The sequence below is a fragment of the Micrasema longulum genome, unplaced genomic scaffold (genome assembly GCF_059751315.1).
Source record: "Micrasema longulum isolate JH-2025_06_02 unplaced genomic scaffold, ASM5975131v1 h1tg000678l, whole genome shotgun sequence".
Lineage (NCBI taxonomy): Eukaryota > Metazoa > Arthropoda > Insecta > Trichoptera > Brachycentridae > Micrasema > Micrasema longulum.
Genome location: NW_028277874.1, coordinates 1,653,768 through 1,938,100, shown reverse-complemented (window position 1 = coordinate 1,938,100; position 284,333 = coordinate 1,653,768). Strand labels below are relative to the sequence as shown.

Below are 284,333 nucleotides of genomic sequence, written 5' to 3'. Positions count from 1 at the left end.
CTTTTATGAAAATTGAACCCTTAAAACTGCGGAAACTTTTCTGCTCTTGAATTCCGCGGAACAATAAACAATATGAAACTCGACGATACAGAAGTCTTGGTCCGTTGTAAACTGTTTTTGACTAATTACATTGAGTTCAACGCCCGTTTCAGCATTTTGATATGATTCTTTTAAATGTCGTAGCGAGGAGAAAAGCCTTTTTTATTGTGTGCTCTCCCTTCATTCGTTTTATGACTATCACGTTATCAAACATTTACGTGAAGACGGAAGAAAAAAAAATATACGCAAATGAATATTAAAATTAAATAAAATAATGCGCTTCACACACACACACCATAAGGCCATGGGATCGATTCCCGGTTGTTGAGTCCGCGCCCGGTGGGCTTAAAAAAACAGATTTCTGTGTATAATGGAATCAGAATTCTGAGCCCGTTTTACAATGGGAAGTTAAAATTTGTCTTAATCATCATCATCATCATTATCAGCCGTCTCTTGTCCAATGTTGAACATAGGCCTCCCCTTTAGTCTCCATATTTCCCTATCCTGAGCCAACCGCATCCAACCACTTCCTGCAACTCGTTTTATGTCATCAGACCACCTTGTCTGAGGCCTGCCGACACTTCTTCTACCCGTTCTGGGTCACCATTCCAGGACTTTTTTGGTGCATCTAAAGTCTGTGATTCTGCTCAGCCCAGCTCCATTTCTGATTGGCAGCCCTATGGACCACATCGGTGATCTTTGTTCTCGCTCTAATCCATGTATTGGTTTTTCTGTCTCTCAACGAAATACCCAGCATTCTCCTTTCCATGGCTCTCTGTGTCACTGATAATTTGTGTAAATTTTTTTTCGTGAACACAAAAGTTTCACAGCCATATATCAGTACAGGGAGAAGACAAGCATCAAAAGGTAATATTGTCTTCAATATTATCCATAAAATATTTTTTTTCTGCGTGAAAATATGAATATGTATACACCAGGGTCGAATCGTCTAAATAAGCAATTATGCACAGCTTACCATTATATTTGACTTTCGATAATAATGTTTTATAGTAACCATGTTTACGGGAAAATAAATTAATAATTATAAATTAGCGGACCCGACAGACGTTGTCCTACCCGAAAGTTAGCTTGCCTTCTATAGGCTTGGAAAATGACTTTTTATTGATAAGTAGGTACCTAGAAACTTGCTTATGAGTGAATTAAAAAACTATTGATATTCAAATATTGAATTTTAGTAGGTACCTAGATACTTGTTTATGGTTTCATTCTAAAACCTAAAATAATTAATTTACAAATATATGATTATTTTTGCAAATGTCACACTCGGCTCTTCTTACCAACAGGGGTGAATTTTATTCATGACTGTGATTTTCAAAAAAGTATTGAATATCTGTTAATATTATTTGAGTATTACTAAAAATCCAGTAAAAATGAAAAAATGGGAAGAAATTATAAGGAAGGTAAGGAAAAAAATCTGATTGAGATCCATAAAAAGGTCAATGTTGTTTGTAAATATTCAAAAACAAACTTTTTGAAACACAAAAAAACAACATACTTTCATTTTTTTACATGCATTCTCGTCGAATGCAACCCTGGTAGGTCGATCGAAAAAAGATTTATGCTCCTAATTTTTTTTTATCTATATAATGTGCGCCTAGCCTATTCTCAGTGAACTACGAAACTAGCCGATTTCCTCAGCTTATTACTCCATACAAAAAAGTACACAAATTTTTTTTCTATATTTTTTTTTAACCTAGCCGCGTTTCTTTAGTATTAAAACGAGCTTGCAGATTACAAATATTATTTGAAGATTCTCAATTTGGAAACTAGCATTTCGAACCTTATTTCCGGAGGACTATTTTTCTTGATGGGATACCGTTGACATATTATGTATCACATAGGACATGTGGCGTTTGCAGTCGCCGTTTGTGGCATTATTCATTTTAAAAGGAATCGGCCAGTGCTCAGTGTTGACATTTAAATAAATCATAATGGAAATATCTGCTTAATGTCGCTGTGGTATTTTAAAATAATCTTTTGTGCAAGTATTCGGTGAAAAAGGTGTAGAATAAAACTACGTTCATCGCCCTGTAAATGCCTAGACTTCCATATTCCCTTTTCAAAAACGTTTCCCTGTATGTTACATCAAATTTAATTAATTTTTTGTTTTTTTAAAATAACTATTTGCGTTCTCATGATTTACCCAAATATTTCATTTTGAGGGCCATTTTCAACGAGTTGTAAATAAATCACTATTGGGAAATGGGAATCACGTTGGGATAGAGTGGGATTCGAACCATGGAACCATGGAAATGATCTGTGGAACTTTGATATAATAACACGAATTTGGGAACTCTGCGGAAAGCTTTGACCGTCTGCCTCTCTTTGTAGAAAATAATAGTTGGTCTTTCGCTGATAATGGCCTGACATCAGCCGTTATTATACGAGTTATTACGGCTTAAAGAGCTCGCGTTATATTTAATAGTTAAGAGTTGGAGGATGAGAATCTCTTACTAAATGGACTTAATAGGAAATAGGATACTTAGAAAACGGATATGTCACACCAAACTTCATTATTTGAAAAAATCCAATGATGTATTATTAGACGGGAAACGAAAAAATTTGATGGCAAAAACATATCATTCTCTTTTCCACATTCAGCCGTGAATGGTAAACCAAATGCAACGTATTTTGATCATCTGTTACATAAAGGTACGGTGATTAGTCTTACGCTTCAGGTGCCAGTCCACGACAAATGAAATATTGCACTACAAACAACCTTTGAATTCAATATTTCCCCCACAGAATTAAGAATAGTTCAGAAGGCACATAGAATCATATTTGAATACATCGGACTGTGTCCAAAAAATCACCCCCTTTGCTCCATTTTCACCGCGCGCATGTGTGAAGTCACCGCAAAATGTTGCCAGATTGCGAAAAATGTAATCATAACACAAATGTAAGATAATTATACATTAAAAAAAGCAATTTGTTGATTTCTCTAGGATTTTATTGTACACGTAGAAACATCGATTGTCAGAGTAGATAAGTTATATATTTTAAATAAAAGTAATTTAATAAATGACATTTTATTTTACATAAAGCGGATATTTTTATGTCATGTTTTAAGATACAACGTCAGAAAATGACTAAATAATCACTGTTCTGTAATATTAAGAATAACGACATACCCCCTTGTAAATGCAGGCCAAGTATATTTTGTTAAGTAAAGCTTAAACGTTTATTAATATTAAAAATAATTTGTATAAAATGAGTTAAAAAACGCAATTAAATTAAGTATAAAATAAGGCTTGGTGTAATTATACATTGCAAAAGGTGCTCTTTCAGCCGGTACCCCCCAAGCTTGCAGAGCTGTAGAAAATGGCCTCCTTAAAAGCTTTTATGAAAATTGAACCCTTAAAACTGCGGAAACTTTTCTGCTCTTGGATTCCGCGGAACAATAAACAATATGAAACTCGACGATACAGAAGTCTTGGTCCGTTGTAAACTGTTTTTGACTAATTACATTGAGTTCAACGCCCGTTTCAGCATTTTGATATGATTCTTTTAAATGTCGTAGCGAGGAGAAAAGCCTTTTTTATTGTCTGCTCTCCTTTCATTCGTTTTATGACTATCACGTTATCAAACATTTACGTGAAGACGGAAGAAAACAAAATGTACGCAAATGAATATTAAAATTAAATAAAATAATGCGCTTCGGCTGGAGATTTTAAAATCAAAATATCTGGAAAAAAAAAATTTTTCGTTTTACTATACTTTGAATTGCCACTGCTACCATGGTTGCATCATCTGCGTAGCATGTGATACTAACGACCTTATCTCCCCTAGTCCTTGATTTACTACTTCCTCTCTCTTAAAAGCATTTTTATATACTTATTTTGTTAGTGACTGAAAAGTGTTTTAAGCCAACAAATTGATGTGATGTATTTAGTTATAAAGATGTAAAACTTGTAAATTTGTTGCAACAGAGAGGGAAAACATTTTTGAGAAGGGAATATGGAAGTCTAGGCGATTACAAGGCTTATGATCTGCTATTGGTGTTGCAAAAAATCTATCTAAATAACTCACTTAGGAGGAAATCCAGCCTGTCTGTAAACATTTGAACATACGCAAAACATTGTTGAATGCTTAAACTTGTTTCATTTCTTTGTTTTTTTGAATATGTGCTTTTAAATGAAGTTTAATATGATTTAAATCACGAATTGAGTTGTTTATGTCATTCATATAGGATGTACATGTAAACCAAATTAAATCGGTTTTTAAAAATAAGATAGAATAATTTAAAGAAATAATTGATGAACAAAGATTAAATTAATGCTAAAAGAATAAAAAAATAAGACGGTGAATCAATTGTTACTGCTTTAAACATTTTTTAATGTATTTACAAAATAATGAATAGATACTCCTAAAATGATTAAGCTTAAAAATATATTAAATGTGAACTCGAATACCTACCAAGAAATAAAAATAAACCATTGCTGCCATTTGGTAAAAAAGGAATATCACAGAATTGTTCATGTTTAATCTGATCTTTCCGGCTGTTAATTTTTATCTGTTATTCATTGTTTTTATAAATGTAAATAATATTATTAAGTCAGTATAAATATAATCTTCACCAACAAGCTACAAAAAGTGGCTTGGTGGGATTTTAGTTTTAGTAAAAATATAACAAGTGAATTTTTTTTTAATTGTAAAAATGTATAATTATGCTATTAAATAAAAAATAAAATTTTTTAAAAATCAAGAGAATGTCATGCGGGCGTCTTTTGAGAACTTTTTGGTGACAAATCCAACCAGACAACCCATGACTTCAAAAAGAACACTCAAGATCATTGAAGAATCTGGCCAAGATGTCATTTTTTTAAGATTCCGTTTTCTACGTTTCCCCACATTTTTAGGCGTCGATTCCGTCAAATTCGCAACTTTGAATACTTTTACCAATTTCGAATCTATAAAATAAATAATTAAGAATATCTGTAACCAATAATTTTAATGTTTTTTTTACATATATATTTTTATCCCTTTTCTTTCCTTCGTTCCTGTTTCTGTCTCCTTTCATACTCATTATCTGATTCCACATGTCTTATCCTTTAATATGTATAACATAATGTATTATTTTAAGTAAATATGTGCAATTTTATCTCCCAATTGAAAAACAGTCGTTATTTTTAATAAATAAGGTTTTTTTATGTATATATTTTCATTTTTTAGTACAAATTTGTGACCAACTCTTCTTTTGACCAGTCTGTTATTTCGCTGGCTGAAAGATATTACTTTTAAGAATAATACCCGTATGGAGAGACAAAACTTAAGGTGAGGAAAGTACATTCTAATTTCAAATGCAGAGAATAACCCAAAGGTAAAGATAATAGAATATACTTTCCTCACCTTAAAGTTTGTCTCTGCATACGGGTATAAGTCTGCCAAAGACCTTATTCTTTGTACTTGAAGTTGTAAATAGATAAATAATAGTTTATTTACCATTTTAAATTGATTACATGAATAATTAAGAATGTTTGTAACAAATGATAGTTCACTAAGCATATTTAAATAAATTCTGGAACCAGGTAGAGACTTAAATCTATATACTTTGAGGAAAGAGTTTTAATTTCAAATATTTTGTTTCTGATGTATTTCTGTATTTGATGTAGTAAACTTTAAGCCTGGTGATTCCTGTCATGCTCTAGCGTTGACTCTCGCGTTGGGTCGCGGGTTTGATAATGCATTTTCAGATAAACGCGTTCAATCTTTAAAAAAAAAAAGTATTTATCGACCCTCCACGAATAAACTGTTGCAACACAAACCTGAACATTTACTTTTAGACAAATACACACAAACACACCCTCTTACATGTATTTATATATATACGCACGCACACATTTAAAAATGTACCATAATTTAATATGTACATTTGATTACTATTTAGACATTTCGCTGGTTAAATAGGTGTGAAGGTTATCAATATGTTTCTTTTTTGGGTAATACAGTGTGTGTTGGATTTGCTCCGACTTTTCAGCTACCATTGCAGGAGCCATCTTCAGGGTAAACTGAGTGTTTTGTAGAAAAAAAGATGTAATGCCGGAATAAATCCAACCCACACGGTATCACCCAAAAAAGATACATATTGATTTCGCTGGTCTTTATTTATTTATATGCAGATGCATATTACAAAAAAATTATAAGATATCCCTAACTCTTTTTTTATTACATATGATAATTGAATCATTGTTGATTTTCTTTTTTGTTTCTATAAAATAAATAAATAATAAAAGTCTGCAGATAGATAATTTGAAGAAATGTGAATGTTAAAACATAGACAGACTGGTGAATATAACACAATGTTTTATGTGGATACATAAACCAGCCAATGACAAGTCAAAAGCCGTAAAAATGCCAAGATTGTCATATTCTCTTCTTGAAAATGTTTTCTCCCTCTGTTGCAATAAATTTTCATCATAATAACTCGCTAGGGAGTGAAATTTAAAGTGTCTATAAACATTTGAATGAACTCAAAACACAGTTGAAAATTGCAGAGCTTTAATGTACTTTTCTCTACTATTAGAGGTGGAAAACACGGACTCGTTAAAAAATTGATGGAAAAACTCATTTTTTATTTTCTGGTCCAATTGCTTTACAAAATGTTTTAATGCCGTAGTAAAGAAATCTTGATTGCGGAGCTTCGGAAATAATAATCTTGAATGTTCTCTTCTGGGCCGAATTAACCGGATTCACTGAATTAGAAATATGGGGAAATTAATGGTGGGGATTTTCTCGAATGAGAAAATATGTTCAAACTTATTGCAACACATCGGAAAAAGATTTTTGAGAAAGAAATTCATAAATCTAGGCATTTACAGGGCTTATGAACTGTCGTCGGCTGGTTTAAGTGGCCACTTTACACACTGTGTAACATTCACCATTTGCCTATGTTTGAACATCCGTATTTCTTCAATTCTTCAATTTGTTGATTTTAGTGAAGTTAAAGAGCTGATTCCCTTTTTTGAGGTATTCTCCATCCCTTTTGTAATTTGTTAATCTTAATGACTCCGTAGGGGGTGAAATCCAGTCTTTTGTCTACAAACATTTGGACAAACTCAAATATTGTAATGAAACCAACTGGTCCAAGAAGAAGTTTAAAAATTAGAAAATTGCTTTCAGGCCTTGCCTAGTGTGTGAAATAATTCAGTCAGATGAATCTCTTCACAACAATGAAGGTTTCAGCTCTTTAACTTCACTAAAATCAATAAATGGAAGAACTGAAGAAATATGGATGTTCAAACATAGGCAAAATGGTGAATGTTACACAGTGTGTAAAGTGGCCACTTAAACCAGCCAATGACATGTCATTAGCCCTGTAAATGCCTAGACTTCCATATTCCCTTATTTGAGGTATTCTCCATCCCTGTTGTAATTTGTTAATCTTAATGACTCCCGAGGGGGTGAAATCCAGTCTTTTGTCTACAAGATATTTTTTTTGCTTTTTCGTTACACACATTATTTTATTTTATTTGATTACAAGCCTTAAAAATGGAATGTCAAGTGTACGAAAGTGAGCATTTTTGACACCTTCAGTTTGCGTTCAATCGAGGGAATAAATTTGACAATGCTGCTCGCGATATTTGCTCAGTGTGTGGAGATTATATTAATTATTTACTAATTTGCTGTAAAATGATGAAGAAGAATACATTATTGACTAATTTGTTGCATTTTTTTGTCGTGACGTATTGTTTTCTTTATTTGAAAAAAAAATTGAAAAACATAAATTAACATCCAATACCATAGAATTAAGAATCGTTCAGATGGAACGTTGAATCATATTTAAATACATCGGACTGTGTCAAAAAATCCCCCCACTTTGCTCACTTTTGCCACGCGCATGCGTGAAGTCGCCTTGTAATGTTGCCAGATTGCGAAAAATAAAATCATAACACAAATGTAAGATAATTATATATTTTTTAAAAGTTCTCTAAAATTGTATTGTACGCGCGTAAACATTGATTGGCACAACATAAGAGATAAGTAAAGGGTTATTTGATAAGAGTAATTGAATTCATGAACTTTGAACTTTTAAAATGTAAAAAGTTTTATTTTACTTAAAGCGGATATTTTTATGTGATATTAAATAATATTTGATGAGTAAAGTAGCGTTAAAAAATTGACTACCCTGGCAACACTAAAAAAATGTCCATTTTGTTTTCTTTGACAATCTGACAGATGGAAAAATAATTAAATTTTTATGTAATGCATTTTCTATTTTTACATGAATTTGCTACTTCCACATGAAATGTGATCCCATCCTTTTTCTTTAAAATCCCAGTAATATTTCTACACTTTAAAACGACACAAAACGGCATAGTTGAATTAAAATCGGGAGTTGCGTATTGAGCGACGTCCATAAAGGGTCAAAACGTAAAACTGCTCCTTTAAGAGTCAATTAATCGCCTTCTGTTTGATACGCGTATGCGGTTTCTGGACTATTCTGAATTCTATGCCTAATACATTATAAATGTGCCTTAAATATAAAATAACAATATGATTAATAATGTGCAATCACATATTAATTATATTGTTTCGTATAATTGTAAGAAAATTCATAAGACTGAGAATGTTTTATATTACTTTTCGGCTTTTCAGTTCTTACAAAAGTTTTTCATATTGTCTCAAACAAAAAGTGTGAGCGAAGTTTTTTGGCAGCTCATAAATATGAGACTGAAAATGTCTACCCTGTTTCCTACTTCCCTTTTAAGTCGCGTCGTCCTTTTGAAGTTAAAGTACCAAGTTATCCTCGTTTTATGTTTGCAAACATAATTTACATACATAAAATAGTAAAAAATTATGTTTCTAAATGGAAAATGAATAACTCTTCCTTTCCGGTGATGTGTAGCTAGTACATTTTGCATATAATAACTTTTATAAATCTGTAAATATAATTAATGCTGTGTTAAGATTTTCATTATTCATTCGTTATACAATGACGTATCGATTGATATAATTTATTATTAATAATAAACGCTTATTGGGCACAGTAAAAACATTTTATCAGAAATTAAAATTAAAATGTGTCACATTGTTGAGGCACTTAAGTAAAAGAGTACCATAATATATAAAATTGTCGCAAAGACTCTGGACGCTAAAGATACATTTGAACGCTTAAAAAACAATTTCACGCGTGGTGCAAGCCAGCTCGTACCACTGCCACAAAACACCAGTTGCTCTCGGTTGCTCTCGGAGCTCCCTAAGGGTGGTCCATGTGCTTGCGCTGTGAGCACAAGCAAATTGTTTTTTTAAGTGAATATATTAAAAATTTTATAACTCCTAACTTCAAATAAAGTTAAACTGATAAAAGCAATAAACTATGAACGCTCTATTTTATATACTTTTAATCCATCATTTTTGTATATATATTGACTACACAGCACCGAGACGAGATAAATTTAAAATATTTTCACCTCATATCGGTTTTTTTAAATATTCATATGTTAATAAAAAAATGCTCAGTCGCAATGATTTTTTACTTACAAAAACAGAATCATTGTCTTTCAATTAAGATGTTTTTTAAAATTATATACTTATTTCTCATTTGTTAAAAGACTTTTAAAAAAACTTCGATGTAATTTACTAACAACTCTTGAAGGAATTCCATTTTTCATACATATGGTCAATAAAAGCCTATCCGGATTAATAAAAAAAAAATTATGAATCGTTTTCTCGAATCTGTGATTTTTTAAAGTTTTGTAATTTTAAAATTACTCTGCCCGTGACGCCACTAGTTATCATCGGTAAATTGTAGTGACATTTAAAAGTGGAGCCCCGTAGCTATCAAAATATATTAAACATAAAAAAAACTAGCTTCCCGGAAACTGAAAATTGATTTATTTAAATGTAAAATACAGCACTACCGCCAATTACAATGTACATAAATTATATTACTAGGTTATTACAAAAATGGGTTTTAAATAAAAGTAAAATAGATTATTAAGATCCAAAATATAATTCATAAAAACAATAGTAAACAAAGACGAATAAGTCACTAATGGAATCCATTTTCAAGCCGCTCATAATTTCACAGAAATAATTATTGAGAATAATGTTCCTGCGCCCTCCAACATACCCGTCAGAACGGTTGTTCCAATACATGAAGGTGCTGGATATGAGACAACTGTACCTAAAAGAAGCACTTACCCACTTCTGATCGAACAATAAGGAGAAGTCTCAGCAAAATGTCCGTACGAGGTTTTCTCAGAGCATGAATTATGTCATACCCGAAACCCGTACGACTTTTTCTCAGAGACATCTCTCATTTATCGCACCGAGAGTGTTCAATATTTTGGAAGAGCGTGTTAAGCTCTCAAGGACAAAAAATGTTTTCAAGAAAGGAGTTAAGTACTGGATTTTCCTTAGTGGGAGGGATTTGAATAGGAAACTCCCTGATGATTTTCCAAATGCTTGAGTCTACTGTTTACGAGTACCATATTGATGTGCCATATACATGTTTTAAAAATATTTTTTATAATTATTTTTTATGTTTCTAATCCTATATTTGTGGTGATATACTCATGTGTCTGTATCATATAATTGCTCATCCTATCTCAACACAGGACTTTTAGTCCCACAGAGTTGGGACTTATTGTCTCAAATAATGTACAATACATTTATGTATGTAAATAAATAAATAAATAAACTTCATCTTACAATTAAACGCTCTTATTTTTACCGCGTGTAAGAAAACATTTTTTGAATCAGATTTCCCGTAGAACTGAACTTTTTCATCCAGTAAGGCCTCGGTGAGGACGTTATTTGAGGGGCGGGAAGAGGAAACGTAATGGATTATATGGGAAAAGAGAGGCGGTAAACATGGTAAACAAAATTGTATTCAGTGGAAATCACCCCTTTGTTGACGAAAGGTTTAATATTTGCCGTGTTTTCAGGAACTGAAAAACATTTCATATTGGTTTCAGGATACCTTTTGTATAAAGGTTAAGAATTTTAAAAGGGAAAAAGTTAGTTACATGGTGGAAAGTTGTTTTTAAGTAAAATAATAACTTTCGCTCATAATGGCTTAGCTCGAAGTCTTAAATATTATGTAGATCCCGTTTTTTTTAAAGCTATATAATAACAGTGCTGTATCACAACACCCTCGAATCTTGTCGTCAATTTTTTCCTGGGAAACATTTCTATAAGCTGATTTCTGTAAGAATATATAATCAAATATACTAAAAGAGATCAGTTTGTATGTTACTAATAATAAAACTAGAGCGAGATCTCATGCACTGTTTTACATAACCAGAAGCCAAATAAAGGCAAGTCAGAATTCACCCATTAATAGGGCAATTCAATTGCGGAATACTGCTTCTGCGGATTATATGGATCGTTTTTTCTGTACATATTGGCAGTTTAACAGCTATCTGATTTCTATTTTTTTTTTTTTTTTTTAATTTATTGCAAAAAATAGTATAAATATTTAATAACGGGGAATCTATATAAAACTTATTAATGTAAAATTAAAAAGGAGTACTCTCTGTTTGTGATAGTCTCCATCTAACATGGCTCAGCCTGTTTTAAGATAGAGATTTTTTTATCTTTAGAGCAAAAGTAGTCCTATGCTATAATAACATAAAAAAGAAAAACTAAAACTACTTAATTATAAATGCCTAGCTAATCAAATGTAAGAAATTAAAAATCGTTATTATACAAATATAAAGTATATATATGTGCCAAGAATACATATTACTTAAACATAAATAATATAGTTGTTTCGGATTCATTATCTTTTATTCAAGTGTCAAGCCATTCCTTCCTTTGATTCCGGCGGTCCTTGTTTTGAATCCCAATGTACCTACTCCTCCCTGACGGCGAGTCAAGAAAGCAACGCGTGACAACACAACAACAAAACTCAACAATGAAAACCGTACCGCGAGCGTGACAGTGATTTCGAATCACCAACATACAAGGAAACGTTCAAAGTGACCAGTGCAAACGATAACGGTGTATATCTGGACATTGTAAGTCCTTTACTCCTTTCATTAATTCCAGGATTGACACTCAAAACCATAACGTCAATTAGTTTACCTAAAATCAAACGTTCCCTGTTTTCTTCGAACACGCGTATCGCGTGAGAGCAGGCCTTGTTTACAGTCCCGAGGTCGAAGGTATCGAGCATCCAATAATAGTATAATATACAATAAAAAACAATATAAAGCAATGAAATACATAAAAATATAAATAATATTTGTACAAATTTTATATAAGTACTACGCGTTTCGATTTACATCTATTTTTCAAAAAAAAATCTCGCTACCCTATTTATTTATGTGTAGTTATTTTTATTTTAAAATTTGTTTTACATTTTAAGTCTTTTATATTTGGCTATAAATTATTGAATATTTTTTGGGCAATTACATTATATTGCTTTTTACCAAAGGTGGTTGATACAAATGGGACAATACAGTTAATTTGTGTTGCTGAACGAGTGTTTAAATTTTGTTGGGTTCTTTTGACCTCACTTAATGTATCATAAAATTTAAGTAGTAGGCACCTCACAAACAATTGTCTTACATCCGATATCTTTAAAACTTGTTTACAGTCTGCATTAAGTGATGAGTTAAACAGCCTATAAAGGACTGCAGACTTTAATTGTCAAATAAATAAATAAATAAAATAAATAACTAGCGGACCTGACTGACGTTGTCCTGCCCGAACGTTAGCTTGCCTACTACTAGTTGGTTCAGCAAACGTTTTTTAAATAGACAAATTATATACTGAGTGACATTTGACATGTAGTTTGATATTGCAATTTTTTCGTTTCGTCATTGTGTGATTTTCTGTTGCATATAGTAAAATAAAAAAAAGGGTGCAATATTTCCCTATTCTGCGCCCTTCAACTCTTGTTTTTACGGAGTTTATTACAGATCGCAGCGCCACCTGCCGAGTCAAAATGCATTTTTTTAAATTCAGAGACCCCCTCAAACATACTAAAAAAAACACATCAAAATTGGTTCAGCCGTTTAGGAAGATTTCAGTGACATCCACACGAACAGAAGAATAATATATATAAACATGCCCTTTTTAAATGTCTTTGTTTCTTTATACAAGTGTTATAATTGGCTACGGTAGTAAATAATTTTATTTTTATTTAAAAAAACAATGCAAGTTGTATAAAAAATATAAAAAATAGTACATACATCCAGTTAATTTTTTTTCAGATATATATAGATGGAAAATGTTTCACAATAAAGAAAAAAACGTAAAATATTAAAGAGCCCTGTAAGAAGGTTGAGTCGGCCTCGTGGTATAATGGCCAGCGCGTTTGCTTACCATACAAGAGGTCCCGGTGCGATTATACATACTTCCATGTATAACAGGGATGGATCAACAAATTGAAGAATTGAAGGAATATGAATGTTCAAACATAGGCAAAATGGTGAATGTTACACAGTGTGTAAAGTGGCCACTTAAACGAGCCAATGACAGGTCATGAGCCCTGTAAATGCCTAGACTTCCATATTCCCTTCTTGAAGGTATTCTCCATCCATCAGTGGCGAATGGTGTATTTATTAACAGGTAAGCTATTTAAAAATATCATGATTTTTGGCCCACATAGTACATAACATAATATAAGTAATATCCGAGTATACTATAAATTGCTTTTTTTCTGTGTGATTCGACATCTCTCATTTATGAAATCAACTCAAATGATGATTATTACCAACTTCGTGGTGTATTATATTATGTGGCGATATTATCCATTACTTTAATACATAACTTACTTATATAAAAGTTTTAAAAAAAACAGCACAATAAATTCAGTGGGTATAAGGTATTAGGTATTCCCACAACGATTAGAATGTCAACTGGCCGATTTGTTCTAGAAACGAATAATGACAGAAACAGCTGTGTCGAGCACCACATGTCATGCGATATGTCAACAAACTGTATCATCTCAAAGAAAAATAGCCCTTAAAAAATAATGTTCGAAGTGTTGTTTTCCAAATCGAGAATCTTTTAATTTAATTTGTGTAAACTGCAAGCTTACTCTAGAAGAAAACAACTGCGACTAGGTTTAAGATGTCAAAAATATAGAATTCTTATTTGTATGAAGGAATAAGCTGGTATAATCGGCTAGTTTCTTGGCTCAGTGCTAGCACTGGGCGCGTTTAATTAATATTTTATTCATATTTGGAGAAAAATACCAACGATGGCAGTGATTTATAAGAAATGAAAATGATTTGTTATTTTTTCTGTAAATAAAGTTACCGTCAAACATTATTATGGATCGTCAAATATAATGGTAATCTGCGCATAATCGCTTATATAGACGATTCGCCCCTGCCATCCATCCCTGTTATAATTTGTTAATTATCAAGTTTTAAAAAAAAAAATTATTTACTTTGTTTTCTTTTTGGCGTCTATGTGTAAATAAATAAATAAAAACAAATTTAAAATATGACAACAAAGCCGTTAAGTACCTTGTACAAATGTTTTGAATAATCAATAATTTATTTATCTATTACTATTTAACGGTAAAAGAACTCATTTGATCTTTAGTTTTTAGTTAGAGTAAGACAAAAGTTACTTACATATATTAAATTTTCATACATACATATATTAAATTTACATACATATATTAAATTTTCAGTAGTCGTAATATTGTAACAAACTTACCCACATTTATGGAAGGTTGTCTGTTGGAACTATTTGTTTAGGTTGTAACGCGTGCTTTAAGTTGGACGTAGATTGGTCGTAAGTCCATTTCGACTGGGTTTGGTTTCGATTTAATGTACTAAAATTGGTATCATAGGACTGAAACATAAAACACTGAACCAGGGGCCGCTACAGTTAATTTTGTATACATTGTGAAATTTACTACTTATTTATTTATTTATACTTTAACGTTGTTTGTATTATTTTTTTTTACAGAATAATGTTCCCTCACTGGGGTGTCCCGTGCCGAGGGAAACATTTTACATAATGTGAAACATGCCTAAGATTAGCGATTTAACAAAGTTAACATAATAATAACAGTAAAAAAACGTAATTAATCCAATAAACCTAATTATCATAAACATAATAAACAATAAAAAACTAAAATAATCATAAAAAACAAAACCAATTCATATAGACTAATAGAACAAATTTCATAAACAGTACACGGATTTGACCTATTTGGCTTGAACCACTCATCGATCTATGTGCAACCCACCTCCACTATCCATTTCTTAATAGCAATTTTATATTATGAGAACTTACGAATTGTCCTTATGGATAATGGAGGTAGATTGTACACTTTTTTAGTTTATGCGCTGACCATTACTCCACGAGGCCGATAATCCAAAGAAACATGAAATATTATCAAAACTATAACTTATTACCAAGTTATATACATATATTTTAAATTATACAAATACAATTTTTTTATAAATTTGATACTTGAAGCACTAATTTTGCGGTTATTTATTATAATAAAATAAAAAAAACAACTTTATTTTTAACCAAAATTTTGTTTTTTTTTTTTCCACCGACCGGTTTCAAAGCAAAAAAGCTTCTTCGTCAAGGTTTACGTAACTAATGAATTCTCTCTTTTTTTTATTCCTATCATGTTTACTAAATACTACACGTGGAGCCAATAAATCAAGTCTTTTTAACTTAAATAAGACTTAAATAGACACTGGATCAAAAGTACTTCATGTTGAAAATAAAATATTAAAATTAGACAACTTAGAAATCTTAGAAATTAAAAAACCGATTCCTTATGGGGAAAAAAAATAATAACCAAAAAAACATATTTTTTTAGTCCACTTCTGTCTAGACTAAGCTAGCTTTGAAAATAATAATGTCAAATTACCACCCTTTTAGGAGAAAAAAAGACTTGATTTATTGGCTAAACGTGCAGTATTTAGTAAACATGATAAAAATAAAATAGGAAAGAATTCATTAGTTACGTCAACCTTGAAGAAGAAGCTTGTTTGCTTTGAAACTGGTCGGTGGAAAAAAAAATAGTGGTTAAAAACAAAGTGGTTTTATTTATTTGACTTATTTTTGAACTTTTGGATTCATATTTTATTTGACTTTCTTGAGATTTTTACAGCTATTACATAAAAATACGTAGAAATATATATATAAACAATACTAGAGCCAATTGGTAACTATTGCCGTTTTTGAAAGAAGAATCATTAAAGTTATCTGTGGGCCTATGAGAGAAAACAACCATTGGCGTCGTCGCTACAATAGATAGCCATACGATATGTACCGAGCGCCCGATGTAATCAACTCCATCAAGGTGGACGCTCGAGGTGAGCTGGCCATATAATTAGAATGGACGACGAAAACCCCATAAAACGCCTAACTCTCTCTGCGCCACAAGAATGACGAAGACCAGGAAGGCCCAAAATACGATGGATGAACTGCATCAGCGCAGATATGACAATGTTGGTAGTGAGGAACTGGAGAGGAAGGGCAGCAGACCAAAGTGAAGGAGACTCCTGCATTCAGACAATGCCCGCCCAGGGCTGTCGAGCTTATGATGATGATGACTAGAGCCAATTGAAAAAATCAGTTGGTCATCTCATAATATATAATATTTAAGAAAAGAGTTTAAAAAATTGTACGTGTGCGACGTTTGTATTCATGTGTGTGTATTTTAATGTGTGTATATGTGCGTTTGTGAATGAATGTGTGAGAATGCGTGGGTGCGTAAATAAAAAAATCTAATCTAAACGTGTATTTTAATTCTTATATTTAATATTACTTTATTTTATAATATTTAATATAAATAATAAAATGTGTACAAAATATTTTATCAATTGATTTTATATTAATTGTGTATATATTTTTCGGCATCGTAGTGTACTGGTCAGTGCATTAGGCTACCATGCTAGAGATCTCGGGTTCGATTCCTGACTTATTTTTTATTAAAATAAATATTTGCGTTCTTATAATTTACCCAATTATTTAATTTTGAGGGCCATTTTCAACGAGTTGTAAATAACTCAATATTAGAAAATGAGAATCGAGTTGGGATACAGCGGGATTCGAACCACGGACCTTTGGTCTGTGAGTCCGAGATACTAGCAAGAGAACCACAATCCGATTTGACATGAAACATTTATTTAAAAGGGCGTTTTAAACTAGAATATTTCATAGTCCCTGGACAGGCACTTGAAGCTTTAAACTAATCTAATCTAATCTTAGCTACATACGATTGGTTTATCAATGCAGTGCTCTATGCACCATAACGCGTGGAAAAGAAATAATGATGATGATTTGTTTTATATATGCATCATCAAGCACTAGAGCCTGTCTTACTCTACCGCATATATTATTACGTAATTTTATCTAATAAAATAAATTAATAAATGAAAACGAGCATCCTGTATCGCTTAATTGTTCCCGAATTAAATAAATTTGTCCGAAGTTATTCAAGCCATAAATGTGGACAATCGACTTAGCCGCATTCCCACCAAAGCTTACCCTTGCGAAAACATTAAGCTTTCAAACGGGTTGTTGCGCATTATGTTTACATTTATACCCTGCTTATGTATATTGATTCGGGTAATATCATTCATTCCCGCGTAGCCTTGAATTCCAAAACACATCCTTTTTCAATGCCCATTAAAGCTACCTTTCAGAATTTCAATTTTTAGCCGTAAACGATGTTACCAATATTCCGAGTGAGTTTGAAACTTCGTGGACGGTATCTGAATATAAACATTTAGAGATCTTATCAAAACAGAAATCAGGCAATGGAGACAGAAAAAACAGACCTGAAATTCAATAAGTAGGTTTAGACATTAATAGGTTTAAGCAAATGAAATGTTTTTTACATTTGTATGTCTACTAAGAAAAGTAATGAATAAATTTACTGCGTATTTATTTTGTATTAAATCACCAATATTTTATTGATATGTCGATCGAAAAATAAAATTTATATGAAAATTACGCTCTTTTAAAGGTCAATTGTCTCGTGCAAAACTAAAAAGTGAATGCTTCAAATTTTCAAAGGAGTTTTCTTTCTTTTATTATTAATTATATACAGGGTGTTCATTAAACCCTGTCACATCCGAAACCACTATGATCAGTATGAGCAAGAAGACATATTGGCACATTAAAATTATTTTTTAGAACGAAGGGGGGAGTCTGATACTGCGCCGCGCTCCCCTCACTTCTCTCCTGAAGAAGTAAGTAACCATTTGTTTTTTTGTAAAATTTATTTTTAAAAAAATATTTGTTCTAAATATTTTTTTAAATATGCTAATATGTCTTCTTGCCCATACTGATAATCGTGGTTTTGGATGTGACAGGGTTTAATGAACACCCTGTATATTAATGCGTATGTTTGTATGCATATATGTTTATGTGTGTATATGTATAGATATGCATGTATATTGTATGTGTATATTTCTATGAATTTTTATTTCTTTTTGTATTATTTTATATTTATTTACTATTTTTTCTTCCTTTTTCTCTTTTTATTATTATTATTTTTTAATTCATTTTTTTTTGTTTTTTACAATATACATAAGAGGTAAAACAGAGTATTTAAAAAATGAAGCATAATTACAAAGCAATTAAATACACTTCCCTATTTTCTAGACTAGACCACAGGGTGTGTTCAGAAGATTGATTAGGATATCCGCAGCAGCACGAAGGGGCATCAACAATATTAAAAACAAACAATTTTTGATTAAATTTACCATGACCTGATAAAAACTGTGTAGTCCAGTGATCGGAGACAACCCAAGAAGATTTTAAGCGCCGACGGATTGAAGGAAAAAAAATAAAGGTAACCCTCTCTGAAGGGGAAGATTCCCATCGCGATTGCTAAGCATCAAGAACAGATGCTTATTTATAACAGCGAACTTAGATTCTTTAACAAACTGATGTTATTCACATGTGAAATTTACACTAAACGAAATGTAGATCGCACCAAACTAATAATCAACAATTATAAAAAAATTAATACTGTATTTTAAATAGTGAACGACGGAAGTTAAGGCTTTGTTTTTTTTTTCTTCAGCGCAGCCGAAACCTGCGGTCGGGATGTGTTGGATAACGTTCGGCTGTATAAGTTATATGTATAACATAACAAAGTACCGAAGCCGCTAAAAATAAACAAATTTACTCATTAAATTTATGCCTTTTATTTCACCGTGAATTTTATTTAAAAATTTATTTCAATGAGCTCGTAAATTTTTATTTTAAAAACGCCTAGATTTGAAGTAAATTTTAACTTATTTAAACAAATTCCTAAATTCCTAAATTCCACACAAGTCATGGTCAAAAAAGCTTTGTCTTCAAAGGTGTAAAAAAAATTAATAATCTTCCTAATGAACTAAAAACTTTTAAAAATAATATATCAATAAATAAATTTAAAATTAATCGAAAGAAATTTTTTGAACTCGTGTAAAAACAACATTAAATTTTAATTAGTATGAATGTAATATTGTCCTATGTTTTTTCTTTAAGTATCCTATGTTTCTATTTTTCTTTTCATGTACTCGTATTAAAAATTATATAAACCTTTATAAATAAACAACTAAAACAGTGTAAGTCACTCTCCAAGCACAAGAGTTAGTTTCTTTTTTGGAGAGTTACAGTGATAACATTTACTAGATGGGTTAAAGTAGATATGTTTAGAATTTTACAAAAACATGTTCTTTTATGAATTTTATGAATAAAAAAGTATAAAAAAATTATTCTAGGTATTGTAGATTGTTTAAAATAGTTTGTTGATGCGTTTTCTGTGTAAAACAGAAGATTTTGTCTTGTCGGTATAGATGGCACACGGAATGGAAGTCTTTTAAGTAGGTTAGAAGAATCAATTTTATTTTTTATTAATTTGAATAAAAATAGCAGGTGTAAAATTATTCTTCGATTTTTACGAGAGTTTATTCCATGGTACTGCATACTTTCAGCATGGTTAGACAACACATTCCATTTTTTTTGTTTTTTTATACTGCTATTCCTTCATACTATATTTTAAAAATAAAATAATATGTTATTTACGTAGCCATGTTAAAAATAAAAATATCAATAGATATATCTCTTTTCGGAGCCTTATCTTAATACGGCTACCTAGCAGGATTTCAATTTCCCGGTGTAAATATTTTATAAAGGTATTTCCCCGAATTAACCGGATGTGGGAAAAGGCGCGATTCGGAGGAACGAGCTTCCGGTATCATTGTCGCAGTGCAGTATAATAATTGTGGGTAGGTTCACACACGTTAGCGTTGACCGGAAGTAATAAGATAAGGCTTTCTTCTTTTGTCTGCGTTCGACTTTTCAATAACCACCAGATAATCGTTTGAATCAATAAAAAATATTAATAACACGAAACAATTTAAAGTCACTTGCCTACCCATCTACCTACCCATCTACCTACCCATAAACCTACCCATCTGAACCTTTATTTCAATCGTTAAAAGTTATTGATATTCGTCAAATCTATATCAAGAATGTATTGACAATTTTCTGGTCAGGCGACTACGGAAGGAGGTCCGAACTCCCAACAGAATGCCCGCACGAGGTTTTCGAGTAACCTAAACTTCTTAATACCGAGAACACGTACGATGTTTGCTCGGAGACACTTTTAATATATAGCTGGAAGAGTGTTCAACGTCTTGGATGAACACATTAAGTTCTCCAAAGCAACGTCTATATTTAAGATGAAGATCCATAATTGGATTGTATCGAGGGTAGAGACCACAGTATGAGATTGCTTCGGGAATAAATGCATAACATCGCTGCTGTTTTCATTATTATCCATATACGTATATCGTATATGTGTATATCATCACTGTCAAACGTATTATTATAAACTTTTCTACATTCCAGTTTTCGACATGTATAATTTTTTTTTATTTATATTTTTCTATTATTATTTTCTATGTTGTTTTGATTATTTTGCATATTGTTTTGATTACTTGTGTATTGTTTTAATATGTAAATAAATATTTTTGATTTATACATCGAAGAGTCCCGACTTAACACGGAATTTTCTAACAAGTCGGGACATAAAAAATAAATTACTTTGTCAGGAACAATCAGGTTTTAGAAACAACAACTCGTGTGAATCTGCAATTAATATTGTCATTGATACTTGGAAAAGGGAAATGGATAAAAATATGTATATTTTAGCTGTGTTTTTGGACTTTAAAAGGGCATTTGAAACAATAGATCGAAAAAAATTACTACAAAAACTTGAAATAATAGGACTTTCAAATGAGGCCCTCAATTTATTCAAAGAATATCTTCAAGGAAGAAAACAAGTAACTAAAATAGAAAACAAAATATCTGAACCATTGGAGAATAATTTAGGAGTTCCCCAAGGATCAGTTCTAGGACCAATTTTATTTATAATATATATAAACGACATCACAAATATAATAAAAAACTGCAAACTACAATTATTTGCCGATGATACATTAATCTATATAGCGGGAGAAAATTATACAGAGACTTTACAAAAATTAAACGAGGACTTAAACAGAATATCTGAGTGGCTCAAAATTAATAAACTTCAGCTTAATGTTGGAAAAACAAAATACATGGAGTTAGGAAGGAAAAAGCCAAACCCAAGGATGAATTTACTTATTGATAATGAAACCATAGAAAAGGGTTAAGGAAATGAAATATTTGGGGATAATACTTGATTCAAAATTGACATTAAATGCAAATTTTGAACACGTTAATAAAAAAATATTTAAAAAAATTTTTTTCCTTAGTAGATTGAGAAATAAATTAAATAAAGATACTGCAGAACTAATTTACAAAACAATCATTCTTCCACATATAGATTACTGCTCAACAATATTATTTTTAGCAAACGAAGGAAATTTAAATAAACTAGAAATTTTACAAAATAAAGCGATGAGAATAGTTCTTAAGAAAAATAAATAAAACAATGTAAAAAAAATGAGAGATGAACTAAAATGGTTATCTGTAAGAAGGAGACTTAAATTTAATATGTTGATATTTATACATAATTTTTTTCACGATAAATTACCAAAATATTTTAAGGATAAAGTTGTCTTAAACAAAAATTGTCATGAATATGCTACTAGACAAAAGGATAAAATAAGACTACCATTATTGAAAAGAGCTGAGTCGCAAAATTGTTTGATGTATAAGGGTTTAAAAATGTATGATGAGATGCCTGAATGTATGAAGAATGAAAAGTGTCTGAAAGAATTTAAAAATAAATGTATAAGTTACTGTAAGGAAATGTAAATATACATAGATAGTTTATATTAGTTTTAATATAAGCTAACTTAAGAAAAAAAAAAACAAAAAAAACATAATTGTGTCTGTGTAAAATTGTGTATTAAATAAAAAAAATATTTAAAAACACTTAAAAGAGAGGTACGAATTCAATTGACATGAATAAAATTTATCAATAATAATCTAATATAGCGGTCCACAAAGAGTCTCCAGGCATCTTTGTCGGGTGCTAGCTTCCGTGAGTCCTCGCAAGTCAGGTTCGCGTCCTGTATTTCTGATATAAACTGCCGACGAACAGTCAGCAGCGGACGTCCAGGACGCCACGATCCTGATGCCTTTTAAAGTATGCAAGGGTGGTTAAGGCTCTCGGGAGGCATTCGCAGTATACGGCCCAGCCAACCGTATCACTTCCGTTTGGTTCTTGTTGTCTCCAAAGCTTTCTGCGCCCGTTCTTTAAATACTTAATTGAAAAAATATATTTAACACTTTATAAAGATATAAGGGCGGTTACATGCCTAAATTCAATTTTTTCCAACCTACCCGAACGGTCCAGTTTGAGGAAATAAGTACTTGGACATAATGTATACTGGGTATTAATTCAGAATCTTATAATTTTATACAAAATTTGAAACGAAAATAAACTAAAAATCTAAACTATACTATAAAGTAAGGATAAGGATTTATGTTTATTATTTTACTATTTTTTGATGATTGAGATTTTTTACTAACATTTCTTGGTGGAACTGCATTGCAAAATAAAAAAAATATGTATTTATTTCATTATAATTAAAAAAAAAAAAAATTTTACGTTCTTCAGAAAACATACAGTCATACATAATACGTATTAAAAACAACAAGTTTTGAACATTAAAAGACCAATTAAGTTTTCACAAATTATGCAAAAGATATAAACATTAAATGTGACAAAATAAATAAATAAATAAGAATTTCAAGTGAGAAAAGAATAATTGTTAACATTTGCGTTTTCCATGGAGGTAATAAATGAAAATAAATACGAATACAAAATGTACACTCTGAGCGATCCACGCACACACATGAACGCACATATAAAACATACACAAACATATACATTACATGTGGCACATATACATAGCATAAACCACTCAAGGTGCACATTCAGCAATTATCCCAAATAATCGACCCCATAAAGAAATTTCCCGTACAAATGCAACGTGCAGTTAAAAATGTCTACATCAATACCTGAGTCCATTATAATTTCTACAGGTTCGTCTAATGAATGAATTCGAGGTATAATTGTTTTTACAAGTTGGTTCATAAAAAAGGGAATTTAATCTGGTATAGCGAAGAGGACAACGGAAACCAATATTTTGTAAAAGATACGGCGAATCAACTTTATTATTTAGAATTTCGAAAATAAAAATTAAATCACATGTAAGGCGCCTTTTTTGTAGTGATTCTATATTAAAATTGATCGAAAATGCGCCGTAATCATTTTCAATATTGCCAAAACGATATTCCAGGCTCCTTATAAATTTGTTTTGAATGTTTTCAATTTGATTAATATATACATTATACTGAGGGGACTGTACCAATGAAGGAGTTTGAGTGTATTTAGTGATTCGTAAGATAAACCCTAGAAGTCCATACGCCTTATCTACTATTGTATTTATGTGGTCTCGAAATAAAAGCTTATCATCCATCAGTACACCCAAATCTCTCGCTTTCATTCGACGATTGACAATTTTCATTTTAATTTTTAATTTTCACTAGTTTGATTTCTCAGCAGTGAACGTGAATTATTAATTTTAACTGCAATATTTCATTTTCCTTGGACTAGCACCCGAAGCGTGAGAATGATTACCTTGCCTTCATGTAACATATGACTGAAACACACTGCATTTGGTTTACAAATGCAGTGCCCTGTGCATCATTAGGAGCGGAAAAGGGGAATGATAAATTATCATCAAATTATTTTAAAGATTTATATACATATAATAAATAAATCTTTCATCCATCTTGTCTCACAAAGGTTTAATATATTATCTATTTCAGCTTCTAAAACAAAAAGTTTAGCAGGAAAATCAAAAAGATGTAAACTGATTATTGACAATGAATCAAAAGAAAAAATCACAAGCTTCAGATAATTAGGAATCGATTTGTACAACGAAGTCCGAGATCAACTTAACTAAGCATCTCTAGTGTCAGGATGTCAAGTGCCACTTGGAATATGTCAAGATAGTAAGACCTATCTTGACGTATTCCATAGGAACACGAGCGGACACTACGAGAACGAAGAACCTGCCAAGAACATCAGAGATGAGTGTCCTCAGATCAATTACCTGAGACACTCTGCGCGACCGGGTCAGAAATGAATTTATACGGGAAACGGGTGAAATGAAAGATATAGTGCACTGGAGCTGATTTCGTAGAATATTCTGAAGATACCACATTTAAAGAATGAGTAACAATAGACTGGTGTGCATAGCAGCCAAAGAATTGCCCTCCGGACGACGCGGGCGCCCACCTGGGCTGGTATTCCAAACGCTCTCGTGGCCGTATTTTGTATGTAAATACACGAGAAAAACTGTTTTCACATGCAGCGAGATTGGTTCAGAATAGCATCCCTGGAAGACCCCCTAACCGATGGAAGGATAGTTGGGATTTATCACGGTGGACTGAATAGTCTAAATAGAACAGATCGTCAGATCTACAAGAAGACAAATAAAAAGAACTTGAAGTTGTAGTTAGAACTTAGGAAGGAGCATTAATAGAGAGTTTGCATAGTAGTTCAGGACAGTCAATGAGGAAGATCAGTGGTTTTTTAGTTTTTGAGAATAGACTTAGTCAAAAAAATAATTCAATTTTTATGCATCGTATTATCAGCGCGACGATTTTTTAAATTTAGTATTTCTGAAATAACTCCGCGTGTGACGTAAGAGGTTTATTTACGCTTTTTCTCATTCAGTTCTTCTTATTGGTCCAGAAACAACAAGCAGACCGGAAATTTTCCATAGCTCTCAAATCATAGGTGATTAATACGAACCAGTGACTATATTCAAAGAACGGCGTTTTTATTATTTTTTTCTGGACATTTTCAAGAAACTTTGTCGTACAATTTAATGCTTTTATTTTTACCCCGCGAAAGAAAACATTATTTGTGTCCGATTTCCCGTAGGGCTGAAGTTCCTCATTGAATCAGAGGCAATTTTTAATACATAAATTTGTATGACTATTTTTCCTACTTGAAGTTGTAGTGTACTTTTTTTTTATTTCTTAGCTACTTACAAAGCAAGCCGCCACAAAGCTAGGCAAACCCAAATTATTCTGAGACATTTAATATCAACAGCCTACTGAGGTTTTTACTGTTTTAGGCTTCAAAATTGTTAGGCTTTTACCAATTTCAACCAAATTCTAAAATACTAAGTTTCTTCGATGTTGTGGTTTGACTTAAGCGGTTTGATTTATGAAAACTATTGAACTCGAAGACGAAAGTTTTTGGGGATTAATTTCAAACTTTGAAACCAATACATTTTGTTTTGCTTAAGTCAAAATGATCAAATTACAACATAGATGAAGAAAATTTCAGAGAAAGAAATTTTTTATTCACATATTTCTATTTAATACGGCAAAACAAGTATACACTGTCTGTAAATAATTGTTGCTAGAAAACGACTCAGTCACTTTTCCAGGCACCGTGAAGTTAATAAAAGAAAACAGATCTGAGCAATCCCATATGGAATATACAATTTTGAATAAATTTCATAAGTTCTTCATCTCTGTTGTGATAAATTAATATAAACAGTTCTCCAGGGAGTTGAATCCAGTTCTTGTCTACAAAATTTTGGACAAACTCAAAATATTGTTGATAAATCCACCCGGTCCATAAAGAAGTATAGAAATTGAAAAATTTTCAGGCATTGCCTTGTATGTAGGTGAAATAATTCAATTAAAGAAATCTCACCCGCATAAAAAAGGGTTTCAGCTCTTTAACTTCACAAACATCAACAGATGAAAGAATTAAAGGAATATAGATGTTCGAATATGGGCAGAATGGCGAATGTTACACAGTGCATAAAGTGGCCACTTACACCAGCCAATGACAGGTCATAAGCCCTGTGGATGTCTAGACTTCTATATTACTATATTTGAGTTTGTCCAAATGTTCATAGACTAAAGACTGGATTTCATACCCTTGGGAGTCATTAAGATTAACAAATTACAACAATCAACAAATAGAAGAATTGAAGAAATATGGATGTTCAAACAAAGGCGAAAATATGAATGTTGCACAGTGTGTAAAGTGGCCACTTAAAGCAGCCAATGACAGGTCATAAGCCCTGTAAGTGCCTAGACTTCAATATTCCCTTATTCAAGATATTCTCCATCACTGTTGTAATTTGTTAATCTTAATGACTCCCGAGGGGGTGAAATCCAGTTTTTTGCCTACGAACATTTGGACAAACTCAAATATTGAAATGAAACCAACTGGTCCAAGAAGAAGTTTAAAAGTTGAAAAATTGTTTTCAGGTGTTGCCTAGTATGTGAAAGAATTCAGTCAGATGAATCTCTTCACTACAATAAAGGTTTCAGCTCTTTAACTTCACTTAAATCAACAAATGGAAGAATTTAAGAAATATGGATGTTGAAACATGGGCAAAATGGTGAATGTTGCACAGTGTGTAAAGTGGCCACTTAAACCAGCCAATGACAGGTCATAAACTCTGTAAATGCCTAGTCTTTCATGTTCCCTTATTTAAGGTATTCTCGATCCCTGATGTAATTAGTTATTCTGTATTACTTTCTCTAAAATTTTCTTCGTCTCTGTTGATATCTGTTCATTTTCTTCTACAGTTAAGTTTTTACAAATTTAACGTTTTTAATAATAAATCGTTGTTTGGTCAGTTCCATTCCTCTCAGGCATTGAGTAACTGATAACAGCGGGATTTTAGAGTTTTAGTGGACTGTATGGAATTGTTACTCACTTTTAATGTTCTTCCGATTGTTTCTTAAATGAAGCACTTCTCTATTACTGCAGCACGTATACCGGTATCGTGTAGATGTTGTAGATGATAATGAACTGTACAATTTAGTCTATTTATAACACACTAAACTTCACTTTTTACGAATATGCTGACGCAGTATATGATAAAGATTTATCAGAGAGGTGAATTTTCACATGTGACTTTCTCACAGAACGGTAGAAGCAACAAGAGTTTTGAAATAGGAAGGATTTGGGAAGGAAATGAATATTTACAGTCTTATATGAGTTGCCAGTATAGAAAATGTAAAATCAGTACTTAACAATCGTTATTTAAAAGTTCATGACTAATTCCTGGTTTAAAATTTATGTAGGTACCTTTTGATTTTTTTTGGTCTCTTTCCAGAGAACTTTGGTGACAGTTGTAGTAATGAATCCGTATTGTAGATTTGTACTCTAACCGGATTCTTAATGAACTGTACATCAACTTTATTATTGTTATTTGGTTTTTCTATTTAGTTTTTCTACTTGGTTTTTTGAATTTTTTACTTTCTCTCTATCTATCCTTGCCTCTGTTGTATACACCATGATTTGGTCTGACACACGTCTTGTATATCTGAATTATGTTTCCAATACTCATGTGTTCATTGTACTTTACGACATTTCTTAGGCATCCAGATGTTGACTAACTGAGATGGATATGTTCTCATCATCACTATGGCAGCATCATCTGCATGGCATGTGATGTTAATGACCTTATCTCCTTTTGTATATTCACTACTTTTTTTTATTCTTAAAATCGTTTTTTTAAATATATTTATTTTGCTTGTGTAAGAAAAGGTTTAAGGCGTATATATTGTTTATTTATTTATTTATTTATTAACGGACATTGTCCATGTATACAATTTATAAGGTTTAAGTATTACAATAAAAGAATAGTTTAAAACATTTAAAAAATAGAAAGAAGCATTGACAAACATAAGGGACATCGAGACAAGATCTGGACTATTTATTTAGTGCTCGTTTAAATCGTTGTAAACTTAAACCAAAAAAGTCCAGATCTTGTCTTGAGTTAACAATACGACAAAGGCGGGTCATTGGAGAATTTAGGTCATAGTTTGTTTTATACTAATCGATGAACAGTACTTCATTGTTTTTCAATCTACGAGTCGGAATATTGAATTTTACTTGTCCCAGTAATGATGGAACATCGATTATACCATTTAGTATGCCGAATATATTTATGGAGTCAATATTAGTCAATATTATTGTTGTTGTATATTTAGTTTAAAAGGTGCTAAAATTGCTTTGTTTCTTTGTTGTTCTCAATGCGAGTTATTTTCTAATGCTAATATTATTTATGTCCCGAATTGAGTTGTTGTAACTCCTAGGAATGTAATTCAACGTATTATACTTGGAAAATACTTTGTGTTATATGATTTAAAAAATAAATAAAAAAAAATCAAATTTAATTTCTTAATACGGAAGTCTAGGCATTTATAGAGCTTACGACCTGTCTTTGGCTAGTTTAAGTGGTCATTTTACTTACTGTGAAACATTTATAATTTTTTGTATGTTTAATTATCCATATTTATTCTATTTCTGCACCTTTAATTTTATTCCTTGGTTTGGTTAGGTTTGGATAGTCTTTGGGGGCAAGAACTAATTTATACAGTTCTCAGTGACGTCAGAAACTTATTGAGCACTGACCTCTATTTGTAAGAATAGAATAGAAAAGGGTAGGATTTTTCTCCCATACATTTTGAAATTTAAATTATAAAAATAAGTTTAATTTTATTAGTTGGTTTACAAAAATTACCATTTGGCAATAAGCCCGTCAATGTTCAAATATGTATCAACAAAGTATATTAACATTAGGGATGTGGAAAAGTTCTTGGTGTTTCCGGACAAATCGAGTTATCTTAGTCTTTTTACATCGGGCAATACTACAGCCAACTTTATCATTAGGCTTGAAATACCAGTATACATTATTCCGCAAGTGAAACAATAAACTACCCGTTTTTTCGAAGCGTAAAACTTCATGAATAAAAGGGTATTTTAGGGGAATTGAAAAGGGTGTTTTTACACTATTATGTTGTATTGTCCCTAGACTGGTACCTAAAGCGTAAAACTGGTAAGACTGATAGAACTGACCATCTTACTTTAATCTAAAAAATAAAAGTTTCGCTGCGATTGGTGTACCAATTCTTTGCCCAATGCACCATTAGGTGCGGAAAGGGAATGATGATTAAGTAATAAATATTTAATCAACTTCCAAATTTTTTAATTAAATGTCAATTTAAATAAATGCATTTAATATGAATAATGTAAGCGCTAGACATCACTACTTTTCACTTATTTTTATAAATTTAATTTGAATTATTATCTAGTTTTTTTGATGTTTTTGGTCAGACTGAGAGAAATGGTTAGAGGCAAAGTCCACCATAATATATGCATTCGTTTTGTTATGTTGTATTTATCACATCATGTATAATTAAAATTAATAAATATATATTATTATCATTATTAAGAATAGTATTCATATAAGGTCATTTATACACAAATTGTCGGCCTCGTGGTGTAATGGACACCGCATTTTCCTACCATGCAAGAGGTCTCGGGTTCGATTCCTGACATGGTTGATATGAAATGTTATTTAAAAATGTGTTTTTACACTAGAATATTTTATAGTCCCTAGACTGGTACCTGAAGCGTAAGACTGATCACCTTACCTTCATTTAACAAAAATAATTAAGATATGCTGTTTGGTGTACCAATGCAGTTCTCTATGCACCATTATGTGCGGAATGGGAATGATGATGATGATACACAAATACAGATATTTTAATTCTTGTATATCTTTAGCTTTTAATTTTTTTTTCTATTGAATATGTTTTGTAGCACGAATGATATAAAAAAAAATATTTCTTGGATGGTTGGAAGAAATTTCCATTTTGCAATAAGCCCGCCAATGTTTAATTTATTTGAATGTTCAAAAAGTTAAATAAATAAAAACTAATATTTTCTCCAAACTCTTCGTAATATTATTCTTCGTATATATCATATGTTTACGAAAACCTTTATAATAATGTAAGTTAATATTTGTATATTACCACTTACCGACTTTTTATGTCTACCGGTTTTGGGACGTACATGTTCTTTCTTCAGGACACTCACGATTTTTTTTTTCAGTAATAATATCTAGTGCTGTCGCGATCTGTTCTATCTTACTACCCCTACGGGGAAACGGCGTGATGGTTTGATTGTGTGAATTACAAAAATAAGTGAGTAAAAGATAAATTTTTAAAAATCTCGTGACAAATGAAAAATACTTCTTACTCGTTCATTCAAATATTACAATACACATTATTTTAATTTCTGGAAAAATTTTAATGGGCAGAGTAAATTTTCTTTTAGATAAAGCATGACCTTTTATCTTCCAAGAAAGAACCTTTATCACATTGAGTCAAGACGGAGGTAAACGAAGAAATGCTTTAGGCAAAAGTAATATAAAATTTCCTTTTTTTAATCAAAATTGTATGTTAAGAGTTATCTTATTAAAAAAAAAACATATAACAACAAATATGAAGTACATTTTAGAGAAGGGAATATGTAAGTCTAGGCATCTACAGGGTTTCTGACCTGTCATTGGCTGGTTTATGTGGAAAATGAACAGTAAAAAAATATTTCACTTCTAACCAAGTTGTTTTACATTTTATTATTAGAAAACATGCATTACGTGTTAATATCAAAATACAATTATTAATTAAATAAAATATTTATTGCAACGAGTAACAAAAATAGTGTTTAAGCACATTTTTTAGGGGTTGTTTTACTGTTGTAGTGATTGTGTGTGTAATTTTAGTGATAAGTTAACTGATCATCAGATTAATGTTATTTAGATTCAGAAGTAAATGATCAATTTAATTGTTCTGTTTTTTGTTTTACAAAATAATAATTATGGTAAATTGATAAAATGTAAGAGCTATCATATCTTTTTCCGTTGCGTTGATAATGTTTTTTCTTGGTGGGACCGCGGTTTTTTTTTTCAAATACATATAATCAATAATCAATAATAAATAAATATTTTACACTTTATACGTAATATTTTATGCATAATATTTTGTCAGACAAATCGGAATCTCTTTTTGTTTTTTATGTATGTGTCGATTTGTTTGAAATGTCTGAAAAGTGTCCGATTTGTCTGAAAAATGACCGATTTGTCTAAAAAGGAAAACATTTGAACCAATTGTTTGTGAGGTGCCCACTACTTAAATTTTATGATAAATTAAGTGAGGTCAAAATAACCCAACAAAATATAAACACTCGTTCAGCAACACAAATTAACTGTACTGTCCAATTTGTATCAACCGCCTTCGGTAAAAAGCAATACGATGTAATTGCTCCAAAAATATTTAAAGATTTATAGCCAAATATAAAAGACACAAAATGCAAAACAAAATTTAATATAAAAATAACTGCACACATAAATAGTGTAGCGAGAGATTTTTTTGAAAAATATATGTAAATCAATAAACGTAGTACTTTATATAATTGGTACACATATTATTTATATCTTTAAGTATTTCAATGTTTTAAATTTGTTTTATTATATATTATACTTATATTATTTATGTTTAAGTAACATGTATTCTTGGCACATATATATACTTTATATTTGTATAAGAATGATTTTTAAATTCTTATACTTGATTAGCTAGGCATTTAAAATTAAGTAGTTTTAGTTTTTCTTTTTTATGTTATTTTTTTATTAGTATAGGACTACTTACGCTCTAAAGATAGAAAATCTCCATCTTAGAATAGGCTGTGCCATGTTAGATGGAGACTATCATAAACAGAGAACACTCCGTTTTCATTTTACATCAATTGGTTTTATATAAACTCCCTGTTATAAATAAATGTATACTGCCAGTGACTACATATGCATTATACATCCTTTAGATGCATTAGCGATATGTGGTTGGTAAAACGTCATTGATCAGCAAGATGTATCGTCACTTAAGTGGCAACATGACCTATTTCATATTTTTGCATTTTACAAAGAGATGGGTCATGTTGCCGCTTAAGCGACGGTATATTTTCTGAATAAAATAAATAATTTTTAATACAAATATTGCATGTGGAGTTTAACTTTGTACCTTTCAATTATATCCTACCGCAATGATCGTTGAATCGAACCTAAAACCTTGCGTCCCCTGAGATTCCTTTGTTCAGCTCCTGATTGATGACGTAACACGGTTCATTTGTTTAGCAAACTGGCTCTATGACGTCATGAATCAACGTGATGGCTTGTTGTGGCTTTCTTCGCAAATTATAATATGAATTATGGGGTACAGAAATAATAAAATTTTCCCCTAAGGTTTGTACAAATTTAGACATAATATACCAATACAATATTGTGGAAACGTTCGTCATTTTCACTTATCACATTATAATTTTCACTTAACGAACTGTTATTTTAGAATCGAAGTTTACATTTACGATTGTTATATTTCTGTACTATCTAAACAGCATATTGCGAGGTTTACAGAAGAGCTAAAAGCTTAATTAAAAAGTTTAAATACCGTGGAATTGCCAAACATGTGTCTATTGTGTTTTAATACATAATATATATTTGTCAATTTCACAGTATCTGGCAACTTCTTAAAAAAAATATCAAGCTCTGTTTTTGCTTTCTTGTAAACCTCGCAAAATGCAGTTTCGGTAAAATACGTAGGGACCGTCGATTTAATAATTCATTGTTTTTCCATTCAGATCAGATAAATATTGAGATGTTATCAATAAAAATCTCTTCCGACAAGCAACAAAAATTAGGTTGGTGGGATTCAAGCTGTTAAAAATTATATGTTGTGAGTCTTAGTTTGTAATAAATAAATACATTTAAAATAAATAAATAACAAAACACATCAACCGTAAATTCAACTCCCCAAACGGTTCAACTTTCATTTACTTAGCTGTAATTTTAGTGTCAACTATCGCTTATTTTTTTTTTTGTATTTTTAAGTATTTAAGTTTTTTTTTGGTTTAGTTTTCACCTAGATTTAATTACAGTAATTCTACCTTATCATATATTCCATTTGTACGTATGTAACTGTGATCAAACCTTTTTATGTAAAACATATTATTTTAACCTTATTTAATTAAGGCTCTATTTCCACTCATTTTAGTTTCTGTTTATATCTACTTATTTACCCGTAATTTTATTATATTTTAAGACCTTCTTTGAAGTTCAATTTTAAGATATCAACTATAATTTCAGCTTAATTACGGCTTAATTTCCATCTAGTATAAGATTATTTTTTTATAATTGAAATTAATTTTAGATTATTGAAGAAATGCTACACACATTAAATAATTTTAAACATATATGTAAAATAAGCATTTTATAAATTGTCGTATTTTATAACGACGCATTGAACCATAAGACGCGCCCTAATTTTTTGTTGAATTTTCAGAGTGTAAAAGTGAGTTTTATAGTCCGAAACACACGGTATATTAAACAAATAAAGTTTATATTAAATCATATAATGTAATAAAATAAATAAATAAAATTTTCGGTACAACGAGGTTGCACCTGCTAACTGCATACAAATATATTAAGCTCTAGAGACATGGTACAATCCAATGCCAAGATTAACTCGAGTTATTTATTATTCAGCTATATTAAATTTAGGACAGTAAATAGACAAAATATTTTGATCACACTTTGTCTAAATCAATTAAGTTATTCAATCACCAAAAATGTAATTAATATCATTGACATAAACAGACTATTGGCACTCTTTCTTATTGTCTACATAAATTCGGAGTACCCTCTTTTACTTTATATAAATGGTTCATAGGGCAATACATAGAACCATTATTGGTTTATATTTGTAAATCTTTTTAATACCGTACTTCTTTCTTACAATTTGTACTGGATTTAATTGACTAGTATCCAGTTTATTGTGTTTTTTTTATGGATGATTGCGTAACACGGGAGGTAAAACAACTAATTAGAATCTTACCAATATCAATAAAGATTAGTATATACTAGTATGTCGCAGGCAGATTGTCATTTTAGGCGAATTACATATTGCCTAGTTTAATTACGAAACGAAATTACGTTTGTTTGAATTAATTTTGTTATATGGTTAGGTTAAGATTAATAATTAAAAAAATATGTTACTAAACTTAATCCAAACTATCCTAAACTAACCCAACTTCACACCTAACCTAATCCAAAATATCGTAGCATCACATAACAAAATAAACGTCATTTTGTCTCGTAATTCGCCAAGGCAATATGTAATTGGCCTAAAATGACAATCTGCCCGCGACATATAGATGCTTATTATTTTATCATTTTCATTAACTCAAATTAACACCAATATTTTAAGTTTGTCCAAATTTTTGTAGACAAGGACTGGATTCAACTCCCTTGGGAGCTGTTCATATTAACATATTACAACAGAGATAAAAAACATTTTAGATAAGACAATATAGAAGTCTAGGCATCAGGGCTTATGACCTGTCAATGGCTGGTTTAAGTGGCCACTTTACACACTGTGTAACATTTACTTATTCATTGTTGATAAATACACCTGGTCCATGAAGAAGTATAGAAATAGAAAAAATAATATTTTTAGGCGTTGCCTAGTATGTAGGTGAAATAATTCAATTAGATGAATCTCACCCGCATAAATTAAGGCTTCAGCTCTTTACTTTCACAAACATCAACAGATGAAAGAATTGAAGGAATATAGATGTTCAAATATGGGCAGAATTGTGAATGTTACACAGTGTGTAAAGTGGCCACTTAAACCAGCCATTGATAGGTTATAACCCCTGTAGATGCCTAGACTTCTATATTATCTTATTTTAAATGTTCTTTATCTCTGTTGTAATATGTTAATCAAATAAACACTTTTTTTTCAATTATAACACTAGAGCAATGTTATTTTTTTACACAATATAGGTAATTACCATTGGCGTATCTCCATGGTTTGGATTTTTTGATACATGATAAGGCCATTCAAAAATCCAAAAAATCTGCTATCTCCGGACATACGGTCTACAAATATGATTAATAATTTTGAAAAACGCAAAACTTACGAACCTAGAATTGTTTTTTCTTATAGCCTTTCACAACAAAATCGGTTAAGTTTTATTTATTTATTTTTAAAAATTCCCTGTCACCGCGAACGTTATTATATTTTGTCATGTCTTAAGAATAGTAAATGATTAGACTTCTGTTTCCTAACTGAAGGTTATAACGTCGTAATAACCTACGCAAAAATGTCCTCTGCCTCTGATGTTAAAAAAATTTCAAGTATTTTTTTCGTGAAGTCGTATTTTATCAGTAAAAATAAATAATGACACGAGAGAGAATATCCTTGTCGGAGATAATATTTTATCACGTGTTTAACGACGCTAGTCCTTCCATAAACATAAGCGAGGAGTTAAAAAGGATCCTGCAGGATATATACTTACAACACTTACTTTGAGGGTGAAGACACTATTTAAATGTAAAATACAAGAAGTTGTACCTGAATCAAGGATTGACGGATTACATTTTTGAGAGAAGAAAATTGCGTGTTTTCATTATCATTTCTTAGCCCATAGCCGTGATGCATAGGACACTGTAATTGAAGACTATGTTTTCAAAACCTAAAATGTCACTAACCAACAAATTTTCAGGAGAGTATTGAAACTGAACACCACGGCTTTACCATGGTTTTAAATTTTTCAAGGAATAAAATCAAAGGTACACATATTTTTAGTGCACTGAATAGACATTGAAATTCCATAAATATTTTACGTTTATTTAAATATTATAAAAAATGTCATTGTGACATTTGTGACGTTTTAAGACAATTTTCGGATCTTTGTGGTTTTTAGTGCAAACTATGAAGAAAGTAGTATGAATGGTTTGAATAAAAATAACGGTTTTGAAAATACAGCTATACGAGTATGTCATTTTTGGATCAATCCCTTAAATCCTCCAAGGTTAAGTTTTAAAGTTATCATATGTAAACAGTTTTTAAATAATTTTTTTTAAAGATATTTTTTTTAAAACCTCATCCATTAAAACAATTTGAAGGAACTATGATAGTTTCATAAGTCATAATGTCCAAAATATGTTGAAAAATCTTTTTTTCGGTCAAATATTCAAAAGGATTTTTCCGAGTATAGTCGAAAATGCATTTAGAGTGTTTTACCCGTGTACCGTCGATATTATGTATTATGAAATACAAAATGTTTTATTATATTTTTCAGGTTTAAAAAGGTTTGCATTTCACGACTTTACCTCACGCAAAATAACAGTTTACCGTTCAGTCAGTAATAGCGCTGAGTTATTTTATTTATTATTTCACCCTTATTGGGGGTCGTAAATTTATTCAGAAGTTGACGAGTGCAGAGATTTATAACTGATTCAAAATATGTTTGCTAACATATTATGCATCGAGAATTTATCGAATATCCTCAGCATAGTAAAATCAATGTCGAAGATATACCAGATTTTTTTTAGGTACCTACATGTATGCTATTGTTATTATTATATTATTATTTACAAAGGATTTATTAAACCCCATTAAAACTATATAACATATTCAACAATGTGTAAATTAAACCTAACAAACGAATAAATTTAAATCAACAACACAGTTCAAATCAACTAATTAAAATCAATAAATTGAAATCAATAAATATGAATCTAATGCCAAGCAGTCTTGCCCTGCAAATATTCTTCGACTCTATAGTAGATCTTTCCAAACAGGCTGCGCTTGACAAAATCTTTTGAAAAAATTGTTTGCAAAGCCTAAATTTCAAGAGGTACCTTGTTGTAGAATCGTATGTAGTTTGAAGCAGTTTTTTTTGCAGTCTAGTAGTGAGCACAACTAGCATATCTTTATTTCTAATGTATGTCAATATATTGATTTTTTAAAACTTATCTCTAAGCTATTCTTTGGTAGTCATATTGTAAATTGCTCGAACAGCTCTTTTCTGCAGCACAAAAACAGAATCAACATCTGCAGCACTTCCCCATAGCAGTAAACCGTAAGAAATAACGCCGTGGAAATAACTGAAATATACTAATCTAGCTGTTTTTACATTAGTAAGATGTCGAATCTTTTTAACAGCGTAGTTTGCAGAACTAAGTATGTTCGATATAATATTTATGTGGACCCCATTGAAGTTAAAAATCTAATTTTATACCCAAAATACGGTGGTCTCCACATAATCCAGTTCTTTGTCTTTAAGTTTTACATCAAACATAGTTTTTTTGACATCACGTGTCACAAATCTAATACATTTAGTCTTTTTTTCGTTTAACTCAACATATTACAACAGAGATAAAAAACATTGAAGAGAAGGTAATATAGAAGTCGAGGCATCTACACGGCTGATGACCTGTCAATGGCAGGTTTAAGTGGCCACTTTACACACTGTGTAACATTCACCATTCTGTCCATATTCGAACATCTATATTCCTTCAATTCTTTCATCTGTTAATGTTTGTGAAGTTAAAGATCTGAAACCTTTATTTACGCTAGTGAGATTCATTTAATTGAATTATTTCACCTACATACTAGGCAACGCCTGAAAATGTTATTTTTTCAATTTCTATACTTCTTAATGGACCAGGTCATCAACAATATTTTGAGTTTGTCCTAATTTTTATAGACAAGGACTGGATTCAACTCCCAGGGAGTTGAATCAATGTATCATCTGCAAATAATACGATCTGCAAACAATACGATCTCCTAATTTTTATTTACAAGATGAGGGAAGTCATTAATACAGACGAGGAATGGGAGAGGTCCTAAAATGGAGCCTTGTGGTACACTTTTTATAACAGTTGATCCTTGAGATCGTGTACCAGCTACATCCACCCTCTGGACCCTATCACTTTAAGTATGACGAAAGAAGATTTAATGCATAACCTCTAATTCCATAGTGGTAAAGTTTCCTCACCTGCCTTGGACAAATCACAAAATATGCCAATGGCTTCGTGTGGGTCTTCCCAGGCATTGAATATATATTTAATTAGCGCAACACCAGCATCGGTTGACGATCGACCCCATGTAAAGCTACTAATCACTAGAATGGCTACTGTTGAATTTTGTTATAAGACCAGATAATTTATAATTCATTTTATTAAATACTCAAAGCGAAGTTTATGCAGATTGAGGGGCTTATGATGGCTGTTAGATGGCCATCACATGTATTTATTTGAATTGTTTTTTTTGTTTGTAAAATTTTGGAGATTCTCATTACTTTTTAACATGCCTTTTACAATGTTTTTTATAATGCAAACCGTCACGCCGTTTCTCCGTAAGGGTAGCCAGAGACGATAAAACGCTATGTCACTCTGTATTTACTTATTTAATTCACATAAACGCCTGGAGGGTTTTTACAAGTATGGTACATAGATAAAATATATTATGTAAAAAATAAAATTTAGCATTTGGCACGTTCAAATACATATTTGCATTCAGATCTCGCTTTCTCTACATTAATAGAGCTTCTCATGCACGCGCGCCGTTTATTCCAACTTTTAACATGTTCATCTTCAAACATTAGTTAGATTTGGTCATGCCATGTCTTTCTCGGTTTTCCTCTTTTTCTGAATTCATCAAACTTAACATCGTCAATCTTTTTAATCGTTCTTCGCTGTCCTTCATGTTCAAATCAATGCAGATGTCAACATCATGTCCAGTGTGTACTAAATATTTAATTTATTTTTTTCTATGTTTATTACATTTTTCTAAAAACATTGTTTTTTATTTGTTTTTTCTTTTTATAACTTATTGTTCATATTTTGACCGTCGTAAAACTGTGGTAAATAACCCCAGATGGACAGTCAAAGCAACTTTGTGTAATTGTATGTATGCATATGAATTGGATATATATTACATATAAATTTAATCGGGTTGTGGTCCCGTGGCTAGTGTCTCGGACTCACGGCTCAAAGGTCCGTGGTTCGAATCCCACTCTACCCTAACTTGATTCCCATTTTCTAATAGTGAATTATTTACAACTTGTTCAAAATGGCCCTCGAATATTTGGGTAAATCATAAAAACGCAAATATTTATCTTTACCAAATATTTGAAAAAATATGATAATAACTAAATGATTTCCTGATTTGAACCGACGGCATTCAATAAAATGCATTAAAAGTTTAACAAAGAATTAATCTTTGAGGGTGAAAATGTTCTCAAAATTTTGAAACTTACAAATACTGTTTTTCAAAAATACTTTTGATCAATCGTATTTTTCCTAACTTTATGGAAAAAAAATAAAATATTTAGAAGAAATACCAATTATGCTTTAAATTATTTTAAGGCCCAATAAAAAACTCACAAACTTTTATGCTTTTAAGCTTGAAAATGTCATTGAGCGAAACTGCCGATAAAAAAGTTTACATAATGTGAACTTAAATATCTGTCATTAATGTTTTTGCAAATTCCATATTTTGACATACCTGACTATATTTGTTGTTCCTTGTCATATTTTCGAAAATGTGTTCGCGCCATAACGGTGATGACAGAAAAAAGAGCGGGAAAAAACTCACCCTCATGCGCTAACGTCATCATCGCCAGGACCTCCGTACCAACTTCTTCAGAGCGAGGACACGGGACGTAACCATACTGCGGGCCTTTCCCGCCTCTGCCAGGAGAAACTCTGTAGTGCCGCTTGTCGGAAGACATGGCGGATTTTAAATTAACAACGGAATAAATTGCACCTTTCATTTATTACCAGCTGGTTGATTATTAATATTATTGTCTTTGGTTATCTTCGCGCGCTCGGAGCGCCGCGGCGGCCGGCCATACAAACTGCCGCGACTCACTGAACCGATTTCCTCTCAATATTGTCATATAACAGGATCAAAATGAACCCAGTACCCAACAAGCAATATAAAAACAATGAATAAAAATGTAATATTTTAACCCCTGTAGTGCAATTGGGGTGTTTGCGTGGATTTGGTACTTTTTAGTCGGGTTTTCGTGCTGGGGTTTGACAATTCGGGACGTGTTTAGCGTTGCGCTACACCATCTAGCGGCAGTTTAGCGAAGCAGGAAAAGATTTTGTATTTCCTTGTTACATATAAAATTTAGGATACCAAAGGCCTCGCTGTATTAAGGTTGTATTGTTTTACTACCCCTAAATGCTAGCGTACTTACAATGCACAATGTATCCTACATTATATGTATACCAGCATGCAAACATACGCAATGGCTTTCATTCTTATTTTCAATTTTAAAAAAATAAGAAAAGAAATTTTGAGTTATAGTGGTTTTTGAAATGGAATAATTTTCAATTAAATTGTTTAAAATATTTTTAATTTCAGAGCTGCAGAATAGCTTTATAAAATATTTTATTTTTTAATCTGGTAAATATGTAATTAAATAACGTCGTGATAATTAGTATTCCCTTATCTGCACTTAATGAGGAAGTTCGGTGTAAGGGAAGTTAAGTTGAGTTAGAATACGGGCTCAAGTTTTCTAACATGTTAGATCATGAAATAAAAACGTATTTAATTTGCAATGCACATAAAATGGTAAGCAGCCAAATAAAATGTAAATTCAGAAAGTTTTGCTTTAACTTTAAATTTTAAAATACGTATAGTATATCAAGCTTTTCTAACAGCGTTTTCTTAAAAAAGTGGCATAGTTGCTCGGATTACAAAGGGGTTGTTATTTTTGTTTAGAAATAGAGCTACATCTCAATCTGTCTTCATTGGAGAAGCGTAGAATAGAGATAGACCTTATATGCATTTTAAAATACTTAATGCTTTAAGTGATGTCCCATCTCTGTTGCAATCAATTTATTTTCATGTTTCCAACCGTGTCACCAGAAGTCAAAATCTGCTATTTACAATGTTTTTTAAATAATGCCCCAGAATGCGTAGATTAGTCGATTCGTCGCTCAACGTGAAATTCTTTCGGATAGATTTTCCGGCTTTTCGTAGATCTCTTCGCCATTAACGCAGTGTGCGATTTAGATGGATCGGCATGGGTTGGCTCGAAATTTTATGTGTTGATCGTGTTCTTGAACATATTGTGTACTATTATGTTATTGCCCTTGTTTGTCTTTACTACATAGTTTTATGTTATTTTTGTTCAGTTTCTTGTACATATTATGTTTCTTTATATATAACTGTTTAGGCCGTATATATAATTATATATATTTATTTTATTTAAATTTTATTTTATTTAGGATTTTTACAGTTATTACAAAAACTAAATAAGTAGAAATATATTGACAATACTAGAGCCAGTGAAAAAAATCCACTGTAAATCTAATGACACTTAATATATAAGAAAGGATTTAAATTTATTGCAACAGACAGAAAAAACATTATTGAGAAGGGAATATGGAAGTCTAGGCATTTACAGGGCTTATGGCCTGTCATAGGCTGGTTTAAGTGGTCACTTTACACACTGTAACATTCACCATTCTACCCATGTTTAAACATCCACATTTCCTCAACTCTTCCATCTGTTGACTTTTGTGAAGTAAAGGAGCTGAAACCTTTTGAATGTGGGTGAGATTCATCCGGCTGAACCAAATCACCTTCTAGGCAACGCCTGAAAACAATTTTCTAATTTTTATACTTCTCCTTTTACCAGGTAGTTAATCCAAATGCTTTGTGAAAAATGGGTTGTTCATATTTAAATTTATTGCAACAGAGAGGAAAAACATTATTGAGAAGGGAAATATGGAAGTCTAGGCATTTACAGGGCTTATGACCTGTTGTTGGCTGGAAATTTTTTACGTTATTGTATGTGTGTGACGTTTGTATTCATGTGTATGTGAATGTGTAACTTTATCCTTCTTCTTTTCTTCCCATCCCCTCTTCTCTCTTCAACGTATAGTGTTAATTTTTTTTTATATGTTTTTATTTTGTTAATCTTTGTTTTTAATTTTTGTATGAAATTGTAAGATTCAATGTGTCTATGAATTTATAATTTTCTCAAACTGAACGGTTTGGGCAGGTAGGAAGAAATTGCCTTAAGGCGATATGCCCGCCATTATGTGTATATATATTTTGTATATGTATATAAAGTGTCAAATATATGTATGTATTCGTGAATGAATGAGGTTATTGTTGGTTGATATAGTTGTTATTTTAAAATTAAGAGTAATTTTGTACCTAATTGTTAAAAGTAAGGGTGGTAATTCTTACGTCTATAAATTAATTTAATTCTAAACTTATCTCTTAATTAGTTTTCCCAAACTCTTTTGACATATTTTATAAAATACGATTTTATTTACTGACTTTGCACAACACTAGAGTTTTTTTTGTTTATTTATGGTCATTAACCTAATAACTAATCATTAATTCAATACAAATCGTTTTTCATCACATAAATATGAACGTTTGATTTCTCTGACCTTTTATGAATAAAATATTCTACTTGTGTGCTTCTGTTGATATTTTATCAATACAAATAACTTTCATTGAGCGTTCTTTGGCGACCTTTAAAAACCGGATGGCAAAAATAGAAAACTACAGGACCCTTTTAAAAAGTGAGAGGGTAATATAATGCTATTTTAATTAATTATTACAAAAAAAAATATCATCAGTGTTACACGATTTATAATGAAGTGCTACGAAGTAAATGCCGATTCAATTATTAACATTATTTTAATGGGTTTAAATACATAATTTTAAGTTCGTAACTTAAACCAACCGGAGATGGGTCTGATTAGACCCTGTAGTAATAAAAATTCTCGATTATTCGAAAAAATATTTAATATTTTTAATACAAACTATGTAAATGCATTAAAATGTGAATGAAAATGAATGAATTTATTTAAAAATGAATTATAAAATTTAACTTTGTTTTTTTTGTATCCGTATTTTTGTTTATTTCCTTTTGTATAAATTATACATTTGTGGATTTATTGCCAAATTCCAACTTCTTCCAACCAACTGATAAAATAAAGGTCTTTTAAGATTATCTTGATCCAAAAAACGAATTATTTATAAAATCTTATTGTAGCACTATTTTTCTTTTTCATTATAACCTAGCTAAATACTAGTCACTTTATGTTTCTGTTAAATTATTCTCAATTTTAATTTGCTATATTAATATTAAGAACATAAGGTTTTCTCACTTCAATTTGTTATCTTTTATTTGTCATCTTATATTTGCATGTTTCTTTTTTACTTTTTTGCAGTTTTAAAATAAATAAATTAGTAATTTGTTTAGTTTTAATTATTTAGTTGAATTATTTAGTCATATTTCATATTATGTATTACATAATGAATTGTCATAATGAATATTTCTGTAAAACTTTTTATTGTAAAAGGTTTTTTGAACCGTTGATATATAAATAAATAAATAAAAAGTAATTTGGACACTTTCTGTGGTTTGTTGGTGGAGATTTAACTAAGTATTATGTATTAACAAACTCATATAATAAGCTATACAATGTGAATGGGATGCTTTACATCATAAAAAGAGCCTCGTCCTCGGGGAACCACTTGCTAAACCCGAGGATGTTAAAGAGCTCGCTCCCTACCCAATAGCCCAATACTTTACGGATCTGAATTAGAGGGGGAGATTTAGCAAAATGTGAACTCTCGCCTTCCACACTGTAGCCAGGCTCTTTATAGACCTGGGCTTGAAAGGCGAGAACTATTTACGGGGACTCGTCACAATAGATCTTCACAGGTCGCAGTGACGTCATGGCTTCTCACACTTAATGACAATAAATCTACAGTTCTTCTCATCGGCTCGAAAAACCCCAAACATAAAAATAGTCTAAATGGTGTAGATTTGAAAACTGTGAAGCAACAAAAAGACCCCAAAATAACAATTCCAGATGATTTAAAATGAAAATGACATATATTAAACATAACGAAAAAAAAGCCTTCTCATATATATCACCGAATATGCTACTAAAAATATACAAAACCTATATCTGACCTACTCTTGAATACAGGTTTCAGATATGGAATCCCTATTTAAATTTATTTCAACAGAGAGGGAAAACATTTTTGAGAAAGGAATATGGAAGTCTAGGCATTTACAGGGCTTATGACCTGTCACTGTAAATGCCTAGACTTTCATATTCCATTCTCAATAATGTTTTTCCTCTCTGTTAAAATAAATTTTAATATGAATAACTCCCTGTAATAATAATTAAAAATAATTATGGATAACTTATATAGCGCCATTTTCGAAGTGATTATATAAAGATATTTATTTAATTTAAACTTTTTAATTTTAAGAAATATAATGTACTTTGTCACCACTAGGGAGGAAATCCAGCCAGTCTGCAAGCATTTGGACAAACTTAAATATTAATGGAATTCCTATTTTGAAAAGAATATAACCTTGTTGGAAAGAGTCCAAAGACGAACTACAAAGTTGTCACCGACCTAAAACGGCTTCCATATGTGGAGAGACTGGAAACTCTCGGTCTCACAACACTGCAGGAACGGCGAGAAAGGGGTGGCCTGATAGACATACAAGATACTCAGCAGTCACTATAGCTGCCCAAATTTGGATCCCATGTTCAAGCTTAAGCAAGATGCTCGTCTTCGAGGCCATACTCTTAGGCTAGAGAAAACGATATTTAGTCTAAATTCACGGAAGCATTTTCTGAGCAATAGGGTTGTCGATCGTTGGAATAAGCTGCCACAAGAGCTGATCTCAATGTGTAGTCTCGATGGGTTAAAAAATGGACTAGATTTATTTTGGAAAAGTTAATGTGCGCCATCAACTAACTTTCGTTCAAATAGATTTAAACGTATCAGCTATAAGCTGCTAGCTTAAAATTAATATATTAATAATATGGAATCCCCAGTATGCCATATATATAAGTAGAATAGAAAATATTCAAAACAAATTTATAAAGTATCTTAAATACAAAACCGGTATTTCTTATGTATCTACTCTCACTGCCTCCACCTTCCATGGAATCATTTCTCTACAATACCGCAGAGTGTGTGCGGACCAACTACTGCTTTACAAAATTGTGACAGGAATGGTTGACTGTACAGAGCTGCTTGGTTTAATAACAATACATGTGCCAGCCAGGATTTGTAGACGGTACCACCTGTTTCATGTACCAATAAGTAAAACATCGTTTGTTAAAAATGCTTTTTTTCGTAGGACTTTTTCAATGTACAATACAAAATTTAAAAATATAGATTATACAAACATCACTCTGTCAGATTTAAAATTTACACTAAAAATGTATTATGTAACTTAGTAGACATTATAATAATAAATTTGTACATCTCCCCTCCCCTCTTTATCCTCTCTTCAAGCATTTTTGTCCTTTTCCCGCCCAATTTACAGTAACTTAATGTTCTTAAAATTAATATTTAAAAAATCTTTGCTTATTGAGTACTTGAAAATAACATTTTTATATGTATAAATTGTATGTATTTATTTGATATGTAATATATATTTTCTTTACTAACTTTGTATACTATGTGGAAATCTGTTGTTAGTTCTGAGTTTATACACTATATCTGTTTGTTTACTAAAAATATGTATGTAGAACTGTTGATTTCTCTAATAAAATAAAATAAAACTTACATAATAATATTACTTAAATTTATAAAAACAATAAACTGACAGATATAGTTAACAACCGGAAAGATCAGTAATAAATAAACAAAAAAACTGTTTTTTTTTTTCAAATACAGGAAATAAAATGTATGAAAAATATCACAACGGAGATGGAGAAAAATTGAGAGAAGGTAAGATTATTAATCAAAGGCTTATGCCCTGTTACGGATTCCATAATGCCTGTCTAATAGTAGTTTTTCTAGGTCTCAAAATATAAGTGCGCGACCTAGAACAGGTGGTAATTTCTTAATTCCCAAATTAAAAACAACTACTGCACAACATCATTATACTTACAGAGGAATATTATTATTTAATGCAATGAACAAATATAATAAAAAGTACAGTCAGAAATACAATATATTTAAGAAAGAAGTAAAAAAATACATCTATAACTCTTTTTTATGCAACACTGATTGAAAACATGGTTAATATCTTTTTTGTAATTCATGTATGTTATTTAAAAAATATTATTGATTAAAATAAAATAATCAATTGTAAGACGTTACTCCCCATTATGTACACAAGAATTGTTTATTTCTTTTACGTAATGGGAAACGTTAATGTAAATATATGTATTTAATCATTGTAAAAAATTGTATTAAGTTGAAATATTGTATTTTAATTTGTTATTAATAAATAAAAAATATAAAAAAATTTTAAAAATGTTTTAACTTGTCTTTGCTTTTCTTAATTGTACTCTTTCTATTATTTGTTACTGTATTATTATTGTTTTTCGTTATATAATTTGTTTAAATTGGACTTTAAAATGTTCTACATCTCTGTTGTAATATTATGTTCCTAACTCATTCGTTTTTCTAGTCACGGAGGGGATAAAATCAAAATATATGACTTTTTTACAATCCGAATTTAATATCCAAGAGTGGCACTGCAAATTGTGTTTTGATGAATTTTTCACAGAAGAACACAGCGTTTTGATTACACGAAATGACAGCCAGCTTCCCCGACCTCAGCATTCCCCCACATCGCTCTGCATTATCGAGAGAAGATGGTTCTCCATCTGCCCACTCCTCATATTTGCTACCTTTGAGCGCCTTACCTACAAAATAAGATTACAATTACAATAAAATAGATTAATTCTAGAATACGCTGATGTTTTAATGACTGATTTAAGCTGTGAGCAACTCGATAAACTTGAACGACTTTAGAATACATACATTTGGTATATTTTTGGTCTTATGAAATATGACCACATTTCTGACTAATTTAGGCAATTGAAATGGCTCAAAAATAGTTTTGAACTCTCACTGCTGTTCGCTGTATAATTTTTAGCTTATTTTTTTAATGTAAGTCTTGTATAATTTTTAGGTTTAATTATTTTTATAAATCTTAGGTATAAGGAAATTTGTTTTAAAAAAAAAATAGTATTATAAATTTTAGTTAAAGGCAGATTTGCCGTTAATGTTAATAAAATAAATAAAAATAAAATAAACATAGAAGTAGTTGCAATTCAAATAATAATTTTAAAAAAAAATATATTTATTGCAAAATATTTTAAATCTTGACAAAAAACAGCAATGTTCTGAAACTGACCGGTAGTCTAAATATGTGTAGTGATTTTACACTAAGAAAATATTATGTTATATTATAAAAACTAAGTGCCTCAAAAATTAATTTTAAGAAGAAATTTATTTACCGTCAATATTCTTGAAAACTCCGTCAAACTCCTTAAATCCAAGATGCATTATGTTTTTATCTGGTCTCGCTTGTATGGACGCAGCAGGGTGTAATTGAAACATTTGAACCAAAATGTCTGCCTCAAATTTGCTATCGACGTGCGAAAGTAGAGAATTTTCAGTCACACACATTTTTCTTGCGTTCTTCCAGCTTTTAGCTTGCCCGTGAAACTTGTAACATCGGTCGCCATTTTGTGAATAGACATACTCTAAAAAACAAAAGTAACAATTTTGGATATTTGTATTTTATTTTGAAATTAAATGGCAGCGGTGTGGGTAAGAACATGATTTTGAATAAACAATCACCGTTTTGGCATAACAACTTCTGATGACTGTAAGCAAATAGACAAACATATTTTAACCACTAATGTAATTGTAGACGAAGAACTAAAACTAGTAAAAAATTGTAGTCAACATGGACATAATACGAGAATATCAGACAAACACCATATACAACTATCTAAAACAAGACAAGGACAATCAAGACTAATGAACCAGGGACTGAAATTATACAATAAACTACCAGAGAAAACTAAACAAAAGACTCAGACAAACTTTTCAAAAGATGTAAAAAATATTATTTTGAACAACAGAGTATAAATGAAAAATGTATATATTATTTTATGTTATATGAAATTAATAATCCGTAAGGGTTTATAAATAAATTTTCAAAACATTTAAGTTTGTAAGTGAAAATTCTTGATGGAAGTTCATTGTAATTTATTATATAAATAAAACACGAGTGATACTTTAATCCACAAATTTGGAATATCCAGTGACCGGTTTCATCGCTTTCGCGACATCTTCGAGACTGGTTTCTTTATTAAAAAGTTAAATGTATTTATACAGAACAGAGATAAGGATACATAATTCAAAGTTATATGTAAGTAAATTAAATAAAGTTATTTTTATCTTAAGGATCATTATCGACAAATTTTCTATGGGTTAACTAATGAATGGATATAATGTTATTTTAATAAGTTTAAGTATTTTATTTTATTGTTGGTGTCCCATCCTTCGTGAGTGTGCTTTTGTAAATAATGATTTCTGAATTATATTTTCAAATAAAAAAATAAAAAAACTTTTTTAAACCTTACAGTAGTGATAAGTAGTTAGTAGCATGACGCTTTCGGCTTTAACATCGTCGTTCAAACATAAAATGGAAAACCTGCCATTATGACTGAAATCAGGAGATTAAATCATCTTCATCTATCTATCTATCTATCTATATATATTAAAGGCAATATTCAAATGGTTGTCCTCGATGGACTCAATAACTAGCCGACCGATTTACGTGCGGTTATAAGATAAATGTACATCTTTGCCACGAGAAGGTTTAAAGCTCATAAAATCTTCAATTTATTGAGTACAAAAAAAAATAGGGGCGAAAATATTTTTTTATCCATCACCAGGGTTGCGTTCGCCGAGAATGCGGATACGAAAAGAATGGATAAAGGTTATTTTTTGTGTATAAAAAAGCTGGCTTTTAAATGTTTACAAACAACATTCGTTTTTTTATGGATCCTAATCAGATTATTTCATTAAACTAATTCTCTCGGTATATTTGAAAATCTTAATGTAAAATCTATAAAACAACTTTATGTAAAAGCTTTGTTACTATATGCACGTTAACATTATTCAATACCTTCCGTTACAAATACAAGAGTTACTAGATACTCCACTCTGATGCCGCAAAAAAAAAAAAAAAACAACCTACGGTCAAAGAGGATTGGCCTACTACTCGGTTAAAGTGTACAATCTACTTCCATTATCCATAAGGACAATTAGTAAGTTCTCACAATATAAAATTGCTATTAAGAAATGGATAGTGGAGGTGGGTTGCACACGGATCGATGAGTGGATCAAGCCAAATAGTTAAAATGTGTGTACTGTTTATGAAATTTGTTCTATTGGTCTTTACAAATTGGTCAGGTTTTTTATGATTATTTTAGTTTTTTATTGTTTATTATGTTAATGATAATTAGGTTAATTGGATTAATTACGTTTTTTTGTTTTGTTATTATTATGTTAACTTTGTTAAATAGCTAATCTAAGCATGTTTCTCATTTTGTAAAATATTTCCCTCGGCACGGGACACCCACTGAGGGAACATTATTCTGAACTTATAATTAGAAATCAAACACTGATTTGAGTCTACTGAATACTTTATTTTATTTTTACAAATATAAACATATAAAAATAAAACTTCGTGACAATTGTTTCCAGGTCAAGGTCCAATTTCAATAAAGATTTCCAATATTTTAAAACAATATGGAATAAACGTAGCTTTCAAAACAAATAATAATAATGGAGCTATTTTAAAAAACTCAAAAGATAAGATAAATATTTTAAAAAACAACGGTATTTACAAACTTGAATGTAATGACTGTAATGTAGTTTACGTGGGACAAACTGGGCGCTCTTTCTTAACTAGATATTCAGAACACATAAGATCCTTTAAAAATAAAAAACAAGATTCTCAATTTGCCAATCACTTAATTGAAAATAATCATAAAATTCATATCTCAAATAAACCAATCCCATTACACGTTGAAAGCAAAGGGCGTAAACTTAATATACTTGAACAATTAGAAATCAATAAATATCTAAATAATCCTAATTTTAAAATAATAAATGAACAAACCAACCTAATATCTTCACCACCATTAAACATATTTAAATAGACTGTTATTCTTCACTTTGTTCCTTTTTGTACACGCTTATATGACGCGTAATTAATTAATAGATGAATCATGTTACGATTGCATTGATATATTTTGATAAGAAATTCTTAAAAATAGAAATATTGTATGATAATACATTTATGTTTATATAAATTTTCTCATAATATTTCAATCATGTTTTAAAATTAAAATGAACAGCAACCTGTTATAATATTATTGATATTTTTTTCGACAACAATTATCTAAATTTACAAAACTATAAGGCTTCATTAATTATCCCACAATACATACTTGTATGTCAATAAATACTTACTTTGTTATATTTTCCCCGAAATTCAAATATAAATACCTAAATTCCCCATTACCTATTAAACACTTATCCTTACCCTTAACCATCGGTTTTTCCCTCAATTATGATTAATGTACATGCTATAGTTCATAAGATTATTTTTATTTTTCTACTTAAGTACCTTGAATTATATAACTATATAAGGACATTCAATCCAAATAATCTTCACATTCGTTTGAAAATGCCCTAATAAGGCGAAACAATTGTCACGAAGTTTTATTTTTATATGTTTATATTTGTAAAAATAAAATAAAGTATTCAGTAGACTCAAATCAGTGTTTGATTTCTAATTATAAGTTTAAATATGGAGTTCTACAAAATAAACACCAAATCAATCAAAACATTAGTCTGTATAAAAAAAAGAATGCAAACAATGTAAAAGTATTAATAAATAAGAAAGAGAAAATAAAATATTCTGGAATACCATCCTTGGTTGAATAAGAATAGTATTCCCATCCTAATTCTACCACTATGCCTAGGCGTAACTTTATACTAGATTTATAAGAAAGGCCCTATATGTACGACTTATATTTTATTCGTTTTATAAACATATAACGCAATTTATTTTATTTGGATTGTTATTTGTATACTGCACTATTTTTTATATTTTATATTCTTCTACAACAACTGTTGTTTTATCCTAAATAAAAAAAATGAAAATAAAATTTAAATAAATAAAATAATGTTAATTGTACATTGGAGTGTTTGTTGTCAAATGGAAATTCCTTCCAACCAACTAATAAAAAAAAAAGTTACTTTTACAATTTAAGGTACAATATTAAAATAGTTAAGTAAGATGGAGATAACCTTACCAGAAGAGACTCCACGTTAATATTCAAATGCTCTATTATTATATAGGTTCCCTGGTTATAAATATACATATAAACGATACATTTATAAATATATTATATAAGTTCTGCTGCATAGCAAAAAATACAACAGGCGGTTCGAATACCGACATTTGTTTTTAATTCAGACAGGATGAAATAATTTTTACGTGAGCGTAACCAATGTAAAGATTGACACATGTGTAATACGATACAAGATTTGATATATATTTTTTAAATAATAAAGTTATATTTTTTGTAATTATTTTGTAAAGAAATTGATTTGACCATACTGTATTTTAATACAAATTTTTTTATCCTTGCTACGCGGAGAATGCATGTCCGCTAACACAGCAATATTGTGTAAGCGAGAGCACGAAGATAGAACTCATAGCAAGGAAGACAGAGACGCAGTTTTGTGGCCAGTGTTTGTGTCAAACATATTTAGTCAGTTAATAACAGTAATAGAAGACGCGTGCATATAAAATGAGAGGCGTATTTATGATTTTTAATTTAATTTAAAACGGGGCTAAGTTATATATTTATGTTTGGAAATGGTACGTCTTCTTGTTTTTTTCTTGAAATGTCTGAACTTTAGAATATCCCGTCTTTTACTTGTGGTAACACGATGTTACATCACCGCGCGCAAAGGAATTTTTTTCCACAGTATTTTAAGAGTAAATTAAAGATGATTGATTTATTAGTATATTACTAGTAGGATTGACAAAAGATAATGAGTAATATGTATGGCAAAAACAAATACAAAAAAATAGAACAGCGAAAAAATCTTCAATGATTTTATTTAAGAATAGCTTAGTGGAAATAGGATTTGAATTCACAAATAGTTCTTAGATGCAAATAAGGTAAAAATAAAAATTTGTTTTTGTGCTGATTTTAATAAGAGTATTTTCAATACCTTGGTCGTAAGTTTCACAAATCGTGTTGTAGTTTATCGAACTTTGGTATTGCTTGCAAATAAAGTTCCGCACTGAATTGCAATTGTCGGCAAAATACGGTCCTCTTCTGGACATGTAAACACAATCTTCATTCCCAGCAACATCTTTTGGCTCTCCAATGTCCCAGTTCATTTTGATGTTAAATGAAGAAGTTCCTAGAAACATTCACATTGATAATTTTAGTATGTAAGTAATTTTTCAAAACTGGAAAAAAATCGATCATTTGATCGACGTAGGACCTTATGCTGGACTCATTCGTCTTTAGAATCGTATGCGACTTCCGTAATTTGACGAGTGACAGCATTTTTAAACCACCCATACGAATGCAGTCGATTGAAAACCAATCGACTTTATCTCGAGTGCCCCAAAGACATTGACAAGCGAATGCGACATTGTAACTTAAGCTGTCAAACTTCCTTCTAGTAGGAAGCTCGGCAGTTATGTTTGAATGACGAGTAGGTATTTTTGTTGTATTTAACTTAAAATTTACAAAACTGATCAATATTATAATGATGACGTATCAACAAATGTGCAACAAATACAACTGTACTTATTTTTAATCCATTATAAAATGAATTTTCACTAGAAGCATGATTTTAAAATTATTTTATCACTCGTCGTATTTGAGCTATACTCGTATATTATAAAATGTCTTTAAAATCCATTAAATGCATTAAAAAATATTTCTTACAACATGTAGATGTGTGTTATGTCAAAGGCAAATAATAATTATAAATGTTGCAGTGTCTCAGTAAAACATTTTCTTATATTTTTTCATAATATTCCATTTACAAAATATTCAACGGAAGAAGTCTGACAAGAAAAAATAAAAGTTTACGTGTAGCAGGAGAGCCATAGACCATAGATAAATACGGATTCGTTGGTGTTGCCACTTTCTCATTCATCTTTGTTATTAAATTGTCAGAGGGTTTTCAAGAATAGCATTATGATAAAGCAATCGAGATGCTCAATCGACCATTGTCGAGTAGGTGACAAAATGTCATATCTTTCTAGCATAAGGCTCCAGGGGTGATATTCCAAACGCTCGCGGTCGTAATTTTGATAAAAGTTTTTTCTCCAGCCGCGAGAGTGATTGGGAGTATTGGGTCCTGTTAACTTTTATTAATAGGAAATAGCTAGTTTTTATTACGTTATTACATCGCCTGACACTTTTGAAGTTGTACAACCAAAACGAACTGGTTTTTATAGAATATTCAAGTCCACTTTAAAATATTTTAATATATTCTATGCGGTACTTGGGGAGAAATCATGTCAGAGGTGTATGGATATATCAAAATATGATACGAATAAGAGAGGGTCAAAAGAGAAAGTTAATTTGAATAAGAACCAAGTACACATGAGTTCTAATTATATATTACGATGTGAAATATTATAAATAGTGAGATTTATTCATTCGAAATAAATTTTCTTCATCTCTGTTGTAATATGTTAATATGAACAGCTCCCCAGGCAGTTGAATCCAGTCCTTGTCTTAAAAAAATTTGGACAAACTCAAAATATTGTTGACATATAAAATTATTTAGAAATGAGATACACGTATCTTCAGTATTATTACTAGAGCACACATAAGAATATATATATGTGTGCCCTATTTCTAAATTAAATATATATATATATATCACAAACATCTAATTCCTATGTCCTGTAAAACAATATATCCCTCTATTTACATACATTACAGCAGGTAGGCTAAACAACGTTGGGTATTATAATTCCAGTTACCATTTTTTACATTAAATCCCATACGACATTTGCTGCATTTGACACAAATCCCATACTTTAATTGCTACATCGTGTATTTCTTATAGTACTTGATATAGTACTATAAGAAGTACCCATATAACATTTGCTAGATTCGACGGAAACACCATTCACAAATTTTCACATTATAAATCCCATATGACATTTGCTATATTTGACTAAAACCCCACATATTAATTGTCATATTATTTATATTTGTAAATCCCATCTGACATTTGCTATATTAAACTGAAACCCTATATATTACTGTACACACAATTTTGATAATTGACATTTGCTGCATTTGAAACAATCTGATATAAAACATATTATTTGATATAAATACCACAAAATATTTTTGTCACATCAAGTTGTTTTCCTAATACTTAACACCAATCCTATGCGATGTCTTGTTTAGTTTATACTTTAAACAAATATCTCTTAAATGTTCTTCATCTCTGTTGTAATATGTTAATATAAACAGCTCCCCAGGGAGTTGAACCCAGTTCTTGTCTACAAAAATTTGGACAAACTCAAAATATTGTTTATAAATTACCTGGTCCATGAAGAAGTATAGAAATTGAAAAAAAAATATTTTCAGGCGTTGCCTAGTATGTAGGTGAAATAATTCAATTAGATGAATCTCACCAGCATAAATAAAGGTTTCAGCTCTTTAACTTCACAAACATCAACAGATGGAAGAATTGAAGGAATATAGATGTTCAAATATAGGCAGAATGGTGAATGTTACACAGTGTGTAAAGTGGCCACTTAAACCAGCCATTGACCGATCATAATCCCTGTAGATGCCTAGACTTCTATATTACCTTCTCTTAAATGTTCTTCATCTCTGTTGTAATATGTTAATTTAAACAAATATTTATTTATAAGTTCATACGCCTGGAGGGTTTATGTATGAAAGGTATAAAATTACAATTCAACCGTTTCATTACGAAAGTTAATATGCAGGTCCAATAAATAAGTATCCACATAAAAATATATTTTTTAAAGTATAGAATAACATTGTGCTCATATTTATTTCAACAGAGAGGGAAAATATTTTTGAGAAGGGAATATGGAAGTGAAATAAATATAAATATGAATAGCTACCTTTGGAGGAAATCCAGCCAGTCTACAAGCATTTGGACATACTCAAACATTGTGCTTTATAGATATACATAAATAAAGATAAATTATAACAAAAAAGTAGGCAGGTTTATTATTAAATATTTTCAAACAGTTTTAAGCAAAAAAATAAGTAAACAATAGGAATTATTTAAGTGTAGGTAAGCAAAAGTGATTTTAACAGTATTCGAATAATGTAAGTTATTAAGATTTTATCGCCGTAAGAATAAATTTCTCCATACTCGTTTTCGAGCCGGTGTGGTCTGACGATTGGAGAATTTCAACAGAATTGAGAAAGGAGTAATTTAGAAAATAGCTAATTACCATTTAAAGTGCGGAAGTCTCCTTCCATGACAATATCATTGATGCCAATCCATATATCCTGGGTGCTAGGGCCCATGTGTCCTCGTAAGTTGATCAGGTCGGCCTTGGTGTATGGCACAGCCAATTGCGACCCCTCAGCAATGCATGTGACCATGGCGTCTCTCCACCGCCTTTTTTCCGTGTGTTCCTTGTAGAATGCCTCTTCCTTAGGGTCATAGGTGTAGTCATCCCTGAACTTTGGCACTTCCTGACTCTGAACTGGAAAAAATCAACAGACATTTTTTTTGAAAATCTAGGCGACCTGTCGTTCAAAAACGTGGCTTGGAAGAATCATCGCAACGTATTATTTATGATCTAGTGACTTAATGTATACCTGCGTAATATTACATATATGCATTGAGATATGATATATAGAGATGACACTCTATACAAATCCGAGCTAAAAAATCGTCCCCAAAAAAAAAGGAATGACCAGCGGAGGGAGCAAGTGTCATCCGCCGGCACTCAAAATTTATTTATTTATTTGTGTATTTCACAGTTTTAAATGTGCCGAGTTTCTTTGTTTCAGGTCCCGACTAACTAGGAAATTCCTGTGTTTAGGAAGGACCTTCTTTTTTACATGTGTTTTTTTTTATTTCATTAAACGATGCTTAATAAATTCAAAGAATAATAAAAACATCAAAAAAATTCAATATAAATATACTCGTAAATTAGAAAACATGCAGGAAATAATAATAAAAATTGAATCATAAATATAAATTAGAAAATATACCATTAATTGTAAGAAAAGAGACGTAATTATTATAAATTAGAAAACAAACCGACAATAATAAAAATTGAAGCATAAATACAAATTATAAAATATAGCATGAGTAATTAAGAAATTTAGAAATTCAATTAAATGAATTAAATGGTATTCTTAAGTGTTTAATGACTTTTTCGGTTAAAGGGGGAGGATAAAATATTTAAAAATTGACTGATGAATGAAAATATTATCATTAACAGTAGGATAAGAATTTAAAAAAGAAAAAAAATTTGGTTAAATATATGTAATCAGTAAGGGTTTCTAAATAAACATTGAAATATATATGTATAATTTTTTTTTTAATGACCCGAATCTAATTTAATACATTTACAAAAAAATATTTACTGGACTTACGTAGAGAGAAGTCAGAACGTTTGTGAAAACATATTTTATAAAAACAAGAACAAGAAAAGGGATATTTATTATTATAAATTGTAAACTTAATTCACTAGTAGATTTATTTAGTGTTTATTTAGCTCCACACAAAAAAATGTCTGCCTTAAAACAAGTTGTACCTAGTAAGGCAGACTACGCATAATCCAGAGATATCTATTGCCATGAAAAATCTAGTAGATACTGTAATTTTGTAAATAAACTATTATTTTTGTTATAAATTACTTACCATGAATTATAAAAACTAAAATTAAAACCGAAAACAAGCAAAAATCGGAATTCACACGCATTTTAAAAATCAAAGTGAAGCGGTTAAGTTAATAAAAACATCCGTCTAATTAACGACGGTTGATAATATGAATATATTTGTACAAGGTTTGCCTGATAATAATTATCAGTTTCAGAGGAGCACAACAAATGGGTGCTGAGTGAGACGAGCTTATAAGTTGTCCCTGAGTCTGAAACGGCTTCCGTATGTGTACTGGAGGCTTATTCTGTAACAATTTCGTTTTTTAAGTTCGTTCGTTCGTCGTGTATCCATCTCATTCTAACCCAATCAAAATCGTATTTCGCTCTCGTTCCCCCTCATATGATACGAATGAATTTACAAAACGAATTGGGTACAGAATAAGGCCACTGAAAACTCTGCGTCTCACAAAGTACACCGATTTGCTTCATACAAGCTAGACGCCAGAATTTTTGAACAATGCCGTTATGGAAGCATTTCAGGATAATTAGCTTGACAAATGCATGCTGAATTGTTCTGACTAATACATGAGTTTAATTTATAGGTTTCAAGTATAAAGTACAACAACAACAACAACAAACCATTACGCAGTTTCTCCGTAGGGGTAGGCAGAGAGGATAGAACGCCATATCACTATATCTTGGCTTACAGACCTCGCTTCCTCTACATTCATACATCTTCTCATGCACGCACACCGATTATTCCTACTTTTGACATGTCCATCTTCAAGTATTTGATGGACTTGATCGTGCCATGTCTTTCTCGGTCTTCCTCGTTTTCTGCATCCATCAACATTTGCATCGTAGATCCTTTTAGCCGTTCTTACGCTGTCCATTCGCTCTACATGTCCAAACCAACGCAGCACCCCTTTCTTGATTCTGTCAATAATGCAAGTCTCAGCCTTACACACTTCACGGATCTCGACATTTGTGCACCTATCATGAATCGTTTTACCACATATTCGCCTGAGGGATCGCATTTAGACAGCATTCAACCTACTTTCATCATCATTTTTCCAATTCCATACTTCGCTCCTATACATTAGAGTTGGCACTAGAACTCCGTTATGAACTGCTAGTTTAGCCTCCTGCGATAAACATTTGTAAAATAGTAAAAAGTAGATTTTCAATTTATTTTTATTCATAAATTTCATAAAAAGTACATGTTTTTGTAAAATTCTAAACATATCTACTTTTACACATCTAGTAAATGTTATCACTGTAACTCTCCAAAAAAAGAGACTAACTCTTGTGCTTGGAGAGTGACTTACACTGTTTTAGTTGTTTATTTATAAGAGTTTATATAATTTTAAATAAGAGTACATGAGAAAGAAAAATAAAAACAAAGGATATATAAAGAGAAAACATCAAACAATAATACATTCATACTAATTAAAATTTAATTTTGTTTTTACTCGAGTTCAAAAAATTTCTTTAGATGAACTTTAAATTTATTTATTTATAAATTATTTTTAATAGTTTTTAGTTCACTAGGAAGATTATTGTAATTTTTTAAACCTTTGATGACAAAGCTATTTTGACCATGACTTGTATGGAATTTAGGAATTTTAATATTATGTTGGTATCTGGATGACTTATTCATTTTAAATTCTTCTATTTTGCTTTTTCATATATTTGAATACTCGTAATATATTTTATTTTATATAGAGTGTCTACTGTATGAACCTTAAATTTTTTGTATAGCCTTTCCGTATTGAATTTTGAGGGTTTCTTTAAAATTACTTTGACAATTAATATTTGTACTTTTTTAAGAGGGTTTAATATATTGGCATATGCATCACCCCATCCTACAATACCATATTGAAACAAATATTGTACAATTGAGTTATAAGCTATTTTTAAATTATTGATTTTTAAAATATTCCTTAATCTAATAAATATGTAAATATTTCAGTGCACCGTTCACCCTGTTCCCGGCACTCACCCTCCTCTTAATATCTTTCTCGATCTTTCAGTATAAAGTAATAATAATTATACTAATATAAGTACTGCTTGAATTTTTATAATAAAAACATGTCTAAAATTCATAATTTTATGAAGCTTTATAATAAAACGGTATTCAAATGTTACGTATTTAAAAAAACCTTATTCCATAAAAATATATGCCGGTAAGATTTATCGTTTCCTATACATCAGCCCTATAATTTAAAAACAATAGAAATTTCGAACCTAATTATGGTATCTAAAACTAATTAGAATTCAACGATGATTTTAAAAAAACCTTATATTTTTGGAAAAGCTAACCCTTGTTTCCTTTGATGTAGTTAATTTATTCACTAATGTCCCTACATAAGAATTAAAAATAGCTCTCACAGTTTTTATGTATAAAAAAAGAATCAGCCTTATTATGAAAAACCTTATTAAAAACATGTTTGGACCTAAACTTTTTCGATTTTAATAATACATTTTATCTCCAAAAAACGGGTCTAGTGATAGGAAGCCCAATCTCTTCGGATTTTTTATTGATTACTAAAGAATCCATAACAAAATTAAAATCATTGAACTATGCAAAATTTTATCGCCGCTATGTCGACGATATTTTTACTATGCGGTCGGGCAGCCAAAAAAAATAGATAAGACGACAGAAAAAGTCACTGGTAAAAATTATTAATGAGAGAAGAGTAAAACTATGTTAGTATTTTTATTATTATAGCTTTGTTTAAAATATTATTTTATACAATAATATGCAACAGTTAAATACTAATTAGGTGAAATTTATCTCGTATAGATTTCTAAAATAAATCAACGCACAAGTTTCTAAACTGACAAGAGGCAATGAAAGCGATAAAGTTAAATTCTACCAAAATTAAGGTTATTCAAACTAAAAGTTTTAAAAGTTATTATATTTTGGTAAAAAAAATATTTGTGTAAAACCGGTAGAAAAACCCTTGGCCTTTAAAACGGTTTTCAATCGGGAACGGAACATTGGGGGGATTTTAGGGGTGAGAATGATGCTTTGGTTTCAATCCATACATCTTCATAGATCTTCACATCTGCATATAATTTGCATCCCCTAGGATTAATTAAGTTAATTTTTTTTATATGCGCATCTGGCAGAGACCTGGGACTGCGTGTAAATGGTGGACTTTTGGATCCTCCGAATGCAATGTTTCGTAGTCCCTGGGCTAGAACCTAGAGTGAAAAACTAATCACTTAACTTTCGTGAAAGAAATGAGCAAGTGTGCCCTACGTGCCATAAACATATAGCCTACAAGGATATGATAATAATGGAGAGAAAATAAAAGAAATAATATGCATCAGTAATTTATTTTACAAAGAGCATATGATAATATTCCTACAGCGGAAGGTTCCTCTCTAGATGCTTCTCGCATATGAACAAACGTCTCTGGCTACATAAAACCTTACTGAGTTCGCCTGTCCTAAGCATGCTTCCGCAAATTTCTTCATTCTGCATTTCTGGTTGACCTGGAGCCCAGTTTTCATAGCCAGCGTTATCTAGCGTGTAACCTGAATAGAAAACAATCAATTTCATACATTGTTTCAAACCAGAAAGTGAAGAGATGAAGGTATTTCTTCAAAAAAATGCTAAGTAAAAAAACGTATCTAAAATTTAACAGTGTTGCAATTTCTGAAATTTTACAGAGATCCGTTTTTAATTTGCGTGAAAATAAACATACAAAAATTCTAGATAGGTAGACCTCAACTATAAAAAATCGCGAAAGCTCTCCTAGTTGAGATTAAATAAATTGAGGGCAACAATCATACAGCTCTTGATATAGCTAAATACAGCAAGTGATCGGGTAAATGCATTGTGGCAGCTATCAGGAAATGAAGAGGCTGGTAGGTGACAGAGATGAGAGAAGGGATCAAGAGCTTGGCGCGGACTAATCCTTGGATTGTAACCCAGAAGAATAGAATCTAAATTTACTATTTGTTAAGAGCAGCTGCTATAATTATCTAAATAGCAATTTCAAGTTGCTCAAAATTAGCCAAATAAGGAAAATCAACGTCGATTCCGAATTACACCCTTAACAAATCCTTTTAAACAAAGTGTACATTTTGATAAAACGACGCCAACAGGTATTTGATTGAGCGTTGATTATTTTTTATGATATGTATCTCTTAACCCAAATAATAACGAGGCCTAAATGTTGTATGTATCCGCACTTCCATACACCCTTCTTTTTAAGAAGGTTTACATTCTCTTTTGATAAATATGACAGATAATGTCAACCTTGATGAAATTCTGATAAAGTTTGGATTCGGACATGCTAAAAATTAAACTAATACATCTACAATCGTTAGCTTAAATTTTGGTGACGGCGTGCCTGAATAAGATCCACTCTCGTGGACCTCCATTTACACCTTATGAGCCCCAATTTTTCTTTTTTCTTTGACATGGACTCCTGACAAGTTGGAGTCGACTCTTACGGGTCGTTATAGACCCCAGTGATTGGGTCAACATGAAATATTTGTTAATAAGGTGGTATTATTCTGCCATTATTTATTATTTCATTGTCTCTGAACTGGCACCTGAAACGAAATACCACATTACCTTCCTGTAACACATGATCGAGATACACTGCAGTGACTCTCTAGCAGCCGTAGCTTTGAACGTTTTGGAGCCTGGAAACTTGTATCGTTATAATTGTAATAATTTAAAATAATATATTTGAACATACCGTCAATAGTTCTAAAGTTTCCCTGAGAAAATTTGTATCCAATATGCAGCGCGCCTTTATCAAAGTTTCCGTTGATCGATGTCTCTGGATAATGGTTTGCTAAATTGACTAATATTTCTGCTTCTCTGTTACTGTTAATAACAACAAGGTGGGCATTTTCATCTATACATGTCTTCCTTGCGGAGTTCCAATCTTTAGGAATCTTGTGGAACTTATAGCAACGATCGGCCATGCTAATATACACGTAGGCTGTAATAATATGAACAAAACGTATTCATTTTATTTAACATCTGCGACTTAAAAGGCTTATTTCAAAATTAAAACTTCATAAATAATAGTATACATAAGAGAAAAATCAAATAAACAGAAGGAAATAAAAATAGATTATATATATCTTAACAGCCAAAAGTAAAAAAGTAGGAAATTTTTAATTAATTAAATGAATTAAATATTTCTATATCTACGCAAATAACAATTAATAATGCATAATACATATTATCATCCAAGATAGAAACATGTTTATTTATTTTTTTGTGTTAAATTCCTAGTTTATATAAGTCAAAGTAGGTAATTTTTTATCTATATCTAGAAATGTGGCTAGTAAAATTATTTGATTTATTCTGAATGAAATTAATTGGTAGAATTCCATTTTAATTGTTGTAAAGGTTTCCAAAATGAAACATTGTTATTGGATTAAATTCTACTCATTAGAGCATCAATAAATTATTTTAAAAAAAATATTTTTATAAAAATACAGTATTGATAATGTCCTAACAATACAAAACGCGTTACATTGCACACTCTTGCATACATATATTTAAATACCTTTTTTTATTTTAAATACCTTACCAACAATTATAAATTTTTTGTTATATACAATAAATAATTTTTCAAAGTCAAATAAAATAAAAACTTGCAGCCTATACAATATATGTTATAAAAACTAGAGAAAGAAAAATGTAAAAATAAATCTGGAAATTGAAATTAATCTTGTGATAAAATCAGTTCATGAAATTATATCAACAGGTATTTTTTTACCAAATCGCAACATTTTTGGAACGTACAAGTTATTAATTTATTCATTCATAAATAAGTGCTGTATTTACATTAATTTATTGAGACATAAGACTCAACTTCTCACTCAACAGCCTTTGAAGAACCATTCACATTTTATAATTTATTGATACATCTCGATCTCGCCAAATCTTCTCCAAACAGTTCATTGCTTCTTTGGCCATTTGAATCCTGCGACTAATCTCAGGTCTGCAACTGCCGTTGTTGGAGATAAGCGAGCCGAGGTATACAAAGTCATATATCAGTTCAAGGTCTTGCATCTGTCTTGTCCTTAGGAGACGGCCAGCTCTGTCTACAATCATTAGCTTTGTCTTAATTTTATTTACTTTCAGACCCAGAGCCTCACTCTCCAACTCTATCGTTTATGTAATGGTGTATTTGTAACTTTTGTATAATGTAAAATGCATAGAAAAAAAATTTAAAAAAAATAAAAATCGCTGGATAAAGTGATTCTACCTCGATCCCCATTTTCACATGCAGAATTGTAATCTTTCCTACAAATGTATCCCGCAAGACTGTCACACTTTTCAACTTTGAGGAATCCTTGTTTAATCATTTGTACACAGTGGAATTCATCATAACTTTTAGGTTCACCGATATCCCAATTCACGAACGATTCTGAAACAAATTGCAATAAATTAAATTTTAATGATTTTGAAAGCTGTTTTAAATAAATACCAGATAAATAAAACCAAACGTACAATAAAATAACTACAAAATATTTTTTATTTTTCAAAAAAAGGAGAATTTAAATACATGCAGCGCATTTATAAAATGGTCACTTTAAACTTACCACTAAACGCTTATTACATCTGTTAATGTCAGACTTTCACAACAGAGTCAAAGGAGATCACCCAGGTCGGGATAATTTTTATTTTCCCGGCTAACAAATATAAACAACAAATTTACCTGTGATATAGACATTTTTAATACGACAATTATCCATTTTAAAACGTTCTTAAATGCACTGTTTGAAACTAATTATTATGATGTAATAAAACTTTCTTTTTCGTACAATTTTTTCTCTGTTTTTGATGTGTATTATTATTTGTTATTATCTTTTTCTGAAATAAATGTATCAAATGTTTTTGGGTACAAGATATTATGTTATTATCTTATATATACTTACTGTAAACTAATTTTTATTGTTTGTTTTTAACAATAATTTGTTAATACCATTTTTTTATACGTGTAAGTATATGTAAATACATATATATTTTTGTTTAAATTCTTTACAAGTTATTTACAATTTGATTTTTAATTCAATTACTTTTCTTATATCCATCTATATTTTTTTCTTTTTTACTATGTAAAGTTTCACTTTTTATTTTGCATGGCAGTATGCTTTTTATTGTTCCTACATGTACACAAAAAAGCGTTGTTTATCTTTTAAATTATTACTTACTATGTTTGTACTTACCTGTAATTTTTTTGTAAATGCCCCTTGGGCGTATTGTAAAGTTAAATAAATAAATAAATAAACGTATTATTTAAATAGAACTTAGCATTATAAACATTTTTTATCAACATACCAAAGTTCTAAGTCAATTCTCTAAGATTATATTTAGGTTTGAACATTTAGCCTCAAAGTATCACTCAGCATAAAGTGGTGTAATAGTAGTTAACTCTTGTGTAGCTAAGATGTCACATTAGTCGACGTACGATAAAAGACTTGATATATCTCTCTTATTTTTTAAATGATGAATTCACATTTTTTTAATCTACAAATGGACATTTTCATACCCCATTTGAAAAGAAAAAAATTGTTTAACTATGCAGGATGTTAATACAAAAATTATTTATCCTTGCTACGTGAAGAATTAATGTCCGCTAATTCAGCAACACATCTATACATAATATACCTATGAGAGAGCACGAAGATATGTCATAACAATGACGACAAAAACGCTTTTCTGCGGCAGGTGTTGTCTAAAACAAATTCAGTCTTCAGTCGGTTGATGACAGTGATAGGGGACGCACGGGCGTAACATGAGCAGCGTATTTGTGATGTTTATTCGCATAAATTATGGAAAAATAATTATTCAACAGTTTTTTTTCTTTTTTCAAATGTTTGAACTTTAGAAAATTCTGTATTTTACTAGTGGTAACACGATGTTACATAATCACGCGCAAAATGATTATTTACCACAGTCTTTTAAGAGTTAATTGCGTTTTAGTCTCACGCGCATTATAAAAAGGCTCAGGGGAAAAAATCACTGTATTAAATATTTGAATTTTATCCTGTATAATTTTCCTGGTCTAACAAATATATCTACTAACCCTTCAGAAGGAATGTTTATGGCAGGCAGGTGCCTTGCACACCCCATGTACCATATTGTACACATCACACGGGAGCAGCAGCCGAAAGTTCTTCTGCCATTATGGCAGGAGCAAGAATAGTGCGCAACAGCTTGTCTGCCTGCCACTTTTTTTCATCCGGACTAGAACATTATTACGAGAGATATAATAATAATTAGATTTCATTCCACAAATTTAATAGATGTTTTGAGTTTGAATGTTATCTTGCAGAATTGACTTAGAACTTAAGTCTAATAATAAAAAGAGATAATAATATAACATTTTATTAAGATAACCGACACTTTCAAAATTAGCCCAAAAATGTATGGAGGCTGGGTGATCTCTTTTATAAAAAAAAAGTTTATACAACGATTTTAGAGAAAACTACAAAAGTAGCATCAATTCACCTAAGCTGGTTATAGCTATTATTAATTTGTGAATTGTCTTCTTTCTTATTTAAAAATATATATTTAAAAAAAGTAACTATCATTTATCAAAGAACGTGTAAAATGCTTATAGCTAATTGTATTTACTAAATTTTCTAGTGTATTTATCAAATTTGAATATAAAAATATCCGTTCCTTGTCTAAAAACATGTAGGTTTCATTTAATGAGTTTTAAAGTAAAAAAATCTAAATAAAAAACTGTTCTTTGTCAAAGCACATGTAAAATGTGCGTGGTAAAATTTGATCTCTTAATTTTACACAGTATTAAACTATAAAACATAAAAAAAATGTTATTTGTCAAAAAAACATTTAAATTGTATAAAATATATTTTATGTACCGAGTATTTATGATTATTATTTTTTTTAATGTTGACTGTCGAGGAACACGCGAAACATATAAATTCTATTTTATTTACTGTATTTTATAGTATTAAATCGTTTTTTGCCGAGGAACATTTAAATTGAAAAAATATGTAATAAAATAACCACAAAGTTAGTGCTTCAAATATAAACTTTATATGAAAAAAAATGTTCTATGTACTGAATTATATACTATCTACATACGTACTTATAACTAATTTACATGAAAAAAATACGAATTAAAAAAAGTTCTTTGCTTAAAAAACATGCACAATGTATTCCTTTGCATGGATTTTCCCAGTAAGGAATTATAACCTAATAAATTGTGTATTTTTTATCAGTTAAATACTAAATAAATAAAAAATAAATTACCATCAGTAGAATTAAACTTTCCTTTGTTGGCTAGTTTTCTTATGCTAGATTCAATCCAAATGCTTGGTCCAGTTATGTAACTTCTGAGGGTTTCGTGGTCTCTCATGCTTAATGGAATAGCTAGTCTAGATCCTTCTCCTCGACATATTGAAATGGCTCCACCCCATTTTCTTCTGATTATGTGTTCTTTGAAAAATGCGTCTTCTTCTGCGTCGTAAGTATAGTCATCTCTAAATGTTGGAATACGTTGCGAAATTGCTATAAAAATTATGTATGCACATTTCAATTTCAATTTCCTTTTCATATAAGGTTCGTAGAATCTCCTATAAAAGCCGATTAATTATGCTAATATAATTCAAATTTACTATTCAACAATAAAAAATATAAATTCGTTACTATGATGTTTTGTCTTTTAAATATTTCGTAATTTTATAATTCTATTTTCTAGACACCGTTTATTTGACCTTTAACATATTATCTGTTCAGTGTTTAACATACTCTGTGAAAAAAACCCGCGAGTCAGCGAGTGGTAACCTGAGGTTAGGAAATGATCGCCTGATAATCACTGCCCCTTTTCATCACATTAAAAGTATGTGTGTCTTGCTTAGTGATTTAATTAGATTACATATTTTTCTCTCAAATGAATGTTTTATATATTTGTCTTAGGGTACACGATATTTACTCGTTTTCGGAGATGCTGGTGGACAAAATATTTCATTTGAAACAATTAATACAAAATTAAAAAATACATAAAAATACTATTATCTTAAAAAAAACTATGGAATTCAAAAACGTAGTTTGATGAATTATCGACTTTTTTTGGGTGGTGAACTGTGGTTTTAATTCCAACTGCACCACACCACTGTAATGGTCAGTAGTAGAGAACAGCAGATACAGTGGGGTTAATTGTTTTAGCAAAAATGTGGTCGATACAAGTTTCTGCCTCACGTGTCACTCTTGTCGGTACATTACTATCGGATTCAAGGAATATGGATGTTCAAACATAGCAGAATGGTACATACATGCACAATGTTTCATGGTGTGCAAAGTGGCTACTTAAACCACACAGTGATTTGTGATATGTTTAATTTGTTCAAATATTCTTGGTACGATAGGACATTGCTGCAAACCAATCCCCTGGATTGAGACTACGAAGGAGACTCTCATGGCGTATAATGCGGCCGAGGATCTCGTCATTAGTGATATGATTTCACGAGGAAATTCCCCAGGAGCTGGAAAGATGTGACATTTTGTCACCACTCGACAATTTCGATTGCTTTGTTATAATGCTATTCTTGAAAACCCTCCGGCAATGTAATTACAAAGACGACTGAGAAAGTGGCATTACTAAAAAAAAACGTATTCATCTATAGATCTCCTGCCATACGTAAACTTTTATTGTTTCTTGTCAGACTTCTTCCGTTGAATATTTTGTGTATGGAATATTATGAAAAAAATAAAAGAAAATGTTTTACTAAGACACTGCAACATTGATACTTATTATTTGCTTTTGACATAACACACATCTGCATGTTATTAGCAATATTTTATACTCATTTAATTGATTGAAAAAACATACTGTATTATATATATCTCAAATACGTATTTTGACATTGATGAGCGATAAAATAATTTTGAAATCATGTTTCTAGTGAAACTTTATTTAATAATGGATTAAAAATAAGTACAATTATATATTTGCTGCACATTTTTTGATACGCCATCATCATAACATGTGTTGTAAATTTTAAGTTAAAATACAACAAAAATATCTACTCGTCATTCAAACATGATGCCGAGCGTTTTATAAGAAGGAAGTTTGACAGCTGTAGTTACGATGTCGCATTAGATTGTCAATGTCGAGTGCTTTGGGGCACTGGGGATTGGTTTTCAATCGACTGCATTCGTATGGGTGGTTCAAGAATGCTGTCACTCGTCGAATTACGGAAGTCGCATACGATTCTAAAGCCGAATGAGTCCAGAATGAGGCCCCAGACCAATGTCATCAAAAACCTTATATCTATTATTTATCCGTGAGTTTTTACACCCTCTCTATGACACATATTTTCTCTGATTTCATTTATTGCGCACTGTATAATACATCCATAAAAGACGAGCATCCCTGTCTAACTCCTTGTCTTATAATATTAAAAATATAAGACATAAGATAATTTTTACCAGTTATCTGGTTTCGTCGTGACTGACATCGGCTGACACAAGTAAAAAAAATACTAACATTGCATATTACGAATAATTTTAAATATATTCTGTTCATGCACTACATTCTAAAATATTTTCTAGTAGAACAAAAAGAGAAGTCGACTGCCGCATATACCAAGCAAGGCTTGCGTTTAACAAAGATTTTTGAGTCAAATAATATCAATCTAAAACTCCGCAAGCAACTTGCCAGGACATATGTATGGAGCATATTGATGTACGGTTATGAGACATGGTGCCTTACCGAAAGAGATAAAAAAAAGACTAGAGGCCTCCGAGATGTGGTGCTACAGAAAAATATTAGGAATTTGCTGGAGAGACCACATCACTAATGGCGAGGTTCTCAACAGAATCGAAGAAGGTAGGCGCCTTATCAAAACCATCTCAGAGAGGCGAGCCCGATGGATTGGCCACATTATGCGCCATGAGGGTCTCCTGCACGACATCATAGAGGGAATGGCTGAGGGGACAAATTATAGAGGGCGCTCCCGACGGGAATATTTGGAGCAAGTGTGCGAAGATTTTAACTGCGCCTCATATGCCGAGCTGAAGAGGGCTGCAGAAAACAGAGACCAATGGAGGACGAGATGCAGAACTTTGCTGCAAACCAATCCCCACTATTGAGACTGCAAAGAATAAGAAGGTACAAAAGTATTATCTCACCTATTTGAAAAACTATTAGTAAACACAATAATAAATATAAGTATTGAATAAACGAGCACATTTTAAACATTAAAATCAACCAAATCTTGGTAAATACGTATGTTACAATTATTTTTATACGACAATAAAAGATAAAATTATTTATAAACAAGTTTTAATCATTTCGTCTTGGCAAAACCCAACATAAAGTTATCGACATTCAAGTCAGAGAAGGCCAACTAACTTCGGTCTTGACTTATTGTTTATAATATTCTATTATCAAACCATGCATTTTTATATTGAAAAAAAGCTGGACTTGGAATGCCCAAATGCCGACTGACAAATAATCAGACAACTGTGGCTCAATCACAAATAACTATCGACGCGATAACAATTTCTCACCATGGTTGTTTATCGTATTCGCGATCACAATGCAACATCCGTGAATACCTAATATTGAATGTCAACATATTTACGTTTCGCGAAGTATAATCCTGCTGCGCAATCGCATATTTGAATTTCACCGGTGTAAAATGAAAAATATTCCAAAACTCCTATTTTTATTTAGTTATTTATTATTTATCATGCTATTTATTGTATTTAGCCGGCAGTTGGCAAGCCAAATGTCTAGAAAAGCAGTCGCCATATTAATTGTAATTTTTTTATTTTTTTTTGCATTAGATACTATTTTGCAAATGCAGTATATTGTATTATTTTTCATAGTAAACGCCGATGTTTTGCCAGTGAACTGTATTTATTTACGAAGAAAAAAAAACAAACCAACACGAGCGTTGACTTAGAGATTACACACGCATTGACTTATAAGTTAAGTTTTCTGTATGAAAATTAGAATACGTGTACCTTTTTTTTAATATGTTCAGTTACAGGTCTCCAAGGAAGATATCTTAAATTGGTAATAGCTGTTTTAAAGATGAGCAAAGATGTTTTAAGAATTTAGAGAGAATTTTTTTAATTCCTAAAGTGAGTTGAATTACAAAAATGAAACTTTCATTTTAGTGGTTGGTTGGAAGAAATTGCCAATCGGCAATAAACCCGCCCATGTACAATAAACATTCTGTATAAAAAGTTAAATAAATAAATTAAAGTACAAAAAAGTAGTGGGGGAAATAAATTTGAGAACCTATGGTTTAGCCAAATGACATTTTACTTCTACCTATCTCCACTATCCATTTTTTATAATTAAAAAAAAATAAAAGGAAGGGTTAAAATGTTTCCTAATTGACATAATAAATAAATAATAATTATTTTATTTTTTCTACTATAAAATATCAAAATCGTCGTATTCAATATAAATTTCGATAAAAATAATAGCTTTTACTAATAATTATTACTATGAAATGAACACCAAGAAATGTAAGTAGAAAAACTCTTAACAAGTAGTAAGAAATATTTCAACACTAAAAGCAGCACCTATGTAAAATTAACCGAAATAAATTTTAAACCCATCTTAAACCAGTTTTTAGTGTTGTTTTTTGCCACCAGAGTCTGTGAAGAAATCGCATGAAAATTTCAAATAAAACTCTTCAAGTGGGGGAAAATTATTTTATTCATTTCTAGCGTAAACAAATAAATAATTAAATAAAAGTTAGGCAATGTGTAATAATATGCATAAATGCATAAACAAATATTTTTCAATTCATACATAATAAGAAAATAAACAAACAGGTTATTCACTGGGATAAAAATATTTATGTTTTTATATTATTATAAGTGAACTAGCGGAAAATGTTTACATGCTAGAAAATTTGGCCCTTCAGGCTACATACAATCAGTCCTACGGGCCTTGTTTCATCGGCCCTGCGGGCCATAGTTGATCGGCCTTTCGGGCCTCGGTTGATAAGTTTTACAAGAATTATATCTTATTTGCGTCTCACCATTTTTTGTTGTTGTTCGGAGTAATCGAAATGCAATAAAGAAGAATCTGTCACTCAAAATTATGCTACCAAAACAACACAAAATGATTAATTTGTTAATTTATTCATGACGACGTAGCATTATTACTCTGTTTTAATACCAATTAATTTTCTTTCGTGTAAATATTCTGTTTATAACTCGACACAGATCTTCTTGCTGATTTGGCCTTCCGTTTTCTTACTTCTTCTTTCTGTATTTCAAACTACTTTGGGGTGTCTGTCATTATTGCCGACTCCCAAATTTCCTTTCCCTTCCATTACTCCTTTGGAGTCCTGCTATTGATGAATGAATATCATAGGGAGAAAACGATTATTTTCCTTTACTTGGTAAGGTACTTTGTGAAGTAATTAGAAAAGTAGATAGAATTGCTAAATTTATAAATGATATTGACGAAGTGCTCAGACTAAATGATGAAGGAGATGGCACAGATGAGTTTCAAATCATATTTGGTGGATACGCAACATCCGTTTATGATGTAGATTGAATTATTGGATCCAGTTATTAATCAGTAATCAGTGCGGGCAATTCAGCAGTAGAGTTCGAATGGAAATCAACTTAAAGAATGTGTGGGAAATCAATGTATGACAGGGTTACGAATGATGAAATCAGGCGAGAGTGTAAATCTGAGTCAAGTATAATTGATAAGATTAAGAAAGGGTCTCTGAGATGGTTTAGTCACGTAGAACGAATGGACGACGAAAGAATGGTAAAACAAGTATATATGGTGAACATGAACGGTAATGTGAGACGAGAACGACCAAGAAAGCGTGGCATGATCAGATAAACCTAAATCTTAAGTCTGGTCGTGTCAAAAGCAGACAGAACCGAAGGGCATGTATGACAATATGTATAAATATATAAATGTATGCTTGGATAGACGTGTGTAGCGGTCCATTCTCTCTGCCTACCCCAACGGGGAAACGGCGAGATGGTAGTAGTAGTAGAACTTAAAGAATCGGGCAATCTCTTAAGTAGGAGCATCTCGGGCGCTGTTAAGCCTCTATCAGTTTTCTTTTTTGTATATTGGCATTATATTCTATCGATATGGCATTTTATCCTCTTTACCTACCCATTAGATTTTTTAAAATAAAAAATGACATTTTCAACCTGATGTGAGTGTTATGTGCTGTTGGGTGTTGAGTGGCACTTTGCAATGAGTAATTGAATCGCCCTCCAGTCGTTAATAAAAGCAGCGTTTCAGATTAAATTTGTTTATTCGATTCACGTTTGAAGATAACAAGATGTTTCCAACTACACTCTTTGGGTTTACTGTACTTAATTAATAACTATAATTAATAATATTCAAAATAAAGTTTATATTTGAAGCACTAACTTTGTGGTTATTCGTTAAAATAAAATAAATAAAACAACTTTATTTTTAACCGCTAATAAATAAATATTAAAATTAGACAACTTAGAAATCTTAGCAATTAAAAAAACGATTTACAACAAGAAAAAAAATCAATAACCAAATAAACAATATTTCTTTTAGTCCTTTAGTTTAGCTTCGAAAATATTGATATCAAATTACCACCCTGAGAAAGAATAAAAGACTTGATTTGTTGGGTCCACATGTAGTATTTAGTGAATATGATAAAAATAAAATAGGAATTAATTCGTTAGTTACATAAACCTCGACGAAGAAGCTTGTTTGCTTCGAAACCGGTCGGTGGAAAATAGAAATTAGTGGTTAAAAACAAAGTTATTTTATTTATTTAATAATAATATTCAAGTTGACATTTAATAATAAATATTCGTAGTCACGACGTACTAAGTAAGGAATCTAATTTCAATGTGTCCTGGAACCAATGTACTGGGTTATATGGGGTTCATTTACATTAAATGGATGGGATAATAATAGTGTCAGTTAAGAAAGGTGTCATTTGGAAAAACGCAAGAGATACCTAAACAAAAACATACAATCAGAACTTTAGCTATTTATTCATTAATTAATTTATTTATTTGAGTTATTTGAATGCAAACTTTTTAGAACTTAAATATATGATCCTTTAACCAAGAGAGACCTGCTCTTTTAGTCATAAAATATACAGTTGAACAATATTGCGTAAATGCATCAAGACAAAACATTATTATCGTGTATAAGTACCACCAGAGATGACAACCAAAAAAGATGTAATAAATAACTTCTTTGTAAAAAAAAATAGGAGAAGTGTATGGTCAACATACAAAATATGGTCCTCATATTGAATATAACCAGAATTTGCTATAGCTTTCAATACAACAAAGGGCAGAAAGGATTTTAAATGGGGTAGGCACACAACACGAGAAGGTAGTAACATACTCATAAAGTAACAACATGTTACTTTCATCCCTCATTCTTGATTTCCCAAAATCAGACAGTAATATTTCGGTAAAAGAAATGTAATTTGGAAGTAGATTTTTGTGATGTAAAACGTAGAGGCAAATCTTCGTACTGAAACATTTTTGACAAATATTGAAAATAACTTCCATATCTAAAGGAATATGAAACATAAAAAAATATAATAAAAACTCACATATTGTATTTTACCTACACCTGTACGATTTAGTTTTTATAAGCAAAGCATTTGTTTCTTTCATTCCTGGTCTCCCTCTCTCCTACTTAAAATCCGTATAAATACTAATTATATTTATTAAATAAATTTAATACTGATTTTAAAAATTACACTAATTATTTGGATAGGTAGGTAACCATACCACACGAATACATATTTTTAAACGCCTATAAGTATTTTACATTAAAAATGTCTTTTTGAAATTGAAAACAAATCATTTTAATACCTTCTGGGGCCCCCCAGGTCTGGAGAACATTGTAACAAGGTGACTTTCTTGTATTATTCACAATTCACAAGTATGTTTCTAATTTAAAAAAATTGAAACTAAAATTAAATAGGTGCCCATTAAATAAATATGATATATGTTCCCCATTTTATCCTACCTAAATTCAATGTCACTTATTTTGCCAAACGGACACTTTCAGTCGCCAGAAAACTATTTTTTTTAGATAATTAATATTTAATCAATGCTTGACTATTTGTGTTTCTCGTTTATTCCGAAGTTTGATTATTATTTGTGGATCTTAGACGAAACCTCAGGAATATTTCTCCTTGACAAGTTAGTGGCAGTCCAGTTGTGGCAAACTTTATGGGTAAGCTTGTTTTCTCGCAAATTGATATCTCGTAGTTATGAACTATTGTCAGAAGAGCACATTTCATCTGAAGCATTGCGAACCGTTGACCTAAAAATATAAAATTATAGATATAAAATTTAATTTTGAAATAGTTGTTATTTGAAGGAATTCCATTTTAATTTGTAAGATATTAAAGATATAACACTATTGTATACACATATATAAGTTTGTCTGATTCATAATACATCAAAGTTATATGATTTAAATAATAACTTCAATTTATTAATAATTCAACAAAGCATCAACGGAGAGATCCGATTATTATGTAAAATAAACTCTTGTTAACTTAATAAAACGAATACAAGTATTTAATTATTACATCATCATCATTCCTCTTCCGCACCTAATGGTACATAGGGCACTGCATTGGTACACCTATCGCAGCTTATCTTGATCGTTTAATTTAAGATACTATCTAAGTCCAATTCGCATATAAATTTTCTGTTCCCGATAATTCACTATCTCGGAAACAAATACACTGATGACCAAAAAAAGGATATATTTGCTAAAACTTTATCAAATTTTAGGGGCTAGTTTTTTTAATTTTTAAGTAATACTACTTCAAAAAAAAAAAAAAATACTGTAGTTTCAAGTATTTTCAGTTGTTTTTTATGTACTTATGTATTTTTAAAATTTTCAATTCTATTTTTATATTTGTAAATTATTTATAGCTTCTATACACGTAAAAGCCCTTTGGGCGTTAGTAAATAAGTATTAGGGGCGTGGCGAATGCAGTGACCCTTTTTGCGGGAATTCTAAATTATAAAATTTAAAAAAATACTGCATTTAATAGACCCTTATTAATTTTAAACGGTAAAAAAGTGATATTTCCCTAATAAGCAAATATTTTTTGTATTAAAAAACAACGGAATAACAATATTTCATAAAAGGATAAAAAAAAATACTGCACGTAATCTAAGTTTTTCCTACCTATATAGGAATAAATAAAATAGTAAAATGGTGAGGTAATATACATACGAGGAAATAAGAAGAAAACACTTACTCGGAAAAGCAAGGGGGGAAAGGGGAATGGAATAGTTGGCGGGGAAAAAAATCTTACCACAGAATATTCACAGCAATTTAAAAAGTTTTTTGTTTTAAGTTAAAAATGCTAAGTGAGAAAACTTAGTATTTATCATGAAGCAACAAAAGCTTTTTTGGTAATAGATTGTAAAAAAAATCCTTTCTCATTACTAATGACTTTATCAATTAACAAATTACAACAGGGATGGAGAATACCTTAAATAAGGGAATATGGATGTCAAGGCATTTACAGGGCTTATGACCTATCATTGGCTGGTTTAAGTGGCCACTTTACACACTGTGTAACATTAACCATTTTGCCTATGTGAGAACATCCATATTTCTTCAATTGTTCCATTCGTTGATTTTAGTGAAGTTAAAGAGCTGAAACCTTTATTGTTGTGAAGAGATTCATCTGACTGAATTATTTCACATACTAGGCAACGCCTGAAAACAATTTTTCAATTTTTACACTTCTTCTTGGACCAGTTGGTGTCATTACAATACTTGAGTTTGTCCAAATGTTCGTAGACAAAAGACTGGATTTCACCCCCTCGGGAGTCATTAAGATTAACAAATTACAACAGGGATGGAGGATACCTTAAATAAGGGGATATGGATGTCAGGGCATTTACAGGACTTATGACCTGTCATTGGCTGGTTTAAGTGGCCACTTTACACACTGTGTAACATTCACCATTTTGCCTATGTTTGAACATCCATATTTCTTCAATTGTTCCATTTGTCTTTATTAATTGGTTACGATTTTGAGTAAAAAGCTTATTTTTTCTTACCAACGCATATTCTCGGTCCGCCGCCGAATGGAATATAAGCAAATGGATGTCTTTTGGCCGTGTTCTCAGGGGTGAATCGATCCGGATCAAACTTCAGGGGATCGGGGTAAATATCGGGGTCCCTATGTATGCCCATCACAGGGATGACCACTAGGGTTCCCTTTTCAATTATCGATGCGGTCCCGGGGATCGTGTAGTCCTTGGTGCAAAATCTGAAGTGCAGAGGCAGGAACGTGTAAATGCGCATAGTTTCTGAAATGATTAAAAATAAACATAATCTGCCTTGGCTCTACTCGACAGAATAGGGAAATATCACATACTACGAATACCGATATAAAGATATTTTTTTATTTTTTATTATTGAAATAAACGGCACTTAGTGCCTTTTACATATTAGTTACAAATACAATTAAATATACATACATGTAAGCATAAGTAATACAGAGCATTTAAAACAATATTATTAATTAAGAAAGTCTAAGAAATATAAACTATATAAAAGAATAAAATATTACCAGTTATAAAATTATCGATGAAAAAAGATAATTTGGTATTTGAAATACTTTAAACCAGTTAAAAAAAACTAAGAAAACCATTTTGAATAACATTTAAAAAAAAAAATATATATATGTATTATTATTGAAAACTAATATATATATATAGTTGGATAATTTATATAGCGCCATTTTTGTGAAAATCACCTCAAGGGCGCTGTACAATTAATAAATATCCCAGTACGTCTTGCAGCTACAGAGCGCATGGACGGTTGGGATTCTAGTTCCTCGTTTTCAATTAAGATCAATAAAAAATTATAACAGATAGGAGCTAGATTACAGGACGTCTTGCAGCTACAGAGCGCATAGACAGTTAGAAATTTAGCCCCCATTTACACATTTTAAAAATTGACAAATAAATTTAGTGTATTAATGATACTAAAAAATAAATAAAAATAATATGAATAATAAAAAGGAGTAAGATTACAACACGTCTTGCAGCTACTAAGCGCATAGACGATTGGAATTCTAGACCCCATTTATAAAATTTAGGTATTTTTAAGTTTGTATATGAAAGCTAGATAACCAATCATCGTGCAGCTACAAAGCGCATGGACGAGTGGAATTCTAGCAAAGTTAGAATGATATCAATAAATTTATAAAAAATAGAGCATAGTATTAAGTTTGTCAAGTGTTCATGCCAAGAACTAAGCAATAAAAAACTAAATAAATAAAGCACTGTATCAACTCCATGGTTAACAAAGGGAGATAGATGTCCGAAGAGAATCTTTTGTAGACAGTAGGTAGATATCGTCACCATGTGGTCCACTAGGCTGCTGGAGAATTTCTGGAAACGCACGTGTGTAGACTGGGGGATTATGCCTATTGTTCCAACGACTTGGTGTCCATTTTGGTCCGTATTATTTCATTATATGAGACGCAACATTCCTGTTCAATTCACATTTTTAAATGAATATTTTTTTGTATAAGTTAGTTATAGAAGTTTGATTTATCATTTTGTATGTTATTAGAAGGCAGATATTTGAAATTTTATGTGAAATTTTAGATAAATAGTATATGTATATGTATAAAAATATATAATGATGTAAAAAAAAATGAGAAAGAGAAATATTTTTTACTTATAAATTAATTCAAGAAAAGAAACGAAATATGGAATGGATTTAGAATAATTCATTGTATTTTCAAAATCAATACGAATATTCTGGAGAATTTTTTTCGAGAAACTCACCAAAGGGCAGAAAAGGCATTATATGCTATTAAACTTTACTAAGACGCGCTTTTGACTTTAAATAAAGATAAAACAATTGGTAGGTTGAGAAATTAGTAATTTAAATTTTTGTTTTTTTTCAGTTTGAATAAGGTTTTTTATACCAAATCTAGTAAAAGTTTTAAAAAAATCATTCTTTTTTTTATTACTAGATAAAGACACAAAACAAAAAAGTAACGCACTCTTTGAGCGCCTTTACCTAAAAAAAATTAAAATAATTATTTGCATTTTGATAATTTATCCAAATATTTAGATTTTTGGGCCATTTTTGGGACATTTGAGTATTCTTCATCCGCTTGTACGCGGATAAAATAAGTCATATGTCTGGCTTAGTCCTCCAGGCGTTTATATATGTATATTTTTACTTCTACGGTCCATTAAAACAATTATTCACGAGAAAATATTCAAAAAGGCTATAAAAAATGGATAGTGGAGGTAGAAGTAAAATGGATTGTCTCATTTATTTTATTTTATTTATTTATTTAGTTCTATGTAACATAGTCTAATATATATTTACAACACAATATTTACATCTATACTTATTCTTACATTATTTATCACTATTATACACATAGTATCCTAATTTATAATATTAACTGTTTCATATGTACATTTTCATTAATTATATTCACTATTTACACTATATACTACCTAATATTTTTCACATATATACTTTTAACATTTAATTTTAAATATATTTACATTAATTTCATTTTTTATGCTTTCTGGCATTTCTTCAAATAGTTTTATTCCCTTGTACATAAGGCAGTTCTGGGACATTGCTTTTGATTTCTTTTCCAGTCTTATATTTTTAGATCCTCTTGTTGCATAGTTATGAAAGAACTCATTATTTTTTAGTTTATTTTGAAAATATCTCGGAAATATTCCTTTAATAATTTTGTTTGCTCAAACCAATATTGAATCACCTGCTCAACGAACGATAGTTTATGTTATGTTTTTGTTATTTTATTGGGCGCTTTTTAATATGATTAATATAGGTATATAGATATTAAATACGTAGTGTTTATAACTGAGGCCCTCATATCAAAGATCGTCAAACGACCCCATCCCTTTTTTATGATAAAATTTCGAAAATCTGTAATAGCACTTTGAAATTTAAATATTTACAAATACAAAAAACTTTTTGATAATGTTTGGTGCCATCATCACTTTGAACAACAAGAAACGCTATTTTTTTTATTAAGTATTAAATATGCAGTTGGCCGTTTTTGATACTGTTTTTAGCGTTTGGCCATCTTTGATACTGAGGGCTTCTACATTTGTAATTTCTCTCTGTATATTTCTTTCAGTATATTTCTCTCTATATACTTCTTCTGTTTAGTCTTCTTTGTATATTCTCACATGTAAAACAATAAAAAAGTATGTTGTTAACTGTCCTCAGCACGAGTAACCCATTAATTTTAGATGGAAGACACATTATTATTACTGTTTATTATTGTTTATAATGTGAAAAAAGTTAATAAAAAAAATAAATATGCATAAAATCTTCATAAGAAATCCAAAACCAAATACCTTGGATGACTTTGGTGAGATATATCATTTTGGACAGAGAGTCGTACGTGATAGGATGGTTATTCTCTTCCAGGAAATAGTCAATTTCTTTTCTTAGTCGGTCCTGGACGTCAGGATTGCTGGCCAGCTCCAGGAGAGTGTAGCTTGTCATGGTGGAGGCACCACCGTAGCCAGCAATGAAGTATGTGAACGCCTGGGCTGATATAACGTCGACGGGAATATTTTCTCCTAAAAATGATCAATAACAAGTTAAAATGAAAATATATTATTTAATTACTATACAATATGATATTTTTTAATTTTATTAAATTTTCATACAATATTATAGCTGTCATGTAACGAGACAAGAAGTCGATAGGTGGACCCCCAGAATACTAAACTGGAGATTTTACGAAAGTAAAAGGAAGTAGGGAGACCGCAAAGGAGATGGTCTGATGACGTCGTCGAACTCGTGGGAGATGGATGGAAACAGAGTGCCCAGGACAGAAATATATGGGAAAAATTTGGAAGAGGTCTATATCCAGCAGTGGAAAAAATCGGGCTGACAAGAATAAGATTATTGCTGGGGGTTAGTGCAAGAAGTGCTTGTTAATTTTGGTGAAAATGAGTAAAGCATCAGAAAGTACTTCCTAAGAGGATACGTGGTCGGACTTTCTTCATATAGCTTGCTCACCACATACCCCACACCGCATCTAAGGACGTTAGTCTCCTTTCAACAATATTTTCGAGTTTAAATAGACTAGATGCAGTTTCAATGGAGTGACTATCTCAAGGCAGTTTTTAGAACCCAAATGTAGAAATATTTTAAATTAATAAAAAACGAATAATTTAAATTTCTGTTTACTTATATTTAATTTTGAATCAAGAGGTAGTGTTGTAAATTTTGGGAGCAACGTACATATGACTCTTCTGACCAAAAGACGTTGCCATTTTAGGTAGCACAAATAGTTGTCTATTTTTAAATCTTGTTTCATAGTATATTTTTTATCAATATTCCTACAGAGATGAGGTAGAATTTTTTCAAATTCAGGATTATCGATATTCGAGCGTTTACAGGGCTTATGACCTGTCATTGGCTGGGTTGAGTGGCCACTTTACGTTTTAACAACATTCCCCATTCCGCTTATTAGCGAATATCGACATTGGCATCATTTTGATTCCTGTATATATCCTATTCAACGAGAAAGCATTCACTAGCGTGTTGGAGCACCATCTATGTATTGATATTGAAGTTAAGTATTTTTAATTAGCATATTACTTTATTTAATATTGATAAAAAATATATATACCTACTCCCCCTCGGGAGAAAATCCAGATTTGTGTATGTACAAAAAATACACACACCAAAAAATAATCTTGTTTCATAGACTGTAGTATATTTACTCCCACCATTTTATGTGGGTGCACGAGAAGTTCCCTATTTATTTTCATTTTCCTTTATTTATTTTTGAGTATCTAATTTATTCTCAACACATTACAAAATATACATATTAGATTTATTAAATAGAAAAGAGAAAAAAATAGTCACAGAAAATGGACATACATATTAAAATTTGTAAATTGCCTTCCTAAGAGAAATCCCAATGTCATGAAATATATCGACATCCGAGGTGATATGATTGAATAACACGATTGTTCAACCTACGGCATAATTGGCAGGTTGGTTTTGCATTGCGGTAGGTAGAACAACCTGGGTTGCCTTTGTCAAAGATAATTATCAGGGACAAATGTACCTAATTCATTCAAAATGTCGTAATTATGTTTGCCGCCACCAATGAGTTGAAAAAAGTGAACAGTCAAACGAATATCCCTTCTCTCCAACATTCCTAGTAGGAAGTCAGTATGGAAAAGCCACGGGTGAAATCCGTACTCAGATTCTGCGTTATTCAGATAACGCAGAATTTTTTGCGCCCTCTCTATGATTAAGGAATACGTGGTTTTATTTGGCGATTAAATTATGGAACTAAATTCCGAGCGACTTCTTACCGAGGAATTATACAATGTTTGGAACAATCTTGGCATTTCTAAGAACAAATCCAAGCATTTAAAAGGAGTTACTGAATAATGATTTTATTATTTATTTATTTATTTTGTTCATTAGCGCCCAAAAGGCATTAACAAAAAATGAAAATAAAATACATGCCAACATACTAAATAATGAACACAGAATATACAGAAAAAATATGTGAAATTAGTTAGAAAGGATATAATAAAATGTTTTACAAAGTAAAAAAAAAACAATAATAACAAAGGTATGCAAGAAAAAACAGTAAGCATATAAACAAAAAATGCAAAGATATAAGCTTATGAAATAAATTCTGTAAAGCAAACACAGTAAATAAATTGTTACGGTAAGCAAGATAGACAAATTTAAGTTAAATTAATAAACAAGCAAGCATATATTATCGCGAAAAAAGAAGAAATAAAAAAAATATGTACACATGAAATGCATATTTGCCAATACTACAATTCAATTTGATATAATAGTAAATAATAAAAAACAAGTATCAGGTACTAAAAATAAAAAAGTCAGTTTTTTATTTATTTATAGAATTGAATTGTAAATAATAGTTTGATGAGCAGCTTCAAATAAACCTGATATTATGGACTTATAAAATTATAAAAGAATTGGACAGAATGTCTGCAGCCGTTCCATAAGTGTTACCTAACCTATGCAGTCTCGGTATCAATGAATTGTTTTGTTGGTTGGAAGAAGTACTGGAGAAATGAAACAATAAAGTTATCCTAGGTACTCTAAAATGAATTAATTCAAGTATTTTTGTTTCGTCAAAAAGAGAGTTTACAATTTTATACAGTAGAATAAGATCATTAATAGTTTTTCTTTCAGAAAGTGTTGTTAGGTTGAGCAGTATTAATAAATGTAGACAGCGTACAGTTGCCTGCCGTCCAAAAAACCTACTCGTTCAAACACCTCCGTTTTGGGTGTTCTGATAGGGACCCCAAGCAGAGCCTTGAGTACACACTTTTGTGCTATTTTCAAGGTATGCATAGCACTTTTGTTAGCTCCACCCCATGAAATTATTTCGGACATCGAATGATGATGATGGTGATATTACACATGTACATTAGCTTATTGCTTTAAGTAAAACCTTCTTGCCCACCAATAACAGACTGATGTACATAAGTTTGTCACGGTTTATATAACACTTGGCGATTTTACGGCTGTTTGCTGTGTGTACAGATACGTACAAAGTTCCAGTACACAATATAAAGTGAATGAAAACACACCACAATTTATTTATACTACAGCAGAGACATAAACGATTTACATAATGGGGAAAGAATGCATAGATGTTAAGATCAGATAAGGAGTTTTGAATGAATGCATTGATACATTTGAAACAAAACTGGGTCTGTGATTCTTTATAACTGTCTACATCAGAGTTTCTCAAACTATGTTCCGCGGAACTCCAGTGTTCACGGAGCCTGAATAGGTGTTCCGCAAAAAAAATTGGAGTAATACGATACAAGAATTTGAGTTTGCCAATTTTTTTAAGATTGGACAAAAACTGGATTCAACTCCCTAGGGAGCTATTGATATTAACATTTTTTAAATATTTATTTTAAACGCCATTTCTGCTATTTACATAAACGTGGTTAAAACAGTGCTTTAAAAATTAATAAAAAACGAGTATGAATTATTATATACTCGTACTATACATATTATAAATAACTTGAAATACATACATATTTTAAAGTAATTATACAAAAATTATAACTATTCTAACCCAATCTCCTGAAGTTGATTTGCTCTTTTTGATAAAAATGTGTTGGTCACTTTATTTTTTAAGTTAGGCAGAGATAAACTAAATATATCAAAATATGATGCGTATTCATTTCCGATATTTTGTAATTCAAAAATGAGTTATATTGAGCTACTGTTCGAGAATTTCGACAGTAAAATATTGTAGATTTTCTGCTTAACCTAGGTGGTACATAAAATTAAATTAACTTCATTAGATCAGGGGGGTATCAAACATTGGTTTTATTATTTTATATAAAGTTGTAAGATCGGTCGATGTTCTTCGTTCTTGCAATATGGTTCATTTTATAGTCTAGAATTTTGTTATAATTTAATTGATTACTAGAAAAACCCATATTAAAACTAATACATCTAAGAAACTTATTCTGAATTCTCTCAATAGAATCTGAGAAGGTGATTTGATAAGGTGACCATATTGGAGAATTGTAATCCAGTTGGCTTCTTACTATAGATGTGTGTTGAGAACACATATGAAGAACATATTAGAGAAGGTAATATAGAAGTCTAGGCATCTACAGGGCTGATGACTTGTCATTGGCTGGTTTAATGAACAAACTCAAGCTCAAAATATTGTCGATAAATCTACCTGGTCCATGAAGAAGTATAAAGATTGAAGAAAAATATTCAGGCGTTGCCTAGTATGTAGGTGAAATAATTCAATCAGATGAATCTCACCCGCATATATAAAGGTCAAAGCTCCTTAACTTCACAAACATCAACAAAATGAATGAATTGAAGGAATATCGATGCTTAAATATGGACAGAATGGCAAAATGTTACACAGCGTGCAAAGTGGCCATGCAACCAGCCAATGACAGGTCGTAAGCCCTGTAAATACCTAGACTTCCATATTCCCTCCTGTTAAAATAAATTTAAATATAGATAACTCCCTAGAGAGGAAATCCAGCAAGTCTGCAAGCATTTGGACATACTGAAACATTGTTGAATTAACTACCTGGTAAAAGAAGAAGTATGATTATTGTCAAATTGTTTTCAGGCGTCAGGTTTCAGGTTTCTGCTCTTTTACTTCACAAAAGTCAACAGATGGAAGAGTTGAGGAATTGTGGATGTTCAAACATGGGCAGAATGGTGAATGTTATACAGTGTTTAAAGTGGCCACATGAATCACCCAATGACAGGTCATAAGCCCTGTAAATGCCTAGACTTCCATATTCCCTCCTTTTAAAATAAATTTAAACATGAATAACTCCCTAGGGAGGAAATCCAGCTAGTCTGCAAGCATTTGGACATACTCAAACATTGTTGAATTAACTACCTGGTAAAAAAAGAAGTACAACAATTGGAAAATTGTTTTCAGGCGTCAGGTTTCAGCTCTTTTACTTCACAAAATTTAACAGATAGAAGAGTTGAGAAAATGTGGATGTTCAAACATGGGCAGAATGGTGAATGTTACACAGTGTGTAAAGTGGCCACTTAAACCAGCTAATGACAGGTCATAAGCCCTGTAAATGCCTAGACTTCCATATTCCTTCCTTTTAAAATATATTTAAATACGAATAACTCCCTAGAGAGGAAAACCAGCCAGTCTGCAAGCATTTAGACATACTCAAACATTGTTAAAAAAGTGTTTTCAGGCGTTGCCTAGAAGGTGTAATAATTCGGCCAGATATATTATACTCAGATCAATAAAGGTTTCGGCTTTTTCACTTAAAAAAAAATCAGCAGATGGAAGAGTTGAGGAGATGCAGATGTTCAAGCATAGGCAGAATGGTGAATGTTACGCAGTTCGTAAAGTTGCCACTTTATAAAATACATACTAATACCACTTTCGGACAAGGGGATTTTGAGTATTATGCAATTAAAATCTATAACCCACTTCCACTCTCATTAATTGAAACAATAAATAAAATTAATTAAAACAATTAGAAATGAGAACATGTTAAAAAAAGGCTATAAAAAATGGATAGTGGAGCTCGGTAGACGTATGCATAGACGTAATGCATTATGTCAGCATAGCCTTGATATATTTAAAATATTTTCAAATATAGGTGCAAGATGTTGATTTTAAATTTCATGCTATGCCTAGAATAAAGATTACTCTTTTAAAGCATTATAAAAAAATAACGTGGGAGAAATAATGCGTTGAAATAATAATAAAGCTTTAAATGCGATTATCCCGTAACTTGTTTTAATAATTTATGCATTCTGTAAGTAAAGCCTCGATGTGTACTTGTTTCGGATTCATTATCTTTTATTCAAGTGTCAAGCTATTTCTTCCTTTGATTCCGGTGGTCCTTGTTTTGAATCCCAATGTACCTACTCCTCCCTGACGGCGAGTCAAGAAAGCAACGCGTGACAACACAACAATAAAACTCAACAATGAAAACCGTACCGCGAGCGTGACAGTGATTTCGAATCACCAACATACAAGGAAACGTTCAAAGTGACCAGTGCAAACGATAACGGTGTTAGTTCAGACCAGTGCCAAAGGAAAAAAATCGTAAGTCCTTACTCATTTCATTAATTCCAGGATTGACCCTCAAAACCATAACGTCAATTAGTTAACCTTAAATCAAACGTTCCCTGTTTTCTTCGAACACGCGTATCGCGAGAGGGCAGGCCTTGTTTACAGTCCCGAGGTCGAAGGTATCGAGCATCCAACAGTACTATTAGTTTGGGCTTATGCGACATAAACAATTATTCTCACTAACACAATGTCTATGCGAACATTGCTGGCCGCCTATTTTCTTTTTAGCGTATATTCATTTTCTAACAATGCATTCTTTAAATTTGTGTTAAAAATGTTGATTGATATTGTAAACTTAAACTCATTTACCACAAATAACGGTAAAAAAAAACGTGAATAATTAGTTCTGTAGCACTAGATCAATTAAGATCAAATGGACCATTCCATATAATATATGTATTATACATAAGTGCAGGGGTTTGATAACTTTTAAAACTAATAATTTTATTAATAATAATACTTACGTTTTATTAATACAATTAAGATAATTTATTACATTTTTGTGGCAATAGTTTTCTGTGGTTTGTGTGAAGTCTGTTTGACTTGGTACAACCAGTGTTAAGGCAGACATTTCTTATAAGTAGTGCAAAATAATAATTCGACATGACTACCATTTAGTCTTTAAAAAAAATATTATTTGTATTTTAATTCATTTTATTTATTATATACGAACGGGGGGATTTTACGTGACAGATTCAAAATGACAATTCAAGCGTTTTATTACAAAAGTTTATATGTAGGTCTAAGAGTATTATTTTTTTTACGTATCGAATTTTATTATGCTTTATAAATATTCATAAAGAAAGATAAAATATTATGTAACAGTAGGAAGGTACAAAATGAAAATTTTTCAAAAATTATAACAGTTTTAGCAACAAAAAAAAATGAACAACAGGTATTATTATGTTCTATTATTTATTAATATATCAAATAAATTTTTCTTACTCCTCTTTATCTAAAAAACACTAATAGTTTTTAACATTTTTTTTCAATGAGGGATGTTCAGTGATACATGAAATTAGATGCAATTCTTCATTCACAAGTTCTTCCGCATCAACCGATGATAGAGTGATGTGATATTTTTCCAGTTTCTGGGAGTCCAACTCACCAATCAAGACAACTCACCGAAGAGAACTAGGTGACAAAATTACAAAACTAAATATAAAAATATTTTTCTTAAGATTGTAACTTTCTTTTTCAAAGATCATAATAATTTATGTTACTTAATTATTTAGGTGACGTTCATAAAATAACAGGTTTTGAGCATTATTTTATTTATTCGAACTTCAATCTTGTTTTCAATTCGAATCATGACATGCTTCAGAACCCAAAATATTCCATTTGTTGCCCGAAAATTTAAAAAATAAGTTCCGAATTTAATGAGGAAGTTCAGTGGTTTTTATTTGTTTTTGTTTTTTACAAATTGTAAAAAAAACATTTATGTATCGTATTATCAGCGCTTTGATTTTTAAAATTTTTGAAATTACTCCGCCAGGAACATAACAAATTGTATTTTTTTTTTTTTTTTTACTATCAAATTAATCCAAAAGTTTATATTTTATTTTACGTATCGTTTTATCATTGCTCTGATTTTTTAATGTCGGCCTCGTGGCGCAGTGGTCAGCGCGTTTTCCTACCATGCAAGAGGTCCCAGATTCGATTCCCGACATGGTTGACGTGAAGTACCTTTTTTTTAAAGGTGTTTTTACTCTTAAATATTTTACAGTCCCTGGACTGGCACCTGAAGCGTAAGACTGATTATCTTACTTTTATGTGACAAAAAAAATCAAGGTTCGCGGAGATCGGAGTACAGATGCAGAGCCCTATGCACCATTGGGTAGGGAAAGGGGAACGATGATGATGATGTTATTAAGTTGGCTTCCCGGAAACCGAAAATTTGTCCAACGCTGTAGCTGATTGATTGATTAGCAAGAACTTGTGTCGTCGTCAATTTTTACAATATTTTTTAAAATTAGTTTTTTCATATCAACTTCTGATTGCCGAACCTCCAACTATCGCCATGCAAAAAATACAACGACCCTTAATTCTATGACAACGTAGCATCGTTATTCTGTTTCAACATTTATAATTTTTTGCAAAAATTAGCTTTTGACTTAATACGTTAGCTCTTCTGCTATCCCAATAAAAAAAATCACGTCAATCGGTCCCTCCGTTGCGATGTGAAAGAAGAATTCATTTTTCAACTAACAGCTTTCTCAAGAGGCTATCTCTATGCATGACGGAAACACAAACGAACACACTTTTGCATTTTAGTATAAAATCACACAGTATGAATATTATGTATCTTTTTTGGGTGATACCGTGTATGTTGGATTTGATCCGACGTTTCGGCTACCATTGCAGGAGCCATCTTCAGGGAAAACTGGGAAAACAGTTTTCCCTGAAGATGGCTCCTGCAATGGTAGCCGAAACGTCGGATCAAATCCAACATACACGGTATCACCCAAAAAAGATACATAATATTGATAACAGTGACCGTGAAAACCTTCGCACCTATTTCACACAGTATGAATTGAAAATTAAAATTAATTTTTGATTTTATGATTCTCCTGATAAATATTTTTTGTACTATAATATAGTCTGAAGATAGGATGTGAGTGGCCACTATGATCATTATTTGTCAACCTCTGGTCCAAGCAATTAAATGAATACGAAATTTTCACTTTGCATTGTTATTTTAAAGCGATGGAATATAAAAAAAAGAAAACTTTTTCATTAATTGCCAGAAAGATTAATTTAAAGTACCAATTTCAAAATACAGAAACAGGACGCGCGAATTTAAGTATTATTTTTTTCCAGAAGCACTTTGAATTTTTGTACATGTCCTTCAATGACTGGGAGCCAAAAATTATTAGATATTTTACTTGTGTTTTATATAACCTTTCCAATTCATTCTTGTACAAATCGTTTATTAATTATTTCTGTTTACATTTTTTTATGTTCAAACTGTTCCTTATTTTTATTTGTAATATTTGTTTCATTGAAATAATTATATTTAAATTAATTATTTATTTTACAATTAATTTATCTTACATATCTAGGTTTCTATAAATTATTTTAATTTAATTATTTTTAAAATAGTTAAAAAGTTTATTTTTAAAATAGTTATTTTAACATTATATTTGTTGTAATTTTTCAAGTTATTAAGTTCTATCTTCCTTTTTATATTTTACTGTAAGTTTCTCTTTTCTGTTAAATAGGCGCTATCAGATTTTGATGGGTTGTTTCTGTTAGTGCCTATTTCAATTTATGTTGAAATGTTGTTAATTTATTAATTTATTTATTTTTGCACCACAACAGGCCAGGAGGCCCAATTACAGTGGTGAATTACATTACGGAAACCCAAGCTTGAGAAAAATCACATTTTAATTTTTGTGTTCTCACCGGGAATCGAACCCGGAACCTTTCGTGTGTGAGTCAAGCGTCTTGACCAGTGCACCACGGAGACCGCATTTAGTTATATGTTTATTAATACAATTATTATTTTATGTTATTCTTGTACATATATTTTTGTTGTCTATTGTTTGTATCTATATTGTTGATTCTTTCTGTTTGTGTTGTTCTTATGATTATTGTTAATTAATGTAACTTGTTTTTAGACGATGTTATCATGTTTTAGTAGAAGGCTCTAATAAACGAAAAGAAGTGCTTCTAATAAATAATATTATTTGACATAAATGCGCATCTTGAACATAATTTTTTTAATATTTTACCGTTTTAGCTTTTATTTGTAATTTATAATAATTTTTAATTGATTTATATGCTTTTTCATACTTTTTTGGCTTGTAATAGGTAAACATATTTTGTCAATTTGAGATTTTTTTTAAATTCTTGCAATAACTTTATTATGTATAACGCGTGCAGTTAACATTTTAACTCTAACTCATTTAGTTTGTAGTATGTACATACACGTAATTTAATTATTTTTTTTATTATTTTTTCATAGATAATATTATTATTTATAAATAATTTTGAATTTATTTCGTTAGGTACCTTTTAAACTTGCATAATGTGTATTTTGAAATTTTTTTAAACTCTTTCATGCTATTTTAAAAAAAATATTTATTTACAATTTTAAAAAACCCGTTAGGGTTATATTAGAAATTTAATATTGTCTAGTCATTTTATGTCTCGTCTAGCCTAGTTAGTTCAGTCATCATGTGCTTTGTATTGTATAGTTGTATGTAATGTTTAATATTTATATCACCTTAAGGCTGTATAACGTTGTTGTATTATGTAATTTCTAATATCTTATGCTTTTTATGTTATGTTATTTGTAAAAAATATTTTTTTATACTCATAATATCTTAGAATATAGAAGATAAATTGGTAATAAAAATTATTGTTGCGATAATTTGTTGATTTATAACGTATGATAATTTTTATTCTGGTTTTGTAAATATTATTATAGTATAAAACATAAATTCGTCTGTAAATAAACATTGTTATATGCATGTCCCTAAATGAGTTATTTTACAAAAACTTCTTGGGAATAGTATATAACTACAAGTACTACCATCACGCCATTTCTCTGTAGGGGTAGGCAGAGAGAATGAACCGCCACACACGTCTATCATGGCATACATTTCTATATTCATACATCATGTCATACATGCCCTTCGGTTCTGTCTGCTATGACATGACCAGACTTAAGGTTTTGGTTTACCTAATCATGCCACGTCTTTCTTGGTCGTTCTCGTCTCACGTTACCGTTCATTTTCGCCATATATACTAGTTTTACCATTCTTTCGTCGTCCTTTTGTACTTCATGAACAAACCATCTCAGAGACCCTCTCTTAATCTTATCAATTATACTTTACTCAGATTTACACTCTCGCCTGATTTTATCATTCGTAACCCTGTCATACATTGATTTCCCACACAGTCGTCTAAGACACTGCATTTCAACCGCGTTCACTCGGCTTTCATCTTTCTTCTGCCAGTTCCATGTTTCACTTCCATACATAAATGTTGGGACTTAAACTTAAATATAGGTAACATTATGTATAATATGTTTTTAATTTAAATAAAAAAAAAGTGTTTTGTTTACTGCTCCATATATCGCCTTTTTTATTAATATCACCATAATTTTGCATTCCGCACCAAGTGGTGAATAGGGCACTGCGTTGGTACACCAATAATTCGACGTATTTTGGTCGTCTGTTTGATAAAGGCAAGTCTTAAGCTTTGATGCCAGTCTAGAACCACCCTTTACTCGTTCATCAAATCAAAAACGTTAAAAATAAAACGGGAAAACAAATTGACTTTTTTTAAACTATAAAAAAATTAATTAGCCTAAAAGAACTTGTAAAAATATTACGCAGTAAGTCAATCAGTTTTAGAATATGGAATGATTGAATGGGGATGTGCAAATGACACATTGATCAAACAAATAATAATTGCACAAAAAGCTTTATAAAAAATATTTTAAGAGTCCCTATCAAAACTAGCTCCATCGGTATATTCGTAAATCTTAATGGAATATCTGTAAAACAACTTTATGTAAAAGCTCTGTTACTGACATTATTCTCTACCTTCTGTAACTCATTTCACAAATACAAGAGTTACTAGATACTCCACCCTGATACTGCAAAAACAATTCAAAATTATTACAGCCTTCGGTGAAAGAGGATTGGCCTACTACTCGGTTAAAGTGTACAATCTACTTCCATTGTCCATAAGGACAATTAGTAAGTACTAACAATATAAAATTGCTATTAAGAAATGGATAGTGGAGGTGGGTTGCGCACGGATCGATAAAGCCAAATAGGTAAAAATATGTGTCTTGTTTATGAAATTTGGTCTACAAGTCCATGTAAATTTGTTTTGTTTTTAGTGAATATTTTAGTTTATATTGCTCATTATGTGTAAGATGATAATTAGGTTAATTAGATTAATTACGTTTTTATTTTCTTATTATGTTAAATAACTAATTTTAGGCATATTTTACTTATTGTTAAATGTTTCCCTGTGAAATGAGGGAACATTTTTCTGTATACAAAAAATACAAACATTGTCAAAGTGAAAAATAAATAAAAATAATGTGCCAAAAAATTATTAAAAAAATCGTGCTGCAACGTTTTATTACATTCATCATTTTATTCTTGAACATAGATTTAGTAGAATTTTTTAAAATTATTTCATTTTTACCTTAAAAATGTTTACATTTGTTTATTGATTCATTCATTCAAATATACAAAAAAACTTATCCGTAATTCTATGAGCATGCACATTATCAAACAATAGCAAAAATAAAAATTATTATAAATACAAAAATTTTAAAAAACGCCTGAACAACACGCTTAATAGTATTAATCTATGCAATATTTCGCAACAATCGCCTGTTTTTTATATCTTTTTGAAAACTAAAAAAAATACTGGCACAAATTTGTACTATCTACCTATAGGAAAAAGCAGTATTAAAAGTTTTTTTTTCCAATGCGATATATTAAAACAAAATGAAAGGAGCACTAGGCACAGTAATTTCTAATAAAAATATGTCAATCGAAGCTAAACTGGCAGTGCACAACGGAGTTTTAGTCCCAACACTTATGTATGGAAGTGAAACATGGAACTGGCAGGGAAAGGATGAAAGCCGAGTGACCGCGGTTGAAATGCGATCTCTTAGACGAATGTGTGGGAAATCAATGTATAACAGGGTAACGAATGATGAAATCAGGCGAGAGTGTAAATCTGAGTCAAGTATAATTGATAAGATTAAGACAGGGTCTCTGAGATGGTTTGGTCACGTAGAACAAATGGACGACGAAAGAATGGTAAAACAAGTATATATGGCGAAAATGAACGGCAACGTGAGACGAGGACGACCAAGGAAGACGTGGCATGATCCGATAAACCAAAATCTTTAGTCTGGTCATGTCAAAAGCAGACAGAACCGAAGAGCATGTATGACAAGATGTATGAATGTGGAAGAAGCTAGAAATGTATGCCAGGACAGACGTGTGTGGCAGTCCATTCTCTCTGCCTACCCCTACGGGAAAATGGCGTGATGGTAGTAGTAGTAGTAAAAGAAAAACCCCCATTACAATCAAACCACGAAATATTTGAAAAAAAAAATAACCGCAATTATAATTATAATATTGAGGTTTTGAAAGGAATAGTAATTTTACACAGCCAGCTTTACGCAAAACTGATTAACAGGAGCCATTTTTTGGAACTAATTACCCCGAATTGGCTGATACTACTCTAAAATGTCCAAATATGTAGCGCAGTGATAAGTTATATAAAATGCATTCTCATTCAAGAAATGTATGAGTTATTTTACAGCTGAACAGATTTGTACCGCCAGGGAGGAAAGGGTTAAGCCAAAGACGAGATATTTTGATGTGCAGGTATTTAAAAATAAAAATTTGTACCATTTAATAACCCGCTCTCCAAAATTAATCAAATTAATCATTTAATGTAGATGGATTATAGCAAAACACGAATTCATTATTTTTAAAATACGAGAGTAATTAGTATCAAGTCTTGTAGTATATAGAAACTCGTTACCGACGAGTTATTGGACGCGTTTCACGTTCGCAAACGCGCCAACCACTTCTGATTCTGGTTTTATTTTACTGAACAGTGCCTGTTATTCATCCACCTGGACACAAAAATTCTACATTTTTACATTTATCTATTTAACAAAATGCACACTTCACTAAACTGTTATTTTTAAACGTCTTTGCAACATACATAGCTTAATTTGTGAAATCGTAACAGTAGCTGCTACTCTTATAAAAAAAACGAAATGCCTACCTCTAAACCGGATATGCACAAATCCGGATAGTTAGATTAACTATTTAATGAAGGCAATATTTTGAAAGAAAACGAAAATGTTTTTCTGAGATGACTTTGTTATTTATTTATTTATTTATTTTATATATTTGTTTTTTTCATATTTATTACAGCAATTTACAAGTAATTATTTATACAACAATTTAATTAAGTAGTAAAAGTAAACAAATACATTTTTTATTTTTGCTGTTGGTTCATCTAAACTGCCTAACTAGGGATAAACTAACTGCCTAACTAAGGCAGTAAATTATGTATTTTATAATAATATTAAAAAGTAATTACAGTTTTATCATTATAATATGTGCTTTTTCAGTCTTAAAAGTAAACAATAAATATCCAGAGAATTTTTTTTTATTAATATCCCTACAGAGATGAGGTAGAATTTTTTCAAATTCAGCATTATGGATATACGAGCGTTTACAGGGCTTATGACCTGTCATTGGCTGGGTTAAGTGGCCACTTTACGTTTTACAACATTCCCCATTCCGCTTATTAGCGAATATCGACAAAAGTAACATTTTTTTGATTTTTGTATATATTTGTTATTAAATGAGAAACCATTCACAAGCATGGTGGAGCGCCATCTATGTAAGCCCTGTAAACGCTCAAATATCCATAATCCTGAATTTGAAAAAATTCTACCTCATCTCTGTAGGGATATTAATAAAAATATATACCTACTCCCCCCTTGGGAGAAATCCAGATTTGTGTATGTACAATATACACGTACCTAAAATAATGTTATCCAGAGAAAACATAAATAATACCAAAATCTCTATATCCTAAGTCCTAAAGCTATGGTTTCCTAAGACAGCGGTACCGTCACAAAGCGGCCGTCACGGGACGGCGGATGACGTCATTAAAACGTTGACTATGTAAATCAATGGCGCTGGTTTCCTAGAGAGCGTTGACCGTGAACGTAACGTCGAAGCAACGGTGCCGCCATTTGCAGGACGGCCGTCACAGCGGTGCGAACTGTTTTCGAACGGTTTTTGTCGCGAAGCGGTGACCGTTTGGCTGTCAAAATGAGTGCAAACGTGGTGCGGAATGTTGAAAATGTCGAAATATTGATTAATTTTGTAAAAATCATGACGATTTATGTAATGGAAGGGCAAAGACTATTAAAAAGTCGAGTTGAAACAAAGTTCGTGAAGAAATATCGGGACAACGCTTGAAATATCAGGTATGTACTAAAATGTAAATAACAATAGAATCATATAAAAATAACAGAGCAAATGTTTATAAGCTACAAGAAAAAAGCTAAGCATCTATCATAATGTTATTTTTCTAATTCAAAACATGTATTATAACATTGTTTATACGTAATAGATTCCAAGGAATCCTAACCTATTTATTGTGTCTGCAGATAATTGGTTGAATTCTATATTAAAATTTCGTAAGGTATCCAAAGTAAAATGCTTTTATTGGATTCAATTATCCTTTTATTTTTTTTATTTACAAGGGTGTAAAATGTGACGCATTTTGTCTTGTAAGGACATTATCACACTTTTTATTAGGTTACCTTACCAAATCCTAACCTATTTTGAAGTTGACATTTTATGAAATAACACACAACATTTCAGATTAAAAGTCACATGGGTGTGATTTAAAATAAGGAGTTCTCCATGAATACTAAAGAGCCAAGAAAAATGCCTGGAACATAATCTTAACAGAGTAATTTTGATGAATTTTAAATAAAATATGCCCTTTGAACATGAAATGAATACAACAAATTTGTCGATGGATACAAATAAGTATACCAATGTAATTCTTGTATGAACATTACTATAATATTTTTTCTGCATTAATTATTACATTTATTTATTCTAGAAAGCTACAAACACCAAAGAGTAGTCACCAATATAAACAATTTTTGTTACAACTGAGAGGGAAAACATTTTTGAGCAGGGAATACTGAATTTGCGTCGTAGGTGAATTGGTTCAGGCGAATAAATCTCACCCAAATGATAAAAGTTTCAGCTCTTTTACTTCACAAAAGAAAACAGATGGAAGAGTTGAGGAAATGTGATGTTAAAACATAGGCAGAATGGAGAATGTTACAATGTGTAAAATGCCTACTTAAACCAGCCTATGACAGAGCATAAACCCTGTAAGTGCCTAGACTTCCATATTCCCTTCTCGAAAATGTTTTCCCTCTCTGTTGCAACAAATTTAGAACTAGATAACTCCCTAGGGAGGAAATCCAGCCTGTCTGCGAACATTTGGACATACTCAAAACATTGTTTTTAATGAGTAAACTTATGGCACAGAAAAACGATTAAATGTAGACATACTTGGGACTTATTAATACATTTGTTCCAGGATTCTTATCACCGAATTCAATTAAATAATATGGTATGTAAATGAGCTCCCATTTATATTTGAGACAAGTTCAAACTAGTTTTATAGCAACTCCATAAACACCAGTAATAAGTTCTTATTTAGATACATAAGGTAGGTTGCAATAACTTTCCCGTATATTCATTGTGAATTTTATTTTCAGAATAAGTACATACTACAAAATTATTTTCACCCAAGTGCAGATCAAGATACGAGTAGTGAGAGGGTAGATACTCTCCCGATAGTACTACTAGATTTGCTGTGCGAGTCGAACTCAAATGTTTGCCAGCAGAAATTACTAGGCTCCCGAGCGATTTCTTCACTGCCTCAACATGCAAGGACAAGGGGACATTCGTCAACGACCTACGACTCAGACTCGCAGACATCAGACAAACACCAGGCATCCACCACAGTCCAAAGAAAACCTTTATCCACAAAGAACTTCTCAACACGAGCCACGTATTTATATTTACTGACTGCCACAGAAGACCATTCCAGAACGCCATACAATGTAGAACAGACGGGAGACAAGACTTTCTGAAATCTACCTTCACTATTGTGATGGAAAAATCCAATGACACCATACCCACAGCAGTGCTTACTTCGGACTCACCAGATCCACCTCCAGGAAGGCAGACACTCCCCTGAAATGAACATTTCCCAGAATAATACTGATCATAAAAACAAAAATGTACTAATAAATATGAGCAAACTATTTTTACCTGGATGCAAATTATGTTTTAAATACCTCTTATGAATGTACACATTATTGTAATTCCATTTTGTATTATAATTTTATATGTATTCTTCTCCGTTTTTTAGATCATGAGAAATGTAGTTTATACTCACATAATATATTTTCTATTACATAATATTTATGTAAATTTAGGATTATAATGAAAAATCCTCAAGTATGCTATACTAAAATGATTTCGTGTTTAGCATTAGGTCTTATACTCATATATATACATATAACTCATAAAATATTAGTTCTTTATACAAATATGAACCAAACTTTTCTTCTTTAAATATCTCTTTGTAAAAAGAGATATTTAAAGAAAAAAAGACAATAAATTTAAGTTAATTAAAAAAAACATCTTAAAAAAATAATAACATAATATTATGGTAAAAAAAGCAATATATTATTTTTAAATGCTATTCTAAAAGTAATTCAAATAAGTTTAAAAATATAAAACCAGCAGTGAAAAAAGAAAGAATAAAAGTCTTTCAAGTGAAATGTAAAAGAGCATCAGAAATTCAAATATATTAAAAAAATATTTTGTACTTTCTCCAGCCTGTCAATATAAGTAATGTATTGTGGATTCCAAATTATGGATGCAAATTCTAGGTGAGTACTTACATAGCTATAATAGAGTAATAATGAATTGATTACAATGTCTGCTTTGTAATGACAAATGTATTCTGTATGTTTGTTGTTACTATGTAAAATACTATATTATATTTTGACAGACTAATAAAATGAATTTAATTATGATTCAAAGAGGTTGGATATATACTTGTATGATAGGGAGCAGATGATATTCCTAAAGAGTTAAAAGTTATACAATACCGTGTTGTGGGGTACATAAATTATTAGTTAAACGCTGAAGACATTTTGGTTTCGAACTTACAGTTTGTAGTTATGTATATTATTACATATGAAAGTTATAAGTATATATTATGGTGTCTGTAAGAAGTAAGTGTATAATAATTGTAATTTTTCAGAAGAAATCTGTACAGTTTATATATAGTAAGCAATATTAAGTTCTGATGTTCCAGTATAAATTGTTACTACAATTATTACAAGTTTATATATGTATATTAAAGAAAACGTAAAGTAAAGTGAATTCTGGTTCTTTTGTTTTACAAAGAGATATTTAAAGAAGAAAAGTTTGGTTCATATTTGTATAAAAGTACAAATATTATATGAGTTACATATATTATATGCGTATAAGACCTAATGCTAAGTAATCTCACGAAATGTAAGAAAGCATCAGAAATTTAAATGTTTTAAAAAATATGTTGTACTTTCTCCAGCCTGTCAATATAAGTAATGTATTGTGGTTTGTAAGTTATGAATGCAAATTCTAGGTGAGTACTTACATAGCTATAATAGAGTAATAATGAATTAATAACAATGTCTGCTTTGTAATGACAAATGTATTCTTTATATTTGTTGTTACTATGTAAATTACTATATTATATTTTGACAGACTAATAAAATGAATTTAATTATGATTCAAAGAGGTTGGACATATACTTGTATGATATGGAGCAGATGATATTCCTAAAGAATTAAAAGTTATACAATACTGTGTTGTGAGGTACATAAATTATTAGTTAAACGCTGAAGACATTTTGGTTTTGAACTTACAGTTTGTAGTTTATTTATTTATTTTATTTTATTAAATATTTGGGTAAATCATAAGAACGCAAATATTTCTTTTTTAAAAAAATAAAAAATAAGTATTAAAAACAACAATTTTTTAACATAAAAAGACCAATTAAGTTTTCATAAATTAAAAAGATATAAACATTAAATGTGACAAAAAATAAAAAATAGATAAGAATTTTAAGTGAGAAAAGAATAATTAGTTATGTATATTATTACAGATGAAAGTTATAAGTATATATTATGGTGTCTGTAAGAAGTAAGTGTATAATGATTGTAATTTTTCAGAAGAAATCTGTAGAGTTTATATATAGTAAGCAATATTAAGTTCTGATGTTCCAGTATAAATTGTTACTATAATATTTACAAGTTCATAAATGAATATTAAAGAAAACATAAAGTAAAGTGAATTCTGGTTCTTTTGTTTTACAAAGAGATATTTACAAAAGAAAAGTTTGGTTCATATTTGTATAAAACTACAAATATTATATGAGTTACATATATATGGGTATAAGACCTAATGCTAAACAAGAAATCGTTTTAGTATCGTTATCGTTTGAGAATTTTTCATTATGATCTTAAATTTACATAAATATTATGCAATAGAGAATATATTATGTGAGTATAAACTCCATTTCTCATGATTTACAAAAAGGAGAAGAATACATATAAAATTATAATACAAAATGGAATAACAATAATGTGTATATTCATAAGAGGTATTAAAAACATAATTTACATAAAATTTTGCATACTATAAAACTATGTAATAGTACTTAATGTTTCCTAAATAAAAGAAAAAAATATTTCTTTCTCTTATTTCTGTTTACAGGATATCATGATTTGTTCACCAAAACACTAGAAATTGGCCCTGTGAAGGAATAGAACGCACCAAGATCAGTTACAAATAAAAATGTAGTTATTGCATATATTATTTTTATTTAATCAAAAATATACACCTTTTATTTTAGAAATTATTATTTAATGTATTTTTTAAAATTATTTGAGTATGATCTTCTTCTTCTCTGGTCTCAATCCTGGGATTGGCTGGCAGCAATTCCTTTCATTCTTCTCCTCCATTCCTCCCTGTCTTGTGCGGCTCATTAAAAGTCAACATATGATGAGCAGCGCACATCCTCTAATAGGTCCTCCAGGTACTCTCGGCGTGGGCATCCCCTAGAATTTGTTCCCTCGGTCATCCCCTCTATTGCACATGCAGGCCTTTTTGACGTATTACATGACCGATCCATTTTGCTCGCCTTTCGGACAAGGTCCTGAGCAGGTGCCTTCCACCTTCGATTATTTGGAGAACCTCCTCATTTGTAATGTGGTCTCTCCAGGAAATTCCTAGTAGTCTTCTATAGGACCACATCTCAAAAGCCTCTAGTCTCCGTTTATCTCTTTCGGATAGGCACCATGTCTCGCAGCCATACATCAAGATACTCCATAAATAGGTCTTGATTAGGAGTATTCTTAGTTTTAGGTCTATATTATTTGATTCTTTTATTTTGGACCTTTTATTAAATGCAAGTCTAGCTTGATGTATACGGCTGTCGACCTCCCTCTTAGACCGACCGTCCCACGTTATTTTGCTCCCGAGGTAGAGAAACTCCTTGGTGTTCTTTAGTGGTATTCCCGACATCACTACTCTCATCTGGTGTTGCATTCGGCCTACAGTCAGAAGCTTTGTTTTGTCTTTATTTATCTTCATACTGTAGTTATTTTGAAGAATGCTTTCCATAGTTGTAAGGGCTCTTGCAGTTCTTCTTCACTTTCAGCAACCATAGCAATATCGTCAGCAAACCTTATCATATCCCATTTAGTATGATATTAATAACAATAATTACAGGATTAAATAAACTAAAATTAGTTATTATATAGATGTGATTATAAGTAATTATGATATTTTACAAATTGCAAATATTTATTTATAAATCCAACATACTCAAGGAATACTATTTAAAAGTTTAACATATAACATCAAATCAGAGAGACTAAACATATATTTTATTAACTATAAATCATATATTTGTTTTTACATTATAAATTTAAGATGTTTCTATCCACTTGTATCAAACACACACTCACCCTTTCCACAAACCCACCCTCACACTCATATACACTAACTCTCATATTCACATACCTACCAAAACCTCACTCCACTCCAGCAATATTACAGCACATTTAAATCAAAGCTTTCTCTCACTCTCTAAGACTTGCAAATAAATAATACAATAATAAGCTCCACTCGTTTGACGATAACAGCCGAACCTCACTTCTAAGTTATCGTTTTGAAATTTACTCAAGAGTAAATATTCTACTTTATGCATGGAAAATATATATAGGATCAACATTGAAAACGCATCCAATGTAGTAATGGGGGATTTAAATTTTTGTACACCTAGAGACTAACTCTCAGGTATTGAGAGTCTCCAAGTTTTTAACCAAAGGGACATGTTTCTTAGAAAATTTTTATGATCTACACTATCTTCTCTAATGGGTTCCTTGTGAAGATTGTTGAATCTCTGAAATTCAAATACACTTTACCCATTTACAATCTTCCACCATCTACAAAATATACTTTTAAAATCTAGAGTACTCTCGGGTTCTACAAACAGTTCTGGATTTTTAAGCGCCACGCACTTTAAACCCACCAATTGTTTTCTCATTAAAAACTTTTAACTCTAGGGATACATTTTGTTTTAGAATGTTGCTTGGATATAGGACTTTGTATGATATCATGTGCCCAAATTTGATCAAGGTTTTTTTTTCAAGATCATTAATGAATTTTGAATGTTGAAATTGAGCGTCTAATATTATACTGAAATCATTTAAATGAGGATTATTTTGAATTGATCCAATTATTGCAAACACACTTAATTAAATGTAAGTACAGGATCAAATTTGAAAAATAAAGTTCTACTATTATCTAAAGGGTGAGGTAAACTAAGGAGTAATATTTTATCTGTTTGAAACAATTCAAATGCCTTTTTTGTTAATAGCATTATTATCGGATATCAAAGATATTGTGTAGTAGGCCTTGTATACAAACTCCTGACGTCACTGCAACCTGTGAAGATCTATTGTGATGGATTAAATTAATTAAAAACAACGACTGCACAACATCATTATACTTACAGAGGAATATTTTTCTTTAATGAAATGAACAAAGATAATAAAAAGTACAGTCAGGAATACAATATATTTAAGAAAGAAGTAAAAAATTACATCTATAATTCTTCTTTATGTAACACTGATTGAAAACATCGTTAATATCTTTTTTGTAATTTATTTATGTTATTCTAAAATAATCTATTATAAGACGTCATTCCCCATTATGTACACAAGAATTGTTTATTTCTTTTACGTAATGGGAAACGTTAATGTAAATATATGTAATTGAAAAAATTGTATTTAATATTGTATTTAAATTTGTTATTAAATTTTAAAAAAAAAAATCTATTGCACCTATAACTTTATGAAATCCTCTCATACAAAATAAGCCGGATATAACTACATTTGTTCTGGACACTGGCTTCATTATAATATAGTCCGGTGTTTTTCATGCCAATTGATGTTGATGTTGAAATAGTTTGGTGACTAAATTCGTGTATATCAGCAGAGTCGTCTTGAATCTGGAAGATTTATCAAAAGTTAATATCTATAGGCATTAAACATTTACGTATTTAAAATTGTCAAATGAATTGACAGAAACGATACTTACATATTGCCAAAATTATTATTCATTACATACCTCATTACTACCCCAGTACCGAATAGCAAATAGGCCCTGGAGTTCTACTGGTATTTTCTCATCTCGTTTGTGTCCTTCCAAATCGAGTTTTACTAGAGTAATTATGCGCCTCATATTTTCCTTCGAAAAACAGTATTTCTCCTTGAATTCACTGTCTTAAAAATCTTAAAAAGAGTTGACTCTTTTTTTAATACGATTTTCGTGCACGAGAAGGTCGCATGCCTTCGAAAATGTTTAAAATTAAATAAAACTGTGACAAACTATTCATAAATAACGACAAATATGACAGATCGCATTCTAGGGCATATTTTTGACAGATAAGCTGCCGTGGCCGCCAGATATGACAACGTTTTCCTAGGAAACCACTCTCTAGTCACCGTTTCGGCGGCCGTTCACCGCATCACCGTTCGTACGGCCGTTAAGATATCGGCACCGTTTTCCTAGGAAACCCAAGCTTAAGTCATTACTAGTAAAACAAGAAATCAGCTTACGTCTTTCTACATCGGACAACAATTTCTCTGACTCCTTCCGACCAATATGGATTAAAAATGCAGTCAACACCTTCCTCAGCCTGGCAATCCCACCACATTTCCACGAATCTGGGATAAGGTTATATACCCTCGGGCCTATATAAAATTGCTGTTTTTGAGCTAAAAAAGTATTAACTCCTCTCTGTAGAATCAGATCCTTATTGGAGTGTCTAGTATTATGAACATGACAAACCCTTGCGTATTTTTCCCTGTTGAGATGTGTGACCGCTACTGACCTCAATATATACTGTTGACGAATATCCAGCACTTGAAATTCTTTGAAGAGCGAATCACTCGGGTATCGGTATGGTTTTTTTAATACAACTATTATTACTGATTTTTGAGCTATAGCTACTGAAGCCATAGTCGTTTTAGTGCAGCTTCCCCAGCCAATCAGACCATACGTCAGTATTGAATTTACCAATCCATAATACAATTGTTTTAGTTCTTTAATCCTTAGTATATTGCTTTTGAAATACCTTGAGCGGATTAAATACAGCGGATTGAACTCATATTTACTTATACATGTCCAGCAAAGTACACATATAGTACCACTAAGCGTGTTGTCCATATATTTATTGAAATTTATTTTTATGTAATAATATTTGTAGTATTCTTTTATTTAAAAGACAGCACAGCATGTGTTAGAGTAAACGGATAATACACATCGTGGTTTGACATTCATAAAGGAGTGAAGCAGGGATGTGTGATGTCACCATGGCTGTTTAACGTGTATATCGATAATTGCATGAAAGAACTGAAAGGCTTAAGAATGGGAGCAAAAATTGGTGATTTAAATGTCAATTGCCTTTTGTATGCTGACGATGCCGTGATTCTTGCTAACAACAAAGAGGAACTGCAATTCTTGGTAACAAAGGTTTACGATGTATGCAAGGGAAGCGATTTGCTGACGAATGTCGATAAATCGAATGGGATGGTTTTTGAAAGAAATTAAAGTATGACTTAATGTGAAATCACTGTGAATGGAGTTATACTTAAACAAGTAGAGGAATTTTTGTATCTGGGAAGTTTGTTTACTAGGGATGGAATGACTGTAAAAGATATTGAAAAGAGGGTGAGTGCTGGGAACAGAGTGAACGAAGCACTTAAATCAACCTTGGCAAATAAATGTCTGTCGCAAGAGGCAAAATTAGCAGTTCACAACGGAGTTCTGGTCCCGACCCTGATATATGGGAGCGAAGTATGGACTTGAAAAAACAGGAATGAAAGTAGCCTGAATGCTGTCGAAATGCGATCTCTCAGGCGAATGTGTGGTAAAACTATGTACGATAGATGCGCAAACGTTGAGATCCGTACCTTGTGTAAGGCTGCGACAAGCATTACGGACAAAATCAAGAAAGGAGCTCTGCGCTGGTTTGGACATGTAGAACGAATGGACAGCAAACGAACGGCTAAGAATGTTTACAATGTGAATGTTGCGGATGCAGAAATAAAGGTAGACCGAGAAAGACATGGCATGACCAAATCCAACAAATACTTGAAGATGGACATGTCCAAAGTCGGAATAATCGGCGCGCGTGCATGAGAAGATGTATGAATGTAGAAGAAGTGAGATCTGTATCCAAAGATAGAGTGATGTGGCGTTCTATCCTCTCTGCCTACCCTTACGGAGTTGTTGTTGTTGTTGTATTCTTTAATAATATGAATGCTTCCACTTGCTGTTTTGTTGTATCTCAACTCAAAACAGGGTTCTTGGCCTCATAGAGTTAGGGATACGTTTTTTTTGTAATATGTGGCTTTACATGAATAAATAAATTTAAAAAAATAAAAAATAAACATTTAAAATTTATATTTAAAGTTTAAACTTGTAGCACTAGCTTTGTGGGTATTCATTATAATAAAATAAATAAAACTATTGCCCATAAACATTCCGCTTTCCATTCAATGATACATAGGTTAATCAACGTTCCACTAGATGATACTAATTTTAAAAAAGAACTTTATACAATAAAACAGATTGCTAATAATAATTGATGTAGTGAGAACTTGATTGATAAAATATTAAATCAAAAACAAAAACGCAAACATATAAATAAATATTTATATTCTACTCCCACAGTAAATAAAGCAAACCCACCTAAACAGTGGAGGCGGATTCTTTTTATAAATGACATTTTTTCAAAACAATCATCCAATTCCTTACCATCAAACATTAAACCGGCTTTCTACACAACTAATAATATAGGAACATTGTTAAAAAATCACAAAGACAAAGTCCATAAATACAATAAATCTGGGATATACCAATTAAATTGTAATGATTGCGATTCAATCTATATTGGAAAAACTAAAAGAAACTTTAATATTAGTGTAAGAGAAAACTTAAGATGCTTAAATAATAATAATTTTTCTGAATTCGCAAATCATCTGTCAGAAAATAATCATCACTTCAATAAAGACACTGGATTAAAAGTACTTCACGTTGAAAATAAAATATTAAAATTAGACAACTTAGAAATCTTAGAAATTAAAAAAGTGATTCATAATAAAAAATATAAAAAATAATAACCAAATAAACAATATTTTTTTTAGTCCTCTCCTGTCTGCCTTCTAAAATATTGATATCAAAAACCTCCTTAGTAAGGAAAACAAAGACTTGATGTATTGGGTCTACGTGTAGTATTCAGTGAACATGATAAAAATAAAAAAGGAATTGATTCATTACCTTGACGAAGAAGCTTGTTTGCTTTGAAACCGATCGGTGGTTATATTTTTTTTTAAATTAGTGGTTAAAAACAAAGTTGTTTTATTTATTTTATTATAAAAAAGTTTATTGCTTTGAAAGAAGAAACTTATTTTTAAATATCTTTTATTTTTTATTATCTGATAACGATTCGGATGACTGGAGTTTGGATAAACGGAGTTCTGTACTTTTAACTACAATGAAAGCACCCACCCCTTTCCTGAAACCGTTTATAAAGTCTTACTTTAGTTTCGCATATTGACTATCATTAAAAAAAAATAAGAGAAAATTTAATATATTTATCATCTAACGGCAAAAATAACAAAACACATACACTTTAAAAGCTTGCATTGTACCCCTCACTGAAGTATTGTTAACTATCGATCAATCAAATACAAATGGTCAGTACAATACCTTATTCTAATTTTTCCGCATGACAGTGAAGGAATAAACTGTTAGCTCCAAATTGAAACTGCGGCCGTACGCTCCAGATCACGCTTTTGGGATCCGATGTTCAAACATGGGCAGAATAGTGAATGTTACACACTGTGTAAAGTAATGAGTATTAATACCAATCTATTAGGGCTTACTTAAGCCTGTTGATTGGCTTAAAAAAAATAATAAAAAATAAAAAAGATTATTTAATGAGTTTTTTACGTTTGGTTAATAAAAGTATCTTTTTTTTTTTTATATTTCAGTCAGTAAAATATTTTTTATAGTAAAGTATAACATAACATGACCCAAAATTATTTTATATTTGTGTATATTGTTCACGGTCTGGCAACATTACAAAGCCACTGCACGCATGCACGCAGGCAAGATGTCGGGTAGAGGGGAAACTTTTGGACACAGTACGATGTATGCAAACTTGGTTCTACACGCCTTCTAGCATATTATAATTCTGTTTGTGGGTTTGCCTTACTGGTTGACCCAAGGCACGCCACTGACTCGAAACAGCGTTGAAAAAAGCATCTTTAATCTTGATTTGCTACACTCGCCGGCATTTTTGTTGATATCAAATATGCGTCTGATATAATTTTTACGCGTGCATACACCGAACTTTACGTTCTCCTCCATTTGAGGTTCATCATAGAGATTTTAGATTAAGACCAGTTTTATTTTGATTTCCAATCGTCGGTACTCATATTTCCCAGAAATGGTAAATAAAATACTTTCAGCTTTTATTCAAATTAATTATAATTTTTTGCGTCGCCACATTTAACATAAATTAATTATGTCATGTCATTAAGCTTTGAAAAGAAATGTAAAAAGCTGTCAACTTAGGCAAAACCGGTTTTTTTCAGTTAAATTCCTTTGACAAAAAAGTGGTCTTTGACTAATATAGTAAATGTTACTCATACACGAGTCGAATAATCATTTCGTACTGTCAATCATTCACGCACAAATAAGCACGCATATAAACAAATCAATATTACCTACCGGTTTAACTTAACCCTTTGCGGTACAAATTAGTCCAGTGCCGTGATTATGAACGTTATCTTCATTTGCACATATCGAGACGGTACACTTAACTATTGTACTGTCTCTATCTACCGCGGTATGTTCTTCCGACTTGTCATCTCGACGTTATATGATCGAATCCAACCAATGAATGATGAAAATTTAGTCCGCGTTCCTTACTTGATTAAAATTTAAAATAGTTCCCATTTTTCGCCAAAACGAAAGCCATTTTCAGGAGTGTACAAGTCTGGATTTTGTCTAATGGAAGAGTCCATTGCAGGAAACCGCTGCGGAATATTGCATAGATTTATTTGAAATATATCTATGTTTATGTAATAATATTTATTTTTTAATTATGCTATTATTTAATTATGTACGTGTTTCCACTTTCCATTATGTTGTATCCCAACTCAACACAGGGCCCTTGGCCTCATGCAGTTTGGAATACGATATTATTATATTTTTACACCCTTATAAACATTCATACACATACACACATACATACACGTACATACACACATACATACATATACATGCATATATACATACACATATGTATACATACACATACCCACATAAATATTCATACATATATACACACACATATACATAAACACTCTTACATACACATATACATATATAGATATACACATACATGTACCTATAACAAATAATTTATTTTTATTTAAGTAATAGTAAACCATTTGTTATTTTTAATTAATTAGGTTTTTTCATGTAGGTATCTATCTTTTGATCCGTATTTTGTTTTTTGGTACAAATCTTGACTAACTCTTCTTTTATCTAGTCTGTTTTTTGGTTAGCTGGAAGATATTTCTTTTCGCTAAAAGTTCCCCTAAGTTCTTATTCTTTGTACTTAAAGATTTAAAAAATAAATGAAATAATTCAACAATATGGTTATTGTATTAAATTACTTACTTGGATTATCTTGAGATAATTCAAAATAAATTTCTTAAATGCATTATTTTTAAGATTGGTATCCCTAGACGTCTAATAAATTATAACGAAATATAGTTATAGTTCAACGAAAAATTTTTAAATACCTAGATTATAAAAACAATAAAACGTTTTGTACTTACAGCCAATCTGTCAAACAAAATGGATGTTTTACCCTTAAAAAATAGAGGGACTGTATCTGAATTATGCTATTTACATAAATTATTAAATAATAAAATAGACTCTTTTAACCTTTTCTCCAAAATTAATCTTAATATCCCCTTTTGCGTGACAAGAAATAAGTATTTATTCCATCTGCCATTCTGTAGCACTAACTATGCACAACACTCTTGCTTCTATCGTTCTTGCTCTAACTATACTGCTTTTTATTACCTATTGATATATTTTACATGCTCTTTAATTTATTTGACAATAAATTAAGATTTATTATTTCTGGCGGCGATACGATCCCACTTACTATCCAATGATGATCACACTTACACACACCTGAACATTTAAACACACATCTACACTTACTCTCATACAAATACAAATACACTACATTTGTTGTAACACAATTTGATAATATGTATGATTCTTATTTAGAAACTTCGCTGGTCTGTCTTTAAACTGTATGTTTTTATATCATTGTCGACTGTTTGTTTCTTTAAAATAAATAAATAACAAAATACTTAACGCTCTAAGGTAGGCGTACGCGCCAACAATTAAACTACGAGGTGGACTCCACCCGATTCTATTCAGGATTTTTACCTGAGAGTAGCCATCTAGTTGGAAGCGCTCGTCCAGGATTCTGGTTATTTTTCACACCCAGTACTGTATTTTTAATTTGCCCAGAAACAGTAATAACGCGCTGCCCGCTAAAAAAGACTTTCTCAGAGATTCGTTCTATTGCATAGAACAAAAGAATTGCAAATTGTTGTTATGGTTTTTTGTTTAATAACAGACTTCTAACGGTCTCTTTCGTCGCTGTGTTTGGCTTTGCGTGATCAGACAAAGCGTGAAAATTTCTTATTTCAATAATAAAAGAAAAAATGAGGGTATTGGAAGCACACTTAGAAATCTCCACCAAAAACGGAAAATTAGTTATTGATGGCTAAATAAACTATACATATACTATACCTACCTCAATAATAGCGTAATTTAAAACCGTCTCTGAATCTTGCAAAAAAAGATTTCAATTAAACTACTTGACACCGCAAACTTAGCATTCGCCATTGAGTTAGTGAAGCATGATTAGAAATCTCACAATTCTTTTTTCAAAGTTTTTCGCAAATATCTCAGCAACTCCTTCCATGGAGATTTCTAAGTTTTTTTTGAGTACCCTTAATAATATAAATATAAATTTGGATAACCTCGCAATAATAAATATACAATACCTTCGTTGTAAGGAAAAATAATAATAGGTATTGATGTAATTTCTTTTTTTCTCTCGCAATATTATTCTTAAACTTTTCTTTATATTTAAAAATGTTCTAAAAATGCCTATTCCTAGGCTCCATAGATATGGCAATCAGTATGAGGACAAGGCTGATATATTTGGTTCTGGACTTGATAATTATAAAACGAGTCCGATTTCTTTTTTTCTCTCGCAATATTATTCTTAAACTTTTCTTTATATTTATAAATGTCTTTCCTTTTTTTGTTTTTTCATATTTATGTATTTATTTCGTTAATATTTTTGGTTGCTTATGTGTATTTACCTACTTGTTACTATTGTTATAGTTATGCAATTTTATAATTTTTTGTTATTTTTTTTTCTCATATTTATGTTCAATATATGTTAAAGGCAATTTATGCCGTTTATGTAAAATAAATAAATAAATAAAAAAAATAAAACTTATATTTACACATAAATACTTAGATTACACAAACATCACTCTGTCAGATATAAAATTTACACTAAAAATGTATTATGTAACTTAGTAGACATTATAATAATAAATATGTACATCTCCCCTCCCCTCCTTATCCTCTCTTCAAGCATTCTTGTCCTTATCCCGCCCAATTTACAGTAACTTAATGATCTTAAAATAAATATTTAAAAAATCTTTGATTATTGAGTACATGAAAATAACATTTTTAAATGTATAAATTGTATGTATTTATTTGATATGTAATATATTTTCTTTACTAACTTTGTATACTATGTGGAAATCTGTTACTAGTTCTGAGTTTATACACTATATCTGTTTGTTTACTAAAAATATGGATGTAGAACTGTTGATTTCCCAAATAAAATAAAATAAATAACTAAGTTATTAATTAAAAAAATACTTGGTACACTTCCACTTATTTATTTTGATTAATTAGCGCTTTCACCCTCTAATGAGCATCTTCAGACATGACCATGTCACAGGGCATGACCAGTCTAAAGATGCCCATTAGAGGGTGAAAGCGCTAATTGGTCAAAATAAATAAGTGGAAGTGTACCAAGTATTGTTTAAATTAATAACTTATGTGTAAATATAAGTTATTACATCATTACAATCGAATTCCATCAAGAATTGTCAATAAATCATTTGAATGAAATAATAATAGGTGCATATATAGGTAAGTAATTCTCTACGGTCTTACCGCAAACTGCAGTTTATTTCGTGATTGATAATCTTAGATCAATTTTTGTATATATTAGGCAGCTCTATAAGCGGTAGCACGTTAATACTCTGAGGTTAAAGCCTTGTAAAAAATAGTTATAACTTATTTATATGAAAATCACATGGTATTTTGATATAAACAGATTTTATTTTAAAATTAACGGCACTTGTTTGTAAAATGTAAGCAAAAATACATTATTAATTATATTTACAAGTAAATGGAGTTAGGTAATTTGTAAAACATGCCATTTAAAAATAAATTCATATATACAGATAAACCAAAAATCTGCAAATATTCAAAAAGTTTGAAAAAGCTAAATAGTATAACAAAAAAATAATACATTAATGGAATTCAAAGGGAAACCGGTGATTTTAAATACTCAAACAGTGCATACTTACACATTGACAAAATATGTGCATTTTATTTGAAAAGCGTGTTTTATTATTTACTATTTATTACCTATTCAAAATTGTTTTAATTTATTTATCAATAAGTATTTTTCTTGTTTATTTATAGGTACCAAAAAATATTTTTACCAACTGTTCAAATTAAATGTTTCCCCGTAGCAGAGTAAAAAGAACGCCATATCACTTTATATTTTCATAAATATTTACCTCGCTTTATCTTTTCACACTTCATAAATATTTGTAAATAACTGTTTTTAGCTCTTTTTAAAACCTACATTTTACTTGTTACATTATAATTTGACTCTACATACCAGTATGTATTCGGTGTTAACATAATTTGTGTCCATTTTTTTCAAAATTAAGAAAACAAGAAGGCATGGTAAAAAATATAAAACCAATATTAATTCAATATGTATTCTCCTTCATTATTTTACAAAAAAATAGTCAATAATGTGTTCATCATTTTAAAACACATAAGTCAATAATTTTGGCATGTTCACCGTATTACTGTAAGTATCGCGAGCAGCTTTGGCAGCTTTATTCCTTCGATTGAATGCAAACAAAATTAGCTGTCGAAAAGGATCATTTTCTTCCACTTGACATTCCATTTTCAAGCCTTGTAATAAAATAAAATAATATTTGTGACGTAAAATCAAATACAACTTCTTGTAGAGCAGTTTTTTTTAAATAACGTATGCCTGTTACCATTTTATTGTTTTTTGTGCTCATTTTAAAATTTGGAAAAAAAATTACACAACTTATGTTAACACCCAATTCATTGATGAATTTTTAACTAATATTTAAAAGGTATAAATTCCCTTTATTCCAATAAAACATATGAGAAAATTATGAAAAATATTTTTATCCTATTGAAAAACTGTATTTTCTTTGATTATTAAATAAATATTTATTCGAAAATATTTTAATACGTACAAACTTATATGTATTTATATATATATGTAATAAATGTATTATATTTTCTTTATTAACTTTGTACAGTTTGTTGAAATATGTTATTAGTTCTGAGTGTATACAATATATATGTTTGTTTAATATAAATACGTGTGTAGAACTGTTGGTTTTCTAAATAAAATAAAATAAAAGTGCTTACCTGATTTTAATCCTATGTTCTTCATCTCAATCAAAAGCTGCATGAAATCATTTTTTATAATTCCATGTTTTTCTCTGTAATCCATTACTTCGGGGAATACGCGTGTAAAGAAATTAGTAACATCGCTATTATGTGGACTTAAATATAGACTTGTCATTATCGACGGCGCCACACAACACAACATATCGATGGTCCAACAATACCAATCCTTGATGAAACCCTTTCTTCCGAGCTTCCTGAATTCTGTATCCGGATACTTAAAACTATTAAGCTCTATACCGTAGTTACAAGATCCCACAGTATCAGTTGTAAATCTATCAAGAAGATCCTTGACTCCGATAATATCATCAGAGCTTAAATTCAGCGCCATATAGTCCAAAAGATTTTCAGTGCATTCCTTCATTGTTTGCATCATATTTCTAAGTTTTGAAGCCGTGAAGATAGGAGACAGCTTCACGCGAATTTTTCTCCACTTTTCACCGTCTAAATTAAATAAATTTTGACCCAAGGGGTCAGCCGACGTGTTCGATTTCAAGCCGTGCTCTTGAAAATAATCATGATCGCAGACCATGACTTTTTTTATCAAGTCCAGGTCGTTAATCACCAACGTTCTCTTGGTTACCATAATCAATCCGATGTAAGGATGTTTGTGCTTTGTTTTACGGTACCACTTCGCCATGGCCTCTCCAAGGTTCTCTCCGAACATGACAATTTTTCCAGCATGGCCGATTGGAAAAATGGGAGTAGGGCTGTAGATTCCTCTTCGTTTCCAGTACCCGTATCCATAAATTGAAAGCAAATAAACTATTAAAGCACTTAAAATAAATATTAAAAACATTTCGAATGGCAAATTATTTTTAATTGATTATCACAATATTATGTTAAGGCAATGCTGTCATGTTAATTTCACTATGATTATTATTTAAATTTATCTATAATTTTAATATTTAAGTAATTTTATCTCGCACATTGCAATATACGCGAGGTTCCATCCCATACTAACTTAAATAAAAGCGTTTAAAAATATTTATAGCGTGAAACCCCTCAACTTCATAGAATGTCACCATCGTACAGTGGTCCACAGTGATAAACCTATGACCAAAATTACTTTCTAATTACATACGGTAAACGCTATAGTTTATTTAAAACAAATGGTAAAAATCTTCTTCTTGATTGCGTACCAACTTTAAAATTATTCAGAATATTAATCGATTAAAATAATATTTTTCATGTAAGAAATCAAACACTGATTTGAGTCTACTGAACACTTTATTTTTATTTTACAAATATAAAAATAAAAATTCCGTGACAATTGTTTCTCCTTGTTAGGGTATTTTCAAACGAATGTAAATATAAGATGGATTGAATGTCCTTAAGTACCTTGAATTATACAACTATATACGACATTCAATCCATCTAATCTTCACATTTGTTTGAAAATGCCCTAACAAGGTGAAACAATTGTCACGAAATTTTTGTTTTTATATTCGTAAAAATGAAATTGAGTGTTCAGTGGACTCAAATCAATGTTTGATTTATTATAATGTAAGTTTAAATACAGAGTTCTACAAAATAAACACCAAATCAATCAATAAAATAATACTAAAGGTCAGTTGCGCAAAACAAGTTAAAATAATGTTTAGTATTTATTTTTTATTTAAAGCACAAACTGTGTGGTTATTCAATGTAATTCATTTATTTATTACATTACACCCGCCCAGAGGGCTTTTACAGGACCGGTACAAAATTAAAATTCAAGTATTTCATGGTATGACGAGAGAATATGTATGTCTAGTAAATATGTACCTAATAAACATAAATTTTAATATTTTTAGTTCAAAGGTATCGCGTATCATTAGGTTTTATAGATATATTTTTAAATAAAGATAAAATACCACATAAAAAAGAAGGTAAGTAAATAATTGGATGTTTTTGAAAAAATATAACAGTTTCAGGCAAAAAAAAATTGTTTAGTGGGTATTATTTAAATGTTGGTAAGTAGTAGAAATTTTCAATCTAAAAGCTGACAGCTGGCCCACCACATACTGCACACCACATTTGAAGTCATAAGTGTCCTTGGCGGTGCCCACATACACGGAGAAGTTGCTCGTTGTCGAACAAGAAAAGCTGCCCGAAAAAGCTCTCTTTAATCTGGTAGCATTAGCACCTTGCTGAAAGAAGGTATTCCAGAAGCACATAATATGCACTTCATCGGATTGAGAAAAGAGAGAAATAAATTTTTCACTGACTGGGATTAAACTGATTGAACATGATCAATTCGCTGAAATGATTACAAAACTTTTTTAAGACTTGATTTTTTTTTGGAAGAAACCAGATCTGTATATCCGACAAGACCTATAACAGAGCCATGGATGGTAACGAGAAGCTCTGTTAGGTAATCATAGAGAGGGAGAAAGAAACAAGACCACAAGATGTGTTCAGATGAGTGATTAGGATATACGCAGCAGCACGAAGGGGAATCAACAATTTTAAAAACAAATTAATTGTCGTTAAACTTACCATGACCCGATAAAAACTACGTAGTCCAATGATCAGGGATAACGCAAGAAGATTTTAAGCGCTGACTGATCGAAAGAAAAACTCACAGGGGAAGATTCCCATTGCTTTATTTACTGGTTTTATTATATATATTTTTTTGTATTTTAAAATCGTTTTCGAAAGTAAAAGATAAAAATAATAGACTTTTAGTTTTTTTTAAATAATTTTAAGACTACATAGTATTTCGCTTCTAACCATTGTGCGTCCGGTTACTATAAGACTCTAAGCGTTTTTTAACGACGTTTTATCAAAGACGAATGGCGGTATTCATCTTTACCTATAATAATTTCTTCCATTAATAAAATTTCGGTTCTAACTAAAAAGTAATATAAAAGAGTTATGTATTAAATCATAAGCAAACAAATCACGGTGACGTGTGATAGTCTACAATACTGATTATTCTGAAATATAATATATAATTTATTTCGTTCAATTACAACGAAAATAAGAAAGTTTAGCGTATTTTTATTTGTTGATAGCTCAGAGCAATAATTCTCTACAGAAGCCTTTAAGCTCTATTGCATATAACAAAAGCGTTCCAAATTTTTGATTTGATTTTAATTTGGTTTTTAGTTTAACAACAAACGTGTAACAAACGGCTTTGGTTAGCGCTTGCAATTCTCAACCCAAGTACACACGATCCCGTTGTATTGCTGTAATCTGTTTTTTTCCTTGTCATTTTTTGTACTGAAAAAAAAATTGATAACCTTTAATATCAATATAATATAATATAGGAACTTCACTGGTCTATTAGAGTTAAGTTTAACTGTGTTAACTATAAAATGTATATTTCCTAAATAAAAGAAAATAAAAATAAGTCGAAAATCATAAAACGGTTTTTCTCCGTGTGGGGGGCTCTATAAGGTTATTACTCTGAGATTGATAGACTATCAAACTAAGCTAATTTGTTTTTTCAAATATTTTTTTTGTATTGTATAATCAGCGCAATGATTTTAAAGTTTTGTAACTTTTGTAATTGTAACTTTGAAATTACTCCGCGTGTGTCATCACAAGTTCTCTTCTGTGAGTTCTGCTGATTGGTCAATTGGCGTCTCGTGAACCGTAAATCAATCACAGCACTTTATCATTGGTTGATTCAGAAGAACTAGTGACGTTGTTCAAAGAAGTTTGGTTCGTAGACTATCTAACTAAGCAAAAAAAAAAGTTTTATTTTAATGCATCGTATTGTCATCGCATTAACGTTTTTAAGATTTTTAATTTTAAAATTGCACCGCCAATGACCGTTTTTCTGATATTTCAAAAGAGAACCCCGAACCCATCCAAACACGCTGACTATGGCTACCTGGAAACCAAAAAACTGTCACAACATATAATTGATTAGCTATTCCAGGGGTTCCCAACCTTTTTGTACTCTAGAGCACATTCTAAAATATCGGTGGGGTGGCAAGCACCACCTATTTTTAATCGACAAACTCTTTCCATAACTTCTCATTTGCCCATGATTCATTGTCTTATACTCATAATTTATTAATAAATAATACAGAAATGTTTCAAAATAATAAAATTATTATTCAGCATACGCACAGAGAAATGTATTTACAAAAGGTAAACAAAGTAAACAAAAAACACAAATACAAAGAAAACATTTTATAAAAAAATATAATATTAATATGTCAATGTGATCTTTGGCATTGCATATCATTAGGCAATGCCTCATAATTAGGAGATTTATCGGCTCAGTTCGTGGCGTTCGTTCACTTTGGGTTTTCTGCTTGTACAAGGAGTGATGTGCAAATAGCACTCCCCGTTCCAGGCCAGCGTGAAGAGTGCAGTCCGGCTCGTCGCTAGACAAGTTGCGACAAGTACTGTCAGCAAAGGAACCACTCAGACATACAATGTCGCAAACATACAAACGTATTTAATAAACCTAGGCACTCAAAAAAATAAAACTCTAACAAATCCCGGTGAGAACACAAAAATTGAAATGTGATTTTTCTCAAGCCTGGTTGTTGTAATGTAATTCACCACTGTAATTAGGCCTTCTGGCCTGTTGTGGTGCAAAAAAAAATAAAAAATAATAATAAATAAAAATAATTCACATTTGTAATTAATGTTTATGAAAAAAATCTGTCTCTGTCGAATAGTGGCAGGCATATACGAATCGTTCCGCGGCGCCATGGTGCCCGCGGGCACGGAGTTGGAAACCTCTGGGCTATTCTAAACACGTGTTGACCTAAACTTGTGACGTTTTTAAGTACTTTGTTTTTTTTTATTTATGCATTTTCAAAAAACTTCGCAATAAAATTTAATGCTGTAATTTTTACTGCTCGAAAGAAAACATATTTTGCATCCAATTTCCCGTAGTACTGAATTTGCCTCAGTACGAAACGATTACAACAATCAAAAACGTTTTCCAAAAGCTATTTTATATCTACGAATAACAACTAAAGATGGATGGATTATTTAAGCGAAAGACATTTGGAAGTCTATGTATGTACAGGACTTATGACCTGTCGTTGGCTGGTTTAAATGGCCACTTAACACATAGTGTAAAGTGGCAAGTGTTCCTTTTTTGTATTTTAAATAGGGGTTTGAATTGTCAGTAGGGTCGCAGTGAGTCACGCCTTGCTGGAGGGTGTGAATTTATAAAATGCTGCAAACGCCCAGTTGCATTCCACCGGCAACACTACTGACTAGTCCAACTCGTCAGCGTCCACATCGCGAACCCTGGGCAATGGGATCACACTCATAACGGTGTGATCACAGCAGATAACGAGAGGATGAAAGGTGAGTTTCTGGCGCCTCCAAAACAGAACCAACTAGCTAGGGGAAGGTAACCCCGACGGGAAAATCCACTAGAGAAGGTAACGAGAAACCACTCAGGTCATCTTTTCGCAGAAATCACTATGGCCAGTACATCCCATAAGCAGTTGTCCTGGCTGCGGAATTTAAAAATAGCGCAGGACCGAGATGCTTTCGCTGTAGTGATCGCCAAGTCGGGGGGACCTGACAAGGCACCGCTAGAAGAAGAAATAATGAAAAAAAATGCTCACCTCAGAACGATTGAAAATTTAAATCAATCGGAACTAAAGCAAAGTTGTGCGGTAGAAGAAAATTTTCTCGCATTTAATGCGTAGGTATGTGTACCGTGGGATACTAGGTACATTGGTACATACCGATGTACCTATTTTTGCAGACAGTCAATATACTGTAAGACAGTCATAGTTATGAAAAATAAATAAAGAATAAATACAAGTAACTAAACCAATTACGGGTTTCATTTAGGAACAAAAATATAAAAAAACAAAACCTACGATTCGCTAGGGGACAAAGGAAGTGATATAGGAAAATAGGGAAGGAAAATAAGAAGAAGAAATAGTTAGTTAATATAAAACAATGAAAAAAGAAATAAAAATGCATATAAATGTACACATACAAAATATATACATATACATACACACACACACATCTATATATATATATATATATATATATATTCAAACATACATACACATACATACATATACACACATGAACATATACGCATACACTAATGCACATACATACGCGTACATATATATATAATTAATAATAAAATAATGAAAACTAGTAAATTAAACGATGAAAAAATAGTAACTGAAAATTTTGCTCTTGTGAAGTCTCTATCGCAATTTTGATATTTTTTTTTAAAACAGTACTTTTTTTCTTTGAAAAGATCTATCGTGCTAAAAAAAATTATCGTAAGACGATCATACCCGATGAATGTATTCAATTTGCCCAGATTCCATTGTCGAAGAGGTCTCAAGATCTCAAAACTTAAAGACAAAAAGTCGGTAGTGTATTTTCGTGATCACCCGGGAGAATTTATCTTCAACTATATCGTCAGGGTGAAGGTATGCCGTCCTTGACTTCCCATTATAATCGCGGCCCTGGGAACCCAATGTCTCTGGGTATGAACTAATCAAATGGTTCGTACCAGCCTTTCCTATCAACGGAAAGTAGTGTTGCTAACCCTTAGTGTTGAGATTGTCAAACGTAGTACCGACCTACTAACCATCATTTCGCTGTGACTTTGATAGAGTTAATTACCTTTAAATAAGCGGTGTTACATGCATGATTATCGGATTTACCTTTTTGTGACTTATACGAAGGGCGTCGGAATTAGGAAATTTAAAAATAATGATTATGATAATCTAATCTAGAATAGTAACAGTAATAATTTAGTTATCTGTCTTTATTACAATTATAAAATTACTGTAATGGACATGCTATTGTCATACAAGTAAATACAGCTTTTGCTACTATTCTTGTTTGTAATGTGGTCATGTGGATGAATGACAATATCCAACAAAGGCCCTCCATGTAATTTAAGTGAAAGGGTCAGTGAAAGTAGTAGAGATAAATTTAATAAAAGTCCCGATTTATGAAATTGAAAATTTTAAAAGAGTAACTCTCTTATTGACAAAAAAAACATTAACATAAGACAAAAGCGATGAAGAACATTTTAGAAAAGGTAATATAGAAGTCTAGGCATCTACAGGGCTTATGATCTGTCATTGGCTGGTTTAAGTGGCCACTTTACACACTGTGTAACATTCACCATTCCATGCGGCCATACCTAGTCGCTAAATATACCAAGACTAACCGTTGCACATTTTAAGTAAAATAAATCATTGTTCGGTTGATTGGCGAATTCTTTCCAGCATAAATTTGTTTTATATATTTTATGTGAAACAAAGGCGTATATTAAATACCTTGCACTGTGTAATGGTGCATTACAAAATATTTCATTCATTTAATAATTTAAAGGAATATAAAGTGATTAAATAATGTTCTTGACAGCCCCGAGCTTTTAAATTGTGTGAATTTTTATGTGAGACAGCGTGGGACGAGAAAAAATACATATTTTGCTGTTGATTTGCATAGTTCAACCTATACTTAATACTCACCTAATCCACGGCTCTACATGTTAGCAAACAAACATGGAAACATAGATTTATTTTATTTATCTTCATACAAATTAAAAGCATTACTTTTTAATCACTTCTTTTCTAAATTATAAAAATGTACTAATTGTTATACTAGTTTTACTGTTTATACTTTCAACAATATTTTGAGTTTGTCCAAATTCTCGTAGATAAGGACTGGATTCAAGTCCTGGGGAGCTGTGAACATTAACATATTACAACAGAGATGAAGAACATTTTAGAGAAGCTAATATAGAAGTCCAGGCATCTACTGGGCTTATGACCTGTAATTGGCTGATTTAAGTGGCCACTTTACCCACTATTCACCATTCTGCTCATATTTTAATGTTGTAATATGTTGATATTAGCGGCTACCTAGGTAGTTGAATCCAGTTCTTATCTTTAAAAATTAGGACAACTTAAAATATTGTTGATAAATCCACCTGGTCCACGAAGAAGAATATTTAGAAATTGATATACTCGTATAAAGATATATCTTTATATGAGAACATGTGACCTTGCTCTAAGGATGTTGGATTTTATTCTCTGAACTAGAAGAGAATCCCCGTACACTCAGAATTATGTACAAATTTTTTAGAATAAAAAATCCCATATTATTCGATTATCTGATGGGAAATACTCAATTAATCTCAACTTCTGAGGTGCGCGACTTAGGCGTCATTTTCGACCAAAAATTATCCTTCATTAGTCACATTAACAACATAACTAGTAAATCTCTGAAAATGTTGGGATTCGTGTTACGTGTGACTAATGAATTCAAAAACATAGGCACTTTGAAGTTGATGTATACTTCTTTAGTGAGAAGTCAGTTAGAGTACAACTCGACAATTTGGACTCCTTACTACAATTGTCATCAAAATTCTCTGGAAAGGGTCCAAAATATATTCTTAAGATACATAAATTTTAAACTTGGAATTAGTCATGAATTTTTAAATTACGATTTTTTATTAAAAACATTAAATTTGCTTAAACTTAACGATAGAAGAAAAATTATAGACCTGTTAAATTTGTATAAAATTGTGCATTCTATATGGGATTGCCCAGAACTTTTGTCACTCGTCAACTTCAGGGTGCCTGGAAGGATAACTAGGCGGGTGCCACCGTTTTGCAGTAGTAACTCACGCACAGTGTATGATTGTAATGCCGTATTGAGCCGACTTCATGAACTCGGCAATAGTTGTTCCCACATATCGGATATATTTAATGTGGGGTATTGTTCTTATAGAACAAACCTTATAAACTTTTTCAAAGATGAGCAGTAATCATATTTAATGTAGTTACTTCATATATGATTTTCTGTTTTTGTTTTTTTTTTTTTTATATATATTTTTATTGTAAACCTTATTATGTTTAAAATTTGATTTACTTTTTATATTAATTTTTAAAGTTCTCGTATACTTTTTATTTCAAACTTTTGTTTTATTTAAACTTTTTTTTTTTTTAAATATTATGTTATATAATTTTTAGGCTTGATTATTGTTCCTTAGTTTTGAGTGCAAATATGTAGTTCAAAAAATATCAAACCTTATATGTTTATATTATAAATTTGTAAAAGGCAATTATGCCGTGTATGTTAATAAATAAATAAATAAATCGTTGGTTTGAGAGTGCATCGGTGATATGGAGTCCGCACGAAGCGAGATACTCCATCATATTGGAGAGGGTTCAGAAAAAAAATCTGAGGTATCTCTACATGAGGGAGTATGGAAGTTATCCGTGGCTCTATCCCACTGGGTTCCTCTTGGGTATGCTTGGGACCAATAGTTTACAACTTAGAAGGGATGGGTCTACACTGACCCATTTTTTCAGACTGTTAAGGGGTTTTATCGATAACTCGGCCATTTTAGAGAGTATCAATTTTTATGTTCCTGATGGCTATCTCCGACAGCGTCAGCACAGACTGTTTTACCTCCCGGTTTCCAGAACCAACCTGCTTCTGGTCATGCCGATTGGAATAGCAGTCAAGCAGCTGAACATTATCACTTTGGAGATCTACATATTTCACATTAGTGAAACTATGTTTAAGAGAGAGTATTATACCTTAATAATGTCGAACCATTGCTCAAGGGTTCTTGGTTTGATATAAAGTTCCAATTTAACGTCTTAAATCCTTTGTTATTTGTTGTGTTACTTTGTGAATAAATAAATTTGAATTTGAATTCCTGTGTACAACAGAATGAGCATGAACCAATCTATGTGGCAAGTATGACTGTTTGTATATATAATGTTTCAGGGGTCTAAAACTTATTATTCTATTTATTCTATCTTAAAATTACAGAACAATTAGAAGCAAGAAACATTATATGTGATGTGTTAGTAGTTTAGTCAGCCTAGTGGTGTAATGGTCAGTGCGTTTGCCTACCACGCAAAAGATCTCGGGTTTATTTTTTGACACGATTGATATGAAATATATATTTAAAAGAGTATTTTTATGCTAGACTGTTTAAAAGTCTCTAGACTGGTATCTGAAGTGTTAGACTGATTATCTTACCTTTATGTAACTTTTTTCATCATGATACACCGCAATTGGTGTACCAATGCAATGCCCTATGCACCTTTAGAAGTGGAATGAGAATGATGATGATAATTGTAGTAGTGGTTTACAACATGAAATTAATGTCGAACATAACAAAATTTTCACCGATTCATTCAACACATCATGTACACAAGCTTCTTTAAAATAAGAACGCTTTCCAGTTTTTGACTTTTGATCATTTATTTATTATATATACGGCCTAAGCAAAATTACAACAGTTACATGAAGAAACATAATTGCAAGAAACTGAACAAAAAGAACATAAAACTATGTAGCAAAGACAAACAAGGGCAAAACAATAATGTTATACAATATATTCATAAAAACGAAAGACATAAGACTTCGAGCTAAATCATGTCAATCCAACGTCACCCAACACTGTTTAGTAGCAAAGAGATATACGAAAAGCCAGAAGATCTATCTCAAAGAATTCCAAGTCGTGTGATGAATTGACTAATCTACACATTCTGGACATTGAGGCATAAAAAAAAAAGTTGCACTTAGAAGATTTTATAAATAGCAGATTTTGACTTCTGGTAAAATGGTTGGGAATATGAAAAGAAATTGATTGCAACATAGATGGGACATCACTTATAGCATTAAAATTTTGAAAATGCATATAAGGTCCATCTCAGTTCTACGTCTCTCCAATGAAGATAGATTAAGAGATTGCTCTATTTCAAAATAGGAATAATTATCCCTTTGTAACCCGAGCAACCATGCCACTTTTCTTAGAAAACTGTGTTGGACAGACTCAATGTGGTAAATATGAGTCCTGTAGAATGGAGACCAAATAGGAGAAACGTATTCTAGCATCATATCTAATATCATCATTATTACAATAATAACTTAAAAATAGTTTTGAAGTATTAAACATACGGGTAAGTTTTCATAAAGTGATATAATAAAGAAGACAGGCGTCGTGGCGCAGTTGGTTAGACGGCCGACTGTGAAACTGGCGTCGCGGGTTCGATTCCCGCCAGTTGTAAGAAAAAAATCCTTGAAAGATTTTCTTCTCAATTGGTCTGGGTGTTGTGGTGAATTTTTCACTACCTGCTTCCATATCCCTTCTTTCCCACCAGCTGACAAGCCTCTAAAGTAGAGGCTTAGCGGGTTATTCCTTTAAAAAAAAAAATTTAAAAAAAAATAATAAAAAAAAAATATATAAAAAAAAAAAACAAAAAAAAGAATCGTGGCAAGAGAAAAGTAGAATAATACTTAGTCCTACCATAATATACACACAAATGTATTATTAAAATTAGTTTAATTAATTAATAGATTAAAATATGTTTTAACTACTCACCACATGGTTGAACATCTATATTTATGTAAATATATTGGCATTTTTAATCGAATATGAAACCGTTTCCAGGGAAGTGAAAAATATCGGCAATCGATTTAACAAAGTGTATCTTTTCAAATAACCTGTAGCTCATCGACGTGCTTGAAAATATGCTAAGCCTTTGAGCGATCACAATGAACAATAATGAACATGCTTAAGTTATCGCCGACATAAGTCAACGCGTGTGTAATCTCTAAGTCAACGCTCGTGTCAATTTGTTTTTTGTTCTCCTCGTAAAAAAATACAGTTCATTGGCAAAAAATCGGCGTTTACTATAAAAAATAATACAATATATTGTATTTTCAATACATCTAATACAAAAAAGTGAAAATTTAATTACAATTACTATGACGACTGCTTTTCTTGACAGTTTTCTTTCCAACCGCCCACTAAATGCAATAAATAGCATGTTAAATAAAATAAAAAGTAGTTTTGGAATATTTTCCATGTTTACACCGGTAAAATTCAAATATGTAATTGCGCAGCAGGATTATACGTCGCGAAACGTAAATATTTTGTCATTTAATATGAAGTGTTCACGGATGTTCTATTGTGATCGCGAATACGATAAACAACCATGGTGAGAAATTGTTATCACGTCGTTTATTAGCACGTTGATAGTTATTTGTGGTTGAGCTTCTGGTATTTTCTACACAGAATAAATTAATGTGTGTTGCAATGTTCACAACATATGTAGGTGTATTTTATGAATCAATTAACTATGATAAAAAACATATTACAACAGAGATGAAGAACATTTAAGAGAAGGTAATATAGAAGTCCAGGCATCTACAGGGCTTATGACCTGTCAATGGCTGGTTTAAGTGGCCACTTTACACACTGTGTAACATTCACCATTCTGCCTATATTTGAACAACTATATTCCTTCAATTCTTTCATCTGTTGATGTTTGTTAAGTTAAAGAGCTGAAACCTTTATTTATTTATGGACTTCTATATTACCTTCTCTTAAATGTACTTCATCTCTGTTGTAATATGTTAATATGAACAGCTCCCCAGGGAGTTGAATCCAGTCTTTGTCTACAAAAATTTGGACAAACTCAAAATATTATGATAAAAAAATTATGATATCAAAAATATTTTTTACGTTTTTGTTTGTAAATTTCTATACATCGCCATAACTTTTTAAGTATCATTTTAAAACTAGTCGACATAATAAAAAGAGTTTATTTTAATTAATAAACAAAAAAGTGTATCATGGAAACGGCCGACATTTGGCGTTTTTACGTATTTTTTAGGTTTATCATTTAAATTTTTTGTTGAAACACAAAAAATGGAAAATTTCGTTTAATGTGGGCTGCTTCAATTTTATCGTTGTCTTACAGGATATTCTGAATAAAATCACCTCTCTAAATTGACCAGGTGATATGCGTACTTATAAAATGTTAATTTGTATTTATTTTATTATGATTTCTGTTTTTTTACTATATACTTTCTCACAAGACAAACCCGTATAGGGACAGGGTTTTTTCTCAAAACCAGTATTCGTGTGTAAATGTTCGCCCAGTAAGCGAGCAATTCGTTTTTTCGTCTTTTTTTTATTTTTCTCCTTGGTTTTTGCTGTAGGCAGTTGGTAACCGTATTAGTTTGTTGGAGAAACTCTGAATACAGGCAACTAAGCTGGTGGGTTTTCTGAGGTTTTTTTTTAAAGAACTACTAAGTTTCTATTATAGAAGCTTGTGGGAAAAAGAGGATGTTGTGAAAAATATATAACAACACCCAAACCAATTGAGAAAAAAATATTGCTTGTTTTTTTCGTGCAATGGCGGGAATCGACCTTGCGACGCCAGTTTTACAGTAAGTAAACCAACTGCACCATGTGCCTGTCATGGATAAAAGCAAATACGATTACAGCTTGAAGCCATGGTTTCCTATGAAAGCGGTGCCATTATCTAGCGGCCGTATTATACAGTGATGCGACGGCTGTCTTTACGGTACCTAGAGATGTAAACTCAAAGAAAACGGTGTCGTTATCTGTCGGTCATGATAACTTGTCTGTTAAAGATGTACCCTGGAATAAACACACGCCACCCGTCATATTTTTCCATGGTCAGAATGAACAAATCAATTACATAAAAAAAAGTATATTAAATGTTTAGAAATAAAAAAACAATATTATAATAGATGATTAGGTTTTTTCTAGCGATTTTTAATATTCATATTTTTTTTTTTATTTATTTATTTTATTTATTTAAAAAAATAACAGCCATTATAAATAAATAAATATTTACAAAGAAACAAAAATTAAAGGCCAAATATAGTTTTCTATACATTACTAAATACACTGTAATTTTTTTTTATAGAATTTTATTCAGTATAAAGTGATGCATGGAATAGCATATATAATTAATGGCCTCCACGGCGTTGTTGGCATATACGCACTCTTCTGTCGAATTTTTTTATGACCGTTTTGCACAGACCTGTCTGAATTTTATTGATACAACTCTCAATTTTCTTTTTTCTTCTTTACGAAAGATCGTAGACTTGTTGATATAAACCTCAAATTTCAAAAAACACAAAAAAAATCCCAACTGTGTTAAATTTCATGATCTGGCGGCCAATTATGATCTCTAAACGGAAAATTATACCACCAGGAAATAAATCATGTAGTATCTAATTGAAAGTAATTGTTTTTCCAGCTGTATGGCATGCGGCACTGTATTGTTGAATCCACATGTCGTCCACATACATATCTTGAAATTTAGGTACAAAAAACTGGATTATCATGTCGCAAAAACTGGCATCACTAACTGTAATTGCCTGAAATCGTATTTTCGGAGAAAAATGGTCTGATGATAATGATTTTTATGTATTAATACGCGTTATAGCGCGCTGTAAATGCATTAGGAATACCAGCTCAGTAGTTTAATTACAAATAACTATCGACGTGCTTAAAAACATGCTAAGCATTTGAGCGATCACAATGAATAATAATGAACATGCTTAAGTTATCGCAATCATACGTCAACGCGTGTGTAATATCTAAGTCAACGCTCGTGTCGGTTTGTTTTTTGTTTTCCTCGTAAATGAATGCAGTTCATTGACGAAAAATTGGCATTTACTATTAAAAAATAATACAACATATTGCATTTTCAATATATCTAACACAAAAAAGTGAAAATTCAATTACAATTACTATTGCGACTGCTTTTCTTGACGTTTAGCTTGCCAACCGCCGGCTTAATGCAATAAATAGCATGATAAATAATTCATAAATTAATTAAAATAGCAGTTTTCGAATATTTTCCATATTTACAGAGGTGAAATTCAAATTTGTGATTGCGCAGCAGGATTATACCTCGCGAAACGTAAATATTTTGACATTTAATATAAGGTGTTCACGGATATTCCATTGTGATCGCGAATACGATTGTGAAATTGTTATCACGTCGATTATAAGCACGTCGATAGTTATTTGTGGTTGAGCTACTGCTTTGTATAGATAACGTTTTAATACAGTCATCAACCGCTACAAGACGGCCGTTAGATAACGGTACCGCTCTCTTAAGAATCCAAAGTTCAACACTCGTAGCTTTGTATGTACTCCGCTTATAAAATAAATATATGGTCTAAGGGCAACATAACCTTTAACACGTTTGTCTTGTAAGCATTGTATTGTTTAATTCTAAGTACGAGTAGTTATTTGATTCAATGGTCATAAACGGAAAAACTAGTCTTCCGCATACCTTCAGGACTTTCAACAATAGCACTTAACATGCGCGAAAAGTGCGTGACCGTATGTACGTAAGTGATACAATTATTTAATTTACTCCTCTTTAATTTAATTATGTACACATACGTGTGTTTCAGGGCTGGGCCGCGAAACTTCAAAAAAACATTACACATGGTAAACCATTTAAAAATTAATTTTTAAAAAAATTCAAAAAATCTTTTGTTTCATTAGAAAATTGAGAAAATCCATCATGTGTCGGACTAACATTCCTTCCACAAACGATGAAGAGGTTCAATAATATTTTGAATATGTCCAAATGCTTGCAGACTAGCTGGATTTCCTTCCTATTTAAATATGTTGCAACAGAGAGGGAAAACATTTTTGAGAAGGGAATACGGGAGTCTAGGCATTTACAGGGCTTATGACCTGTCATTGGCTGGTTTAAGTTGACACTTTACGCACTGTGTAACATTCACCATTGTGCCTATGTTTAATCACCCACATTTCCTTTATTCTTCCATCTGTTGACTTTTGTGAAGTAAAAGAGCTAGAACCTTTTAACCTTTATGTGGGTGAGGTTCAATGACAGATCATAATCCTTTTAAATGCCTAGACTCCAATATTCCCTTCTTAAAAATGTTTTCCCTCTCTGTTGCGACAAATTTAGATAAATATGTTGTTTACGAGGGACGCGGGTACTCAATCTGAAGAAGACGATATTTGTGAAGAAGCACTGACACTGATGATGCTTCAAACAAAGAAGGATAGGTGCATCGTCAAATTGATGTTTTTTTTGTAATTTAATGTAAACGGCATTACCTATTTCGTTACTCATATTTTTTTGCATATATTTTCATTTAGTATTTTAGTTTTTGTTTTTAGATTTTTTATAAATATTTTTACCCAGTTCCGTACATTCATTTCAATTTTTGTAAATTTTTTTATCGATTGTTTGTAATGATCAGCGCGTTTGCCTACCATGCTAGAGGTCTCGAGTTCGATTCCCGACATGGTTGATACGAAATATTGATTTTAAATTGTGTAACACTATAATATTTAAAAGTCCCTGGACTGGTACCTGAAGCGTAAAACTGATCATCTTACCTCAATGTAATAAAAAAATATCAAGGTGCGCTGCGATTGGTGTACTAGTGCAGTGTCCTATGATGATTTTTTTGTACTTATTTTCAACTTTTGAAAATATTTTTATTGCGATTTCTAAATTTAAAAAAAATATTTTTGTAACATAATACATCATTTTAAAACATTTAGGATGTACGATATTTTTAAAAGGACGATGTAAATTGTATTTTGTAACCCACTATTAAAACGCATGGAGGCCCTGCCATGCATTTTTTTTCAAATATGACGTTCCTATTTTATTTTCAACTTATTGCTGTCTTCATTACATAATTAGTATGTTAATTTTCATAGCTGTCAGTTCAAATAGAGTGAAAATAAAACTTATGTATTTGTATTAATAATAGTTTCGATCGACTTTTTGGATCAAATACTCATCTGAACGTTTAAAATTTATTTATATTTATTTATTTAAACGCCTTTTAGGCTTTTACATGTTTTACATGCATACATACAAATAAAGACAGACGTGTATTTTACAAAGGAGTAGCAAAAAACATATAAATGATTTTTGGAAGAAAAAGAAAAATATCAAAAATATCATCTTAACATATTGGTATAAAAGTGGAAAGAACAGATGTGCATTTTTAAATATAAAGACAGAAATGCGTTTTACACAAAGAAAGAAGCAAAAATAAAAATGAATTAAGAAGAGAAAGAAAAATAAAAATTAAATTTACAAAAATAAAAAAATCATTACATTTTAGTAGAAAATATATGAGGATACATAATAATGCATACATATATTGTAGTGGAGAACAGGAGTACATTTTTGCGTATAGGTTGTATTAAAATAATCTTAAAATTAGAAGAAGTAATAAAAATACTTATATAGAATACATGTATAAGTCAATAAACGGTAAACAATTGAAATCAACATAGTATTATTGAGGTTTTACAATTTAGATAGTAAATTGATACACTGCCTTTTAAAATTCAACAGTGTTATATTGAATATATCTACGTCATTTGCAAATGTATGAATTCTCCTTATTGGCGAGTGTGCACTGTAATAATATGTTTAAAAAAATCGATTCGCCAAAAAAAATATTAGGAATTTTAAAAAGTACGACATGAACAATGTCCCTCCGAAGTTTCACGATGGCCCTGAAAATCCGTGTATGCGCGATCCCCTGTACTAATATTCATTACAAATTCGCCACAGATCTTCGTACTTTGGCCTTGTTTTTGTAGCGCGTGAAAAAGAGAAAACGATTTATTGTTAATGTGCTGTGTTAATTATCTGCCACATAGGAAGTTCCCAAAAAGGATTAACTATGTACGTTTTCCATCAATCACTGGTTTTATTTCTTGTGTTATAGTAATATGACAAACAAACGACACTCTCTTGTGTATTGTTGCTTTCGCCATGGCTAAAACATCCACGGCAAAGCCATTTTTCACTCCGCACAAAGGATGAATCCAGTGCTTCTTGAAGTACATTATAGAGATGTTAGAATAAGCTATTCGATTCATGAGAAGTTGAATCTAACGGAATCGATTTCAAATCACTTACGATGTTCAGACAAATTTATTTATTTATTAAAAAAAGTATAGATTACAAAAACGAAATAATGTTTGTTAAGTACTGGTTTTAAATTTTCCATACTGGCAACTCATATAAGACAGTAAATATCCCGTTCCTTCTCAAATCCTTCCTATTTCAAAATCCTTGTGCTTCTACCGTTCTGTGAGCAAGTCACATGTAAAAAGTTGTCTTTCTGATAAATCTTTATCATATACTGCGTCAGCATATTTCGTACAAAGTGAAGTTTAGTGTTATACAAACAGTTAAATTATACAGTTCATCAACATCTACACGATACCGGTATCCGTGCTGCAGCAATAGTATAATGCTCCATCCAGAAACAATCGGAAGAACTTTCAAAGTGAGTAACGATTTCCATACAGTCCACTAAACTCTAATTCCCTCTGTTATCAGTGTAGAATATCTGAAACGCATTGAGCTTACCAAACAATATGCATAAGTCTGCACTTATTTATTATACTCGTGTATGCTCTTATGTAGTTCGATTACAATTTGATAACTATGATATTCCAAAAGAATTATTATTATTTGTAAATTCTCGAATCGTCAGACTACACTGACTCGGAAACGAGTATGGGGAAATTAATGTGTTTTATTTTCCATCATCCGTTTTTGGATTAAAATTTCTTACGGTGATAGAATCAAAACAACTTACATTATTTGAATGCTGTAGAAATCACGTTGACTTTTTGTATTTCGCTCAAATAGACTTATATTTGACTATTGTTTGTCGACCTCGTGGTGTAATGGTCAGGGCATTTGCCTGCCATCCGAGAGGTCTAGTTTCTAAAACAGTCTGAATATTTTGTTTATTATCTCTGCTTATTAAGTTAGTCTTCTTTGTTTATTCTCAAATATAAAAACACTTCAAAAAAGTATATTTGTTAAGCGTCCTAGGCGCGGGTAACCCCAGTGTGGTCACATCATTTTTATTATTGTTTATAGTCTGTAAGAGTAAAATATGAATAAATAAATAAATAAAAAGGTGGTTCGATTTTATAACTAACATTGAAGTCCGAGAACGGACGCAGCAGCTTCATATAACGAGCGTCTTGAGGATGCGGCGGTGGACTTGGCTTGGACACATGCCTCGCATGCCTCAAAAGAGCCTAAACCCGAGTGCCTCTTCTTTAAACCCGCGGACTCACGCCTTCCTGGAAAGCCGTCGATGACGATCTTTTGACTTTTTTCGGCGGAACTAAGGGGCACTGGATTGACGCGGGAAGAGGCGAGAGCCCTGGCTGGCGATAGTGTCTCCTGGAGGCAACTAGTGATGTCCACAAGCTCCACTTAGGAGCGGATCTGGAAAAGAAGAAGAATTAGAGTATAATTTGTAATGTCTTTTCTCTCTGAAAATAATAAGGATCTCTTTGTTTATTTTATTGTTTACATATGTACGTAGTTTAATGTTTTTTTGAACAAACATTATACATCTTACTTCACATTAATTACTGATATAATACCATTTTATAAAGGTTTATTTAATGACCTTTCGGTTGGTTTAAATAAATAAATAAAAATATATAAATTAATGTGTGATAATTTCAGCTTTTTTTATTAGTTTTGTCAACCTAGAAAATTCCACTTGAATCTGAGATACCTTGAAAATTTTGTGATAATTATTCGTTTGCTTAATCAGTTTGCAAAATCCGATAAACGTACATATCTAGGCTTAGGTCAAGACTGAAAAAAATCAGTTTATTAGCTTTCTAAATAAATAAAAACGAACTTTGCCTTGGCAACCCTTTTATAGATAGTTAATAATATATAGGTACCTTTATCTATTAATGAAAAATATAACATGATTGCTAGTCTTACAAATGCTTTTTATTTATGAATTTAACTACTACGCGTAAACGTAAGTTGTGCCCATTATTTTCCAAATTTAAAAATGAGCACCTACAGATTTCACATTAATTTATTATGAATACAGAAGGAAAGGGGGAAAAAATCAATACTTAATAATAAAAAGTACATAATAAGGAGACGACATGCTATAGTTTCAACTCTACCTTCTTCCCCTCTCTTTCTGCTTCAATGAACATTTATATTTATTACCAAAAATTCACAATCAACAATAATTCATTAGATACAGGTAGGCAATGGTGGTTTAACTTAAACTGGCGCGTTCAGAAAACTCACACTAACGCATTTAAAATCTACAGGATGTTGATTTTAAAAAACGTTGCATTTAATTTTAACCAAATGTGCTACCTTTTAAAAAAAAAATCGGTGTTGGATAAGAGGGTTGTGTATGTAAAAAAACATACAATGGGTTAAGAAAATGTATTATTAATTTACTAAAATACTTTGTATCATTATTTTTAAATTTTTCCAATCATTTTTTAAAATGTTGCATTTTACTAATTATAGTCTTTCCAAGAACAAGGGGCAATTTAAATTTGAAAAATGTATTTTTTTACAGTCAAATCTTCAAGAACTAGAATGCGAAGTTGTGAAGATTGTTTTAAGCATATAAATAAAAAGATTTATTTTTTATCAATAAGTGTGTATACATATTGTTTCCGATATAATTTGTACTGTGCATTTTAATTACACTCTAATAATTATTTTTATGATGAACACAAAATATTAAGTAAAAAAACATTCTCGTTTAAAAATAAATACTCGACATATATGACATTTTCTTAAGTATTTGTTTTTTTCCGCTTTAATCCAAAAGAGATTTTTTAAAACATTTAATATAACATCAAGATTTTTTAAATCAGTATTCCGTACATTCATAATGTTTTTGTGTAAGTTTTGTGAAAGCGCCATCACTACATAATCGAACTGTTCATGATGCGATTAAATGAAATTACCTACATTAGGGTGGTCACAAAAAATCAATGTAGATTTATTTCAGGGGACCCCCTAAAAGCTGCCAATTGGCTAATAAATGAGATTGGTGAAATGTCAGCTCAATTGGATAAGGTTAACCTGTGTCTCATCAAGGTTGAAGTTTTAACTTTCTATAAAAATGGTTTTTTTTATAAAATACCTAGCAATATTGCAAGATTTAATTACATATGCTGTCCAGATTTTGTTTTATTTATTTTCTCAATTGGTACATAAAAAAAGGTTGTAGTTAAAACTGGTTTCAAAGTAAATACAGCACAATCCAAATTGAAAATGGTGGATTTAGGAGAAACGAAAAGCAAAAAGGTATAAAAAACAAGAAGAAATAATGTTCAAAATTTTATTATTTAAAATATAAAAAAGAAAGCATTATTAAAGAAAGAAGTTATTATTATTATTAACATTTACAATTAATAATCATAACGGTGGTAATGGCTTAGATAACGTGGCTTTTGAAGAGTCAGGAAAAAAATTTCAACATTCCGAAACAACTTGTAACAGAAACTGTCGTTCTTCGTCTTTTGTTTACCAGGAATTGAAGTCTTGGATTAATTTTACCCCTCTTTCAGCTGTGTTATTGACAACTTTGAAACCGTTCACTATTTTTTTTTGCTTTTAAATAATGTGCATTTTCACACCATATATCAGGATCCGTATTTAAAAATTCTGTATCGATTTTAAATCTTTTGAAAAAATTAAGAGTTTGATAAGAAACAAAAAAATCAATATCTTTGTCCAATAAATTATCCACTTGATGAAGACTGAATTTTGCTTTCACATCCCTATAATCACATGTTTTTTCTTCAATTGGAGATAATTGTAGACTTTTTACAGCTATGCTGGTTTTGACAGTTTTTTCTAAATTTTCATCGAAGAAAGAAAATGCGACTTACTCAGAATTGAGGTACGACAGATGATTTATCATTTTAGACAGTGCCTTGTCTGCAAGTTCTTTATCGATTTCTCTATATTTTACAAGAGATTTTAAAAATTGTAGGTCTTGGTTGAGGGCCAAAGTGGATTTGGGGGGGTTAAACCACCCTTTCACATAAATGTTTGTTTAAAATAAACAAATGTCAGTGATAGCTTTTTTTCCAAATTTGTTAATGTAAATTGATCCATGAAAAGATATATTTTGAAACAATAATTGACCTTTGCAATCTATCTAGCGTGATAAATGGCACCAGATACTTTGAAAAAAGTGTCATTTGGGGGAGTACGTCCTAACGCAATTAACGAAAGTTGAATGAAAGGAAGGGTGTGGTTTATAACTTTTCAGGTAGGGATTCTCTGAAGAAAGGGTCCTTGGTAATAGCTCTTTAGTTACAAATCCGACCTTTTAAGGGATAGAACTATATACCAGATAGGTAACCACTAACTTGCAATTCCTAAAAACATTTATAAAGTTGAAAAAAAAAAATTATGTTTTATTGTATATTATATTGTTTTATTATTTATGATATTGTTTATTATACAGTTTAATAATGTATAATGTTCAAAGCAAACAAAAAAATGATCAAAAGTGATTAATTAAAGTATTTTTCTTGCCGTTTTCCACTTATTTTCTAAAAATAGCGACTTTGAGGATTCGGATCATGTCCGGTCTTGGAAAATAATAGATATCTTCAAATATAAACGTTTTAACAAAAAAGTGGTCAGAATAAAACTTAAAGATAGCAACATTTCATATGAAATAAAAAAAGAATAAAATTTCTAGGACAAAAGTTTTCATTATATGAGGAAAAAACGGCGATTTTTTTTCAAATAAATCGTTATTTTCAAATTTAACCTCGATAAGGCACGGGTTAACATTATCCAATTAATCTAAAACTTTCCAAATCTTATTTTCTAGACAAATAGCAAATATAAGAGGGGTTCCGCCGACATTAGGACGAAAAAAAATTTCACCTTATACCTTGTAACCATCCTAACCTACATATTTTTAATAACCAGTGTTTTTAATCCATAACTTATTACTCGTACATATTATTATATTTTTACTATTAAGAATCGCATCGAAATTCAGACGAACATAAAAACACCTATGTATATTGTATTACCATATCATTAGCAACTAATAAATCAATTAACATATTACAACAGAGATGAAGAACATTTAAGAGAAGGTAATATAGAAGTCCAGGCATCTACAGGGCTTATGACCTGTCAATGGCAAGCCCTGTAGATGCCTGGACTTCTATATTACCTTCTCTTAAATGTTCTTCATCTCTGTTGTAATATGTTAATATAAACAGCTCCCCAGGGAGTTGAATCCAGCCCGTGTCCACAAAAATTTGGACAAACTCAAAATATTGTTAATAAAGCAATAGTTGTCTATGTCACCCTCATAAGAGCGTCTAAGCGCGGGAGAGACAGAGATTATTTTCATAATGCGTATGCCGTGTGATGTCATACTATGGGCTTATTCACGGATACTACACAATGCGTACGGGTATGTAAAGCGCACGCGCCAGCTTATAAAAATAGTCAAGCAGGATATAAATTTAAAATGTCTTGAACAGATCTGATTAAACTATACTATTTACAGTGGAATATGTCGATGTCACTAAAACTGTCATTATAGGTTGTGTGTATTCTTCGAAGAATGCTATTCTTGATATAATTAGTCTGCGAGCTCAAAATGTCGAAGAGTACAAAATGACGAGTTCTACGTACAGGAACTCGATATGAAATGCTTCTAAAAATCTCTGGGTTCTCAATTAGGTTATTAATTTTATAGAGAAAGCTCATATCCAACATGGTACGCCGAGTTGTTAGCTTTATAACTTTAATTGGCTGGTTTAAGTGGCCACTTTGCACCAGGGGCGAATGCTCCTTATAATCGATTACATGCAGCTTACCATATTTTTTTGACATCGTAAGTGATGTTTTATAATACTGTAGTATTATTAGGAAAAAACACATCAAAAAAATATATTACTTTTCTTGGATAAGTAAATTTATATCATAATCCTTTATTCCATACAGCGACCAGTTGCGCCTCTTTTGGCCAAAATTATTACTACTGGATTACACGAGATTACTCTGCTCACTTTAAAATCACTCATTCAAATACGTCTTTAACCTAAAACTTTAGAATCTCGTTCGAAAAATTACATTTGCAATTACAGTAAAATCTTGCAGCTTTCATTAATGCAATTAAGTCTTTCAATACTTTTTCATAAGGGCTAGTATTCTTTAAAATACATCAATTTGACTTACGACAGTCTAAGGGAGGTGACAATATACGCACTCGTTATGTGTAAGAAAGAGATAACGAATATATTTTGTATGTCGTAAGTAATTTAGCATACTTATGTTTCGGTGGTTTGAAAGTAAATTTGCTTTAAAATAAAAATATATTTTTATATTTTAATCGAAACGAATTGACATTTTAATCCAAAATATAGTATAAATCCTTTAGTGGGTTTTAAAAAAACAAAGATTTGCTAATTGTTTTTGAATTGTAATTCGTTTTTGTGCATACGATGACAGTTGAATATTGTAGGTTATTCTTCAGTATCCATTTAAACTTTTAAAATTTAGTTAGAGTTTTGATAAAAACGTTACTAGTGTATAGTGTTAAGAATAAATATATATGAAGAATTATAATATGTATTACTTATGTCGTTTTGTAAATAATAATGTGATATAAAAGTCGATTAAACATTGATTCTTAAAACGTTATTTTGGTTTTGTTTGGTGAACTATCGTACTCGGTAAGGAATACTTTTAAATTATTTGATTATTATCATTTATTAAGAAATAGTGTTTTATTGCAAGACAATTTATAATAGTCTGACTTAACCAAAGATGCGCTGGTACGCTAATGAATTATCCAGTTTATTAATTAGTTTTTCGACACTTGGCCCAAAACGCTAAATAGCTGCGCAGATGGGTCGTTGCTTTCTAATGACGCAGACGGTGGTTCGAGTCCGTGGGGGTTCCAATTTTTTTTTTGCAGTAATTTTTTTTAAATTGTATTTTTTAAATCAAATGTTTGTACTACATTAGAAAATATTTTTACTGAAACTATTAGCCGCTGGAGCCATTTGTTAGGAATTGTTTATTAAATATAAAATAGACTTGTTTTTTATATGCCATACTACCGCTATGGACATTTTATCAGATTTTTCATAGCTTACCAACTTAAAAACTCGCCGCTCGCCACTGCTTTGCACACTGTAACATTCGAATTCGGCCTGTGTTTAAACATCCGCATCTCCTCAACTCTTCCGTCTTAAGCAAAGACAAAAATTAAAATTCACACTTCTTTCTTTGAAATCGAAATAGTTGTGGCACATCACTATTATATATACCATCGGCGGCAGGTCACACACAACGGCAAAAGTGATAAATTATACCTTCACATTCAATAGTCATATAATGGATAGAGTCATAGTTACATAAACGTACTTTCAATGAATGAAGACCGGACTTCACTGCGTAGTATACAAAAATAGGAAGGGCCTTCGTGTGAATTCATATTATATTATATCCATAGGATAAGAATCTGATATTTTTATAAAAGCGAGGAAAAAATCCTAAACATTCTACTTATTTTTAAGCTTTTTGACCTTAACCCAATATATTATCGTTAATTAATTTTGTTACTAAAATATTATTTACACGGTTATTCATTGTAAAAACCGCTGTAACAAATTATGCGAATATGTGTTCTTGGCTCAATTTTTCTAAGGCCGCTTTAATTTTTGGAAACATTTTTTTATTTAATTTGAAATCACTAGGGAGGTAAAAAGAAATTGATGTTTATTTGTTGTAAAATATTTCACACAATTTTAGTAAATATTAGTATATAACCACTTACGGTTTCGAAAAGTACCCATCTTTTCGTCAGAGCATTAAAAACAATATAAATGTTCATTTTATTTTATTAACATAAACAGCAAATCTGCCTTTTACTAAAATTTGTAATACTAACATATTTGGCTAAATATATTTATATATATATATATTATTTTAAACATAAATTTCCTTATACCCAAGGTTTATAAAAAAAAATTAAACCTAAAAATTTTACAAGAATTGTATTTAAAAAATTACCCTAATAATTATACAGCATATTCAGTAGAAAGTTTAAACAATTCAGGAATAAATGTAAAAAACAAAATTAAATAATAAAACATTCTACTGTAATACAACAAGAAAATCAGAAGTACTGTTTCATACAGCTATATTGTATATATTATGAAATGCATGAATAAATAAATATAATTACCATTCACCATCTTTGAAAAAGTTCAAAAGGTTTGTTCTATCGGAACAATACCCTACACTAAATATATCAGATACGTGGGAATATCTATTGCCGAGTTCATAAAGTCTGTTTAATACGGCATTACAAGTATACACTGTCCGTGAATTGTTGCTACAAAACGGTGGCACCTGTCAGTCATTCTTCCGGGCACCCTGAAGTTGATGAGAGATATTAGTTCAGGGGAATCCCATTTTGAATTTACAATTTGGAATAAATTTAAAGGGTTTATAACTTTTCTTCTATCGTTAAGTTTTCAGAAATTTAATGTTTTTAGTAAAAAATCGTAATTTAAAATGTATGTCCCGTTTTTGTACTATTATTAACTAACATATGTTTGAATGTTTGACCACAAAGTTAATGCTTTAAACAAAAATAAAAATGTATCGGCAAGTATATAATCCTTTAAAGCAAATTATTTTACTGAATATACCCATAATCATACTCAAAATACGAAAAACAACCACATAAATAAAAAAAAACATAGAGGTGTTTCGTAATAAGAAAGCTTTAAAAAATACTATTCCTCTAATAAGTAATCAAATACCTTTTCAATAAAGACCTTTTTTTGATTTAAAAATCAACCAATCCAACAACAACAACAACAACAAACCATCACGCCGTTTCCCCGTAGGGGTAGGCAGAGAGGATAGAACGCCATAACACTCTATCTTGGCATACAGACCTCGCTTCCTCTACATTCATACATCTTTTTATGCACGCACGCCGATTATTCCTACTTTTGATATGTCTATCTTCAAGTATTTGATGGACTTGATCGTGCCATGTCTTTCTCGGTCTTCCTCGTTTTCTGCATCCATCAACATTTGCATCGTATAACCTTTTAGTCGTTCTTTCGCTGTCCATTCGCTCTACATGTCCAAACCAACGCAGCACCCCTTTCTTAATTCTGTCAATAATGCATGTCTCAGCCTTACACACTTCACGGATCTCGACATTTGTGCACCTATCATACATCGTTTTACTACACATTTACCTGAGGGATCGCATTTCGACAGCATTCAACCTACTTTCATCATTATTTTTCCAATTCCATACTTCGCTCCCATACATTAGAGTTGGAACTAGAACTCCGTTGTGAACTGCTAGTTTAGCCTCCTGCGATAAACATTTGTTTGCTAAAGTAGATTTTAGTGCACCGTTCACCCTGTTCCCGGCACTCACCCTCCTTTTAATATCTTTATCGGCCTTTCCGTCCCAAACAACCAATCCTGTAACTTTTAACCTCCTATTCATAAGATACGATGCGATTGCTGTACTAATGCAGTGCCCTATGCACCATTTGATGCAGAACATAAATAATAATGATAATGACTATTGTTATTATCATTATTATTCCTGTTGGCTTTCAACCGGCCAACACGTTGAACGTTGAGCTATTTTGATTCTTTCAACGAATGGCGTAGCCATTTATTTATTTATTTATATACGACATTTCTGCCATTTACATACATAATATGGTTAAGAGAGTGTTTAAAAATAAAAATATTAAAAAAATCGAGTATGATATATTAATATACTTGTACTATACATATTAAAAATTACTTGAAATACATACATATTTTAAAGTAATTTTACAATAACAAAATACATTAATTACTCAAATTATAACTATTCTAGCTCAATCTTCTGAAGTTGATTTGCTCTTTTTGATAAAAATATTTTGGTCACCATTAAGTTGAATGTCGGCATTTAATGAGCAGCCTAGTCATTCAGTTTAGTGGCTGATTTAACTATTTAGCGGCGACAGAAGCACTACCTTCCCACTAACAACTCATCACCTGATCCCACAGTCTTCGTCCCATCCGAAACCACGATGATCAGTATGAGCAAGAAGACATATTGGCAAATTAAAATAAATTTTTAGAACGAATAAAATTTACAAAAATAAAATATCAAAAAACAAATGGTTGCTTACTTCTGCAAGGGATGAAGCGAGGAGAGGGGAGGGGGGAGTGTGATACACTGTCAACCACATGGCCACGCTCCCCTCGCTTCTCCCCTGCAGAAGTAAGCAACCATTTGTTTATTTTAATTATTTTTTTTGAAAAAAATCTGCGTTCTAAATATTTTTTTAATATGCTAATATGTCTTCTTGCCCATACTGACCATCGTGGTTCCGGATATGACAGGGTTTAAAGAACACCCTGTTTATAAATATAACATATTTGCACTTTTATGTGCAAGCTTTATCTCCCCATTAAATAACAAGTGATTTTTAAATTTATTATTTTTTTTACTACTACCATCACGCAGAAAGAATGAACCGCCACACACGTCTATCCTGGTATATAATCCTAGCTTTTTCCACATACATACATCTTGTCATACATGCCCTTCGGTTCTGTCTGCTTTTGACATGACCGGACTAAAGATTTTTGTTTATCTGATCATGCCACGTCTTCCTTGGTCGTTCTCGTCTCACGTTACCGTTCATTTTCGCCATAAATACTTGTTTTACCATTCGTTCTACATGAACAATCCATCTCAGAGACCCTTTCTTAATCTTATCAATCATACTTGACTCAGATTTACACTCTCGCCTGATTTCATCATTCGTAACCCTTTACATTGATTTTCCACAGTCTAAGAGATCGCATTTCAAACACGTTCACTCGGCTTTCATCCTTCCTCTGCCAGCTCCATGTTTCACTTCCATACATAAGTGTTGGGACTAAAGCTCCGTCGCGCACTGCCAGTTTAGCTTTGATTGACATTGTATATTTTATATTTTAAAATGTCTATCTTCTTAGTACAATTTTTAAGGAATTCTTCTTTAGACCAGTTGTTCTTTGGTTGGCTGGAAAATATTGCTTTTATCAAAAAAAAAAAATTTGCACCACAACAGGCTAGAACACCCAATAACAGTGGTGAATCACATCACAGAACACCAAGGCTTGAGAAAAATAACATTATTTTTTGTGTTCTGATCGGGAATCGAACCCGGAACCTTCTGCGTGTGAGTCAAGCGTCTTGACCGCTACACTACGATAAGTCCGCCAAAGTACTTTTTCTCTGTACTTGAAAATTTAAATAAATAAATCTTAACAAATTTTGACCAACAAGAATCTGTTTTTGGTTGGTTGAAAAATATTGCTTTTAGCAATAAGCTCGCCAATGTCCATGTATATGTAGTTTTAAAATAAATGCAAGTATAATAAAAGAGCTGACGAAAAGGCTCGGGAAGCAACTTGCAAAAAAACAGTTCCTGGTTTTGCTGACTTTCCAATAAGTTTTGCTGAGAGAAAAATAAGAAGCAGAACTTTACAGCTATGGAATGATCGCTATTTAGCAGAACCCACAGGAAAGGTAACAAAAATGTTTTTTCCATCTATTTTACCATGCTTTTCAATTCAGGAAACTGCAGCGTGCAGGATTCGAACAAACACAAATCCTGACAGGACATGGCGGATTTATGAGCTATTTACACAGATTCAAAATATCTGAGATCAACACTTGCCCATGCGAAGATGTTACTCTCCAAGATGTCTCCCATCTGTTGATGCATTGCCCCTTTTTTAGTCTGCAAAGAATGCAACTGGAGGCGCGATGCAGAAGTCTAAATGAGGATTTACACGATGTTCATGTAGTAATTGGTCATAAGGACTTGTCAAGAGAGGTAATATCATACAAGACCAGATATAGTAAAGGCAATAAAAGGTATCAATGATAGCAGGACACCAAATGCTAAACACTCTTTAAGTGGATCGGAAGATCTGTTGACGAATTACAACGGTCCACCTTCTCCTGACGAAGTTTCTGTGGTTTCCTCGTCACTAGAGCAAATGCGGAGAAGCTCCTGAAACAGGTCACAGCCGAAACATCCCACCGATCCTTACATAAAATAACTAAACAACCAAACAAAGTTTTTCTTTGAAGTAAATTTAATATATTTTTTTTTTTCTTGAAGTAAACAAATAAATAACTATCGCTTTGAAGTAAATATAAACCTTGTACATTATAAGCAAGGTAAAAGCATAATGCAACTCACATATTTAAAAAATGTAAGTATCTGAACAAAGACAGACAGTTTTCCGAGAAGCGATTACTCGGGATTATAGCTTAATCACTTCAAGTATTATATGAAAGTTTTTTCTTACATTGATAAATGAAGTTTCAAAAAATTAATTAATATTGATGACAAACCATGGGAAAAACTATTAATGTAATACAGTGAAACTGTTGCAATGAACAAAATTAGAGCAACGGCATAAAGGATCCTACTTAAGCAGTTTTTTTTATATTTGTTGTTTATTAATATACCATTAATCTAAACAAAAATATTTTTTAACATTTATGTATTGTATTATCAGCGATATGATTTTTAAAGTTTTGTATTTTTAAATTACTTCTCGTGTGACGTCTCAAGTTCTCTTCCCATTCTTTTCAATGAGTTCTGCTGATTGGTCAGTTGACCTACCGTAAAAAGGAAATTAATCACAGCTTCTTATCATCGGTTTATTCGGAAAAACTAGTGGCGTCTTGCAAAACAGTTCGTTTTTATTAAAATCATTTTTTAAATTTTTCATACATTTTCAAGAAACATCGCTTCAAACATGTTGTTTTTGGTTTCATAACTGCACTTACGTTACACACACTACACAAATTAATTACTCAAACAAACAAGGACAGAAAATAAAACGAGCTTATACTTACGTCATGGCGTATAATGAAGTAAAAAAAGTACATGGCACCGGCTTGCTTGTGGTCGGTTGGAACGCCAGGAACACCCCTCCTGCGCGTAAAGTTTCATTCAAATTTCCGTTATAAAATATTTAAAAAGCCGTGCAGAACTTCCGCAGTTGCGGAAGCAAAAGCAGAGATCTATTGCATCACTAATATTTATTTAGGTACAATCAACTAACTTTGTATTATAATATGTTTGCTTTAAAAATCATTCAAACTGGTCAAATACGCAATTCTAATTAGATTCTTAATTAACGTAAAAAAAAAAACTAATGTATTTATTGTCGTTCATTTGTTAAAGTCAAAAATACTCCAGCTGTTGTGTCGATTTCATTATTCACTCTTTTCACAAAGGTGCTATTATCTCAGTTTCACTTTTTTATGGCTGGTTGCTTTCTGCCTAACTACGCTTAATTGGTGTGTCGATGCAGTGCCCTATGCACTTTAAGGTGAGGAAAGGGAATGATGATACAAAAAAAGTGGTAAATAAATCAATTATAAGTCTGGAAATTTATTTTGCTCTAATCTCAAAAAAATGCCAAAACATAAAGAATGGGCCATTATTTTCAATCTTCAATCTTAACATTAGTTCATTAATTAGTTTTTGTGAACACAACAAAAAACGTTTTTGCGTATTATGATTTTGCACAAATGCGATGTACGTAAATGTATTTATTTTTTCAGATGCAACTTACAGGAGTAAACTGAAGGAAAATGTCGTCTTCTGGAGTCAAAAAGAAACTTGTTTTACTGTATTTTATAGGCCTCGTATCTTTACACGTAGAAACTTTGTAACGAATGATTATTTTTGATAGTGCCAATTTCATTTCTAGCATGCCAAATCGCTTACCTGAAAAATAAAAGTGTGAAAATCAAACAAATTAATGAAGAGTAAAATACCACGTTAATGCACCAATGAGGAAGTTTAGCGCGATGGAAAATTGGACGCATAAAATGTATTTTTTGCACATGGAAAAATTAGAGCATTTAATTGTTCTGCGAAGTTGCTTTAAAGTTTGTTTTTATTTTTATCATTATGGTTTTTACGTTTCCTGGTAGTATTATCTAGAAACAAACAATATTTGCTAATGTTAAATGGCAGCAAAACAATATTTCAGACATTAAGGTATAAACATCAGATACACCTCAAACAACTTAATAATACATTCATGAAAACATTAATGTCAACAGTACTATATCTTTACTTAAAGCATAATGTCATTCGATAATTTAAACAAAAAAATATTTAAATGTCGTTTATTAGATAAGTATTAACTTGTTGATTCATAAAACGCTTGAATTTAAATATATACCTGTCATGTAAAAGCCCTCTAATAAAAAATATAAAATAATAGTTTTTTATTATTTTTATTTTCTATCTTTTAAAAAACACCTACTATCCTGGATTCAAACTAAAGACATTAACTCTTTTTTCTTTAGTATATTTTGTTGCCCTTTATAGCTTAATTTTAAGATGTATTTTTCTAAAGTGTATTTTTGTAATTATATTTTTATGTTAATAATATTTGTATAGAAAAATAAACGAAGAAAAATTAAATTAAATAATAATAATAATAATGATAATAATAAATATTTTAATGTTTTTTTTTTTCTTATTTATTTTCTTTTTTAAGTACCTCCTAATCTTTAACATTATATTTTATTTTCTTTTTCTTATAGTACACAAAAATATTATACCTGTCTATTTATTATGCATTTTTTTCGGGTTAAATTATTTTTCTAGGGTAGTTGATAATGAGCACTGACCAATGTTTTAATGAAAAAAAGTCCCATTTTCAGATAACGAGGATAACTTCCTTTTTGCAAAATACGCCCGATATCAATAAATCAATTTATTGACGTTGAAATTATAAAATTTTCCAGATAAATGAATTTTAAGTATCTACCGGATATTGAGCAGCGGTATCCGGCCGGATACCAAATATTCGCCGTGTATCCGTTTCATATCTAATAATTACCTCGTCTCTGTAGAGGTAGCTGTAAAAAATATTTGTATTGTGTCCGTGAAGTGTGAAATTCTTACCAATGCAAATTCTAGGTCCATCTCCGAACGGGATGTACGAAAAGGGATGTCTTTCAGCTATGTTTTCAGGGGTAAACCTTTCAGGATCAAACTTCAGAGGGTCGGGGAAATAATTCGGATCTCTGTGGATACCCATCGCTGGGATGAATACAACAGTGCCTTTGTCTATGACGTGAGGTGTGCCGGGTATGGTGTAAGCTCGGGTGCAGTGCCTGAAGTGAAAAGGCGCTATTGGATACTTCCTCAGCGTCTCTGAAAAAAAAAGTTAAATGTCAAGTTTAATGTCGGGTTGTGGTCCCGTGGCTAGTATCTCGGACTCACGGACCAAAGGTCCGTGGTTCGAATCCCACTCTACCCTAACTTGATTCCATTTTCTAATAGTGAGTTATTTACAACTCGTTGAAAATGGCCCTGAAAATGAAATATTTGGGTAAATCATAAGAACGCAAATAAATCTTTAATTTAAAAAAAAAAAAAAAAAACAGTTGAAAAAAGTGATCAGTTAAACCAGTCAATAACATTTAACCAGTCTTGTAATTTTAACTAAACCATCAATTTTCAATTCCATATTTTTTTTACACTATTGACTTATACTTTTTTTGAAATTTATGTTTATGTAATAATTTTAATTTGTTGTATTTTTTAAAAGAATGCATACTTCCACTATTCTATTATGTTGTTTCTCAAATTAACATAGGCATCTTGGCCTCATTGAGATAGGGATTCGTTATTATTTTTTTGTAATATTTATTTATTTTAGAAAGTAATAATATTTATTAATTTATTATAGTGCTTTTTTGTAAATTCAAGGTACAAGAAAACAATTTTAAAAAGTAAGACCAATTACAGATTCCACATTAATTTATTATGAACACAAAAGAAGAGGGGAAAATAATTAAAAAACTTTAAAAAAAAAACCAATAAAACTGAAATAAAAAGTTCATAAAATGGAGAATAAAATGGTATAGTTCAAAATTTTATTTCCTTCCTCTCTCTCTGCTTCTATGAACATTTATATTTATTATTAAAAATTTATAACCAGTAATAATCAAATATTTGCTTTACGAAACATGACAGAAAAATTTCTTGCTAAAAACCAAAAGCTTTTCTGCGCATTTGTCGATCTGCAAAAAGCGTTTGATAGAGTTGACAGAGAAAAATTATGGAAGGTGTTATCGGAGTACGGAGTAAGCGTAAATCTAACACGTGCTATTGCTTCTCTGTATAAAGACAGCACAGCATGTGTTAGGGTAAATGGATCATACACATCGTGGTTTGACATTCATAAAGGAGTGAAGCAGGGATGTGTTATGTCACCATGGCTGTTCAACGTGTATATCGATAACTGCATGAAAGAACTGAAAGGCTTAAGAATGGGAGCAAAAATGGGTGATTTAAAAGTCAATTGTCTTTTGTATGCTGACGATGCTGTACTCCTTGCTAATAACAAAGAGGAACTGCAATCCTTGGTAACAAAGGTCTACGATGTATGCAAGAGAAGCGATTTGCTGATGAATGTCGATAAATCGAATGTGATGGTTTTTGAAAGAAATGAAAGTATGACTAAATGTGAAATCACTGTGAATGGAGTTATACTAAAACAAGTAGAGGAATTTGTGTATCTGGGAAGTATGTTCACTAGGGATGGAATGACTGAGAAAGATATTGAAAGGAGGGTGAGTGCCGGGAACAGAGTGAACGGTGCACTTAAATCGACCTTGGCAAATAAATGGTTGTCACAAGAGGCAAAATTGGCAGTTCACAACGGAGTCCTGGTCCCATCCCTGATGTATGGGAGCGAAGTATGGACTTGGAAAAACAGGGATGAAAGTAAGCTAAATGCTGTCGAAATGCGATCTCTCAGGCGAATGTGTGGTAAAACTATGTACGATAGATGCACAAATGTTGAGATCCGTACATTATGTAAGGCTGAGACAAGCATTATCGACAAAATCAAGAAAGGAGCTCTGCGCTGGTTTGGACATGTAGAACGAATGGACAGCGAGAGAACGGCTAAGAATATTCACAATGCGAATGTTGATGGATGCAGAAATAGAGGAAGACCGAGAAAGACATGGCATGACCAAATCCAACAAATACTTAAAGATGGACATGTCAAAAGTCGGAATAATCGGCGCGCGTGCATGAGAAGATGTATGAATGTAGAGGAAGCGAGATCTGTATGCAAAGATAGAGTGTTGTGGCGTTCTATCCTCTCTGCCTACCCTTACGGGGAAACGGCGTGATGGTTTGTTTGTTTTGTTTGTATAACCAGTAATAATTAATTAGATGTAGGTAGTAGATGTACATACGTAAAAGAAAAAAATAATAGCTAAGCAGGAGATAAATTAAAAATGTCTTCAACAGATCTGATAAAAATATAATATTTACAGTGTAATATGTCAATATCACTAAAACTGTCATTAAAGGTAGTGTGTATTCTTCAAAGAGGGATTTTCTTCATATAATTTGTCTGTGAGCTCAGAATGATGAAGGGTACAGAATGACGAGTTCTACGGACAGGGACTCGATATGAAATGCTTCTAACAATTTCAGGACTATCGATTAGGTTTTTAACAATTTTATAGAGAAAGCTTATATCCAACATGATACGCCGAATTTCGAGATTTGTTTTTTCGCCAATTAGAAAAAGCTCGAAAGCTGAAGCTACATAGTAATATATAGTAGACATTTTGGAATATTAAATGTATCTACAAAAAGCAATGTAGACATTTGGAGTACTCGGTGTATCTACACATTTGTATATGCACATATAATTATGTTGGCATTTGGAACATGGCAAACAAATCAGTATATTCATATATGTAAAAAACATCACCTACTGCCTCTGCAAAAACGTCGTGAAATAGCGGATTTAATTTATTTACTTAAAATTGCCTCTGGTTCAATTGACTGTCCTGAACTACTTTGCAAACTTTCTATCAATGTTCCTTCCAAAGTTTTAAGAAATAACCCTCTTCTTCACATACCTCTTGTTTCATCTAATTATAGGCAAAATTCATATTTATGGCGAACTTTTAATAATTTTAATGTAATTAATAAATCATTTAACATAGATTTATTTGAAAATAATCTTAATAACGTGCGGCGTTTGCTTTCGAAATAACTCGTAGTATTTTTTCTTTTCTTTTAAATTTACATTTAATTACTATTCATTTTATGTTCGAGAATCTTTTTTAACTTACTGTGATGCTACTTGTGAAAACCTGTAATTGTCTTATTTGTTTTGTTATATGAATATGAGATAACTATAGCTGTTGGTTATCCAAATAAATAAAATAAAATAAAATAAAAATAAAATTAGCAAGATTTTGAAAAATAATCCTTCTTTTAATATCTAAATCGAAAGCAAAATAATATTTACATATATATATATGTGTGTAGGCAGATAATTGGTAAAATTCCTGTATGTTGGTATTTGCAACATGGAAAATAAATTTGCAATTAGCAGGATTTTGAAGAACTACCTTCATTTTAATATCTAAATGAATGGCAAAATAATATTTACCTTGTATAACTTTTGTCAAATAGGGCATTTCATTTATGGAGTCGTAGGTCAACTGTCCCCCATGCATTTCTTGGATACTGACTATCTCTTCTCGCATTTTGTCCTGGACGTGAGGGTTCTCGGCCAACTCCAGAAGGGCGAAACTGAGGGTTGTTGCGGATGTCTCAAAGCCAGCCAAATAAAACAGGAACACCTGAGCTGTCAACTCCTCCATTGAAATCTTTTTTCCTAAAAAACGCAACGTGATTTCCAATAATATGTTGTTCTGTTTTGTTGACAAATGTTGTTCCTCTAGGGAAAATATGAAGATTGACAAATATTTTAACATAGATGGAGGACGTCTTTGAAAAAAGAGTATGAAATATTGTCATAAACCTGTAAATGCCTAGATTTTCGTATTACCTTTTAAAAGAGAAATATTATTTTATGCGAGAAATAGTTGAAAAAAGAGGGAAAGGATGAAGGAAAGGGCGTGAGTTTAATAGGTTTAGGGTGACCATTACAATGGAACATCGTATAACGGGCTATATTGAAAGGTTGTTTGATTATTGATTTTAAAAAAAAACCTTTTTTACTGAAAATATTTCATTAATTCCAAACTTTCAAAATTTTCTTTCTTTGAAAAAATACGCACTATCCTACATTCAAACTAAAGATAAGAACTCTTTTTTTTCTATGGTATATTTTGTTGAATATTTTTATGTTTTTTCAAATTTTTTATTTCTTTTTTTAATTACTATAAAAAAAAGAAAATACCTTTCAATCTTTTTCAGAATATTTTCTTTTCTCTTTTTTGTGTTACACAAAAAAAATATGACTGTTTAAATATTATAGGAGCAAAAATTCATATACATTTCTTGTATACCCACGAACCGGATATTTTTTTGTGGGATTTTTTGTTTACTATTTTTACTGTTTATATGTATTTCATTGCTATGTAATTATCCTTTATTGTTTTAATACTCTGTTTTACCTCTTATTTATACTGTAAAAAAAATAAATACACATTATAGTTAGAGAGTAAGACTCTAAAACTGGTTATCCCAGCATGTTTTAGAATATGTACTAATATGGTGGGGATCTCAAACGAATAATTAAAGTACAAAATGGCATTATTAAATGTATTCTTAAGAACTCCATATTAATAATTTTTTAAAGCCTTTGATATGCCTGAGATATGTTTAATATGTGCTATAATTATTCTGCTAGACAGATTTGGTTAGGGGCGTCGTCATCCCCTGCTCAGGGACATGAATTTAATACTGCACAATAACCTCGGCAATTAATAATTTTACCGTCAAAATTCCTTCCTAGAACACAACATTTGGTCACAGGTGCAAGGATTATTTCTCTGCCAAACTGTTAAATATGCCGCCCCATAAAATTAAGTTAAAAGATAACAAAAAATATATATATCATAATCAAGTTCAAGCAAATTAGCATAGAAGAAATTAAAAGAATATTGAAGTGACATGTAAACAAAAAAAAACAAATTTCAAACACTCTACAGTACTCTTTAAAACAAGTTTCCTTTTCGACGAAAAATTCGTATGTTACTACTAGTATAATTTAAAAAAAATAAAATTACAATTCACAAAAATATATTTGCCCTAAATAGGGCACTAGGTACATAGGGCACTGTATTGGTACACCAATCGCAGCGTAACTTGATAATTTTATTACATTTATTTATTTTACAGAAACAAACAGTCGACAATGATATAATAATATAAAAAAGATACGGTTTAAAGACAGACCAGCGAAGTTTCTAAATAAAAATCATACATTTTAAATTGTGGTACAACAAAAGGGTGTGTTTATGTGTATAATGTGGGATTAAGTGTTCAGGTGTGCGCATCATTAAATAGCAAGTGGGATCGTATCGCAGCCAGAAAGAATGAGTCTTTATTTATTTTTATGTAAATTAAGGGCCGTGTTAAATATTTTAATAGATGAAAAAAAAGCATTATAACCCAAAACATATTGCATGGCAGGTTAACGCGCTGACCACTAAACCACCAATTTTTTTTACATATGTTTTTTTTTTATATGGGAGTTGAATTATTTTTTACCTTACTTATAATATACAGGGTTTATATTTCAAAAGAGGATTTTTTGTCATGGTATTACTTAAAATTTATCTAAACTGTTGGGATCAGGAAGGGTATACTAAAGTGGGCCAATCAAGAACTTCTTAGCATTAGCTCATGTGAAACCACGTGACTGACACCATAAACTAAGAAGGAAATAAGGGGAAGATTGTTCAAAATTTATTCAGTGTTAGCAAGATGGAAGTTGTAATAATTGATTGTTAAATTAATAAATGCGAGAGAGATTGTTACCTTACCTAGAGATTTTAGATTAGGCTAAATGTATATTAATTATTGACGTACCTGAATTAATATCGCTGTTTTTCATCTCAATTAGAAGTTGAAGAAAGTCGTTTCTGGTGGTATTACTATATTCTCTCTGTGCAACAGTATCAGCTGTAATCTTGTTATAAAACTTGACAATATCATCTGGGTTAAGGCTCACATGAAGGGATTTGACAAGATTAGGAGCTATGAATGAAAACAAGCCAACGACTCGCATCTTCAATCCCGTTCGAACTACCGACTTCTCTCCCATCGTTCTGAATTGGTTATGTGGGTCTTTGAAACTATTGATCCGCAGTCCAAATGCGCACGATGCGATTACATCAGAAGTGAAATGAGCCGTGAGTTCCTTGACTTCAACAATTTTCTCTGTTCCATCTTCCTTGTCTATGAAATCCACCATATCTTCAGCTGAATTCGCAATCATATCAAACATGTTGCGAATTTTGGCGGTTGTGAACGCTGGTGTCAATTTCGTGCGGATGTTTTTCCATTCTTCTCCGTCCAAATTGAACAAGTGTTGGGATAGCGGATCGACTTTTTTGTTCGTTTTAAATCCGTGCCCTTCAAAATGGCTGTAATCTTTGACCAGTATATTCTTTACCAAATCCAAATCGTTGATCACTATAACTTTACAAAAATAAAAAAATAAACCCACGTACTTATGTTGGCTGAATTTATTGTACCAATTGTAGAGGAACTCTCCGAAATTGAGGCTACCGGAAGCTACTTTTCCCAAATGCCCGATCAGGAATTCGGGTGGTGGGCTATAAATTCCTTTTCTTCTCCAATAACCCAAAAAATGAATGTACCAAACTAAAATAAGCACAGAGATAGCGACAAGAATATACATTGTTTGTCTTTACAAGTCGCTTTATGAAACCAAACTAACCAGGAAAAATAAATTTTTATTAAAACCTAAAACTGGTTTTTTAAACTTCTATCCAAACAGTCTTTATTTTTAGTTTACCAGTAAAGTCTATTATAGACGGATCGTACGAATCCACATAGCACGGTAAAAAATCATTTTTTTTATTTATTTTTTTATTTATTTAATCCAATATAAAATACAAATACATAGTTAACAAAAATGTTTATACTATAGGTAGGTACATTCAGTATATATTTTTTTTTATGGATATAGCCACTCCACTGTCCCACAGGCACGTTCCGGAGTGTCAGTGTATTATTTATTTATACATAATGAGGAACTTCAGCCCTACGGGAAATTGGATACAAAAAATGTTTTCTTGCGCGGAGTAAAAATTAGAGCTTTAAATTGTACATCAAAGTTTCTTGAAAATGTATGGAAAAAATAATAATAAACATTTTAATAAAAACGCACTACTTTTAATGACGTCACTGGTTCATGTGAATCAACCTATGATCTGAGAGCTATGGAAGATTTCCGGCCTGCTTGTCGCTTCTGGACCAATGGGAAGAACTGAGTGAGAATAAGCGGAAATGAACCTCTAACGTTACACGCGGAGTTATTTCAGAAATACAAAACTTTAAAAAATCGTAGCGCTGATAATACGATATATAAAAATTAAAAATAAAAAAAAATGACTTAGTTTAATAGTCTATTAACAAATAATTATTTTTTTTTAAAAACCACTGAACTTCCTCATTGTACGCAATTTCACATCAATTGTGTTAAAATTCAAAAGAAATCAAAAATTTCAAAAATTAAAACATACCATATATTTTAACCAACCAACATATTTTAACCGTATCTTATTTAAAAAAAAAAATTATAAATGGTATATTCTGTAATTTATTTTTGTTCTTCAATTTTTATTATTATCGGTATGTTTTCCAATTTATATTTTTGTTTAATTTCTTAATTACTCATTTTATATATTATAATGTGTATTTGTGGTTCAATTTTTATTATTATCGGTATGTTTTATAATTTATAATAATTGTGTCTCATTTATTTACTATTAATGGCATATTTTCTAATCTATTTTTATGATTCAATTTTTATTATTATTACTTGCATGTTTTCTAATTAAAATTTATATTGATTTTTAATAATGTTATTATTATTCTTTGAATTTATTAAGCATCATTTAATGAAATTAAAAATAAATAAAAAACACATGAATAAAATAAGGTCCTTCCTAAACACAGGAATTTCCTAGCTAGTCGGGACCTGAAACAAATAAACTCTGTACATTTTAAAACTGTGAAATGCTAAATAAATAAATAAATAAATAAAACCTTCATCAATAAAACGAAAAAGGATTTTAAAGAAACTAAAATTACATTCTTAAATATGAAACATATTCCTCAGCTTCCTGTCTAGTCTTTTAAGCAATCCATTTATGTACTCTAGCTTTGAAAATATTGTTTTTCATTTTGTTCGCCAATATGTCCTTGCTTTAAAAGTTGTATAGCTTAGGGGCCAGAAAAGTATAATGCCTTTGTCTGTAATTTGTTTTTTTCTTTGGGAGCAGAAGTATTGTCTTTTGTCTTTGCCTAGTGTCGTAAATTTGTTGTCCGTCATTATGTCTGTCAGGATTTTGATGGAAATGTCTTAAAATTGTCTTTATGTATATTTGTCTTATGTCTAGTACTGGAAATTCTGTAAAAAGTCTGTCTGTAGAGTATTGGTAAAGCTTTTTGGGCTTTTATTAATGGCTCTAATGTAGTTTTATTTGTTCCTCCCCATCCTATTATTCCGTAACTAATATTTGATTGTGCTAGAGCATAGTATACATTAATTAAAGTTGTTTGTTTAGGATGTTTCTAATGTTTTTAAATAAATATATCATTTTCCTTAGTTTGGTTGCTGTCTTATCTACTTGTATGTTATTTCATTTCATTTATTAATTTTTAGCTACATTGAGAACATTACAGAGTATCCAATTAATTTTTAACGCATTACAAAACATACATATCAGATTTATTAAATAGTGTGTGTTGTGTTGTGTTGTGTTGCCTCTGTCGAAGATAATTATCGGGAACAAATAGATCGAATTCATTCAGAATAACAGAATTATATATGCGACCACCAATGAGTTGAAAAAAGTGAACACCCAAATGAATATTCTTTCTCCCCAACAATGATTGGTAGCCCAGCATTCCTAGTAAGAAGTCAGTCAAAAAAAGCAACGGGTAAAATCCATACTCCCTGAGATACAGATAATGCAGAAATTTCTGTACCATCATTAAGGAATACGTGGTTTCATTTGGCGACCAAATGATGGAACTAAATTCCAAGCTACTTCTTACCAAGGAATTATACAAGGTTTTCAGAACCTTCAGGTAATCAAATCAAATCTTCAAATATTCATATTTGAAAAAATCTTGGCATTTCTAAGAACAAATCCAAGCATTTTAAAGGAGTTACAACATAATGATATTATATGTAGATTAAATAATAACTTAGCGTCAAACAGCACCCCGAGATCCCTGGACGTCGACGCTCGTTCAAGATTTACTCCATCCATGATACAACGGAAATAAATTGTTTTGGACGCTCTTGTGTACGACATGACAAAACATTTAGAGACATTGAAGAACAGTTTTTTTCGTTTACTCCATCGTATAATATTATGAATGGCTTTCTATAAATTACTTACGGTGGATTGATTTTTATGATCATTTTTACGGAGTCATCCGAACAGTTTTGAGAGGCTATAAATAAAAAACAGTAGAAGAAAAACGGTTAACTTTACTAAACTGTTTTTAGAAAATTGAGTTATAAATGCCAATATCATAGATTAAGGAATAGTCCAGAAAGAGCGTAGAATCATATTTGAATACAATTCCCCCACTTAGACACACTTTCGCCGCGCGCATACTTGAAGTCACAGCGTTATATTGCCAGATCGCGAAGAATATAACAATTTGTTAATTTTTCTAAAATTTTATTGTGCACTCGGAAACATTGTTTTAAAATTTGCTATTGATTTTAAGATTTCCGGAAGAGTATTAATGTTTTTTTCCCAACATATGAATAATGATTTAAAGACATTTGAACATACAAGAACGAAAGCAGCGTAAAATTTAAAAATTATATTAAGAACACTAGACGAGTTTCGTTGACTCGGTGGCTACTACTTATTTATTCAATCCAGTCTAACAAGGAAATCTTTTTAGCACATGTCGGACAAACAATCCACCTTAATAAAATAAAATAAAATATAAATCAATCCATTCTAATTTTACCGCGCCCTGCGAATGTGTACGATACATGTGAAATATGCCTGTTTCAAACGCTAAATACTAAATCCATTGAATTAAAATATATTAAGCCTAATCAAATGATTCATCGCAAAGTCATACCCTGGAAATGTTTTGAGATTGTGAAACTGAGCAGTGTCAATCTAATGACGCCTCGACAAGACCTCGTACTGTCGGCATTCCTAGGGGCAGAATTCGACTAAAGAGGCCACGGGAGAGTCCTTTTTTTTTCACGTCCGCTCTTAAGTTAAGCATGTGGACATCATCAGACGCCTACAGGAGACCCAATCGCCTGCCAGCACTCTTGCCTCCTCCCATGACAATCCCGAGTTCTTTAGTCCGTATTTTAGACCGTGATTGACGGCCTTCCAGTACGGCAGGAGTCTGCAGGTGTTAAGAAGAGGCAACTTGGGTTGAGGCATCCGCAGCACGTGTCTAAGCCTGGTCCTCCGCCGCACCGTAAAATCGCTCGCTCGCAAAATGAGGTGTTAAACTTGCTCCAGAAATTTCTGGGCGAGTTGCAAGCTCTTTGTAAATGCCACCATCCTCAATTATGTCAGCTCCGAATTTCTAAATATTTTCTAGTATATTACAAACAAATAAACCATACGCCATTTCCCCGTAAGAGTAGTCAGTGAGGATAGAACGCCATATCACTCTGTCTTTGCGTACAGATCTCGCTTCTTCTACGTACATCTTCTCATGCACGCAAGTCGATTATTCCGACTTTTGAAATGTCCATCCACGAGTATTTGTTAGATTTGGTCATGCAATGTCTTTTTCTCGTTGTTTCTCGATTTTTGCCTCTATCGTATCGAAGGTGTATTGTGGGTTTTTTATGTTAGTTTAATTCGTGTCCCGACGAAGAAACGGGTACGTCTCGAAACTAGAAGACAAAAAAGTCAGTAAGTGGTTATAGATAAATATTTTATAACATAAACATAAGAAAAAATATTTTGTTTAATGAATGTAATCCATAAGGGTTTAATCAATTCATTTCAAATGAAAAAAAAAACTCAAAAAATGCTACGTAACTGCATTTTTATGGTGTTTTTTTAAATTTGGTTATTTAGAGTGTTTTGCAGAATTAAGTAGACGAAATCAAACTTTTCCTTGTTGGTTGATATATTGGATTAGGGCTGAGGTCGACAGACCACGGGTCGCGAGCCACATGAAGCTCTTTATTTTTTATTTACTTTTTGTACATAATATTAATTGTACATTGGTGGGCTTATTGCCAAATGGCAATTTCTTCCAGCCAACCAATAAAATAAAAGTTTTATTTTTTTAAGTTGTGTTACAAAATATATTTAATAGAAAAAAAACTAAAGATACATATAAAAAAATTGAATCTTGAAAGGAGTGAATGTGGGCAGCAAAATAACGGCGCACTAAGCACAGGAATTGCTAATAAAAATATGTCGATCGAAGCGAAACTGGCAGTGCACAACGTAGTTTTAGTCCCAACACCTATGTATGGAAGTAAAACATGGAACTGGCAGAAAAATGATAAAAGCCGAGTGAATGCGGTTGAAATGCGATCCCTTAGACGAATGTGTGGGACATCAATGTACGACAGGGTTACGAATGATAAAATCAGGCGAGAGTGTAAATCTGAGTAAAAGTATAATTGATAAGATTAAGTAATGGTCTCTGAGATGGTTTGGTCACGTAGAACGAATGGACGACGAAAGAATGGTAAAACAAGTATTTACGGTGAAAATGAACGGTAGCGTGAGACGAGGACGACCAAGGAAGACGTGGCACGATCAGATAAACCAAAAGCTTAAGTCTGGTCATGTCAAAAGCAGACAGAACCGAAGGGCATGTATGACAAGATGTATGAATGTGGGAGAAGCTAGGAATGTATGCCAGGATAGACGTGAGTGGCGGTCTATTCTCTCTGCCTACTCCTACGGGGAAATGGCGTGATGGTAGTAGTTGTAGTAGAAATAAATATATTTATGAAAAATTATCTTAAATCAATGCCATTACTCAATGGGAAAAAGGAAACAGGAAAGTAGGAAGAGAAAGGAAATATTTCTTCAGACGTGATTTAAACAGAGATACTGTAGTAATATCTTTGATGGTGGATGGGAGATAATTCCACAGTCGAGCCGCATGGACACTATATGAGTTAGAGAAGAAAGAGGAATTGTGGGTAGGTATTAAGAGAGTGCCTTAAGAATTAGAACGAAGAGGTAAACCATGAACTGATTATTGATGATAAAAATTTTCGCGGGGGTATATAGGAGCGTTAGGACTATGAAGTACATTGAACAGAAGTGAAAGGGAATGACAGTCTCTCTGTTCTCTAATTTTGAGTAATTTCAGTTGCCTACGATAATCAGAAATGTGGTCATATTACTTAAGATAAAAAACATGTGAAAAGAATTAAGAAAAAAAAAATTTTTATTCAAATCAATATGGATATTGTGGAAAAAAAAATTATACATCATTTTAAAAATACTATTGTTAATAAATGTGTATATACAAAAACGCGACGTGTTTGGCCTTGACAATTGTGAGGTCAAGATTCGAAACAACGCAGAGTTAAAAATTTAACCGAATCGTGACGTACTAGGGGCGCGGCCAATGCAATGAACCATTATCGCGGGAATTTCAAATCTATTTTTATTACTCTCTAGTATTTCATAGCCCGGTGTCAATTTAAATTTATAAAAAAGTGGTGTTTCTTTATTTATTAATATACACGTCACGCAGTGCCTTTAACCTTAAAAAGATACATATTTAAAATAATATAAATATTTCAATATAATATGAAAAACTGAAAAATTAAATTGAAAATAATTATTTTACAAAAATACTATATATATATAACACAGCAGTTTTGTATATATAATATATTAAGATATAAAAAAATAATTAAACAATGTGTGCTGATAAAATTTTAAAAAAGAAAATAATTTATAAATATTTTTCTTTAAAAGGTACAAAATATAAGTATATTAAATACATATAAATTCTTTTGTCTCAAAAAAAAAATTTTTTTAATGTTTTAATAATGACAATTAAATTAATTTAAAAAATAAGTATATACGTAAATATGGTACACAATAGTACCTATACAAAAGTAAACATAGAAAGCACTATAATCTTAAAAATGTAAATTACCGTTCATCATCTTTGGAACAGGGTTGATTTATATAAGCTCTATTTTATGTGTAAAATATCAGCAACGTCGGAATAGTTATTGCCGAGTACATGGAGTCGATTCAGAATAGCATTTTACGAGTATACGGTTCGCGAATTGTTGAAACTAAACTATTAGGCTTTTTACCATCGCCACTTTAAAAAAAATTCTAGTAAAAATAGAGAGCGAATGCGTAGATTTTCAGCTGCTTACATGTATGCCCGTACTTTATTATGAAGGTACGTTGGCTCTCAAGAAGAAACATTTGAAAAAGAAAAGTAATTTGGCTGTCAAAAGAAATCCTAATTGTTGTACTGCCGATCTTTTTGAATAATTAGTTGGTCGACCACTGGGTTAGTCTCTTAAGTACGTAAGAAGTCATTAAAAAAAAACAAAATGTCTAAAGTTTACTACGTCTTGACTTTTCGCCTCAGGATTTAACAACATTTCTATAAATAAACTTAGCATAAACAAAGTCGTTAAAATATCGTTTCTTTGAATTCGAGGAAATTTTTTGAAAAGTTTCCTCAACAAAAATATTATACATCCTTGTTGATGATATTATAAGGTATTATAAAAAGGCTTTATTTGAATATTTATTATTGCAGTTGGATAACTTATTTATTAAATGGTTGCATTTTTATTACAGCCATTACATTTGAATATATTTACAATAGGTTTAATGAGTAGTAAAAGTATCGCATGGATATTTTTTTTGTTTTTGTTTTGTTTGCTTGTGAGATACCTTAACTGTTCTAAGACATTAATATTTTTTTTAGAATCATAAATAAAGTAAAAAATGTAAATTACATGTGTAAAATTTAAAAATTTAATAAACCGTTATAAATTTTAAATCTGTAGCAGGGGTGAACCGTGTATAGAAGCGATTATGAGCAGCCTACCATTATATTTGACTTACCATAAAAATGTTTTATGCTAACTTTATTTACAGGGAAACAAATAAATAATTACCATTTATTTGAAATCATTTCCACTGTTCGTATTTTATCCTAATATAAATATAAATGTTAATAAAGCGCACCCAGCGCCTTAGGTGAGCTAAGAAACTAGCCGATTATTCCAGTTTATTTTTTCATACAAATAAGTATACTATATTTTGAATGTCTAAGTTCCAGTGCGGGTTTTTTCTCCTAGATTAAACTTGCAGATTACACAAATTATTCAAAGATTCTTGATTTGGAAAACAGTATTTCAAACATTGTTTCTTAGGGACAGTAATAAAACAAATTCAGTTGTATTACATAACTTAATCCAACCTATCCAAACCTTACATAACTTCACACCTAACCTTACTTTATTAGAGGTTGATAAAAAAACGAAACGGTTATTTAAAAATAGTTTACATACAAAACAGTTTCACAAAAAAAAGAAATATAATTTTAAAACGGTTTTTTTTAATAGCTAGTTGACACCGTTTTTAAACTGTTACTGTTAAGAAACAAATGAAAGGTGCTTGGACAAAATCGTAAAAAAGAAACCTCCATAAAATTAAAAAATCAGTCAAGGTACGTGAAACTGTTTCTAAATAGAATAGAGCGGCGTAGAAAGCAATAGTTTAATCATTTTTTTGTGAAACTATTATAGCAGTTTCTTGGCTAGCGCTGCTTCAAACAGTTATTTAGAAATAGTTTTACAAAACAAATTAATTTGTATTGTAAAACTATTTCTTGAAACAGTTACTGTTACTGCTACTGATTAAAATAATTGAAACGCCTATAATTGTCATCATACCCCTATTTGCATCCGATGATGCATAGACCATTACATTGTGTTACCAAATGCAGCGATTCTCGATTATATGTCACATGAAGTTAAGGTGATTTGTCTTACGCAGTAAAGTATTGCAGTGCAAACTATATATTTTTTTAATATTTCACATCGACTTCGCCAGGAATCGAAGCCGGAACCTCAACAATATTAGGCGATTGTGTCAACCATTACACTACGAGGCAGATTTATCATCACTTTCATTTCAAGGACCATCGCGTCGAAAATATTCGTCCAGGATTATGGTTCTATTTCACAAAAAAAAATGTATTCTTCGTCCGCCCGAACACAGACGAAATCCACGGAAGTTTTAGTTGATTTTAGAATTTCATTCTATAAATTACGCCTCTTAACCTTAGCATTAATGTTGTTGATCGGGTCAACTATAAATACTATTATATATTATCGTTCGGGTGTGTTTTGACCGGTTTGTTGAATTTCATTAGGCATTACCTAAACAAACATCTATATTATTGGATTGTTATCTATTGTCAGTGTTTCTTGATATTAAGTCGAAACAAGTTGATATTCAGTTGACATAATGAGCGGTTGAGTATTTGACCTTTATTTATTTGAAATGTTTGTGATACCATTGAAGTTTCTACCCTTGATTTTAATTCCAATATTTCTGTTTTATATTGGTGTAAAGTATTTTTATGGGTACTGGAACAGAAGAGGTATTTACAGTCCACCTGCATTGTTTCCAATTGGACATCTTGGAAAAATTGCCGTCGCCGGCATAAATCTTGGGGAGTATTTTCAAAACTGGTACAGTTTAACCAAAAAAGACCATCGCTGCATCGGGTTATACATGGTCTTTAAAAGAACACTTTTAGTAAACGATTTAGATTTGATTAAAAACATTCTGGTCAAAGATTATAATTACTTCCAGGGACATGGATTCAAATCCAATAAAAAGGCTGATCCTGTAGCTCAGCATTTATTCAATGTAGATGGACCAGAATGGAAAGAAATTCGAGACAAGTTATCTCCAACGTTTACGTCTTCTAAAATGCGAAAGATGGTGGAGTTGATGACAGTTTGTGCAGAAGAAATGGTGGAATATCTACGTCTTCAAGTTGGATCCGAAAACATACTTGATATAAAAGATCTCATGGGCAAATACGCAACTGAGGTGACCGGATCCTGTGGTTTTGGTCTGCAACTAAATAGCTTTAAGTACCCTGATACAGAGATCCGACAGATGAGTAAAAAAGCGTTGAATAAAAATATAATCCTGGCAATCATTGATCTGTTTGCTATTGTGGCTCCTTCTTTGGTGCAAAATTTAGGACTCAGTGTGAATTATGGTGATGTTACGAGGTTTTTTTGCAAGTTTGTACCAGATGCAATCGCGCAAAGAGAAAAGACTAACATGCAGATTAATGATTTTCTTCAGGTCTTGATGAAGTTGAGAGATACAGATAAAATATCAGGTAGGATATGTTGTTTTGATGCATTTCAGGGCCCCTAATTACAATTAGAAGCCACATTCATATTTAATTGTATCTATACAGTAAAATTAAGATTTCTCCATGAAAAACAGAATACGCATTTTTTTCTAAATGTGTTCAATTACAGGTTGCCGACGAAGATACTTTAAATTATCATACAACATTTTCGCACATAAACTTAACTTCCAATTGTAATTTATTGTCCCCAGACTATAGCGATTATTGCGATCTTAAATAATGAAATTTATATGCTTTCTTGTATCCATAATAACTTATAACAGGAATGCTGGATTACGACACCCTCGAATCTCGTGGTTATATTTTTCTTGGGAAACATTTTTATAAGCTGATTTCTAATTTCTATGATCCAAATATTTTTCTAAAAGCTATCAGTTTGTATGTTATACTTTATACTACAGCGAAATCTTATGCACCCAAAGGCCGTACGAATGCAATTCAAACGTTTTTTTTCTGTTTTTTTTCCCTTTTGTTCCGGTTATTATTTATTGCTTTGCTTATTTTTTAAAAATTATTTTATTTATTAGGGATATCAACAGTAATACGTGTTAAAAAATATGACAAATAAAATATACAGAGAATAAAACCCATGACAGATATCCACAGAAATACATTAAATACTCGTACAATACGTGCTAGTGTGTTTGTGTTAGTGTAAGTGTGTGAGAGGGTGGGTGAGTGGGTGTTTTTTTTATTTTTATATGGGAGTTGCTTTATTATTTACCTTGCTTATAATATACAAGGTTGGTGAGTGGGTGTTATAATGGAATGAGGGTGGACATGTGTGTAAATATTATTGCACAAGTGCCAAAAATATATAAAATATTAAGAATTAGAGATAAAATAAGATTTTATTATGGAAACTAAGTACAAGAAAAAAGCTTGTTTTAAAACGCGCATTTTAAATGTTAATTTGTGACAATCAAACAGATCAATAAGGGGAAAGTTTAAATTATATTCACGAGCTAAACGTATGAAATCTTTTTTCCAAGAATGTATAATATTTTGTACAATAGTTCATTTTCACGGGTCTAGGTCCGCCCTTCTTTTTTATTATTATTTTTTCTATTTAAATTAATTATTTTTCAAACAAATTTTAATTCAAACTAATTCTAATTAAAACAAATTCTAATTTAAACTTATTCTAATTCAAACATCAATAGGATAATTCGCTTGCTAAATACGGCTTCTGCTTATGATATGGACATATTTTTCTGTACATAAAGGCATTTTAGAAGCTATGTGCTTTCTATTAATTAACTTTTAATTTTTCAGCTATTTTATCTCAACAGTATGCATTACGTAATGGGTTTAATAACCCGTAAAGTAGTCTGACTACAATTAAAGATTATTTTTAAAAAAAGCTCAAAATCTACAGAAAGCAAAATTGTCCTCAATCTCAGAAAAGTCGATTTGTGTTGGAAATATAATATAAGTTTACTTTTGCGTGAAACCATTATGATCCAAATCGGGTTGTGGTCGCGTAGTGTCTCGGACTTAAATATTAAAATTCTGTGGTTCAAATCCCACTCTACCCCAACTCGATTCTCACTTTCTAATAGAGAGCTATTTACAACTCGTTGAAAATGGCCCTCAAAATGAAACATTTGGGGAAATAAAAACAAGAAACAGGACTTTGCAACCATAGACAAAAACAAATTTCGGACAAAGACGCTACAACTTTCTGTCACCTACACTTTACGACGTTTTGAGTATGGAGATACCGGTAAATTAAATTAATAACAATGCCTTTAAAACTCTAGTCTAACTTTAACTACAGGTTATTGAAGAAATTTCATACAAATATAACCATTTTCGTACATAAATACCGATATTAGTTTATACCATACTATATAAAGATAGCGTTCATGATCGCGGCGCTGATCTCTTTTATTTTTTTAATATTAAACTGTAACTAGAATTTATGTGAAAGTACTCTTATGTATAAAATAAATAATACATCGACAATCCAGAACGTGCCTATGGCCAGTGGAGTGGCGATATTCACAAATAAAACATTGTAATATATACGTTTATGATTTTTTGGTACACCTTGTAAATATTTATCTTTATTTTTTTGGATAATTTAAATAAATAAAAAAAATAGTAAACAAAATCATAAAAATGCAATTGTAATTTTTTTTTTTAAGAACATATATATTTAACGAGATTTTGTTAAATTTTATTTCTACATAAACTTGTGTAAAGGTATGTTATGTCTGAAATATTTTATATTACTTCACAATTAAATGATAATCCAATCCAATTCGACTCGCCGCAACTTCGGACATATAACGTTTTGTTAAATTTTATTTCACCATTCGATAGATTTTATATGGAGAAATCGATTTCCATCAAAAGGCACATTTAGGTTTTTTTGTAGATATTTAGATATTTCGCTTAGTGAAAACGGTACTTTTAATGTTAAATAAGTAAATGAATTGATGAACCGATTTCCATTTTTCCAACACAAGTTATTTACGACTTTTAGGATTTCCTAAAAGTCGTAAGTAAAAGTCGACCATTTGGTCTGAAAAATGACACATTTGAGTAAATAATAAAAACAAGTATTTCTCTTTAATTAAAATAAGTCATAAAGATCATATACACGGTTTTTCAGGGCCTGACCGCGAAACTTCAGAGGAACATTCCTCATAGTAAGCTTTTATAAAAATCCTCATAATTTTTTTCCAAAAAGTCGTTTTGTACGTATTTGACCAACGAAGCGATACGCGCCAGAAGCGGACAAGGGAAGCGACTGGGTAGGAGAGAGGTAGGGGTTTATGGAGGGACTGCTAGTCCGAGAAGTTAAAGATTCTTTCCATTTTGAGATCATAAAAGGATTTTTTTTAAAGCTTACCATGAGACACGTTCGTATGAAGTTTTGCGGTCTGGACCTGAAAAACCGTGTATAAACATATTTAACGGCTAAACTAAAGCGTGCTTGAGTTTACAGGGGAAAAGATAAAAATGGAAGATCTTGTTGCCCAAGTTTTCGTGTTCATCGTAGCTGGATTTGAGAGTAATTCCACTATCACGAGTTACGCCCTTCTGGAGTTGGCCCGGAACACCGACGTGCAGGAAAAACTTGCTCAAGAAATAGACAGAGTTCTAGAAGAAAGCCGGGGAAGAATCACGTATGATACAATAGCCGAAATGACGTATCTCACCAAAGTCCTCGAAGGTATAAAATAATATTATAATATTGCAGTGTTACTTTAAAAAAAAAAAATATTCTTGAAATGGGGCACACATGTACAAATTGTTATGTGTGCTCTGATAATAACAATGTACATATATTTCATTTATAAGTTGTTCAACACATATTTCTTGACCTTCTGTTCGAATTTTGTATTTTTGTATTTTAAAAAAAAAAATATTAATTGAAATCTACAGTCATATACATTAATAAAATTATAATATAATAGGTACATAAAACTAGACTCAAAATGATCTCAAACTTACAATTATCAATATACGTAATGTGTCATAAATAAATTCATATTACACCAGAATAGAATTTGGAAAACCATAAATAAAATGTTTGTACATATTTACCATTGTAAATTTAAAATAAAATAGCGACAATGCCTGCATGCTGTCGCTGATTTCCCCTTTGAATTTATTAATAAGTATATTAAGTTTATTTATTTATAATATTATATTATTATATAAGGGCTTATGACCTGTCGTTGGCTGGTTTAAGTGGCCACTTTACACACTGTGTAACATTCACCATTCTGCCCATGTTCGAACATCCACATTTCCTCAACTCTTCCATCTGTTGACTTTTGTGAAGTAAAAGAGCTAAAACCTTTATAATGTGGGTGAGATTCATCCGGCTGAACCAAATCACCTACTATGTTCAAACATGGGCAGAATGGTGAATGTTACACAGTGAATAGAGTGGCCACTTAAACCAGCCAATGACAGGTCATAAGCCCTGTAAATGCCTAGACTTCCATATTCCCTTCTCAAAAATGTTTTCCATCTCTGTTGAAATAAATTTAAATATTAGATATTGTATTTAATTTTGTGACTTTGACTTTTTTCTAAATTGGAATCTGATTTTTACCTTTTCTTTTTCTTTTTAGTTTTGATATTTTTTTCAAAACTAAGTTTTTAAAAAAAAAAAACATTATTCATAAATATACAGTAAAATATTTTTTGCCGATATTACGAGTATGTAAGTACTTTTAATTTATTTAAAATAAAATTTATACTTTTGCAACGGTCAAAAAAATATCCGTTTCAGTTGAAACAAATTTAGGATAAACATATATTACAGTTTAATTTGTACAGTCCCTGGAATGGTACCCTAAACACAAGACTGATCATCTTACCTTGCAAGTAATGAAAATGATATAGACACTGCAATTCAAATAAATATTAAGTGCCCTTTGCAAAACAGCGTGCGTGGGTAGGAATTGGGAAATGACTAAATGATGATAATTGCCAAAATGTTCCAGAAACTCTTCGCATCTATCCAATCCTACCATTCCACTTCAGACGATGTTCTAAGGACTATGTTATCCCTGGGACCTCCACTGTTATAGAAAGAGGAACATTAATATTTATCCCCGTGATGGGTATCCAGAGAGATCCTGACATCTTCCCCGACCCTTTGAAGTTTGATCCTGACAGATTTAGTCCTGAAAACGTTTCCAAACGACATCCGTTCGCGTACACACCATTTGGAGAAGGACCTAGAATCTGCATTGGTAAAGAATTCACTATTTATTTATCTGTGTCCAGGCGTATGAAGACTTCAGTTATATTTGTGAAATAAAACCATAACCTTGGACATGTGTCATCGAGTCGATTGCTCTTAGGGAAAAGTTCAGAATAAGGTAATCGAGTGGAGATAAATCTACCTCGTTGCATTCGCTTACCATTCTTAAATCTTGTACACCCTTACTTTTATATGTTAGGTATATGTGCGTGCATGTATGTTTGCCTGTGTGTGTGTATATATATGAATACTTGCTGACCCGACAGACGTTGTTCTGCCCAAACGTTAGCTTGCCTTGGAAAAAGACTTTGATTTTTGATTTGATGAAAATTGTTAATATAGAATTTATGTAGGTACTTGTTAATGGTTGAATTCCAAAACATAAAATAAATAATATTAACGCATATAAAAGACAAGTACGATGAAAGACAAAGTAAAACATGAAACAATATTTTGAGTTTGTCAAAGATTTTCAACACCCTTGTGAGCTGTTAATATTTACGTATTACAACAGAGGTGAAAAACATTTAAAAGAAGTGAATTGGTATTACGAGTATAAAGGTGAAATAATGAAATCCTATTAATCTCACCAGCGTCAATAAAGGTTTCAGAAGACAGACAGATTCCGAAGAATTTAAGGAATATAGATGTTTAAATATGAGCAGAATGCTGAATGTTACACAGGGTGTAAACTGGCCACTTAAACTAGCCAATGACAGATTATAAAGTCCTGTAGATGGACAAATACAAAATGAAAATTGTTTAAAACGAATAACAAAAAAACATGTTTTGGAGGTGATATGGAAGTCTAGGCATTCACAGGGGTTACAACCTGTCATTGGCGGGTTTAAGTGACCACTTTATACATTACTTCCAAAACTCTTCCATCTATTGATTTTTGTGAAGTAAAAGAGCTGAAACCTTCATTGACGAGGGTGAGAGTCATCTGGCCGAATTATTTCACCACCATCCCCTGAAAACAATTTATTTAACTTTTATACTCCTTTTACAAGCTAGATTAATCAACAATGTTTGAAGTGTGTCCAAATGTTTGTAGACAGGCTGGCTTTCCTCCTTAGGGACCTTAGATTTAGGTATAAATTTGTGGCAACAGAGAGGGAAAACGTTTTTGAGAAGGGAGTATGAAAGTCTGGACTTTTTTTTATATCTTTGTTGCAACTAATTTAGATATCAATAACTAGAAAGTTATATCTAGAGAGAAAGGAAGAGAAAGAAAAACAAAACATTTGGATATAATCAAAACATTGTTAACAAAAAAAGTTGTATTTTTTTAAAGAAACTGAGACATATTAATGATAATTTGACTAATTATTCCTTATTTTTTATTCAAGGTAAACGCTTTGGGAATCTGCAAATGAAAATGACACTAATCACTATCCTTAAAAATTATCAAATCATATTTTCTGACAAAACACAACTTCCATTGCAATATATGAAAAGGGGATTCTTCTTACGGTGTGAGGGAAATATTTACCTGCAGTTTAAGAGGAGAGAAAAAAAGGATCTACATAATTTCACGTCATTAAAAAAACTGAAAGAAAACTCAGTGTAGGAAGAAGGCGTATCTGTCTAAAAAACTTGAGAGAGTCGGTCCACTTCAAATGTTTATTCAAAGCTGCTGTGGGAAAAAATGCTAGGATGAAAGCCAACTCCATAAGGAAAGGCCTCGTAAGAAGAAATAAAATAAATATTTAAAAAAATTAAATAATCACCTTTTAAAATATTTTTCTCAAGGTAAACCTGTTCTGAGGAGAACTGTTCAGTTAATTTTTTTTTTACATATTTCACATGTGATTCAAAAGTTTTTTTATTTTATTTCTTCCATCCTAATTTTCTTCAGCCTGATTTTGATTTATCTTTTGAAATATTTTATTTTTTCGCATAAACGTCCACTTTTCATTGGTAAGTAGGTACCTAGGTACTTGTTTATGGTTGAATTCTAAAACTTTAAATAATTTATTTTCAAATATAGAATTATTTTTGCAAATGTCAAACTCTGCTCGTCTCACCAAAAGGGGTGCACCGTATTTAGGAATGCGATTTTTAAAAATGTATCGAATATCAGCTGATATTATTTTAATGTTACCAAAAATCCTGTAAAAAGAAATAAATGGGTAGAAATTTTAAGGAATTTAAAGAAACAATCTGATTGGGATGTTATTGGGAAATAACATCTTCCCTAACTAACTAACTAACCATCACGCCATTTCCCCAGAGGGGTAGGCAGAGAGGATAGAACGCCACACCACTCTGTCCTGGCACACTTCCTTTGCTTCCTTCACATTCATACATCTTCTCATGCACGCACGTCGATTATTCCGACTTTTCACATGACCACTTTCAAGAATTTGTTGTACTTGATCATGCCATGTCTTTCTCGGCCTTCCTCGACTTCTACAACCAGACACATTCGCATCATAAATCTTTTTAGCCGTTCTTTCATCATTCATTCGCTCCACATGACCGAACCATCGCAAAAGACCTTTCTTAATTTTGTCGATAATGCTTAACTCAGCCTTGCATTCTGCTCTAATTTCGACATTAGGGCACCTATCATACATTGTTTTTCCGCACATTCGCCTGAGGGATCGCATTTCAACAGCATTCAGTCTACTTTCGTCCCTTTTTTTCCAACTCCATGCTTCGCTTCCATACATTAGGGTTGGTACCAGAACTTCATTATGAACTGCTAATTTAGCCTCTTGCGATAGACACTTATTTGCTACGACAGACTTTAAGGCACCATTAACTCTGTTGCCGGCACTAACATCTTCCCAAGTATCTATTATATGCATTCTCGGCGAATGCAACCCTGGTGAAGCATAAAAAAAAACATTTACGCTCCTAATTTTCTTTCTTGTCCGTAAATTGAAGATTTTAAAAGCTATAAATATGCTCGTGGCAAATATTTACATTTCTATGAAAACCGCACGTAAATTGGTCCAGTAGTTATTCAGTCTATCGAGGACACACTTACGATCATTGCATATTACATATATGTAGAATAAGCATGTTGTCCAGATGTTTATTGAAATATATGTTTAAGTTATAATTTTTAATTTTTATTTTTGTTATTATTTAATAATGTACATTAAAGTGGGCCGATGATGTATGATTTTTTTTTATTTTTTAGACATCAAAATTAAAGGGGTCTAAAAAGTTGCATTTTGGATCACATTGAACTTAAAAATTATTTTAAAAAATATTCCATACTACTTTGGCCCTCAACCGAGGTTCAATGTTTATCGCTGTCTAAACATTTTGTTAATTATCTACACTGATAAAATTATTTTTTTGTTAGTAAAGATAAAATGTAATCACATTACAAATTCGAACACGTTTTAAAACTACCGAAATGCAAAAAGTTTACACTCTGATTCTGTCGAGCGCCTGGCTAATATTGACGAAATCAATCATTATAACAATGGTACCCATATATTACAAAATAAAGTGCAACTCACGCCCTTCGATACTTATTTAATATGGTTGAATCCGCATTATAAAATTTAATTAGACTGTTTTTCTTAGTTAGATACGAAATGACAGCCGGTTTAGCGCAAAAAATTGACTTTTTCGAAAACTTCAAGCTCTGGTTGAGGGCTAAAAGTAGTATCGAATTTTTTTAAAAATATTTTTTGCTTTCCAAGTAATCTAAAAGGCTACTTTTTAGACCCCTTTCATTTCAAAATTCGGAAAAAAAATATCGGCCCACCAATGATTCCTTTTTATATATAGTTGGATAATTTATAAAGCGCCATTTTTGTGAAAATCACCTCAAGGGCGCTGTACAATTAATAAATATCCCAGTACGTCTTGCAGCTACAGAGTGCATGGACGGTTGGGATTCTAGATCCTCGTTTTCAATTAAGATCAATCAAAAATTATAATAGATAGGAGCTAGATTACAGGACGTCTTGCAGCTACAGAGCGTATAGACAGTTAGAAATTTAGCCCCCATTTACACATTTTAAAAATTGACAAATAAATTTAGTGTAATTACAAAATAATAATAATATGAATAGTAAAAAGGAGTAAGATTACAACACGCCTTGCTGCTACTAAGCGCATAGACGATTGGAATTCTAGACCCCGTTTACAAAATTAAGGTATTTTAAAGTTGATATATTAAAGCTAGATAACCAATCATCGTGCAGCTACAAAGCGCATGGATGAGAGGAATTCCAGCAAAGTTAAAGCAATATCAATAAATTTATAAAAAATAGAGTATAGTAGTAAATTGGTCAAGTGTTCATACCAAGAAGTAAGCAATAAAAAACTAAATAAATCAAACACTGTTTCAACTCCATGGTTAACAAAGGGAGATAGATGTCCGAAGAGAAGCTTTTGTAGACAGTAGGTAGATATCGTCGCCATGTGGCCCGCTGGCTAGTAGATGTCAACACAGTGCTCTTGTACCCGTATGCAGAGACAAAACTTAAGGTGAGGAAAGTACATTCTAATCTCAAATGCGAAGAATAACCCGAAAGTGGAGACAATAGAATGTACTTTCATTACCTTAAGTTTTGTCTTTGCATACGGGTATCAGCCTCATAGAGTTTGGGAAACATTTTTTTTTGTAACATACAGGGCGTTCTGAAAACCCTGTCTGTACTGATCATCGTGGTTTCGGATGTGACAGGGTTTAAAGAACACCTGAATATCTATTTGCATGAGTAAAAAAATATTAAAAATCCTGTATCAAGTTGATGGTGTTAATGTATTCAACTGAAAATACATTTTGCAAATGGAACTGTTCAAACGCTGACCCAAATAAACCCAAATCGCTCGTTGAAACCTTGTTGCTTTAAGGGATCAATTAACTAAAATATTACGTTAATTATCGGTTAACCGAAAACTTTTCCCTTTACTTCTGAGTAATTTTATAAATCTCGTCTTTTGAATCTTATGGTGATGTCTTCAACACAGCGCAATGCAAATCCTGGACTTTTAAAGTGTATTGGGAGATGCGTCTTTTCACTTGGGAATATCTCGTAGTGGCGGAACAGTGTTAGTAAAGTCATCTTCATCATTATAAACGCCAGTCTTTGTCCTAAAACAGTCAAAAAACATGCCTTAAATTCTGAATAAAACGTATTGTAGATACTAGTAATACAGTAGGCATGAATGTTAAAGCTATCGTTAGTATTGCGATAACTATTATCGCCATCAACACCAGTAGCTCAATCACAAAAAACTATCGACGTGCTAATAAGCGACGTGATACCAATTTCTCACCATTTTAACAAAAATTTTCACTGTGAATTTATTTATTTATTTTACATAAACGGCATAAATTGCCTTTAACATATATTGAACATAAATATGAAAAAAAAAAAATACATATATAAAAACAAAACAAAAAATTATAAAATTGCATAACTATAAGAATAGTAACAAGTAGGTAAATACACATAAGCAACCAAAAATATTAACGAAATAAATACATAAATATGAAAAAACAAAAAAAGGAAAAACATTTTTGAATATAAAGAAAAGTTTAAGAATAATATTGCGAGAGAAAAAAAGAAATCAGACTCGTTTTATAACTATCAAGTCCAGAACCAAATATATCAGCCTTGTCCTCATACTGATTGCCATATCTATGGAGCCTAGGGATAGGCGAGTGCATGTGATAGTAATATTTTATTTGATGATAATTATTGTGATAAAAGCGAAAATAGCTGTTTTTAATAAATGATTGTATGTTGTATGAAAATAACAAATGAATGGTGGTTGGTGATGATAATTATTGATGACAATGTAATCATAGCTATTTGATTTTCACATTACAATACTTATTTACTTAACGTGTCCGGCTGGATCATATTCTGCCATTTTAATATGCGGCAACGGATATGGCCTTGTCATTTGCCACTAGGTCCTCACGAGTGCACCCTTCTCTCATGAGCAACATGTCAGTGGGTGTTATTCTGGATTGAGCCGCAATCACACAAGATGTCATCACCGGGGATGCCGTATTATGTCGTGTATTTACATGCAAAATATTCTTCTTTTCTCGTGCCGCGAGACTAGTTCAGAATAGCGCCCCAGTAGCTCAATCACAAATAAATATGAACATGTAAATAAGCGACGAGATAACGATTTCTCACCATGGTTGTTTATCGTATTCACGATCACAATGGAACATCCGTGAACATCTAATATTAAATGTCAAAATATTTACACTTCGCGACGTATAATCCTGCTGCGCAATCACATATTTGAATTTCACCGGTGTAAATATGGAAAATATTCCAAAACTGCTATTTTTATTTATTATTTATCATGCTATTTATTGCATTTAGCCGGCGGTTGGCAATCCAAATGTCAAGAAAAGCAGTCGCCGTATTTTCGCAAATGAACTGAATTTATTTACGAGGAAATCAAATAACAAACCGACACGAGTGTTGACTTAGATATTACTCACGCGTTGACTAATGACTGCAATAACTTAAGAATGTTCATTATTGTTCATTGTGATCGCTCAAATGCTTGAAGTCAAAAATCGGAATAATCGACGCGCGTGCATGAGAATATGTATGAATGTAGAGGAAGCGAGAGCTGTATGCAAAGAACGAGTAATGTGGCGTTCTATCCTCTCTGCCTACCCTTACGAGGAAACGGTGTGATGGTTTGTTGTGATATTCAAATATGTGATTGCGCAGCAGGATAATACGTCGCGTAACGTAAACATTTTGACATTTAATATTAGGTGTTCACGGATGTTCCATTGTGATCCCGAATACGATAAACAACCATGGTGAGAAATCGTTATCACTTCGCTTATTTACATGTCCATAGTTATTTGTGATTGAGCTACTCGGGTGCTATTCTAAACTAGTCTCAAAAAACAGTTTTTCTCGTGTATTTTGCATGTAAATACACGACATAATACGGCATCCCCGGTGGTGACATCTTGTGTGATTGCGGCGCAATCCAGAATAACACCCACTGACATGTTGCTCATGGGAGAAGGGTGCACTCAAGAGGACCAAATAGTGGCAAATGACAAGGCGATATCCGTTGCCGCATATTAAAATGGCAGAATATGATCCAGCCGGACACGTTAAGTAAATAAGTATTGTAATGTAAAAATCAAATAGCTATGATTACATTATCATCAATAATTATCATCACCAACCACCATTCATTTGTTATTTTCATACAACATACATTCATTAATTAAAAACAGCTATTTTCGCTTTTATCACAATAATTATCATCGAATTCACAGTGAAAATTTTTGTTATAAAAATAACAACAGTCGCCATCATTTTCCTAACTATTACCACAATCATTCTCATCCCTTATTCCTTCCCATCATCAAAACATTCTATAACACCAAAATCTTAATCATCATCATTATCATTTATTATTTTTTTTCCCAAATAATAAACAAAGATTAATAATAAAAATAATGTGACCTCACTGGGGTTACCCGTGCCGAGCATACTTAACAACAATTTTGCATGTGAGAATATACACAAAAAATACTGAATATACAGAGATAATTTACAAAATGTTCACACAGTTTTATACACAACGTATTTATGTTTATATTTCATTTATGTTTACTTTTATTATTTATATTCAGAAACGCAAAATAAAAGAACAAAAACATAATATTAACTATACATTCGTGGAGCAGTTGATTCAATGTTTGGGCGAATGAGACAATCCATTTTACTTCTACCCAGCTCCACTATCCACTTTTTTATAGCCTTTTTGAACGTTTTCTTGTTACTAATTTTTGACACCTATTTCATTACAAAGTTCATTTACTTTCTGTTTTACTATTATTACTGTAAATTTCTTACCGATGCAGACTCTGGGTCCTTCTCCGAAAGGCATAAATGCAAGGGGATGTCGTTTAGCGATGTTTTCAGGACTGAATCTTTCAGGATCAAACTTATGTGGATCTGGGTAGATGTCAGGGTTCATGTGTATACCCAGAGCGGGGATTATTACAGTCGTGTCCTTATCAATGCGATAGTTTGTATCGGGAATTGTGTAGTCTCTCGTACACTGTCTAAAGTGGAACGGAAGGGAGGGATATTTCCTCAGCGCTTCTGCAAACCACAAAGTACACATAAGGGTGGCGGAGGGTAATACTGTAATGCGGTTAATTAGGTACAGCAGTTTTGAATTGGAAGGAAGCAAGTCACATATGTTTGTATGCACCCTCGCAACGTATTACATCGTGTGATGTAATTTCACACTCACTGTTATAATATTTTAACATCATAAAATAAGCCGTAAGTACAAATACATATTTAAGAAATCAGGCAGTGACGGTATTGAATTTCATTTATAAGCATATTTATTTATTATTTATAACACTTTATATACATAAACAATTTATATACATTTAAGAGCGGGCATATTGCCTTAAGGCAATTTCTTCCTACCTACCCAAACCGTTCTGTTTGAGAAAATTACAAGTACATGGACATACGAGGGTATTACTTGCAAACCCGGCAAAATCCAAAATTAAAAAAAGTAACATATTAATTGCAATTTATTCAGAGTAGATTTTTTCACCACAATTTCAACTTTGTCAGTTAAAAATTCTGCTTAATTTGTAAGATTTGACTTTTAAATTATCGGCTTCATTGCAAACATGGCAACCTCTACTTGAGTATTGCAAAGTTTAAATTTAATAGTGTTTCTTGACATAAACATGCATATGTTATCACTGCTTACGTATAAAATATTTACTGATTATAATAAAAAAAAATAAGTTTAAAACGAAGTTGATGTTAGCTATTGTTTTAGTTTTTTGTGATTTGTTCAAAATAAAGAACGATGGATTTTGCCGGATTTGCAAGTAGTACCCTCATATTGAATCTTACGATTTTAAAATTAAAAACAAAGACTAACAAAATAAAGAATATTAAATTGACACTACGCTATGAAGAGAGAAGAGGGAATGGGAAGGAAAAAAGAAGGATAAGGGAACGATTTAAATATTTAGACTTAAATGTAAATAAAAAAGGGACATCTCTTATATTAGTGGGTAGATTATTCCACAGTCGAGCAGCTACTTGTGTGAAAGAGGAGGCAGAAAAAATAGAGCGATGAAAGGGTATTAAAAGGGTTCTCTCGTAACTAGAACGAAGAGATAGTCCGTGTTGTGATAAAGGTTGGCAGAGCTCTCTCAGATAAACAGGCGAAGTAGGATTATTTAAAATATTGTGAAGAAGTGAAAGAATGTGAATTTTTCTTCTTTGCCTGATACTGAGCCAGTGTAGTAGCATATTAAGTATAAAATAGATATATAAAGACATTTGTATTATATATATAAAGAATTATTTTTTCCAGAAGTACTTCGAATAAATAATATTAGTTGATCCAGAGAATGCGCATCTTGAACATATAATTTCATTATTTCACCGTTTTTTCTTGTATATATAATGTTTTAATACTTTTAAAATGACTATTATGCATTTTCATACTTTTTTGGCTTTTTTGGGAATCGAACCCGGAACCTCCCGTGCGTGAGTCAAGCGTCTTGACCACTACACCACGGAGGCCGCAGTCATCGCAGTTATCGCAGTCATAAGTCAACGCGTGTGTAATCTCTAAGTCAACGCTCGTGTCGGTTTATTTTTCGTTTTCCTCGTAAATAAATACAGTTCACTGGCGAAAAATTGGCGTTCACTATAAATAATAATACAACATATTGCATTTGCAAAATAGTAAGGAGTATCTTATGCAAAAAAGTGTCAATTTAATGACAATTACTATGGTGACTGCTTTTTTGATATTTGACTTACCAACCGCTGGCTAAATGCAATAAATAGCATGATAAATTATAAATCAATTAATAAAAATAGCAATTTTTGTATATTTTCCATATTTACACCGGTGGAATTCAAATATGTGATTGCGCAGCAGGATTATACGTCACGAAACGTAAATATTTTGACATAATATTAGGTGTTTATGGATGTTCCATTGTGGTCGCGAAAACGATAAACAACCATGGCGAGAAATTGTTATCACTTCGCTTATTATGACGTCGATAGTCATTTGTGATTAAGCTACTGAGACCGATCTCGAGACTTTCTCTCGAGATTTTATATCAAGTGGACACTTAGCCTAAAGCTAGGGTTTCCTAGGACAGCGGTGCCCGTATCTTAACGGCCGTAGTGAACGGTGATGCGGTGGACAGCCGTCGTAACGGTGACTAGTAACTAATTTCCTTGGAAAACGGTATTAAATGGTGTTGATAACACTGTTTTCCTACGAAACCACTCTCTAGTCCCCGTTACAACTGCTGTTTACCGCATCACCGTTCACTACGGTCGTTAAGATACGGGCGCCGCTGTCCTAGGAAACCCTAGCTTTAAAGAGTGTCCAATTCTTTCATTGGCATTTCTTCGAAAATACCCATATAAGGCTGAACGGTTGTCACGAATACACAATTTTTCCTACTTAGACACAAAATTTGTGTTCGTTCAAAATGAAAACAACTAGAATCTCCCGAAGAAAAATGAGTAAATATATTTATGATTGGTAATATAGGTACCATAAAATTTAAACTAGATAAAAACGTGGATTACCTTGGATCACTTTATGGATGTAAGTGCAATTGTTGAAAGTTCCATATGTAATCTGGTCCTCCTCCGGAAGAATGGTGTCTACTTCTTCTTTCACAAGGTCTTGAACTTCTGGGTTGATGGCAAGTTCTCGAAGAAGATAACTCAACACGATGCTGGTTCCGTCGAACCCAGCCACCAGCATTATAAAAGCATGCGCTGATATTCGCGACATTGAAAATTTTTCCCCTAAACAAAAATCATTCAGATATTTGACAAATGTAGATACAGATTCTTAACGTATTCCCTCGGAGGGCTGATGTGCCAGTTCACGACTCACCAAAATATGACCATATTACCTCAGTAAAAAATCGTTCGTTTTCGAGATATGAGCACTTTTATGAATTTCGTGAAAATATACGACTTAGATAAAAAATAAAAAAAAATTTCGATACTCGTATCCAGATTTAAAAAATATTTTAAAATGACCCTCTTTTGCAGTAAAACAGAAATGTATTTTTTTTAAAGTAAAATACGGGAAATGTAATATCATTTTAAAAACTACACTAAATGAGCATTTTTTTAAAAATACTTGCCAGGTTAGCATAATACTAATATAGCATAATACTAATATAGCATAATACTAATATAGCATAATACTAATATAGCATAATACTATTATAGCATAATACTAATATAGCATAATACTAATATAGCATAATACTAATATAGCATAATACTAATATAGCATAATACTAATAAAGCATAATACTATTATAGCATAATACTAATATAGCATAATACTATTATAGCATAATACTAATATAGCATAATACTAATATAGCATAATACTAATATAGCATAATACTAATATAGCATAATATAATAGGTAAACGTCGTTTTACGCCGGGGTACCGTTTCGAGAGACACCGGCGTAAAAAAACCGACGTAAAATAAACACAAATATAATGGAAGATGCAAGATTAGGTTCCATTTCAAAATTATAAGAACTATCTAACATGTTTATTCAAAACATATCCTATATATATTCCAAATAAATTATAAATGCATTTAATAAATACAATTTAAATATTAACAACGATTTTTTATAATAAATACTTACTCACCAGTTCATCAGTACTAAATTGAATTCTCACACTTTTTTTGAAAAAACATCCAATTTCATTTGCTTTGATTGTTGCTTCCTTTCTTGCAGAATCATAGCATAAACTACAAATATTTTAACATTCTTTTAATTTTAATAAAATGTTTCTTTTTTTTTATTAAAAGCAAAACGAAAACTAACTCTGAAACAATTTCACACACACAATAGGCTGCTCGTGTACACGGTAATATAATAAAACAACGTGTAAAAGTGTGTCTGCTGTTAGAATCGCGACGCCTACTGTCGTCTGGTGTCGGCTGAACCGGGGAATCCCACGCTGGCACCAACCGGCATAGTTGTAAATCGGCGTAAATCAAACCGGCGCAAAACGACGTTTACCGGTACAATTGTTTTGCAGTATGAAGAGTCATAGTTAACTGATAAACAGTTAACTCATGAATCGACCATTAAGAGGAAAGGTGGTCTGACTTTTCTTCATACAAATGTATTCCGGCATTTTCTTTCTAGATTATAGCACTAGAGCAATGATATTTCTACATACTATAAATATTTACTATTGGCGTGTCTGCTATTTTGCTTTTTCGATAAATTGTTTCTAATGGGAGCTAGGACGATCGAAAAACCCAAAAAAGCTTCCAGTTTCATTTTCTGTCTTCGGGCGTATGGTATACAAATACGAAAAATAATTTTTAATCGGAACCAGCATGAACCCGATCACAATACTAGAGAAAAGAACAAAATCAGACTTCCATTTAGGAAAAAGGCAAAGTCATAAAATTCAATTTTATTTAAAGCAATTAAAAAGTATTACGAAATGGAAAAAAATATTTATGAAGAAAAAAACATATCAAAATTTAAAATAATGGTCAAGACATATGTGATAAACAATTTATAAATTAAATATATTTGCAATGTTATTATTAGAACACACATAACAATATGTATGATATGTGTGCCCTACTTTAAGATTTAATTAAAAAAATATAAAAATAAAAATTAAAAATTAAAAAAAAAAAAAATTCAAAACAGAAAAGGTAACGACACAGAAAATTTCATTAATTTAAAAAAAACAAATCGGTTCAGTTTTGGGGTGCGGAAAAGGTCGATTTTAGTTAGGAAAAATTAATCCGACGTGCAGTCGTCTTTTTCGATCAGAATCGGGGAGGCATATGCGAGAGGGTGACAGAAAAACCACGTTCAAATACCTATACATATTCATCAAAATTCCCAGACTTAATGAATTATTAGTATTATTATGGACTCTGATCAACAGCGGGTGTATTCAGAATTGCGTAACGTGAATTAGAATCTTAGAATATGGAAATATTGTATGGTACTCGAGAAACTGATCAAAGTGACGATATCTCTAAATAATCTCTAAGCTAAAGATTTTTACTAAGGTCGTATTCTGGTGGGTCATGAACTGGCATATAAGTCCTCGAAGGGAATGCGTTATGTTTGGGGTTTTTTATAATAGTTTCAAAAGAGTAAAGTTGGATTGTGGTCCAACGTACTCCAAATTAAGGGTAAATTATGATTCCATTCTACCACATTTTAATTTACATTTCACACCTGCAACTATAAGATTATTTCCGAAAACATTTTGGATTATCATAATGCAAATATTTCTTCTAAAATAAACAGTATATCAGAGGAAGGACTTTAATCGACTAACTCTGTATTAACTCAACGTGTCCTATTAAATCAGTAAGTTTTATGAAAAGTCATTACAATGCTTTATCAGGCATCCATAGGGCACCGCATTGATACTGCAATCACACCAATTGTGAGAGAATATGACCCTTTTTACGCCTTGATGCCAGTCTAATGACTATGAAATATTTCAACGTCAAAATATCTTTTTGAACAAATATTTCGTAACAATATTTTGTGTTTGTCCAAATTTTTGTAGACAAGGACTGGATTCAACTCCCTGGGGAGCTGTTTATATTAACATCCTACAAAAATTTGGACAAACTCAAAATATTGTTGATAAATTACCTGGTCCATGAAGAAGTATAGAAATTTAAAAAATAACATTTTCAGGCGTTGCCTAGTATGTAGGTGAAATAATTCAATTTGATGAATCTCACCAGCATAAATAAAGGTTTCAGCTCTTTAACTTCACAAACATCAACAGATGGAAGAATTGAAAGAATATAGATGTTCAAATATAGGCAGAATGGTGAATGTTACACAGTGTGTAAAGTGGCCACTTAAACCAGCCATTGACAGGTCATAAGCCCTGTAGATGCCTAGACTTTTATATTACCTTCTCTTAAATGTTCTTCATCTCTGTTGTAATATGCAAATATTTCGTGTCTACCATTTGGGATTGGGATTGTGATTGTGATTGTGATTGTGCTTTCGAGACCCCATGCACGCCGGGCAAACGCTCGAAACACTTGACTACGGGGTGGCTGAATAATTTATTTTAAAAAATGATGTACCTTGTTTTATCTTGTCATTTTTTAGTTCAATTAATTTTTGCAGGACGTCAATTCTTTCCAAGTTATTATTTTCTCTGTATCGCATCAATTCTGGAAAAAACTTCAAAAAGTACGTATTGACTTCCAGGTGATTTGTACTTAAAAATAACAATTTCGCTAATTTGGGGAATGTAAAAGTTAACATTTCTTCATAACAGACCACGAGTCCTTTATTAAGACCCAAACTACTTTTTTCTCTGAATTCAGCGCCAGCAAGTTTAAAGGCATTTACGTCGATGCCGAACAAACTTGTCGCAACCATTTCGATTCCGATTCTTGCCATTAGATCTTTGGCATCAATCAGTTCTGATGTTTTGAGGTGATTTTCGATGAATTTTACCATATTATTCTGTTTTGTAACTAAATCGTCGATCTTGTCTTTAAGTTTTGACGTAGAAAATGCAGGTGAAAGCTTAAGTCGAACTTCTCTCCATTCTTCTCCACTCGAGTGGAAAAAGCTTCGTCCAATCGGATCACTATATTCGTTGGCTTGGATTCCGTGTCCTTGGAAGTGCCGATAGTCTTTGATAAGCACTTTCTTGATTATGTCTAAGTCGTTTACAATCACACATGGAGCGAATAATAAATATATTCCGACTAACGGATTTTCTTTTCGTGTACTTTCGTAATGTTTTGCCATGAATTCTCCCCAATTACTTTGGCACGTGAGAAACTTCCACGAATGTCCGACTGGGAAGACGGTCGGTGGACTGTAGATTCCTCTTTTCTTCCAGTATCGAAATGCCAGTACCGACCAGATATACAGCAACAACCAGAAAATAACAATTAATGACAAAGTGACAGACATTTCTTAATTTTCAGAATACAAGCGCCAAGTACCAAAGCAGGTACTTACTGTAAATTAAATCAATGTATTTTGTCATCACTAATTTGAAAAAAAAAACAATGTTCAGTCTTTATTTTAATTTTAAGAATTTAATTACAAACACATTAAAATATATTATAATTAGATATTTTATGAGAACGCAATCGTTTTAGTTTGTACTTAAAAATGAATTTAGTCCGTATTGTGGCGTGCGGTCTGACTTTTCTTCATACAAACGTATTCCCGTATTTTAAAGTTTTTTTTACACAGATAGATATCTAGTTTGGCGTGTTCCGATTCTTTAAAAAAAAAAAAAAATACATTAATTGTATTTTATAGGAGCTATTATAGAACCATCTAAAATCCCTTAAAAGCTTCTAGTTTTATCAGCCGTCTTTGGGCGTACTGTATACAAAAATGATAACAATTTTTTATCAAACCTATCTTGAACCGCATATCCACTTAGTATGGTTACCCTTGATTGAAGTCTTTAAAGCCGTTCATGCGTGACAATATGATATTGTTTTGTCCCAAGACTCGACCATTGTTCAATTCGTAGGACAAAAAAATGTCCAGAGACATCGCTACCGACATAGACGGGCAGGCTAAAGCTAGGGTTTCCTAGGACAGCGGTGCCCGTGTTTTAACGGCCGTAGTGAACGGTGATGCGGTGGACAGCCGTCGTAACGTCGACTAGAGAGTGGTTTTCGAGGTAAACGGGGTTAAATGGTGTTGATAATACCGTTTTCCTAGGAAACCACACTCTAGTCACCGTTACGACGGCTGTCCACTGCATCACCGTTCACTACGGCCGTTAAGATACGGGCACCGCTGTCCTAGGAAACCCTAGCTTAACTCCGCGAAACAAATATTACCTAAAGCACCGCGCGCGGCCGCCAGCGGTCACATTGTCTTCGTGTTAACACGTACGAACAGGACCTAGTGACAATAGCGATTTAGTTGACGTGAAAGTGTCACTCCCAAAATAAAACTATTTCAATACATTATAATATAAAATCAATAATATTTTTCGTGAATTCGCTCGTAACAAACGCCGTCGTGTGTTAAAGACATAATCACGGGCATAATTGTGAAGAATACATGGAAGTTTGCACAAAATGAGATGCTCCAGGTGATGAATACATGCCTTCGACGGGGAGTATTCCCCAAGGAATGGTAGCGTGGTTTGCTTAGAGTAATACCTAAAGAGAATGACAAGCTGAGGTTGGATCCCGGGGCTTATCGGCCGATCACACTCCTTCCCCTAATGGGAAAGGTTTATGAAAAGCTGATAAGGGGAATACTTGATGTCTCCCTGTTGCCTCCCTGTGACCGTCAGTTTGGATTTATCCGAAGGAAGTCGACCGAGCATTTCATTTTATATGTACTAAATATGGTGAAAGATAGCAGCTAAAAATACGTCATGGGTGTATTTCTGGATATATCTGGTGCCTTCGATAACGCCTGGTGGCCGATGGTTCTAAAACCGAAGAACAGGCTCTGTCCAGGACAACTTTTCAAGATTATTTCTAATTATTTTGTTGACAGAGAGGTGTCCATCAGGTATGGCGATACGTGTGTGGTTCGGGCATCTACTATGGGCTGTCCTCAGGGTTCGGTTCTTGGGCCGACCCTTTGGAACCTTTTATTCGATGACCTTTTATTACTTCCGCTGCCAAAGAGTTGCATGACGGTGGCTTATGCGGATGATGCGCTACTTCTTGTCTCTGGAGGATCGAGAGCTATGATAGAAAAGAAGGCTAGTGATGCTTTGAATGACATCTTAAAATGGGGTGAAAGAAACAAACTCTCGTTCTCTCCTCTCAAGACTATTGGCTTGATGTTACCGAAAAATTTGTTTTTCCATTTACGTCGCCTAAGTTGTGTTGAGTGAGAAATCCGCTCTACGGTCCTGCGGATCCTATATCGTGGTTCCTATGCGGCCCAGGTTACGTATGCGGCTCAGGTATGGGTACATCGTTTGGATATCGGAGTGGCTAGACTAGCACTTTTTAGTGGATAGAGGGTTCCTCTGCTGGCACTTACAAGGGCATATTGGACTGTGGCGTCTGAGACTCTTCCTGTGCTTGCAGGAGTTTTCACGATAGATTTTGAGACAAGAGAGGCAGTAGTAAAACGCTTTGTGAGGAGAGGAGAGAATATGGAATACTTTGGTGTTGAGCTGCACCCTTCCGAGACAAGATTTAGTGGGTTTAATAGGTTCGGGACATGGGAAGTTTAGAGACAAGCTTCATAAACTTGGACTTGCCCCTGTCTCAACCTGTGCTTGCGGAGATAACCATCAATCGGCTGAACACATCCTGTGGCACTGTGTGCTATTGGATGATGTCAGAGATGAAATGCTGAATGGTCTGACAGGGGTCATGCAACCTGCGTAGAGTGTGGATCTGATGGCCAACAGTAGGAATTTTGCACTCTTCCGTCAGTTTGTCCGGACTTGGGTATCGCGTTGGAAGCTCTTCAGATGCGCGGACGCCTAGGTGGGTAAAATATGGTGAGACAGGCAACTGTTCCTGTAGGATGCTCAGTTGGGACTGTGCTTCCTTCCGAGCGGAACGCACACGTTCTTCTGTTTTGTCTTCCCCTTATGGGGGTGGTATTCGGATCCTCTGCTTCTGACCACCCAGGGAGTCCTTCTTTATTCAAAGCCGTTCTCTCATTGTAAATATCCGTGTTTTTACTTATGTTTGTTGTGTTAGTTATGTTTGTTGTGCTACTATAGTTTTAAGAAATTGTTTTTGTATATTTGAATACGTTTATTTATGTTAATTGTTTGTGTAAATACATATTTTTTTGATAAAAAAAACAGAGGCATTGAGGGGATCCTGAGGGGTGGGGATGACGTATTGGCCTTTATCCATACATCCTCCTCCCTCCTTCTTAATCTGTGTAGAGTTTGTATTCCTTAGGGATATTTACAATAACTTTCCTCTATGAGCAGCTGATAGAGTCCCCCAAGACTCTATAACAGCTGCGGATGGATGGTGGGCTTAAGGATCTACCCTCGATGTCCACATGTAAACAGCCCTATAAGTTGTGGTTTTTTAAAAGAGCGGTGCTGTCATCTAGCGGCTGACGGCACTAGTTTCCTAGAAAGCGTTGATTGTGAGTAGAACGTCAAATATCTGTGCCACCATTTGCAAGACGGACGTCATAGCGGTGCAAACAGTATGTGAACGGATGTCCTCGTGTAGCGAAGGACATTTTAGCATGTTAAAACTGTCAAAATGATTGTAAATGTAATGTGGACTCGTGAAATTGGCAAAATGTTGATTTATTTCACAATTTTAAAATGTACAGAGGTTCATTGTTTCAGGTCCCTACTAGCTAGAAAATTCCTGTGTTTAGGCATGATGATGCTTAAAAAATCAATAAATAATAATAATTTTTTTTTTAAAAAAAACAAATTATATAAATTGGAAAACATGAATGTCAATTAAAAAACATACCTATAATAATAAAAATTGAAGCACAAATATTTTTTTTTTTAATTTACCATTTACAATTAAACAAATAAACATAAAAGTAAATACTAGTAATAATAAGAAAATTAAAACAAATACATATTATGAAACGTAGAATATTGAAATTAACATATTTTTTTGTCATAGAAATAATTTACGGGATAAAAAAGATTTACTACTTATCCATTTGCTCACCATTTTCTTATGTTGTAACGGACAGGCGTCTTTATGTGTGTAACCCATATTACAGTACAACATAATCGGATGGGGTGGTGCTTTTAAAACAAATATTTTGCCTGTTGAAAAAATACAAAAAACCATTATAAAAGTTATATTGAAAAAACCGTCTACTTTTCCCACCGACCAATTATTCAAAAATTTTTGGGTTTAAGATATGCAATCATTTTTTTTTTTTTTTTTTTTCAAATCCATGAAAACAACATAAATAGTAGTGTCCCTACGTCAAAAAATATCAGCCCTAGTAAATTTAATAAATAATATTCAAACAAACATATATACTGGAATCTCAATCACAGGATTAATTTTATATTTTAAAAAAGGCTTCGATAAGGTACATGTTGAGACCATGATGAAAAAATTAAATGATGTAGGAGTAAAATTTCGAGAATGTAAACTACTAAAACCATACTTAGCAAATCGGAAGCAGTTAACATATGTAAATGGAAAAAAAAGCCAAATACATACAGTAATTTTGGAGTATCACAAGGATCTATTTTGGGTCCACATGTGAAAAAAATTTTTGAAATATTTTTTTTATTTTTTTATTTTATGTTATTTAGTTTTAAACAATTATTTTTTTATACTTACGCACCCACACACACGCACCCTCTCCCTCATTCATTCCCACACGCACATGTATCCTCTCCCTAATTCATTCACGCATACACACATTCACATACACATGAATACAAACGTCACACAAATACAATTACTAAACTTCTTTTCTTATATATTATGTGTCATTATATTTACAGTGGATTTTTTTAATTGGCTTTAGCATTGTTAAGATTTTTCTACTTATTTTGTTTATGTAATAGCTGTAAAAATCCCAAATAAAATAAAATAAAATAAATAAAATATTTATGATTTTTCACTGTACAATTTTAAAGGCAAAATTATTATGCATGCCGACGACATTTCTATAAAAATCAAAAACAGACGTATTAACAAACAATGACATAAACGAAGACCTGACTGTGGTAACTAAATGGACAAACACAAACTTACTTACACTTAATGAAAAAATATCCAATATTATCAATTTTGAATCTAGAAAAAATGACATAAAATAGATGCTCAGATAAATGATGAACGACCAACTGAAATTGAACATGTTAAATTCTTAGGACTAACAATAGATAGACAGTTGACATGGAAAATTAATCGCAGAAATTTAATTAGCAAAGTAGCGACATTATCGAGTTTTTTTTTTTAAATCAAAAATTTTGTTCCAAAAACGGAAAAAAATTCATGTATGAAGCCTATGTAAAAACTAAAATATGTTATATGCAACTATTATGGGGAACGGGATATCAAAATGACATGCACAGACTACAAAGACAGCAAAATAAAATATTAAAGTTAGTATACGACCTTCCCCATCTAACAGCAACTAGAAAACTTTTTTAACAATCTAAGCAATTAAATATAACTGAACTCTTTCAATTTGAATCATTACAATTTATCTATAAATTAGCTACTGATCTAATTGTAGACGAAGAACTAAAGCTTGTGAAAAAATGTAGTAAACATGGACATAATACGAGAATATCAGAAAAATACCATAATGAAAAGAAAAATATCATTCTAAAACAAGACAAGGACAATCGAGACTACTATACCAGGGACTGAAATTGTACAATAAATTACCAGACTAAACTAAACAAAAGACTCAGACTAACTTTTCAAAAGATGTAATAAATATTATTTTGAACAACAGAGGATGAAAACAAAATGTACATTTTATTTTTGTAAAATGAATCCGTAGGGGTTAATAAATCAATTTTCAAATGTTTTTTTTTTAAAGTACGCGACCTAAAACAAGTGGTAGCACCTTAATTCCAAAATTAAAAATAACTACAGCACAACATCATTTTACTGTTTTTTCTTTTACGTAATGGGAAGCGTTAGTGTAAATATATGTATTAAATTTATACAAAAATCGTATTTAGCATCTGAACATTTCTAGACACTGCTAAGACGGGCATCTCATTACGCCCACCGCATCGCGGCATATTACGGCCGCTATATAATGGCACCGCTTTCCTAGGAAACCATAGCTTTAAGCTATGAGAAAGATATGAGAAAGAAGCGTGGAAAACTACTCACGGAAATCACAAATGAATGCGATTTGAATGTTGATTTCAATACGGACAAATTTATTTTTGATAAAAAATTTAGTTAATAACGCAATTCTTTAGTGAATTTCCTTATAACATCGTTTTTCAATATAATTATGCACATAAATTATATTTGAAGTACATTAACAAAATGTTGTAAAATAATGTTTGAAGATAGTCGCATGTTAATTTTTAAATAGTTCAACTCAACGAGCTAAACCCGGTAATGCATTGCTTTTGCTAAATTTGAGTGTATACTCGTATAATATATATTAAATGAACTGAATCGAAAATTTGATATCAATTTTTATATGGTTCAAATTATATATGCACATATTCATAAATTTTTATGTTTGTGTTTCGGATTACATAAATTGTGAGAATATACGATGACAGGGAAAATTTGATAAATTGGTATTTGAACATTGTTTTTCTGTCACTGTCTTGCAGATGCCTCCCCAATACTTTTCGATAAAGACAACTGCATGGCGAACTATGCCTATCTAAAATATACAAAATCGATGTTTCGTTATCTCATTTTTCGCACCTCGAAACTAAAACCGATTTTGTTTTTTTTTAGACAGAGTGTCCGAATGAAATTTTCTGTATCAGTACGTTTTGCGTTTTTCAAGAAGAGTTATCATATTTGTATATCGAACGCCCGAAAACAGCAGATAAAACTGGGCGTTTTTACGGGTTTTTGGATGAACCATCCAACTTCCCATTATTTTATTTATTTTATTTTATTTTATTGACACAAACGGTAAATCTGCCTTTTACAAATATTTATAATATTAACATAGTTGGCTTAATGTATATATTTTTTTTCAAAAACATGAATATTAAAAACAAGATTTATAAAAAAAAAAACCACACCAAAAATTATAAAAGATTTATATTTAAAAAAATAACCTAAAAATTATACAGCATATTCAGTAGAAAGTTTAAATAATAAAACATTCTACAGTAAAACAACAAGAAAATCATAAGTACTGTTTCACACAGCTAGGCAAAGTGAACAAAAAATTGTATATGAAATGCATGAATAAATAAATATAATTACCATTCACCAATTATCAACAATTTATCGAATAAACAAAACAATAGACACGCCAATGTAAATATCTAGTGAGTGAAAAAACCACTGCTGTAGTGCCATAATCCAGGGAGAAAATACGGGAATACGTTTGTATGAGGAAAAGTTAGATCGCATTTCCTATAGATATGTAAACAACAATATTTGGCTGATTCATCTAGAGATATTTTTGTGAAAATAACCCCAAGGGATAAAATTATACATAAATAACACAATATGTTTTAAGGGTATTGTGCTTTGTCCAAAAGCCACATCGCAATAGCTCTTGAAAACCTCTGTAGTGGTTTTATAACTCTAATTGATGAAGGAAGTTGGTTAAATAGTTTTATTCCACTACATTAGTAGACAATGAGGGATATGTTTGTGATAGTTCTAGTGTGGTGTATATTTATATAGCCGTATATATCTAGCCATATATTTCTGGGTGTGTATGTTTTTGTGTATAAATGCAAGTATACATTTATTGAACATTTGGCTAATAGTTAAGACAGGAAATTCTGCAAACAGATGGATAACGATGGGGTTTTTTATTGATTATTCTAATTATGGCTTTTTGTGATTTACTGATGGGTTCTAGGTTCAATTTTGCTGCAGCGCCCCAACCGATTATGCCATAAGAGAATGTGGTCTGGCATAGAGCGTAGTAGGTGTTTTTTAGAGTATTTTTATCACAAATATTTCTCATTTACAGAAAGAAATAAAATAATTTTCTTGTTTTTATCGTAATTTTGTTGATGTGCTCCTTCCAGTTAAGTTTATTATCAATTGATATACCATTATTCCTTACGATTAAACATTGTTCAAATACCTATCCATAAAACTTCTCTGACACCGCATATCCTCTTAACCTCCACGGAGCGTTGATTGAATCTTCGTTCTAGCATATTAGCTCGTGTGTAATAAGCTCGATATTGTCGCCTGGTAACAGAATCGTTCGCACAGTTTTCACCAAACATGGCCTAGAAATTTAAACGACATTAGTTTTTTTACTTCCACCTCGACGAAGAGTAGGAGACATACATTTAGGTTTAAATATGCATATTTTTTGCAATGGAGCTTACATGATTTAATCTTGTACATAATTTATGTGTATATGGCCCTAACGAGTTTCGAAAATTATGAATATTTTTTTAAACGCCCCATTTTTTTCGTATCTACTACCTACTACGTAGTTTCTTTTTTTTTGCACCACTACAGGCCAGGAGGCCCAATTACGGTGGTGAATTACACCACAGAACACCCAGGCTTGAGAAACGTCACATTTGATTTTTGTGTTCTCACCGTGAATTCATTTATTCATTTATTTATTCAGATATTTAGAACATTACAGAAAAAAGACCCAATTCATTCTAAATACAATAATAGATCACAAATTACAGTAGATAGTTATGTTATAAAAATAATATAACAAAATGTAAAAAGAAAAATTAAAAGTTAGAAAGTGCTTTCCTAAGGGAAGGCCCACTGTCGTGAAATATTTCGACATCCGAGGCGATGCGATTAAGTAGCAAGATTGCTCTACCAACCGGCATAACCATTGGCAGGTTGGTTCTGCATCATCTTGGTAGGTAAAACAATCGATGCTGTCTTTGTCGAAGATAGTTATCAGGTACGAACAGACCTACATCCATCAGAATATCTGAGTTATGTATGTGACCACCGATCACCTGGAAAAAGTGAACACCCAAATGAACGTCCCTCCTCCTCCATAATGACTGATAATGCATTCCCAGTAAAAAGTCGGTTGGGAAGAGCCAAGGATAATATCCGAACCCGTAACCCTTACAAGTACGTGAGTCAAGTGTTATTCAATGTATCAAGTCAAATGAGCCACGGAGGCCATAAAGTGCTGCCTTTTTACACGGCATAATTTGTCATTTTATACAGTTTTTTTTCGACTCAATACGCCGCGCCGCTGCCATTGCTTTTTTACACCTTACGCTGGTTTTTTTTTAATTCGTTGTGTTCGGTTTTAATCGTGTCCTTTTTTTCTTTTTGACACGATACGATACGATGCGTTTTTCAATTTAAAAAAATATGTATAATGTATGTACATTGTACATGGGATGATGTCTTTTTTACACGGTGTGATGTGCATTTCCACACGGCATGATGTGTCGTTTTTACACGGTGCAATGTGTCTTTTTGCATGCCTGATGTGTCTTTTTTGCTCGGTATGATGTGCATGTATTTTTCAAAGGGTTCATGAAGAAACCGTATTTATGTATGAAGAAAAAAATTAGGTTTCATTCATTTCTAAATTCGAATACACAGAAGATGGGATAATAATATTATAGGGTAAATAATGCTAGATGATCAAGAAACAGTCCCTTCCCATATTTCAATAAATAAATAAGTGAAATTTGCCTTATTTTTGGCCTAAAATTCGATAATTCTTTATGGAATTGTCATTAAATCGGCACATTGTAAGTTCAATAGGGAAACATTTGACATATTTCTTTATTGAACACGTTAATCTCTTACTCTACACTAAAACCTTTAGAAATTCTGTAGAAACAAATCAAACTTCAGGATTGATTGGATTAGTAGTTCATAGAACAAACGAATGTATTGGTTTTTTAACAACATATTTGATTTTTTGAAAAATCTGATTCATTAAAACGTGTTTTCCTTTCTTGTCTTCTGTTAGAATACCCTCTGAAGATACTTTTTTTGAGGTTGTTAAAAAATATATTTCTGAAGTTGAGGTAATTAACTTTTTACAAACTTTAATTGCGTCATTACTGCAATTTTAAGTTTTTTTTATTTATTTATTCTTTAGATAACATACAGTCGTACAAAAAAAACGTTACATTATATTCAATGAACATTAGGGGAGAGCGGGGTAATGGCGAATACCTAAGGGGAAAACAAAAAAAATGAAGAATTAAATCAAAACTTATTTATTTTCAATAAAACTTTGGTATTTTCTATATGATATCAAAAAAACATACCTAAAAAAAGAAATTGAAAATATGGGATATTAAATGAAAAACAATAAGCTTGCCGTTCGGAATCACCCGAAGCACAAGGGGTAGTGACGAATATAAACGTTTTCGGCAAAAATGACATAGAAACCCTTTTGAGAAGCTTCCTTCACTGCTACATTTTTCATGGGCTCATGATTGGCATACCAAGCACATTATTTCATTTTCAGTCTTCAGTGGGAGATTATCATATATTTCGAAACAGAAAAAAATGTATTTTCGTCTACAAACAGCTTTAAATTTTTAATGGCATTCTAATTTTACTCTTTTTAAAAGCCACTATAGCCTTGACTCGTAACTGATTTTTATTTTTTCCTATTTGTTTACGTTTTTTTTCTTCTAGTTTAATTTTTATTGGTGTGCTTGTCAAAATTTCTCAATGTCTCAATTGATAAGTAGGTACCTAGGTACTTGTTTGTGATTAAATTCCAAAACTAAAAATTGTTAATATTGAATTTCAGTAGGTACCTTGGTACATGTTTATGGTTGAATTCCAAAACATAAAATAAATATTTTTTCAAACATGGCATTCTTTTTGCAAACGTCAAACTTCGGTCTTCTCACCAACAAAGTGGTGTACTTGTGTATGAATACGATTTTTAAACATGTATTGTATTTAATATTATTTTAGTATTACCAAAAATCCATTAAAAAAAATAAATGGGATGAAATTATAAGGAATTTAAGAAAAGAATCTAATTGGAATCCAAAAAAAGCAAATGTCGTTTATAAACATTCAAAAACAAACTTTTTTTATACACAAAAAAAACACATCTTTCCGTTTTTTTTGTAAATGCACTCTCCTCGAATGCAACCCTGGTAGATCGATGAATAAAACATTTATGCTCCTAACTTCTTTTTTACACATTAGATTGGCGATTTTAATATCTACGAACACGCACAGCGCAAAGATCTATATTTATCTGAAAACTACACGTAAATCGGTTAAGCCGTTTGGGAGGAGTTCGGTGACATCACACGCATAGAGGATTTACACATATAAAGAAGGGCATATTGAATCTTACAATTTTATACAAAAATTAAAAACAAAGATTAACAAAATAAAACATATATATAAAAATTAACACTGTACTATGAAGAGAGGAGGGGGGATGGTAAGTAAAGAAGAAGGATAAAGAAACAATTTAAATATTAAGATAGTGACATTTCAATCTTGACTTAAATGTACAAGTTTGGGTAGAAATAAGTTGGAGAAGGAGAAAGTTTTTATATTAAAGTGTCATAAACCAATACGTAGCATGCGCGGTCCCTAAATGTTTCCCTAAAATTTTGAATTCTTAACAATTAATTCGTATATTTTTTTAGTAATTACAATTATTTTTTAAATTAGTTTTTTGTTAATCGTAGCGATCAGAGATGTTCATTCATTAATAACTTCTATAAATTTGCGACAATCTCACACGCGACTTTTTGCCTGCGCAGTCATGTGCTAACTGAAGTTAAATTCACTGTGCTCCGTCTAATTCTGAAATAAGGAATTGCATAAGTCTGTTAGTAAGTTAGTCCGGTAAGGCGGTCGCCCAGTACTGAATTTACAAACCCGCGCATGCGCAAATTAAGATCTTCAGTTGGACTATGGAAACAGTTCTAACAAACTAATCCATGTTTATATTTCATATATTGTAACACGATGGTATAATATTAACCTATTAAATATATCTCTTTTATTTATTTATTTTATTAGGTAAACAAACAGTATCACACATATATTGCCAATTTCTTTGTATATTAGTGTAAGAAACTCATGCACACACCAAAAAAATTGTTTGCACTTAATATAATAATTTTAATTATGTTCAATATAATAAATGTAAAAGAAACTAAATGAAAAAATATGTGTATAGTAATAATAATAAAGTTAAATGTCTGCTTCTCTCAAAATTTCAATATTTTTTTTCCTAAATTTACATACATTGTCATAAAAAATATCAGCCTAGGTAAATATATTGTTATATTGTTCGCATATTCTAGGTATTGTAGATTGTTTAAAATAGTTTGTTGTGTTTTCAGTGTAAAACAGAAGATTTTGTCTTGTTGGTCTAGATGGCACACGGAATGGAAGTCTTTCAAGTAGATTTGGAGAATCAATTTTATTATTTATTAATTTGAATAAAAATAACTGGTCCAACATTATTCTTCGATTTTTAAGAGAGTTTATTACATGGTACTGCATACTTTCAGCGTGATTAGAAAAGTTGATGTTTAACCGCTTTAAATTGCTTTTTAGTTAATTTTCTATTTGAATTACTGTGTTAGTAGTAGGCAAATATTACAGCTGTGTACATTTTACCAAATTCCCCAATCGAAAACCTCACCGCATGCCGCTGATACGTAGGTATGATGGGTTGATTAATTTCGTACATGTTGGGTCTAATATTGAGTGACAGGGTTTTAAAATACCTTTACATTGTGCGATATTTTGAGTTATTTCCCTATGGAACTAGGGTATCGATATGTCCTACTCAAATGAAGGTTCTTTTTTATTTGATAAGTAATTGTGTATCTTTGTACTTATCTAACATCTTCGATCTGAGTCGAGTGACATCTTCCTACTTTGTGCGTCAGAGATATTGTTTTGTTAACATCTTGCTAAGCGGTTTAATTTAATTCAGTCCAACGTACGATTTATTAGTGTTGACACGATTTTCCCGGTAATGTATTGAAATGCCAGTAACTTTAATATTGATCGCGCTGTCGTGGGTATTGATCTACGCTTGGTTCTTCCAGGCGTATCAATATTGGAAAAAAAGAGGTATTTATAGTCCTCCAACAATTTTTCCATTCGGCCATGCTTTGGACTCCATCACCTATCAAATAAACGGAGGCGAGTTTATGGCAACCTGGTATCACAAAACTAGAAAACAGCACCCAATGATCGGACTATACTTTCTTTATCAACCAGTGATAGTTTTAAATGATTTGGACCTAGTAAAAAGGATAATGATAAAAGATTTCGAACACTTCCAAGGCCACGGCATCATAGCTAATGAATACTCGGATCCCATCGGAAGAAGCTTCTTCAATTTAAAAGGAGACGAGTGGAAAGAAGTCAGACTAAAATTGTCTCCGGCATTCTCATTGCTAAAACTAAAACGAATGACCAAAATGCTGGTTGAAAATCAAAACGATATGGTGGAATTTGTTGACATACATTTGAAATCATCAAACCTCGTGGACGCTAAAGACCTTATGTCGAGGGTCTTTATGGAAATGGTTGTAAAAGGTTTATTCGGCTTTGAGATAAACGCGTTCAAATTCGTTGACACTGAATTCAGAAGAATCTGCAGAAGAGGTCTGAGAAAAAGTCATTTTGTTAGTTTAATGGAAATGGTAACATTCACTTTTCCGAAATTGGCTAACATGCTGTTTCTAAGTACGAACCACGCTGACGTTACCAATTTGTTTTTAAAAGCTATTCCAGAAATGATGGAATACCGGGAGAAGAATGATATTTTCAGAAATGACGTATTTCAGAGGCTAATTGAAATGAAAAACGAACAAAAGTACACTAAAGGTAAATAGATTTTTATATTTTTCTGCAATTCCGATAACTTTTTTGTAACATTTCTTGATTGTTAGATGAAGCTAGTCTATCGGTGGGTAATGGAGTTTTTACGATATTGATTCATAAATTGAAGCCAAATATTGAACTGATGCTGTTTTTTTTTATATGGGAGTTGCATTCTTTTTTACCTTGCTTATAATATACAAGGTTTATATTTCAAAAAGAGGATTTTTCTGCTATTGTATTACATTATTTTAGTAAAACTGTTGAATGCTGCTGAATCAGGAAGGATATTTTAATATGGGCCGATCAGGTACTTCTCAGCATTGGCTCGTGTGGAGAGGAAACCACTTAAAACTCTCCAAGAGAAGCCGGCCTGTTGACAGTTGTCAACCGGCCTTACGTTCCACTAGAAGAGTGTTCGGTATTTTGTTCCCTACTTTGGTTTATTTTACCAATTGCCTGCACTATATTTATCATGTATAATACTACCTCTCGTGTGAACTGATGCTGTTGAAATGGACTGTGTGGGGAGAATGTAGTAGTAGTGCTGTGTCCAGCCCGAAAACCAGATTGCAGAGGATCAAGTTGATTATGGAGTGCCAGATAACAGTTAATTTGTTTGTAAGCTATTCGTTCAATAACTTTAGAAAAGATAGGCAAAATGGAGATACACTAGACACCGCATAAAACACCTGACTTGTGTTCCATTCAACATAGGTTCCGGAGCTTATCTGGCAATAGTGGGGCATAGTTTGTTTTCCTTGTATACGTTAAGCAAATGTGAAGCAATGCAAAAGGGCATGACGTACAGGCAATTGAACGTAGTTATGCAGAAAGCAGCCAGCCATAGAAAAGTGAAACTTAGATGATAGCAATTTTGTAAAAAGAGTGAATAATCAAATCTACACAACAGTTAGAATGTTTTCGACTTTAACAAATGATAAATGATGAATATATATAAGTAGAATCGAAAATATTCAAAACAAATTTATAAAGTACCTTAAATTCAAAACCGGTATTTCTTATGTATCTATTCTCACTGCCTCTACCTTCCATGTAATCATTTCTCTACAATACCGCGGAGTGTGTGCGGACCAACTAATGCTTTACAGAATTATGACAGGAATGGTTGACTGTAAAGAGCTGCTTGGTTTAATAACAATACATGTGCCAGCCAGGATTTGTAGACGGTACCACCTGTTTCATTTATTTATTTATATTTGGATAATTTAAATAGCGCCGTTTTTGTGAAAATCACCTCAAGGGCGCATGTACCAATAAGTAAAACATCGTATGTTAAAAATGCTTTTTTTTTTCAGTGTACAATACAAAATTTACAAATATAGATTACACAAACATCACTCTGTCAGATTTAAAATTTACAATCACGTCGCTTATTAGCACGTCGATAGTTATTTGTGATTGAGCTACAGTTATTATTATGGATAACTTATATAGCGCCATTTTCGTAATATAATACCTCAAGGGCGTTTTACAAAGTGATTATATGAATTGTTATGAAGTGAATTTGGCCCAAAATGAAATAAATGTAAATATATTTAAAATTAAATGTAAAAAGTATATATGTGAAAAATATTAGGCAATACATAGTGTAAATAGTGAATATAATTCATGAAAATGTACATATGAAACAGTGAATATTATAAATTTGGATATTAAGTGTATAATAGTGTATAATAGTGATAAATAATGTTAGAATAAGTAAAGTATAGATGTAAATATTGTGTTATAAATATATATTAGACTATGTTAATAATAGAAGTAAATAAAATAAATAATAAAATAAACATTTATTTAAATTTCATAGTCTCTAAGTTTAAACATTTAACCTGAACAAATATTTGTATTCTAAGTAAATAAAACAAAATAACACTATGCATTATTGTTATATTTTTAGGGGAACTCTTCTCAATGTCAAGAATATCAGCCCATGGATTTATATTAATGGTAGCTGGGTTCAATGGTCCTTCTATTACTTTAAGTTACCTTCTTCGTGAACTTGCTCTCAACCCTGATGTGCAAGACAGACTGAAGGAAGAAATAGACACGGTGGTTGAGAAGGATGAAGATATCACTTATGAAAAGTTGAATCAATTCACTTACGCCGCCAAAGTCGTACACGGTATACTGTTCCTTTGAGTTATTCAACCTCAGATCAAAAATTAAAAGATTTTTATTCGTGCTTAAACCTAGAAGGTTCACTATTCGATAAAAATTATATTTTTAATGGGGGGTGTCACTGCTGTACAGGCTTCTAACATCACTGCGACCTGCGAAGATCTATTTTGTTTATTATCTTGCCCTCCAAGCCCGGGTCTTTAAAGAGCCTGACTACTGTGTGGAAGGCGAGAGCACTCATTTTGATATATCTCCCCCTCCGAGCCCAGATCCGTAAAGTATCGGGCTATTAGGTAGGGGGCGAGCTCTTTAAGATCCTCAGGTTTAACCAGTGGTCCCCCGAGGACGAGGCTTCTTTTATGATGCAGCGAAGAGCGAAGTACTTGAATAAACATTATGCGGTTGCCAATACTGAAACGCTTTTTTCAGTTGGCAAACCTGGTCGTACAGTTTACACTAGGATTTAATTCCCGACAAGATTAATATGAAATATTTATTTGAAAATGTGTTTTTACACTAGAATATTTCATAGTCCCTGGAACGGTACCTGTAGCTCAATCACAAATGACTATCTACGTGCTTAAAAACATGCTAAGCATTTGAGCAATCACAGTAAACAATAATAAACATGCTTAAGTTATCGCAGTTATTAACGCGTGTGTAATCTCTAAGTCAACGCTTGTGCCGGTTTGTTTTTTGTTTTCCTAGTAAACAAATACAGCTCACTGGCAAAAAATCGGCGTTTACTATAAAAAATAATACAATATATTGCATTTGCAAAATAGTAAGGAGTATCTAATACAAAAAAGTGTAAATAAAATTACAATTACTGTGGCGACTGCTTTTATTGATATTTGGATCGCCAACCGCCGGCTAAATGCAATAAATAGCATGATAAATAATAAATAAATAAATAAAAATAGCAGTTGTGGAATATTTTTCATATTTACACCGGTAAAATTTAAATTTGTGATTGCGCAGCAGGATTATACGTCGCAAAACGTAAATATTTAGACATTTAATATCAGGTGTTCACGGATGTTTCATTGTAATCGCGAATACGATAAACAAACATGGTGAGAAATTGTTATTAGCACGTCGATAATTATTTGTGATTGATGATAAATATTATTTTTTATTGTTGGGTGTCGTATTGTCATCGCTACGTAATTTTGAAACTACTCCGCCCGTGACGTCACTAGTTGTCGTCGGTGAGTCGTCCTGACTTGGATAGATTCTCACAACACTATAATTGGTTGATTTTTTAATAATAATCTTTTTTATGTCAGAAATCATAAAAAATATTGTTTTTTTTTGTCTTGACAAGTTGATTTTTTTGTAATTTATTTTAAATTTTTAAGAAAGTTTTTATCTTTTAAAATTTTAATTTATAGTTTTTTTTGTTGTAACAGAGAAGGAAAACATTTTTGAGAAGGGAATATGGGAGTCTAGGCATTTACAGGGCTTATGACCAGTCATTGGCTGGTTTACATGGCCACTTTACACACTGTGTAACATTCACCGTTGTGCCTATGTTTGAACATCCACATTTTCTCAACTCTTCTATCTGTTGACTTTTGTGAAATGATCAGGCCATGTCTTTGTGTGATTATTTTGTTTACTATTTTTACATGTATTTCATTTCGAATTTAGACCATTCCGTTTTCTGGTTGGCTTGTAGACACTGTTTTTAGCAATAAGTTCGCCAAAGTGCATATAAGTTTGAATTAATGAGTCATTATTTTGGGCTTGTACTTTCAGGACGAAAGTTTGCATTTATAATGATGACGTTGACCCTAGTTACAATATTTCGTAATTACAGCGTAGAACCTACAGAGAAGTCCGACCTCCCGTTGACTTTTGTTACAGAAGGAATATCTTTACACTGCAAAGAAGACATTATTTTAAAATTTAATAAACGAAAATGAATCAACGTTGTATTTTTATTTATAGTAATAAATACCTTTTGATTTGATAACACTGCCATGGTTGTAAACTCAAGAATTTGACGCTGGTACCTATAGGTATTTTTAGATCGAAATTTAAAACGTCAACAAGATACGAACCACAGAATTATAATATACCAGGGGTGCTATTCTGAACCACTCTCGTGGCGCGAGAAAACAGATTTTCTCGTGTGTTTTGTATGTAAACACACGAGATAATACGGCCACGAGAGCGTTTGGAATACCAGCCCAGGAGTCAAGTTTTCATACATCGCACTGTGTCCAGAAATTACCAAATGCCCCCAAGTAGGTACTTTTAGTAGGCAAACGTAAAAAAAAACATAAAATAATAATTTGGGTATTAAGTAAAATGATTGCAGTTCTATATTATATTTAGGCTTATTAATAGAAAGCCAGGTAAAAAATTATACTAACAAAATGTCCGCCTTGTTTTATTTATCAACCTGACAGACGGTAAAATAATCGAATTCTTAAATAATATTACATGTAAATTCGCTACTTACACATTAAATGTGAGTAAATGTAAACTTACACAGTGAGGCGTATGCGGAAGGGAGCGACATACTGAATAGAACTTACTACGTGTTTTGCTTGCCAAAGTCGACGTGATATGACGTGACAACACTTGCTCCCTTTGCTAGGCATTCACTTTCCTTTGGGGACGACTTTTTAGCTTGGATTTGTATGGAGTGTCATCTCTTTATATTCTATCTCAATGGTTTTCGTACATTTATTAAATACTTTCACTTAAAAACTTTAAAATAAAAAAAATACGCTTCAAGTTCAACTATGGTCTAATTATTTAGGTACTTTGAACTTTGAATTCTAGCAAGGATAACAAAAGCGATGGACATTTCTTTGCTTCAGAATCTTCATTGAACTTTTCAGACATTGAAGGGAGCATCGAATGATGGTTAGAATCCCCGCAAGTGAGGAATTTGTGGTGCATATTTACAAACGAGAATATTAGCCTGGGCAGGTTACGAAAATAAAGGACAATGGGACTTATATCAAATGTATGGCAAGATCTGGCAACTCATGAAAGTGACCAGACAAAGAAGATTTTATTTTGTATTCAAAAGAGGATATTTAACTATGCATAAGTAGGTTAAAGCAGAAAAGCACTAACAGAAATCATTTACAAATATATAAGCTCGAGAACACATACAGTAAACTCAAAAATTAGTCAATTAGTGATTTGTTTGAGAATGTTTTATCTGAGATTATAGAAAATAATACATTTGCTTTAATTAAGATTGAATTTCGATGTAGATTACATAAAATTTAAATAGTATTCATTTCTTACAGTGTGAATGGATTTAAAATAACAAAAAATTAAATATTCTCACATGTAAAAATATTAAAAAAAGTATATTTTTAAGTGTCCTCGGCACGGGTAACACCAGTGAGGTCACGTTACTTTTATTTTTAATCATTGTTTATGATGGAAAAAATGAATAAATAAATAAATGAAATAAAATAAACACTCTGAATTATTGTGAATTTCATCATATCTATGTATTAATTAAGAATTATTGACTACTCTAACAGACTATTCGTCGCGTTGGGGAAACAAGGTTAGTAATTCATATTTAAATGTATTCCATATTCCCTTCTCAACAATGTTTTCCCTCTCTGTTGCAATCAATTTATATAAAAAAATTAATTCATAGGAGCAAAACAATCCGCCAACTGCTGTTCTATATGGATTTATTCAGGGATATATAATATGGACTATAGTTGTGTGATTCACAACTATGGTCCAAAGTTTAAAAATTAAGAATGAATATTTTCCAATTCCTCGTCTTTCTACTTTCGGCATGTAATATCAGCAAAAAATAATATTTTAAATAGCTTTATTTTAAACGCTGTAAAATTTACAAAAAGTAGCGTACTTTTGGACCATACCGCTTACGGTATGGGGTGAAGTGGACCGAATTTACGATATTTTCCCCTCGTAACTCTGTAAGTTTTAATCCAATTTATTCACTTATTTTAATACAGGTATTACATTGAATTGTTAATAAACTACCGATAATGCAACATTGAAAGGTAATGACCGAAAAAAGTTTTTTTTTATGTGGCCCCCTTCACCCCAGGATTGGGGTGAAGTGGTTCATTCGTTATTCTAACCTGTCCACTTCAATTAAATAAACCTTAAAAAAATTCTTTACAACAGCATCATACTTATAAAAATATTTGGAACTCCTGGTTAATTTTTTTAAAACCATAATTTTCACACAAAACGCATAAATTATTTAATACAGAATATGTTTATTTTATTGCAATGACTTTGGTGTCTTCAACTTACAAAGTATTTTATCTCCGCCAACATCATCAATATTAGGATATGCTAAGTACGTCAATTTTACACCAACTATTTTTCTTAAAAACATGACATTTTTGTGTGGAAGTCCTTTTGATCTTCTCTGCAAAGTGGTTCTTGTCATTTTGTACTTTTCCGAAACATTTCTGGCTGAAACATCGCATTTCATCTCAGCCAATGCCTTATCTAGTTTCTTATTCGAATACTCTGCATAATGGGGCCCATCGACCCTCTTCTTGTATACTCTAGGCATGGTTTTAGGGTGGCCCACTTCACCCCACAATGATACTGAAAAGTGGCCCACTTCACCACCCGAAAGTTGCATTTTTATATAATTTCAAATATTTTGACAGACGTCAAACACATTTGGTTTTCCATATAGCCACGCAGTAACATGAGCATTGCGAACACGTTAAGCCAATAATACTGGTCACAACATAATAGGATTTACCTGTTTAGTAGTTTTATATGGTCAACGTTCTTTTCCAGAGTTTTAGGCGTCAGAACGAATAATAAATAACTTTATGAAGTGCATAGACAAAAACATATACACGCGTTTACAAGTTGACTGCACTGTCAGTTGTCCGCAGACAGACGAACAAGAATCATTGCGACCGTATTTCAAATGTAACAGCTGAAGTGGTCTACTGATGCTTCTGTGGCTCACTTCACCCCAGCATGTTCATTTCACCCCATATTACGGTAGTTGTGTGAAATTACGGTAGGTACTTATTCATCGATCGATATGAACCTAAAAAATAAAGTGGATATATTATAATAGTTAATTAATTTATTTTTTTCATTTTTCACGTCTCTGAGGGAGTTTTTCGTTACAAGATTCTCTTACTTTTTTAACATGTTATTCTTTGGATATTATGTTTACTAATGTGGTTTTTTTATATATACCTAATTATTTCTATTTGTATGAATTAAGGTATTCCATTTTGTAATGTACATGCATATGAATAAATAAATAAAATTGAAAATAAATATTATAATCAACATAATAAAATAATAAACAGTATTTTTTTAAAGCACTAAACAATCGAACAAACAAGTTCTGAAAAAAGTTTTTGTATTTAAAATGCACTTATAGATATTTAACTGGTATAATTAGTGTAATACAACATAATCTTCTATTGGATCAATTAGTGTGATAATTTTTGAAAATAATATTACATTTGATAAATAGCAAGTACCTACATAGAAATATGAGATATAATACATAAAAAAGAGCAATACATTTCTACGACAAAGAGACGGGTACGTCTCGAAACCGGTAGACATAGTAAAGTCGGTAAGTGGATATATACAAATAGTATTTAATAACATTTAACAAAAGTTATTCTTTTTGAATACCATACGAGTATGAAAACACCATGACGAGTCACGTAAATAAATTATTTTCTCCATTACTTGTAAATTGGTACAATCATCCCAAGCTGACGCATTAAAAGTTACAAGACCCAGCTTTCCATGAATTTTAAAAGAGCATTGAATGACTCATGACTCTTGACAATATTATCGTAATAATAATATTTTCACGACATCTGTTATGCACACCCTACTTATAACTCTAGCCAAAAGAGGGCATTCATTCAAATTATTAACGATTACTTTTAGCCCAATTTTTCTACCAAACTTTTGGAATAAAATCTACCTAATTTATATAAATATGTTGCTTTCAAACTCATTAGACTTTTCATACAAATAGAAGCCGAAAATACAAATCGTAACACAACCCTGGACCAATTTTTTAATATTTTTAATGCCATCTATAACATTTTATAATAACTAATATCATCGACAGATCATGCAGCAATCTGCCCAATAACTTTTATCGGAGAAAAACTTCAACTAGTTGACTGACAGCCCAACGGCTGGTCGAATTTTGTGACCACTCCTTATTGATAAACACTTCAGTGATACTAAATTCGTATTAAGGATAAAACACGTGCATTATGTATATAATTTTTCGGTAAATATTAGTTATGTGCGCGTAAACAATCGCCTCAAAATGAGTTTGAACGGTATTACTCACAGTATCAGCAAGCTGTTCTCCAAGAAATCGCACAAAGATGAGCGCGTTACGGAGATAGGACTGCCCACAAATGTTCAGCAGCACCTCCATGTCAGCAAGAACCAGATTACCGGTAACCTGGAAGGTTTGCCAAGCTCCTGGATAAGGCTTATGAACACGCAGATTACACAGGCCGAACAAGATGAAAATCCGAATGCGGCCTATCAAGCTGTCAAATTCTACAATTATTCAATTAAGAAGAAAGAGCCAATAGAACCTTTCAAGCCCTTTGTTACCGAAGATGTCATCACCGAAGAGTCTTTAGAGATCGATAAACTATTAGATAAGAAAAACGCTCATAAAAGCCAAGATTCTGACATATCTCTCGGCCAAAGTAGCGAAGAAGACAATATTGTGCCTTCCTTACCCGATCTCACTTCCAGACAAACATTACCCGCCTTACCTCAAAAGAAAAGTGCCAAACCGACCATTCAGGCGGAATTGTGCGCTGTTGTAGAGGATTTAACTATTATAGGAGTCGATCCGGAAGAAAGTCCAATACTTAGGAAGAAAGAGATTTACAACGCCTCTTTAAGTGACACAGAAATTTATAGTGAATTGAGAAGTATTTGCAATAAAGATGATCCTCATACGAGATTCGAGAGAGTTAAAGATCTCGGCGCTGGTGCTTCAGGTAATAAAGAATACCATTTTAAATTCAGTTGCATCAATGGACTATCTGTTATTGAATTTGTGTGACTTTAAACGTTACAAATCAAAATTTTGTTTGATGTTAAACCAATAAGTTATAGCTTTATATACTTAGTACATTAAATAGTCACCATGTTTTTATCTAATCATGTTTTGCAATAATTGTGGAATGAATACTCATATTTTAAACACTTAACTAAACTAAAAAATATATGGCAGTGCTAGAAGGCGAGCCACATAAATCATTATATGTATCTATGCGGGATACTTTCATTTTGGAATGAAAACAACTTATACTAATAACTAAATGTTTAAGTAGTACTTATTACAAAAATTACTCATTTATTTACGGACCCAATAAGTCCATTTAACAATGGTAAATACATTTCTTTGTAAAATATACAGGTACAATTGAAATAAAATACAACTCAAGATAATTAAAGCTAGGACAAAAATTAAATAATAATTACTACCTCAGACAAGATCTGGTCTATCTTAGTGTTTAAATCTAGAAAGACTTACACCAAAAAAGTTCAGATTTGCATTGACATGCATTACTGGTTACGGAAAGAAAAATCATGGTGATAATATTGATATCGAATTATTATTGTTTATTTTTTGTAAAAAAATCTACACTACACGCCATTTAAGTGATTTCTTAAAACAGTGTATTTTGCTCCTAGCATTTTATACTTTATGACCTTAATTATATCTCATTGCTATTCTTCTAGTTGGTTCTAGATAGGGTTGCCTAGTGTTGCCTAGCAATTATAAAAATCAACTTTTAAAATCAAATTTGTTTTATATATTTTTATATTTCGGTGATGTTAAAGATTCTTTTTCAGAATAGCATTAGATACTGGAATAGTTTATTTAATCTTTTATCAGCCCAAGTACCAGTTATTGCACCTATTTTCAATAATGAGACACTCTTTCTTCTTCTTATGGTGCCACTCTACGGTGGAGGTTGGATATCATCATGGCAATTCGTCCTCAGCCGCTCTAAATTAGGATATGGGCTACGGTGGAACCACTCACTTAAATTTTTAAAACAGGAGATTCGTCGTCTTCCTACACTGCGTTTTCCTTCAACTTTTCCTTACAACATGATATGGGTTGATTCCTAGGTCTCCCCCCACATTAAATGTCCAAAGTACTCTAATTTTCTTTTCTTATTTGTATTTACTATTTCTCTTTCTTTTTTCATGCATATTAATACTGCTTCGTTACGAACTCTGTCTACCCATGATATTTTATGCATTCTTCTATACTGCTGTCGTACGAAGAAAGGCCTCGACTACTTCGAAGTAAATTCTGGGGAAATTTTTTTTAAAAGGCCAATTATTAGCCTTTTAAAAAAAAGTGAAGATTTAAGCATGTCGTAGCTTTGTGGACAGTGATATTTATTTTGCAACACTTGGATGTTTTATTACAAGAAAATATTTTTTATAGTTATATTTTTGGGAAATACTCCGATTTTTTTTATTGTTGATTTATCTTTTAATTTTTGTAAAAATAAAAATATGGAATCAATTTAAATAGGCCCTTTTCTAAATCTAAAGGTATTTTTATTTTTAAAAAAAAATGATTAGGACTTTATTACATATTGTCGACGAAACCCATCACATCGTAAGTTAAATTGACCACTTAACAGAAGAGAATTTTTTATTTTATTTAAATGTGTTCGTAAAATTATGGTAATTTTTTTTTTAACATTTTATCATCATCATTCCCTTTCCGCGTCTAATGGTGCATAGGGCACTGCGTTGGTACACCAACCGCAGCATATCTTGATCATTTTTGTTACATGAAGGTAAGATGATCAGTCTTACGCTTTAGGTAGTAGTCCAGGGACTATGAAATATTTTGGTGTAAAAACACCCCGTCGGGAATCGAACCCGAGACCTCTCGCATGGTAGGCGAACACGCTAACCATTACACCATTTTAACATTTAAATCTTACTTTACTTTTATGTATAATGTTTTTTTTTAAATATGTTTGCTAGCAATGTTTGAATATATTTACCGCCAAATGGCATATCTGGATGACTTAGGCAGTGATTTTACATTCACGGTGATGGATTGCCGTCGACGATATATGCCAATATTCATCTTTTCTTGCTGATTCCAGATCTATACTCAACTCATTTTTATCAAAATGGTAGTTATAGCCTTTCTCTGTATGGTGGCAGTATAGCACCACGCGTGCTTACTAGAACAGTCTTTAGACATAAAAAATACCCAGCTGTCCGGCCTAAAACCGGACGTCTGGCAACCCTACTTCGTGAACTAGAGTGGTTATGACTGGAACTTACTAAACACATTGGCGTGGTGTATTTTGTGTGGTACATTAACACTAATTCACGAACAATGAGAAGTATTGACCTTGTGTTTTGTGAACTAAGTACTTCCTTCCTGATCATGAAATCACCAGTTTATCTCCCGTGGGTGCAATTTGTTTCCTCAGTTGATTAAAATCATCTTTGCATTATGATAAGTCTCGATTAGACACGCCAGTTTACACATAGATCGTTTTAATCCAAATTCGCAGACACCGCTTATCCTCTTTACTGTCACGAATACAATACCTTTGTCAATGTTTTAAAATTTTTAAAGCCATTTTTGAATGCACTTTTCTGTAATATGCTTTGAACAGGATACCCCTTAATGACCATTCCGGAAATATTTCAATCACAAAAACATATTTACTTGCTATAATTTTCATATAAAACTTATGATAAGGATATCATTATGTCAAGTTTATTCTGTTTCCAAATATCGTAGGTGATAACTAGTCATTATGAATTAATCCACTTTTGCGCAATTATTTATATATTTATACATAAATTCTTAATACACGATTCTTCACCAGATATTTTTACTATCAATTTTTATATCATAGCACATATCATCTTATTCTACGGTTCTGAAAACTCCTTATCAGATATTTTCGTGTTGAGAAATAAACCCAAGTAGTTATCAGAAAAACGTTGATTAAATCTTAATTTTTTTCTGTATGAGTGTAAATTATAATCAATATTGATATACCGACTTTTTTAGATTATCGTATTTTTCTTCTTACAGGTACGGTGTTCATCGCAAATGATTTGAAGACAAGTACGCGAGTGGCGGTGAAGGATATAGATTTAGCTAAGCAACCGAGAAAGGAACTAATTCTTAATGAAATCAACGTTCTTAAAGAATTCCAGCATAAAAACCTCGTTAATTTCTTAGACGCCTACATGAGCTATGATCACTTGTGGGTGATAATGGAGCTTCTCGATGGTGGCTCCTTAACTGACGTAGTCACAGAAGTGGTGATGAAGGAGGGACAAATAGCCGCCGTTTGCAGAGAAACACTGCTAGCCATAGAGTTCCTTCACTCCAAAGGAACCATTCACAGAGACATCAAATCCGATAACGTCTTACTGGGAATGGACGGGAGCATCAAAGTAACAGACTTCGGTTTCTGCGCAAACATCGTAGGCGATGAAAAACGACAAACGATGGTCGGCACTCCGTATTGGATGGCTCCGGAAGTAGTGACCAGAAAACAGTATGGTAAGAAGGTAGACGTTTGGTCACTAGGGATAATGGCTATTGAAATGATCGACGGAGAACCGCCTTACATGAAAGAGACTCCTCTCAGGGCTCTGTATCTCATCGCCGCTGTGGGGAGACCCAGAGTCACACAGTGGGACAGATTGTCTCCTGCTTTACAAGACTTCCTCGATCGCTGCTTGCAAGTGGACGTAGCTTTAAGGGCGTCAGCCGCCGAGCTGTTACAACATCCCTTCCTTAAGAACGCCATGGAACTACGTACACTTACTCCGCTGATCAAAGCCGCCCAAAAAATATTACACAAAAATTTTGAATGAACCAGTGTATTTTTATGAAATGATTTTAATATCAAAGATAGACGATGTTGACAGTCTTTCGTGTGCATGTATTTCATGAAAAAGTACTCGGTTTGATAAGAGTAATCTGATTAATGTCAGTTTTTCATACATACGTAACAAGAGTCTACATGTATTCCGCCCGCTTTTTTGTGTAAAATATATTTTCTTACAAATTGAGGCTGAAATTCAATAAGTTTAAAATTTGTCCGTAAAATTATGACTGTTTTATTAATATTTATGTAATATATTATAAATCTGCCATATTTTGTGTGAAATTGTATGAACATTGAGTATTGCGGAGCAATTTCAGGCATTTAATTCAATACGAATTATATTGGGGTTGAAATATGTGGGGGTGTAAATATTCGCTTTCTGATATTGAAATTCAGAATGAAGCTAGAATTTTATTGGCATGACACAATATAAATTTTAAATTTCAGATGATGTTTTTCTTTATATCTTATAATTATTCAATGAAATGCTCTAATTTTTATAAAACATATTAAACACAAATCAGTAACTTGATTAAGTCATGCTCGGAGTGAATAATTATATTTTGAAGAGCTATGCGTATTGAAGACTGCAGCCATGGAGCTGATTTTTTTTGTAGCACCGTTTGAATTAGTTTTGTATTAAGCTGATTACGAAAATGGGGTCATTTTCACTATAAACATATTAGTTTATTAAACATTTTATGAAAACTGATTTTACAACTCTTGTTGCTATTCCCAATATTTTCGAGGTTATTGACAAATATTAGAAAATAAATTTAATATTACGTTTGTGCTATGCATAAAAGAAACAACCGAAATGGGAAAAAATAAAATGTCTGCAAATAATTACATAGTGCCTGGCTAGAAAGCATTTTTAAATTTATTTCAAGATAAGTACTTTTACTGGAATAAATATTATTTAATCAAACGATAAGCGTCCCAAACTTTCCAGGACCAGTTTAGGATTGCATAAAATATTACATTGAAAAATCACATATTAAAAAATATTTAGGCAGTTGACTCATTCGGAAACCGAACACAATATGATGGATAGTGGCAATATGTATAAATTGCTATGCCACAAAGAGAATTGACATTATTAATAATATAATCGTAGTTCTCTAATTTCTACAGTAAAATCAGTTTTAAAATTATTGCTAATGAGGAAATTAACTGGCTTTTAAATTATATTTTGATTTCACTTGTAGCTATAACATATGGTTTATTTAAAACTTGACAAAGGAGCAGTCGTGTTCTGAAACCGGTCAAAATATCAAATTATTTGATATTAAAAATTACAATGTTAGTGCTTTCATGAGTATACATAATATATTTTTGTGGCTCAAGTTCTCTATTATCCTATTCCGATGAATCATACTGTCAATTAGGACGTCTGAAAAGTAAAGTATTAAAACATCAATAAATGTATTACAATGGATTGTAATTTCAATGAACTTTCATCAAGAATTTTCACTAACAAACTTATGTTTTATTATTATTATATATATATATATATCTTTATATATATAATTCTTCTGTGCGTGTGTATGTCACTGAACTCCTAAACGGCTGGACCGATTTTGATGAAATTTTATGCGTGTGTGAGTGGGTCCTTGGACGATGGCGCTGCAATCTGTAATAAACAATCAACTCAACGCACGATAACGACGAAACTAAATGATTGAGATGTCAAACTCAATGTCAAATGTCGCTTAGTATATAGTTTATCGAAAAACGTTTGCTGAACCATCTAAAAGCAGGCAAGCCAACTCATGGGCAGGACATCATCTGTCGGGTCCTCTAGCTTATTAATAAAATTTAAACGATTCTCCGTGTATTTTTTCAAATAAAACGGTTTGGGTCGGTAGGATGGAATTGCTTTTGGCAATGTACTCGCCCTTGTATGTGTAAAAACTGTGTATGTATATAGGGTTTGACATATTTGAAATATGTTTACGTACATTTCTCATTCGATAAATTTTTGTATTGGTAATTTATCCAAGGCAACATTTTTATCTTTTTATGATGGCACTCCACGGTGGAGATTTGCTATCATCGTTGCAATTTTTATTTTGTCCGCAGCGCGCTTAATAAGAATTTGGAGCTACAGTGGAACCTTTTTTAATCCGGTGATACGTTGTCTTCTTACACTGTGTCTTCCTTGTAATAAATATGATATGGACTATTTTGTACTTTATAATATAAAAATTTCAAATATCACTGAATTTCCTCATTATGATTTTTTAAATAATTATACTTTTAAATTTAGACCCCATTTTTCCACGCTAATTAATGTGTGAATGATTGTGATTGTATCAAATGTGCCAATTGTTTTTAATAGTTTTATTTTTTACCATTTTTTTAAGCGTACATTAACTGTGAGACCAATGTTATTAAATTTGTACCATCCTTATCTAGCTTTTGATATGTTATCATCTAAATATTCTTCACGGTATTGTAAATATTTATCTACCGATTCCCATTATGTGAATTTGTATAAAATAAACTACTATTCACATTCTATTAGAAAAATGCATAATATTAATGTTTATGTAGATATTTTTTTTTGATAATGTACCAATCAAACTCCTTGTTTTAATTTTTATTTTCTTTGTTAACCAAAGAGTTAATAACGAAAAACTAAACCATTGTGTTTCACTGATACTTTCTATTAAAATGATTATAAATTATTATAAAATGATTATAATATTAATAATCATGTGTTATATTAATTGTCGAACAAAACTCATGACAAATAAAATTTTATTGTTATTTTAATGAGGTTTTAAAAATGCTTGAATATTGTTTAGTGGACAACTTTATGTGAGTAGGAATCTTAAAAATTAAGACTTACACGAAACACGTTTGTATAAAAAGTCAAGTAAATCTAAATTGTAACATTTATTATTACACCACATGTCTCAGGTTTTTAGGATAAATATAAACCTTCTTGATTAATGATAAAAAAGACAATTTAACAGGGTTCCTGAGGGATTACCGAGGCGTCCAGATTGTGGTCTGCGATACTTTAATGATAATAAAACATGTTTATTAACAATAGTGAATATAAACATGTAGGAAGGCTGTACATTTGAAATAAAGCTAAAAAAACAAAAGTTTAATTAGTTGTTTCGATGATAGACAACAGACTGCTTAGCGTGGCGCTCGACACATGTGGGAGCCTCCCACCTCCCTGGCGAATGCCCCCGTCCCATCCGTCTGGATTACCGCATAAGCGGAGGTCCAGATTGGCAAGGCCCTACTGTATATCGAAATATATTTTTAGATCAGTAAATTTTCGTGTAAATTACAAGATGGCACAAATCTTGGTGTAATTTTAGTAGAAAAGAAATAGTAAAAGGAAAACATATTTTGAGATGTGCGGTGTCATAACGTAATCGACAATATATATTCACTTTTTTCACATCATTCCTAAAATGGATTTCTACCCCACGATTTATTTTTCTGTTTCATGTAAAATTATTCTAAAATAATTTATTTTAAATAAAACATTTATATTTGCATTCTTATGATTTACCCAAATATTTCAATTTTGGGGACACGTTTAACAAGTTGTAAATAATTCACTGTTAGAAAATGGGAATCAAGTTAAGGTAGAGCAGGGTTCGAACCTCTGATCTGTGAGTTTGGCACATTAGCCACGGAACCACAATTCGATTCTTTTCCCAATCAAAAAGTCAGCTAACTTTGCTTTGTCAATCAAATTATATAGTTGAAATTAGTTACTATAAGCACTAAAGAATTTTTTTCATATTACCTACATTGCTAACATTAAATTGTTGAGTGATCATCACATAAAGCATTGTTAGTCCAATTGCTGTTTAATTTTTTATATATGAATATGCCATCTTATTTTTGTGCTTATTTTTGGAGTCTCTTATGTTTGTATTGGACCCTAAAAAAAACTTAGCTTTATGTAGTAACTTACAAAAACCTGCTATATGTTATGGTTCAATACATTTTTTTTTTAATTACAAGAAACGGCTGTTTTTCCTGAAATAATTCAAAGAAATATTAAAATTTAGAGAAAAATAATTTTATGAAGTCTTAAGTTACTTTAATTGTAATTTTATGTATTTATGCAAAGTGCTGTATTTAATCAGATTACAAAAAGTTATAATGTATGTATTTAGTTATGAACTGTTTGTTCATTATTTTTTCATAAAAATAAACAAAATTTTCACCGAACAAACAACTCTATAGTCAATGAAGAAACCATATTTCCAAATTATTGATTATGTTTTCATACCAAAATAAATAGTTTTATACCTATACATAAACTTAAACATTCAATCTTAAAACATTGACAATAAAACCATTATGTTTTATTGGTATTGTATTGATATTCTTAAAAACGAGTTCTCTGTTCTTGAAAATAAACACAATATCATTCCATTATAATTACAGTAAAAATACTCTTTGGTACCTTCAAACCGAAATCAAATTTTGAAAAAACTTTGAAAATTTGTTCAAATGCGGACTAATTTGATTTATCTGCCTGAATATACATATAATTTGAGAAAACTGATTACATTTCTTCCTTATATACTTTCCAAACACATCTGTAAAATGTATCATCTGAATTCTGTATTTCTTAATACAGATTAATAAATTACCACATTAAATTAGTGTTGTAGTTAGTGTTGCGGACTCACGAATCAGGGGTCCGAGGTTTGAACCCTACTCTACCCCAACTTGATTCCCATTCTCTAATAGTAAGTTATTTATAACTCGTTGAAAATGGCCCCGAAATCGAAATATTTAGGTAAATAATAAGAATGCTAAGATTTCTTTTTTTTTTTGATATTTTATTTTAACAGCGAATGTCAAAATTAAGAAATCGGTCAATTTTTTTAAATGTGATTTTTGACAAATAGTGTCCATACCACTTTGTACATTTTAATGCACAATTATGTATAAAAGGTGCTCACTTTACCAGCTAATGTAGATTGAAATTTTTTATAAGCTAAACTTAGACTATACCTTTTGTATTAATTTAAACACTTCAATTAATTATATAAGTTGCAGTTATTTATGCCAACACTGCAGTTTTAGGCCTCCAAAATTATAATGCAAAGTCTGTATCCATTGTTACTTGATGGATTTTACAAGCACTTGGTGCCGTGTATTTTACTGTAATTCAGTGCCTGTCAAATGATTCAATAATACTATAATTCTATATTGTCTATGTGCTAACTGTTTGTGCCTATAAATTGTATTACGTAATCATTACATTTGACGTGCAATGTTAGTACCAGATGCTGAGACAGAGGTTTACATTCAAAATAAAATATAAAAAAATAAAGCAAAAACCTACAAGTATTTTTCAAAGTAGCCTTATTCTCAACACCCTTCTAGGTACAAAATATTTCATTAAACTGCCTACCTAAATGAGATAAAGTACTCAGAATTGAACCTTGTGAAACTATTGTTTAATCAATTTTAATGTATTCTCCAATGTAAATAATGGCCAAAAAATATTTTTTTTAAATACATATAAAATTGAAATTTTGATCCTACAAACATTACTATACCATATAAACCCAAATATATTGTAGTGTTTTTATTAACAAGTGCTCAAATCCACTAATAAATTCACTATATGGGTCTTTTGTGAGTAAAATTGATATATTTTATATGGTTCTTGTATTTTTGGGTTTATATGGTACAATAAATATTATTTCCGCTAAAAAATATTAACATTCCTAAATTAAAAATCAATTTGCATTTCACATACTGATTCCAATATTCTGCTCAAGTGAAAGAAGTTAAAACATAATTATTTAATTCAGTATGAATTGTATTTTAATATCAATTTGCTGTAAGAAATTTGGTTCAAAGTAGTTCCTTTGACAGATTTGAGTTATTTTTTAGTAATTTTTGAAAGTCTCGTTTACACTTATCTGAGTATTTTTTTTGCTTGCGTCGATATCTGTATAATTAATATCAAATGTTTTTTTTCGAACCTAAAATTCCGGCTTGTGAAAAAAATTCATAAGAAAGATTTATTCTACATCCAAAACGTTGCATTCCTATGGGAAAGATGAATGCCTTATTTGAGATGAGCGTTTCAAATTCTAACTCTTCTTAGTATATGATTGTTATATTTAAAAAATAAACTGCTTGTATTCTTAGGATAATTAATAAGTTAATATCTCCTCAATCTGTTGCCTTATCTCTTATGCCGAAATTATTCAAAAGGTTTTTGAAAATTAGCAAGGGATTTATAAATTATGTTTATTTGAAAAATATTTTTGTTCGCTGAAACTTTGCTCATAAAGTTTCAATACTGATAAATCTGCCAAGAATAAATAAGGAGTTTATGTAATTAAATTAAGGACTATTATAGTCTGAATAATGTTACGAATGTGTCAAATATAATTTTATTTTATTATTGAGATACTTTTACCAAAAATACATGCAAATCATATACAGATTTAAAATCTAGCTAAGGAAGTTCTGTAATCATATGTTTACTGTCATTCCAACTATCAACCATGAAAAATATTAGATCTTTTTTAACTGTGAATGTGTGCTTTTGCCAACTGTTTTAAATTAACTTATTTAAAATTGCTCAAGAAATTTTATCTAACATAAAAACAATTTGTCAACACTGCAATACCCAACTTTATATCCTTTAAACTTGCATAACAAAGACTGAACGATATTTTCCAATATTTTACCACACACAGATAACAACATAGTTTGAAATTGATTATAACCGTCCATCACATACGGCCTCAAGTTCATTTTCATATTTTTTTTACTCTTGTTAATCAATATTATAAAACTTTTAAAAAAAGTATGTATTGCTTAGGGACATTTTTATTAATTTTACTTTTATTTTGCTCATTTGTTGTATTATATTATTTAGACTTGCAAATAGACTAAGTCGTACCATTATTACCTACAGAAATCAATAGTGTGTTTACAAATAAGTGTGTATAAAATATTGATGTGTTTGCAATGAACTTTTAGTGACAATATTCCTAAGGATTTTTAAAATTTTATATTTTATAGCATTTTTTTATAAATTGCGTTTCATAATTACCAAAATAAACTAGAATAAAATACTAGGATAATATTTTGTAATATATATTATATATTTTTGCACTGTGTAATGGTTTAAATACATACATATTTACGAAAAATATGAGCTTTTTATTTATGACCATATGTCCTGTATAAACCTGTTATTTGATTTCAGATTTTTTATTGTGATCTCGGCCTCTTCTAAGGTCATATTTTTTTCTTTAACAAAACAATTTGTTAAACATTCTGTTATGGGTCCAGCGATTTTGTTTATATCTCCGCACATGTAAACATTCGCATTTTCTTCTGTTATGAGATTCACAATTTTATTAGCATCATACATCAAGCCGTCCTGAAAAATAGTACAAAAGTATTATTAAAAACTTTTAGAACATTTACGCAAAGTATACATAGTGGTTATTTGAGTGTCGGAGCGAGGTGGTTCACTCCATCAAACTTACTTGGATGTATTGAAATTCACAATCAAATTCCCTTGAATGTGATACAACTATTCTTGACAATGTCCCATCATCTGTAAACTCTTTTAACCTCTCCTTATATATATAATCCCTATCTGAATAACGACATCCAAAGTAAAGCCAAACTGCTCCCAAGATTAAATCTGGAGAGATTATTTTAATTTGTTGTCTTTCTTCTAAAAATCCAACAAACGGAGATATACCAGTTCCAAGAGCAATCATAACAATCGGTGTTATATGATCGATTGGCAAACAAAAATTGTTAGAATTTCTTAAATAAGCAGATATCAAGTTCTTTCCATCATTCACAGGGCTTTGGTTTTCAATAGAAGGTTGCGTACTGATCAATAAGTAATTTAACTTAACATTTACTAGATCCATATTAGATTCAAGGTCATTCACATGTTTAGAATCACTACCATTTTCTGCTGAGCATCTTTTTACTATAGTTTCTAGCCCGCCCGTTGTCAATCCTTTTACATTTGATTTGATTTCGATCACTGAGAAACAAATTTTGATGACATTTTTATTTGAGAGTGGACTGTTGCAGATGGAGTACGGTCTCGGCATCAGTCGTGGAAGATGTTGTATCAAAAGAGTGATAGGAGGCTTGCATGAGGGATAATACTTTAAAATATCTAGGATACTTGTTCCCTTAATGATTATTTCGTCATTGTAAAGTTGAGCACCCTCTCGACTGCAAAGTTCTTCGAGACATCGTTTTTCAGTTGAATCTACTGTGTACGTACTGAGAGCTCCTATGAATACCTAAAAATATTAATGACATTAAAAAATACACATTTTTACCTCAACGCAGACTGTTTTATCTCCCGGCTTCCAGAACTAACCTGCCTCTGGTCATGCCGATAGGAAAAGCAGTCAGGCAGCTGAACATTATTATTTTAGAAAATGACATCTTTCACATCAGTTAACTATGTTTTACTCTTGCTATTGGAGAGTATTATACCTTAATAATATTGAGCCATTGCTCAACGGTTCCTGGTCTGATATGCTGTCCTAATTTAACGCCTTAAATATTTAGTTTTATTTTGAATGCATAAGAATGAATTTGAATTTCACTATTTCAAAACACAAATGTTAATTTATCAGATAATATGAGTTTGTAGTTTCTTAAAAATAAGTACAAATAATTAGAAAACTGACTTACTTTTTTTAGAACGCTTCTTATGTCAATGCAATTTGTTAGTAAATATTCAAGAGTGCCAGTAAGAGGTATGTGAATCGGTAATGCTGGTTTCTTTTTTGCATTAACATCTTTAAGAGTTATTTTATATTGATGGTTGCACACATCAGTTAAATTCAAATGAGCCAATATAAATTGTACTTCTTTTGCTGAATTTCGTGGTAAAATGCCAATGGTGTCCCCAGGTTTAAAACATAAGCTATCCTGAAAAAAAAGGGTATAACAAATTTTAAACGAGCTATAAATATTTATTCAGCTCCAGTCAGAATTGTTGCAAACTAACATGCAAAAGTCAATAGATCAGAAATTTATATCACTACTATGTAAGTACACCGGAACCTCGTCTTACATGGTGAATACGTTCCACGCAGTAACCATGGAAAAAAAATGGTTTATAGATTCTCTTGTATAAAAATGAAATCAGGATTTTTAAAAAAGAATACTATTTATTGTACCTTAATTGTATTTAGAAGGATAAAATAACACAATAGTTCAAAAATTCACTATCAAATAATAGACATACCCGTTTACGCACATTTGATACGACATTACTTTCATTACAAAAGATTTTCAGAGCCTGTGTAATATTTACATTCAAATAATAAAAAAAACAATGGAATAATGAGAAAGTTCCAGTGCTATAGGAAATTGTAAATAAAAAATGTTTTTGTACACGCTGTAAAAATAAGAGCATTTAATTGGAAGCAAAGTTTCTTGAAAATGCATGAAAAAATTAATTAAAATATGTTTTAATAAAAATTAACTACTTTTTTATTTAATTCACAATATATTTATGTAACATTTATTGAGACACAAATCTAAACTCCATGGAATCAAAGTCCTGTGTTGAGTTGGGACCAATCAATTATGTGTTTCGACATGTTTCCGGGAAGCCATCTTTAGCGAGTTTTCACATATATGAGGTTCTTCTTCTTCTTTCTATGGATCTTGCGATCTGTCTATAAAGGATATTGAGCCATAATCGGCAGAACAACGTAAGCGACAAATAGTGAATTGTGCAGGAAGTTTTTTTTTTTTTTTTGTTCCATTTTTTTTTTTTAATAATTCGGTAAATAGGATTTATAATGGTTGGTTACTGTCAATACTGAAATTACAGCCAAATTGTTTAAATACCTTCTGCTTTCCGTGGCGGTAATGCTGTTTTGCCCATAACTCTGATAGGTTTAGTTTTTGGTGGCGAGTTAGCGTAACCGCCTACATTGTCGTCAGTTACGTTGTTTTGCTTAGCTTAAAAATAATATGTCAACAAGTTTAAACGCTAAAAGCCACATACTTTTTTTTTTATGAGTGAAATGATGCGGAGTAATATATAGAAAAGTATAATTAGCCTAAAATTTTGGTTTATGTGTAAATATTGTATATTTTTTCGTTACAATGGCTGTTGTTTACTTTTAATGAATAAAATAAATATCCTTAAATGTGGCAGGTGAATTTTATGGAGCTATGATGTTTTTAACACTTGTGCAGGGGGCAATAAGGAACACTTTTCCTTAAAAAATGCAATTCGCCGAAAGTGTCGCTTACGTTGTTCTGCCGATTATGGCTAGATATTAGTCTTGATCCTGTGATACAGATATCCAACTTTCCCTCCACCTCATTGGTGGTCGTCCTGGTGGCCGGCGTTCTTCTGGGATCTCGTGCATCACAATCTTAAGAATCCTTGCTGGATCCATCCTCTCAACGCGATCTCTCCAAAATCGTCTTCTCCGCTTATTCCATCTTACAATGTCCTCTATGTTGCACATTTGACGAATCTCTTTGTTTGGTATCCTATCTCTGAGGGTTCTACATGACAGGTCGTAATATCTTCATTTCTGAAGTTCTAAGGGGACATTTTGCTCCAACAGTATCTGCCCTTGCTTCGATTTTGTAAGTATTACAGGTACGTGCAGGGTTTTCTTTTTTTATGTCAGGGCAATTCACCGACGGCAACTAGCTACATCACGGGCAGGGTAATTTCAAAATTGCAAAACTTAAAAAAAGCATAGCGATGATAATACTATACTTAAGAAAATATTTTTAGCTTATTTTGAAGTCTTTTAACAAATTTTTAAAAAGGAGAACTTTCTCATTATTTAACTTATTTTACGCATTGTTAAAATAATGCTTTTTTAAATTTATATTTGTATGTTGTTATTACAAATTGTGCAAAAAGAGATTAACGGTGTACTTGATTTTTAATTTCAATCCCATGAAGAGATCATCTCCAGAGAACTGCTTATAAAATTGCAAACATTATTATGGGCTCTATAATTCAACATGGTTGTTGTCTCATGGTAGTATTGTGGACTCACGGATCAATAGTTTAGATCCCACTCAAACAAAACTTAATTCCCATTTTTTCAGCACAAATTATTTACATTTAGGAAATGAACTGAAACGTTTTATCTTTAAAAAAATCATGCCTTGACAAAGGAACGCTTGTGTTCCAGAATAGTTAAGCACGATTATTAAATTGAGAGATTTTGAACGAGGGGATTACCAGACTAGACAAGTTTAGTTGCACAATGATTTAATTTTATTGGTCACTCGTTCTATTTGTTTTTCAAATTTACATCAAACCTTGTTGTCTAGAGAAATTTCTATCACAGTTTTGACATCATCACTTGTTGTTAGATATCTAGCTTCCTTGACAGAAAAGGTTTTAAGATCACTAGCAGCGAATGGCAAAATACAAGTCGTGGCCGCAATTTCAGCATTTTCCAACTACAACATAAGAAAACACTTATAAAGATGGGAGAGTCCGATAAAAACGTGTACATCGATCATAGTTTTTCCTTGAATTAACACCTTTTTCAGTGGATCGTAGGTTATGTCTATATTTTCGGATGGAATCGGTGGTAAGTGCAATACAACGCCTTGCAGATCCGAAAAAGATTTTCTATCTTCACACACCATTTTGCTTACACGAATAAATCACTTAAAATAAAATTCCCGAACTAATCATGAGAAAAAATCGCATGTTCGAATACAGATGACACATGACTGACATTGGCGTTTGCATTTGACATTATAAATGTTGTCAACGTTTAATATATTTACAAAAAACATCCGAAAACACTAAAAGTGTGACGCATTAAAGGACAATAAAGTAGTTTTTTGAACATTGTCCCATCGACATAATAATACTGTTTCGTAAAAAGTAACTAATAAAAAAATTTATAATATTCATTCAAATTTAAAGTACTAAAACGGTCAACGGTTTTCAAATATAAAGTCTAAAGTTTGAACTGTTTTCAATAGGTACCAAAGAAACGGCGGACAAAATTAAATTCAGTATTTGTAAGAACTACAATAATATGTTCCGTGACATTTTTTTATTCTATCTGTCATATGAGAAAAAATATCTTCATTTTATTTTGTTTATGAATTTAATTATATTAGAATCTCCTGGATAACTTCTTAATTATTTAAGTTTGTTGTTTCATGTAAAGCAAAAATGTTTGTCTTTATTTACTTATTTCATATTGATGCGATATGTGTAACGTTTTTTAATATATTCTTCTTATACTAAAATGTTATTTTTGTGCTAACTATTGTAGTATATTATCTGTTTTAAAGCAACAGAGAAATGAATCCCAATGTAATAATGACTCGTATCTCAATAATTGTAAATAAATCAATAATTTATGAATCAATAAATAATAAACTATTCTAACGGGTGAACTTCTGTCTTGGCACACCTTTTACAAATGTTTATCATAAAACCTGATTATTTGTTTATTTTATAAATTTAGTGTAATAAAGGTTTGCATTGCAAAGACAATTTTATTTATTCTTAAGGCTCAGCTGTACCTACTCAACTAAATATACTTCTTGATTTTCAATCATTTCATTGTATAACTAAAAAACAATTTACATTTTAATCTAGATAATTTGAAAAATTTGTAAGTAAACCAAACATTTCAATAAAAAAAATATGCGATTTCTTTTAAAAAAACACGTGGTATCGTATAACAGAAACATTAATTCCAAGAATAAAAATGTAATCCTACATCAAAACAAGTTTTTATGAACCAATATAGAATTCAGAGCTTTTTTAAGTAAGCGAGAGAGAACACTCTGAGATCTTGTTTCTGTTAAATATTTATGCAAATGGTGTCCTTTATCTCATATAGCTACGTTGTTGAAACTGGTTTCAAGTAAACTGTTTAGTGCATCTTTTATCATTGTCATGCAACATGTTATTTATTGTATACCAGCTTTAGTATTAATTCACTATTACTTAATAATTTTATGACCACGCTAAGGACAGAAAGTCAATAAAATCCTTTAAAAAATATTAATTTAATAGCTTCACTATATTCATAATTATTACGGTCATTTTATTTTATTTTCACCTCTTTCAATAAAATAACATGGGGTGGATTGATATTTATTGTATTTTGATTTAATAAGCTCGTTTTCATTTTTTATATCAATTTAATGGCAGAGAAACGCATTAACCAGTACACTACAAGGCAGACAAATCTCCACTCTACTCGATTTTATTTTGCTGGAATTTACATCTGAGATTAGCCGCTAAATAAATTTTAATTTAATACAAAACAATTATGAACGTCAATCCATCCTTATTTTACCGTGCCGCCTGGGTTTGGACGATACGTGTAAAATGAGTCTTGAGTGTATTTAATACTATTTTTTTGGCTGGTTTGTGCGATTACAAACACTGTCTTCATAGACACATATGGAGTATAAACTAACATCGATTTTTTATTTACGAAAATATATATACCTATATTTGTATATAAATTCAAAGCATCTTCGATGGTAACCTGTAATTGACCAGTTTTGATAAAAAAATGTAAACATATTCTATTTTTCATACAGAAAACTTAATTTTACTTTGTAGATAAAATTTAACATATTGCAACAGAGATGAAGAACATTTTAGAAAAGGTCATTTTAGAAAAGGTAATACAGCAGTCTATGTATCTACAGGGCTTATGACCTGTCATTGGCTGGTTTATGTGACCAATTTACACACTGTGTAACATTCATCTTTCTGCCCACATTTGAACATCTGTATTCCTTCAATTCTTTCATCTGTTGATATTTGTGAAGTTAAAGCGTTGAAACCTTTACTTATGCGGGTGTGATTAATCTAATTAAATTATTTCACCTACATACTTACTAGGCAACGCCTGAAAATTTTATTTTTTCAGTTTTTAAATATACTTGTTCGTGAACCAGGTGGATTTATCAACAATATTTTGAGTTTGTCCAAATTTTTGTAGACAAGGACTGGATTCAACTCCCTGGGGAGCCGCTAATATCAACATATCACAACATTTTAATATAGGCAGAGTGGTGAATGTTACATAGTGTGTAAAGTGGCCACTTAAATCAGCCAATGACAGATCAGAAGCCCTGTAGATGCCTTCACCTACATACTAGGCAACGTCTGAAAATTTTATTTTTTCAATTTCTAAATATACTTGTTCGTGAACCAGGTGGATTTATCAACAATATTTTGAGTTTGTCCAAATTTTTGTAGACAAGGACTGGATTCAACTCCCTGGGGAGCCGCTAATATCAACATATTACAACATTCAAATATGGGCAGAGTGGTGAATGTTACATAGTGTGTAAAGTGGCCACTTAAATCAGCCAATGACAGATCAGAAGCCCTGTAGATGCCTTCACCTACATACTAGGCAACGTCTGAAAATTTTATTTTTTCAATTTCTAAATATACGTATTCATGAACCAGGTGAATTTATCAACAATATTTTCAGTTTGTCCAAATTTTTGTAGACAAGGACTGGATTCAACTCCCTGGGGAGCCGCTAATATCAACATATTACAACATTTAAAAATGGGCAGAGGGGTGAATGTTACATAGTGTGTAAAGTGGCCACTTAAATCAGCCAATGACAGGTTATAAGCCCTGTAGATGCCTGGATTTCTATATTATTCTATATTATCAACATTTTGAAACGCATAAAAATATATGTACCGAGCAACTATTTAAGAGCTAGGCCACACAGACCATTAATTAGTTCTTCCAGAATCCAGGACAAATTTACCGATGTTGACGCCTGTGTGCATAATAATAAATTTTTATTCAGATTGGTTTGACTTAATACATTTTTAAGTCAATAAATTCATTTTACGGTTCTGAATTGAGTTTTTATCTAAACCATGTTGCGAGCATTGATATATGTGTATGGTGTATGATGCCTGCTTTTTGTGTTCCATTCAACCTAAGTTCCGGAACCGAGTAAACTAAACTTATTTTTTGGAACATGATTTCTAAGTATCGTTTTATCTCTATTTAATTATACCTCAGTGGTTGCGGGAAATGATTTAATTAGTAAGTTTTGTTTGTAATAGTCCTATCTACAAAGAATAAATGTCAAAAAATAAATATCCAGTCAAGGACGTCGAGGCGCGGCGCGAAAGATTTGTTTTTTTTGTGTAAAATACGGCAAACAAAATAAAATACAAAATCAGCTGTGAACTTCGAACACAAAGAAAATGCGAATTACGAACTATCACGAGTCGACGAATCACGGATCGGAGTCAGTCGGCGATCGGCCGCCCAGTAAAACGGTTGGGTATACGCATTTTTCGCGTGTTTCTCGTATCTTGTCTTCGCTGCAAACTGTAAACATTGCCATATTTTCTACTGCCATTATAAATGTGTTAAACAGATTTGACATTAGGCCAAGATTGTGTAGAATATGTGACAGTTTTCTCTCTTTTCGTGTGGTTTCTCGAAATAAAACAGTGAATCGCGATTTTTGGACGATTTTGACAGCCACAACAAAGTAAGTTCTTTGTTTACTATTGAAAAAGTGAGAGTTGTATTTGTAGGCCATACCTGTTTGAAATATTGAAATATTGTTGTAATATACATTATCAAACAAGCAAACGCCCAGCTTAGATTTGATTTGATTATACAAGTGATGCAAATTTAGCGAACATGCTTCACTTTTTGTTATAGTCTTTTCATGTTTTATTTGCATTACCTTTGTTGAAGAGATATATCTAATGACAGATTTTTTATATACACCATCATCATCTTCCAGTTTCCGCACCCGACGGTGAATAGGGCACTGCATTGGTAAAGCAAATGCGGCATAGGTCTATCATCCACCATTTGTAGATCAGACGTCAGTCTTACAAAGTCTTACGCTTCAGGGCCCCGATTACAATGGGAAGTTGAGAAGAACATTTATCTTAAATTTTATCGACAAAAAAAAGTTTTCCATATGAAAAGCAGAATGTGCATACAATTTTTTCTTCCAAACATGTTCAACTATATGTTACCAACGAAGTTACTTTAAATGTTCATCCAAATATAATACTTTTCATACACATCGGTTGTATGTTTTTAAAAATTATTTTTCATGTTTCTAATCCTATATTTCAAACGAGTGGAGGAGTATATAAAAATAAAAAAAAAACCTGTATTTGTGGTGATATACTCATGTGTCTGTGTCAGTAATTGCTCGCCCATATCAACACAGGATTTTAAGTCCCATGAAGTTTATTTATTTATACCTTATATTATACATATTATATTTAAAATAATATAAACACTTTAATATAATGTGAAAAACATAAAAATCGAATTGAAAAGTATTGTTACATAAATACTATAACGCAGCAGTTTCGTATAAAGAACATATTTGGATATAAAAAAAATAATTAAACAATGTGTGCAGATACAATTTTAAAAGGAAAATGTCATTTTCTGACTTGCACCAGTATAACGGTACAGTGAACTTAAATGGCAGGTTGCTTGATTTAATGCTTAGTAACGTAGAATTAAGGGTTCAACGTAGTGATATTACATTGGTAAATGAGGATAGTCATCATCCAGCACTTCTTGTTGAATTGAATATTTTAAACGCCCGGACACTACCTGAAGTGGAGCGTGTTGCGTTTAATTTTAAGCGCGTGGAATTTGAATGTATTAATTCCTTTCTTTCGACTATTGATTGGGAAACAAAATTTTCTAATTGTGATTGTGTGAATTCTGCAACACGGAAATTTTATTTAGAGTTAAAAAATGTTCTCAGTGAGTTTGTACCTCTAAAAACACTGAAAAATAACTCATATCCTCGCTGGTACAGCTCATCTCTCATAAAAATTATTAAGGAGAAATCCAAATATCATAAAAAATGGAAGAAATACAATAATCCACGTGATTATGATACATTTGTTTTGCTCCGGGCCAGGCAAAAAAAATTACAAAAAGAATGTTTTAAAAATTTCATACTCGAAAGTGAGAAAGCTATTGTGAACGATCCTAAATATTTTTGGTCTTTTATTAAAAGTAAACGTAACTCTAACAACATTCCCTTGAATATGCAGTATAAAAACCAAGTGTCTAATAATGCCCAAGAAGTAGTCGACCACTTCTCTAATTATTTTAATTCGGTCTATACTCAAAGCAATTTGATCGATGAAGCCTGCATAACCTCCCCACTCCATCAAAGCACACGCAATGTTGCTACATCTTCAATTAACTTTTCTTACGACGATGTCCGTAAAATTCTTACTAAATTAGATTCTAGCAAAGGCGCTGGAAGCGATGACATTCCTCCATTATTCGCAATCAAATGTGCAAATCAACTTGCCAAACCTCTAACAATTATATTCAATCGCTCATTAAAAGATGGAGTCTTTCCGAGTCACTGGAAAAGAGCACTTATCATTCCCATTCATAAAAGTGGCCTCAAAAATAAAGTTGAGAATTATCGACCGGTCTCAATCTTACCAGTGTTTGGCAAAATATTTGAAATGTTAGTTTATAATCACCTTTTATCTGAAGTTGCTTTACACATCCCAAATGAACAGCACGGTTTTATGCGGAAACGATCAGTAGTTTCTAATTTAACGCTCTTCACAACCGATATTGCTGAGTATATGGCCAAGGGATTACAATCTGATGTTATTTACACTGATTATTCAAAGGCGTTTGATCGTGTTGATCATTCAATCCTCTTAAAAAAGTTAATAGCAATCGGAATTAATAGAGATCTCTTATGTTGGCTTGGTTCTTACATCAGTCAAAGGAGTCAGGCAGTCGTCGTTGGCGGGCACTCTTCTGACTTTTCCTTGCTTCCATCTGGTGTCCCTCAAGGTAGCCATTTAGGACCCCTTTTATTCAATGTATATGTTCATGATATAGGCGATTGTTTTAATAACTCTAAATACATTATGTATGCAGACGACATGAAGGTATACTTAAATATTGAAAATACTAATGACTGTCATAAAATGCAGGAGGACCTCACTAGACTGTCGGTTTATTGTTTAAATAATAAACTATCGCTTAACCCTGAAAAATGCCTAAAAATAACATTCAAAAGAAAGACCCGTGCCATCGATTTTAATTACAAATTAAATAATACAAATATTAAATCTGTCGAAACAGTCCGTGATTTAGGTATCCTCTTAGATGAAAAATTAACTTTTAATCGTCACATCGATGGTATTACTGAAAAATCTTTTAGAACACTAGGATTTATACTACGCACAGGCAAACCGTTTCAAAATACCGATACTCTTAATAAATTATATTTTTCTTATGTTCGTAGTTTACTAGAATTTTCTTCACCTGTCTGGTCTCCTTATTATAAAATTCATTCCTGCAAAATTGAAAGAATTCAAAAAATGTTTATAAAAAACTTAAACCGTAGATTACATCTCAATTTTCCAGATTATCGCCAAGCGTGCGTTTTTCATAATATCCAAACTCTCGCTGATAGACGAACCACAGCTGATATAGTGTTACTCACCAACATAATATCTGATAAAATAGATTCCCCCGAATTGGTTAACCGCATTCATCTTAAGGTACCACAGAGACAAACGCGTTATACACAACTTTTCCACATACCTAAATGCAGAACAAATTCGTCAAAAAACGCTACGATTAACCGTATTATGGATACGTATAACAGGAAATTTAACGAAATAGATATATTTACCAAAAATATTAAATTTATCAAAACTGCCATAGGTAATAAATTGTCTTTGTCCGCATCCTCCTCTCCGTTGCTCTCTATCCCTGAACATATATAAGTTTTATAGTGAGAAGATCTTTTAATATAATTATGTATCCCCGTACTGCGGGCCAACTGTTTGTGACACCTGATTTTTATAATCCGAATCATTTCTATTAAACTTATATGTTATTCTTATTTTTATATTATGTAGGTGCATAAAATATGCATTTGTGTGTTCGTTTTGAATCAACGTTCGCGTATTGTCAATCCTTATTTTATTGTTGTCATTATTTCGTATTTACTGCATTTTGTGATTACCTACTGTATTGTATAGGACTCGTCCCACATTATTCATTCGATGTGTATCAGTTAAATTTAAAAAATAAAATGCTTTTTTTTTCTTCAGAATACGGTTTTGAAATTTAACATACTTAAAAAAAATAAAAAAAAACAATTTATATCATTTCGTCATTTGAATTTTAACAAAAAGGTTTCTAACTTTTTACTAAGCTCTTTATTGTACCATTTTTAATACAATTTACAAGTTTTAAGCAAATATATTATTTTCATACTTACGCACCCATACAAACGCACCCTCTCCCTCATTCATTCACGCATACACACATTCACATACACATGAATACAAACGTCACACAAATACAATTACTAAACTTCTTTTCTTATATATTATGTGTCATTATATTTACAGTGGATTTTTTTAATTGGCTTTAGTATTTTTAAGATTTTTCTAATTATTTTGTTTATGTAATAGCTGTAAAAATCCCAAATAAAATGAAATAAAATAAATAAAATAAAATAAAATATTTTTTTCTTTAAGAGGTACAAAATATAAGTATATTAAATACAATAAAATTCTTTTGTCTCAAAAAAAAATATCAAAAAAATAGTAATAATCATAATAACAATTAAAGTAACGTAAACAAATAAGTATACACGTAAATGTGGTAGACAATAGTACCCATACGAAAATAAACATAAAGCACTATAATCTATAAAATGTAAATTGCCGTTCACCATCTTTGAAATGATTTATATAAACTATTCTTTATGTTAAAAATATCAGCAACGTCGGAATAGTTATTGAATTGAAACTTATGTCTCGTACAATAAACTGATTTATGTAAATAAATAATACATAAATTGTAATCGGGGCCCAGGAACAACGAAATATTGCTAAAATATTTAAAATCAATATTTCACGTTCACCCAGTCAGGAATCGAACCCGGGACCTCATGAAAAGTAGGCGAACGCGTCAACCATTGCATTGTGATTTTTAAAAATATATAGATATACCATTGGTGTGTCTCTATCGTTTTGATTTTTTTATAAATTGTTTCCAAAAACCCAAAACATGGTTGGGTATGCCTCCTGAGAGCGATAACCACGCTTGCCTACTTTACAAGGCATCAGGTTTTCGACGTCCTGGACGTCCACTGCTGACTGTTCGTCGGCAGTTTATGTCAGAACTTCGGGACGAGAACCTGACTGAGAACGCACAGGAGCTGGCAGCCCATAGAGATGCACGGAGGCTCTTTATGGATACCATATGCTCCAACTAGGGAGTGAAAATGGAATAATGATACTCTTTGTTGAAAAAAAATACTAAATGGGTTCAGTTTTGGGGTGCGAAAACCGGGACAATAAAACGTCGATTTTGACGATTTTATTTAGGTAAAATTAGTCCTGAGTCAGATGTTCTTATGGCTTGTTTAAACATCTGGGATCCAAATTGCTCACTAGAAAAACTAAGACCATTATTTACGAAACTCTCCTCAGACCGGTCATTGCATATGGTGCCAAATGCTGGGTGACTTAAAAGACTTACTTACTCACTCACTTGTGACTTACTCACTTATGACCAAAAAGATGAAAACATGGTATTAGTATTTGAAAGAAAAATATTAAAGAAGATATTTGGTTCTGTCAGCCAAAACGGAGTGCGGAGAAGACGGTTTAACCATGAATTAGAGACACTGTATGGCGAACCCAACATTGCGCAATTCGTAAAAATAAAATTACAATGGTTGGGCCATGTGCCCAGAATGAATGATAACCGTACCCCAAAAAAATATTTTTTATACCTCTTCGGAAGGCAGACGAAGCAGAGGCAGACAAAAATTAAGATGGCTGGATAGTGTGGAAAGTGACATTAGAGCAATTGGCCCGACGAACTGGAGAAGAGCCGCAGGGTGCAGGGAGGAACGGAGACATTCCGGAGAAGACCAGGGCCCACAACAGGTTGTAGCGCCATTGATGATGATGATGAAAATTAGTCCTAGTTTGAGTGATGGAAAAACGACTATCCATCGAAATTCTCAGACACCGCCTACCCTCTTAAGGAAAAATTGTTTTTCATATGAAATATTATTTTTATTGTTTGGCACAGTTTATGCACATGCCATTTATCTACATCCTATTATATTATATTATGTGTACTTGGTAAGTAAATAAACATTTGAACGCAGCTATGCAGAAAGCAGCCAGTCCATAATTAAAAAAAAAAAAAGGAGATACTGGAATATCGCGTGCACTATGGTCAATTCCAGGGCCCCGATTACAATGGGATGTTAACAGAGTTGTCTTTGACTGTCTATGTCCATAAAGAAAAATCGATATTTGTGTACGAAAATGAATTATATTTCCATGAAAATTTAAAATATCTTCATCGTAACCTATAATTGAACATGTTTAAAAGAAAAAAAAGGTATGCATACTCTGCTATTCATGCAGAAAACTTGATTTTACTTTGTAGATAAAATTGAAAATAAATCGTCGCATTGGGGAAACAAGGTTCTATTTAACAATTTTTTTTTTACATTTAACTTTTATTATATTATGATTTTAATATCGGTTTTAACTGAATCAAAATTTTAAAGAAAAATTAAATCAATTCTTGGTAATTATTAAGTTTATTAAGACAGTATTAATACAAAATATAAGATAACGTCTTCATTTCAAACTTTCTTGTCTCGAAACAATTGTGAATCCAGATAGAACCTTGTTTCTCCAATGCGACGAAATATAAACTTCCCATTTTAATCGGGGCCCAGGGCCCCGACCACAATGGGAAGTTAACATTTATCTTCAACTTTATCTAAAAAGTAAAATTAAGTTTTCTGAATGAAAAGCTGAATATGCATTCAATTTTTATAAACAAAACGTGTTTAATTATAGGTTACCGACGAAGATACTTTAAATGTTCGTGAAAATATACTCATTTTCGTACACAAATATCGGTTTTTCTTTATAGACAGTCGAAGATAACTCTGTTAACTTCCCATTGTAATCGGGGCCCAGGGTCCGTATTCGAATGAGAAGTTAAAACGTTTCTTCAATTTTATCTACAAAGTAAAATTAAGTTTTCTGTATGAGAAATAGAATATGCAAACAATTTTTTCTTAACATGTTCAATTACAGGTTGCCGACGAAGATACTTTGAATTTTCATACAAATATACACATTTTCGTTTATAAATATCGATGTTAGTTTATACCATCTCGATATATTATACCGATGAAGTTAGCGTTCATAACTGCGGCGCAGGTTCTGCTAAAAACAGCATGGCCGCTTTCATACAAAAAACTGTTATAAACATCTTTTGAAAATGGCGTTGATCACAAAAACGGCCTTTCTCAATTTGAAGAAAACACCCACAGCACGAGAAAAATCTTACGGTATTGATGCTGATGGGAAAATCAACGTCTCCAGAAATCTAGTTCTCTTAAATTTTATTAGATAAAGGAATATTTTAAAAATCAACCATTTAAAAATAGCTTATTACTCAATTGTACAATCTTTGTTACAATATGGTATTGTAGGATGGGGTGGTGCATATGCCCATATATTAAACCTTCTGAAAATAGTACAAAGATTAATTATTAAAGTAATTTTAAAGGAACCCTCAACATTCAATACGGAAAGTCTATATAACATATTTAAGGTTCATACAGTAGACACTCTTTATAAAATAAATTACATCATACAAATTCATAAAGAAGAAAAAATAAAAGAATTTGAGATGAATAAGTCACTCAGATACCAAAATAATATTAAAATTCCTAAAATCCACACAAGTCATGGTCAAAATAGCTTTGTCTTCAAAGGTGTAAAAAAAAATAATTATCTCCCCAATGAACTAAAAACAATTAAATATCAAATATCAATAAATAAATTTAATGTAAATCTAAAGAAATTTTTTGAACACGTGTAAAAACTGCATTAAATGTTTACAAGTATAATTGTATTATTATTTTATGTTTTTTTCTTTATACATTCTATGTTTTTTTTTCTCATATACTCGTATATTCAAAATTGTATAAATTCTTATACATAAACAAATACAACAGTGTAAGTCACTCTCCAAGCACAAGAGTTAGTCTCTTTTTTTGGAGAGTTGCAGTGATAACATTTACTAAATGTATAAAAGTTGATTTGTAAAGAATAAAAAAAAAATTACAACGGATAAAAAAAGTATAAATTTTAATTTTATAAATTCATATGCATATTTTAGGTTGTGTGATAAGCCAGACTTAAAAAAAATCACAGTAATTCCTATAACATATGGCTACTCGATCAAAAGTTTATATACGAATAGTAGCTTATGTGTAAATATTTTAATTTTTCATATATTTTCTTGTGTTTAAAAAATAAGTTATTAAACAAATAATAAAAATAAATTATTATTATTTGTATATACATGTATATTCTAATCCGGCTGTTAATTTATATCTGTTATTCATTGTTTTTATAAAGGTCGATAATATTATTTAAGTTAGTATAAATATAATCCCACCAACAAGCTACAGAAAGTGGCTTTGTGAGATTTTAGTTTTAGTAAAAATATAACAATTTAAATTTTGAAAACTGTAAAAATATATATTTATATTATTTAAATAAAAAAATATCATTAAATTATTTTTAATTATTATATCAAATTAATTAAGTGGTTCTAAATAATTAAGTACCATAATATAAATATAAAATAATACGTTCAATACAAAATGACTCAACGTACATCAGAGTTTTACCAGGGCTGGCTGGCTGTTTACTGCGAAATGCACATCTCAGGTTCAGTGGTCGGCCAAATTTGAACAATCATTAAAACTGGTCAAATTCAAAATCAAATTCTTTTTTGTATTCTAAAAAAAAACGAATGTATACATTATTTATCATTCGTCAAAGTAAAGACCATTCCATCTGTTCTGTACATTTGATTATTTACTCTTTTCACAAAAGTTCTATTATCTTAGTTTCACTTTTCTATGGCTGGCTGCTTTCTGCATAACTTCCTTCATTTAGTCCAGTGTAAAGTCTAGGCTACAAAATATTGAATAGATCTTCTCGAAAATTTTACGCATCATAGATGATGACGTCATCATATTTGAGTGTCTTTGAACTTCGAACCAATGCCAAAGATATATTTGTTATGTTGTTATAAATATTCTCCTAACATTTATTTTTTATTTTATATACGCCCAGAGGGCTTTTTCTTGACAGGTATATAATTGAAATCAAAGTGTTTTATGATATAATATGTCAGTGCGTTTGCCTATCATGAAAGGGGTCTCGGGTTCGATTCCCGATATTAAATACCTATTTTTAAAATGTGTTTTCACACTGGAATCTTTCATAGTCCCTGGGCCCCGATTATAAAGCGAAGTTAACAGAGTTATCTTCAATTGTCTATTAAGTAAAATCATATTTTCTCCATGAAAATTTGAAGTATCTTCGTCGGTAACCTGTAATTGAACACGTTTTAACCTAAAACAAATGTTATTAAATATTTGTATATAACCACTTACCGACTTTTCTATGTCTACCGGTTTCAAGACATACCCGTCTTTTCGTCAGGACACCGATTAAACCAACATGCAAAACCCACTATACACCTTCACCATAGTTGTTGCACAAAAATATAACACCAACATGCCATGCATTTTTTTAGGCAACCCTTACATGCACTGATTAGGTTATGAAAATATTTTATTTTGTGGGAGAAAAAATGAGCGAGGGAATACAGGGAGGGGTGTGAGTTTAATAGGTATAGGGTGACCATTACAATGCAACATCTTAAAATAGGCTATATTGCAAGGTTGTTAGCTTATTGATCAAAGAAACATTATTTTTAAAGCTTTTCTAAAGTGAAATATTTCCATATTATTTACTTTTAACCCTTTATTATTTGTGTGTAAGATTTAAGTCCTATATCTTTATTTTAGTCTTGATTAAAATTGATTAGGTGATTTGGGAATTCGGAGACATTGTTATTGTGAAGACACCTCATATGTTCTTTAACATGAATATCAAAATTTCTTTTTATTGTTCCAACGTTAACTATAGGACAAGAATTTCATTTAATTGGTAAACACCTGCATTATTTAATAAACTATTTTCATCTTTATTACTAGGCAATAATTTATCAATATAGTTATTTGCCTAAAAATCATGTTTAACATCAATGTTAAAAATTTGGATACATTTGTAGAAATAGTATTTACGTAAATATTTTTTCTGCATTTATTATCATTATTTGTTTTATTATAATTACTGTTAACATGATAATATCATAAAGAAATTGTTTGATTGAATTTTTCTTTAGTTTTTCATTTAAAAGAGTATTTATAAAAACAATTGTATATCCAAAACATTTAAGTTTGTAAGTGAAAATTCTTGATGGAAGTTCATTGTAATTTATTATATAAATAAAACACGAGTGAAACTTTAATCCACAAATTTGGAATATCCAGTGACCGGTTTCACCGCTTTCGCGACATCTTCGAGACTGGTATCTTTATTAAAGAGTTAAATGTATTTATACAGAACAGAGGTAAGGATAGATTATTCAAAGTTATATGTAAGTAAATTAAATAAAGTTACTTTTATCTTAAGGATCATAATCAACAAATTTTAATGAATTGATATAATGCTATTTTAATGAGTTTAAGTATTTTATTTTATTTTTAGTGTCCCATCCTTCGTGAGTGTGGTTTTGTAAATAATGATTTCTGAAAAACAAAGGGTAAAAAGTCATTAGTAAAATTATATTACAATGGATATTCCAAATTTGTGGATTAAAGTATCACTCGTGTTTTATTCATATAATAAATTGTATATCCATTATTAATAGCAAGTTTATAAAAAGGAACATTTATTAAATTATTCAACATATAATGGAATAAGGAAAGTTTCTGGGAAGTAGGGAGAAAAGTGGTTGTAAACGGTTGTAACATCACAAAAAGATCTCGGAGTTGTGATCTTAAATGGGAATCACATATTATCGAAATTGTCAAACGCACCAATTCCCTCTTATGAGGAAAACATTCGCTCACCTCACCCAAGATTTGTTCCTTAAAATTTATAAAACATAGTTCGTCCACTCCTGGAGTATGCCTACCAAATCTGGAGTCCCTATTTTAAAAATGACATAGAGTTCTTGGAAAAAGTCCAGAGAAGAGCAGCTAAAATGGTAGTTTCTCTGCGCAGAATCTACCCACATTTTTTTTGCATCTAGGCGTTTGTTTTCCAAACTGACAATTATGTCGGAATTTGATTCGACTTCAAAATTTTCTTGTTGCTCTCTCATATTTTTAATATGCTTTTAAGATGAATATCACTAACCCCACAACGATTAAAAATTTAAATAAATCGTAGTTAAAGGAAAAATTGCTCGGTGGAACAAAATTTTCTACACTTTTAACCCTCCCTCCCCGGTGATGTGTAGCTAGTACACATTGCGTCTAATAACTATAATATCTTTATAAATATATAAATATTGGGTTTGGTTTTCAGTATTCCTCCATTACACATTTACGTATGGCCTGAAATAATTTGTTATTAAATAATAAGTATTTATTAGACACAAAAAAAGCATTTTATCGGAAATCGGGGATAAATTACAAATATCATCAAAAGTATACTCACAGTATACTAATAACCCTGGCGTTACACGTCCACTACATGTCCAGTCACGTAGCCCAGTATTAGCTTAGTAGCTCTCGGGAAGTTGGCGCGGGTGCACGTTTCGCCCGAGTCGTTAGCGATACCCAATGGTTTTTTCATGTTTTCAGCAGTTAGATTTGAAGTATTATCATCTTTGAATTAAATTATGGTTGATTAAAGCCATTCCCTATAAATATTCAATTTTTACCTTTTAAATATCTTATTTTTTTAATGTGTAGTGACTACACAGCACCGTAACGCGCGGGTGTTTTTAGGACAGTAAGGGAAAGGTTAATGTGAAGATATGTGTTTCGAGGGGTACTAGAGCCGTCGATACAAACCGAAGTACTTACATGAAAACTTGATGGGGGGGATCGGTAGCGTATCTTTGTAATCGGTCGGGAAAATTTTATCTTCAACTATGACGTCATACTGAAGCTATGTCACTTTATATATATAAACTTAAGATATGTGTACCGTGACGTACGCTTCCCATTGTTTCATATCGATGTACCTACCCAAAACTTGAAGGTGGGGGGTCGGTAGTGTACCTTCGTAATCGCTCGAGAGAATTTATCTTCAACTATATTGTCACGGTGAAGGTATAACGTCCTTATCTTCCCATCATAATTGAAGCCCAAAAGTTTATATATAAATGATAAAACATTATTTTTACGTTTGTTATTTTGTTTTAAATGTTAAATTTTTTCTTGTTCCTAAATGTTCGTGTGTCTTTTTTCACGCTCCTTATAGTTTAACTAGCAGTATTTTTATTGAAATTATTACTGATTATGTGTTTTTGAAAGAGATTTTCATCGAAATATGGTTTGTCGGCCTTTAAGGAAACAATACGCTTCTACAGAAAAATTCCGATTAATATTTAAGTTATGGTAAACACAAGCTGTTTGGAAAAGGCTATTATAAAATTATAGAATTTTTAGAAGACAAAACCGGTTGACAATTCATTTGTGTTTTTTTAAATTATTATTATTTGTTAATAGACAATTAAACTAAGCCAGAATTCAAAAAAAATATATATGCATCGTATTATACGCGCTATGATTTTTTAAAGTTTTGTATTTCTGAAATTACTCCGCGTGTGACGTCTCCAGTTCTCTTCCGCTTCTCGGTTAGTTCTGCTGATTAGTCCATTGGTGGTAAGGAAACCGGAAATCTTCCACAACGCTCTTATCATCGGTCGATTCATATGAACTAGTGACGTCGTTCAAAGTTCAAAGTAGTTAGTTTTTCCAACAATGTTTGAGTATGTCCGAATGCTTGCAGACTGGCTGGATTTCCTCCCTAGGGAGTTATTCATATTAACATTTATTGCAACAGAGAGGGAAAACATTATTGAGAAGGGAATATGGGAGTCTAGGCATTTACAGGGTTTATGACCTGTCATTGGCTGGTTTAAGTAGCTACTTTACACACTGTGTAACATTCACCATTCTGTCCATATACTAACATCCACATTTCCTCAATTCTTTTTTCCCTCTCTGTTGCAATAAATGTAAATAGTTAGTTTTTATTGAAATATTTTTTTATGTTCTTTTTGTACATTTCCAAGAAACTTTGCCAAATAATTTAATGCTCTAACTTTTACCGCGCGTAAAAAAACATTTTTTGTATGAGTGCAATTTTGTTTATAATTTTTATCGTCTCAATTTACGACAAGTTTTAAAATATTTATTTTACAGAAACATACAGTCAACAATGATTACATGACATAATAAAGATAAGAATTAAAGACAAAACAGCGAAGTTTCTAAATAAAAATCATACATATTGAATTATTGTACATTTTAAAATGACTTTTTTTTAACGTCTAACTGGTGTATTTTTCCAATATTACCAATTGCAGAGCATCTCGATCATTATTTGTTACATGAAGGTAAAATGATCAGTCTAAGGTATGCTTCAAGTGCCCCAGTCCAGGGACAATGAAATATTCTAGTGTTACCTTTTTTAAAAATCAATATATTATATCAACCATGTCGGGAATCGAACCCGAGACCTCTTCCACGGTATGGAACTGCGCTGACCACTACACTACGAGGCCGACAATTTCAAAATCACCAAAACTTATCATAGCGCTGATATTACGATACTTAAACAAATATTTTTTTTAATTGGTTGCGTTTGATAGTCTATTAACAAATTCATATTAAAAATAAAAATATCATCGAACTTCATTATTGAAATTGGCGAGTCTTGTAAGTATATAATATTATCCTTATAATATCAGGTACTGTATTTACAGAAAACTAAGTTTTTGATTTTATAATAAACGAACTGAACCCGGCAATGCTTTGCTATTGCTAGATTTGAATACATACTCGTGTATACAGGTGTTCTTTAAACCCTGTCACATCCGAAACTACAATGATCAGTACGGGCAAGAAGACATATTAGCATATTAAAAAATTCAGAATAAAGAAATTAAAAAATATATATAAATATATAAAACAAATGGTTGCTTACTTCTGCAGGGGAGATGTGAGGGGAGCACGGCGCAGTATCAGACTCCCCCCTCGTTTCTCCCCTGCAGAAGTAAGCAACCATTTGCTTTTCTTGATATTTTATTTTTTTAAATTGTATACGTTCTAAAAAAATATTTTAATGTGCCAATATGTCTTCTTGCTCATACTGATCATCGTGGTTTCGGATGTGACAGGGTTTAATGAACACCCTGTTTATATATTTATTGATTTATTTACTGATTTATTTATTTATTTAATACTTCATAAAAATATATTACATAATTGAATTAACAATGTATTCCTTACTGGGAAAACCCGTGCCGACCAAGGCATTTTACAATTATATTTTAGTATTATATACACGGTTTTTAGGGCCAGACCACGAAACCTCAGAAGAACATTCCTTATGGTAAGGTTTTAAAAAATCTTAATTTTAATTTTCTAAAAATCCCAAAAAAAATATCGTAATCTCAAATGTAGTAAATCCTTAATTTCTCGGACAAGCAGTCCCTCCACTAACCCTTACCCCTCTCCTACCCAGCCGCTTCCCTTGTCCGCGTCTGGTGCGTATCGCTTCGTTGTTAAAATACGTTTTTATCGCTATTTTTTTTTCGAGGAGCGGCGGGGGCTTGCGGAAGAGGTGCTAGTCCAAGAAATGAACAATTTACTCCATTTTGAGATCATACATATTTTTTTTAAACGACCTTTTGGAAACATTTTTGAAGGATTTTTTTTTAAAGCTTACCACGAGGAATGTTCCTTTGAAGTTTCGTGGTCTGGCCCTGAAAAACCGTGTATATATTTTTTACACAATGAATACTATCTAAAGTTTGATATCAACTATTGTATCTAGTTCAAATGAGATACATACACATACATTATTATCTTTGTTTTTTGGATTGCATAAATAGGGTATTTTCACAAGTCGGAAATAACGTTAAAAATATAATTTATATTTAGAGTATTTTTTTACGATTCTAACGATAAAACTATCAATGTATTCAAAACAAGTTTTCATTTATAAATTTCCAGTTTTAAAATGAGCACATATTAAACGGCTCACAGTTGGCATCACGTAATTTTGACGTCATGCGTTATGACCGCCGACTGCGCTTCTATTAAGCATTGCGTACAAGTTTGGCCCCAAAACGTCATACGTGCCGTTTGTCCCACAGGACGTGAAACGCCTCGTTTTCGGGTAATTCAAAATATGCCTATTTTAACCTTCGTAGAAAATTTATCTGACGGACGAATAAAATATTAATACCGCTACCATCGTCATTATATGCTTATTTAAAAACAAAAATAATAATAAAAAAAACGTGAAGAGACTATTGTGAGGATATTTTTTAATTTATTTTTTTTATAAAGGAGTTGCTTTATTATATGCTTATAACATACAAGGTTTATATTTCAAAAGTGGATTTTTCTGCAATAAAATTTCTTTAAATTTATCTAAACTGTTGGAATCAGGAGGGATATACTAATGTAGGATAATCAGGAACTTCTCAGCATTTGCTCATGTGGAGAGGAAACCACTTAAAACTCTTCAGGAAAAGCCGGCCTGTTGGCAGTAGTCAACAGGCCTTCCGTTCCACTAGAGAAGTGTTCGGCAAATGTCAAACTTTGGTTTTTTCACCAACAGGGGTGCACTTTATGTAGGAATACGATTTTCAAAAATGTATTAAATGTCAGATAATATTATTTTAGCATTACCAAAAATTCACCAAAAAGAAATAAATGTGTAGAAATTATACGGAATATAAGGAAAGAATCTGATTGGGACCCACAAAAAACGAATGTTGTTTGTAAACATTTAAATACAAATACTAAAAAATAACATCTTTCTATTTTTTTTGTATATGCGTTCGCGTCGAATGCAGCCTTGAAAAACGATAAAAAAATCATTTTCGCTTTTAACTTTTCTTTTACTCTAAGAAATTGAAGATTTTATGGGCTAAAAATATGCACACTCACGGCTAAGATCTACATTTCGCTGAAAACCGCACGTAAATCGGTCCAGTAGTAATTCAGCCCATCGCATCGAGGATGCACATACGAACATTGCCTTTTATATCTATAGAATATAATGTATTACGAAGTAATTGCTAATTTAATCAGTACAATTCGAAACGCATTTAGTTTAATCTTTCATATTTTCTTTACAAAGTGGTTCTACATTTTTGTTAAAATATTTACTAACAACATCGTAAATTGTTCTGTAAAATCTGTTTATCTAAATACATCAGACCGTTTCTTTGTTTTTGGGATTAATTTTATCTATTTTTTATTAATCTGATGTTCTGAAGATAGTTCAATGGTTCTATGTATATCGTTTCGCTGATGTAAATATTATAATAAGCAAAATATAAGTATTATATATATTATCATGTAGGTTTAGTCAGCATTTGTAAACAATGTCGTACCCTTTGTCAGCGGATAAACGAGTTCATTCAACCTTTCAGAAGTGTATAGTGTATGGTTCTTGTTGGTATACAGAATACAGATAAATATAACTTCAGTCTAAATTTCATCTCGGAGTATCTAGTTTTACTAAAATATCTTCATTTATGTACACTGACATAATAATACATAGACACGCCCTATGGAGTAAAATATTTTTTAAAGTAGTGACACAAAAACGTACCCATAGTTAACATTATTACAACAGACATGAAGTACATTTTACAAAATGCAATGTAGAAGTCTAGGAATCCACAGGGCTTATGACCTGTCATTGGCTGGTTTAAGAGGCCACTTTACACATTGTGTACCATTCACCATTCTGCCTATATTTTAAAATCTCTATTCCTTCAACTCTTCCATCTGTTGACGTCTGTAAAGTTAAAGAGCTGAAACCCTTTTTTTTGCCGGCGAGATTCATTTGAATTATTTCACCTACATACTAGGCAACGCCAATATTTTTTTTTTCATTTTCAGGATGTTGAATCCAGTCCTTGTCTACAAAAAATTTGATAAACTCAAAATATTGTTGATTAATTCACATCCATGAAGAAGTACAGAAATTAAAAAAAAAAAAACTGGCCTTGCCTATGTAGGTGAAATTATTAAACGAGATGAATATCACCCGCATAAATAACGATTTCAGTTTGAAAAAATCGAAGGAATTAAGATGTTCTAATATGGGCAGAATGGTGAGTGTTAAATAGTGTGTAAAGTGGCCAAAAAAATGCTTTTCAGTGCACCTAATTGAAGTCAAGCGATATTTTAGAATTTCACAAATCATTTTACAAGCATTCAAACAAAATTGAGCAAAACAATTTCCTGCTTCAATTTATCAAAACATCAACTACCGAAAGAAGAAGACCAAAAAATATGGATAAATGCGAAGCCCAGTATCTAAGCAAAATAAATAATATAGTTCTGTGTACTATAAAACCCCACAAAGCAATGAAAGTACTGGGTTTAATTCCCGGCAACATTGAGATAAATATATCAATTAAATGGGTTTATGATGTAATATTTCATAGTCCTTGCACTAGAGCTGAAGCGTTAAACTTATCATTTTGCCTTAATGTATCATATAATTAAGTTCTCTATGCACCACTAGGTGTAGATGGGAAAATGATAATGTTGATGATGTACTGAATTACATTTTAAATATATAATTTATTATCTATCAGATTTAAATTATCGTTCTTTTATACGAGCATATTCCTATATATTTTTTTAACGTTGCGTTGTCTAGAGTGTTGTACTTTTAATTATTGCTAAAGATCTAATTTTGTTTTTATTCATTTTTATATACATGTTTTTTTTTTTAAATGTGACTTTTTTATCTTAGCATATCCCTGTTGGTTTTTGGAGAGACACGAATGATAGAGTGGAAAACAAAACAGTCCATCTCTAATGCGATTTATTTCAAAACTGGCCAAATCCAGACAGTGCAAAACAAAATGGACTTCTCAAAAATTTAAATGCAATTTTCGAGTTTTTTAACGAATTGTAACTATAACTCACTATTGAAATCGAATTTTTTAATCAAAATACATTTTTAGAATAGCACTACGGGAACTCCGTGGTTATTGAATCGGGTTGTGGTCGAGTGGCTAGTGTCTCGGACTCACGGATCAAAGATCCGTGGTTCGAATCCCGCTCTACCCCAACTTGGTTCCCATTTTCTAATAGTGAGTTATTTACAACTCGTTGAAAATGGCCCTTAAAATTAAATATTTGCGTAAATTATAAGAACGCAAATATTTCTTTTTTTAATAAAAAAAAATATATATATATATTAATCGCTCAAAGAAAAAAAGTTTATTTACTCAGTTTGGCGAACGGCGGAGATGGCCACGTTTGTTTTTTAGCGTCACAATTGTCTGTTAATAATGTTTTCAAATTTGATATATATATTCATTGTTTGTGTTTCTTTTTTTTATTGAGCGGATACTGTTAAGCTACTGCTCCTTATTTTGACTGTAATTGTTTATTAACATATTACAACAGAGATAAAGAACATTTTAGAGAAGGTAATATAGAAGTCTAGGCATCTACAGGGCTTATCACCTGTCATTGGCTGGTTTAAGTGGCCACTTTACACACTGTGTAACATTTACCATTCTGCCCATATTTGAACATCTACATTCCTTCAATTCTTTCATCTGTTGACGTTCGTGAAGTTAAAGAGCTGAAACCTTTATTTATGCGTGTGAGATTCATCTAATTCAATTATTTCACCTACATACTAGGCAACGTCTGAAGATGTTATTTTTTCAATTTCTATACTTCTTCATGGATCAGGTGGATTTATCAACAATATTTTGAGTTTGTACAAATTTTTGTAGACAAGGACTGGATTCAACTCCCTGGGGAGCTGTTAACATTCACATATTACAACAGAGATAAAAAACATTTTAAAGAAGGTAATATAGAAGTCTAGGCATCTACAGGGCTTATGACCTGTCATTGTGACAGTGTGTAAAGTGGCCACTTAAACCAGCCAATGACAGGTCATTAGCCCTGTAGAGGCCTAGACTTCTATATTACCTTCTCTAAAATATTCTTTATCTCTGTTGTAATATGTTAATGTTAACAGCTCCCCAGGGAGTTGAATCCAGTCCTTGTCTACAAAAATTTGGACAAACTCAAAATATTGTAATTGTTTATGTAAAGATATTTATTTTTAAGTAGGATTCATATTATTTATGTAATTATTAGATGTGTTCCTTGTTTATTTGTCTTCATTTTATGCATGTGTACTTTTTAATTAAATAAATAAATAAGAATATGTTTATAAAAAAAAATATATTTTTATAGGCTTCATCTCGAACTCGAAGATAAATAGAACATAATTGAAAACAGTAGTTGACGTTTACAAAGCACACTATCATGATATGTTGAATACGTTGTACTGTACATTGCGAATTGCTGATTATACTCCGAGTTACGCAACAGCCAACTCTTCAGCGGCTAAATAATGGCCTTAAAACACATTCCTCCGAGGTCGGCTTTTTTCTAATCAATTACATTGCATATTCCATGGACAGTGCGTATCTTCTGTTATCAAACGTCGTTATTGTTCGTTAGGGGTGTAACGTCGCCCACCAAAACATCGATCCATTGGGACGTCGATGTTAAATGTATCAAAATCGATTTCAAAAACGTCGCGAAAAAAATATTTTTGTGTGTGTTTAATATTGTTAATATCGAAAATGATGCCTACATATTATATTCTTTACGACTAAAAGAAAAAGGGCCAGAATTAAAATATTTGGTTTAATTACGAGAATGCTAACATTTCTTTAAAAAAAAAACAAAACAGTACACCCAAGCTAGAGAACAATCACATTTAACATTTGTGTTCTCACCGGGAATCAAATCCAGAACTTTCCGTGTGCGAGTCACTACATTTAATCTTGAAAAGGTTTTATAAAGGGTTTGTATTCCAGGGCCTCAATTTTGATGGGAAGATAAAGACGTCATACTTCACCTTGATGGTAGAGTTGAAGATAAATTTTCTCTAGCGATTACAAAGATATACTACCGCCCCCCTACCTTCAAGTTTTGGGTAGGTACATCGATATGAAACAGGGGCAAGCGTACATCACTGTACACATATATACGCTTTAAAATGACAGCTTCAGTATGACGTCATAGTTGAAGATAAAATTCTCCCGACCGACTACAAAGATATACTACCGATCCCCCCACTATAATTTTTTGATGTAAGTACATCGGTTTATACCGACGGGTCTAGAACCCCTCCATACGTTTATCTACGAATAAAAAATGTCAACATTTTTGTTTCACCAAACAATTTTTCCTTTAATTTTGATTTATTTCAATTTTTTATCATTTTGAGGTTGGCAGTTTTTTTTCTTAAAAGCCTATTATTAATACGAGAGAGAAATAAGTCGATTTTGAAGTCGAGTTGAATTCTGATATAACTGTCAGTTTCGGAAACGAGTGGCTAAGATGCAGCTAATTGAACATGTTTAGAAAACAATTTTGTAGACATATTATATTTTTCATACAGAAAACTTGATTTTACTTGGGAAGTTAACATTTGTCTTCAATATTATATACAAAGTAAAATGAAGTTTTCTGTATGAAAAGCAGAATATGCATACAATTTTTTCTTCTAAACATGTTCAATTATAGATTACCGATGAAGATACATTAATTATTCATGCAAATTTACTCATTTTCGTACACAAATATCGGTTTTTCTTTATAGAAAGTTGAAGATAACTCTGTTAACTTTCCATTGTAATCGGGGCCCAGGGAGTTTTAAGAGGGGAATATCGAAGTCTAGATATTTACAAGACTTATGACGTGTCATTGGCTGGTTTAACTGGTGTTACATTAACATTTTGCCAATTTTGCCATTTTAATTACAAAACATTGTCCCGGGACATCGCCTCCAAAATAGACAGGCAGGCTAAGAATAAGGATGTTTGAACATCCGTATTTCTTCAAGTCTTCCATCTGTCGGTTTTTTGTGAAGTAGAAGAGCTGAAACCTTAATTGTTGAAAAGAGATTCATCCGATTGAATTATTTCACAAACTAGGCGACGCAACGACTGAAAACATTTTTTAATTTTTTATACTGGTGGGTTTTTATAAGCTGGCGCGTGCGCTATACTTACACATACGCGTTGTGTCGTATTCGTGAATAAGCCCATGGTATGACATCGCACGGCGTACGCATAATGAAAATAATATCTGTCTCTCTCGCGCTCAGACGCGCTTATGAGCGTGACATAGACAACTATTGCTTTGTTAGTTGCTAATGATATGGTAATTAAATATACACAGGATGGTTCTGCGTTCGCCTGAATTTCGCTGTGATTCTTAAAAGTCAAAATATAATAATATGTACGAGTATTAAGTTATGGATTAAAAACACCGGTTTATGAATATGTAGGTATTTCATTAAATCAAATCATGAATAGGTCGATTATGTAGTGATGGCGCTTTCGCAAAACTTACACAAAAACATTTTTAATGTACAGAATACTGATTTTAAATATCTTGATGTTATAAAAAATCTATTTTGGATTAGAGTGAAAAAAAAACAATTACTTAAGAAAATGTCTTATTTTTACGAGTATTTATTTTTAAACAAGCATGTTTTTTATTTAATATTTTGTGTTTATCATAATTATAATTAAGAGAGTGTAATTAATTAAAATGTACAGTACAAATTTATAGGAAAAAATATACATACACACTTATTAATAAACAATAAATCTTGTTATTTATATACTTAAAACGATGTACACAACTTCGAATTCAAGTTCTAGAGTAATTGACTATAAAAAAAAACATTTTTTCATATTTAAATTGCCCCTTGTTCTTGGAAGACTATAATTAGTAAAATGCAACAATCCAAAAAAATATTTGAAAAATATCAAACAATGAAACAAAGTATTTTAGTAAACTAATTTTACATTTTTTAAACCCACTGTATTTTTTATTCATGTAGACAACCCTCTAATCCAACACCGAATTTAAAAATAAGATAGCACATTTGGTTTTAAATTTCAAACAACATTATTTTAAATCAACATCCTATGATTTTCAATGCGTTAGTGAGACTTTTCTGAACGCGCCAGCTTAAGTTAAACCACCAACAAACCAGTAGGTGAATAATGAATGTTACAGAGTGTGCAAAGTGGCCATTTAAACCACCAATAGCAGATCGTAAGCCCTGTAAATGCCTCGACTGCCATATTTTTATGTTATTTGTTAATTAGAGTTAATTATAAAATTAACTCAATTTTTTTTGGCTATATGCGTTTACGATTTTAAGTTGATAGTTCGTAATGCTTAATGGTTGATGCAATTTATGTGGAGAGCGTGGGCGTGGGTGACAACCTGCACAGCCTCCTATTTGCTTGCTCTAGCTAGCCGGCAATACCCAACCTAATACAATACCTAACCTGCCCAGCTAAACTTGTATCCCCCAACTGGTTATTCTAGAAATACCGGCCATATGCCTTACGAACAGCAATTGCAACCATGATAGAACAGAAATAGAGCATCTAGAAACAGTTTGCATCAATCTTGGACGCAGCAGCATTTATCTTGAGTAGCATAATAAATTACTCCTGTCATCATCATCATAATTTATTTATATTTATTTGTTCAAAGCGTTTATTTATCACGTGAGATAGACGGGCAGTAGCCCAATCACAAATAACTATCTACGTGCTTAAAAACATGCTAAGCATTTGAGCGATCACAATGAACAATAATGAACATGCTTAAGTTATCGCAGTCATAAGTCAACACGTGTGTAATCTCTAATTCATCGCTCATGTCGGTTTGTTTTTTGTTTTCCTCGTAAATAAATACAGTTCACTGGCGTTTACTATAAAAAATAATACAATATATTGCGTTTGCAAAATAGTAAGGAGTATCTAATACAAAAAAGTGAAAGTTAAATTACAATTACTATGGCAACTGCTTTTCTTGACATTTGGCTTGCCAACCGTCGGCTAAATGCAATAAATAGCATGATAAATAACAAATGAATAAATAAAAATATCAGTTTTGGAATATTTTCCATATTTACACCGGTGATATTAAAATATGTGTTGCGCAGCAGGATTATACGTCGCGAAACGTAAATATGTTGACATTTAAAATTATGTGTTCACGGATGTTCCATTGTGATCGCGAATACGATAAACAACCATGGTGAGAAATTGTTATCACGTTGCTTATTAGCACGTCAATAGTTATTTGTGATTGAGCTACTGGCTATGATGCTATCTCCGTGGAACAATGATGACCCCCAGCACAGTAGCGTAACTAGGGTGAATTCACCAACAAACTACAGAAAGTGGCTTGGCGGGATTTTACTTTTAGTAACAATATGAATAATGAAATTGTTAAAACTGCAAAAATGTATGATTATATAAAAAAAATATACCTACATTAAAAAAAAAAAACCAATAAGGCATGCCCATTTAAAAAAATCTTATTTGTAAACATGATGTATGCGTTCTTCTTACAAGTAGTCCAGTCTACAAAGCACCCAGATAGCATATTATGACATATCATAAATATGTATGAAAATATTATAATATCTTATAAAAAATAGTAGATAAGTACTATATTAAAAAATATATAAGTTGTTCCTCAGATATCAATCATTACCAATAATAACTATGAACATAATATAGAGCATATAGTTGAATAATCATCATCGGAACCCATAGATATAATACTGATAAATTAACGATAATTAATATAGAATTTGGAAAAATGTTTATTTTGGCAGATTGTAGATAGGCAAATAAAAATAATATTTAACTATATACTCATAAATGAGTAGTTTAAGTTTTGGCCATTAGTTAAGCTCGGGTTTCCTAGGACAGCGGTGCCCGTATTTTAACGGCCGTAGTGAACATTAATGCGGTTCACAGCCGTCGTAACGGTGACTAGAGAGTGGTTTCCTATAAAAATGGTGTTGATAACACCGTTAAAAAATAAAACCACTCTCTAGTCACCACTACGACGGCTGTCCACCGCATCACCGTTCACTACGGCCGTTAAGATACGGGCACCGCTGTCCTAGGAAACCCTAGCTTTACTCTGTAGACGTCGCTTAGTACGCAACTCCCGATTTAAATTCAAGTATGCCGTGTTGTGTCGTTTGTAAGTGTCAAAATACTGCTAGGATTAAAAGGGAATAGGTTGGGATCACATTTCATGTGTACGTAGGAGAAAATCTAGGAGTACAAATGGATGAACATCTCTGCTGGCGAGCTCATACTAATGAATTAAGCCGCAAAATATTTTTCAGTCTACACTCTATTAGAAGGTTGCAAAAATTCTTACCCATTAATACTAAATGCACCCTTGTACAAGCATTACTACAATCCATTCTAGATTACGCCGATGTTTCTGATTTAAGCTGTGAGCAACTCGATAAACTTGAACGACTTCAGAATACATGCATAAGGTACATTTTTGGTCTTAGGAAATATGACCACATTTCTGACTATCGTAGGCAACTGAAATGGCTCAAAATTAGACAGCGGAGAGACTATCACTCCCTCTCCCTTCTGTTCAATGTACTTCATAGTCCTAACGCTCCTATATTCCCCCGCGAAAAATTTCAACGCTTATCAGCTCACGGTTTACCTCTGCGTTCTAATACTCAAGGCACTCTCTTAATACCCATCCACAATTCCTCTTTCTTCTCTAACTCATACAGTGTCCATGCGGCTCGACTGTGGAATCATCTCCCATCCACCATCAAAGATGTTACTACATTATCTCCATTTAAATCACGTCTGAAGAAACATCTCCTTTCTCTTCCTTAATCTCTCCTCCTTTCCTTTTTCCTCTTTCCTCTTTTTTCCTTTTTCCCATTGAGGATTTTATGTAATTTATAAACAAATACGTTTATTTCTATTTTTATATATCTTAAGCTTTTTAATTTTTTTTTCTATTGAATATGTTCTGTAACTTGAATTATAAAAATAAAACTTTTATTTTATTGGTTGGTTGGAAGAAATTGCCATTTGGCAATAAGCCCGCTAATGTTCAAATAACATTATGTACAAAAAGTTAAATAAATAAAATGAGCGAATTCACAAATAAAATTATCTAAAATTCGATTATATTACAATCTCGCAGATTGTTAATAAAATAAGGTAAACATTTTGTTAGTATTGCCAGGGTGGTCTGTTTTTTTTACCAGGCTTTCAATTAATAAACCTTAGTATAATATTAAACGGTTTTCATTTACTTAATTACGAAATTATTATTTAATTTTTTTTTTCGTTTGCCTAATTACCCGTTTTTTTATATTCCAGTCAGTAAAATATTTATTGTGGTAAAACATAACATAACATTACACAATATTCTCTTATATTTGTTTTATGATAATATATTTTTCGCGGTCTGGTAACATTTCGCAGCTACTTCACACACGCGCACAGACGGAATGTCAAACTTTTGGACACAGTGCGATGTATGCAAACACGATTCTACGCGCCTTCTGGTATAGGTTATAATTCTATGGTCTAAGAGTTAGTTGCGGCTTCATGGCTTAGGCAAAATGAATAAATTTGATTTATTTTTGATGAAAAAATAGTAATTATTTTACTTTAACTTGTTTTACTCAATTCTGTGCAATTGGTCCTAAAACTATGTAGTACAATAAATGTAAATACTTTTTTTTTCTTCCATTTCAGAGTGTCTCCGTCCGATTAATAAGAGTTGCCGTTCTACAAGATGGACTGGATCAAGAAGTTGAAGTGGAAGGCCGTGCAGACGATGGAGCCGCAGCAGTTGGCTACTGAGGACGATGATGGTCTGGAGACAGCGGAAGACAAGAGAAGAAGAATGATCTCACTTAGAATAATCTACTACACCATGTTCCTCATGTCCCTTGGATTTAGTGTGGTGCTGACTGCAGTTTGGCCCTTTCTAGACAAGGTAAGTCTAAAACATTCAAGTTATTAATTTATTATGTATCGAAATGGTGGTTCTCGCAAAGGCTGCTTTAGACCTAATAAAAACTTAGCCAAAACCATGTTAGAGTTGTTACTAGAGCCCTTGCTGGATTGAATGAACATCTTGCTAGGATGAATCTTTCTGAAACTTTTAGATGCAGGTTCTACAGTACAGACGATCAATCACCTTTACTCATTATATGCGAATAAAACTAGTGGTCTTTCGGGACCACTAGTTAAACCTCAGGATGCTAGAGTGCTCGTTCCCAACTTAAATGCCAGGATCTTTATAGACCTGGGCTCGGAGGTCGAGAACTAATTTACGGGGACCCGCCACAGTAGATCTACACAGGTCGAGGTGACGTCAGGAACTTATATACCACTGACTCCCATTTTTCAGAATAAGGTGGTGTACTTATATCGATAACATTTAAAAGGGGAATCAATAAACATCTATATTGTAAAACTAAAACTACACGCGTGTGTTTGTTTGTCCGTCCGTCACGACGACTCTCAAATAGTAAGTTGTAGCGTCGTAACATTTGGACACATCATTCTTGTTGCAATTTCTATGTAAACCGTGCTAATTTCAAGCCAAACTTTTTCTAGTTTCTTCGGTATAAAATCAAACCCATTATCGGTAAGTCGTAGCGGGGAGTTGTGAAATTTAGATACAATATTTGAAATACGATTTCTAGATCAGCCGTGCTGTGTTCAAGACAAATACATACCATATTCGATTTTGAAATAGGATTGTCCTTTAATTAGTGTGTTTATCGATCGTCCCGTGTTCCGCATTTTCCTGTCTTTACTCGTAGCGTTGTAGCACGTATCTTTAGTCCATCTCCGCTTTTAAGATTGATAATATTGATATCTTTGAATCATTCTCTTATCAAAACAAACACGACGAAAGAGACAAATTTCCTCATTATAATATTATGTCTGAGTTTTGTAGCAAACAAGATAACGTTTGTTCAAATAATGACAGTAGTTCTTCATACGCGCAAATACCACATATAAAGCCTGAACTAACTTGTGTAAATATTTGCAGTGATTGTCTGGACGTTTTTTTATGTTATTCATATATTATTTTGAACTCGTTTTTTAGTATACGTTAATGACACTGTCACTATCGCCCACACTACTGAACATTTGCAAAAATTGTCAACATGGTTTGAGTTCAAAATGAATGTACTCAAAACTAAAACCATGGTAGTCAGCAAACAGAGAGGCACCGACGTCAACCTTACTATTGACGGTGGAGCAATATAACAGATCTCCCGTTTTAAATACTTGGGCTGCTGGCTGAATGATGAGTGGAACCCAGACTCTCAAGTAAAATGAAGAATTGAAATGGCGAGGTCAACCTTCTGCAAATTGCGAATACTTCTATGCGACCGAGACCTGAGGTTTAACACGAAATGGAGAGCTGTACAAGCATACGTGTTATCCGTACTGTTGTATGGAGTGGAAGTATGGACCCTAAAATTCTCCATGACAAATTAAATTTGGGCATTTGAAATTGGGTGATCGAGTGTCCAACGAAAGGGTACTGAAAATAACAGAAATAGACTGAGAACTGTTAACCACTGTCAAATGACGTTGGGCCGCATACTTCGGCCAAATATTCCGTGGAGAAAAATATGCTCTTCACAGCTTAAAGTGCAAGGGAAGATTGAGCGTAGACGGAGTGGAGTATAAGGCGTAAAAGAACACCATGGCTCAGGAATCTTCGGCAGTGGTTTGGAATACCAAATGCCGCAATGTTCATCAGAGTGGCCCAAGATCGAGAGGATTTTCAAATAATGGTCGCCAACCTGCGATAGGAGTGGCACGAGAAGAAGAATAAGGCTTTTTTTTAAAAAGAAATAAACGTGTTTTTATGATTTACTCAAATATTTCTATTTTGGGGATCATTTTCAGCGAGTTTCAAATAACTCACTATTAAAAAATTGGAATCAAGTTGCTGTAGAACGGGGTTTGACATTCGTACCTCTATCCGTGAGTCCGCGACACTAGCCACTGGACCACAACTCGGCTCTTAAAGCTGAGAACCGCGTTGGATGAGGAGCATTTCAAGAAAGTAGAGGGCTGCCTTTTGTTTCTACAAAAACAATAAAAGAAAGGTTTTTTTTATTACAAATCGTTTTATTGCTTTTCAAAATATTCGATTTAAAGTTTTTTACACTCTTTTCACAATTCTCTTTCACTCTGGAGTCTGGAGGTAGTATCTCCGAAGAATGGTTTTGGAAGGCTTTAACAGCGTTTTCGACACCATGGCGGCTCTCAGGTAAAAGTCCTGAATAAGGAAATCGAGTAAAGATAATTTCGCCTCGTAGTGTAGTGGTTGGCGCGTTCACCTACTAAGCTTGAGGTCCCTGGTGCGATTCTTTTCAGGGTGGAGGTGGGATGATTGAATCGGGTTGTGGTCTTGCGGCTAGTGTTGCGGACTCGGGGATCTGAGGTCCGTGGTTCGAACTGCACTCTACCCCGACGTGATTTTCATTTTTTAATGCTAAATAATTTATAACTCGTTGAAAATGCCCCCAAAATGTCCATATTTGGGTAAATCATAAGAACGCACTTCTTTGAAAAAAAAATGTTTCGAAGGTGTACAGGTGTTAAAGGTGTACACTGCAATATTAAGTTGTTCCTAGACTGGCACTTGAAGCGTAAGACTGATCCTAAACAAAAATGATACGCTGCTGTGGAGTGGAGCACAAATGGAGCGCCCAACACTTGATGGATATTAAAATTATCATCATAATTCCCCTTTCTGCACCCATTGGTGCATAGGGCGCTGCATTGGTAAATCAAACGTAGTGTAATTTGATCATCTGTTGCATGAAGAATGAACTATTTATCTAAGCAGTTTAAACTACCCTTAAAATAAATACATATTTCACGTTCACCCGGCAAAATTATTTTATTTATTGATGTTTATATTTTTCAACTTCAGAAATTCATTTTGAATCAGTATTTTATCTTATTTATCACATTTTAAGTTTGTAACATATGTACCTGAAATAATTGATATATTTTTTTAAAAAGGCAAAGTTTTTTTATTTTTTTTATTAATGACCCGTGTCAACAGTTCACCAAAGTTATCGGCTTATTAATTTTGTATGTTTATATTTTTCTTTACAAATTTACTTGAATTAATTCAAAATAAATTACATTATTTAGATTGAAAAATTATGTTAAATGATAGCCAATTTATTATTAATTCAACCTTCCGTATAGTGGACTTTGAGGTTATCAATAAACAAGGATTGGCTATCGGCTATCTGTTTGTTTATACAGACGCGGAAATTGAAATCTCCATTTGCAAAATAAGAAATAATGGTTTCTTTTTCCAAATTATTACAATAACTTTATTACAACTTTCCTAAAATATAACAATATTATTAGCAGAAAATTACACGTTATAAAAATACTGTTTATAACACGTTTGGTTATATTTCACATATATTTATTGATTCAGTTCATACATAAATACAGTACATCTCAAATTAACCAATCGTGTAACGTTCAACCACTTAGCCCCTCCCCTTTCTAACCCCTCCCCTTCAAATTCTGCGACATATCCCTAAATATAATTAAGCTAGTTTTAGTGCATGTTCGGACATGGTGGTGTGTGTATCCCCTTAAACTCTGCATGTAATTTATGTATTTTTTCGTAAATACTATGTACTCGTATACTACGGTGATGGTAAAGGCGATAGTGTATTTTAGTATTTCCACATTAGTGTAGTGAGTGTTCTGACGAAGAGACGGGTACGTCTCGAAACCGGTAGACATAAAAAGTCGGCAAGTGGTTAAATACTAATGTTTACTAACGTTTATTAAAATGTTTGACCACATAGTGTATGCTTTGCACATAAAAAATACAGAACAAGCACTTGAAAATTCAAGAAATACAATATCATTGGTAACACGGGTTGAGAAGCACTGGCTTTACAGATTGAGAGGCGAAGGAGTTATTCTTTCAAGACACGGGGTTGATTTCAAGTTCCGGGTGGCAAAAACACGTGGTGTTTTGGACATCCGAGCTATCTCTTCCTGGTAACTGATGTCGCGCACCGTATTTAGAAGTTGCGAAACAGCCAGCGTTCGTACTTAGCTGAATAGGTACTAGGGATCAACTTCTGTGATATGGGTTACTCAAATTATATGTCTGGCCAAAGTAACCGGATGTACCAAATAAGGTAAGCGACTAGGTAAGCAGAAGCAGGGAGTATAACATGATCGTACGGGATAAGAGCCAAGGCGTAGCCTGGTACCGAAGATTTCCAGATAAGGAAAGCAAGCTGGTTAGGTGCCCTGAGTAGGCGTCTTTACAAAAAAGTACCAAGAAGATAGGTAAGCAGAAAGGTTAGAAGACGACCCTGATTACTCTGACTTCTGACTTTTGGCTTTTGACTTATGGCTAGGAATCTGCCTTATAAATACCAAAATTAAGCGGTGATGACAAATTTAGGGGCCTTGCAGAGCGTGGGGTAAGCGCGGGTGGCTGAAGGGATGTCAGAAGGGCATCGCGTTGGAATGCGAGAGTATGCGAACCTACTGCACATGTTAGAGGAGTCGTTAATGCGTAACTATGGTGTAACAGTAGGATAGCAATATGCGAAAAAATGCATTGCGATTGAAGCGGGTGCTATAAGTTTAAATTAAAATATTACCACCGTCGAATACTCATATTATTTTAATGATACAAGATGACCTTCAAGTTTGTCATCATTTTATGTGTTAAACGAATCATTAACACGTTTTATTTTCTTGTATAACCAACATGCGTTGCATAACCAATCATTATCTCGTATCATTTTCTTATATTTTTACATATTTTAATACAACGATAGAAGAGCGCCTCCTCATTCAATTAATCTAATTAATTGATCAGAATTATCATTGTGTATTTAGATGTATCGAAACTAATAATGTCCTTGATTCGATTTTTACCAGCTGCAGATAATAAAGAAATTAGTCAGTGAGTTATTTCAGTAATAATTTGTCATCATTATTATTATAGTTGGATAATTTGTACAGCGCAATTTTCGTGAAAATCACCTCAAGGGCGCTGTACAGTAAATTGATATCTTAGCACGTCTTGCAGCTACATAGCGCATGGACGACTGGGATTCTAGTTCCTCGTTTTCAATTATGATCAGTTTTTTTATTTATTTTATTCATTCGAAATTCCACTCGTTTAAATATCAATGAACTTATTCAGGCTTTTTAGGCGGTGTACGTGTTAAGCCATAATAATTAAAAATAAAAAATACTTAGTAAAATTAATTAGATTAAATTATAATGACATGTGATGCAATAGAATAACAATCCAGAAAAACAAGGTATAAATAATAAAATTCCAAAGAATACAATGTAAAAAAAAACAGATAAATATTTAAATGTAATTCGAAATAGAAAATAAATTATACAAATTTAGATTCATACATCATCAAATATACAAAATAATAGTATCATTAAAATAATTAGAAAAATAATATATATATAAAAACATCATTGAAATGAAAATTAAGATATGGTTTCTAGAAACTCACGCTATACTATAGTAAGAAATAGGAGTAATAAATAATACGCCAAATACGAGTGAGTACTAAATTAAATAATACAAAAATACATAGTGAAAAAACATAAAAATATCCAGATATATAAAAAGCAAATAAAATTAAAAATATCGAAGGAAAGCAGATTTGTCAATCTTTTGCTAAATGCTAATCTCGAACTTTAAAAATACTTTTAGAATTTCGAATTTTTACCAAAACAAGTAGGAGCTAGATTACAGCACGTCTTGCAGTTACAGAGTGGATGGATGGTAAGAAATCTAGCTCCCATTTACATTTTAATTTAAAAATTAAGTTTAATGCTTGAATGCAATTAAAATATTTAAAAAAAAACATATTTAAAAATAAATGTTAGATTATAACAATTCTTGCAGCTACTGAGCGCATGGGCGGTTAAAATTCTAAATCCCATTTACAAATTAAGGTATTAACATTTACATATTGTTGCTAGATTACCAATCGTCTTAAAGCTACATAGCGCATGGACGAGTGGAATTCTAGAAACTTAAAATTATATGAATAAATTTACTAAAAATAAACATTGAGCTCAGTAGATAATTCGTCAAGTGTTCCTGCTAAAAAATAAACGATCAACATTTAAATAAATGAAGCACTGCTTAAACAATATGGTTAGCAAAATAAATTAAAATATCCGAAGGGTAGCTTTTGTAGATTGTAGGTAACTAGCTCCCTCGGTATATTTGAAAATCCTAATGTAAAATCTATAAAACAACTTTATGTAAAAGCTTTGTTACTATACGCACGTAAACATTATTATCTTCCTTCCGTTACAAATACAAGAGTTACTAGATACTCCACCCTGATGCTGCAAAAAAATAAAAAAAATAAATACAACCTTCGGTCAAAGAGGATTGGCCTACTACTCGGTTAAAGTGTACAATCTACTTCTATTATCCATAAGGACAATTAGTAAGTTCTCACATATAAAATTGCTATTAAGAAATGGTTAGTGGAGGTGGGTTGCGCACGGATCGATGAGTGGATCAAGCCAAATGGGTAAAATGTGTGTGCTGTTTATGAAATTTGTTCTATTGGTCTATATAAATTGGTTATGTTTTTTATGAATATTTTAGTTTTTTTTTTGTTTATTATGTTAATGATAATTAAGTTAATTGGATTAATTACGTTTTTTTTTTATTGTTATTATTATGTTCACTTTGTTAAATGGCTAATTTAAGGCATGTTTCACATTTTGTAAAATGTTTTCCTCGGCACGGGACAACCCCAGTGAGGGAACATTATTCTGTATTAAAAAAAGAATACAAACGTAAAAGTGTAAATAAATAAATAGTTATTGCCGGACATGTGGCTAACGGACTACTCGCTAATTCTTGGAAGATGGCAGATGCACATATGTGCAGTTACCGAGGGATGGTGTGTATTGTTCCAATGACTTGGTGCCCATTTTGCTCTGAATTATTTCGTTTTGTGATAGACTGACTGATTAACATCAGTATGACGCAAACCATTCCTTTATCCATCATTCATAATAAATACGATACTTAAATTAACCTACAATTCAGAAAACATTTTTTTCTTACAATGTTTTAGAAAACGAATGAAACACTTATTTATTGTGTATGCAGTTAGTTAATTGGTCAGGATAAAATACTTTTATTTGATAAAATTCACATTATACACTCTTGTATAATGTGAATTTAATATTTAGTTAGGGATTCAGTTAACCCTTTATAGGACACCTAGAATAAAGCGGTACATAAATATACCACCAAAATTAAAGTATGTATTTACTTTCTTATATCTCGTATTAATTATAAGTCTTATGTCACAATGGTATCGTAATAACGTAAACTGATAAATCACTATTCCACTCAGATTTTTTTAAATACAATATGTTTCAACAATGTTTGATTATGTCCAAATGCTTGCAGACTGGCTGGATTTCCTCCCTAGGGAGTTGTTCATATTTAAATTTATTTCAACAGAGAGGGAAAACATTTTTGAGAAAGGAATATGGAAGTCTAGGCATTTACAGGGCTTATGACCTGTCATTGGCTGGTTTAAGTGGCCACTTTACACACTGTGTAACATTCACCATTCTGCCCATGTTTGAACATCCACATTTCCTCAACTCTTCCATTTTGAAAAGTTGATGAAATGTGGATGTTCAAACATGGGCAGAATGGTGAATGTTACACAATGTGTAAAGTGGCCTCTTAAACCAGCCAATGACAGGTCATAAGCCCTGTAAATGCCTAGACTTCCATATTACTTTCTCAAAAATGTTTTCCCTCTCTGTTGAAATAAATTTAAATACAGTATGTTTATTTTTTTTATAAAATAAAATATTTTATTTGTAACATTTTTGACATCAAAACAGAGATTTTTTGTACAAATTTCTTTTCATTTTTTTTATTTATTTATTTTTAAAAAAATATTTACAAAATAGTCTTAAGTTAACACTTTGAGTACCGGCCGAATACACATAGAATTTACCCTGTGCCCGGCCCATTTTTGTGAAATTTCATGCTTTGTGGAGGGTTTCTTAAAAGTGTCAGAATTAAAAAAATTCTGGGTTAAATCAATTGAAACTGCTCAGGTTTATTTGAAATAATTAAATGAGTATTTTTTGTTCGATAGTTTTGCCAACATTGGCCGTTGTGGAGAGCCACATTGGGCATTGCAATGTTCGCACATATACAGGGCCTCACTCCATTTTCTGTGCTTTGTATCCCGGAGCTGTGTAAACACGTGATTATAATAACCATGCGTTGTGTCCCGGTCCCGTGTTTTCACGTGGTTTACCAGCAGAAAAAAAGTACTAATAAAAGAAAGATCAGAAGATTTATTGATAAGGACTCTTGCAAAACTATTTACAAAGCGATTATTGAACCACACGTTAACTACTGTAGTAGCATTTTATTTTTATCAAAAAAAGAAAACATAAAACATTTAAGTTTGTAAGTGAAAATTCTTGATGGAAGTTCATTGTAATTTATTATATAAATAAAACACGAGTAATACTTTAATCCACAAATTTGGAATATCCAGTGACCGGTTTCATCGCTTTCGCGACATCTTCGAGACTGGTATCTTTATTAAAGAGTTAAATGTATTTATACAGAACAGAGGTAAGGATAGATAATTCAAAGTTATATGTAAGTAAATTCAATAAAGTTATTTTTATCTTAAAGATCATTATCAACAATTTTTTTTTTTTTTTTGGGTTAACTAATGGATTGATATAATGTATTATTGTCTGGATGCCCAAGTTTACACGCTCTTTTGTGTTCGTCAATTCTCTTCTTTGCTGTGCGCCCTGTTTGGGCATCCAGACAAATCCGCAATAGCGGAACACTTTATAGACACAGGACATTTTTTCGCCTTTTAACCAAAAATTCTACATAAACCTAGTAATTATAGTGCACGAATAATAAAAGAGGCAATTGAAATACACAGACATCCAAATAATATAAACAAAGACGACGGGCTTAAATTAAATTCAACATGGTTCCCAGCACTACATATGACAAAAACGAATAGAAATGTGCCTACTGCCGGCTGCAACACAGTACAAATTACTAGTACATAAACATAATTATTCTTTCCTACAAAACTAGAAATGTGCCTACTGCTGACTGTGACACGGTACAAACTACTAGTACATAAACACATACATTTCTCTATAAAACACACAGTTTTCCCTGAAGATGGCTCCTGCAATGGTAGCCGAAACGTCGGATCAAATCCAACATACACGGTATCACCCAAAAAAGATACATAGTATTATATTTTATTTACATTTTATTTTTACTATCTAGAACAGATTCCTTAAAATTAGATATTATATTCTATATGATACACAACTTTCTACTGTATAGAGTTCAAGATAGGGTGGGTCTCATGTGTTTTAAAAAAAATAAAAAATTATATATATTTTTTTCTTTATTAATCATATAACACAAAGTATTTTACAAGTATAATATGTTGAATTACATTCCCGGGAGTTACAACAACTCAATTCGGGACATAAATAATATTAGCCTTTAGAAAATAACACATATTGAGAACAACAAAGAAACAAAGCAAGTTTAGCGCCTTTATAACTAAATATTCAACAACAATATATACGCCTAAAACCTTTTCTTACACAAGCAGAATAAATATATATAAAAAAACGTTTTTAAGAATAAAAAAAAATGTGAGCCTACTAAGGGAGATAAGGTCATTAGCATCACATGCCATGCATGCATTAGATTTATTTGATATTGATTTTAAGATTTATGGAAAATCATCAAAGTTTTTTCCCCCAACATATAAATAACGATTTAATGTCGCAGTTCATTCATTCATTCATTTATTAGTTTATACATACATTGTTACAAAAATGGCACAAAAAACACTCTGGCAAATTCTGCTTGTACTAGGAGTAGGCTCAGTATATGAAGGGTCGGCAAGCCAGAAATATTAATATGCCTAATGTTGCAATCGGTTCCTATATGGGCAAATGTCTGTTCTAAGAAACCGATTTGTTGCGGCAAATATGATTTTCGAATATGTTTCCTATAAATAAAAACAATATTGAAGAAATAGAAAAACAGTTATAGCCCAAAAGAGAAGAAAAGAAAAAAAATATTACAGTTTACATTAAATGTAAAAATACAATTAAATATTTAAATATAAAGCATACATACTACATTCATACATATACACATACATACATATACACATACATACATATACACATACATACATATATACACACATATACATACATATACATATATATACACACATACATACATATTTGTTTGTTGTATTTCATTTGTGTCAGGTTAAATTATTTGGAAATCTACAGTTTCGATAGTATTGTAAATTAGTGGGTTTTTTTTCCTTTGAATGTTTGTATATTATTAAAAATGGAAAATATTTTAGAGAAAAGAATGTGAGATTAGAGAAGAGAGTGGGAGAGCTTGTGACCTGTCATTGGCTGGTTTATTAGGCCACTTTTCACACTGTATAACATTCAATAAAGGTTTCAGCTATTTGACTTTACGAACATCAACAGGTGGAAGAACTGAAGGAACGTAGATGTTCAAATATAGACGGAATGGTGAATGTTATTCAGTGTGTGGAGTGGCCACCTAAACCAGTTAATGGTCATAAGCTCCGTAGATGCCTAGACTTCTATATTCCCTTCTCTAAAATACTCTCCATATCTGTTGTAATATTAACAGTTCTTGAGGGGGTTGTATCCAGTTCTTGTCTTCAGAAATTTGGACAAACACTAAAGATTTTTGATATTTTATTAGGTTTGCAAAAAGTAAATTTACATAAAATATGTGTCCTATAAAGGGTTAAGGACCCCATTAGGGTTATTTGGGTAATTATGTTTGACAATATGGAATCCAATATTCTTGTAATCTATAATTTCCAAAGGTTTTACAGATATATTCTTAATTTGAACATCATTGTAGGGACATCTTCGAAATGAAAACCAAATGTCACTATGGACTATGGACGCTTTTTGTTACCATATGTTTTAGTTCGACGCGCCCGCGCCGCGCCACTAAACGCTCGCCACTATGGCCATAAATTTACCGTTTCTACTTTCCACATATACGGTTTGAAATGTAAATAAATTGTATCTTGGTTTGTAATACTGAATAAATAATTTCTAAATTATTATGGTGTCAAAAGCACAAGCCATGTTGTAAAAGTTTTCTATTTGTTGAGTAGATAACACATCAAGTCAACGCGTAAATACTAGTTACTTCGTTGCTACTTGCTACAAATGAAATGCGACTTATGTGCTGTTTTTAAATAACGTAGAAAATAATTTATGGTCTTATTTTAAAACGGCTGCGGCTTTGAGATGCTTTTTGTTAGGAAGAATACGCAGAAAAAAGGCAGTACACGAGATATCGGTACGCTGGCTAAGGCTGTCTGCCTATATCTTGTACCCAACAGAACAAGACTCTATACTACATTTAATTTGCCAGTACCTAGGACTAACTCAAGGAAAAACGACTTTTTCTTTAGAGCATGTCATTATTATAATACTGTTCTCTCCGGTCACGCAGACATTTTTCATCTCTCCCATATGAAATATAGAAGTTTCCTTATGGACAGTACACCCGCTGAATTATACGATGTCAGTAATTATGTATGTACTCGTATGTTCATTATTATATTTTGTACCTTTTACATTATTTTTATATAACTTTTTTTCTTTTCTTATTCTTAAAATTTAAATTTATCTTGTTTCTATGTACTTTATTTTTATGACGGTATATAATGTATATGTATTTTTATTTTATTTGCAACTTCTAAGTGCCTAAAAATTGCTTTTATTTTGATACCGTTAATGTACTTAATCAATAGCTTACACCACTGGAAAATTTTTATTGACTGTTTTCACAATTTTTGTTTATATATATTCTTATTTTCTGTATACAATATATGTAAAAACTGTTGTTTTTTTCCCAAATAAAAATAAATAAATAACAAAATACAGTAGAACTCCGTTAATCCGAACTCCAGTCATCCGGATTGCCAAGTATCTGTATCGTTATCAGAAAATAAGAAACAAAAGAGACATATAAAGGGATATACAGGGTGTTCTTTAAACCCTGTCACATCCGAAACCACAATGATCAGTATGGGCAAGAAGACATATTAGCATATTTAAAAAAATATTTTGGACAAAGATTTTTTTAAAAATAAAATATTTGAAAAAACAAATGGTTGCTTACTTCTGCAGGGGAGAAGTGAGGGGAGCGCGGCGCAGTATCTGACTCCCCCATACCCGTTTCGGCCCTGCAGAAGTAAGCAACCATTTGCTTTTTTTGATATTTTATTTTTTTGTTCTAAAAAAATATTTTAATGTGCCAATATGTCTTCTTGCTCATACTGATCATCGTGGTTTCGGATGTGACGGGGTTTAATGAACACCCTGTATAGCTGTCTCAGCTCCACACAAAACCCAGTCCGAAATTGTCATATTTGAGTTAGACATTGATTCAAGTCCAATAGCCGATATTCTTCCAATCCCACTCGGAAAAAACTAAATAAGGGCTATAATATTCTCTTTATAAATACTATATATTTCTTTGTGGAATTTTTCTTTCGTTTAAACTTATATATTCCGAAATTAGAATGGCGAATTATAAATGTATATTTTTTTCTATTCCATAGAGCAACAAGTCTGAAATAATAATATTCACTTATTTTATTAAAATGTTTTTAATGTATTTGATCATCATTATGAATAGTATTTGTTACAAGTACATTCATTTAACATTTTGACGTTAATTATATTAATAAAAAAATATATTTTTACAATAGGAGGTGATCTCTTATTATTCGAATGTGTACCTACAAAGACAAATTATTTGCTAGATTATACCCATACTGGTCTAATAACAACATTTTTGATATCTTAACAGAGAAGCTCTGGAAACAAATATGGGTTATCAAGGCATTTACAGGGCTTCTTACCAGAATAATAATACCAACCGTGATTACCTTGTAATAGCTGTGTGATAACGTCACAATGTTGTAATTAAAATATCTATCTATACCATCACGCCTCACGCCCCATAACTCTTTTGCGGGATAGGTAGAGAGGAATGAGCGCCACTCACTTCTATCCTGATTTTCATCCCTTCCCTGGGCCTGGGTTCCCTCACATTCATGCTGTTCCTTAGACATGCTCTTCTATTCCTTACACTCAAAACATGGCTTAAAATAAATATGGGTTTGAGTAATAATTTTTGTTTTCAATAATAAATATTTATTTTCACGGTACAAGTATAAAAGTAGATCTTATCGTTTTAATAAACACTACAATACTCTCAGAGTAATAATGCGTAACTTAGAGAGAAGCCCTATCACTATGTTTCATAGAACACAAGCGATGTTGGTTTGTTGGTTAGCAACCATTTTGTTTTGTTTGACAACAAACACATGACGGTTCTGTCGGATGCTTTTGTCAGTGTGCTTGGCTTTGCTTGTAAATAACTTGGATATTTACGTTATAATAAATAAAAATCGACTATGGTGAATTGCAGTATGTTTGGTTGCAGCAGTAGGAGCGCCAAATGTGTTAAAGAAGTCAGTTTTCACAGGTAATTGGTAATTGACTGTTGTAATATGTTAATATAAACAGCTCCCCAGGGAGTTGAATCCAGTCCTTGTCTACAAAAATTTGGACAAACTCAAAATATTGTTAGTAGTAATTATTATTATAAAACTAAGTAGTGTTAGCATATGTTTTCATGTAAAGGATCTTTACCGACAAGCCATATTAATTGGCTCGGTGAGTCCTGTAAAAAAAAAGTTATATTGTATGTAAATAATGAATAAAATAAATAAATAGATTTTTCTTAGAATTTTGACACAACCCAATCCTATATCTTCGATTTTGTTTGTGTTCATTCTACGCCGGTGTCTCTCGGAACGGGAGCCCGGCGTAAAACGACGTTTACCTGTACTTTAAATTTATGTAGGTACTAGTTAGGGAAATAAAATTATTTCAAGATCTAATTTTTCATTGGTTCATGAGTTGAGTTCTCATTCAAGTTCAAGGCGCCAATATTTGGCACCAATTAACATGTCCGTCTCCATGCAAACGTGTGTGCAACTAGCCTGCATGTCTGTGTTTGCGCCTTGGCAGACAGACAGAGCCAACTGTATGTTATGTACGATCATTATGATACGTATACTAATTACCTATTCAAAGTGGAGGAACTTCAGCCCTACGGGAAATTGGATACAAAAAATGTTTTCGAATTAGAGCGAAAAATATATTTAAAAAAAACAAACCACTTTGAACGACATCCCAAGTTCATATGAATCAACCAATGATAAGAGAATTGTGGAAGATTTCCGGTTTACTTATCGTCAGCGGACCAATCGCAGAAATAAACTAAACTAAACTTAAACTGTTTTAAACCTTCAACAATGTTTTAAGTGTGTCTAAATGCTTGCAGACTGGCTGGATTTTCTCCCTAGGGAGTTGTTCATTTTTTATTTTTTTTGCAACAGAGAAGGAAAACGTTTTTGAGAACGGAGCATGGGAGTCAAGGAATTCACATGGCCTATGACCTGTCATTGGCTGGTCTGCGAGCATTTGGACACACTCAAAACATTGTTAAATTAACTACTTGATAAATTGTAAAATTGTTTTTAGGCGTTGCCCAGTATTGGTTAAACCGGGTAAATCTCACCCGCATGATAAATGTTTCAGCTCTTACTTCACAAAAGTCAACAGATGGAAGAGTTGAAGAAATGTGGATGTTCAAACATAGGCAGAATAGTGAATGTTACGCAGTGTGTAAAGTGGCCGCTTCAACCAGCCAACGACAGGTCATAAGCCCTGTAAACGCCTAGACTCCCATATTCCCTTCTCAAAAATGTTTTTCCTCTCTTTTGCGACATATTTAAATAAGTTTCGGTTTCAGCCGAACATAGAACAGAAGCCGATATTCGGTTTCGGATGAAAATCTTGTTTCGTTCGGTCACCAAAAACTAGTAATCTGTTAGAAGAGACTTGAAGGCTGAATTCACTAGCATGTAACAGTCAGCGATGACTAAATATAATTTATTCTAAAGATTTTACTATAAACTAAATATATGTATAAAGTACAAACTTACAGTTCATAAATATTTAGATTTTTGGAGTTAATCGATTTCCAAACATCCATATGATTTTTTGCTAACGTAATTAATTAAATACCCGTGTGTGTATCTATTATCTATGACTGGGAAGTGTAAACATTCTAGTGGGTCTATAAATAATGTACGCTATTATTTCCTGTATTTTTAAATAACATCGACTTTATTATACGGGAAACAGAACGAATGAATGTTTTATATTTTTCTCCTTCAAACAAACAGACTAACTGAAAAATATTTCAAATATTAGTATTTAACTCAGCGTAATAATGCGCCAAGATATAGAGGAGCCCAAACGTAGGAAAACCATTCTATGACTATTGGGTATTAAGTTAGCTACAGTTCGCAGCAAAACAAAGGGCCGTACTCGAGAATCGCTAAATAGATATTAATTTGTATTGTAAATACTTTTAAATATGTACCTGTGCATTTATTATTGCAGGGTTATTCCAATTTATTTTTCTATAATTCGCCTATATTTATTTTAATATAACTGAAAATACATGTGTGTGTCTATTTATTTTATTCACAATATACTTATGTTACATTTATTGAGACAAAATCACAACTCCACGGAACCCAAGTCCCGTGTTGAGTTTGTTTGTTTGTCCGTTACATCTCCGAAACGGCGAGTCGTAGCGGCTTGAAATTTGGACACGTAATTTTAGATGCGATTTCAAGGTTAACGTTGCTATTTTCGAGTAAAATTTGAATCGACCTCTACTTGATAAAGACTCAAACTTTATATGGATGCCTAGTGCGGCCCCGACATATTGTCCGTAATCAACTGTCAATATTAACAGTAAACATACTTTAATTCACAAATTTATCCCCTAAATTGAGAAAAAATAGTATCTGAAGTAAATATGTTGATATAAGGAAAGTTTTTAAGCAACATAATACACGTGTCGGGACAATAAATGCCAAAAATCAATGTAAATCATTTAAAAATATTCGAAATCAATTACCTGTGAAAACTGACTCCTTTAACACCTTTGACGCTCCTACTGCTGCAACCAAACATACTGCAATTCACCATAGTCGATTTTTATTTATTATAACGTAAATATCAAATTTATTTACAAACAAAGTCAAGTACAGCTACAAAAGCATCCGATCGAACCGTTATGTGTATGATGTCAAGCAAAACAAAATGGCCACCAATTTGTTGCTAATAAACAAACCAACATCGCTTGCGTTCTATGAAACATAGTGATAGGGCTTCTCTATAGGTTCACGTATCATTACTCTGAGGTATCTAACCACTTATATTTCAGCAATAGAAGCCAAGCTGTTGTTCTTGGTGGTTTTCGATCTGAGTTTGCTGATATTTCCTCCGGAGTACCCCAGGGTTCACATTTGGGACCATTGTTTTACAATGCGTATCTCTATGATATTTATGTTGTATTTATAAGCGCAAGATTTTTGATGTACGCAGATGATAAAAAAATATACTTCAAAGTTAAGAATCCCCTTGACTGTTTTAAACTTCAAGATGATCTAAACCGTTTGACAGAATACTATTTGAAAAATCGTATTAACGTCAATGTATCAAAGTGTTTGCTTATTTCTTTTTCGCGAGGTCGACATCCAATCCCATATCATTATATATTATTAAACCAACCTGTTCAGAGAGTTGATACCGTACGCGATCTGGGTGTTATTCTTGATAGCAAACTTACATTTGAGAATCACTTCGATGACATACTGACCCGTGCACATAGAAACCTTGGTTTTGTACTTCGTACATGTCAGGTATTTAAAGATATCGCGTGTATTAAAATGGTCTACTTTGCTCATGTTCGCAGTTTGCTCGAGTATGCCTCTTCTGTTTGGTCTCCACAATATGTCACACATAAAGAAAAGTTTGAGAAAATTCAATGGACATTTCTTAGACATCTTAACTGGAGATGCAGGTATACCGATCTCAATTATATGTCTTCCTGCAAAAAACACCACTTGCTTACTTTAGAAGATCGCCGTCTACTGTTGGACATGGGGGTGCTTCATGACATACTCAGTGGACGCCTTGATAGTCCGGCTCTTTTGTCAGAGTTATCATTAAATGTCCCCGGCTACCGCACCCGTCACACGTCGAGCTCTCTATTTCATGTGCCAGCAGTTCGTACGAACTATGCCCAGAACTCTCCACTTATACGTTTTGCTAGTGAATATAATTTGAACTTTCCCCTTATTGATCCATTTGATTGTAAAAAAATAACATTTAAAATGCGCGTCTTAAAACATACTTTTTTGTCTTATACTTAGTTTCAATAATAAATTTTTATTTTATTAAATTGTATCTCTATTTCTTAATATTTTATATATATTTATATTTTCGATACCTGACACCCTCTTTCCAATATAACACCCACACACCCACCCTCTCACTCACTTACACTCACACAAACACACTAGTATGTATTGTACGTGTATTTAATGTATTTCTGTGGATATCTGTCATTGGTTTTATTCTCTGTATATGTTATTTGTTATATTTGTATTACTGTTGATATCCCCAATAAATAAAAAAAAAATAAAAAAATAGACTTTTTATGTCTACCGGTTTCGAGACGTGCCCGTCTCTTCGTCTCTCTTTCCTTGGTCTTTAAAACGGTTTTCGGGTATGTGGAGGCAGCGCATTCACTGGCACCGGTTTCTAAACAAAATGACGAACTCCACAATCTCCCTTTCAGTAATTAATAGTGTTTGCCAGAATCCAGAATACAATTTAATCACAAACTTGCATCACTCGTGGCCAAAGTGTGGAAAATTACGAGCGTTTATATTACTATGCAATACAAATCCGTACACGGGGTATTCATTCTGTACCTACTGTCTTTCTGTTCCATACATTATATTGTCGGCGCAAATTTAAAATGCTGTAAGGTACAAAGTGTTAATAGGAAAATATGGTATTTTATTTTATTTTTATTTTATTTTATTTTATTTTCTCATAAAAAAAACACATTATATAATGTATACAATAGTTTCAATGTGTTGGAAGAAATATACATATGCAATGTGTTTTTTTTTAAAATTTAAATTTTATTTATTGGGGATATCAACAGTAATATATGTAACAAAAATACAACAAATAAAATATACAGAGAATAAAACCAATGACAGATATCCACAGAAATACATTAAATACACCTACAATACATACTAGTGTGTTTGTGTGAGTGTAAGTGAGTGAGAGGGTGGGTGAGTGGGTGTTATATTGGAATGAGAGTGGACATGTGTGTAAATATTGCACAAGTGTCGAAAATACAAATATATTTAAAATATTAAGAATTAGAGATAAAATATAATAAAATAAAATAAAATAAGATAAGATAAAATAAGACTTTATTATTGAAACTAAGTATAAGACAAAAAAGTATGTTTTAAGACGCGCATTTTAAATGTTATTTTTTTACAATCAAATGGATCAATAAGGGGAAAGTTCAAATTATTTTCACGAGCAAAACGTATAAATGGAGAGTTCTGGGCCTAGTTCGTATGAACTGCTGGCACATGAAATAGAGAGCTCGACGTGTGACGGGTGCGGTAGCCGGGGACATTTAATGATAACTCCGACAAAAGAGCCGGACTATCATTTCAATTACATTATGAGACCTTTATATTTTATAGACCCAATAATTAAAAATTGGGTTGTTTTATAGGAGTATCCAATGCTCCATCCCCATTATACCATGGTTTGAAATCGCAAAGCAATCAACATTGAATTTCTCTCTAATATCAAGAATGAGAATAGGACATCGTCTCGTTGCCTCGCACTTATCGAGAATAGGCGTCTTTACTTCGGCAACGTGTCTTTGTGAAAATGACGATGAGACATTAGATCATCTGTTCTTCGACTATCCCCTCTACGACAGAAGCGAATTCCTTTAAAATATTTGTGAAGAATATAATACGTTCCCTCTTAACGTAAAATTTTTACTCGCCCAGAACGATTTGGATACTAATTTACTTCTGACTAAATTCTTAAGGACAAATAATAAAAATATTTGAATTTGTTTAACATTATTTGCCAAATTTAAATAATAAGTCTAATTGAATGTCCCTCTTTACTTTTGGCCCGAAATTTCATGTTATGTTTACGTTTAATTTAGATGGTAATAATATTTTACTGTCACATAACTCTCTCATACTGATTTTAACTACCTCACATTATATTATATTTTTTCGTGGGTATGGTTTTTTTTGTCGTTCACTGAAGCGTATATTCTTTAAATTTATTATTCTTGTTTCCAAGAGCCAAAATCACTCGCAAACGAGTGGAGGCGTAAAAAAATATATATATATATATATAAAAAAAACTGATTTTTCCCGCGAATTAAAATGCCATTTTCTTGGGCGCTTTTTACGTGTCTATTTAATTATTTGTCATTGGGAATTACTGATTAAATCCTATAATTGCATGCTAATGGTTGAATGAATGCTAAAATTTATTTGCGTGTACTTGAATTTGCGAAACAAAGAAAAGTCATTGGCACTCGCACATTTACATGTGACCTAGGTGTATGTATGTATATAATATTTGTGTGTTTACACGAGCACACATTTACACACACACAAGCAACATAACACTGGAATTGAGGGAAAATGTAACCCGAACAGTAAAGAGTTTTCTTTGTTTTTCAATACAATATTAATTCATTTTCTTGACCGTTCAGCTTTACGATACGATTAACCCTTTTCCGTGAAACAGTATGTAGTTTTTATTTTGGTATTTTACTTTATTTTTTTATTTATTTATTTCAAGAAAACAACGGTCATTACAAGAAAGATACAAAATTTACAAATAAACCAGAATTATAGGCCAATTGACGACCGTTTTTTTCAAAACACGACATTCGCTCGAAACACAATTTTTCAGGAGAGAGTTTTTTGTGATTCTCTTCAAATCGTGTGAATAATCTGTTTTAAAAATTAAACCTAACATAATCTAATTGAGAGTTTATAATTTTGGTTTTATATTTCATTAGCACTCAATATAAAATATCGAAATAGGGAAATATCACATACGACAGCCTCCGTGGTGTAGTGGTCAAGACGCTTGACTCACTCACGGAAGGTTCCGGGTTCGATTCCCGGTGAGAACACAAAAATGAAATGTGATTTTTCTCAAGCCTGGTTGTTCTGTGATGTAATTCACCACTGTAATGGGCCTCCTGGCTGGTTGTGGTGCAAAAAAAAAATACCGATAAAAATATATGAAATGGATTTAAAATAATTAATTGTATTTTCAAAATCAATATTGTGTGGAAATGTTTTCATACATAAATGTAAAAAAGAAATTCAATAAAAATACGTTCGGAGAAAAACGCTACGTGTTTGGCCTTGGTTGTTGTGACGTCAAGATTCGTGATTTTGTTCTACACAAATCTCAATGGCAGGAACAAATAAACATGAATCGTGACGTATTAGGGGCGTGGCCAATAGAATCGCTGTTTTCGCGGGAATTCAAAATTACAAATGTAAAAGTATTATTTATGCTCCTAATAATTAGCAAAAAAAAATTTTTTACTGAACAGTATTTCATAGACCTTTATTATTTTAAAAATGTAAAAAAAAAGTTATATTTCCCTATTAAGGATAATATATCGTTATTCAAAACATGATATTTTATTGTGTAAGACTTTGATATTTTTTAAAGCTGGTTTTTAATGTGTTTCGGGGTTTTTCAGGTACGATTACTCTACGCGTCTCCATACTGGCTATTTTATATATTTAAAAAAAGAAATCGCCATGTGGGGCTAATATCGTGTTTTGAAAAAACGATCCTCAATCAATTACAGTTGTGAATTACAGCATAGAACACCCAGGCTTGAGAAAAGTCGCATTTAAATGTTTTGTTCTCACCGGGAATCGAACCCGTAACCTTCCGTGCGCGAGTCAAGCGTCTTAGCCACTACACCATGGAGGATTTAATTTACACGGCATGATTTGTCATTTCAGCTATCGCCAACTGTTACATACTAAATGAAATGAACTAAACGATTTTACAGCGGAAAAAAAATAAAAACACTCGAAAAAAGAGTATGATACGACAATATTTTGAGTTTGTCAAATTTTTTGTAGACAAGGACTGGATTAACTCCCTAGGGAGTTGTTAATATTAACATATTACAACAGAGATGAAGAACATTTGAGAGAAGGTAATATAGAAGTCTAGGCATCTACCGGGCATATGACATGTGGCCAGATTACACACTGTGTAACATTCACCATTCTGCCCATATTCGAATATCTATATCCCTTCAATTCTGTCATCTGTTGATGTATGTGAAGTTTAAGAGCTGAAACCTTTATTCTTAATTAAACATAACGGTTCGATCGGATGCTTTTGTAGCTGTGCTTGGCTTTGTTTGTAAATAACTTGGATATTTACGTTATAATAAATAAAAGTCGACTATGGTGAATTGCAGTATGTTTGGTTGCAGCAGTAGGAGCGTCAAATGTGTTAATGGAGTTTTTATCGAGTAGAGGTCGACTAAGATTTTACTGGAAAATAGCAACGTTAACTTTGAAATCACGTCTAAAATGACGTGTCCAAATTTCAGGCCGCTACGACTCGCCAGACAAACAAACAAACTCAGCACAGGACTTTGGTTCCATGGAGTTGGGATTTATGTCTCAATAAATGTAACATAAGTATATTGTGAATAAAATGAATAAATAAATAAATAAATAAACATGTATTTTCAGTTTTATAAAATAAAGGCGAATTATAGAAAAATAAATTGGAATAACCCTGCAATAATAAATACACAGGAACATATTTAAAAGTATTTACAATGCAAATTAATATCCATTTGGCGATTCTCGACCTGAGTACGGCCCATTGTTTTGCTGCGAACTGTAGCTAACTTAATACCCAATAGTCATAGAATGGTTTTCCTACGTTTGGGCTCCTCTCTAGGTTACGCATTATTACCCTGAGGTTTTAATGGATATTACAAATTTTCACTTTGGTTATTTTCAAAATTAACCATTCAATTTATTAATTGGTTTAAGCGTGCATAGCTTCACTAGTGTTGGACATGTGCATGCTTAAATTAAAGGAAAATCTTGTGTTTTTTAAATTTTGTAAAATATGTATCTTTTTCTCCCCGAGATTCTTTTTTTAACATTTATTTTACTGTATTTACACAAAATTCTTAAAATACTTAACTAAATGGATTTATTCTTTGTTTTTTAGTTACAATCTTAAAAATGTTTTTTTATGAAATTAATAGAGGGTGTAAATTTGATTTCCAGTATCCTCTACATTCCACAATTCCGTACTGTAAGATCGATTGTATTATTTATTCTTATTGTTTATTTCCTAGTTGGATCCCAATGCCGGGAAGGAGTTTATGGGTTTTGTGGTCGCAGCCAACCCCTTCGGCCAGATGTTGTTTTCCCCCGTGATTGGACTTTGGGCCAACAAGAGTGGCTCCATCAGGATACCCCTCATCGTTACCCTTCTTCTCTTTGTGTTCGCCAGTGGGATGCACGCATTCCTCGAAGTGTTTGTCACCCACAAGAAGTATTGGATGCTGTTCTCTCGGCTCCTCATCGGAATAAGTTCAGGTATATTAATAATAGGATTGGGAGGGGCATGTAAAACTAGATGAGAACCGTTGATCTTTCATTTTCCTTTTTTTCCTCATCCTTATCTTATAGATGCCTTCAGATCTAATTGCTAGCCAGCACTCTCAATGCCAATCCCGCATCCTGTAGTTATGCCGAATAAAGCGGAAAGATCATAATCAAGAGCGACCCCAGGGGTTAAGGCTCTCCCGAGGCATCCGCAGCATGCATTCAACCCAGGTCCACCGCCGCACCCTCAAAACGCTTGTTAGGAGTCTGTTGCGTCCATTCTTGGACTTCAATGTTAGTTATGAAATCAAACCACCTTATTCCCGACATTCTCTTCAAGAACTTACTCCCAAAACACAGAAGTTTGGTTTTTTAAGTTTTGTTAAGGTGCCAGGATTCGCACCCATATAGGAGTACTGGCATTATACAATACTCGGCATTCACGTTTGACTGAGTTAGTTAACCTAGAGTTCCAGAGAGTACGAACCATCGATTGCAACTCAAGAAGCCTTGTTGAGAGTAACCTAACTCATTTGATCCACGTCCGCGCCCTAAGTGGCGCGCGTGGTATCTTCAGTCTCCCCAGACATCTGTCAGCAACCAACTCTTCATTTCTCGTTCTTCGGCCGCGAAAATCTGATGTCTTGTAAAGTAGACAAGCGTTGTTAAGGCCATATAAGTCCAGCCAGTCGTCTCGCCTCCACTTGATAGTTGTCATCAGAATAACCAAAATAACCTTATTAATTTAATAACTGTACTGCTTTGATGTTCCCAGCTTTCCCACCTGCGACACGGTTCCAATTCGAGAATGTACTAAATATTCGACAAATGTTAATATTATCTGGTCATGCGACACAAAATATCTTGCTGAAAATTTAATTTATCTTTCTGATCATGGTCTTTCGCTTCTCTCTTCTCAGGAGAGAACACTTTCCATTCCTCGATACAGCGCATAATTATTCAACAATCCCTTTTGTGTTCAAAGTGCTAGACTTTAGAATGAGCTACCTCTTCATATAAAAAAATGCACCTTCTCTGGCCACTTTCAAGAAACGCCTGAAACATTGCTATATATCCTTAGAACCCTAACTTCCCTTCATTTTGTTATTACGTTTTATTTTTTTGTATTTTCTATTCCTTCTTTCTTTCCTTGTTCCTCTTCCTATCTCCTTCCAAACTCATTACCTGAGTTCACATTCCTCATCCTTTAATATGCATAACATCTATGAATCGGGTTGTGGTCCCGTGGCTAGTGTCTCGGACTCACGGACCAAAGTTCCGTGGTTCGAATCCTACTCTACCCCAACTCGATTCCAATTTTCTAATAGTGAGTTATTTACAACTCGTTGAAAATGGCTCTCAAAATTAAATATTTGGGTAAATCATAAGAACGCAAATATTTCTTTTTTTCTTAAAAAAAAAAAAAAACATAATTTACTTTCATTTCAGTTTTTATGTGCAAGCCTTGCAATCTCCCAATTGAAAAAGAGCTGTTATTATTAATTAATTAGATTTTTTATGGATGTATCTTTTAATATATATTTTGTTTTTTAGTATAAACTTTTGACCAATCTGTTTTTTTGGTTAGCTAGAAGATATTGCTTTTATCATTAAGTCCACCGAAGTATTTATTTTTTGTACTCAAAGATTAAAATAAAAGAAGGTCTCAGCACAATGCTCGTACAAGGTTTTTTTATATAAATATTTTAATTAAGGGAACCAGTTTCAACTTGTAAAAACTTACTATTAGAAAATGGAAATCAAAACAGAGCACTTGTAAAAGTGACTAAATCTTACTCTGGATTTTAGCATCAAGGAGAAGAAGGAGAAGCCATAATCAATTGCTTTTTTCCTTGAAGTATTTTATATAAAACAAAACGTGGAGTTTTACAAAAAATTGGTCTAGATTGATTTAATTTGTATAGAACAATAGTTGATTTTTGTATTATAGTTTTAACATAACAAGGCCACAATCGACTATCCCGCCAGATCCTCAAACAATAGTTAGAGCAGTCAGAAAGAACACACCTATTGCAGTAAATATGAATAAGCCTTGTGCATAATAAACAACTCCCATTAACTCTCCCTTCACGGTGATGTGTAGCTGTAACATAGCATCTAATAACGTTTATATCTCTGTAAAAATAATAAATACTGGGTTAAGATTATCGGTATTCCTTTATTACACATTTACGTAATTAATGAAAGAATTTATTATTAAATAATAAATACTTATTGGGTACAGAAAAAGCATTTTGTCAGAAATTGGACATAAATCAAGCTTACTAATGTGTTGCAAGTCGCGGTGTACGAAGTTAAAGACTACCAAGTATATGATTGTCTCACTCACTCTTTAATTCTCACTCTCGATACTATAGGTATATTCGCGTGTGAGAGAGACAATTCCATGCGTAACGCAGGCCAGCTTATACCACTGCCACCGTACGCCAGTTGCTCTCAGAGCTCCATTAAGGGTGGTCTGTTTGCTCGCGCTGTGAGCGTTAGCAAATGGTTTTTACATGTTTTTAGCGATTATATTTCAAATATTATCACTTTTGACTTCAAATACAGTTGATTGAAACAGTAGGGAAATATCAATTTTAACATTTTAAAAATAATAAGGGTCTATGAAATACTGTCCAGTAAAAAACAGAATTTTTACTACTTATTAGTAGTTTAAAAAATATTTTTCAATATGTAAATTTGAATTCCCGCAAAAACGGTCATTGCATTGGCCCCGCCTCTATTACGTCACGATTTGTGTTAGTTATCAACTTTGTTCCAAACCATTCAAATTTTTATAGAACATCGTCACGAATCTTGACGTCACAACTATCGATGCCAAACATGTCGCGTTTCTAGTTATATTATATATTTTTTATTTTCTTTTTCAAAGTTATATATGAAAACATTTCTCCACAATATCCATTTTGATTTTGGAAGCACAATTATTTTTTCTAAATCCATTTCATATATTTTTATCAGTTTTCGTAGTACGTGATATTTCCGTATTGCCTATGAATGTTTGAGTTTTCAGATTTTAAATTCCCCATTTTTGTAAGTGTATTGACTACACACCACCGAAACGCGCAAATTTTTTCAGCACAGTAAAGGAAGGGTTAAAAAAACAAACATTTGTGTTGGCATGGCATTGTGGTATGAACACAATAATAGAAAATGTGTTACAATAGTAAAGTATCTATCTATATTGGATTTGAATGGTGTATCGGACATTTCATGTTTATTGGACTTCTGTTCATACCACTCCTTAGATTATTATTGATCAATGAAATCAATTAATTTAACGAGGTTTTTATTTATTCTTATTTTTGTTTATTTAACTTTTTATATATACATGTCACAGGCGGGTCCTGGCCAAACACATTAGTGGTGCTTTTTCTTACATTTTGTAAACTTTTACGCTAGACGCTAACGCTAAACCCACCATTGTTTTTGTTTGCATGCTGTTTTATACGCACAATATATGCATGAGAATGCTCATTTTTCGTGTGTAAAAATGTTTGTATTTTCAATGTTCTACAACAATCGACATTATTTGTTTTTGGTGGATCCCAATCAGATTCTTTCCTTGAACTCCTTAAAATTTCGACCTATTTATTTCTTTTCACTGAATTTTGGGGCATGTATAAATAATATTAACTCTCGTTTATTATATTTAAAAAAACATATTCTTATCAATGCACCCCTGTAAATAAGAAGAGCTTCGCATTTGTGCTGTTGGTGTAGTTTGACATTTACAGAAAATAATATTTATGTTTGAATAATTATTGTTTTAAGCTTTGTTAATCACTCATGAACAAATATTTTTCAATGAAAAGTTACACAATTATTGTTACAATGTTTTTCCCACAGGTTCTTACGCAATTTCATGACACATGCAGGCATTTTGGTTTAGATTCTAAACATCACGCATGGTTGGCGGTCGAAGAACGACAAAATACGCGTTGGGCATGAGTTAATTGTCATAATTTTTTAGGGCTCAGGGCATGTATATGTGTATTAATATGTCAATGGTAAAGCTGTATGTTCTTTCTTGAAATACTATTTAATCAAACCATGACACCGTTGTGAAAGACAGAGAGGATAGAATGCCTCTTTTGTCTGTCTTTGCATACTGACCTCGCTTCCTCTAGGCTCTCTTCTCATGGAATGTAATGAGGAAACAACAGAAATAAAGAAACTAATATCAGCATGCAAATGCAATATTAGGAAAAGTGCCGAATTGTACAGCATATATGAAGCCTCTAGTATCTCACATTACCCATAAAAATGCTTAGGTTTAGATGGGCTGGACACGTACAAAGAATGCCTGATGCGCGAGTAACTAAGAGAATCATAACTGGACATCCAGGGGGTAAAAGAAGGAATGGAAGACCCCGGCTGAAGTGGGAGGATGACGTAAAAAAAGATGCAGCACGGATTCTACAAGTTGCAAATTGGAAAATGACTGCTGAGAACAGGCAAAAGTTGAAGGAGAAAATTTGGGCTGTAGCTCCATCGAAGAAGATTACGTAGACTCATGTGACATCATAACCACACAACAGTCAAACATAGTAATTTTGCAATAATGAAGTCTTATATTTTGGTGTTACAATCATAATTTTCTGTTACAGCAAACACGGTGGCGGCACGATCGTATCTTTCTGCAGCAACTCGCTTGAATGAGCGCACCGGCGCCATCGCCATGATCTCACTAGCGCAAGTCCTCGGGTTTGTCGTCGGCCCGATCCTGCAGGGCGTCGTCACCCTGCTCGGTGAAGAAGGGTTTGCCATATACGGCGGTCTGAGGATGAACATGTTCACAGCCACTGGCTGGATGAACGTCATGCTCGGATTGATCAACTTGTCTTTATTCCTTCCGTTCTACTTCCAAGAGCACAAGATCGCCGCCAAAGAACTGATGTTGCATAAAGGACTAGAAACCGGTAAATTATCATTTTTTATCATCGTATTTCATTTGAAACTTTGTAACTCCAAAAGCAGGTTCATCATTGGTACTGACATCTAATATGAAATTATTTTTTATTTTAGAAAAAGAGGCGTGGAAATCAATCAAACCCGACTACTTGGCGTGCTGGACACTTATTGTCGCATTCTTCGTTCTCGTATTCAACTTTGTCCTCCTCGAAACCCTCGGAACATCTTTAACAATGGACCAATTCGCTTGGGACAAGACAAAATCTTTATATTACATGTCGATAATCATGAGCGTCGGTGGAGTGATCGCTTGCGTTGTGTTTGCGATTACGAATCCAATGACCAAGATATTCGCCGAGAGAAAGCTGATGCTGTGGGGTGGTTTTTTCGTAACGATGATGGCAACTGCGACCCTTCTTCCGTATGGCACCGATCCTCCTCAAATGGCCATACCGCAGAACCTCACCCTGAGCGCTTTGACCGAGTTGGGACACAGTTTAAACTTTACAAATTACACGATGGAACAGATTGTATCGAATTTGACGAGACCAGGGGAAGAGCTTCTGGGATGTCCCGTTACACAAACTTGGTGTGAATATACCCCAGCATTGACAGTTACTCAACTTTGTGTGGCGTATGTATTGGCTTCCATTGGATATCCCTTAGGAATATTGCTCATCGCGACAATATTCTCAAAGATCCTGGGACCCAGACCTCAGGTAATAAAACCATCATTTAAATACTTTTAAAACATTTGCTTAGCTCTCAAACATTTCAACTAATGTTAGTAAATATTAGCATATAACCATTTACTGACTTTGTTATGTTTACTGGTCTCGAGATGTACCCAAGACAGACGTGAAATTGTAATATTAATATTAGAGAGCATGTGTGAAACAATAATAATTTTTCAGAGTTTGCAAATCATTTAATAACTTCAAACCCCTTCGTACTTTGATCGTAATGTACCTATTCCTACAATGTACCCATAATCAATATATTGACAGTCACATATCAATATATTTATGAAAACTTGATGTATGTACATAAAAATATTGATGATTTTAGGAGAAACAGAGATTTCCATAGGTTCAACACTAGAAATAAAGATATGTTAATTGTGCCCACTACTAGACTGCAAAAAATTAATAATTCTTTTCCCTCAAACTGCATACGATTCTACAACAATGTACCTTGAAATTCAGGCTTTGCCAACAAAAAGCACAGGCTGTTTGGAAAGAGCTATTATAGAGTCGAAGAATATTTGCAGGACAAGACAGCTTGGCATTAGATTAATATTTATTGATTTTAGTTAGATAATTTAAATTGTGTTGTTGATTTAAATTTATTTCATTTGTTAGGTTTGATTTACTAATTGTTGAATTATGTTACATACTTATAATTTAATTGACGTTTTTGAGAGATTCAATGAATCCTATGTAAAGAATAATATACTAATACCAGCGATCATTAATTTGTAATATTATACGAAGGAATAAATTAGTCTTATGCTTTGGGTGTTAGTTCAGGAACTATAAAATATTGCAGTACTACCTATTAAATAAATATTTCAAGTCGACCTTATCAGCAATCGAATCTCATGCATGGTAGACAAATGTGTTAAAATAATCTTAAAATATGAAAAGTAAAATTATAAGTTTACGGATAATAATTCTGTATCCAGGCGGATACAAATACAGACTAGATGGCTGGACACTCTTAGGTAAAAAAACCTGATAAAAGAAGTTATTTACAACTCGTTGAAAATGGCCCTCAAAATTAAATATTTGGGTAAATCATAAGAACGCAAATATTTTTTTTTTCTGTAAAAAAAAAAAAAAATATTGACCGGAGAATAGTCTGCCTTGTAGTGTAGTGGCTGGCACGTTAACCTACCATGCTGGAGGTCCCGGGTTCAATTCCTGATAGAGTGGGCGTGAAATATTGGTTTTAAAGGTGGTTTACACTGCATTATTTCATTGTTCCTGGACTGGCACCCGGAGCGTAAAACTTATGACCTTACTTATTTATTTTTATTTATTCATATTTTTCTCTTACAAACTATAATTAATAATAAAAATTATGTGACCTCACTGGGGTTACCCGTGCCGAGGACACTTAACAATATACTTTTTTAAAATTACATTTGAGAATAAAAAAAAGAAGACTAACTTAAAAAACATTAACGTGATAATTTACAAATATTCAGACAGTTTTAAAAACAAGGTATTTATGTACATCCATATTATTTATATTACAAAAGACACAATGAAAATAACAAAAACCTAACATAAGCTATACACTTGTGGAGCGGTTGATTTAATATTGGTTTGGGCGAATGAGATAATCCATTTTACTTCTACCTAGCTTCACTATCCATTTTTTTATAGCCTTTTTAAACATTTTCTTGTTACTAATTGTTTTAATAGATAGTGGAAGTAGGTTATAGATTTTAATTGAACAATACTCGAAATCTCTTTGTCCGAATGATGTTTGTATTTGTTTAAGTTGTCTTTGTGTTGAGGATCTATCTAGTGATTATATTATTTGTTTGTGATGTATTGTAGGGGTTATGTCTTTCATTTGAGTAAGAGTAGTTTTTGAATCTGTAAGTGAGTATTGTTTTAGCGTATAATTGTTTTGGTGTCATAAGTTGTGATTTGTGGAATATTTCTTCAGTAGATGTCTGTATAGGGACTCTGAGTATTATTTTAGTTATGGATGTTTGTGCCATATTACATTACACATAATAAAGCCTTATGTTGCTTCTATGTAGTTTGGTTTACTGGAGTTGTCTTGTTTACGGATTAAGCCGTCAATATGTTAAGTTTTGTTATTATGGATAACTTATATAGTACTATTTTCGTAATATAATACCTCAAGGGCACTTTACAAAATTATTATTTAAATAAATAAATTGAATTTATACTTGAAACATGCTACGGATTTATTCAAATGGTTTAGAGAACAAGTGGGTTATAGGTCTTTTCCAAAATATCACTTTACTCTCACGTTCTCACTTCTATCCATTAGTTAAATGATATTGATTGCACCATCTATTAGTTTCATTTAAACCCTCTATTGTAATGCAACTTCTTACATCGATCTTTTATTTAGATAAAATAAGATAGGTGACAAATCACTGATTGTTTTGTGCATCCTTATGTTATCAGTTCAGTTTTTAATTAAAAATCATTAATTATTAGCAGAAGAATACATGCATACACTTTTTTTATTTAAAAAGAATTAAGTAGGTACCTATCTTTTATACTTACTGTTAAAAATTAAATAAAGTTACGTTAAATAAAAAGGTGTATATAAGATGGAGGGTAGCAGATGCTTACTCAACCGCTATACTACCCTAAAAATGCCGGCATGATAACTCTTTTCATCAGACGAACAATGTAAGACAGTAATAATATTATAGTACAATAAGAACATCATTAAAAAACACACATAGACAACAATATAGAATCAACATTTGATTTACATGAAACAACCTAATCAAACAATTGAAAAATCATCAACCAGTCTAAGAAAAATCTAGTACTCTCTTGAAAATTAATTTTGTCCTTGAGAGCTTAATACGCTCTTCCAAAACATTAAACACTCTCGGTGTGAATATTATTTTTTTACCGGGGAACGTAAAAACTATTCTGGTTATTTATAACTTACGGTTTTAACCAACCAAAAATACCACTGGATTGTTTAGAGTAAAAATATAGATAATTTAAAACTAATATCTTCTATAAAAATAATGAGCTCTCAGTCCCTATTACAAATTTATGCAATGAAAACATTTTTGTAAAATGTTGAGGTTATGCTGCATTGTAGTGCAATATGTATTCTAAATATAAAAATATGTCAAAAATGAGCCAAAAATGTTTACAAATGCAAAGAAAAATTTAAAGATTTTTTGGAATAATTCTTTAAATTACTGTAAATCTTAATAATTTTTTTTCTTTTCAGGGTGTCTGGATGGGCTTCCTGACGGGTGCTGGCTGCTTGTCTCGTGTCATGGGACCAGTGTTTGTAGGTTACGTTTACTCCCGCCTCGGACCTATCTGGACCTTCTCCATAACAACCGGTGTCATGATAGTGTTCATGATATGGTTGCAGATAGTTAACAAAAGACTCATTCCACCCGAACTAGACGACAAACCCGCCACGGAAATGCAAGAACTTAACGGGAACAAACAAAATGGCTTCCATAAAAAGTGACTGAACAACTACTGGTGATCGGTTGGGTTTAATAATTCTTAATTATATGACATGTGAATTTACGGTGACAACCAAAATTAAAATGGAAATTGTTTTATATTTTGATTTGCACCGCAATGTGCCATGAGGCCAATTGTGCTCGAGGCAAGCGTCGTCACCCCATTGTGTTTGGATTGCTGACGCTTGCATATTAAAAATAATAGAAATCATAGTTTTTATACTTTTTGATACATTATATTAAGGTGAAAAGGCAGTTGATATTTTCGCTAGGTTTTGTATAAAATTGGAAATGTGGTTTTCAATTTTGTTTACTTAAAATTAATGTACAATTAACAATAACTTTACTATATCGCCTCGTTTATATTGAGATATTTAGCTTAGTAGGTGTAAGTAAAATTATGTATAATATTGAAAGGGATTTTATCTAAAGAGAACAATATCTTAGCAAAGACGGAGAAAACAACATCGATATAAAATATCTCAACTGAGCCAAATTGAATTATTAGGGAATGTGGAAGTCTAAAAGGATATTGTTATGAAACTTCACAGAATAATGAGAAGCACCGTGATAATGTGAAATCACATGTAACTAGTTATACAACTTCCTATCATAGGACATTTTCACATTTTAAAATATTATTTTAATATCAATGGTAACGGTATTATTATTTTTTCCATGCGACTTCGGATATACTTTCAACAGTGGTTTAAAATAAGCATATTTTGAATTACCCGTAAACGGGACGTTTCTCTTCCTATGAGACAAATGGCACGTAATATTACCCCACCATACTTGTACGCAATGTATGTTAAAACCCACTTGACATTTATTTTAGTTATCTGTATAATTAGATTTTTTTAATTTGCTGTAAATTTTTTATGTATTTTCAGCATTGTTCTCGATTTGTGAAAATACCCTATTGTGGAGAATGGTGAATGTTAACTTAGCAAATGACGGTCATTAGTCCTGAATATAACTAGATTTCCTTAATTATCAGCCCTCTCTTGTCCAATGGTAAACACAAGCCTCCTCCTTTTATCTCCACATCTCCCTATCCTGAGCCAACCGCATCCGACCACTTCTTGCAACCTGTCTTATGTCATCAGACCACCTTGCCTGAGGCCTGCCGACACTTCTTCTGCCTGGGGTCACTATCCCGGGACATTTTTGGCCTTGCTTCATTTATGGTTGGCAACCCTGTGGACATAGATGAGATACTAGATTTCCTTATTCCCTAATAATTTCTTCATCTCGGTTGAGACATATACCAATTTGATATATTTCCTTCGTCTCTGTTGAGTTATCAATTAAAAAAATCTATTTTATTCCTACTCCATTCAAGAAAAATGTAATTGGCTAGGTAGTTTTTTTTTTTTTAAAGAAATATGACTGATTATTAAAAAAATATATATTTTTTATAAGTAGATAGTAAAACTTCGGTTAATATTGTGCATCAATGTTTTCTAGCACTTTGTAATTTTCTATGTTAACAATTAATACCTACCAATTAATGTAATCATTGATTATGTTGTAGTTAATCATAGTTAAGAAACATAATAAATCAACTATTTGTTGCTTATTTTGCTAAATTATGTGACAAATACATTTTATCTGTCTCGTGGTCAACTGGTCAGCTCGTTTGCCTACCATACAAGATGTCTTGGGATCGATTCTCGACATGAAATATTTATTTAAAAAAGTGTTTTTACTCTGGAATATTCCATAGTCTCCGGACTGGCATCTGAAGCGTAAGACGGATCATCTCACCTTCATGAAAAAAAGATCAAGTTCCACTGCAGTTGGTGTAACAATTAGGGAATAATGAATGAATGAATTAAAATAACTTAAAAAATACTTTAAAAATATTAACTGAAGTTACTTAAACCCACCTTAAGGTCATCTCTGTTTTGTATATTCATGTTTTATACTTTAATTTATATATTCTATGTGTAATCTCAACGTTTGCATTTTATTATTAAGTTTAGTTTTTTTATGTACATCTTAGCCATTTTTAATGAAAATAGGTTCTTAAAAATGAAGCAAAGGTTACGATGTCCATTCTTTGAAAGTTTGTCAAATATTGACGATAATTATTAGATTATTTTTTTAAGATTAGATTAGCCTTATTATTATATAGTAAAGGCTCAACATATATTTTAAACTATCTTTTAATTTATGTAGCTTATATTTTTTATCTAATTGCCTTATCAGTTATTCATACATATTTGTTTTGTTATCTTTCATACAAATATGCACTGCCTCTTCCTCCTCCTGGCTGAGTGTCCCATTTACTTGGGGCCAGTTCTCCTAGTCCTCAGTCTACACTTCAGACTAGGATATTCGTTGATTGGTTTGTTTTTACAACCGGTTGTCACCTGACGCCGAGACAGTCACCCCTCTTGCTAACTGGGGCTTAGGATGCCACCGTTGGCTATTGCCCCTCCGCTGCCATCCTCAGCACGACGTCCTGCCCGGCACCGCTGTCTCCCAACAGCCCGTAGCCCGAAGTATTTCCGGGTGGCCTGAGAGAAGATTTGCGCCCCTTCCACCTGTTACGCTGTACTAATGCGCTTTATCTTCCGCCATCACAGCCGTTGAGGTCTTCACTCGTAGCCCTGGGCAAGTGATCGCGTTATTCCCCGTTATACCTTATATCCTTTTTTTAATTTTTTAAAATTAGTACGCCATTCATCATTTAAGGCACATGCGAATTCAGTGGAATCTCTATATTTGTCAACCCCCATATTTCTTATATTCGATAATCGTCACATTTTGATGACATGTCAGTATTTTCCGTATTCGTTGTCACTCCCACCGCCAGCACTGACATGATCAGAATTGGAATTACTATTGGATGTTTTGTTTTAATTGATAGCAGATCTTGTTCTTAACATTAACCTTCCTCCACTTACACTTCTACCAATAATACATATATCTATTTAGTACAAAAAAGTTCAAGTTAAAACAACATTTTTTTCTTTTTTGTTTATTGGAAACAGATTAATTGAATTTCAGTTATTTCTTATGAAAAATTCTTTCTGTATTCATCATATATTATTGTCACAGATATTTAACAAATATAGAAATTCCACTGTATATGCTTCACAGCATAGTACATTTCTGTACGCCATTTTACATGAGCAATCTTTGCATAAATTAAACAGTAATATTTTTGGACGATGTTGTTATGGGCTGATAAAATAATTGTTAATTCCGTCATTTTGATGAAAAATTATTATGAACATTTTAATACACATATTTACAACTTTTCTGTATTTTATACTCGCAGGATAACCACAATAATATTTATAAGTTAGTGTTTCCATTTTTTATAGTAAATGTCTTCTGTTTCGTGTTTTGATGTAAATATTGTGTACTTACCAAGATTATTATTTAGAAAAATAACACGATATGTGCAGTGATGAATTTATTTTCAAAATTATATAAGTTTTGTTTGTATGTAAAAATACGTATCATTGTGATATTACATTGCCGTTTGTTGGAACTATACAATATATTTCAATGAAATTGCCTTAATTTTATAATTATACTAAATTTATATGTTAGAATTTTTTATATATTGGAAGTAAATGTTATTTTTATAGTAATTGTGTTCGTAGATATATAGATTTATTTTCTTATTTAGATACGTAAGGTTGTTACCAAATTTATGTGCCACTTATTGCATATATTGCAATATAAATGTCAAAAATCACTTTAAAATATTTTATTTACCCACATAATGGCCATTTTTATTATTAGTGTGAAAAGGTGCAAAACAACAATAATGACTCTTGTTGGCATTTCGTAAAACAGTCTCAGTTGAAAATGCAAGAATTTTGTTTATTTTTTACATATATTTTTGAAAGGATGCATGAAAAATATTTTTTATTACTGGCCAACTGGCCAAATTTAATTTCTATATATTTAATTATTTCATTTTTTATCCACTAATCTTAGTTTCAACACGTTCGCGGCTATGGTGACTATAGCCGACAAAATCAAGTCTCTCACCTAGGAAATTGTGGCTATAGCTGTCAGTCCTGAAGATATTGGTTGGGAAAAGATGAAAACTAAAATAATTACATGGTAGGAAAAGATATTGTGTCCCTATAAAAAATAGTCAGCAACAAAAGTGTGCAAGTATGTTAGTCAAATGAGATC

At 31.8% G+C, this 284,333-nt stretch overlaps 9 protein-coding genes and 1 long non-coding RNA gene across 13 annotated transcripts; 5 read left to right on the top strand and 5 right to left on the bottom strand.

Annotated features, from left to right (window-relative positions):
- Nucleotides 1–46,541: 46,541 nt before the first annotated feature.
- Nucleotides 46,542–69,206, bottom strand: LOC148279727 (macrophage mannose receptor 1-like). Of its 3 annotated transcripts, XM_088229501.1 has the most exons (6): nucleotides 69,058–69,205; nucleotides 66,178–66,435; nucleotides 55,520–55,777; nucleotides 52,270–52,464; nucleotides 47,454–47,702; nucleotides 46,542–46,856 (listed from the first exon to the last, which is right to left on the bottom strand). In XM_088229501.1, the coding sequence occupies exons 1-6, from the start codon at nucleotides 69,125–69,127 to the stop codon at nucleotides 46,654–46,656; spliced, it is 1,233 nt and encodes a 410-aa protein (XP_088085627.1). In that variant the 5' UTR covers nucleotides 69,128–69,205; the 3' UTR covers nucleotides 46,542–46,653. The 3 variants fall into 3 exon arrangements, with proteins under 3 accessions (XP_088085627.1, XP_088085628.1, XP_088085629.1); XM_088229502.1 differs by lacking the exons at nucleotides 66,178–66,435; nucleotides 69,058–69,205 and adding an exon at nucleotides 56,947–57,200 and having other exon boundaries at nucleotides 46,546–46,856; XM_088229503.1 differs by lacking the exons at nucleotides 46,542–46,856; nucleotides 47,454–47,702; nucleotides 52,270–52,464; nucleotides 55,520–55,777 and adding exons at nucleotides 60,238–60,452; nucleotides 61,628–61,876; nucleotides 63,158–63,319 and having other exon boundaries at nucleotides 69,058–69,206.
- Nucleotides 69,207–74,018: 4,812 nt separating this feature from the next.
- LOC148279725 (putative cytochrome P450 6a13) lies at nucleotides 74,019–112,630 on the bottom strand. Its single transcript, XM_088229519.1, has 4 exons — nucleotides 111,656–112,630; nucleotides 79,294–79,521; nucleotides 75,979–76,230; nucleotides 74,019–74,209 (listed from the first exon to the last, which is right to left on the bottom strand). The coding sequence occupies exons 1-4, from the start codon at nucleotides 112,491–112,493 to the stop codon at nucleotides 74,019–74,021; spliced, it is 1,509 nt and encodes a 502-aa protein (XP_088085645.1). The 5' UTR covers nucleotides 112,494–112,630.
- On the top strand, nucleotides 94,199–96,770 carry LOC148279726 (uncharacterized). Its single transcript, XR_015822792.1, has 3 exons — nucleotides 94,199–94,569; nucleotides 94,970–95,060; nucleotides 95,890–96,770. It is a non-coding gene; the product is annotated as an uncharacterized LOC148279726 (long non-coding RNA).
- A 30,127-nt stretch (nucleotides 112,631–142,757) lies between the features above and the next one.
- Nucleotides 142,758–151,101, bottom strand: LOC148279724 (cytochrome P450 6a2-like). The gene is made up of 4 exons (XM_088229500.1): nucleotides 150,231–151,101; nucleotides 147,838–148,065; nucleotides 144,309–144,560; nucleotides 142,758–143,114 (listed from the first exon to the last, which is right to left on the bottom strand). The coding sequence occupies exons 1-4, from the start codon at nucleotides 151,063–151,065 to the stop codon at nucleotides 142,945–142,947; spliced, it is 1,485 nt and encodes a 494-aa protein (XP_088085626.1). The 5' UTR covers nucleotides 151,066–151,101; the 3' UTR covers nucleotides 142,758–142,944.
- Nucleotides 151,102–159,870: 8,769 nt separating this feature from the next.
- Nucleotides 159,871–167,747, top strand: LOC148279723 (putative cytochrome P450 6a13). Its single transcript, XM_088229497.1, has 4 exons — nucleotides 159,871–160,784; nucleotides 163,777–164,004; nucleotides 165,290–165,541; nucleotides 166,905–167,747. The coding sequence occupies exons 1-4, from the start codon at nucleotides 159,926–159,928 to the stop codon at nucleotides 167,123–167,125; spliced, it is 1,560 nt and encodes a 519-aa protein (XP_088085623.1). The 5' UTR covers nucleotides 159,871–159,925; the 3' UTR covers nucleotides 167,126–167,747.
- Nucleotides 167,748–170,271: 2,524 nt separating this feature from the next.
- Nucleotides 170,272–201,112, bottom strand: LOC148279721 (putative cytochrome P450 6a13). 2 transcript variants are annotated; one of them, XM_088229499.1, is made up of 5 exons: nucleotides 200,896–201,112; nucleotides 188,305–188,455; nucleotides 176,139–176,363; nucleotides 173,391–173,642; nucleotides 170,272–170,623 (listed from the first exon to the last, which is right to left on the bottom strand). In XM_088229499.1, exons 2-5 carry the CDS (start codon nucleotides 188,450–188,452, stop codon nucleotides 170,454–170,456), a joined length of 795 nt encoding a protein of 264 aa, XP_088085625.1. In that variant the 5' UTR covers nucleotides 188,453–188,455; nucleotides 200,896–201,112; the 3' UTR covers nucleotides 170,272–170,453. The 2 variants fall into 2 exon arrangements, with proteins under 2 accessions (XP_088085625.1, XP_088085624.1); XM_088229498.1 differs by lacking the exons at nucleotides 188,305–188,455; nucleotides 200,896–201,112 and adding an exon at nucleotides 179,691–180,683.
- On the top strand, nucleotides 193,134–196,172 carry LOC148279722 (putative cytochrome P450 6a14). The gene is made up of 2 exons (XM_088229518.1): nucleotides 193,134–194,018; nucleotides 195,931–196,172. The coding sequence occupies exons 1-2, from the start codon at nucleotides 193,169–193,171 to the stop codon at nucleotides 196,170–196,172; spliced, it is 1,092 nt and encodes a 363-aa protein (XP_088085644.1). The 5' UTR covers nucleotides 193,134–193,168.
- Nucleotides 201,113–202,283: 1,171 nt separating the features above from the next.
- Nucleotides 202,284–207,900, top strand: Pak3 (p21 (RAC1) activated kinase 3). The gene is made up of 2 exons (XM_088229496.1): nucleotides 202,284–203,158; nucleotides 206,260–207,900. The coding sequence occupies exons 1-2, from the start codon at nucleotides 202,462–202,464 to the stop codon at nucleotides 207,051–207,053; spliced, it is 1,491 nt and encodes a 496-aa protein (XP_088085622.1). The 5' UTR covers nucleotides 202,284–202,461; the 3' UTR covers nucleotides 207,054–207,900.
- A 6,267-nt stretch (nucleotides 207,901–214,167) lies between these two features.
- LOC148279719 (methionine synthase reductase) lies at nucleotides 214,168–218,838 on the bottom strand. The gene is made up of 5 exons (XM_088229494.1): nucleotides 218,615–218,838; nucleotides 218,387–218,530; nucleotides 215,768–216,007; nucleotides 214,582–215,367; nucleotides 214,168–214,472 (listed from the first exon to the last, which is right to left on the bottom strand). Exons 1-5 carry the CDS (start codon nucleotides 218,720–218,722, stop codon nucleotides 214,254–214,256), a joined length of 1,497 nt encoding a protein of 498 aa, XP_088085620.1. The 5' UTR covers nucleotides 218,723–218,838; the 3' UTR covers nucleotides 214,168–214,253.
- Nucleotides 218,839–222,351: 3,513 nt separating this feature from the next.
- Nucleotides 222,352–280,365, top strand: Cln7 (CLN7/MFS domain-containing 8). Its single transcript, XM_088229493.1, has 6 exons — nucleotides 222,352–222,597; nucleotides 247,908–248,151; nucleotides 270,757–271,000; nucleotides 275,644–275,955; nucleotides 276,062–276,666; nucleotides 279,917–280,365. Exons 2-6 carry the CDS (start codon nucleotides 247,948–247,950, stop codon nucleotides 280,166–280,168), a joined length of 1,617 nt encoding a protein of 538 aa, XP_088085619.1. The 5' UTR covers nucleotides 222,352–222,597; nucleotides 247,908–247,947; the 3' UTR covers nucleotides 280,169–280,365.
- The last annotated feature ends 3,968 nt before the right edge of the window (nucleotides 280,366–284,333 follow it).

Bases quoted from the DNA above. Each gene is read 5' to 3' on its own strand.
- LOC148279727 (XM_088229501.1), bottom strand. From the start codon at position 69,127: ATGTTTAAAATGTGCTCGTTTATTCAATACTTATATTTATTATTGTGT. The intron at 66,436-69,057 runs GTGAGATAATAC...TAATTTTTATAG, and splicing joins ACTAATAGTTTTTCAAATAG to CAATTTCGCAACGTATTCCA. The intron at 55,778-66,177 runs GTAATTTATTTT...GATTTTTTCCAG, and splicing joins AAAGTTTAATTCTACTGATG to TTCAGAGTCAGGAAGTGCCA.
- LOC148279725 (XM_088229519.1), bottom strand. From the start codon at position 112,493: ATGTTTTTAATATTTATTTTAAGTGCTTTAATAGTTTATTTGCTTTCA. The intron at 76,231-79,293 runs GTATTTGGTTTT...TAATCATTTCAG, and splicing joins TCTCACCAAAGTCATCCAAG to AAACTATGCGCATTTACACG. The intron at 74,210-75,978 runs GTAAGAAAAAAT...TTATATTTTTAG, and splicing joins CGGACCGAGAATATGCGTTG to GTCAACGGTTCGCAATGCTT.
- LOC148279724 (XM_088229500.1), bottom strand. From the start codon at position 151,065: ATGTATATTCTTGTCGCTATCTCTGTGCTTATTTTAGTTTGGTACATT. The intron at 144,561-147,837 runs GTAAATATTATT...TTTTTTTTTCAG, and splicing joins TTTGACAAAAGTTATACAAG to AGACGCTGAGGAAGTATCCA. The intron at 143,115-144,308 runs GTAAGAATTTCA...TTTATTTTTCAG, and splicing joins TGGACCTAGAATTTGCATTG to GTAAGCGATTTGGCATGCTA.
- LOC148279723 (XM_088229497.1), top strand. From the start codon at position 159,926: ATGTTTGTGATACCATTGAAGTTTCTACCCTTGATTTTAATTCCAATA. The intron at 164,005-165,289 runs GTATAAAATAAT...AAAATGTTCCAG, and splicing joins TCTCACCAAAGTCCTCGAAG to AAACTCTTCGCATCTATCCA. The intron at 165,542-166,904 runs GTAAAGAATTCA...TTTTTATTCAAG, and splicing joins AGGACCTAGAATCTGCATTG to GTAAACGCTTTGGGAATCTG.
- LOC148279721 (XM_088229498.1), bottom strand. From the start codon at position 180,537: ATGTCTGTCACTTTGTCATTAATTGTTATTTTCTGGTTGTTGCTGTAT. The intron at 173,643-176,138 runs GTAATCCACGTT...TGTGGTTTGCAG, and splicing joins CATCCATAAAGTGATCCAAG to AAGCGCTGAGGAAATATCCC. The intron at 170,624-173,390 runs GTAAGAAATTTA...TGACTGTTTTAG, and splicing joins AGGACCCAGAGTCTGCATCG to GACAAAGACTGGCGTTTATA.
- LOC148279722 (XM_088229518.1), top strand. From the start codon at position 193,169: ATGCCAGTAACTTTAATATTGATCGCGCTGTCGTGGGTATTGATCTAC. The intron at 194,019-195,930 runs GTAAATAGATTT...TTATATTTTTAG, and splicing joins CGAACAAAAGTACACTAAAG to GGGAACTCTTCTCAATGTCA.
- Pak3 (XM_088229496.1), top strand. From the start codon at position 202,462: ATGAGTTTGAACGGTATTACTCACAGTATCAGCAAGCTGTTCTCCAAG. The intron at 203,159-206,259 runs GTAATAAAGAAT...TTCTTCTTACAG, and splicing joins TCTCGGCGCTGGTGCTTCAG to GTACGGTGTTCATCGCAAAT.
- LOC148279719 (XM_088229494.1), bottom strand. From the start codon at position 218,722: ATGGTGTGTGAAGATAGAAAATCTTTTTCGGATCTGCAAGGCGTTGTA. The intron at 215,368-215,767 runs GTAAGTCAGTTT...TAATATTTTTAG, and splicing joins TAAGAAGCGTTCTAAAAAAA to GTATTCATAGGAGCTCTCAG. The intron at 214,473-214,581 runs GTAAGTTTGATG...ACTATTTTTCAG, and splicing joins GTGAATTTCAATACATCCAA to GACGGCTTGATGTATGATGC.
- Cln7 (XM_088229493.1), top strand. From the start codon at position 247,948: ATGGACTGGATCAAGAAGTTGAAGTGGAAGGCCGTGCAGACGATGGAG. The intron at 271,001-275,643 runs GTATATTAATAA...TTTCTGTTACAG, and splicing joins CCTCATCGGAATAAGTTCAG to CAAACACGGTGGCGGCACGA. The intron at 275,956-276,061 runs GTAAATTATCAT...TTTTTATTTTAG, and splicing joins GCATAAAGGACTAGAAACCG to AAAAAGAGGCGTGGAAATCA.